The sequence below is a fragment of the Mustela lutreola genome, chromosome 13, assembly GCF_030435805.1.
Source record: "Mustela lutreola isolate mMusLut2 chromosome 13, mMusLut2.pri, whole genome shotgun sequence".
Taxonomy (NCBI): Eukaryota; Metazoa; Chordata; class Mammalia; order Carnivora; family Mustelidae; genus Mustela; species Mustela lutreola.
Window position 1 is genome coordinate 76,449,674 of NC_081302.1, and position 288,358 is coordinate 76,738,031.

At 43.5% G+C, this 288,358-nt stretch overlaps 5 protein-coding genes, 1 long non-coding RNA gene and 1 other non-coding gene across 10 annotated transcripts in view; 4 read left to right on the forward strand and 3 right to left on the reverse strand.

Annotated features, from left to right (window-relative positions):
• LOC131813759 (uncharacterized) overlaps positions 1 to 17,466 on the forward strand; it is a 125,026-nt gene extending 107,560 nt beyond the window's left edge. Inside the window, exon 2 of the long non-coding RNA XR_009346953.1 lies at positions 16,051 to 17,466. This is a non-coding gene — a long non-coding RNA (uncharacterized LOC131813759). The remainder of the gene's footprint in view (positions 1 to 16,050) is intronic.
• GSX1 (GS homeobox 1) lies at positions 11,798 to 13,964 on the reverse strand. The gene is made up of 2 exons (XM_059144223.1): positions 13,387 to 13,964; positions 11,798 to 12,925 (listed from the first exon to the last, which is right to left on the reverse strand). Exons 1-2 carry the CDS (start codon positions 13,796 to 13,798, stop codon positions 12,549 to 12,551), a joined length of 789 nt encoding a protein of 262 aa, XP_059000206.1. The 5' UTR covers positions 13,799 to 13,964; the 3' UTR covers positions 11,798 to 12,548.
• A 22,780-nt stretch (positions 17,467 to 40,246) lies between the features above and the next one.
• On the reverse strand, positions 40,247 to 40,456 carry LOC131814248 (small nucleolar RNA U3). Its single transcript, XR_009347233.1, has one exon. It is a non-coding gene; the product is annotated as a small nucleolar RNA U3 (small nucleolar RNA).
• Positions 40,457 to 98,614: 58,158 nt separating this feature from the next.
• POLR1D (RNA polymerase I and III subunit D) lies at positions 98,615 to 143,802 on the reverse strand. The gene is made up of 3 exons (XM_059144667.1): positions 143,634 to 143,802; positions 114,786 to 114,860; positions 98,615 to 100,372 (listed from the first exon to the last, which is right to left on the reverse strand). Exons 1-3 carry the CDS (start codon positions 143,657 to 143,659, stop codon positions 100,105 to 100,107), a joined length of 369 nt encoding a protein of 122 aa, XP_059000650.1. The 5' UTR covers positions 143,660 to 143,802; the 3' UTR covers positions 98,615 to 100,104.
• A 1,428-nt stretch (positions 143,803 to 145,230) lies between these two features.
• On the forward strand, positions 145,231 to 226,266 carry LNX2 (ligand of numb-protein X 2). 4 transcript variants are annotated; one of them, XM_059144663.1, is made up of 11 exons: positions 145,269 to 145,347; positions 189,544 to 189,692; positions 191,314 to 191,826; positions 204,136 to 204,383; positions 205,587 to 205,786; positions 210,772 to 211,140; positions 214,076 to 214,216; positions 217,626 to 217,803; positions 218,870 to 219,101; positions 221,983 to 222,141; positions 223,931 to 226,266. In XM_059144663.1, the coding sequence occupies exons 3-11, from the start codon at positions 191,420 to 191,422 to the stop codon at positions 224,064 to 224,066; spliced, it is 2,070 nt and encodes a 689-aa protein (XP_059000646.1). In that variant the 5' UTR covers positions 145,269 to 145,347; positions 189,544 to 189,692; positions 191,314 to 191,419; the 3' UTR covers positions 224,067 to 226,266. The 4 variants fall into 4 exon arrangements, with proteins under 4 accessions (XP_059000645.1, XP_059000648.1, XP_059000646.1 ...); XM_059144662.1 differs by lacking the exon at positions 189,544 to 189,692 and having other exon boundaries at positions 145,231 to 145,347; XM_059144664.1 differs by lacking the exons at positions 145,269 to 145,347; positions 189,544 to 189,692 and adding an exon at positions 186,833 to 187,002.
• Positions 226,267 to 238,448: 12,182 nt separating this feature from the next.
• On the forward strand, positions 238,449 to 244,174 carry LOC131814093 (ral guanine nucleotide dissociation stimulator-like). Its single transcript, XM_059144780.1, has 7 exons — positions 238,449 to 238,817; positions 239,499 to 239,614; positions 240,030 to 240,087; positions 240,486 to 240,593; positions 242,182 to 242,375; positions 242,962 to 243,021; positions 243,955 to 244,174. The coding sequence occupies exons 1-7, from the start codon at positions 238,704 to 238,706 to the stop codon at positions 244,166 to 244,168; spliced, it is 864 nt and encodes a 287-aa protein (XP_059000763.1). The 5' UTR covers positions 238,449 to 238,703; the 3' UTR covers positions 244,169 to 244,174.
• A 197-nt stretch (positions 244,175 to 244,371) lies between these two features.
• LOC131814092 (uncharacterized) lies at positions 244,372 to 245,299 on the forward strand. Its single transcript, XM_059144778.1, has 2 exons — positions 244,372 to 245,077; positions 245,123 to 245,299. Exons 1-2 carry the CDS (start codon positions 244,372 to 244,374, stop codon positions 245,287 to 245,289), a joined length of 873 nt encoding a protein of 290 aa, XP_059000761.1. The 3' UTR covers positions 245,290 to 245,299.
• The last annotated feature ends 43,059 nt before the right edge of the window (positions 245,300 to 288,358 follow it).

The following is a 288,358-nucleotide window of genomic DNA, read 5'->3' on the forward strand; positions in this document are numbered from 1 at the left end:
AGCCCAGCCTAGCACCCAGCATGGAACGATCCAGATAGTGCTGCAGAGAGGCAAGGACAGAGGGGCCCTCGCCCCCTGAGAAGGACAGGGCTGAGCCCACCTGCGGTGGTGTGGAGGGCTTCTCAGAGGAGGCTGAGTAGGATTTTGCCAGGTTGGGACTGGGAGGGACAGAACATTGCAGGCAAACAAAAGAGCACTGGCAAAGGCAGGGGGCTGCCAGTGGTGTGGGGTCTGGACCCACAGGCTCTTAGAGTGTGGGGTTGTGGGCACATCTGCACTCTGGCCACTTTCCGATCGCGGCCGACGTCTTACTTCAGCCTTCTACTGGTGCTTCAGGCCTCCTGCATTCCAAACTTAATTGGGCATGCCTGCTTGTCCGGTCCTTTTATGGTGTGCGCAACCCTGTCAGGCATCCAAAGATGGTGACTGGGAATTTGGTATTAAGCTGTATTATTGAGTTCCCAACCTCAACTTTCAGCAATCTAACCCAACAAGGGATTTGCAGAACAATTTCAAACAGAGCAGAGCCGACTACATTTCCCATGACAATCAGCTTGTTTACCCCTAGAAGGTACACTCTAACGGCTGTTGACATGCTCATTTGCATGCCAATACCCAGAATGCTTTTCTAGCCCCACTGAGCTTGGATTCTGCCAGGGAGCTGAAAGGTTTATTTACACATACAATACATGACAACTTCATTTTCCGAAGCATCTTTCATACAAACCGTATCCCCAAAATGCCCTAAGTTGGTGAAAGCATTTCAAAACCCTTTTAGAGTTTACACCCTTCTTTCTGGGCTGAAGTGGAGTTGAGATAACTGGTGCAGGCTCAGATTCACATTTTAATTAAGATACTGGGAGGAAATGGGATTTCAGTTGTTCAGCAATGTGTCATACATAATGTGCTTGCTAGATGCGGCCAAGGTTACGGAGAGAAATCAGGGGGCCAAAGATAGATTAGTGGTTGTCAGAGCAGTACGGAGGGCTCCTCTGCAGACCAAACTAGGGATCACAGAGGGGTTTTCAACTGACTCCCTTATGGCCAGGACCCCTTTGCACTGTGGCCTGCAAGATGGCATGAATGCAGGGGCTTTGGCCATAATGGCGCAGGCAACAGAGACACACATAGCTGCATGCGATTGTCCTACTTCAAGAGTGTAACAGAAAAGAAAATGATGTGAATTAGTAAACTTGCAAACTTTCAGGAGCAGGTAGGCTGGTTTTTGATAGCTGTTCCATAGTGAAAAGGGGAGACTTTCCTGCCTTTTTCTCCCCAGAGGAAGAGGAAGTAGAAGAGGAAGGCAGTAGAAGAGTCTTTTAGGGAAGCCACATTGGAAGGTACCGCACAGGAAATTGGCAGATTTTGTGTCAAATGCGACTTTTTAAAGAGTCTGGTGTCTTATTTTTTCTATCACTTCTATAAACAGTAGGCTTGGATATTGAGTAGGAAAAGAGGAAATGATGAGAGAGATCTCGTTATTTGAGCTGGTTATGGGTACCTGGACAGTTGCCTTGGATGGATAGCAAATTAATAGCTTCCAAAGCTAGCTCACAGAGCTCATAGAGCTTAACCTTTTTGAAAAGGTTAAGAACAGGGACCCTGAAGTCAGACTTCCAGATCTGGATTCCAGCTTTTCTGTGGGCTAGCAGTATGATCTTGGGGAGCCACTGAATCTCTCTGTGCCTCAGTTTTTCCTACTATGGAATGCAGATCATGGTAATTGCTACCTTATGGAGTTGGTGTGAAGATTAAGAGGGCCAATGCATGTCTGTCAGTTGGTGAACATTCAGTAATACTAACTTACCCAGTAAGTCCTGGCTGCTATTATTTTTTTTAAGATTTTATTTATTTATTTGACAGAGAGGGACACAGTGAGAGAAGGAACACACGCAGGGGGAGTGGGAGAGGGAGAAGCAGGCTTCCCACCAAGCAGGGAGCCTGTGCAGGGAGCCCGATGTGGGGCTCGATCCCAGGACCCTGGGATCATGACCCAAGCCAAAGGCAGATGCTCAACTACTGAGCCACCAGGCGCTTGGGCTGCTATTATTTTTAATACCCTACAAGAGTCCTTCTTAAATGCTTTGGTCTTGGGATCCCTTAACATTCTCAAAAAGCATTGAGGACTCCAAAGAGCTTGGTTTATGTGGGATATAACTCTTAAGATTTACTGTATTAGCTATTAAACCAGAAAATTTAAAAATATTTATTAATTTATTTTAAACAATAAACCCATTCATAAATATTTTAATAAGACACAGTCCTGAAATGTTTTATGTAACATTTATGTGAAAATAACTATAATTTCCAAAACAAAATATTGAGTTGGAAGAAAGACATTGTTTTGTATCTTTGCAAATCTCTTTAATGTCTGGCTTCATAGGAGACAGCTGAATTCTCATATCTCCTTCTGCATTCAGTCTTTTGTGATACGTTGTTTTCCTTGACGTAGATCAGGAAAAGCAGCCTCAGACAGATAATGTAGTTGAAAATGGAGGGGTATTTTGATAATCTTTTCATTTAATTACAGGCAGTTTTCTTGACACTGTACCAAAACATGAAAAGGGGTAATTTGTTGAATGCTAGTTAAAATGTGGAGTCTGAAATTATATCAGTAAAATTTATGTGCTGTTACATTTCAGCCTGCTGGTCTGCCTTATACTTTGAATGGCTCTTATACACATGCCTGATTTGTAGCCCCCACACACATGGATCATCTGAAAAATATTGGTTCACTGAATTAATGCATCATGCAATGCTGATACATTTCATTATATAATATTAAAAAATTTGTTTGTTAATGTCATCATCTCATTAGAAAAATCCAAGTGTTGAGAAGATGTTAAGTTTGCAGTGATGGGTACATGTATGTATTCCAACATTCCAGTTTTTTGTAAAACCTCAATTTTATCACCAGCAGCAAATATTGTCAGTTCTATTTCTTTTTTTTTTTTTTTAATATTTTATTTGTTTATTTGACAGAGTTAGAGAGAGAGCACAAGTAAGCAGAGCGTCAGGGAGAGGGGGAGAGAAGCAGGCTCTCTGCTGAGCAGGGAGCCTGATGTGGGGCTCGATCCCAGGACCCTGGAATCATGACCAGAGCTGAAGGCAGCCGCTTAACCAACTGAGCCACCTGGGCGCCCCTCGTCAGTTCTATTTCTTAAGGTATTATAAGATATTTCAAGAAAATGTCTATCAAATACCTAAGTCTGTCATTTCTTCTTTCATGTAAAATGGTTTTCCATGAAGAAAACCCAGCTAGGGGCGCCTGGGTGGCTCAGTGGGTTAAGCCACTGCCTTTGGCTCGGGTCATGATCCCAGGGTCTGGGATCAGGCCCTGCATCGGGCTCTCTGCTCAGCGGGGAGCCTGCTTCCCTTCCTCTCTCTCTGCCTGCCTCATGATCTCAGGGTGCTGGAATCGAGTCCCACTTCGGGCTCTCTGCTCAGCAGGGAGCCTGCTTCCCTTACTCCCTCTCTGCCTGCCTGTCTGCCTACTTGTGATCACTCTCTGTCAAATAAATAAATAAAATCTTAAAAAAAAAAAAAAACGCAAAAACCAGCTAGTTCAGCTTTCTACTCAACCAATCACTTGAGTGTGTTTTGTTGACCACTGTTTTTCATACCTTTGTTTGCAGTAGGTAGAAATTTACCATTTCATCTCAGAGAATATTAAAAAATACATAGCTTCAGAATTGAAAGTCATGTCTTCAAAGTTGAGCTTTAATCAAATTATCATTTCAACCACTTTATCAAGAATGTTCTTAGGGGGGCACCTGGGTGGTTCAGTGGATTAAAGCCTCTGCCTTCGGCTCAGGTCATGATCCCAGGGTCCTGGGATCAGCCCTGCATTGGACTCTCTGCTCAGCGGGGATCCTGCTTCCCTTCCTCTCTCTCTGCCTGCCTCTCTGCCTACTTGTGATCTCTGTCTGTCAAAAAAATAAATAAAATCTTTAAACAAACAAACAAAAAAAGCACATTCTTAGGTGCAACTAGTTACTGTTTGTTGTTGTCCTGGGTATGGAGGGCTTAAGAATACCGTGATCACTGCCCTGATTTGTCTAAGGTGCAGGCAGTTTTGCCCACCTATGCTTCGGTACCACCAATGTAGATGCCCCCCACAGTGAAAAAGACAAACTGAGATCTCAGTATTGTGATGGAAATAGTTTTGGCTTATTGGAACCCCTGCCGGGGTCTCAGAGAAGCCATACTCTGAGTGGTTCATGCTCTGTGATCCACTGCCTATACCATGGGGTCATAATTGGTATCCGGTGGACATCTGGAGTTTTATCTGCTCCATATCCCTTCTTTCCTTCCAGAAACCCTACTCCCATTTATTGTGTTCAACTGGAGCCTCCAATCACAGGACCTACCCGAGTGCCACCACTGCCTGCAGTTATAGGATTGGCATGTGACCCAGGCAGAGTTGATCCGTGGCTCGAATGGCCACCACTGTGGACAACCTCTGGCACCCTTCTAGGACTGCCACCAACCACCACTTTCCATCACTGTGGGGCTCTGGGCAAGAGAGAGATAATCTTGCTCTTTTGTCAGGCATTGAGCTGGGATGAAGTAAGCCAGAAGCTGATGGTTGCCATGTCCCCTTTTGCCTGCCTCCTAGCCCCACACTACTCCCACCCCGCAAGGAGAAAGCCTGTCCACAGCAGAAAGAATAAGGCCAGCACACAGAGAGGAGGAAAGTCAAAGGATAGGGAGGGAGGGCGAGGCATCCCACCACATTGTTCCGTCCCTGGACCTCCTGAGGACAAGTCCATTGGGATCTTAATGGGTTCCTTGAGCTGATGGACACCTTTTAGCCTGTAGTAGTTTGAATTCAGTGTCTAATCCTCAATAGAGAGCTGCGATTAGTAGAGTTAGCAAGCACCGTGAGGACATTCTTAACTACTTGGAGAGTCTTCAGGGGTGAAGGAGAATTTCGGAGAATATTTCCTTCCTGGTGGGTCAGAGGGAAGTATTGCAGACTGCACAGTTCTGTGAGAGTGTGTAGGACCACTTCAAAGAGGCATGGCGAAGCAGTCAGTGGGGACAGAGAGGCTGTACCCTGAGTCTCCATACAGGCTTCCTAGCATGAGCACCTTCCCGGCAGGTGTGGAAACACCATTCCTGCTGTCCCCGGAAGCCCAGTGCTGCGCCAGCATGAGCCAGCTCGTGCTCCAGTTGTAACTCACACTGTCGCAATGCGTTATGAATTAAGAAACATCCACCTGTGTGTAAATGCTCCAGTGTGGCCAGAAGGAATGCATGGGCAACAACAGTAGTCCAGAAGAGCAGTGGTCCAGGGAATCTTATTTAAGTGGTGCCGGTCACCTGGTCAGAACCGATACTCGGTTTCAGGGACAGACAATCATACCTGTCTCAGGTCTGTTCACAATCCCATGCAGGTTCTGAATGCTCCTGTAGGGCATAGGTTACTGCACCACTCCAGGTCATTTGTTGCAGCCAACCAAAATGAATTCTAGCTACTCAAGCAGAATAGGCGTTGAACGGAAAGTCAGCTGATCGTTCCCAGAATCAAGGGGAAGTCGTGGTGAAATGGATGGAAACCAGACAGGAAAGAAGAGGAGATATAGCTAGGATTTCTTTATTTTATTTTATTTTATTTTATTTTATTTTATTTTATTTTATTTTATTTTTAAAAGATATTTATTTATTTATTTGACAGACAGACATCACAAGTAGTCAGAGAGGCAGGCAGAGAGATTGGGGGAAGCAGGCTCCCTGCTGAGCAGAGATCCCAATGCGGGTCTCAATCCCAGGACCCTGAGATCATGACCTGAGCTGAAGGCAGAGGCCTTAACCCACTGAGCCACTCAGGCACCCCTGTAGCTAAGATTTCACCACTGGGCAGTCTAGTTAGATGCCGCCTATGGCTCCCATACTGACTGGCCCGCCCACCATAGATCATAGGTCATCTGACATCATACAGGAGCTCTTAACTTTATGGACTTAGGCAGTAATGTCTGGCATGCATCTCTGTGTCACTCCCCTCTAGCGTCAGACCTCTGAGAGAAGTGTTGGGCCCAGGTCCTATGCACCTGCCTGATCTGCTAGGGAAGGGGGCAGAAGTAAATATCTATTCCCTGCTAGATCTGCTAATAATCTCCCTGCCTGGGAGGGCTCCCACAATATTCAAACATCTACCTCAGTGGAACCCTGCTTTCTTCCAGAGCTGACTTATATTTGACAAAATATGATATAGATGATGATCAGAAAGAGGGGGTATGCTGGTCAGAAAGAGGGAAAAAAAAACCAAAACCCAAACAAACACTGATGGCAGTTACATCCCCTGACTTTAGAGTAGAGGAAACCAAGATCCAGGAATATCATGATTTTCCAGAGTTACAGAATTAGTTAGGGGCGTCATTGGGTCTGGATATCCAGTTCTTGACTCCTACTCCAGTGCTCTATCCTGTGCAATCTTATATTCTTACATAAGCATGGAAGGGCCCAGAGGACTTTCATCCAAGTCAGAATTTATATTCATTTGCTAAGGTTGCCATACAAAATACCACTTACAGGGTGGTTTAAATAACAGAAATTCATTTTCTCTGTTGTGAGGGCCAAAGGTCCCAGATCAATGTATTGGCAGGCTTAGTTTCTTCTGAGACCTCTCTCCTTGGCTTGCAGGTGGCCCTCTTCTCCCTGTGTCTTCACAAGGTTGTCCCTTTGTATGTGCATACATCTGAAGTCTCCCTTACAGACACCAGTCATACTGGATGAGGGCTCACCAACAGGACCTCATTCAATTCCCTCTTCAAAGACCCTATTTCCAAATATAGTTACAGTATAAGATACTAGGTGTTTAGGCTTCATCATGTAAATTTGGGGGCAGGGAGACGCAATTTGGTCTGTAACAGAGCCACTCCAGAAATTCACAACATCATGGAATCAAGGAGACAGACAACTACTTCTTTTGGTGAGTGATGAGCCAGTGCAGGTAGCCTTTGCCTCCCAGGGTCCCAACAGCCTTAAGCTCAGTGGGACCAGCAAAGGAATCTCCTCACTGCAGGACTGCCTGAATGACTCCTAATCGCCCAACTCATACTCAGTCTCATCAGTTGCCCCCTGAATGTGGTGGCATAGGACAAGACTCCTGAGTGAGCACCTTCCGTACCCACTGCTGCCTCGGTGAATGACAAGTCAAATGGCTCCCTAACATACTTCCGTGGGCATTTCCTCCCTTAAGTGGGGAGGTTCTGCCCACAGACAACAGCTTGGATGCCAGGCCAGGAGGCATCAGAGTTAACACCTTGGATTTCTTTGGTGGTTTCAAAGAAGCCTCCTAGAACCAGGGCTTGGATTCATAGCGATGGGATAATCTAAAGCAGAGCATTAGACTTTAGGATAATCTGTCTCTTCTTCTTGAATCACTAACTTTTTTTAAAAAAAGATTTTATTTATTTATTTATTTGACAGAGAGAGAGATCACAAGTAGGCAGAGAGGCAGGCAGAGAGAGAGAGAGGAGGAAGCAGGCTCCCTGCTGAGCAGAGAGCCCGATGCAGGACCCTGGGATCATGACCTGAACTGAAGGCAGAGGCTTTAACCCACTGAGCCATCCAGGCGCCTCCTAACTTTTTTTTTTTTTTTTTTTTAATCTTCCTTTTGTTTCAGCGTTTCCAACACACACACATTTCTGTTAATATATTAGTATTAGAAACTCATCTATGGATTGCCATAAGGCTGGATTCAGGAGGTTCTTGCCTCACTGGAATCAGCTCAGTGGGTGAGCTCCTTTCTGAAGTAGTCTGGTAAGGTACTCACCCTCCTAGTTCTGAGTTAGGGACAGATGACCCCAGGCAACGCTGGTCCATGCTGATGGGACTTTCAGTACCCTGTACCCTCTGCCTTACTTATGCCGCTTTTCTTGCTATTGTACCTCTTCCTTATCCCTTAGTTTTCAGGGGCCTTCTGCTCCTTTGCACTTCCAGAGTCTTCTCTCAGAAAAAAATCAATGATGTATTCAACGGCTACTACTCTCGGGGGTAATTGTGTTGAACCAAATATGAGGGAATTTCACAAAGAAGAATTGATTTCTAGTATCAGACTTACAGGTATTGTCAAAACAGATAAGGAGTATGCTTCAGGAAGAACCATAGTAGTGGCGAAGAGTGTGTGTGTGTGTGTGTATGTGTGTGTGTGTGTGTGAGATTGGGAGGATGCCACCTCGGGCTCCCATTGGGCAACCATGGACATGACCCAAGAGGGATCCCAATTGTCTACAGGTCATGCGACAAATGGATAGAATATTCTTGCAAAGGTTTCAGTGGCTTTGTAAACTCTGCTCACCCAATAAGAGTGTGACAGATTCACCCTTTAAGTCCACATGCCCCATGCTGTATAGACTAGCTGCCATGTTCCCACTCTGCAGGCATTTTTGGTATCTCCCTTGGGTGCACATGTTCATGAAGAAGGACTGAAAGAAAAGTAGAAAGGTGTGCTGAGAGCTAGGCTACCAAATCCTGGCCCCTGTGCACTGGCAGAAAAGATTCAGCGGAAAACACATAGGGCTCCATCAGTGGTTCTTACTTCAGTGCTTTTGCCCCCAGAGGACATTTGACAATATCTGAAAGCATCATTAGTTGTCACCCTAGGGGATCAGGGGCCCCTTGGCCTCTAGTGTATGAAGGCCAGGGGTGCTCCAGAACCTCCTGAAGGCACGGAATAGGCTTCCACAAGGAAGACATACTTGGCTCAAAAATGTCAATAGTGTAGAGATCGAGGAGACTCCCAGCACGGAGACAGTGCTTGCAGAGGGAAGCTGCTCCTTACCCTCTGAACGACTAACTCCTGGGAGTCCTGGAAATGTTCGCACTTGGGTGCGCCATCCAGCCCCTCCATGAGGTTCAGGTCTGAGCCCATTTATAAGCGGTCACTTGCATCATGCAGGACCAGCTGTGTCCCAGGTACAGCAGTAGGCACAACAGTTAACAACACCTACAACAACATTAGTTACCCTTTATTGACACTTGGCAGACTTAGTGCTTAGCATTTTATGTGATTTCTGTCCTTTAATATTGCACAACAACCCTGTAAAGGAACTGTTAACGTAATCCCCAGTTACAGAAGAAATTGCAGTTGAGGAAGAACCAGGGGCTTACCCAAGATGGTAAGGAAGTGTTGGAAATGCGCTGCTAAGTCATGCACTTGGATTCTAGGGTCCAAACTCCTAGCCACTCAACTGCACAGAGGAAAGAAAGAGGCTGCCCCTCAAATAGAATCAGGCATCTGCATCTGGGTTAGCCATACTAAATGGTAATTTCCAGGAAATACTCTAAGTTTGTTTTTAATTTCATAATTTGACTGGAAGCCCCAAATTCCACCTCAAAAGAGTTTGGTTTCAAAGACTGGATTCTCTGTCCCTAGATGAGATGCTCTGGTGTCCGGTAGCTCCTGGACCATAGATGAGCCCTGCCCTCTTTCCAGACCAAACAGCGGCGGAAGGACTTCAGTCCCAACGGAGGCAGGGTGAGAAGTGTCTGAACAGAAGCCCGTCTCTCTCCAAAGCCTGTGGGCCCTCCTCCGGGCAGCAGCCTGATGCTTCCACACTCCCAGGCACTGCGCTCTCCCACTGCCTTGGTAACCACTGCGGCTGCCACAAGGAGGCTGCATTTCCGCCAATGCTCTCCAGGACAGCCCATGAGAAAGCACCAAGGATGCTCTTCTGGGAGCAGGACAAGGAAATAAAGCCTTGGGTAGGGAAAGCTGAGAGGAAGAAAGGCATGCTCCTACTCCTACGAGAACTGGACCCACTTGGACCCGGCCAGCAGCAGTGGCTTTGCAAGCTTTTACGAGCAGCTGGGAACTGGAGGGACTTCTGCATAGGGTGACAAATCAGAAGCATTTGGGCTGAGGAGCATGCCTGAGGTTGGGCAGAAGGGCAGTGTCCATCCTCATCACATTCCTCCAAGCTCCATTCCCTTCTTCCTCTATGGCCCCCACCCGTCCCCAAGCCAGGGTCCTAGCAGGCCCATCTCCAAAAAGGCCTTCTGGTGGAGAGGTCCGTCACTGAAAGCTGGAGAAAGCCTGTCCTGGGGCACCTGACTACTCCCTTCTGTATCTGGGGAAGGAGCTGGTTCAAAGTGAGCCCTCTGCACTTCGCATTCACCGTGGACCTGTTTCCTGAGGGCAGTGCTAGGGGCCGTGGTGGGGAGAGGGGGGGGACACGACGACACAAACCTCAAAGGTGGTTTGCCTTAGCTAAAGGACACAAGACTTCACTCACCCAAGTGTTCTTAGAGTAGCAGGTCAGCCGAAAAACTGAGGAAGCATCAGAATCACTGATAATAAAACATTAGTTGGGATTTGATTCACAGTACTCCTCAAAGCACCCTAGCTTCCTTTATATTGGTACAATGCCCCTCTCCTGGAGTCGGAGGTGAAAATGGGGACCCAGCAAGGGTGCAGAGAGGCAGGTTAGATCGACTCTCCTCTGTCTCCCGCACAAGCCAGGAGTCTTGCTTCAGGAAGAACCAGAAACAGCCCATGATGGGAAGTCAGATCACACCCGCCTTTCTTCTAGGAGAGCTGGAGAGAGCATTTACGGCTCAGCCTGACTGAAGGAAAAGACCATTTTAGAAATAAACCCGTCTGTTCAGAGCAGCCCCACTGGAGCGCCTTTCATGAAAGAGGCATACGTTTGCTTTGCCTGGACACTGGAAGTCTGGGGTTACTCTGGCTGTGTGTGTGTGTGTGAGGGGGAGGCGGTTGGCAGAGAGGTCTGGCAGGAAAAGAAGTGGCCCAGGTTCCCAGGAGGAGTAAAGGGAGGTTTCTGGAGGCCCTGAGAACCCAGATCCTCTGTCTCTCGGATCCAGTTTCCTGAGCAGCAGAAATACCCCACTTTCCCGGTTGTGCGCTCTCCACCTGGACGGAGGCCCCAGTACTCCCTTCACCTCGTCCACAGAACGAGTGAAAACCCCGCATGTCTCCCCCAAGGAGAATTGGGGTGTGTATTCTCAGTCGTAGTGGGCTGTGGGGGGTGTTACCAGAATGAGTGAGAACACAGGTCCCGGAGGCATGGGCGCCTGTAACACAGGGCCCCTGGTGGGGACCGTGGCGCCGGATGGCTCCGGGTCCTCAGAATCCCTGCATCAGCCATAGAATTTGCCTCCAAGCTAGCCGAGGGGGCCGGTCCATAGAAGGCCTCACACTCTTGCTGGGAAGTTATCCCTAGCAAATACGGTAGATTTAAACAAACATACACACAAAGTCAGAGCGCAGCAAAGGACTTAGCAGTCTGGCTCTCTCGAGGGAGTTAGCCGCTGCCCTTAGGGGTGGCGGTGGGACAACCAAACTCGGCCGCCGGGCTGCTGGTGAGGCGAGATCCCGGGCGGGAAGAGGGCGCAGCGGGGGCCTGGACCAGTGCCACCGCGTGAGGAGCTTTCCTTCCTTTCCTTCCGACTCGGCTCTCTGTACCTGGCCGGAGCTCGGCCGGAAACTAGGGAGCGCACGGGGCCAGTCGGGCACTGAAGGCAGAGTCCTCGCGGGGCGGAGGGTGCAGACAGGGGCTGGCGGAGCAGCAAGTTGGGGAGCGGAGTGTGGAGGAGCGCAGACTTGCCATCCCATCCCCGCCCTGCCCCAGCAGGAAGCCGAAACCCAGGTGGGCGCCTGCCCAGTCCTGAGCCGACGCTGGGGTCCAGAGCCACGTGGATTTCTAAGAAACAAAAAAAGTTTATTTAAAATTTTGTACATAAATAAATAAATAAATATCTTCTGGTATTACAGAGACCGTACAATGACAAGCTAGACCAGGGCGGGGTCGGGGTCTGGGGTCTGGGGAAGAGAGGGATCGCCAGGGGCCGAGAGCCGGGGTCTTATTTTAGGGAAATGCAAAGTGTCTCCGAAACAAAGTGAGTCGGTTTCCCCGACACGGATATCTCGGGCGACGATTTCTCTCGTGGGAGAGGAGTTGCAGGGGCAGCAAGGCCTGACTGAAGGACAAATGGGCTCAGTGGACCTCGAGGAGGGGACGGAAAGGAAAAGAAAATAACGAGACTTCGTAAATGTGTGTGTATGTGGTGGGGGGAGGAGGATAAACGAACGCAGTGAAGAAGTAGGGGAAAAGAAGAGAAAGAAGCTTAAAAAAAAAGAAAAAAAAAAAGGTAGCGAGCGGGCGTCCGAGGGGTTAGAGCCCAGCTTGACCCAGGGTGGAGGGGAGTAGAGGACGCGAGAAAGCCTGAGCCAGTCCAGAGAGGTCGGGCGAGGAGGCGCCAGCTGCCATCAAGGCGCGGGGTTGGCCGGCGTGCCCTCCAGGGCCGCTGTGCTGCATGGCTGAGAAGGACTCCAGCGCTTGCAGGATTCACAGCTTGGAGTTCGCTTTGGACGGCTGCGGGCCCCGGAGTGGGAATACTAGCATCAGGTCTCTGCCAAGCCCTTGGCGCTGCCCAGGGCCGGGGACCTCCGCAAACCCTTGCCAAGCCCGTGCGTGGCCGCGGTTTTGGCAGCGGGTGCCTGGGAACCGGTGCTTCCTCCCGAGACCAGTCTTTGAGACGGCAGGAAGGGTCTGGGATGGGCGACCTGGGGAGGTGTGCGCCTAAGGAGTGACCGTGAGATCCCGGTCATCTTTCCCCGAAGAAGACGGAGACATGGGCAATTCGTCGTCATCCTCGGAGCACTTGGCTGAGGAGAGCGACGCGCATTTGCAGCTTTGCGGTGCACCACTGCCGGCGCCCGCGCTCCCGCCGCCCCGGTGGTTGCTGCCTTTGCCCTCCTTCTTGTGCTTCACCCGGCGGTTCTGGAACCAGATCTTCACCTGCTTCTCGGACAGATTCAGGTAGGTGGCGATCTCAATGCGGCGTAGGCGGGACAGGTACATGTTAGAGGCGAACTCGCGCTCCAGCTCTAGCAGCTGCGTGCTGGTGAACGCGGTGCGCATCCTCTTGCTGCTGGGCAGCTGGTTGGAGCTGCTGTCTGGAGGGGGTGGGGTGCAGAGAGGGAAGCGATCAGACTCCTGCGCTGTGGGCCCTATCCTCTGGTACGTGGCGAGTAGAACCCCGGGACTTCGGTATTTCACGCACCTTTTTGCCCCAAACGAGACGCACAGCAGCTTTACCGCGGGCTCCTCCTTGCTAAGGCGCGGGACCCAGATACTCCCAGAGCCACGCAACCCTGGCACTACTTTATGGAGTGTCCTGAACCTCAGCCCTCGGTCGCGTCTGCGCGTCCCCTCCGAGACCTGGACACCCTCCTCTCACCCTTCCTCCGGCGTCCTGTTCCTAGCCCTCCCTGGCCACACCACCCTGCTCCCTTCAGGGTCCCAGCATGACTTTCATCGTCCCCAGGACGGCCAAGGACCCTCACCCCCCACCCCATACCCGGCTCGAGAACTCTCATCTCATTACCCCGTCCCACTGCGCAGCGATTCGTCTTACCCACGGAGATGCAGTGGAACTGCCTGGGGTCGGGCAGCGGATAGGAAGTCTGGTAGAGCGCGGCGGCGGCAGCGGCGGCAGCGGGGCCGTGAGCGACCCCGGGCGACACGGCCGAGTGCTGGCGGCCTAGGGGCGCGTGGCAGTACTGCGAGCCGAAGGGCGGGAAGGATGCCTTGAGCAGAGGCAGCGCGGGCGGCCCGGGGGGCCCGTGCAGCTGCGAGGCGGTGACGCAAAGTGGGCACACGCACAGCAGCCCGGCCTTGCGCGCGTGGCAGGCGCCGGGCGAGAGGCCGTGCAGTGCGTGCGGCGGGGGCACGGCGTAGGGAAAGAGCGGCGGCGGGCTACCCTCCGGGGCCTTCTTCTCGCCTGCCTCGCGCAGCACCAGCGAGTCCACCAGGAAGGAGCGCGGCATGGCCCCGGTGCGCGGTCGCCCCGCCGCCAGCCGTCTCCCTGCGCCCCGCGAACTTCGGGGCTCTCCACGCCCTTCACCCGGCCGCGGCCGCGCGCTGTTGCCTGTTTGCGGGAGGCTAAAGGCGCCGCAGAGGTTGAGGCTGCCGCTGCTGTCGCTGCTGCCGCGGGAGCCGCGGGAGGAGCTCGGGGTGCTGGCCAGCGCTAGTGGTGCTGAAAGGCGCCGGCGGCGCCGCTTAAATAGGACTATTGCCATGTGATGGGCTACGCCAGGAGCGGCCGGGGCCTCTCAATAGGGTTTTTGTGCCTTTTCTCTTGGCATTCACTCTGCACGCTTCCTCATTATTTCACTTGTTAACTAAATGAACTGCATAATGTACTCTATTCTTGTCAACCCCACCCACGCCGTAACAGGCGCCCTCGCCCCCTCCTCTCCCTTTTGCGGGTTTATTTTCTCATTCTCCTGCGATTTAATATTCTTTTCTTTCTCTTTATTCCTTACTCCCCTTTGGCTTTGCATTGGCGATCGGCTGGTTTATCTTATTGATTTTGTACCCCCGCTGCCTCGCTTGCTCGGATTCCCATGGGCGCACACCTCGTCTCTGTGTGCACTCGGTCCCCGGCCCCTTCCTTCTCTCATCTACCCCTGCTCCCCAAGATCATTCTTCCTCGACTCAGTTTGCTCAGTTCTGCGTGGGGCACCCCGTAGGTGTCCCTACAGCGGGTCTCGGATTTCCACCTGTGGAATCCCTTCCCCTCTTTCTGTATGGGAGGACCCGGGCTCCTGCAGCGGGGCAGCGCTGCTAGGGAGAGGGGAAAAGAGTTCAGTATTTCTTATGCACCACTAGCCCCAACGCGGTCTTTCTGTTTTAAGTTTCTCCAAAAGTCTTAACTTTGATGCTGCCCTGAGCGCCCAGTCTTTGTTCGGTACATGTTAGTCAGCCAGACTTTTCCTTTAAACGACAGAGCTGTGGATGTTAAGTGGAGACCAGCCTCTGAGAGTCGTGGGCAGAGACAAGGAATGGGGAATGAAAGTCTACACAGCGAAGAGAGCACCTCACTAGAAGAGGCGAGTGTAGGTGCTCTGCGGGGCACAGATCTTTCCGGTGGGACTCGCCGCTGCGTTTGAAAATCACTGCCTTCCAGAAGTCTGCACCACGGGAGGACGGCGAAGGGCAGTTCTATTCCCAGCTTCTGGTGCCTTCTCCCAACCCGGCCGACCTCCCCTGTCCCCAAGACCTTTTCCTGCCGCGTCGCTCTCTTCTTTCTGGTCACACAATGGTTAAACAACTTCAAACGCCTGGCTCAGTGTACACAGCTTCGGCCTTTTAAAAGGTCCCCGGGCTCAAAGCTGCTTCGGCCAGGAACTTTTTCCGTACAATGGGAAATTAGCATAAATATTTCGAATTTACAGCCCCCGACTTTTCACCGAAGACGTTTACTTTCGATTTTATTGGAACCGGATCGCTGCAGTCACCTGCTCTGAGCGCTGAATGGAATTGTGAGAATGAAGGGGGAAGCTTTTCGGAGTGTGTGTGTGTGTGGGGGGGGGACTCTGAAACTCTTACTCCGGAGCTCCCGAGAAAGACTGCCCCAAATTGAAGCATTTACATGGTTTTTCATCATGGGGGACATCTTTACAATAACAATAGCAACAAATTATAACTGATTAAAAAGGAAGGAGAATTTGTTGGAGAGAAAACAACTGATTCCGTAAGGAGGGGCAGTGGAGAAAATAACCTAGATGAAGGGCATGTCATTTAGCAGGAGGAGTAGGGCTTAATGCTTCCTTAATTGTTTGGCATGGGGAGGGGCGTGGTGGCAGGAGAACGATGCTGTCCCCAGGCCAGAGTCTCCTCTCCAAGGCTCCCTGCCTAAGGGTGATGCTTGCAAACTAGCCGAGTGCAGCAGTGCAGCCTAAAGCCCGTTCTAATTGCTCTCTGGGTAGTTTGGGCTGGCCAGGACCGCTGAGAGTGAGCCGAGAGCCGAGACCAGGGCCGTAGAGGCACCACGCCACCTCCGGAGGAGTGGCGGGTGGGAGAGGAGTGCGGGCGGGACTCTGCGGGGGTGAAACTGCACCCCGGAGCCTGGAGCCAGCGAAGGGTGGGTGCGGAACTCTCTTGGGAACCGTAGCCCGCACCCGGGGAGGAAGGAGTTAAGAGCCCCTGAATGCGAGCAAGGCCAAAGCTACTGGGAAAGAATATCTAGGGGGAAAAAATAACCAGTTTTTTTTTTTTTTTTTTCTTTCCCCTCCAGCCTCTGGACCTTATTGAATGTCATTGAAGAAAGTTTTGAATGCCAGATAAAGAGAGGCGAATTAAAGTGTGTGACAGCGGAGGATAAGCAAACACAAAGAGAACTCTGTCACACTTTGGGGCAAAATCCGTGGGCTTTTTACCAAGTCTCTTCGCTATGATTGAATTAAGTAATAGGAAAACATTTTCTTTCAGTTTAGAGCCATTAGACAAAAACTTCAAAGCGAATAACACTTTTTAATGTGCGGCCCACAATGGATCGGGTTTTGTGCTGAAATGTTTAAATGGTTTGTTGTGCAACTCGGCGCGGGAGAGACCCGGGCCCAAGCAAAATAGCATCCCTGAGAGGGTTTTCGGGAGGCCTGGAAAGGACGCACACTTAATCCGCCGTCGCTAAACCCGGAGGGCGGCGGGCGGCAGGCGGAACGGGGGCTCCTGCTTGGCGGTCCCGGGCAGCGCGGCGCGCCCCCAGGAGTTGGGGGATTTCGGGAAAGTACTGTGCCCACGGAGAATGCCGGGCCGCAGCGGAGGCGCACCGGGCGGCCGGGAAAACGTGCGGCCCCGCTAGGGGAGCGAGCTCGGCTAGGTGCTCAGTGCCTCTCAGCTCCGCCGCCCAGCCCGTCGGCCTCGGCTGGCCGCTTGGCTTCCGGCCTCTGCCCTCGCATCCCGGGGGACCGGTTCCCGGGGACGCCCTGGCTGCCGCGCTGCTGTCCCGGTCGAAGCCCCTTCCGGGTCTGGCTTCAGCTGGGTTTGAACTTTACTCACAGAGTTAACGGCCCCCTTGGGCTGGCAGGGTGGGAGGAGGCGGCTGGATTAGCCTGACAACCCGAGAGAGGGGCCCCGGGGAGCCCCTCGGCCTGGTGGGCCTTGCTCTGCCCCCGGAGCTGGTTTTCAAGTGTCCATCAGGGACAGTTCAACATGGAATGATTTCTGTTGTCCCGCTCTTTTCTCTTTCACACTGCCTCCTTTCCTGTTGGTAGAGAGAGCACGCCATTTTTCTCCTGGAAATGTATCTCTAAAATATTTGCAGCGAATAGATCTCTGCAAAAACTGCAGAAATTGGGAGGAGGGTGGGGAATCCTTGTTCCTTTACATCTTCAAATGTCACTTTTCTTCTCATGGAGGTCAACCACCCTATTAAAAAATATGACTCCTTTTTCACCGCGTCCCCCACTCCAGTTCCTTGCTTTACAAATACCTTCTATCTTTCTGTGTCTTTTACTTGTTTTTCTGTCCCTGCCTCCCTCTCACCCCACTGAAACATATGCTCCATCGAGGATCACCCTATTTGTCTATCTTGTGCATGACTGTATCCACCTCAGAAAAGTTCCTGGCACATAGTAGGTGCTCAGTGTATATTTGCTGAATAAATAAATGAATCCCATGCATGACTCCGGAAGTAGCATGGGTAAGAGGACTTTCTCGTTTGCCTGCTTAATACACTAGGCACTTAGGGGCAAGGTGTGGGGTAACTTAACCTGCAGGAATTGTCTGCCTCTCTTGTAGCCTCCACACCTTCCCCAGTGCCTGAATCATCACAGGAGCTCAGTGTGTTGAAGTGAATGGCAGATCTGGAGGTACCCAGCCTTCCTCAGGAGTTTCTCACGTTTCTTCATAGGGTCTAGATGGTCCCATTCAAGACAGTTGCAGTGTCCTGTTCTACAGGACTTGGATGAACCTCTTGGTAGCTCAAGGCTAGGGTTTATCATCCAGGGCTTTTCACGGTATACAGGAGATGGGGTTGATTAGAAAAAGAAACAATGTCGTACCTGCCCCGGAATTATCAATGACCACTTCTGCTTTTTCTGGGTTGAGCCAATGGAGTGGAAATTCTTATTTTAAGAGAGGGACTGCTCACGTAACCAGGCCTGTAGTGGCTCAGACAACTCCCCCCAGGAGAGAGCAGCCTGTTCACTTGATCAGAGGGGCAGGAGAACACCTGGTCTGATCATGGTGAGGGCTCCTGGGAGCCAGAGTGGAGTGTGCCTGGTGGGGTGGGGGATGGGAAGAAGTGCCTAAACACGGGTGTGAGCGGAAGTGGAGGCTAAGCCACCAAGGGCCATGCTAAAGGTTTATACTTGATCCTATCCAGAGATTTTTAAGCAAGGGGGCTTAGGAAATATAACTGGGAGCAGTAGGAGGGTCTATAGATGGGAACAGAGAGAGGCTAGAGCAGGATCCAGCAGAGGTGGCTTGCAAATGAACAATTTATTAAATTCTTGAATGAACAAGACTAGGGAAACAAGCAAAGAAAAGATTAGTTCAACTGATGGATAGTGACCACCTGAGATCTGGAGAGGAGACAGGAGGATCGGAAAGTGGAAATATTTGAGAGAATTTGAAAGAGGCAATGAGTAAGACCAATTGGGGGAGGGGTGTGTGTGCCCAGGCGTGCTGCAGGGGAAGGGCATGAAAGAGAGGGAGGACATCAAACACATGGATGACTGCATGGTTGCTTGTTTGAGGGAAGGAGTGGTAGTCATAACAAAGCAGAGTCAGGGAACTGAAAAGCAGGACCAACTTTTGCTTGCAGAGGTGCAGTTTATGTCATATTTGGATGTGTTGCATTTTATTTTCATTATTTATTTATTTATATTTTTAAAAGTAGTAAGTAATGTGGAGCTTGTACTCACGACCCAGAGACCAAGGCCTGATATGGCACCAAGAGTCAGACTCTTAACTGACTAAGTCACCCAGGTGTCCCACGTTTATTTATTTATTTATTTTAAGTAAACTCTATCCCCAATGTGGACTTGAACTCAGGACCCTGAAATCAAGAGTCATGTGCTCTACCAGTGGAGCCAGCCAGACAACCTTGATGTACTGTATTTTAATCCTTAACCTCAAAGGATTCTGCTGATGTCCTGTGATGAAAATGTGATTCTAAAGTTGAGTAGACAGGTGAGAAGTGAAGGGAGAAATTTGGAACTTATGCAACATGGTAGCATTAGTCTTAGGATGGATAAGCTTGGGGCTGTGGAGTGTAGAGAAAAAACAGGATTATAGATATATCCCTGGAATCACATATATTTAAAGTAGCAAGTGGAGGGAAGGCTCCTCAAGAAAGAGAGGCATTTTCAGCATCTTGGACCATTAGAGCATATTTCAGATAGAAGCTTCATGCTGGACATAGTGGAGCAGAAAGATGGGAGGAGCCAGAAGGTCAAGGAGCTCACTATCTAATATATGTGAGTAGAAGATAAATATTTATCATTTTTGTTATCAAAATTTTCTATCATGCAGCCATATGTCATTACGACTAGCATGGTCCCCACTGCTGATTCATCCAGATAACAGTAATCAAGTCAAATGAAAGACTCAACGGTAATCATGTCATAGCCTCTGGGACATCCTCTTGTTCTTTCCCAACTAGATTATAAGCCCTGAAGGGCAAGGTAAAGACTTCTTTATATTAGTGTCACCAACCTCTCTTGGAGCTTTGGGCACAATTGTGTATGTTTAATGTCAGTACTAATGGCAACAAATGCGCTGTCTTCTTTGTATCATAGCTGCGTCTTGATGAGTATCACAGGATTTCATAAGCACTCAGCATTTTAGCTTTCTATAGTAAGAGTGGAATAATCACTCAGCTCCCTTGAAAAAAGTAAAGATGATGTTGTACATGTAATCTAAATGTTACAGTTTTCTGGTCAGTGGGTGCGGTGAAGGCAAGTAATATCAGTGACCTAGAGCTTCTATTTGAACCTTGCAACACCTCTAACCTCACTTTTAAGATGCTCCCTGTCTCTCTCTGGTTTTCTGGAAGTGGTTTCATAGGCCAGTCTGTTAGTTGGAACCTACCTTGACACCCATCATGTGCTTCCTCTCCAGAGAGTTTACCCCTTGCTCCACAGGCTCTCTCAGTCTGGGATAGATCCACTGCCTCCTTCTACATCTTGTTCCAGGGACCATTGTTTATTGCTTATGTACTCGTAAATCCCTAAGCATGCTGTTTAAGGCAGAGCGTGCCCTTAGTAAACGTGAGCTGTGTGTATTCTCTCCTGGGTGATGGGATGCAGGAATGTTGGTGAGACCTTCTTATAGCATGGCTTGTCTAGCTTAAGTCACTTACCACAAACCTTTTCCTTTTTTCTTTGACCTTGACATCCTTGGAAGCAAAGGTGATTTTTGCAGACATGAAGGGATTCTCTTACTCAGGGACCATGAAGGTGAATATGGAACATCTTACTGAGGATTCCAGTAGAAAGTGTTCATAGACCTAAAAAAGAAAACGTGGTGGGTTTGAAACAGAACCAGTCTTAACTATATACAGTTTTCCACTGATGAGTGAACACCTGACCTTTAAGCCTAGCCTTCAGAATTAGTATCTGTTTCCCCCCTTATGGATGACAGCAACTCTTGAGACACGAGGCTGGACTGGATTGTCCGTGGCCTTGGGCAAGGTTCCTAACAGGAAATTTGGTTTGAAGACCTTCCAGTGTAAATGTTCGGTCTTGTCTTTCTTTCTCTGCAGGAGGAGCCTGCGGCTCAGTGATCAGCCAGGTGGCAGCACAAAGCAATAAAATCTGAAGACAGGGGAGCCTTCTGTGGCTGCTCAGGTCTCCCTGCACTCACTCCTCTTTCCCCATTGTTACCAGAACAAACCCAGGACACATCTCTGCTCCCAGGGTCCCATTCTCTGAAAGCCTTTGGGTTGAAAACATACCTCCCCCCGACCCTGTCTCAAAAAAAGCAAAAACAAGCCACTAGAAGAGAAAGAGCAGAGAATTTGTTTAGGGCTGAAAATCTGTGGTATGTCATAGAGCTCAGAGCAGATTGGTTTAAAAAACCCTATGGATTCCTGTGACCGTCACTGCCAGTTCCACCTCCCCTAACATGGCCCCAGTTTTACTCCATACTTGGGGTAGCAATTTCACAGAGACACGGTGAGCAGGTGACTGATGATGGCTGTGTCCTCGTTATACTTGGAATGGTAGGAAGGAGCAAGAGGAAGAGCCGGTTTCTCAGAGAAAGGCTACCATCAAGACCCCTCAGTTCTTGCAGGAACTGCTCTGGGATTGTTTTAGTGGTGCCCTGAACCCTGGAGGGGACTGAGTATTTCTACCTTGGCATTGAGAAGGGTAGAGGCACAGAGAAGCCAAGGGACCACCATGTCTTGAGGTCATATATGATTCCAAAGGTTAGTGTCCTCACCATTTGGCTAGTGCTCCTCATCCTCAAGAACCCTGGTTCTTCTTCTTCTTTTTTTTTTTTTCCTTTTTTTGAAGATTTTATTTATTTGACACAGAGAGGAGTGAGCAAGAGAGAGACAGAAAGCAAGCACAAGCAGAGGAGAAGCAAGCTCCTCAATGAGCAAGGAGCCTAAAGTGGGGCTTGATCCGAGGACCCTGAGATCATGACCTGAGCTGAAGGCAGGTGGTTAACTGACTGAGCCACCCAGTCACCCAAGAACCCTGGTTCTTAATTCCCACAAAGAACATTGCATATGTCATCAATTACTTGAGTAATTATAACTGTACAGATCTCTGTGTAAAGTACCAGGTGAATGTCTCCAGTATAGCAGGCCCTGTAAAAAGGAAAGAAAATTGAACAGTTAGCATCCACAGGGAACTGTTTACTTTTTAAATTTCTTAAAGGAAATTTTATTTATTTATTTGAGAGAGAGGGAGAGAGCACGGAGCAGGGGGCCGGGGAGGAGCAGAGGGAGAAGCAGACTCCCCACGGAGCAGGGACCCTGATGCAGGGCTCGGATCTCAGGACCCTGGATGGGATCATGACCTGAGCGGAAGGCAGTCGCTTAACCAACTGAGCCCTGCAGGTATCCCTTCACAGGGAATTGTTTAATGGTGGATTTTCCCTGAGTAGACCTTATGTCTCAGAGAGAAATCCTATTTCCATCTAATAATGCAGAATTAGTGAATAAGCTTAATCCCTAAGAAAAGTCACTTTCTTTTGCTTCTCCAGCTATTAAGTAAAGGCTAATACCATGCGGCAGTTCATATCAGCTAACGTCTTGGAGTGAATCTTAGCTGGCTCTAATCGAGGACAGCAAGAAGACATCACTTCTGTCTTGTCTAGTTTGTATCCCAGACACAAGTACCTCCCTCTGCTTTTGTTACTGATTAAAGATCAAAGCACAAATTGGGAACAGCCTGAGAATCTCTCCAACTTATCATCTTGTCTTTGGACCTCTTGATAAGACTCCTGACCCTGCAGAAACTTCACTCCTTGTGACAAACTTCTGGCAGGGCCTCCCATTCGTTTGCAAGTGGCCCCCCGTGCAGGGTGCTAACACTGCCTTACTCATTCCCACCTCATCCTAAGACATCATTAAAGGGGTAGGTTCTAAGATTATCCATCTAAACTTCCTGGTTTCTTTTTCTCTATTTCCTGATCCTGTGATGGGTTCAAAATATGTGTACTACCCTTAGCACTGAGAGGACTGAGTTCTGTAGAAACGCAGAAGGTTCATCAAGCTGGCCTGCTGATTGGTTCCACACAGCACTTTAGGAAGACAATGGTGGAAATAGATATTTCCCCTATGAGTATACCTTTAGGGGTCAATTGGAGAGAGATCACAAATAGGCAGAGAGAGGAGGGAAGCAGGCTCCCTGCTGAGCAGAGAGCCCAACTTGGGCCTTGATCTCAGGACCCTGATATCATGACCTGAACCAAAGGGAGAGGCTTAACCTACTGACCCACCCAGGCACCCCTCTAAAATATTTTAAAATATTTTAATTAATTAATTAATCAATATTTTAATATTTAAAAATATTTTTAAAATATAAATATTTTAAAAACCAAGTTAAGTACATTACTAACCAGAATTGTCTCAAACTACAATATGTGACTAAGAAAATACGGATTTTATATTCCTAACAAGTGGCTCATTTTATTGTTAAAATAGATTATAATTCTTTTTTATGACAGTCTAAAGGGTTGAGACTTTTCTGGAGTTCCTTAATTCTTTGTTGGGACAGGCTCACCAAATGGTATTCAGTTTAATGAAATTGATGGACCAGAATTTAATGCTTACATGCTAAGGATAGGTACTAACTTATTTAAGTCTCAGTCATTAAAATGAATTATAAGTTAGAAATTTAAAATATGTATTTTACTGGTCAGATATGATAGTTGGGGACAGTTTCTGGTTAGTAATCTACATGACTGAGAGATCATATACTTGACATAGGTAACTATTATTATTTCTAATTCACAGATGTGGAAACTGAGGCATGGAGAAGTAACCAAGTAGGCAGGGGCTCAGCTAAAAGCTTGGATGGTAGTGGCGGTAATTTCTAAGATAAAAGGAAGAGTGGGGGGGTGCCTGGGTGGCTCAGTGGGTTAAGCCGCTGCCTTCGGCTCAGGTCATGATCTCGGGGTCCTGGGATCGAGCCCCACATCGGGTTCTCTGCTCAGCAGGGAGCCTGCTTCCCTCTCTCTCTCTCTCTCTCTGCCTGCCTCTCTGCCTCTCTGTCTACTTGTGATCTACTTGTGATCTCTCTCTGTGAAATAAATAAATAAAATCTTTAAAAAAAAAAAAAAAAAAAAAAAAAAAAGGAAGAGTGGGTAATGGGGGAAAATCAGCAATTTCTGCCATTCTTGTTCTAATCTGTTGAACAAATGTTCACTGAGTTCCTACATTGAGCAGGGTAACAGAGTTGTTAGGAGAGGACCTCGGAAGACATCCGGCTATGATCTGGCGGTGCATGTTGCTTTATTTTTGTAGTTCTTAATTTTCTGAGTCCCAGTTGCCATATCGGTGAATCAGGGCTCATAACAGTGCCTGCTTTGTAGAACTGTTGGGGGGACTGAAGTGAATTAACCCCTCCCCCCCATCAGGTGGTACTGTGCCTGTCACCTAGTAAGTACCCAATAAATGTTAGCAGCTATTGACATACACATGTATCATACAGGCGATTTCTGGAAATCCCAGAGCTCAGCTCCTGTATGGTGTAGGAAAGGCAAACGCCTGTGCCAGACCCTGAGTAGAGCTCTGGGATGGCAGAGGGCAGCCCAGAGGGTGGACAAGTCAGAAGGCAGTTCTGAGAGATGTCCTTCCAGAAGTAACTTCACAGGACCAGGGATGAGCATTCTGGGCCACAGTTAGGGGGCAGACCACAGTGGAGGGCCCCAGACACTGAACAAAACCTTGTTGGGTGTGAGTCAGTCAGCCAGAACTCCCATTCCAGGAAGAGTCCCTATACCATGATTTAGGCCCCAAACACAGGCTTTTCCTTCCTTTTCCATCCCCTGTGAGATGCTGGGGCAGGTATGAGAATAGCTTGGTGACTGAGGAATGTTCTGCTGAGATCTGGCTTCTCTCTGATCCAACCGAGGATATGAGCGGCCCCTGTGAGAGCAGCTGAGAAAGTCCCATGTGTCACAGAACAATAAGAGGAAGATGTACATTTATTTTTAAATTTTATTTATTTTTTAAAAAATTTAAAAATATTTATTTATTTGACAGTGAGAGACACAGCGAGAGAGGGAACATAAGCATGGGGAGCAGCAGGCAAAGGGAGAGAGAGAAGCAGGCTCCCCGCTAAGCTGGGAACCTGATGCAGGCTCAATCCCAACACCCTGGGATGATGACTTGAGCCAAAGGCAGACACTTAACGACTGAGCCACCCAGGTGCCCTACATTTATTTTTCTAAAGATTTTATTTACTTATTAGAGAGAGAGAGAGAGAGATAGTGAGAGAGAACATGGGCAGGGGGCAGAGGGAGAAGCAGACTCCCCACTGAGCAGGGAGCCTGATGTGGGCCTTGATTCCGGGACCCCAAGACCATGACCTGAGCCCAGAGGCTTAACTGATTAACAGCCAGGCGCCCCAATGATGTACATTTAAAAACCACACCAGGGGCGCCTGGGTGGCTCAGTGGGTTAAAGTCTCTGCCTTCAGCTCGGGTCATGATCCCAGGGTCCTGGGATCCAGCCCTGCATCAGGCTCTCTGCTCAGCAGGGAGCCTGCTACCTCCTCTGTCTCTCTGCCTGCCTCTCTGCCTACCTGTAATCTCTGTCAAATAAAATAAATAAAATCTTTAAAAATAAATAAATAAAAACCACACCAAACAAGAGCTCTAATTGGTGACAGCAGGGTTGCAGTAATGAGTATGTATGCTTCTTTTAATATTTTTAGTAGATAGAGACTCAAAGAGCTTGCTTTTCTTTTTGGACAATGTGTGTATTTTGGTGGGGAAAGAGGGAGAAACATAATGAAGATTATTCCCCCCCTTAATTCTCTTTTTTCCTGCTTTATTCCTCTTTTCCTCAACCTCCTCCTTCTCCATTCCCTTCTAATTGTCGTCATCATCCCAACACCATGATCACCACCATCTTCACCATCCTCAGAAGTTTCTAGTGGAAGGCATTGAAGCTTTGGAGAACAACGAGGTTTAGTCCAGGCTTATGTTAGTCAGTGCAGGAAGCAGAACCCACTCCAGCTATTTTATGCAGTCAGGGAAGAATTTAGCACATGTTTACAGGAGGGATGGGAAGTAAACTCTGGGCTAGGCCTTCAAGAGACTCAAAATTGCCTTACTAGCCTGCCACAATCAAGAAGAGAGCCAGGATGCTGCAACAGGAACAGTGGGAAACTAAAGTATGTCACAGTCATAGCTATGGTCTGGTGTTAGGGACTTGCTGTTTCTATCATTTCCTCTGACACTACAAAGCTAGTGATCAGACACTGGAAAGCTATGTAGGGACCCCCCCCCCCCCCCCGATCTCCATGACCATTCTTGCTAGAGCAGCAGCTGGCAGCAGGAAGATAGGCTTGTAGGGAGACAATTTTCCATGGGTCTCTTGTGTCTGCACACTATGGAGATGTACTCGACTGTCTTTTCAAGGCTGCTTGCATAAAAAATAGCTTTGGGGATAGAGGTAGCATTCTCTTCCAGTCCCTGGGGGAGCTGGGGCTTGAGGAACCAGCACAAGAAAATGCTGACATTCCGGCTACTGCTGTGCTGTTGGTAATAAGTCCTTGTCTCAGACCCAGGGGTCTCGTGTCTCCTCCCAGCATCTCTGTACTGCGGTGGACTAACTTGTTAGCTTGCATGCAGAGTAAAACCTCAAACCCTTCATAGTTCTTGACCAGACTCCCCTCACTTCTGGCTTCCAAATATTGAAAAACCTTTTATATAACCTGAACCTTGGCTGCAAGGGAGCCTGAATTAGGTGGGTTTAACTTTCGATACTCTGCAGTGCAGAAAAGCACCATGTGGACCACACTTCCTTCTAGGGGCTTGTCATCTAGTTGGGATTTATAGTCACAGCTCCCACTTAACTGGGCTGCCCCGCCAGCTGGGAACTGTGATAGGTGGGTTACCTAAGTTGCTATGAATCCTCACAACAGCTCTCTAAGATAGCTTATATTTCACCCTTTTTCTTTATGGAAATACTTGCACAGGGATTCAGAGATGTACAGGGCCATACAGCTCTTTGCCTGAGTCAGATTCAGATGTGGGTCTGCCTGACTCCACTTCCCCAGCTAGCATCTTGGTAAAAGTTCTATTCCAGAAACATCCAGAGAAGAGCTCTCACTACCCTGGGGCAGGAAAAGGGAGGGGAGGCTCACGGGGGGTCTTAGAGGAAGAGTAGGACTTAAGTTAACAGGGTGCAAATGGGTGGATGAGATGGGGAAGAGAGAGAAGCTGGGAAGGGTGGCATGATAGAATGCACAAAAGTATGTGTTGGGGAGATACTGAATCTCGTGGGCATAGAGGTATAGTGTAAAGGTCTAGTAGAAAGGCTGGTGAATTTCAGAATAAGACTGGATCCTACAGATAGTGGTGGGAGTAGGAAATTGCCACTACCTATCTCCCACTACCTTCTTTTTGCCACCATCTTGTCTGTCTTGTCTTTCGATCCAGATGATTCCTGGGAATGAGAGTTCATCATTTCTCTAAACCAGGCAATTCCGGGAGGGGAAAATGGCTGCCAGTTCAGCCAGCACCACAGCCTGTCTGTGAAGGCCAGGGAGGCAGCCTCTTCCCCAAATTCTCCAGTGCAGGACCGGCAGAAGGAAGGCGTTAGCATAAAATGGAGAGAGAGCATGGAATATAGCTCACATTAGCAGACAATATTGCTTTGATTGCAGACAACACACATGAATTGAATTGATAAAGGAATCTTCCCATCAAAGCCAGAAATGAGTGGAAATTAACTTTAACAAAGTAAGCAACCGTGCTCAAGAGACAGATAGAAGAAACCTACCGCATACTTTGTACATGTCAGAGACGTAGAGGAACAAAGTGTTCAGGCCCATCAGCGAGCGCAAGAGTGATTAATAAACACTTACACGGACATTCATCTGACAGGCGACTGACAAAGCCCCACAATGATGGGGAGAAGGGGCATTTCTTCTTGATAGATGTATCTGAAATGCTCATTTACTCCTTTTTGATGGATTTAAATGTCCAGGTATTCTCTCTCCATAGAAATTGATTCTGAAATGGTGCTGGGTTAAAAATAAGGGCTAGAAATTTAACTACATCGGTGTGGCAGAAAATGTATTCGTCCTCGTCATCAATGCATAGATTGAAATGTGCTCTAGTTTAATGGAGGTTTGCGGGGGTGAGATGGGGGGAGGGCTACTTCTCCTTGTTCTTTTTTAAAGTCTCAAGTGAGAGACAGGTATGAAATCACTTTGCCTGAAATTCTGTGAACAGCGTTAGAGAAGAAATACTAACCTTTTTCTCGCCGGTCTGAAACAGTTCAAAAATCATCTATTGGAAACCAGTTCTCAAAGAATAGGCTTAAATTTGGACTTAACTGAGATTTGCATTGGGTCTAAATTTTCCAATGGATGAGGCATGAATGTGACCACAGAGGACTGATTAACATGGTCCCCAGAAGGCAGAGAAGCTCGTGTATTCAGGCCCCCATCCACTTTTCTCTTCCCAGAATCAAGGCAGGGCTGGGTCTGTCAGATTGCATTATTCACCATTGGTCCCCACGTCCCTTTCTCTTGCCTGTGACACCCAACCCCAAGCAGCCTCCTGGCATTTCACTTGGAATTCTCCTTTGCCTGCTCAGGCAGACCTTACGGAAGTGTGTGTCTGAGAAAGGAGTCCCGTTTGTGTAGAGATTATGTAGCTTCTCCCTATACCAATGGTGTGATGACTCAAAAGGTACTCTCAGGTACAAGTCTCCCTGGAAGACAGTGTGTGTCTCCATCAGTCTCTCCAGACTCCCTAGGACAAGAGAAGTCTGGCTTTGGGGGCTCTATATAGGGCAACTGTAGTTGATTTCTTCATTCCCATTCCCAATGACTCAGACACCATAAGTGGTATCATGAATCTTAAAGTAAAATAGAGGAAGCATTCTTAGAGTTCCTAAGACTCTTTTTTGGGGGAAATAATTACCTGGACACCAAAGCACAATTCATGGTCCACTGGCCATGGCCAACCCCATGCTGTCCCTAGAGGGGTTAAACAGACTATAGTGAGCAAGACTGTCTTCCTTTGGGCTTTCATCCCTGAAAGACTCAAAAGAATTTGATAAATTAAAGAATGTCGTCCAGTGCTCTAGAGGGTGGCACTCTATCTGTTAGAAATTCTTCTAGCTGCAAATGACAGAATATCTGACTTACAGTCCTTTCAACACACAGCACATGATTTTTTCCCCCCAAAACACCAAAAAAACCCCAACAAAACCTACAAACAAAAAACCCAGCTATGCTTCTCTTATCTTTCCTTTCTGGCATCCCTGGTCTGTTGTCTTTTGTATTTGTCTTTTTGTTTGTCCTTGCAAATTTCCCATGTTCCAGGCAGGGAGTAGTAGAAGAAGATGGACAAAGGGTGGGCCACTGCCTTTTCATCAGGAACCACAGCTTCCTGGGAGCAACAATCCTATCAATTTCTGCTACATGCCACCCTTACTGGAAGGGAACCAGGGGAAAAGGGAGTGGGGTGAAGATTAGGTCAGCCAACCAATGGAACTAATGGTGTCTACAAGTACCAATAGCCATGACCACACAAAAGAGAACGAGGGGGCCCCTCTGGGATGGAAACTGTGATCAGATATGTCTTGATCAGCTTGGGCTGCTGTAACAAACACCACAGGCTGGGGGGCTTAAACAACACAAATTTATTTTCTCATAGTTCTGGAGGCTAGAAGCCCAGGATCAGGGTGCCAGCATGGTTGGGTTCTTAGTAAATGTTCCCTTCCTGGACATCTCAGGTTCTCACATGGTGTGTCTCTCCCTTGAACAGAGAACAAAGTGCTCTCCAGTCTTTTCTTATAAGGGCACTGATCCGACCATGAGGATTCCACCCTCTTGACTTAACTACCTCTCAAAGCCCCACCTTCTATTACCATCACCTTAGAGGTTAGGATTCCAACATATGAATTTGGGAGGTGGTGACAAAAACATCCAGTCCAGAGAGGGACCATAGGAATTGCAGGGTAGGTTTTTGTTGTTGTTGTTGTTTTTAAGGATTTATTTTTTTGTTTTGGGGGGTCAGGGAAGTGGGAAAGGGAGAGAGAGAATCTCAAGCAGACTCCCTCCTGAGCAGGGAGCCGGACACAGGACTCAATCTCACAAACCTGAGAGCGTGACCTGAGCTGAAACCAAGAGTCAGGCGCTTAACTGAGTAAGCCACCCAGGTGTTCCATGTACGTAGGATTTTAAGTGAGGTCGACTCAAGATTTGCAACCTCAGAGTCCTGGCACTATACAGCCTGCCAGGCTTACATTTTCTTTCCATGTTTGATTGTAATAGCTTATCTGCCTGCCCCATCCCAGGAACTATGGGAAGTCCAGTACCTCCCAAAGTCTCTGGGGATCCCTGCATCCTGCTTCCACTGAAGCCCTCCCCTTCTCCCTGCAGAATGACCTTTCATGCTGACTCCATCCTTCCTCTGTTATTCTCCGATGGCACCGATAACACAGGGGTCTTGCATGTTCTATTTTCAACTCATCAAAAACCAGGGGTGTGCGAATATCTTTCATTAATTTCAGTTGGCTGGTGTTTACTTTAATCAACTTCTTGCCTAAAGAATTAAACAAAATTAAAATTTTGTCCTAAATACAAAATTCTTTCTCAGAATGGTGAGTCTGCATTTTAGAAGAATGTTTTCAGAGGATTATTTACCTTTTTTTTCATTTTTAATATGATTTTCAGAACAGTATTCTTTTCCACCTTGCGATAAAATTTTCTTTTCTTTTCTTTTTTCTTTCCTCTTCTTTTCTTTTCTTTTTCAAAGAAGGGGGGTTTGCAGAGGGAGAGAAAGAATCTTAAGTCAGCTCCCGACACCCAGCACGAAGTCCCACAGGAGGCTTGATCTCATGACCCTGAGAATATGACCTTGAGCCGAAATCAAGAGTTGGACACTTAGGGGTGCCTGGGTGGCTTAGTGGGTTAAGCCTCTACCTTTGGCTAAGGTCATGATCCCAGAGTCCTGGGATCAAGCCCTGCATCCTCTCTGCTCAGCAGGGAGCCTGCTTCCTCCTTTCTCTCTCTGCCTTGCCTCTCTGCCTACTTGTGATCTCTCCCTCTCTGTCAAATAAATAAATAAAATCTTAAAAAAAAAAAAAAAAAAGAGTTGGACACTTAGCCACCGACCAAGCCCAAGTGCCCCCGATTTTCCTTTTTTTTTTTCCCAAGGTTTTTTGGGCTGCTTTTAAATTTTTTTAAATTTTTAAATTAACATATAATGTTAATTTATTAACAGGGGGGCTGTTGTTTTTTTATTGTGAACTAAATACATAACTGAGCACTTGTCTCACCTATTTTAATGGACTTTATGGTCATTCATTTCCTAAGACCCAACAGTCATATTTTTTTAAAAGAGAGTGAGGAGGGGAAAAAAGCTGAAGCTGTTTTTTGTGTTTTTTTGTTTGTTTGTTTTGTTTTGTTTTTTAGTTTTTGCTACCCATCACAAATATGAAAATGAATCTTTTCTATTTTCTTTGGTAATAGCTAAGGGCAAAGACTACAAATTAACCTCTCTCTATTAGGTACAATCAATGAAGATCGAGTTTTTCCCCCCTAGTCTAGACTCCTATTTGAGAATGAATGTTAGAATGAGGCACATTTCCTGCAAAGGCCTAAGGACAAAGGTACCTGCTGATCATCATCCATGAGACTCCAGGAAGTGCCAGTCCTGGAGCTCAGGTTTGGGGCTTTCTCACGGCAGGAGGCAGTGATGGATGGAGTTCTAGTTTGAAGGTCTGAGCTGCTGTGAATGAGCCACTCCTGCTGTGCCCGCTGGGGGACTGAGTTTTCTCAACAGTCATGTTGGCTCTCAAACCCTGTGCTGTTTCTATGATAGGCCGAACTGGGAGCTGCTTTTGACACTGCGTTGGAGGAGCACGGACCCCACATCTGAGTACGCTGAATTGGGGGAGAGCCATTCAGAATCAGGCCATTAGGGATTTAGTCGAGCTCTGGAATGAAGAGGGGACATAAAGCTGCTTCCTTTGGGGGCTTCCCTCAAGACAGCTGGGAGCTCATCTAGGGGAGTTGAAAGTACAACCCGGAATGTTGCGTCCATGTCCTGCAGGACAGCCCCTGCTTCAGCTGAGCCCTTCCAAAGAGGTAACTTGAAGTTGAAAGCATAAGACTGCCCTTGGAAGAGGACTCACATCTAGGCTAAATCACCTATACCCACATCATCCAAGACTATAGTCATTTGGAGAGGGGCCAAGGGGGAGATGCCCTTCAGCCCCAGGAGCCATAACGAGGCAGGGGCCTCTTCCAAAGGATGTAGGTGCAGGTGCTTGAGAACTATTGGAAGGAGGGGGAACTCTGGAGTTTGGGGAACCAGGATGGCAGCTGGGGCTGGAGGCTGAGATCCAAACGCCTTTGTATTGGTCATTCATTCACCCACTTAAGAGCCAGTCACTGGCACTCTGCTAGAAGCTGAGGTCACATAGACATGTTTCAGACACCGTCTGGGCTGCCATGGACACTTTACCCATGTAAGAAAGAAGGGTGGGATATCTCCACCCAGAACTGCAGGGGCCAGGGGAGGAATGGGGCGTTTGTCAGGGTGGGCAATTCTTGAGATGAGATTTGAGCAACGGGAAGGTGTTGTTCGGGTAGACTGTCGGGAAAGGTGTCTCGAGCAGAGAAATCACGTGAGCGAAGGCCCGGAGCAGAAACAGCCTAGCCTCTGGGGGAGATGAAGGCAGTTCTATAGGACTGGAGAACGGGGCTGAGGCTGGGGGAAAGGCGAGGCCAGAGAGATAAATGGGGTTTAGAAGAGTTCTGCTCAATTAAAATAGTATGTGGGCCACACATGTGATTTTAATTTTCATAGTAGCCATATTTAGAAAAATAAAGAAAAAATAAGTGAAATCATTTTAATAATATACATTTGACAATCTAAAATATTATCATTTCAACATATGATCAGTAAAAAATTATCAGTGAGATGTTTTATATTATTTTTCAAGACATCAGAATCTGCTGGGTATTTTGCACTTATCTGCATTGGAAGTGTTTTGTAGCCATGCGGGGGTGGTACCGGGCAGTGGGTGTATGTATGTACGAAGGGACTATTGGGCGGGCTGGGGAGTTGATGTTGTCCTGGGAACAAAGAGGGTTACTTTGGGGTTCAAAGAAAAATCTCGGGCTAGAGTGGGAAGAAGAACCAATTGGGGCAGAATAGCGTTAGACCAGGCGAAAGGAAATGCCCAGAAATAGAATACTGTGCAGAAGTATGTGTATGTGAGTGTGTGAGAAAGAAAGAAGGAGAGAGAGAGTGGAAAAGATGCACATGCACATATTTCTTGGGAAATGCACCTCATAGCAGAATCAGCAAAATGTCTCATAACAAATGTGGCTGATTTAACCACGTGTGTTTTTTGGTGTTCCATGCAGACAACCTTCTAGTGTTGTGGTGGCAGGGTCCCCCCTGTCCAGGCAGAGGCTCTCTGGGATCTAGCCCCTGGGGCTGCTGGGGTGGTGCTCTGAGATGGGAGCCAGTGTGGGCAGGCAGGAGGTTGGCATGTACCCCCGCCTCTCCTGAGGGCACGGGAAGATCCCAGAACCTCGGGACAGGTGGAACTGTGTCTTCCCAGCCACTTAAGCTTTGCTCTGGGCACCTTCTCTGAGCCTTGGCTTCCTTATCTCCAAGATGGACATCATAGCTCACCTGACAGGGTTATTTAGAGAAACACAAGGGACAATATAAGAAAATGGCCTGGAGCAGAGCCACCGATGGCTGCCACCCAGGGAGCACTTGGGGCTGTCTAGGTCTCATTCTGTCACAGGCTCCGATGCTGTGTCCAGCAATCTTGCTGCCCCTTCTCCTTTTAGTTAGTGAATAGTACTTGGAGGTACTAAATGGACCAGGGGCAGCCATCGTGCACTTACTTGCAGGAACTTCAGAAGTGGGAGTACCCTCCCCTCCCCTCCCCCTCACTCCTCTCTCTTCCCCTCCCCTCCCCTTCCCCTTCTTTTCCTTCCCTTCCTTTCCCAGGAGTCTGACTCTCTGCCCTATCTCCCTATTTCCAGAATCCAGATTCTGCTGCTTCTCAGCATATGCTGGCCTCAGTCTTCTCTGCAGGTGAGCATAATTATAGCCACCTCCTCTAGGGCTATTATGACACAAAATCAGGCCTGTGAAAGCTCTTCATTGAGCTGACACAGACCTGACATTTCACCAGAGAAAATTACTCCAGGCCTGTCCTGTCCTGCAGGGACATCCAGGGGATGATGTCTTGTCTCGGGAGGTCTGAGAGTGCTGCAGGGTGGGGGAGATTCAGAAGAGGGTAGAGAGGCTGCAGATCTCAGGGACAGAGCAAGGCGTTGGAATGGTAAGTGCACTTGCGTGTTCGTGGGTGTTGGTATGCTTTGGATGATCAGAAAGCTGCTTTGGCGCATGCGTGGCCATCTTCCTCTGTTATCTCCTTGGGTTGGGCGGAGCCAGTGATCATTACAGTGCTTGTCGGAAGCATTGTTCTAATCAGGTCTTGTTGCCACAGGGGTGCCCCAGACACTCAAGGTAAATACGGGCCCAAGGAAGCCCTGTCTGAATACAAAATTCTGTCCAGAGAAGTCTTGGAGAAGGTCTATTTACATATGTGCCTGTGAGTGTAGGCAGGAAGCAAGTTGTAAATCTGCATCAGCTGGGGCCGTAACATGGAGCCCTGGGCTGAGCGGGGTCCTCGTTGCATCCCCAGCGGGCACGTGCATCTGTGGTCTGTTCTCAGGGTTGGCGCACGACCCAGGCTGACCTACTGATATGTAGACACTGTCCTGAGAGCCCGTCTGGCTGAGCAGCAGTTCTCTGTGTGGGGAAGCCTGGGGCTTGCTGTCCTTTGGGTCAAGGTCAGGTGCAGATTTCAGTACTATGAACAAGGTGACCTTGAGCAAGTCATTGACTTTCCCTAAGCCCAAGTGTTCTCAACTGCAAAGCAAAGCTAAAAATACTTGTTTTTCTACACAGGAAAGGTATAAATCACAAATGAAAGGATTTGTTAAGTGCTTAGTACACAAAATCTCTAGGCCAGTGTGTGGTACTGTTATTATTATCTCTCCCGTGAGGGACTGTTCAAAATGCACTGCAGGACCCCCGAGGAGGAAGTCTGCGTTGATTGTGAGAGTGCACATGAGGGCTGTGCCCTGGTAGGGACTCCCCATGGTGCACCAGGGCCCAGAACACCATTTCTGCGTCACACTGGCACACCTGGCCCTAGTTGATGACCCATGCATCAATCTCAAGCCTCTTGAGACCCCAGGCAAATCCAGGTCACTAAGGCCAAGGAGCCTGGACAACTTGGACTTCCTCCGGCTGCCAGTGGTCTCCAGAGGGCTCCAAGCTGGTGAGTGCAGGTGGTTCGAGATCAAAATGGGAAAGATCACCGATTCTCACGAGGTGAACATCACCCAGGGCAAGCCTACCAATGACCAGGGGCTGGTTGTCTGTCTTGCAGGACTTATATTTTCCTTCAGATTTAATCACACTTGGGAGTTCTGATGCACCTTCCCAAGCTCACAATAGGCTAATGCATGAGGCTAGAATAACTGCTTACAGATTTTCAGTGAAAAACCTTATGGTCCACCTGACCAGGACAACACATGGTTTCCTATTATTAGATGGGCTATGCAAAAAGCAGAATTGTATTCTGACTGTATTGGTACTGTATTATTACCAAAAGGTTATTTAGTGAGCTTAGAGTTGGAGCAAAGGGAATTGTTTAGATGAATTCAATAATAATGTTAGGACAGATACACTCTTTTCCCTAGAAGATAACCCAGCCAAGGGAATAAGGCAGGGTCAGGTTCTTTCTTGGTCAAACTGCCCTATTTCCAGAGATCAGATTGACACTGCCAACACAGGTCTTGGGAGCATACCTATTCCTAACCTTCCATTATTGACCCATCTGTCTTCTCATTGGCATTTTGTTTTTTTAGCTCTGGATCACATCCAGTCAGAGTGGGATCCCACAGGCCCAGCATCCATTGATTTTTGCAATCAACGGTTGTGTTTGCTCAGTTTACCTCCACAGAGGTAAACTTTATTCCTTATTTCCAAATGCTTTGGAAAGAAAGGCAGGTGGAGACTAGGCTAGGCATTTGTGGGTGGAGTGTAATGATTCCAGGAGGTCTGTCTGACTTGGAGTGAGATGCCCACCACCTGGGCATGTGGGCGGGAGGCAGCTGAGGGACACTGGGCTCGGGCCTTAGCTCCTGACCAGAGCTGAGTGGTGGTGGGACTGGTGGTCAGACAGGTAGATGAGTCAGGTCTGCAGGACAGCAGAGCCACATGACTCATCCAGGAAAGCAAGGCAGAAACCTGGTCCTGAAGCCTGAGCAGGCCAGGCAGGTGGTGAAAGGAGAAAGCAGCAACAGGGTCTTGGCTCTCCTGTCAGCCCCCAGGGCTCACCAGTTACAGAGAGAGCCACAAAGCTAACACCAGGCGCCCTGTGCTATTGGGGACTGGGTCGGGTTGTTCAGGGACTGTGAGGGGTGGACTCTGCCTGCGGGTGGGTCTGTGGCCTACAAGGCCCTGGTATACTCAGCTACATGGTACCAAGGCTAGTAGAAAAGGTTTGGAGAGAGGGCGATGTTGGCAAATGTAGGGAGAACCAATGTGAATCTTGTGGGCCAAGTAAATATTCTCTGATGTGTTTTGGACAGCTATTTGCCAGGTCAAAGTGAGTTGGAGTCCTCCTGCCCTAGGCTCCCTTCAGCAGCTTGCTTTAGGGACAGGCCTGTAGCATCTTTCTCAGACTGTGAACCACCACTTGCCACTGTTATCCACAGCACCGTGTCTAAGATTCTGTGCCAGGGCAAGTGGTGACAAGCATTGGCTTTAGAGAGAGATGTGGCTTGAATCCCAGCTCTGCCACCTGCTGGCTATGGAACATTGTGCAAATCAGTTAACCTCTATACCTCCTCAAGTCCTTCTGGGTAAAATAGGAGTATTCATTTTTACCTTATAAGGGCCAGTTCCTGGCCTGAGTCATCTCTCAACCAATCTTTGTTGACTGATAAGTTGAGGTGATGCTTTTAAGGTTCTTAGACAGTGAGTGACAGAGAGTGAATGTTCCATGCTAGGAAATAGTATTAACATTGTCACGTGTAGGACTGCAGAACTCAGGGCCCAGCCACATGGGTCATGGGTGACCCAAGCCCCCAGACACAACGATTGAGAGGACAGTGCACATCTCCCAGTCCCGGGCCATGTGGCCATGGTGTCAGACCTCAGTCTGCACAAACAGAAGGGAATTTAATGTTGTGATGGTTTGTTTCAAGTGCTTCTGTGCAGTAAACCACAGCCACCTGGGACAGTGCCTTCTTTCACACCACCCCTTGGATGAACATGAGCATCCATGGAAGGGGGTGTGCCTTGACTCATTTTTCCCATGCAGCATCTGAATTTGCTCCTGCACAGAAGAGGCCAGAAAGCATTCCTTTTCCTTGTGGCTAACAGGATAGAAGCATATGTTCTTCTCTTAATGCAGCACAGACAGCCTTAGGAGCATCTGTGACCAGCCATTTCATGTCCTGATGAGGCTTCATCTCTTCTAGGCATGGACATGCATGGACTCCACACAGAACAGTTCCCAAGATAAAATAAATGACTGCTGCTTGCCTCTTAAAATATTTTATTTACTTATTTGACAGAGAGAGACACAGTGAGAGAGAGAACACAAGCAGGGGGAGTAGGAGGGGGCAAGCAGGCTTCCCCCTGAGCAGGCAGCCTGATGCAGGGCTTGATCCCAGGACCCTGGGCAGACACTTAATGACTGAGCCATCCAGGTGCCCCTAAAAATAAGTTTATTTATTTAAATAATCTTTAGACCCAATGTAGGGCTCAAACTCACAACCCCGAGATCAAGAGACGCAAAGTCTACTGACAGAGTCAGCCAGGTGCTCCAAGCTTTCAGTATTCCTACTGATCTTGTGTCTACTCAGTCTATCAATGATCAACACAAACATAATTTTAGATTTTTCTATTTCTCCTTGCATTCTATTTTTGTTTTGTATTTTTTTCTTTTTTTTTCTCCATGTAGTTTCAAGGTCTACTATCAGGTTCATACATTTTTAGGTTTGTTATATCCTAACAATGAATCAATTCCTATATCATTACATGGTTACTCTATCCTAGTAATATTCTTTGTTATGAAGTATACTTTGATATTAACATAACTACTTCAGTTTTCTTTTGATGGGTATTAGCAAGGTATATCTTTTCTCATTATTTTACTTTTGATCTAGTTGGATTTTTATATCTACAATGGGCTTTCTGTATGTAAAAATTGACAATTAGATAAAAATCTCTGCCTTTCATTTGGGGTGTTAGGCCATTTACATGTAACGTGCTTTGAAATGTATTACATTTAATGTGTATTAATATGATTTTGCTATTGTTTGTTTTCTGTTTTTCCCACCTGTTCTTTGTCGTCTTTTTCAATTTTTCTACTTCATACATATATAATATTTTCAAAGATTTAATTTATTTTTTTGGCAAAGACACAGTGAGAGATGGAACACCAACAGGGGGAGTGGGAGAAGGAGAACTGGATTCCTGCAGAGCAGGGAGCCCAGTGTAGGGATTGATCCCAGGACCCTGGGTTCATGACCTGAGCTGAAGGCAGATGCTTAAAGACTGAGCCACCCAGGTGCCCCCTTACTTAACTTTTTGAATTATGGAATACAGTTATAATAATTGTCTTAATATTCTTTTTGTCTAATATTAATGTTTGTGTCAATTCTAGGTGGGTTTTGATTAATTGATTTTCCTTCTCACTGTTGATCATATTTTTCTGCTTTGCTGCATGCCTGGTAATCTCTGACCAGATGTCAGACATTGTAAATTTTTCCTTGTTGTGTGCTGGATATGTTTGTATTACTGTAAGTATTCTCAAGCATTGTTTTGGAATGTAGTTAAGTTACTGGTAAACAGTTTGGTCCTTTTGAATCTTGCTTTTAAGATCCGTTAGGCAAGGCCATAGCCATGCCAAGTCAAAGGCCACCATTTTCTCCTACTGAGCAAGACCCTTCAGAATAGTTCACCCAACACCCTGAGAATTGTGGGGTCTTCCAGCTCTGCTGGTGGGAGCAAGTACTACTCCCAGCCTTGTGTAGGTACTGAAAACTATAGTGCAATGAGATTAGTGCTGCTCTCTCTCTTCCTTTTGGACAGTTCTTTCCCCAGCTTCATGTAGTTTCCTTACATGTATATGTTGATCAATATTCTGAATAGTCAAGGGAATCCTCTGCAGATTTCTGGGTCTTTTCTCTATGCAATTTTCTTCTCTGTGAACTCCTGCAACTTTGGTTTCCCCAGACTTTTAGGTCTGTCTGCTCAACTCAGGAGTCCATAGGGCTCCACTTGGCTTCCTTTCCCTGGGCTATGGCCTCAATACCCTCTCATGGTAGTAATTTGGGGCAGTCATAGAGTTCACCTCATTGTTTTGTTTTGTTTTTTCTGTCTTTTGACGGTTACTGTCCTTTATTGCCCAATATCTGGTATCTTGAAAATCACTGTTTGAAACATTTTATCTTTTAATTTGGGGTAGTGGAAGCAGAAGAGTGGTTTTAGTTGAGAGGGTAGATCTGGTTCTATTCTTCCATCTTGGCTGGAAGCAGAAGTCCCAAATCTATATTTTGATAAAATAAGTCCAACAAATAGAGATGCACAATAATGCAAGTGTTTTTTTTTTCTTATAGCCATTGTAATAGTCCTTTACCAATTACAAGTTTATTCAGATTTTATACTTCTCATAAAATCAAAACTGAGTTTATTTCTGTGCTTGTGTGAATTACTAGAATTTATTTCTGTGCTATCTATTGAAAAAGGATTAACTAGAATATACTATATTCTAGTTAATCCTTTTTCAATAGATAGCACAGAAATAAACTATATTCTAGTAATATACTATATTCTAGTAATTCACACAAGAATTTATAATATAAGTTATATCAGTCTTGGTTCATTTACTTTTTTTCATTCACTTTTTTAATGAATATTGAAACACTTACTAGGTAACTATGGTGTGTCAGATGCTGTGTAAGTCAAAGGAGATAACAAAACTGGCATGTTCATGGAACATGCTTTGAGGAAGACAGTCCTGAGAGAAAAATATATATGATACAGTGAGATTGGTGCTGTGGTGGGCAGGTGAAGAGTGGTTTTGAAGCACATAGAAGGGGGTACAACACTCGGACTGTGTGTGTGTGCCCATGCATGTGTCTGTTGGGGGTGGGTGGAAAGGAGCTGGTCCTAAAGGCTACCTGGAGCAAGGGATGCTTGAACTGAGACCAGATCTAATAGTTTATAACCAGAATGATGATGCCCCAACCAGAGTTAGGGGTATGTGTGAAAATCAGGTGATGAGAAAGAATACATAGATTTTCTGGAGACTGCAGCACATCAGTTTGGCTGGAACACAGGGGCCCAAAGGGCTGGGGAGCTTGTGGGGAGATGTGAGACACTCCACATCATTTACAAAGGAATAAACTTCATGGTGCTTCCTCAGAGAGCAAAAATGGGCTGTGAGAGCTATTGGGCTCATCTGTTTTATAATCTCAGTGTGTCAAATCAGGGAACTTTTTAAAAAAATAAAACAGGGGCACCTGGGTGGCTCAGTGGGGTAAGCCTCTGCCTTCGGCTCAGGTCCGGGGATCAAGCTTTGCATCGGGCTCCCCTGCTCAGGGAGACCGCTCCCCTCCCCCGCACGCCCTGCCTGCCTCTCTGCCTACTTGTGATCTCTCTCTCTGTCAAATAAATAAATAAAATCTTAAAAAAAAAAAAAAAAAACTACAACAGAAACCACTCAGAGTATGTCCTCTCCCTCTTACTGCCCCAAAGGAGAAGAACCATTACAAAGGCAGAAGGCAGTGCCAAAAACAACACCTAGAGCCAGTTTCATGCTCAGAAGAGAACACTGCACTTCCGCCTTATGGTTTTGGGTTTTTGACATGATTAGAGAACCTTCTCTAGTAGCAAATTATAGAAACGATCCCTAATAGTATAGTCTTAAACCAGGGGCTATTTTAACTGAGTCGTAGCTAGTTTCTTTCTGGTCTAGCAGTATCCAGTTGTCTTCTTAGCAAACCCTTGATCATGCTTCAGTGTCCATCCTAATACTAGAAGAAAACCTACGGGTGAATAATTCTGTGATCTTGCTGATGGGGAAAGTCTGTGGAACAAAAAGGTAAAAATATTCAATGACAGGAGTGGCAGCCGATTTCACAAATATTCAATACTTCTATATATGAAAAGTGCTTAAACTAAAATGAAAAGGTAGAAAACCTGATAACTTTTGGGAAGAAATCTTGGTGTTTTCTTTTCTTTTCTTTTCTTTTTTTTTTTTTAAAGATTTTATTTATTATTTTTTTGAGAGAGAGAAAGAGAGAGCCTGCAAGCTAGAGGAGGGGCAGAGGAAGAGGGAATCCCAAGCAGATCCTGCACTGAGCACAGAGTTTGAAGGACTTGATCCCATGACCTTGAGATCATGACCAGGAGATCACCACCCATGCTGAAAGAGAAGAACACTTAACCGACTAAGCCACTCAGGTGCCCCAATCTTGGTGTTTTCTATTATAATTTAAAATGTGTGACTCAGCAGTTGAACTTGTATTAAATTACTCTTCAGAAATACACAAACCAGTGCACCCAGATACGCGTATGAGGATATTAGCAATAGGGCTGTTTGTGGTAGTGGTAGTTGTGGTGGTAGAGAGAACTGAAAACAACCTAAAAATTCCTCTGGAGAGAACTAGCTGAATAAGGTATGCTCCACTTAGACAATAGGATACCACACTGTTTAATTTAAAAAGGTAAATTTATATGCACAGACATAGGTGTCAAAGATATAGACAGATATAGATACATATACAGCTATAGATATATAAACTTACACATAAATAGACTATACCCAAGATACACACATAGACATACTCATATTTAGTAAGATACATGGCAAAAAAAAATGTCTGCTGGAATAAATGTCAACCATTCTATTAGTTTCCTTTTATTGCTATAACAAATTACTACAAACTTAGTGGCTTATAACGACACAGATTTACTCTCTTTTGGTTCTGGAGGTCAGAAGTCTGACTTCAGTCTCCCTGGGGCTGAATCAAGGTGTTGGCAAGGCTGGTTACCTCTGGAGGTTCTAGGGAAGAACACATTTCCTTACCTAACATTTACATTTTCTCCCAAATTCTCCCCCAAATCTATAGCTTCAATTCAATCCAATCCCAATCAAAATTGAAGCAGGAATTTTTAGCAGAATGTGACAAGATTATTCTAAAATTTATGCTGACATGGAAACAACCATGGACACCCAAAACAATGTTGGAAAACAAAAATAAAATCAGAAGACTAACACTTTGTGATTTCAAGACTTACAAGGGTATGGAATCAACACGTCAACAGATAAAGAGATCAGTGACACAGAATGTAGAGTCAGCATTAGATCCACGCAAATATGGACAATTGATTTTTGTCAAAAGTGCAGTGTCAAATTTGTGGAGAAAGGACAGTCTTTTCAATAAGTGTTGCTGGATCAATTAGATAGCCATATGCAAAATATGAACTTCCAACATACTTCTGTTGTATGTAAAATTGACACAAGATGGATCACAGATGTAAAAGCAAAACCTAAAATCTTAAAACTTCTTGGATAAATGAAGAAAATATTTATCCCTTGGATTAGGCAAATATTTCTTAGATATGACACTGAAGACATGATTCATAAAAGAAATCATTGAAAAATTGGGCTTTCCCAAAATGAAAAATGTCTGGTTTTTGGAAGATACTGTTAAGAGAGTGAGAAGACAAACCACTGACTGAGAGAAAATATTTTTAAAGTATATATGAAAATAGAAAATCTGTATCCAGACTATATAAAGAACCCTCAAAGTTCAATAATAAGAAAGCCATGCAATTTTTTAAAGGAACAATTTGAAGAGACACATCACCCAATAAGACATCAGGTCAAATAAACCCATGAAAAGAAGCTCAATTTTATTTAGTCAGGAGGGAAACACAAGTTAAAACCACAATTAGGTACCACTATGCATTTATTAAGAGGGTTAAAATTTAAAAAATACAGAATGTCAGGTTTGGAAGGGCCTTTGGGATCCTGGAACTGTATGTGGCAGATCCTTGTGATACATTTTCTCATGGACCCTCATAGCAAAAAGAAGGGGCTATTAATATTCTTATTTGCAGATGCCAAAATCTAAGCACAGAGCAAATATCAATGGTGTTTCCAAGCTAGTTACCATCATGTCTTCACATTTCTGCTCTTCTACTTTGAGAACCTCATGCCCATAAAAACTAAAGACTGTTCTACAAGTGTCCCCACCTTGACATTTTAAATGATTTTACTTGTTTCAGCCTTGTTCCCACACGCCCTAGTTCTTTAAATTTTTATTTTCCATCTTGCAGATCTTCTGTATTTCCCCACTATTTATTTGAACAAAGATAATCACTGCTCTTATAAAGGCCTGATGAGATTTAGAAGGTGACACCTTTGTTTACACATCTGAGTGACTTGTATCACAGTTTTGAGTTATCATTCAGATGCTCTGGAAAAGAAGATTGATCCAACAACAGATTCCAGTTCAGCCAAAAATCCCTCTAAAAATACAACAAAGAAAAAAGTAAAAGTACAAGGATCTGTTGATTTATAGAGATCTAAGGATGGGGAGTGTAGAAGGGGGAGGTGAAGCGATCGCATTTTAAGAACTAGAAAGCACAAGAATGAATGGTAAGTGATTTCGCAAGTGGAAGACATTTAAATCTGTTGCAGTTAATTGGGGGAGCCAAGAAACAGCCCACACTACATTGCTGAGTCCCCAAATCTCAGGAACCAGTGGCACCTGCAAATGGGGATGAGGAGGGAACCAAATCAATAAGGATTTGCTGAAAGCTGTTTGCAGAGCACTTGAGGGGTCTGTCACTTGATGAGCCAGAGGACTTCCCTGCCCCAGTCTTGGTGGAGACAGGAGGCTTATTATCTGACACATGTGTTCACTGGAGGCCATGGGTCAGCCCATAGTCATGAGACGAGATGCCAGAGTACTTGTAGCCAAGATGTGACCCACTAGTAGACTATTTGAAAAATCTTTTCTAGAGACTCCAACATACACACAGACATAAAGTTATTGATATTAGTGGCCCCACAAATAGAACAGCCCAATGTAGAAGACTTAGACTGTACAACCCTCAACCTTATGTTGAAAGGTTCTAATTGCTTTTCATCCTCTATTCATAAATATAAGCAAATTTCAATGTACAACTCTGGATAGATCTTTCATGTTATAATTTTTTTTTTTTTTTAAAGCTTCTTAGATGGGTGGTTTCGTGTTTTTCTTCAGTTAGGAAATTTTTAGCCATCCTTTCTTCAAAAGCATTTCCCCATTTCCTTCTGGAATTCTATTAATTAATTAATGAATTATTTGAAAGAGAGAATGAGCAGGGGGAAGGGCAAAGGGAGAGGGCAAGAGAAATCCAAGTAGACTCATGACCTGAGCCAAAATTAAGAGTTGGATGCTTAACTGATTGAGCCACCCAGACGCCCCTCCTTCTGGAATTCTATGCAAGTGTTGTGATGCTTGATGGTTTCCCACAGGTCTCTGAGACGCTGATCATTTTTTTTTTTTTTTTTATTCTTTCTGTTTTCCAGATTGGATAATTTCTGTCATCTTATCTTCAAGTTTACTGATTCCTTCTTCTGCCCCTCATATTTTCTGTTGAGGCTTTCATCTTCCAGTTTCAGTTATTTCAGTTCTCAAGTCCAGATTTTCCACTTGTTTGTTTGTTTCTTTTTTTGAGTCTGACTCTTATGTTGGTATTCTATCTTTGATGAATCATTGTAATTATACTTTATTCAGTTCTTTAAATATGATTTTCTTTGTTTGAATGTATTTATAGTAACTACTTTGAGGTCTTTGTGAAGTTCAACATCTGAACCCCCTCAGAGAAAGTGTCTATGGACTGCTTTCATCCCACGGACCCAAATCTTGTAACTGGCTTACCAGATTTACTCTGCCATTCTGCCTTGTCATAACAATGCACACACTAAGTTTTATAGCCAAAGTATTTAAAACATTGTATTGGGAGGGTAGAAGAAAAGAGGTTGAAATCTATATTCTCAAGGGGGAGTTCAGATGGTAATACCTAAGACTGAAAAATTAAAAAGGAGCCACATGAATATGTTTTTTTAGTGATACAAATATACATATAATTCAGCTAAAAGAATTTAAAATTGTTACAGGAAAGAGGAAGTGGAGCAGGGGGGCATAGGGTATGTCTTCAGCCTTGAAGAAATATATTGATTCAATGAATGGTGTCTCTATCAACTTTGATAAAAATTTTAAAAGGTTTTAAAACTAATATGAAAAAAATTAAACACAATTGAGCCTTTAAGGTCAGTCATACCTGAGTTTGAATTTGGCTCCACAGCTCGTTAGCTGTGTGACTTTTGTCAAAAACTTAGTATTATTCAGCCTCAATTTCATCTTTTATCACATGTAGATGAGAGGTCACCTCTGAGCAAGGCTTTCTTTGACTTCCATGGGCCCTGGGAACTTTTGCTTTTGTGGGCAAAAAAATTTGGTATAAAGGTGAATATATTAACATATATTAACACATAGTAAAATATATTTTTTTCAACCTAGAAGTTCATTTATTTTTCCTGATGTTAAAAACAATGAAAACATTTTTATGAGTTCCTAAAACTACTGTGGGTCCCAGATACTGTACCTGCTGTGCTTAATGGAGAAGTTGGCCCTGCCTAGGAAGGGACTCTAAGACACCATATCCCTTTTAGTATATACACTACAGGTAGCAGCTAAGACCTGGGACTTGGGAGTTAGATGTAGATTTGCAATATGGCTCTGTGCTATACTGGCTGTAGGGGCTTGGCTAAGATGTTTGACCTTTCCAAGTCTCACTTCTGCCATCTTAAAATGGAAGAAATGATACTTTCTCTGTAGTTTTGATGTAAGGATTAAGCACTTAACATAGTGCTTATCAACTGGGAAATGCTCTGTAAATGGATGAAAGCAACAATAAAACACTCCAAATGAGCATTGCTCTTCAAAGTGTAACTCATCAGGGGCTCCTTCTATTCCCTAAAGAAGTGGAAGTGGAACTGAGCCCACAGTTCAGAGGGTTATGGGACCATAGCAGAATATACAAGGAGTGGGAGGGCAGAGAGCAGGAAGACTATTAGAAAAATCAAGAGTTCATCTCATTCCCCATCTTGCTAAATGCCACCAAAGAAGTGGCCTCAGGTAGCCCCACTAGTTATTTGGGGGGACTTTCTGTCTGATTCAGGCAAGGATGGAGCGAGGCAGGATGGACCTAGAACTCCCTGTCTAGTTCTAGATTTGCCAGGGTCTCAACAGGTTGCTCTGCGCAAATCAGGGCTCAGCGTAGCATTAGGCATATGACTGTGAGAATAATACTGCAGGCCTATTGTATTAACTAATCCAACAAAGTGATTATTATAAATAAGACCTAACATTTTATAGGACAGGTTCCAAGTTGATCCCATGGTAAAACAAAACAAAGTAAACAAAATCTTCTTCCCTAGCTTGAAATTCATGTAAATAAAGATTCAGTTGGGTGCCTATGATCCTTTAAAATGCAAATAACTATAGGAGGTTTAGGGGCTATCAATGATCAATTCACCTTAAAGGGAATTAATTTAGTGAGCTTGATTTTTCTTCAGCACTTAACTGAGAAATTTGCATTGATACTGAACAGGAGTTTAGCTGGGATGAGGAGAAAGAGGGAGAGCATATTTTGTTCCCTTAGCTGCTTAGTGGAAGGAAGACTGGAGGTTTTCCGGATCAGGATCTTCCTGAGACCAGGAAACACCAGGTAGTACTGGGAACTGGAGAGGATGTCGGGGTAAATAGTAGGACACAGGGAGAAAGAAATATAGAGAAAGAGAGATGGGGAAACTTTCTAACTTATAATTTAAGCAAAATGGTGGAATCAGGGTCCTTACATGGTTTTATGAAAGAGTAAATTGTCCTTTCCTTGGACGTAATGTACATTGTAGCTTGGATATTCTTTTCATATGCCGTGGCAAATGTCAGGAAGCAGTCTTTTCTCATCTCTCCATCAAATTATATTTTAATAAGTTAGTTTGAAAATACTATACTTCTTAATTGCGTGGTAGAATTTCCATGAGACAGTGTTAAAGGTAGAAAGACACAGATGGCTTGGAATGTTTTTATGTGGCCTTAAAACATTTTCTTTCCAGATAAAAGCATAGTTACATATATGATTTGGACCCCTTTTAAGTTTAGTTTGCTGTGCTTGGCAGCTGAGTCAGCCTCATACAGAGTGGGAAGGTGTGGACTTTGATGTTAGGGAGATATGGGTTTGAGTCTCAGATCTGCTACTCTTAGCGAGTGCCTTTGAGTCTAGTTTTTTTTCAATACTAGGTTTTTGGGTTTTTTTGAACTTGTAACAGAGAAATGGCAACAAAAATACCCATGTCATAGGACTGTTATGGAGGTGTCTTGAGATAAATCCTACAGTGCACATTTGAAGTCACTCAAAAAATAATAGCTTCCCACTCTTGCTCAAATGTAGTTGGGTAAAAGCTTTGTTGTACTCATCCAGGCCTGAAAGGGATAAAGAACTTTAAAGAAGTTTTGGAAAACCTTTTTACCAGGCACAAAGGAATCATAAATTCAAGAAGCTCCAAGTTTGGGGCACCTAGGTGGCTCAGTCAATTAAGTGTCTAACTCTTGATTTCGGCTCAGGTCATGATCTCAGGGTCCTGGGATTGAGCCCTGGGCTAGGCTCCCCCTCAGTGGGGAGTCTGCTTGAGAGTCTCTCTCTCCCTTTTCCTCCACTCCCCACCCCTGCCCTGCTCGTGGGTGCTCTCTCTCTCTCTCTCTCAAATAAAAATAAATAAATCTTTAAAAAAAAGAAGCTCCAAGTTTGCTCAGAACTCATATGTGTATAGTATCATTTGAGTTAAAACTCTTGAGAAAAATTCTTCCTTTATCCTCTTATTACAGCACTTCTTAAACTTTAAGGTGTATAGGAGTCACTTGGGAAATACAGATTGAGATTTCGTCGGACTGGGGTTCTAGAAAAGATTCTACTTTTCTAGCAAGCTTCTCGATGATCAGACCAGCTGTTTCTAGACCCAGTGCCTATATCCTCTACTTTTTGGTTCCACAAGACCATTGTACAGTGTTGAGAAGAGTACCTGGCATGTGGTCAATCTGTCGTTATTAGATAAATGGGAAAACATATCCTCGATATAGTATTGCTTCGTATCATCCAAAATGGGACAACCACCAATTCTCACCATCGAGGATATGACGAGTGATAGCTCTCACAGATCCATGATGGGGAGACAGGTCTCCTCAGAGTCGGCCGTGGTCATCTTCCACAGGCTTCCTGGTGAGAGGCGATCAGGTATGTGAGAGTAACAGAGCTGTGGCCTGGCCAGCTGGGTTTCTGGCATGACCTGGCTTGCCGAGAAGAGCAGAGAAGCTGATCTATAGTTCTGAAGTCTTGGACCAGGCTACGTGACCCTACTGGGGGCACAGCAATCCTCGGCGGAAGTGGAGAAGACATCAAGGGGCCTTTATTCCTTCTTCTAGTGAACTACCGTCTGCTCTCTGCCTGGGTGGATGTCAAGTTAGGCAGCACAGCCTGGGGCAGACAGCATCAAAGAGATATGCCCATGAGTTTGCTAAATGTGCAGCTCCCACCATCCATGGTCTTACCTCTCTGAGGGGACACAGTTGCCCCACATTTCCACATTTGAACCAGAAAGGGGAAGAGTGTGGCATATGTGTTATGGAGAAGACAGGAAAGTGCATCAGAAAGATGATGGACTCTGGGGTCAGTGAGAAGCTGCTTCCAGCCTCAGCTTTGTGGCTTTGAATCCTTGCGTGGCTGTAGGCAGCACAGGGGCTATCTGAGCTTCAGTCTTCTGATCTGTGAAATGGGGCAGCCCACACATAGCCAGCAGGGTCGTTGTGAGAAATAAAGGAGAGGATGTGTTGTCAGATGGCACCTGAATAAAATGGTACCTTTAAACTACTTTTTAAAATTTATTTATTTTTTAAAAAGGATTTTATTTGTTTATTTGACAGACAGAGATCACAAGTAGGCAGAGAGGGAGGCAGAGAGAGAGAGAGAGAGCAGGCTCCCCGCCGAGCAGAGAGCCCGATGTGGCGCCCGATCCCAGGACCCCGGGACCATGACCCGAGCCGAAGGCAGAGGCTCAACCCACTGAGCCACCCAGGTGCCCCCAAACTATTTTTTAAAAGATATATTTATCTGAGAGAGAGAGAGAGTCTTAAGCAGACTCTGAATTGAGCACAGAGCCCTATGAGGGGCTCGATTCCACGACCCTGAGACCGTGACCTGAGCTGAAACTAAATCAGACGCTTGACCGACTGAGCCACCCAGGCGCCCCTGAAATGGCCCCTTTAATGTTATGGGTTCTGGCTAGTTTCTGGAAGGCAGCATGCACTCAGTCAGGCAAGCCCTCTTGGGTTTTCCAGCCCATTTATAATCTGCAATTGCCCGTCAGACACTGCCTTGACTCTCCCACCTAACCGTCCTCCACTGTGGCCTCAGGAAGGTGGCCTGGGCCAGGCCACCCCTTTCCTTCTATTGAACCTGCTGCTCTCTTTGCTCATGGACAGTTACAAGCATTACAGGATGCGTGAACATCTGTAGCTTAGCAAGCTGAGCCAATTTAACAGCACTTCTCCATGGTCCTTACTGATGGTCCCTCAACCCTTGCTCCGCCCACACCCTCCTGTGGGCCCCCAAGAAGAGGAAACAAAATGTTTTCCTTCACAATCTGAGCCAACCTACCAAGTGACCAACGTGCTGAGTTATTCAACTAGCCCTACAAGAGAACAGTGTAGGAAAAGATTTTAATGGAAATTGTTGAATATGCTAACACTTAGCTTATAGCTTATGAGCACAAGATTAAGACAGTTTTGTAGACTGTAAATCATTGTGGCAAGTCCAATAGTGTTTACAGGTGTAGAAGATGTTTTCTGGATCGCTGGTAGTCTCAGGCACGCGCTGAAGGGCACCAACCCATTTACCCCGTAGAAATCCATGCACACCCAGGGCACTGGTTAAATGCTAACCAGAATCTGGAAAAAAAAAAAAAAGCTTCAGACTTTACCTTCATATAAAAAAAAGTCACGCATCACCCAGGTTATCCATTATGTTCGATTTCAAAGCCCTCTCCCTGGCTACAATCCCAACAGGGTCAGAGATGTAGGGTTTTGACAGTTATTTTTCAGCAGTGGGGACAACCAGAGAATCACAAATAAAAATGACTTCTTCCAGCTCTCTTGAATTTCATCTCCTCTGCCTTCATTATCAGTTTCCAAAGATAAATGTCCCTTATCTCCAGGGAAGCAGGCTAGATCTTCTGCAGACATTCAAATGCAAACGGGAGGACCCCACAGGACATGTAGGCTACTTTCATGATATGTTTTCATATATGCTTAACAGACTCAGGTAGTGGAAGGACCCAGACCTTCAAATGCTTTGAAAAAGAAGGAGATGTGATCGGGAAACCGGGCACCTGGCCAGCGGTCTCTGCGAAGCCAGTGCGCAGAGAAGCGAGCTTTGCACGGACCTTGTGAGCAGTGGCAGGCTCAGGCTCCAAGGTACCTCCAAATCTGGGAATCTTCCAGACCTCTAGCCTTCTCACACACCCTCACTGCCCAGCAGCCACAGAACTTGACTTTAGGAATTCCTCCCACGCTCACCCCCACCTCCACATGCCCCTGAGCATTTGGAGGCTGGGGAAGGAGGACGGAGGGATACACACTTGTGAAATAAACATTTTTGGGAAACCTCCAAATTGTTTCAAAATCCGCAGGACACATGAGCCAGCCACAATAGGTTCACTTTCATGTGGATGCTGGAGCAGGCAAGACTTCCAAGTAAAAACTCTGAATGTGAATTTAGCTAGTTTTGGATAAAGACGCCTTTCAGCGTCAATAAACACCGTGAATGCAGCCGTGGTGCAGTTACAACTTAATGAGATGAGGGGAAGTGCACCGGGTCAGGCCTCATCTCCCAGCTTCTGTCATGCTAATCAGCTGGGCAGCCGGCAGCTGAAAAACTGCTGGAATTTTTATTTGCATTTCATTTACTTGGAAGGAAATTGACCCAGATGGTCCACAAAGGCCCTAGAAGGCTGGCAAGCAGTGTGGGGCTGCACACTTCTCAGAGGGCCTGCACTTGTCTGCCCATCCTTCTTTGAGTCTAGGGCATAAAAGATTAAAACAGCGTAAGGGAATTGATTTCATGATTTTTTGATAATTTCCCCAAGATTTCAGAAAGGACCTCAAAAACTAATTTAATCAGCCAGGAGCTCAATAGTAATTAAGAGGAAGAAAAGCCAAGATAATGAAAGAGGTGGTGAGGATTTTTGCTGTTGCTGGTGGGAACCTTTCTTAATTAGGGAAAGTCTAAAATCTAAATGATGTTAAATGGAGACAAGCCTAGGCGCAGGGAGCCAGTGGCCGGCGCCACGGTCTGCCCATGATGGATGAACCACGGAGTTCATCTTCTGCAAAGAGAGTAAACAATCGGCCCTAGAGGGGTTCCGCTTGGCATTTCAATGGGTATTTGCCTGAATCATGAAGGTTGGGACCTCTGGCGGGGTCCAGGGTTTGTCCCCACCCAGTCCCTTCAGAAGGGGCCTCATTCCGTCCGGTGAGACTCCCACCTCATCACGGCTCTGCGATAATGTGGGGTTTGGGAGGCTGTTGGGTCGGGCTGTCTGTGTCCAAATGCGGGCTTTGTTCGCAGCTAGCCGTGTGACCTTGAGGGAGTTAGCCTTTCATTCTGAACCTCGGTGATCTCGGCTATAAGAAGGAGATAACAGTGGCCTCTCTGTAGGGTCCCTATGCACTGAAACGAGGTCAGGCACTGAAAGTGCTTAGCCCGGGGCCAGGAACAGAAGTACAGATCTTACGATGGTTCCATGGACATTCTCTTTGGGTCTTGCCTCCTGGATCAACGCGAAATGGGTTGATATAAAAAGACGGTGCCCTCTCCGTCTGATTTTGGTGCCTGTAGATAGCTGGTACATAGCCGACAGCCAGCAAGTGTTGGTTGGACAAATGCATGAAACATCCAGTGTCAAGGACTAAGTCCATGCTCTGGATGGCACAACAGAGAAGGGGGAAGGAACCAAGAATTAGTTCCATGGAGCCACGCCCTCAGAACCCACATACAAGTTCTCGCCCCTCCTTGACCCAGTCTGTCTCAGAACTCCCCACAAATCACAGGAATTCTCTCCCGACACCGGCTAGTCCTTCTCTCAGCTCAGGCTTACCCATGTTCTGATTTGATTTTCTGACCTGACAGCAAGTAGAGAAAGGATACATGAAGAAATGAGTCGTGTCTTTGAGGATGTTGTGCACATGGACTGAAGTAGAGCATCTGTCGAGGGCCAGTGCTGACGCTTGCTTCCCTGACTGTATTCTGGATGTTGTCAGTCCAGGGTGCTCATTCCTAGACAGTTACAGCGATGTGCTTAGGAGCTTTCAAGTTCGCCACTTCCCTCCGGTCTCCCGAAGAAGTTAAATCCTGGTTTGCTTGTCAGCTTTATCCCAGAGGTTTTTTTTTTGCTTCTAGCTTCTCATCTGCTTCTACTGAAAAGGGCAAGAAAGAGTACCAGGCATGAGCTCTTATGGAACGCGTCCTGACTTCTGTCTAAATCTTTATGTTTCGTGTAAATATAAGGGTCTCTTTATAGTGGCAGTGAGAAACATTTATTCTACATGAGTGCCAATAAATGGCTCTCCTGGCTAGAAAGAATGTCTGTAGATTGGCTTTCAGTAACAAACATTATCTCATTGTCTTTCAAACATAAACCAACTTAAATGATCTTATGCAAATCATGGGAGTTTGTTGCAAAGATCTGGGAATGGGCCAGTCATCCCCAGGCTTGGATGCATCTTGCCCTTGGGGATGTGCTGGCAGTTGGAACTTGAACTTGAGGCCTCTCTCTGCCACTCACCTCTGCTTTTCTCCATTCTTCTCTTGCTCTCTGCACGCTGGCTTTTTCTGTTGTTTTGAGGTACAGGGTGAAAAATCGCCTCCAGTGGCTGCCAAGTTGATATGTTACATGTCTGGGCACCCAGAAAGAACTGGAATCTCTTGATTCTAATTCCAAATTCAAGGGAAGGGAGTCTTGCATGGCTTATTTGGGGAAAGCACTCACCTCATCCTCTAAGGAATGGGTGAGGTCAAAGTGGCTGCCAGAATTAATGAGTTAATGTTTGCAAGTCACCCTTTAATTAGCACACAAGGAGCGTTATAGCTAATTGAAAATAAAAGTTCAGTTGATTTTATTAATTTTTCAGGATTTTATTTATTTATTTATTTGAGAGAGAGAGCAGAAGCAGCGGGGGTGGGTGGGGTGGGAGGGAGGGGAGGAGGAAAGGGTAGAGGGTGAGGGAAAAGCAGACTCCCCACTGAGCAGGGAGCCGGAAGCCACAGGAGCTTAGTTTCAGGACGGTAAGATCATGACCGGAGCGGAAGGCAGATGCTTAACTGACTGAGCCATGCAGGCACCCTGGAGATACATTCTTTTCCTTGGTGGCCTTCGAGACAAGAAACAGGAGGGTGGTGAGAGGACTTAGTCACTGCCCCCAAAGGACTGAAGGGTTCCAGCTGGGTTGGACATCAAGGCTGGTCAGTGAAGACATCCTTGTGAGATGAGGACTCATTCAGATATCAGTCCAGGAGTAAGAAGGGACCGTTGGTAGCCCTTTACAATCTCCTCTGTATCTGCCTTCTCCCAGGGAAGTTTGAGGTACATTTGTGGAGCTCCCCGGCAGTTTGCCTTGGATTGGCCCCACACTTACCTAGTGATCTGCCTAGATGGCATCTTAAGTGGGGTCAAGAGACTTTCCAGCCAGGCTGCAGGGAATGTGGCTGGAGTACCACCTGGAAGTAGGAATGAAAGTTACAATGGCTTCTAGAACCACTCACAGAACCCATTTCTCAGTCCTAGGTGCGCCAGACACCAAGTGTAGCATGCATGAACAAGTGCGGATTGGGTTTTTCAAGTGGTGAATTGTGGTAAGACCCCAAAAAAGATGTTAGAGGTTTTAAAAGGGACTCCATAGAACTTTGTAAGCATCTTCACGTATCATGTTTCTAAAGAAAGTGGGATTTTTCTTCAAATAAGAGAGGGTCAGGAGGCCTGGTGGCTCAGTCGGTTAAGCATCTGCCTTCAGCTCCGGTCATGATCCCAGGGTCCTGGGACTGAGCCCGCATTGGGCTCTTTGGTCAGTGGGGAGCCTGCTTCTGCAGGCCCTGCAGCTCTGGCAGAGGCCTTTGGAACGAGAGAGCAAAAGGCCAACAACTCAGCAGAGGTCCCCAGCTCTGATGGAAGCTACAATGGATCAAGATGTAAGGTCTTTTTCCAGAAGTACAAGGACATCGCCCAGAGAGGAGGATTTAAGCTGTGGCTAAAACATACCTCTGCATCGGTGAACTTTACAAAGTTCCAAGTCATCTGTGCTTTCAAAGTTGCCAGTGACCAGCAACTCAAAAAGGTCTTGGCCAATGCGGAGAGCTGCAGAGACTTTCGTGGCATAGTTATGAAAGTGCATCTGAACATGGGTATGCATGTTGGGGTTAAGAAGCTGCTAAGGTCAGTGGAGAAAGATGTGTAAGGCAGTGAGTCTGGCAAAATAGATCCAGATGCGGCAAGTAACAGCAGTGTCTTTTACAGTGAAAAGCTCTTGGGGGGGCAGGGTTGGACCACATGAGAAAGCCAGGAGACCTCTCGGACTCTTTCTGTTAATAAAGCTAGTTCTAGGGGAGGAGAACACAAAGGGGGAGGGGCAAAAAGGAGTGGGATTTCTTGTAGAAAATCTTGTAGAAAAATGCAAGGCTTAGCCATTAGATCCCCACCTCTGGCTTTGGTGGCAGAGGCTACTGCACCGACGCAACATCTGCTGACCTTGAGATTGGGAGGGGCCAGGTCCTAACTGCCAAACAGTGTGTCTCTCAGCCAGTGCTGCAGGCAGGGACCAGCAGAGCCTGCCTGTCTGGTATTTTGCTCTGTCCCAGAAGATGGGCTGAGTCTCCAAGGGAGCACAAATTCCCCAAAACCAAGAGTTTGCATAAGGCAAGATGGGGAATGACCTTGGGTTTCAGGATGAGCCACCCTTTTCCTTGTTTCTACAATTGACTCCACTTAGATGGGCAGTTTGACTGTCTTCACGGGGAGCAGTCAGGGCCCCAGACCAATGTGGTGATTGGTGTAGAAGGATGACGTCCTTTGTGGTTGTAAAAGATGAGAACCAGGTCACTAAAGTACAGTCAGGTTTTTCTGTTGTCACCACTGGTTCTTCTAGTAAATTCATGACCTGGAAAGGCCAGCTGCCCAGAGCACAGAGGTCTCACATGTTTCTGCGGTCAGCAGTGTATGCGCAGTTATAGTAGAATTCCTTGGGAAGACTGTATGAGTGATAGATGAAGTATATCCTGATCTACCAGAAAGGGGGGAGATGGTGGCCCTTACAAGGACTGACCCTAGCTTCTTCCAAGTTCTGTCCCTTTATTGCTGATAGGAGGCTGACTAGAGCTAGGTAGTTCACTGGGACCCCCAGTTGATTGGCCTAGAGACAGAGAAGCAAAAAACCTTCAGCCTACACCTCTTTTCCAGTACTTTATTCTAGGCAAACTCCACTGCCTGAGCCCTAATTTTATTTACAGGAGTCTCAGTGACTTGAGAAGCAAAAGAGAGTTTTAGGAGAATTCAATCACTATGGCAACAGTGTTTTCTTTGCACGAGTGGGATGTCCTCTTTGTTGATGGCATCATCCTTGAGTCTCTTTGTCCCCTACGCTTTTCTAGTTATAGTAGAGAGAAAACCCAGCAAGATCCAAATGTGCAGAGATTCCCACACCTAGCTGGAGGAAGACTAAATAGGGTATAGTGTTATCAGAGCCGTTTGTCATGGATTACTTACAAGGGTTTTGTGTTTCAGTGTGTTAAATCCACTAAGTGTTGCCTGGTCACAATATTTGATATGGATAAAGGAGAAAAAAAATCGAGTTTTGTCTGCTTGCTTTATCAGCTAGGAAGGATACCCCAGTTATCCCAGGAGGTGGGTGTATTTTGGTGTCATGGAGATGGTATTCAGAGACCAGATTGCACTATGGGTTCTTGGGTACCTTTGCCCCAAGATACTAGATAAGCAGCAGATGTGGTTAAATTGGGGACTGCCTGTGGATCGAATGTTTATGTCCTCCTCCAAATTCATATGTTGAAGCCTTACATCCCCCCCCCCCACCACAAGTGGGTTGGTATTAGGAGGTGAGGTCTTTGGGACATAATTAGAGTAGGTGGGGTCATAAGGGTGGAGACCTCATGAGTGGGAGTCACTAGAGAGCTTGCTTCCTCTCTGTTCACTGCCATGTGAGAATATAATGAGACATTGGTGGTCTGCAATTGGGAAGAGAACTTTCACCAGATTCCTACCTTGCCAGCACCCTCGTCTTAGACTTCAATCCTCTAGAACAAGGAATAATAAATTTCTATTGTTTATAAGCCACCTGCTCTCTGAGCATTTTTTTTTTTTTTTTATAGCAGCTTGAATGGACTAAGACAGGCCTCTCGAAGGGGTTTTCAGTGGGGGTTATTGGTCTTCTTAATTTATACTGATCAGCTGAAGGCTTAGGCATACCAGTACCCATGGCACCCATCCTAAATATATCTCTTAACTCTTTTGGTCCAGGCCTTCATTTTCTTATGTATAAAATAAGGTTGCATGACTTTATGGAGGTTTGAAGCTTTTACAGAAAAGATAGGGTAAACCAAAAAAAAAAAAAAAGCAGAAAGCACTGGTTTCAGAATCAGACCTGACCCTCAATACATATTAGTTTTCTTCATTCAGTTCTTTTTTCTGCCTGTCTGCTGTATAGCCATCTTTCTTGCCTTCCTTCCTTCCTCTTTTCTCCCCTCTCTTCCTTCCATAAGTATTGAGCTTCATAATATTAACTCTGCTTCCTTCCTCTTCAGATCACTGCTGATTTTCTGCCCTTTCTCCCTTAACTTATTCTATTTTGTCTTGTAGCCAGAAGCCTTTGAAGTTCTCAACATAAAACATAATGGCTCTAACATTCCAGGACCCATTTAGGACAAATACCGAGCCCATGCCAGCTTGTAGAACCTTGTGTGGATTATCTGTAGGACTTTCTGCTTTTTATTGACTGGTGGCAGACTAGAACAAAGACAGGAGACAATAGGGATTCTGTGCCTGGAACGGTCACTATCTATCTATCTATCTATCTATTTATTTATTTATTTAACTTTTCATTTAAAAAGAAGCCACTCCTGCCCAAACGTCTTTATGCTTTAGAAGAAACCCAAGAATCACACTGGATGTGACCATTTTGAAAATAGGGGTGATGTAAATAAGTATTAGGGCTTTTTCAATGCTTCTTCAAAGTCTCATTTGATATGGTGATCAGACCTCTTCTTATTTCTTAACCAGCCCTATCAGATCACCCTTCCTGAGGTGTGTGCCTTTAGAAGGTCCTCTTTTTTTTTTTTTTTTTTTTTAAAGATCTGTTTATTTTAGGGAGAGAAAGAGGATGTGCATGAGCTGGGGGATGGGCAGAAGGAGAGGGAGAGAGGCAAGCCTCAAGCAGACTCCACTTGAGCACAGAGTATGAAATTGAGAGCAGAAATCAAGCATCAGGGGCACTTGGGTGGCTCAGTGGGTTAAGCCTCTGGCTTCGCCTCAGGTCATGATCTCAGGGTCCTGGGATGGAGCCCTGCATTGGGCTCTTTGCTCAGTGGGGAGCCTCCTTCCCCCCTCTCTCTGCCTGCCTCTCTGCCAACTTGTGATCTGTCTCTCTCTGTCAAATAAATAAACAAAATCTTTAAATTAAAAAAAAAAAGGGAAAGAAATCAAGTGTCAGTCACTTAACTAAAGCACCCACGCACCCCTTAGTGGTTCCTTTTTATGCACAAGGTTCAAGGTACTGCCCTTATATATTCCACTGTGGGTAGTGAACCTTGTCAACAGGAGAGGAGCTCTGCATTCTCACCGGCTGACCACCCTCACTTTGTGGGACTAGTATCATTTCCTCTTAGGTATAGCTTTTAAGCTGACCACACGAGGATGCAAGGTATGTAGGTTTCAGCAAAGGTGCTCGTGATGTTCTTAAAGGCAAGATGACTGGTTAATAATTGCACTGTTAGGCAAATTCACAGCTGCATGACCAACTGTACCCAAAGAGCATTATTTACTGGATCTACTCATTCATAATTATTTGTGGAGAATATTGTATTGTTTAGGATTCTGTGCTTGCAAACTAGAGAAACTTACTATGGCTAGCTTAGCAAAAGAGAAATTTATTGGATGGCTAGTGAATTAAAGAAATAATTGGAAAGTTAAACCTCAGGTAAGAAAGGAATCAGGAAAGTGCCAAAGGATCTTGCATCAGGAACTAAAGGGCACTATCTTCAGGACTCAGTCCAGGAAATGAATCTGCTTTAACCATTTTCCATTCTGTGTCTCTGCTCAGGATTCAGAATCCCCAGAAAGAAAGTCTCACTTGCCAAGCTTAGACTAGAAAGCGGGCAGGGACAAGGTGATTAATAGAGAGGACCACAGAGAATGAGGGAGGATAGTTCTCCTAAGAAAATGTGATGCTATTACCAAAACAACAGAGGGTAGAAAGAAGGCTTTCTAGGTAGGTAAAAACAAAGTTTGCATGGAAGGAAGTTTCCACTGACAAGCCATAAGGCTCTGTCCTTGACAATGACCTGTTCAACCCTATTAATCAGGGCCTTGGATGGAGACAGTAATGGTAGATCTAAAAAAAATAGGACATGACCCAAAGCTGAAGGGAGAGCTAATGATACGAATGGCTGTGTTGAATAGTGGAAGATATAGGCAAAGTCCTAGAAGAATGTCAAACAACTATTTCATGCTGTCTCAAATGCCCATCAATGGTATCTTTATAGTCCCATCAAGACCAGGAATAGTAAGCAAAGGTATATTATTATTCAACACTGTTTTGAAATTTCTGACCAATACTGTTGGAAAATTGGATACTGCCAACACATTACATTGTACAGCTCCAAGGAATATGATTTGTATCAGTCTATGTAATGGTGCTCTTGGAAATGTGTAATTGTGTCTATGTGTCTGTTCATGGCTGCCCTGAAAACAAAAATACAACTATCCGAAAGGAGAAGGAAAGTTATCATTATATTAGATAGTGTAATTTCCACTTAGAAAATGCAAGAATTGAGAAAAAAAACTATCAAAATTAATAAAATAATGCACCTAGGTGGCATTATAGGTTATATATAAAAAATGAAGTGGGTGGGGGGAGGGGTGAAATAGATGAAGAGGATTAAAAGCATGCTTTCCATGAGAAGCGCTAAGTAATATATGGAATTGTTGGATCACTATATTGTACACCTGAGGCTTATTTCATTAATTATACTAGACTTAAAAAAATAGACAAGTGAGCTGCTGATAGCTAAGGCACAGCATAGTGACTATAGTCAGCAATACTGTATTATATATTTCGGTGTTGCCAACAGACTAGATCTTGAATGTTCTTCCCACAAAAAAAAAAAAGAGAGAGAGAGAGATAATTGTGTGGTATTATAGAAGTATTAGCTAATGCTATGGTGGGACTCATATTGCAATATATGAATGTATTAAATTAACAACCTGTTAAATATCTTAATGTTATGGAGTGTTATATGTCCATCATATTTCAGTAAAAAATAATAAAAGGATTAAAATTGTTTTAATGAAGAGTATTTTTGTACCAGAAATGATAAGAGCATACAATGAGAACAAATCCATTTGTGTTAGAAACAACTTCCTCCCCAACATACACGCACGCACACCTGTAGGTATAATCTTAACAAGACACGTGTAGGATTAATCTGGCAAATGATTAACTACAAATCTTTCCCATGAGATATAAAGGAGAACATTAGCAAATGATTAGAGGCTGTAGACAATATTTGTCTTCGCCCCCCATTCATTTGTTGAAACTTACCCCTCAGTGTGATGGTTTTTGGAAGTGGGGACTTCAGACTAATTAACAAAATTAATCACTTTAAAGTGAACAATTCAGTGACGACTTGGTACATTTTGTGCAACTATCACTCATAATTCCAAAATATTATTCTCACCCCAAAAGGAAGCCCTGTGTCCCTTAAACATTTGCTCCTCATTCCTCTTTCCCTCTAGCCCACAGAAATCACCAGTCCACTTGCTATCTCTATGGATTTACTTATTTTTTTTTTTAAAGATTTTATTTCTTTATTTGCCAGAGAGAGAGAGAGAGAGAGCAAGCGCACAGGCAGGCAGAGTGGCAGCAGAGGCAGAGGGAGAGGCAGGCTCCCCGCTGAGCAAGGAGCCCGATATGGGTGGGACTCGATCCCAGGACACTGGGATCATGACCTGAGCCGAAGGCAGCCACTTAACCAACTGAGCCATCCAGGCGTCCCTGGATTTACTTATTCTTGATATTTCATATGAATGGAGTCATACAATAGATAGCCTCTTATGGTGGAATCACATCCTGTTGTCTGTGTGTGCCACAATTTGTTGATTGATCATCTGTTGGTGGACATCTAGACAGTTTCTCCCTTTGAGCTAGTGTGAATAGTGCTGCTTTGAACTTGTGTGTACATGCATTTGTTTTGAGTACCTGTTTTCTGTCCTTTGAGGTATATACCTAGGAATAGAATTGCTGGATTAAATGTTAATTATATACTTTTTGAGAAACCACCAAACTGTCTTCCATAGCAGCTGAACCATTTTTTACATTCTCACTAGCAGTGTACAAGCGTTCTAATTTCTCCACATTCTCCCCAACACTTTTGTTATTTTCCACTGTTGTTGTTTTAATTTTAGGCATCCTGGTGGGTGCGAAGTGGTATACCACTGTGAGTTTGATTTGTAGTTTCCTAATTACTAACGATGTTGAGCATTTTTTCAAATGCTGGTTGGCCATTCATGTATCTTTTTTGAAAAATTGTCTATTCAGAGGCTTTGCTCATATTTCAATCAGGTTGTTTATCTCTTTATTGTTGAATTGTAAGTGTTCTTTATATGTTCTGGATACAAGTCCCTTATCAGATATGTAATTTGTAAGTATTTTCTCCCATTATGTAGATTGTCTTTTCATTTTCTTGATAATGTCCTTTGATGTACAAAGTTTTTTTCATTCGATGAAGTTCAATTCATTTTTTCTTTTGTTGCATGGACTTTTGTGTCATATCTAAGAATCCATTCCCAAATCCAAGGCCATGAAAGTCTTCTAAGAGTGATGGTTGTCTTTGACTACAGGACTCCATGACAGCTTTTCCAAACCTTCCTTAGGCTCCAAGGCAGTCTAGGATGCTTCCATTCTGCCCTTCCCTCCTCTCTCCTTCACTCGGGAGCACATTTGCCTCATGATCTGATAGCCCTTCCAGTCTTCCCTAACTAACTCCTCAGTGTCTCTCACTTCTTTTAATAATTTCTTGCACATTTAATCCTGTTTTGGTACTGGCTTCTCAGAGGATCCAGAGTAAAACAACATTGAAAGATTTGCCCACTGAAATACTTGGAAATATTGGAAAGTGTCAAAATTTACCAAGAGTATTATTCATTTAATTTCTAGGAGTCTGTCTTCAGCAAAACTGGTAATCAGAGATGCCAGCAAAATTTAAGCTAGTGTAGAAGACTGTTCCAAATAATCCTAAATTGTGATTTAGAGTCTGGCATTCCACTGAACATCTAGCAGTGGCTGGTGTCCTAATCTCCCCTGACATATATTTTGTACACATTGATATGGTGGGGAGGGGTAGTAACTCTTGATGGATTGAGTGTTTTGGTGCCTGGGCCAGAGGCTGGTGACAGGGAATATGGAAAAAGACATACTCTCCCTCTCTGCATGAATGATAGATTCCCTGGCATTTCACAGTGAAGGCTGGACTGGACCATTGCCGCCTCCCACAATGGACTTGAGAGCAGGGGTCACCAGAAGCCTGTTGCAGGGGACACCAGCAGTGGTGGTCATGCTGACAACCCTCTCTTAAAGGATTTATGAGTAAGCAGACATCCTTCAGGAAAATGAAAAAGGAAAGAATTGGTCCCAAGAGCGTGTACATCACACCTGGATCCCCTGGAAGACTTTAAGATTTTTTAAAAAGTAATCTTTATACCCAACATGGGGCTCAAATGAACAATCCAGGAATTAAGAGTTGCATGCTCCAGCAACTGAGCCAGCCGGGTGTCCCTCCCAGACTTTAAGAGGGGTGTGTGTTTGAGGACCCATTGATAGGGGCTATGGAGACTCCAGAATGAAGTGATGCTATTAGTTAGGATACTTCTGGCTGCAAATAACAGAAAGCCTGTTCTAGCTGGCTTTGACATCAAGGACACCCCTTACCCCCGAACCTCACCCTGATCCTGACCCTGACTTTTTTCTCTCACTTTCTCCCCTTGTCCCTAACTATCTTGTCCCTAACTATCTGAAAGCTCCCAGCAACTTACCCAGTGCACCCACATAAATATAGTGAGGAATGGATCACAGAACTGGATCCTGCATATGGTATCTCATTGACAAACTATAGGAAAATAAGCAAGTGGCTGCTCCTTGGCCCATCCAGATTAATAATATCTGCCTTTTCTTTTTTAAAAAATATTTTATTTATTCACTTGAGAGAGAGAGAGAGAGAGAGAGAGAGAGAAAACACAAGCAGGGAGCAAAGCAGAGAGAGAGGCAGACTCCCCACAGAGCTGGGAGCGTGATATGGGGCTTGATCCCAGGACCTGGAGATCATGACCCGAGCTGAAGACAGATGCTTAACCATCTGAGATACCCAGATGCCCCTAATATCTGCCTTTTCTTAAAATGATTTGAGATTTTGCGAATATCCAGAAGTATTGTTGATAAGCTAACTAATACTATGGATACTACTGTTACACCAAATCTCTAAGTATAAAATGCAGAATTGTAAGAATTGTAGGACAAGTCAAGAAAGGGAATAGGGCAGAGATATTTGGAAAACAATCTGCCTTTGGCCAACAGGCAAGGAATATGCTAAGAATCATTATTGTCTGATCCTTATTAAAATTATTACACAGCTATACCCATATACTCATCGGTAGTTGGGAGGAGTGGATTGCCCCATGAGGTATGATTACAATCTTCAGTACTTTGTGCTGGGGAAAGACACATACAAGTAAAGGATTCCTTGAGGGTGAAGATCTTCATGGGTCTTCATGGTACAACTGAGGGGAAATAGTTGCCTGGTCCCTTTTAGGTTTGGGGGAGGAGATGCATTTGAAGGACCTCTATTCTTTCGCCCAGAGAAGTCCAGGAGTGACACAGCTCCCAGTGTGGTACTTACGGTCTTCATCTTGGCTTCTCTGCCATTCTTATGGCTCTGCCTCTCTCTCTGGGCTATCTCCTCGCTGGCTTGAGACTAAACGCCAGAAGGAGATGGGCCTCCCTTTTCTGGGTGTTGTCATGCCTCAGATAAAAAAAAAGAAGAAAGACACTTTTTTCCCTAAGAGTAAAAAAACTCACTCCAGAAGCCCCAGCTGATGTTCCCCTATATTTTGTTGGCCAGAACCATATCTCAAGGTGCAGTCTTACCCATTGGCTTGCTGAGGGTGGAATTTACTTCCACTTCATTATGTAGGAAAGGGGAGAATTATTGAATAAAAGCAGAGATCTTTTAGGTAAAGTGAAAAATGGATTTAGCATAGGCTATCAATAGAGTTTGATAAATGGCCATTTTTAATGCTACTTCATTTGGGGGTTAGAAATATGGGTTCCATTCATGTCAGTCAGACACCCAAAATAACCTAGATGTATGCTGGGATGATCACAAGCTTCTTTAAAATGGTCTGTTTGCAGGGTGCCTGGGTGGCTCAGTGGGTTAAAGCCTCTGCCCTCAGCTCAGGTCATGATCCTAGGGTCCTGGGATCGAGCCCCGCATTGGGCTCTCTGCTCAGCAGGGAGCCTGCTTCCTCCTCTCTGTCTGCCTGCCTCTCTGTCTACTTGTGATCTCTGTCTGTCAAATAAATAAATAAAACCTTAAAAAAAATGGTCTGTTTATCCTCCACAAAGTAACCAGAGTCACCCTTGCAAAATGTAAATGAGCTCTCATCTCTCCATTGCTCAAAACCTTCTGCTAGCTCTCCATCCATTAGGAATGATATCAATATTAAACATAGTGCTGATGATAATTGCTAACATATTTTGCCCACTGGGCCTGCACCCTCTGGCTCCAGCCTCCTATCTGAGCCCCACTGTCCTCCCTCACTGTTTTTTGCTGTTCCCTGAAAATATCAATCTCATTCCCACCTCGAGATGCGTGCAATGTCTGTTCTTGCTGCTGGGAATGCTACTCCTCGCCAAGTTACTTTGTATTGCTTGATCCTTCATGTTGTTCTGGACCATGTCCAGTTGTCCCTCCCTCAGAGGAGGCTTTCCTGACTACCTTTTCTCAAGCAGCCCTTCTCCATCACTCAAACCCTGAACCCTACTTCACTTCTTTAAGTTTTTTTTTTTTTTTTACTTCCTAAGTATTTTATTATTTTTGATGAAGTTATAAGTGGGATTGTTTTCTATTTAAGTATTTTTAATTGAAAAACACATCACATATACAGAAGTGGATGAATGTATGTCTACAGTGAAAACAATGGTAAGTGGGTGCCCCTGTGCACTTCGCAGAGATTAAGGAGTAGAAAATTGCCCAGTACCTCTCACGTTCTTTCTCAGTCACATGCTACTCTTTCCTTCCCAGAGTTATCCCTATCCTGATTTTCACACTAACCCTGCCCTTGCTTTTCTGATGTTTTAATGCCTGTATGTGCATCCCTAATCGTCCATTGGATTAGTTTTAAAAAACCAAGTAACAGGTACAAAATTATTTATTTAAGGAAAAGGCAATATTGTTGTTGTTGGATGAAGGCCCCAAGGAGAAGAAAGTGGTCTCGGATTCCCCGACTTTTCAAGAGCCCAAGCCTTTCTAGAGGGCCTCTGGAAGGACTGTAGAATGGACCAGGTATTGGGTATCCACGAGGAAAAGGATATTGGGTATCCACAAGGACTGGACTGCTCTGTATTTTCTGCTTCTATGTTCACCATGGCCTACCTCCATCTAACTAGGGTAGATCAAAACAGAATCCTTTCATCTGATGGAACGAATGTCCTCAGCTGATCCAGACAGCAGAGCACGAACAGACAGAAGGAATGATGACTCCCCAATTTTTGTCTCTGGCCTGGACTTCTCCCTGACACTCTAGACATACATATCCACTCACCTAATGACATTTCTGCCTGAATGTGTGATGGGCATGTCAAATTCTATCAGTCCTTGTGTTCCAGTCTTTCTTCTCTTGGAGTCATTCGTAACTCACCATTAATTCCTCTCTTTTATATACTATATCTAATTTTTCAACCAACCCTCTCAGCACTCCCCTAAACTTATAGCCAGAATCCGACCTCCTTTTACCACATTTCCCACCTCCTCACCACCCAACCTGCCACTAAATCCCTCCTGGATTTTCTCAAAGGGCTTTTAACGCGTAAGTTCCATGAAGGCAAGAGTTGGTCAGCTTTGTTTATTATTTTATCCTCAGATAAATTTGCAAAATTCTTCTTGATTCTTGGTCTCTGTTTTATTGCAAATGGCTTTCCTGACCTGGGCAGCTGTCTGGTGTCTGTTAACCCTTGATGTTCTGCTGGTGATTGGAGTTAGGTCCATGAATGTGGGAGCTCTGGCTGTGTGCGTGGACTAGTTGACTTTGAGTCTCGCTCTGTAGAGTACTTGGTGGGTCTGTTGTTGAGGATCCTCCATGGTTAGTATCTTTTTTTTTTCTTTTTTAAGATTTTATTTATTTATTTGACAGACAGCGATCACAAGTAAGCAGAGAGAGAGGAGAGAGGATAATGCAGGCTCCCCGCTGAGCAGAGAGCCCAACCTGGGGCTCAATCCCAGGACCCTGGGATCATGACCTGAGCTGAAGGCAGAGACTTTAACCCACTGAGTCACCCAGGGACCCCATGGTCAATATCTTGAATTTTTCCCCTTGGGCTGAAAGATTTCCCAATCTTCTGCCTGGAGGGTAAGAGTCTGACTGCTCATGTTCTGAGAGCGAGATGGCAGAGAATAATTGGCAAGGGTGAGGTGGGGAGTGGAGCAGGGCAGTCTCGGCATTCAGCAGGCACCGAGCACATGGTTACCCTCCTGTTCTTCTGATGGCACTGTCTCATGTCCTCTTGTGCCAGTACACTCTTTGGGTACAACCCCCACCCTCCCCCATCTTCTTTTATGATCGGGAAGGGAAAATCCCCAGTGGAGTGGGATGATGTGGGAGTCTTGGGACAGCACTGTTTCACACATTGTTTCACCTGGCCTCTTTCTTTTGATTCCTCTTCTTCACTCCCAGTCCCAGAGATCCCTGGTGCTTCCAGTCCCTGTGCCTTTTGAGAGTTTCATGATATAAAATGAGTAGATTTGGGGACGTAGCTGGCTTAGTTTTTCAACATTTGTTTCTTAACTGTCTGTCCAGTTTACAACTTCTGAATTTTGTTTTTGCTCATTTCCTATTCCAGATTCCCAGGGTTATGTTTTAGAAAAATCACTTTACATGGTTTTAGTGGTGCTTCTAGATTCAATTGGATGCATGTGCTTACTCCATTGTATTAAACCTAGAACTCCCTCTTCATCTTTTCCATACAGCTGTCAAAACTTGGCACACTATTGTATATTTAACTGCTCATTTTAAAATTTTCTCCCAAAAAAAAAATAAAATAAAATAAAATAAAATAAAATTTTCTCCCATTGGAGTGGTTACTCTCAAAGACTTGGGCAAAGACTTGGTCCATCATATTTATTACTATATTGCTAATAACCAATATGTATCAGGGGCTCACTGAATATATTTAAATACTCAAAAGGGCAATTATTAATAGATATTATAGTACATATATGGGGTAGAAAATTATGTGGTTGTGAAAGATGATTCTACTGAATTTTTAACAATGTGGAAAAACATAATAAAATGCTGAGTGATGATCACACTTTACAAATCCAAGTTATGGTATAACTCCCAATTTGTTAGGTAGGTAAACAGATAGATGACAGGGCTCAAATAGAGTGAATTTTAACAGTGGTTCAGTCTTCCAGGACTATAGCTAAATTTTATTTTCCCTGAAATATTTTCCCATATTAAAAATATTTTCTACAAAAGATATGTATAACTTTATGATCAGAGGAAAGTAAACAAGCAGTATTTTTAAAAAATTAACTGCATAAATACTGGTTGGGGATATCTTGCCTTTCAGATTATAGTACTGCAATCTAATTCTGATATTAACCACCCAGAGTTAGTGAAGACTCAAGGGTTCATCAACCAGACTGCCCTTATTTTAGATGCCAGCTGCAAGTTTGAGGTCCCCAGGCCACCCACGTTTCTGACCACAACTGGCTGTCAATTTGTGGGTTCCCACAATCCCCTCAAGTTTGTTTGATATTTCTTTAGAAAAGTGCTCAGAACTTGGGAAAGTCCTATGCTTACAATTACAGTTTTATTACAAAGGATACAAATCAGGACCAGTCAAAGGATGGGTGAGGCCTTAGAGGGTCCTGAACACAGAGATTCCATGCCTCTCCCTGTGGAATCATGATACCTCACTTTCCTCGTGCACTGGTTCACAAACCAAGAAGTGGTGTTCACCAACCAAGAAACTCACCCAGGCTTCAGTGCACAGAGATTTTATGATGTTCAAAGTTTTCATTGGGATTTCATTACATGAGGCATGATTAATGGAGACATTGGCTACAAGACTGAATTGAGTCTCCAGGCTCCTCCCCCCAGAGGTCCAGGTGGCTCAAGGTCTCAGTCCTCTAGTCATCTGATTGGTCTTTCTGGCAGGAACAGTCCCATCCTAACTTACCTCATTAGCCTCAACTCACATGCGGTTGAGGGCCCACCATGAACAACAAGACACTTCTGTCACTGAGGAAATTCTAAGATTTAGAGGCTATCTCCTAGGAACCAGAGTTAATGGCCAAGTCCTTTATTCTACAGTATGAACACATTATGTAAAATTTCTTAGGGTTTTCAGGTCCTTAGTAGGAGTCTGCAACGTGTTATGGCCACCAAAACCAATAAAAATAACAAAAACAAACTCATTTTGATCTGCAACATTGGATATGTCATGTGTTAGTTTGTCAAGGCTGCCATAACAAAGTGCCACAAACTTGGATGCTTAAACAACACACATTTATTTTCTCACAGTTGTGGAGGCTGGAAGCCTGAGATCAAGGTTTTGGCAGAGTTGCTGTCTTCTGAGGCCTCTTCCTGACTTGTAGATGGCCATCTTCTCTCTTGTGTCTTCATGTGGATTTCTCTGTGTCTGTGTCCAAACTTACCCTTCTTAAAAGGACACATATAACATTGGATTAAAGCCCACCCTAGTGGCCTCATTGTAACGAAATCATCTTTTAAAAGCTCTTGTATCTGAAATACATGCACATTCGGTGGTACTGGGAGTTAAGACTTCAACACATGGACTGGAGGGGAGGGACGCAGTTCAGCCCATAACACTCCACCTTCTAACACATCAAAACTCCTGTCTTCCTCACATGTAAAATACATTCACCTCATCCCAACAATCCCCAAAGTCAGCCCATTCCAGCATTAACCTGAAGTCCAAAATCTCACTCAAATATCATCTAAATCAGGTGTGGGTGAGACTCAAGAGATGATTCATCCTGAGCTAAAATTCCTCTCTATCTGTGAATCTGTGAAACCAGACAATAAGTTACCTGCTTCCAAAATGCAATGGGGAACAGCCATAAGATAGACATTTCCGTTCAAAGTGGGAAAAGTCAGAAAAAGAATGGGGTCATGGATCCCAAGTAAGTCCAAAACCTAGCAGGGCAAAAACTCAGTTAGATTTTAAGGCCCAAGGGCTACCCTCTCTGGCTCCATGGTCTGTCCTCCAGGCCCATTCGGACCGTCTTGCTTTTGGGTGGACAAGAGAAGGACAGTGGCCTGGCTCCTCTGGAACTGAATGGATAGTCCTTGCCCTGAGTTTTTTGAATTAAAGATTAATAAAAAAGGATGCCAACAAATCCAAAGATTCCCTCTGTGTTTTACTTCAGCTGCAAGAAGAGAAGAAATTGTCTTTTTATTACAAGGTCATATGACTACCTTGGAGAACAATAAACTAAGAGTTCCAGGTCTCTGAGCTCCAGTTGCCCCCGTCTATGAAAAACTCAAAAATGTCCCGGGAAAAACTAGGGAAGGCAGTAACTTTCCAGAGATATCAATACAGATTTTATCCCAAGAGGGGGTAAAGAGATCATAGTTCTCAGGGAAGCAGAGCTTTTAAATATGGGCAGGGGGTTGGAGGCCATGGTCATGCCCCTCCTGGCTCATCCTGAAACCCTTCATCCGGTCATGGGGAGCACACCTGGGAACAGCATGACGAAGGGGGCATGAAGCATGGGTGTGATTTCTGCAAGGGAGAACACAGGGTTAACAGTTCACTTTCTTAGGCTATCTTCCTGACTTCTACTATTTACAGCTTTCCCCAGAGATGTATTTTTATTCTATTTTAAAAGCTAGCCTCAGGAAAATAGCTCTTATCTCACAACAATAACCTGTAATGAGTGTTCACCAATAGCTAATTGAATGTGTTCTCCTGGACCGCATTCTCCGCCACACGCACAGAATCACAAGACGGGTGACAGGAAAGAGTTTCCACCAAGTTCCCGTCAGAGTGTGGGCTCTATGATCCCACAGATCTTGTTCCATTCCACTGTGTGTTGTGTGACCTTAGAAAGCGACTTGACCTTTGAGTCTCAACTTCCCCACTACATAAATTGAGGCTAACAGTTCAACAAAGATGCTGTATTATTACACTGTCCTAGTACCTAGCAACAGTTAGAAATGAGCTTTCCAGGCACTGAGATACTGTTCTCTGACTTTGAGAACTCTGTTCTAGAAGTCTTGACATTTCTACAAGTCAAGTGTAGAACCTCCAAGTGTTCCCTCAGTTCTGCCTTTCTGGGGTCGGGGGCACTTCATTGCCGCTAACGTCAGACTCCTCAAGCACATCTCACTGGTATGTCTAGAATCTTCTGTCCTGGCCCCATTGTGCTGACAGAATTAGTTGGGGGAAAAATCATCAGAACGGTGTTACTTATGAAGTGGTTTTGGCAGTTTGAGTCGTGCTGTCTTCCTAGAAAGAAATGGACGGACGGTTTTCCTACTCTTTTTAATTGGAGACGAGAGGAGGATAACAAGGCTGAAGCGGAGAGAGAGAAAGAGCAGGCTAAGGTAGAGGTAGCTGGAGGCCACTTTTCTGGCTTTTTATTGACAATTCCTCTCTCTTCCTCGCCTCCTCAGCCCTTTAAATGAACATGGTTTGTGTCCATCTTTGCTGTAAAAACCCTCACAAGAGAAAGATAGGGCTTTCAAAAGCTGACATTCCTCAATACACCAAGAAGAAAATCTAAGCTTGTTCCAAGTCCGAAAGTGCATATTGACTAAAAGCAGGACAGTTCACCAGCAGACCTTTGTAAGCAAGAGTAAACACTCAGAGTGCGGAGCGGTGGGCTAGCCTCGGCCGCAGCATGCAAGGCAGCTCTGTAAGGTGGACAAAACCATCTCTTCGGAAGAAAATCGAGTTCAAGGCGGGAGCTTCCCTCAACATTCGTTTCATCCTTGCATAAAGTTAAAAACAAGCCCCGGCTTCTCTCCAAAAAGCTTGTCTAACTGCGAGCCAGACTTCAAACAGCCCTTAAATGTCCTTTGCCTACACGCCAGATAGTTCAAGGAAGCCGAAAAGTGCCCAGGAGAAGATTTTGTATGGGAACGTTAACTTCCCATTCCATTTGACTTTTGGTCTTTAAAATACAGGTCAAATCAATGAATTTAATGAAGGCCGCGTAACACAATGGCTTTGCCTTGCATTTTGACCCACATAAAGGGGAGGCAGTCCAGGTCACAAAGCTTTAGCAGAACTTTAAGTGGTTAGTACACAAATGTGACAGAACGTTTAGAATCTCAGAGACTTGCAAGGCCTATTGACAAGCAGTTAAAAGTATTTGAAATAGCTGCATGAATGAACTTTGATAAGGTAACACTATTGTCTTCCGCGGCCTCTTTCTCTTCATAAGAAAACTCCCCCAAAAGAACAAGAGTCCATGAATGTGAAATGTAGTGTCAGTTTTACCGGACTCTGGACGCCTTTCAGCACTGTGGACTTTTTGTGGTGAGTTCATGCTATTTAAAAGTATTCTTCCCTCGGAGTTTCAACTCTTGCAAATGGTGACTTTTCAGTCAGCTACCCACCCAAGTCTTTTCCAACTGTTTTCACGCCGTGAATAGCTCTCCAAGTCAAAAGAGGTGAAGATTAATTTCGGTATTTTTGCCTCTTCCTGATGCTTGGATTTTTCGAGAAGGGATGCATCATCGCTCACCATTTGGCTCGGTGGAGGGGGTGGCGGGGTTAATAAGCCACGAGGGGGGACGAGCCATGTTCTTCTGAAGCCCAGAGATGATTCCCTCACACCGAGGGCACGGGCTTGAAGCTCTGTTTCGGAAAACGGCCCATCACCTTTATACTGGAGAGAGGAAAGGATGCAAAATCTAAGTGTGAGATACGCAAGAAATGTGTAGGGAAAGGTGGGGATCTTTTCAATGATACCCTAGGAAACTGTGGACCAGTCCTTCCATGCCCTTCCCTAGAGGGTCCTTTCCAAGGATTCTCTAAACTTGTCCTTATATCTATGTATATTTATATTTTTGGAGATACACACACACACACACACACACACATATCCAGAACGGATATATATAGAGGTGTTGTTTTTTTTTTTAATGAGAAAACATCCATTTTTCTGAGCTGTGTCTGAAATGTCAGCCCCCGGGGGGCCCCAGCATTGTGTGAGAGCCTCCTGGGCCCGTCAAGAAGTTGCGCGGAGACAGTGGTGGGATGCGGAAAGTCTACAAAGACCCCGTCTAAAGGGCCATGTGTTGGTTTCACAGGGTTTCATGGTTCTAAGATTGGCTAAATATGCTTTGGGGGGTTTTCTCAGTAAATCTCTATAGATAGATTTTATTGTATTTTACCCTTTTGTCTGTTTTTTTGTGCTTGAAATTTCTCCCTTATTCATTGACCAGTACACTTTCTGTCACCCATCTTTGACTTCTCTCCTTACATCTGCATTTAAGCTGTCATTTACTTCTGCTGTTCCCTCCTCTCAGTATCTGACAGCCAGAGCCTTCATGCGCTTTTATCCCTTTGTGTTTGCATTATGACATAACCTGTGCAAAGTGGCCCGGCTCCCCAATTCTTGTATGTAAAATTTGCAACATTTTTTGAGACGGGTCAGTGCCCATTTTGGGGATCCTTTTCTTTATCTGAGTACCGTGTTAAAACTTTTTGCAGATGTGGCCTATTCAGGAGCAGGCTGTGGCTGCATGCAGAGATGGGGAAAAGAAGAAAAGGCTTTCCTATTTTGCGATTGCCATAGTAACTCAAACATTGCCAGTGTGTTTGCTGGTCCGGTCGGCCGCAGCCTGTGAGCTGGATTTCCTGTGCAATCAAGCCCTCTACTGGAGATCATGGCTCCGGTGACACGGGGCTACACAGAGGACAGTGTGCTTGTTAGGCCTGAAATTAAGCATTTCACTTTAAAATAATACCCATTTGTATCCATTTTGTTCAACATAACAACAGCTGCTGTCCCTGGAATGACAGACTTGCCTTTTTCACCAAAGCTTCATATGACATTTATGAATGAGGCCGGTTCCATTCACTTGCAGTTTGAATTCACAGTAGTTATTTTTTGCTGTTGTTTTTTTTTTTCCTTCCCCAGCATATGGGTGAAATTCAACATGATTCAAGTAATTATATACACAGTTCATGAGGAGGAAAAAGCCTGCTTTGTATCATCTCTTTTAAACTAGTTAGTGGGCTTTAGTCTTTTTTTTTTTTTTAAAGAAGGCAAAATATAGGAGATGAATTGGTGCCAACTTTAAAAAGTGTTGAAAGCCTTGAAATAGTGAACGATAATGAAAGAAGAGGCGATGTTGTCACTGGGTTTTGTTTATTCGTTTTGGGGTAAACAACTAAAAACATCAGTCTGAGTTTCTCAGTGGGAAAGGGGCAGAGAAATCCAGGACAGAGCCCTCCCACTGAAGTCATTAAAAACAACAACAACAACAACAACAACAACAAAAAACAAGAAACAAAACCCGACAGCTCTGAATTCTTGTTTTGCTTGCCAAGTAGAGTCCAGAAAAATCAATAAAACCGCAAGGTGAAAATGTCTGATTTGGCACAAAAGACCAACTGGCCATGCTTTTTCACAATGCTCCCCAGTTCCACAGTATCACTGGTTTTAAGAGAAAGAATCGGCGTGGTCACCGCTGACCAGAAAATGCGGTGCGATGCCGACGCGTGAGCAGCAGCTCTGTCCAGCGCTTCCCCCTCCTTCTCCTTCTCCCCCTTCGTTTCCATTCACCACCGGCAGCCTCAGTTTTACTAAATCTGGCAGAACATGTCGTGTTTCCTGTCATATCACCGAAAGTCTCCCCTTCCCGGCTGAAAAAATTGGTGAAGCCATAGGAAATCAGCCGACTCTCAGTTTGCGAATCATTTGGCGAACAGGAACTTGACCCTCTGGATTGAGCCTCACTCAGCAGTGCTCCCTTACCCTGAAAATGAAAAGAACCAGCAAGGATGACTTTCACAGCTGGGGAGTTTCCATGGCTCTCGACATGTGAAAACATTTAGGGCGTTAAAATATTTGTCTCTGGGCACGGAGCTTGGATGAGTAGGTCTACCCTCCCCTCTTTACCCCAGCTGGCAGAAAGTAAGATTGAAGAGCATTTGTCGGTCTGATTTCAGTGGAAACCATCTTTCTTCAAGCCCCACAGTGTGTGTTCCAGTTCTTTCGAAGTTACCTGTTTCACCGAAAAGTCACCGTACAGCACAAGCTATAGATTTAGGCAGGAAAACTTTCCTTCCTGAACATGATGGTTTTGATTTTTTTCTATCATATTATTAATATATTTGATTGTATATTGATATATACAATTGTATATAATAATTGGTTATATATTAATATATTTTGACAATGATAGATAATCAAGATTCCACTCATCAGAAGGTAGGGGTGTGTGTGTGTGTGTGTGTGTGTGGGCACACATACAATATATCCAGACTATAGTAAGTCAGGTAGAAAGTAGAAAATATTCTGTATCTAAAGTATTTAGAGATGAGTTTGATGCATGGTAAGCACCATCATGCACTAGTTATTTTTATTATCCTAGTAATTTTATCCATTCATATATTCAAAATTCATTTAAAACCAAAATGGATGGTCAGCACTTATAAAAAATAAACTCTCCAATAACTTCTTTACTTAAGAAACAATGGAGTTCTGGAATTAATTTTTTAAAAGATTTTATTTATTTATTTGACAGACACAGTGAGAGAGGGAATACAAGCAGGGAGTGTGGGAGAGGGAGAAGCAGGCTTCCCGCTGAGCAGGGAGCCAGATGCGGGCTCCATCCCAGAACCCCAGGATCATGACCTGAGCTGAAGGCAGGCACTTAATGACTGAGCCACCCAGGCGCTTCCTGAAATTAATTTTTAACTGCACACACACTAACTGATAGCTATTTCTTCAGTCACTCACGCATGTATGCAGAAACTTTATAGACTAATTGTAGCACAGTGCTAGGCAATGAGGCCAAAGATAAAAATAACCCAGAGGCTCCTGAAGCATACACTTCCATGAGGAGACAGTTAAACAAGAAGCCACTTCACAGCAACGTGGCACCAGTGAGTAGAGCGTGTTCAAGGGTAGAAGTAGTGTCTGACCTTGAAGGCAGGAAGAACATCACTCATCTACAACCAGAGCTTAATCACAGCATGGAATTTGGGTCATTGTGGAGGAAGAGAGGACAGCAATGATGGAGAAGAGTATTCTAGGTAGATGAAATCAAACATACGAAAGCATAGCAATCTAGGTCATTCGGAGGTTTTCTAGAAATGAAGTATTCATATAGTAGGAATATTCCTTAGTTTTCCCCGCTAAGTTTTCTGAGTAAGTAAATCATTCATTTAATTTGTGTCACAAAGATTTATCAAATGCCTATTTTAAGCAAGTTACTTTGTTATTAGAATAAAAATATTAATCAAAGTATCTGCTCTCCAAAGACTCCCACTCTGCCCTTTTAAGTCCAGTAAGGAAAACATTACATTCTAAAACTAAATAGAAAATATCTGTGAATTTTGGTAGCCTGGCTTCCCTGCACTCATTTAAATGGCAGACTATGAACTATGGTCGCTCCTAACCACAACTTCTCTTTTGCTATCTGCAGTTTGAAAATGTGTTGAGTCCCCAGGGAACCGTCTACCTCATCTATGTGGTTTGAATATAGGAGTATACTATATACACTGTATATGATGTGTGTGTGTGTGTGTGTGTGTGTGTGTGTATTATACTCTGTGAGTATAAGAGCATCTCTTGGGTAGGGTTTGGGCAAGAGCTTTGGACAGGACCACATTTCTGCAGCTGTGGGGAAGCCTTGGGAACAGTGGTGGGACGGAGCAGTATCAAAGCCAATGGCAGGCTGCTGGCCGGGAGGGGAAGAGCAGCAAGTGATGGGGAGCCTTTCTCGTCCAATTAATTCATCTCTCTGTGTCTGCACTCCTCACATGTCCTGTCCTCCCAGTGTCCCATGCCATCCACTCCCCCACTCACACACACACACACACCCATCATTTCCCTATTCAGAGCCTCCTCAGTACTCATGGGTATAGCATAAGCAGTATTTTTGCCAAGCTATTATTGTGTTGTGCTGTGATAGCTTTTGTTCAGACTTTCTTCTGTTAGCCCACCTGGATCAGTCCTGCTCTGCATGACCCCGGCAGAAGACATCACTTCACACACTTTTAATATCCTATCACCAAAAGCCTTCTCTCCCAACTTGAGTACTGCAGAAGCAATAAGAGATCAAACTATTTGAGTCTAATTCTTACTTGGCAAATTCACTTTAGCTAACAACAAGAATTTGACCTGAATTCAGTGTCATGTAGTGAGTCTTACTCTGTGCTCAGGACGAGTCCAAGCTGTGGGAGGGAGGATTGGACAGGGACTTAGAAAGGTGTAGACACGGTGACACGCTAGCTGACCAGCCTGTGTAGCTCTTACAGAAATTATCATTTATATAATTACTTAATTCCATAATTATCATTTATTTAAACATAAATTATTCTTTATTTTTATTTTATTTTTAAAAGATTTTATTTATTTATTTGACAGAGAGACACAGTGAGAGTGGGAACACAAGCAGGGGGACTAGGAGAGGGAAAGCAGGCTTCCCGGTGAACAGGGAGCCCAATGCGGGACTCGATCCCAGGACTCCGGGATCACGACCCCAGCTGAAGGCAGACGCTTAACAAGTGAGCCACCCAGGTGCCCCTATTATTTCTTTTTGAGACGGAATGGCTGCGCACCTGTGTGGGGTGGGGAGGGGTAGAGGAGGAAGAGAGGGAGAGGGAGGGAGAGAGAGGGAGGGAGAGACTCTTCAGCAGGCTCTATGCCTAGCGCCAGGCTTGATCTCATGACCCTGAGCTCAGGACCTGAACCAAAATCCAGAGTCGGACGCTCAACTGACTGAACCACCTGGACGTCACCAGAAAGGATCATTTAAATAATGATTTGGGTCGTTGCTTGTGTGATCTCTGTATCCCTCCCTAGAATATAAGCCCCCTGAGGGAAGATAGTTCTCTGCTCTATCTCCAGGGCTGAGCAAAGTGCCAGTAAGACCATAATCACTCAGCCAATGTTTGTTAAATGAACGGGTGAAAGGATGCAGCAACACAGCTGCTTCAAACCCTCTGGGATCCTTCCAGCAGCCAGATGGCCGCCTCTTACATGCATTGAGATCATCTCTGGACATAACAGCTACTTGCCTCGGCCTTTCTTGGGCTCCCCGCAGCGCCCACTGTAAGAGAAAGATGACGTCCGTATCCATTTCCTATTTGAAGGAGAAAAAAATATGGTTTTCCCCACTCTGCCTAATTTCTCGATCCCTCTGCAACACTGTTGCCAGCTGTCCTAAATGGTGATGGGCCAGTGGCTGTGACGTCTGAGGTGGAAGCACTTTAAAAGTTTCGACAATTCTGACTCATCTGCATTTTCTTTAGACCAGGGGTTCTCAGTCCTGGCAGCCCATTGCAGTCAACTGGAGGAGCTTTAATAAACTCCTGATACCCCAATTTCTCCCCAGTCTGATTAATCAGAATCTCAGGCTGGACCCAGAACTCAATATTTTTTAAAGTCCTCTAGTTGATTCCGATATGTAACGAAGTTTGAGAACCTGTTCTGGAGGGTTGTCATAAACTCTCCTTACTAGGTTTGAAATTCTAAGACTTCTGTGATCAGAAGAGGAATTTGGGGTGGGGGTTCATTCAGTTTGTACCTTTCCTCCCTGCCATCCCCCAAAAGAACCGTGAATGGGGTGTTGTCTCTCTGACTTGGATTGGCTTTGGGAAGCAAATGATTGTACCTTGTAAAGAGAGAAGCCACTCTTTTGGGATAGAAGCTGGAGGTTTCTGAAACCATGGTGGAAGAAGCAGCCAATGGGGAAGGTAGATGCAAAGGGTAAATTTGGGGGTTGAGGGATATCGCCAGGGAGGCAAGAAGATAAGCAGCCACAAGAGAAAGGCTTTGTGGGAGACCAGGACACAGAGCTCAGACCTGTCTGGTCTCTGTTGACTAGAGGCAGGTACAATTATAGCCCAGAATACCGGGACCCTGCAGGCTGTGGGTACTAATGAGGTCACTGCAAGAGGAAATGGCTCCTTGCTTCCTACTTGGTGGCATGGGTGTCTGGGCATCAAGGGCGGGAGAGTCTCACCTGGGCTTACGAGTGAGCTATTCTTTCTGAATAGAAACCCCGTCAGCTATCTCTCCCCTCAGCCCCCATGCTGCAGACTCTCCATGGCGCCTTCATCAATATGCTGACCCTTGGGGTGCCTGGGTGGCTCAGTCTCTTAAGCGGCTGCCTTCGACTCAGGTCATGCTCCCAGGGTCCTGGGATTGAGTCCCGTATGGAGCTCCTTGCTTGGTGGGGAGCCTGCTTCTTCCTCTGCCTGCTGCTTCCTCTGCTTGTGTTCTCTCTGTCAAATAAATACATAAAAATCTTTTAAAAAAAATATCCTGGCCTTTCCTGTGTCATAAAGGCAGGACGGATACAGCAAATGCCAGTGTGGGGACCTTAGCACAGGTGGTGATTTTCAACCTTGCAGGGGATCTGAGGGTCCACTCGTTTGGGGGAGCCCTTGCTGAGGGAGGGTTGAGTGGGGAGAGTCCCAGCTCCATGATCAGATTCCACATTTACAAGTCTTCCTCTGCCAAGCACAGTGTTGTAATCCCATGGTACCCATTCCACTTAATTGGAGCGAAGTCAAGACACAGACCTTTACTGTGGCTTTCAGGGACACCCCCCCAGTCCCCAAATTCTCCTTTCCATCTCTGCAAATTTTACTCTTCTAGATATCTCATGTAAGTGGAATCATAAGGTCTTTGTCCTTTTATAACTGGCTACGTCACTTACACCACATCCTTAAGGTTTATCCACGGTGTAGCGCGTGTCCGACCTTCTTCCCTTTTTAAGGCAGAATCCTATTTGGTTGTACGGATAGACCACATTTTATTTGTTCCTTCCTCTCCAGACACGGTTGCTTCCACCCTCTGGCCATGGTGAATAGGGCTACTGTGGACATGGGTGCACCTGTCTTTAAAGTACCATCCTGGAGGAAGCCGGGCCTTCCTCTACCCATCTATGCTCGGTGCCCTGCACCCTACCTGTCCCGGGGCCCGGGGTCTGAGCTGTTACCCGCTGTGCACAGCAGCAGGACCTTGAGCCTGCGCAGTCCTCTGCTGGCTGCTCCCGGGCACGTCTCAGCACTGCCTCCTCTCCGGCCTCAACTCCCGGGTCACCAGGTAACCGGGCCACGGTGCAGAAAGATTGCAGCATTTGCTTGAGCCCCGATAGACTCCCCAGGTGGGAGGATCCCATAGCAAATTCACATGTAGAAGCAGAGGGAAAAAAAATTCACCCTAACATGATAACTAGATAAAGATGAGGATTCCTTGTCTTTTTCTTCTTTGCTTCTGCAAAAAGGCACAAAAGGGTTAAACACTTTGCCACGAGGTGGGATCAACTTCTCGAATCTGTGCGGGGCTTGATTGTCCTGCCCGCTGCTGTGTGAGGGATGCCCCTGCTCCTTTGTTGATTATAATGGCACATCTTCATTATTGGTCTAATACTTCTTAAAAAAAAAAAAAAAAAACACACAAAAAACCCTAATCTTTTTCCCGGTGCCAATGACTGCCACAATGCAGGGATGTTTTATTTCTCTCCCCTCTGTCCTTGCCTTCGCCCCTTATTGTTGCCATAGTCACGATGGGGCCAGGGCGCGGGTGCGGGGCCATTTCTGTACTGTACCGCCCCAAGCTTATTGTTTAAATCTGTATTATTCCACTGTTCTGAAGATTTACATTTTTAATGGCTCATTTATGTAATCCCATAAATAAAGTAGCAAAAAAAGCATCCCACACAAATGAGTGAATCAGAGTTTGAAAAAGGCTCCTGAGGCAGGTCAGCGAGGGTCTCAGCTGTGGGGCCTTGATTGGTGTGGCCGGGCTAGCCAGGGTGGCAGTGGGCTTAAGACCACCCAGTCAGCCCCCAAATGGGGCATTACCAAGGAATAGCGGGGTGGTGCTGGAGTTCAATCTCCCCTATTTATCGGAGAACACAGTTCTACCGCAAAATCCATTTTAGTCCGAGACTCATTTACCTTATTGCTTTGACAGCTGCACCTCTCGGCAGAGAAGTTTCTCCGATTAGCTTTTTCCCTCCAAGCAGCTGATGCTGTGTGTTCCCCCCTCCCGCCCCTCCTTCCTTCTTCTGAACCAATATATTCCTGGGGCTGCTAAATTCTCTCTAAAGAGCCTGTGAATTCGAGCACCTGCTTCCAGAATGTATTTGACACACTGAACAGAGATACAGTTTGAACAATTCACTGTTAGGCTTCCCTCCACCGGTTCTTTCTTCCTACTCCCTCCCCTGCCAGTGAAAAGCCTCAGTGGACCTCAGCTCCTTTGGGGAAGTTTGTACTAATTAGGCACAGATGAAGAAAATGGTTCAGATGCACCCGAATGGGCGCACACCCTACCGTCTTCCCAGTCCTCGCCCAGCTTAGACGCAAAACCGTAAATTAGTTGCTGTTCTCCCACTAGGTGGGCATCCGGGCTCTGGAATATGTGTATTAATCGTCACTGTTTTATGCTGTCATGTGAAACGTTTTTGCCCTGGGATGTTATAGCAAAGCAGGACCACGAGTCGGGTCCTCCTGCCTTCCTCTGTCTGTACCTGCAAAGACTTGGAGGTCTACGTGCACGATTGTCAACTGTCCATAGCTGAAGGTTTGTAAGTGTCTGGGACTGAGGCCATATTAGAACAGAGGGCCAGGTCAGTGCTCTAAATGCATGTGAATTGCAATATTGCCAAATTTAGTAAAAATATAATGGATGAAAACAGTACAGCAAGAAAGCATTCGAGTCCCATTCTCTCAATGACTTGTAAACTTTGCAAAATGGGGATCTTAATCTGCAATCCCCGTCTCGTTGTGGGCAAAGGAAAAGCATTTATCTTTCGTATCTTCATAGGGGGAGAAGCACTATGTAAGTCAGAGAAGAATGCTGGGGTTTGCTGTCCATTTTCCCCAACATCGATGGGGAGGTTGGGAGGGAGGAGCCCTGGAACCAGAGCCAGAGGACGTGGCTCGGATCTGCTCTGATCATGTTCTCGCCTGGAGCCTGGGGTGAGTCCTCCCACTCCAGTGTGTCCTGAGAAGGTCCAGAGAAGTTGATGGCACTTCTTTCTGTTCACTACCGAAACCCCGCCATGCAGAATGATGCCTCACGTTTGGCACAACACATGACAGTCATACAGATTGAATGAGTGATGGGTGGCCCTCACCGAGTCTAACCTCATCCATGAATTCTGTCTCTGAGCGCGGTCATGAAAACCTAAGGAACTGAGCCATGTGAACACCCTGTACATATACATATTACAGCACACAGAGGACCACTGAGATGGGAAGTATTATTTTCGGTGATGAATGCTTCTGGTAGAATGGGTGGAAGCCAACCTTTTCACTAGACTTTCTGTCTTTTAGCTCTAGGAAACCTCTAAGCATTACAAATGAGATTACTACCTTTCTTTCAAAGATAGAAGGAAATACCATAATGTTTTGACTTTCATAAATAAAGGTGATACTAATTTTTTTTTTTTTTTTGGTAACTTCTTTATTGGGGATGGGTTTGCCCTGAATCATCCTCAAGTCCTATTGGTCCTCTTTGTGACCAAAAATGAACAGAGGCTACCATATCTAGAAGAGCTCTGGTCCAAGCCTCACAGTTGCGACACTTCTTAAAACCTTATATTTACAGGGATTGAATTTATGCTCACGATCTCTTTCCAGTGAGTTTAGACTAATAGAACTAAAATATCCAACTCATCCATACAAGATTAGCATAAACTCAACCTCGAATATAATAGACTGGAAAAATGAATCAGTGCATTGAGGTTGCTGCCATTCCTGGGTATTTCTCTCTTTAATTAATCATGATGACGTTGAACCAAGCATTTCTCGAGGATTTGGTGTTGTCAAGGCTACAAGATTATTTCACCTTCAGTTCTTGAGATCAGCTTTTCTCCATGAAGATTTCTTGGACTAAGCAAATCTGTACCAGCCTCATTCCGCCTAAACACACCCTCTGGGCCATGGGTATGCCTCATGCTCCCAACACAGCTGCCTGAGCTGCAGAAGAAGCATTCTCCACCCTACAGAACCCACTAGACACCAGGAGCCACTTGATCAGATGCTAAAGCTATCACATAAACTTGGGCCCAGGTGAGGGACAAACCCTGATAAGCCACCAGAGCCTGGGGCTTTAGGACTCAGTTTTACTCACAGATCAATGAAATTAACCCATCATGCCTCACTTCCTCTCTTATTTCCACACCAGCCAGTCATCCATCACCATGAAGAGCCTTATCTCCATAGGGTTCTACAGTCACCTCATGCCGTAGGGCTTTTGAGCTTTTCTTGCCCCAATCTGCATGAAGGAATACATTTTATATATATATATCTAGTACACACACACACACACACACACACACACACACACACACACACAAATGAAACATACACAAATGAAATGAAAGAATTTACAGAACAATGCTTATCTAAAGTTTATGAGCCATGTTCTTATATTTTCCATTCTATTATATATATTCTCTTTCGATTTTGTTAAAGTTTATTCATGCTGCACTAAACTGATTCATAATTGATGAAGTCATCTTCTTGCTGTAACTGAAGCCTGCTTTCTCCTAAGGACACTGCTTTCACTCTATCTCTTGAATGGAAACTTTCTCTTCCCACACTCCTTTTTGACCTTGTCTGGCTCTTTCCCCTGTTTTCCCTCCATCCTCCCCGTGGCTTTGACTTGCATAGGACCAGGCTTTACTTCCCCTTGTACTAGAAGTCCTCTCCCTCTCATGTTTTAAGGTCTCAGCTCTGCAGCTTCCCTCTCTTATCTCATGCATCTCCTTCTGGACAATTCCCTTTAACGTACAAATATGGTGCAGTATCATCGACCTTAAAAAGAAATGATTTGACTCCATGTTTCTTCCAGTTATAACCCAACATTCTGGCTTTCCTTTGCGGCAGTCCTCAAGTGTTCAGTACTCACTGTCCTTACTTATTTTTGACTCATATTTTCTCCTGAAGCAGCCCCACTCAGCCTTTCCCCTTTACCTGTCCACTAACCGCTGCTCTCACCAAGCTTACTGGTGACCGCCACCATGCCCGAGTCCCCGGTCTAGTCTCCAATCTCTGGAGAGCAAACTTGTCACATAATAGGTAATCAAAAATTTGTGTTAGCCGACTGACTGACTGACTGACTGAATGATTATAACTCCCATCCTGTTAGCTTACTGAACTCATGGTTGTGCCTTACAAAAATAGGTGAAATTCAGGCAACTGAACTTGCCTGGAGTCATTCACTTCTTAAAAGGTTTGGTGTATGCTTAATCCATGTCGGCTTTTTACATGGAAATTCTTGGTGCTGTGATTTCCCAGCCTTGCAAAATTTGAAAAGCTTTCTTTTTTTCAACTTTTTAACATAAATGCTCAATTTCTCGGATGAAGAAGAACTGCCTGAACACATAACCATGTGTAATTTTATATTGGGCATCAGATACACAGATTTGTACTAATCATAATCCAGAGTTGAAGATACACTCATTATTATCCACTCACGGCCTCTTTTAATTGATTAATCAATCAAATTTTAATGATATAGCAATCACTCATGGACCTCCCACCCAACGTGGAGGTTATTGCATGCTAATTTGACATATTAATTGTTCCAGTCATGGATTATAAGAGAATAGGAAAAAAGGAAGGAACTAATACTGCCTCTGTTCTTTGTATCACACTCTATGCTGGATACTTTATCTGCATTTTTTAATCCTTGCAGTAACTCTGAGAGGTAAACATTATCCATATTTTCCAGATTAGAAAAGTGGCTCAGCAAGGTCATTTGTCCAAATTATCATGGGAAGTACTAAAGCTGGAATTCAGAACTAGGTTTGTCCAGCTTCGGTGTAGGCTTTTTCTTGTTGGCATAGTGTCCCCTGGTATGGGTTGGTGGGGAGCCATACACAGAAGACCCAGTCTGTTCTATAGCAAAGCTTTGCTGGAGGGACAGAGGGTAAGAGAGGGAGAAGCAGACTCCCTGCAGCAGGGAGTGCAACATGGGGCTCGACACCAGGACCCTGAAATCATGACCTGAGCCCAAACAAGAGTTAGACACTTAACTGACTGAGCCACCCAGGTGGCCACATGGGCCAACTGTTTTGTCGAATGATTCCCCATTTGGATTTTTCTGATATTTCTTCATGATCAGATCCAGGTTGCATACTTACAGTAGGACTATCGCAGAAATGCTGTGTCCTCAGCATGGGAGGTACACTGTATTGCTTTGTTCCCTGATTGGTAATGTTAACTTTACTTAAAAAAAAAAAAAAATATATATATATATATATATATATATATATATTTATTCATTTGAGAGAAAGAGACAAAGCACAAGCAGGGGGAGAAGTGGAGAAAAAGGGAGAAGCAGATTCCCCACTGAGCTGGGATCCTAATGTGGGGCTTGATCCCAGGACCCCGAGTTTATGACCTGAGCCAAAGGCAGATGCTTAACTGACTGAGCCACCCAAGTGCCCAACAATGTTAACTTTGACCTTCACTTCAGGTGGTGAGGCCAGGCTTGTCCCCTAGAAATTTAACTGTTCCCTTTTGTATTTAAGCATCTGATGGGGAGATACTTGGAAAGGTGCAAATACACATCTTCTTCAACTTACAATGGGACTACATCCTGATAAAACCAATGGAAGTTGAAAATATTTAAGTGGAAAATGTATTTAATACGCCCAACCTACCGAACATCACAGCTTAGCCTAGCCCACCTTCAATGTGCTCAGAACGCCTACATCAGACAAAATCATCAAACAAAAGGCTATTTCATAATCAAGTACTGACTATCTCTTGTAATTGATTGAATACTGTACTGAGAGTGGAAAACAGAATGATTGTCTGGGTACAGAGTGGTGGTCAGTGTGTGGGTCACTGATCCTGGTGGTCACATGACTGACTGGGGGCTTGGAGTGCTGCCACCGCCCTCCATCCCAGAGAGGATCGGTGGCCAATCGCTAGCCTGGGAAAGCATCCAAATTCAGAATTCAAAGCATGCTTTTCACAGACTGCATATTGCTTTTGCACCATTAAAGTAAAAAAAAAAAAAAAAAAAAACCAAAAAAACATAATTTGAGCCATTTTAAGTCACGGATAGTTTGTGTCTTTTTTACGCCTGTGACTTTTGCCCACGATTTCAGAATCCACTGATGATTCTTAACCAAACTGCCAATTTGGGATTTTCTAATTCCAGCATTCTTCCTGCGTACTGACATTTTCCGAAGAGCATAGTATACGTATTTTTTAATCCAGTGTTTAAATGACAGAGGTAGTCGATTATTTTAATTCCTCCTGAGTATATCTGAGTACATCCAACTCCCCCAGCCTCTTGTGAGCAGATTCAGCAACTGGAGGCCTCCCTGAGCCCACCGAGTCCCAAGCCCAACTAAGAAGGACCTTCTCACCCAGTCTCCCAGTTGTGTGATATTGTCATTGTTTGGGGAAGGGTTGCTGTTGAACGGGAACTACCAAGTTAAACGAACATTCCAACCTAATTTAGACTAAACTGACTTTTATTCTTTCTGTAGTCCAAATATTATACTCAACCAAAGAATGAAGTCATCACAAGGAATAAACTTCACAGAGTCAAAGAGTTTGTGAAAGGGACAGAACGCTGGGTCCAGAGTTTTTTCCAACTTAAAAAAATGGGGCATTTATATTGTGAAGTCTATGACTTTGTATTGATTAGTAAGCCATTAGGTAGATGTCATTAATATTCTAAAAAGATGTTTTGCTTTCTCATCTTGCCCTGTTCTTTTCCTCTTCCTTGCACGCAAAGAGACAATTACAAATACAATCTTGACAAAAGTTACAAGCAAGGAGTGAAATCTACATTTTCTTGCATAAAAGGGCTTCAGAAAATGCAATTGTATTTTTGACACACTTTCATTCCTATTCCAGACATTTCTCGTTCATTAAACAAATACTTTTTAAGAGGTTTGCACTGAGAAGTGGCTATTTAGATTCCCCTCTTTAAAATCGCCAGCCTCCTAAAGCTATTATTTAGCTGACCATGTAGCTAAGTCATTTGAATGATTACTGTAAAACAGGATTTAAGAGGAAAATAAATGAAAGGGGAAAAGTAATTTCGTGATCATTTCAAAGTTCTAAACACACAGGGCTGGGTGCCACGACACAATTATTCTCTCTTGCCTTTTAGACACAGGAAAAGTGGATGGATTTCCTTTGTAAAAGGAGCTCCTTCTAAATCAACAGTCACTGGTCAAAGTAAACACGCGGTTGAAGATTATGTTTGAGAAACTGCTTACAAGTACTGGGAAGCATTTACAAAGCAAGGAGCAAGGCTGCAGAGGCAGCGGAAGGCATAAAGGAGTGCGGTGACAAATGTCCAATGTCCTGTTCATTGGGCCATCGATGGCTGAATCCAGACTCCATCTGCAAGGATGTCCCATACCTTACCTGTTTTGTGGTTCTCCTGAAAAATAATTATTGGATGGAATCAAATAAGTGCTGTAATCAATAACCAGCTTGCAGACAAACACACACAAAACAACAATTCTATTTGTTGGGAAAAACGCAACCCCCTCCTGCTACATTATTCCATTGATGGAAAAACATTTACATCTCCTTTGTTCTGCACTTTTCTGCAGAAATTTTATAATCACTGGACAACTCTATTTCTCTCCTCTCTCAGAAGTGACTCTGAGTGGCCAGACCCCTGTTTTTATTTCATGGCCAAAAAGAAAAAAATCTTTTTCTGTTTTTTTTTTTTTTTTTTAAACGTTAGTCTATCATACATCAAACCTGTCAAGCTTTTTCATTAAAGTTCATGGTTTTTAAGTTCATTGTAAATAACTCAAATTGATTTTACAAAAGAGAAAAAAAAAAGTCTTGCCCTGATGTTGGGCATTACAAACTGTAATAATATCCCTGTCAAATGGGATTTTTCAAGTGGTTTTCTAAAGAGAGGGTAGAAAAATGGGAGACTGAGCTAAATAAAAATAATTTGAGATTAAAACCAACGTCATACTTTGATTGTGGGTTGACTTATTAGAAGTCTTGAGGTTTTGCAAATTCTGAAAAGAAAATCCAGTAGCTACATTTATCCAGAGGTTAGATTTCACGGTTTGAGGTCCTTAGGGGTTATTTCGTGAGAGAAAATACCAACAAGAGAAAAGAGCCGTTTACTTGCTAATAGCACTGTAAATTTGTAAAGTAAGCAATCTCTTGGATATTTTTTCCCACAAAGTAGTGGAAAAGATATCTTCTTTGTTTGTTTAATGGCAGCAGATGGCAATGCATGGCTTAGGATTCAGTTGGGAAGCAGAACCATGAGTTTCTGTTCTGGCACGTAAAGAGTTGGGAACTCATTACTCTTTATAAAAAGGGAAAAAGCTGAACAAACTGAAAATCAGCAATTAATTCTTCTTAGACCTGTTAGAGAACTGAGGTCATGGAGCAAACCATGGCCTCAAATTTGGAGAGAAGACAAGAAGACACAGAGAGTCTCAGCTTACCACAGCAAAAGGCCAGGAGTAGAAACCTCTGTTAGGACCAGTAGCAGAGTAGAAAAACTTAATGTGTTTTTGAAAAATTGCTAAAGACTCTGTGTGGGCACTTATGTGAGATTTAAAACTCAAGGACCCAGTCTTAGGGAAGTACTCACGTTTTTTAGTGTTTACCATCAGGCTATCACAGTGAAGACTGGAGAAAAATCTCCTTGTGCTTCTGTCAGAAGGAGAGGAAAAGTAGCCCTTCCAAAAAATGCCCAGAGTATTTTGTTCTTCTTAAGAAGACCTGCCTCAAGAGAAACTATTTTATCAGAGTCTAACCCAAGTGAAGTTTTTCCAGAACCTAACCAGACCGGGGAAAGGGAAATACCAACTCTAGCCTCCCTAGCTATCTGGTATAACTTTTGAAAACAGAACAAACAAACAAACAAACAAACAAACAGAACTAAGTAGCCCTTGTGAATGTCACAGCCCAGGGGAACAGGATCACTGAAATTCTGAAACAGAATCATAGAACTATAGAAGCTTCCTCTCCCTTCTTAGCTTATCACCACATTAATAGGGTTCCTGTATAATAACAAGAATACAACAGAAAGAATTACATACCTCAAACCTTATTTAAGGAGTCTCTAGAGATATTCAAAGATAACAGAGGACACAGAAACGACACCAGGAAATTTTAGGAAATATTAGCCTCAGACACCTACAAGTATAACAAACATGAAACACAATCTCACCCCTATATAGATAAACATAAAACCTCACATTAAAAGCCTCAGTTCCTTTTAGCCAGTACATTATGTATGACTTTTCAACAAAAAGTTACAAGGCATATCAAAAGATTAAAAGCATAGTTTGGAGAGACAGAGCAAACATCTGAACAAGACTCAGCTATGGATAGACATGTTGGAATTACGAGACTGGAAATTTAGAACTACTATGATGAATATGCTTGGGGTGCCAATGGAAATAGTGAACAGTATGTAAGAATGGATGGGTAATATAAGCAGAGAGATGGGAACACTAAGAAGGAATAAAAAAGAAATGCTAGAAATAAAAAGAACACCAAACAGAAATGAAGAATGCCTTTGAAAGGCTCTCTTCAGTAGCCTGGACACAGCCATGGAAAGAATCAGTGAGCTTGAAGAAATGTCAGTAGCAACTTTAAAAACTGAAATGCGAAGAGGAAAAAAAAGAATAAAAAACATAAAACAGAATATCCAGGAAGTGTGGGACAATTCCAAAAGGTGTCACATACTCATAATGGGAATACTAGAAGGAGAAGAGAGAAAGGAACAGAAGAAATATTTGAAGCAATAATAACTGAGAATATTCTGAAATTAATAATAGCACAAAATTGCAGATCCAGGAAACTTTAGAGATATTAGGGAGGATGAACACCAAAAAACCTACACCTAGGCATATCAGATTCAAACTTTGGAAAATCAAAGACAAAGAGAAAACCTCAAAAGAAACCAGAGAAAAACAAAACCTTAGTTTTACAGGTGCAAGAATAAGAATTACACTAGACTTCTCTTCAGAAACCATGCAAGCAAGGAGAGAGTAGAGTGAAATATTTGAAGTATTGAAAGAAAGAAAACCTTTACCAACCTAGAATTCTGTATCCAGTAAAATTCTCCTTCAAAAGTGAAGGATGAAAACCTTCTCAAACAAAACTTGAGGGAATTTGTCATCCATAGACCTGCCTTGCAAGATGTTAAAAAGTTCTTCAGAGAGAAGGAAAATGATGTAGGTCAGAAACTTGGATCTACAAAAAGAAAAGAATGTTAGAGAAGGAATAAATGTGGTAAAATAAAATATTTTGTCTTTTTTACTCTTAATTGAACTAATATGTAACAGTATGTTCAAAATACTAATAGCAGGGGCGCCTGGGTGGTTCAGTGGGATAAAGCCTCTGCCTTTGGCTCAGGTCATGATCTCAAGGTCCTGGGATCGAGCCCTGCATCTGGCTCTCTTGCTCAGCAGGGAACCTGCTTCCTTTCCTCTCTCTCTGCCTACTTGTGATCTCTGTCTGTCAAATGAATAAATAAAATCTTAAAAGAAATACTAATAGCAGTAATGTATTCAGTGATTTTGGCTTATGGATTCCAGAAATAAATGACAGCAAAGTTATAAGGGATGAGGAGAAATTGAGAATACTTTGTTATAATATACTTGCACTAACTTTGAAGTGATATGTTATTTGAAAGTGGATTTAGACTAGTTGTAAATGTATCTTGCAAATTCTAGGACAAACACATTAAAAAAGTTAAAAAGAAAAAACAGAGGGAGACAAAGATCTAAAACCACTAATATAAGTTTCCACCTTAGGAAACTAGAAAAAAGTGGAATCCCACCATTGCAGGGTATTATCACTCAACTGGCACCATATGTGAAGCCACAATTCCCATTTATGCCTTAAAAAAGAAAAAAGAAAAGAAGAAGAGAAGGGAAGAGAAGAGAAAAGAAACCCAACCAACCAAACAAAAAAACCTTGTAACCACTTTAGCCAAGAACCAGGGACTCCCCCTAGACTTTAAAGATAGGACAGAGGTTAATGTGTTTGTAGGAGAAGTAACCAGTGAAAAGATAGATAGATGCAAGAGCAACTGGCCTTGAGGAACCTGATGTTAATATAAATCTCAAATTTAACATTTCAAAAACCTAGCTATTAATTGTCAACCCCAAACCCTTTCCATTCTAGTCTTCTGGATCTCAGCAAATGGCACCACCATTCACTCAACTGCTCATGTTATATAATCCTAGAACTAATTCTTGATAGTCCTTTTTCCCTCACCTCATACCTAATACATCAGAAAATTTAGTGCTCCCTCCAAATCACATTCAGTCCATATCCATCGTATCACAGTGTCAAAATCACTTTCCTCTAACCTTCGATAATCTCCTAACTGGTTTCTCTGTTTCCCCTCTTTATCTTATTGTCCATTCTGCACTTGGCAGACAACGTAGACTTTTAATCTGTAAACAACATAATTTCACTCTCTTATTTAAACCCTTCAATGGTTTCTGTACCCCAGTAGTGAAATACAAACTCCTTACAACTCTGACAAGGCTTGGTGTGATCCATTCGCTGTCTCCCCCTCTTACCTTACCTACTTCTCTCTTCCCCTTGCTCACTCCATCCACACTGTCCATCCTTCTGTTCCTCCTCCAGCTTCCAAGCACCGCCCTGGGGTCTTTGCCCTTGCGTTACTTCTGCCTGGAACCTTCTTCCTTTAGATCTTCAGATGCTGGCTCCTTCTGCACAATCACATCTTAACAAAAACACCACCTTTTGGGGCTTCTGGGTGGCTCAGGGTGGCTCCTGGGGCTCAGGGTGGCTCAATCGGTTGAGCATCTGCCTTTGGCTCAAGTCATGAGGGTCATGGTCTTCAGGTTCCCTTGCTCAGCAGGGAGACTGCTTCTCTCCTTCTCCCTCTGCTGCCTTCCCCCTCCCCCGACCCCGGCCGCTTGTGCTCTCTCTCTCTCTCAAATAAATAAATAAAATATATTTTTTAAAATGCCACAAAGGTTTTCCCTGATCCTTCTTTCTAAAAATAGCCCTTATACATCCTGATGCTTTATTACTTGGATTTACTACATTAAAAAAAAAAAAACAAAAACAGAATTATCTGACATAGTTTTGTTTATTTTGTCTACTTATTTACAGACCATCTCTCTTTCCTAGAAAGTACATTTCATGAGGACACAGATTGCATCTGTTTCATTTACCACTCTGTCCCCAGCACCTGGAGTAATGATGACACAGAGCAGTTGCTCTTTATGTTTGTTGAACAAGTGAATAAATGTATGCCATGAATTGATGAATAACCATTACACCTAAAAAATTAATGGAGGCATTGTCTTCAAAGAATATGGATAACTTGCTAGATTGTTTTCAGTTTGACAGTTTGTTCCTTACTTCTGAGTAGAAGTCCATGGTATGGATATAACACACTATGTTTAACCATTCACTCATTGAAGGACATCTGGGTTCTTTCCTGTTGTTGGCTATTATGAATAATGCCACTATAAATATTTTATGAGAATATATAGTCTTTATCTCTGAGAATATGTAGTATTTATCTCTGTGGGACAAATGTCCAGAAGTGCAATCACTGGGTTGTACAGTAGTAGCATGTTTAGTGTTTTAAGAAACTGCTAAATTGGGGGGCCTGGGTGGTTCAATTGATTAAGTGGCTGACTCTTGATTTTTGGCTCAGGTCATGATCTCAGGGTCCTGGGATCAAGCATGTGTCAGCTCTGCACTCAGTGGGGAGTCTGCTGGAGAATTCTCTCCCTGTCCCTCTGCCCCTCCTTCCACTCACACCCTCTCTCTAAAGTAAATAAATAAATCTTAAAAAAACAAAAACAAAAACAAACAGAAATTGCCAAATTGTTTTCCGAAGTGGGATTTACGTTCCCATCAGCAATGTATTGGTTATCCTTCTATTTCATACCTTGACAGCATTTGGGGCTATTTTTAATTTTAACCATTCTGACAGGTGTGCAGTGATACTTCATTGTGACTTTAATTTGCATTTCCTGCATGGAATGATGTTGAACATCTTTTCATGTGCTTACTGGGCATCTGTCTGTCCCTTTCCTTGAAATGTCTGTTCATACCATTTGCCCATTTCCTAATTTGACTGTTTAGGCTTTTTCCACCTTTGAGTTTTGAGAATTCTTTATGTAATACGGAAAACTCCTAGTTTTTAACTTGTGTTTTCAACCTTTTAACACAGTCTTTTGTGCCATAAAAGTTTATTATTTTGATGAAGCCTAACTTACCAATTTTTCATTTAATGGATTTTGCTAACATATAATGTATGTGTATGTTAGGGCTAAAGTTGGGATTTTTCATTTTCCATTTGGTCTGTTTTTCATTTCTCTTTGCTTTTTACTACCTCCCTTTGTGGGTTATTTGAGTATTTTTAAAAATGCCATTTTGGGGCTGCCTGGGTGGCTTAGTTAACTAAGCGCCTGCCTTCGGCTCAGACCATGATCCTAGGGTTCTGGGATCAAGCCCCACATTGGACTCCCTGCTCAGTGAAGAGCCTTTTTCCTCCTCTCCTTTTGCTGTTCCCCCTGCCTTTTTCCTTCTCTCAGTCTCTCTCTCTCCTCTCACTCTCTATCACATAAACAAATCTTAAAAAAATAACAAATGCCATTTTGATTTACATAGTATATCTTTTTTGCATAACCTTTTTAGTAGTTGCTCTGGGTCTTACATTGTATATACATAATTTACCAGTCTTCTGATATCATTATTTTACCAGTTCCAGTGAAATGTCATAACCTTACCTCCTTTACATCCCTTCATTTTTGTCCATTTATAACATAATTATAGTTCTTTTCAGATACGGTGTCCTCTTTCTTTCTTCTGAGTGTATTGGACCCAGTTTGCTTAGGATGAATGTAGGCATTTGCTTAGGATGAATGTAGAATATATTGTCTTCAGTTTTCCCCAAAGGAATGATGGTGGAGGGGGAGAAATAGTTTCCTCTCAATGCACAAATGGTATGCTGCAGGGATAGAATCTGTTTATAATATAATTGTTTTAAATATTTGCTCCACTTGCCTTTAGAACCACATCAGGCAGTATTTAAATTTTTTCTTCAATAAATGAAACAAGATGGCATTGGGAGGGAGACAAACCATAAGTGACTCTTAATCTCACAAAACAAACTGAGGGTTGCTGGGGGGAGGGGGGTTGGGAGAAGGGGGGTGGGGTTATGGACATTGGGGAGGGTATGTGCTATGGTGAGTGCTGTGAAGTGTGTAAACCTGGCGATTCACAGACCTGTACCCCTGGGGATAAAAATACATGTTTATAAAAAATAAAAAATTAAAAAAAAATTTTTTTTTCTTCAGTCATCATGCATAATTTAGAAAACTCAAGAGGAGAGAGAAAATGTAATGTATTTACCCACAATGTTTATTTGTTATGTTATTCCTTGTTCTTATGTTCATATTCCTTCTTTTAAAATTTCCTTTCTATTTTGAGAACTTAAGTTATTGTTTTAGGGTAGATCTGCTAGCAAGAGATCCTCTTAGTTGGTTTTTTTTGGTCCCCCCTTTGAGAATACTCTGTTTTCCCTTCATTCCTGAAGGATATTTTTGTCGGAGATAAGATTCTGGGTTGACTGTTTTATTTTTTTTTTCCCCAGCATCTGAAATAGGTGGAAATACTTCTGGCCTCCACAGTTTCTGATAAGAAATCCACTGTCATTAATTGTTTTACATTTATAGGGAAGGTGTTATTTCTCTACGGTTGCTTCAAGGTTTTTTATTAGTCTTTAGATTTCAGAAGTTTGACTATCATGTGTCTGGGTATGGATTTTTTTGTTTTCTTATTTTTGTTTTCTTATTCAGCTTCTTGGATCTGTAAGTTTATATCTTTTGCCCAGTTGGGGTGTTTTCAGCCATTATTTCTTCAAGTACTTTTTCACCCCTATCATCTTTCTCCTCTCTTTGTGAAATCCCATTAATTAATTAATTAATTAATTCCCTGAGGTGCTATTCATTTTCTTTAGTGTTTTCTCTTTGGTGTTCGGATTGGGTGATTTGTATTGTTTTATTTTCCAGTTAGTGGCCTCTTTCTTCTGGCTCTTCTGTTCTGCTGTAGAGTCCATCTCTTTTTAAGTTTTCAACTTTTTTTTATTTTAATGTATTTTTCTATTTGGTTCTTTATTTATACCTTCTATTTCTTTGTTGAGATGGGTTCTATATTTTCATTTGTTATGAGACTGTTTAAAATGATTTGTTGAAGTATTTTTATAATGATTACTTTAAAATCTTTAGGATGGTTCTAACACCTATGTTTATCTTGATGTTGGCATCTATAGATTGTCTTTTCCTTTCAGTTTGACATCTTCCTGATTCTTGGTATAATGAGGAATTTTTTTTATCAAGAACTAGACATTTCTGGTATTATGACACTCTGGAATTTATTTAAATCTCATGGTGGTTTAGCTCAGATTGGTAGTTTCCTGGGGGTGGTGATAGTAAAGCAAGGGACAGGTGTACTTGGACAAAAAAGAAGGCGGAAGTGTTAGGGGTAAGAGATACGTTCATTAACTTGACTGCTGTAATAATTTTACAGATGTTTACATAAGTAAATCTTAAAAAGTTTTATACTTTAAGTATATGAAGCTTGTTATATGTCAATTATACCTCAATATAGCTATTTAAAAATGTTATCAGGGGACAAAAACTAAAATGAAATAGATACCAAACTACTTCCTTTGATATTTCCTAGCTGAAAATTTTTCTAACAGGGAATTCTAAGGACTGAGATGCCAAGATTTTGCTTAAATATGATTTTTTTTGCTTAAATATGATTTTTACTGCTTGTTAGAAAATTCTGCATGACAGTCAAGGTAATGAATATATCCATCACCTCTAACATTTCTGTATTCTGTCTTGTCCACGTACATCTGTCCCTCACTTTACTGTCATTACCCCCAGGAAAGCACTGATCTGCTTTCTGTCACTATAGGTGTTTACATTTTCTATAATTTTATATAAATGGAGGCAAGAACTATGTACTCTTTTTTTTTTTTTTTTGGTCTGACTTCTTTGACTTATCATTTGAGATTCATTCATCCATGTGATTCATGTTCTAGTGTGAATCAATATTGACTTACTTTAATTGCTGAGTAGTATTCCATTGTGTAGGTCTATCATCATTTGATTATATATTTATCTTTTGATTCACATTTGAGTTGTTTTTATTTTTTAGCTAATGCAAACAGAGCTGCTAAGAACATTCATGAGTAAGTCTTGGTATGGACAGATGACTTCATTTCTCCTGGGTAAAATACCTAAGAATGGAATGATTGGACCATATGGTAAGGGTATGTTTCACTTTTGAAGAACATGTCAAGTTGTTTTACAGAGTGGTTGTACAATTTCATATTCCCATGATCAGTGTGTGGGTGCTGTAAGTGCTCCACATCCTCATTTACATTTAATATGGTCAATATTTTTAATTTTAGATTTTTTAAAATGTATTGATATCTAATATTTCAGATCTGACCAATTTGTTGGAAAGATTCTTTCTCCACTGAATTTGTTTTTAAACTATTTTTTCTTAATTTTATTTATTCATAAATAAATTGTCAGATTTATTGTCAGAAAGAGAGAGAGGGCACAAGCAGGGGGAGCAGCAGGCAGAGGGAAAGGGAGAAGTAGGTTCCCCACTAAGCAAGGAGACTGACATATGGGGCTCCATCCGAGGACCCTGGGATCATGACCCGAGCCAAAGGCAGAGGCTTAACTGACTGAGCCACCAAGACACCCCAGCAGAATTACTTAAAAAAAAAAAAGAAAAAAAAAAACACCCCAAAAAACCAAACTCAGCTATTTTGAAAAAAAAGAAAAAATCATTTTAATTTGCATTTTTTTAAACCTGTAAGTTGGACATTTTTCATGTGCTTATTGGATGTTTGTATTTTCTGGGAACATACCATCTATTCGTAATTTTTTATCATGTTCTTAGTGCATTTCTAATAGTTTTACATTATCTGTTTACATATTACATATTTCCTTTTTGTGTTTATTTTTGAGATTCACACACATATTTTTAAGATTCACTAGATACACACATATTTTTAGGACTCCTTGAAATGGAAAATTTTGACTTTAAAAAAATTGAAAATGAAAGTATCTGTTTTGTTTTTGTCTTGATGACCAACCACCAGTTGCTTCCCAAATATGGAAAACTGGAATACCAGGAGGCAGGGCAGAAAACATTTTTGAGAAGCAAGTACCATGCTACATGAATACTCTCCACCTTTAAATTTGGCGGACATAAACATGGCTTAGACGATTCTGAGGCCAGGAGTTCGATTGTTCCAATCTGGGCCCAGCACATGCTAGTCATGTTTGCTTAGCTCTCATTAGAAAATTGTTAGAATGAGTGAGTGAGGGAATGGCTTATTCTTCATGTAGGATATAGGATTAAAAACCAGTCTTGCAGTTTTTCATTTGTAAGTCAGCACCGAGCTTTGAAGTACTATCCATCAGACTGACAGGGCTGAAACTTGGAGTAAATAGAGGCTTGTAACTGGGCAGCCTAGACTAGTTCGTCCTCAAGGAACTACACCCGGGGAAGTAATGAGAAGAAAGCATTTAGTAAGGATGCTGGACAACCATTGAGGATGCCTTATACATCTACCTGGTGGAGGAAAATGTCCCTCAGGCATTTCATAAGGATGTTATACGCAGAGTTCATGTTGCACATCGGGAATTCTCCTAAGTCATGAAAAGCAAAAGTGAAAGTTACAGGGCTAGATAGAGGGGAGAAGAGCTCAACTATTAATCATGCTCCCCAATCTGTTTACTATTGGCCTTTTTATGATATTGCCCGGGGCCTCCTGCTGGGATTTAGAGCACGGTAACCCAGATCAAAATTACTTGTTTATAAAATTCCTCTGAATTGGGCTTACTATGTTGTGTCAGCAGTTTAATGGAGACTAACTCATTTGCTTCCGCCTTTACATGTCCGCGTGGTGTGAGTGCATGCTTCTTGGCAGTCTTTTCAAGCCTGAAAAGGTGGGCAAACTAGCTGCCTCATTATGGAGCCACAGGCAAGGCCAGCGCTTATTCCAAGACCTGCTGACATGCCTTTCCAAGGTGGTTGGTGGGTGGCAGCACAGTCTCCGTGGGTCATAGGATATTAATATATAAGGTACCAATGAGGCCTTGATGCTAAAATTTCTTAACTCCAAAATCTCACTCTTCTTGCAGATGGAAGGAAGGATAGGCTAAATATGAAGTAGCCTAAAACCTTTCCTTCACGTGGGACTTAGTTTCCCTCCCGTATTCCATCAGCTGCCACTTAAACATTTAACCAGAGAATTGTTCAGAGTTTTCCTCTTGGATTTTGATGGCTGTCGAAGCTGGCCCACAGGGAATCCCTGGCCCAGCCCGCGTTCCTTTGGGTGAGCCTTGCGCAGTCTTCTTGCAGGTAGTACATTGTAACCAATAAAATGAATTAGTTGTATGAGTTCTTTATGCTCTTAAGTTGGGAATCCTTGACCCATTCTACACCAGGACATCCCAGTCGTGTGTTTTGAAGGAGCTGAATTTGGACCTGGATTGGCAGAAAGTTCTGGAAAGAATATAAGTTTGTAGATTCAGACAGCTGTGGCTTCAGACAGCATTCCTGTCACCTCCTAGCTCTAAGACCTTGGGCAAACTGTCCTATTTCCTTATTTATAAAATGGGCTTATTAACACCTTCTTCATAGGGTTGAGGTGACTGGACACAAGTAAAAGCCCATCTTAAATGTTTTCACTACTCACAGAAAGAGGACAACTGTGAGGTAATGTGTTAGTTCACCTTATCGTAATCATTTCATGATATATACTTAGATCAAATCATCACATTTTACATCTTAAACTGACATAGGGTTATAGTTAACTATGTCTCAGTAAGGCTGGGGGAAAAAAGGCCCAACACGTTTGGCCCACAGGTGATACACAATAAGCATTATTGTCCACACAGTTTCAGTATAACCGACCTGTCCTTCCTGGTGAGAATACTTACAAGTTTAACACTCCTTAAGGGGATTTGAGGCTTCACTTCATCAGGAAATTACCTCATGTCATGTTTATTAAACAAGCACTGATTATGGACCAGATACTCTTTATGATCCAAAGACAAAGACATGACCTTTAGCCATGACAGAAATCCTGTAAATATAAAAATATAAGTGCCATGCTAAGTCCTATGGATAATCCATGAAGGAATGACAAATTCTACCAGGAGATCTGAGGCAAATCTGTATCACCTCACCCCACGGCGGGGAGGGGGTGGTGGTGGGGAAGGAAAGCACAGGCAAATTCAGAAACTCCACAGCCACCTTCCAGAATCAGACCTGAGGAAGTGTTCTTCAGTACTCAGTCTGCTCTAAGTAAAACCACCCGCTCTGGCTCCCTCCACCATGACACGTGGGCCATTCGGAAAGACCAACTCTGTCAGGTCACTGGCCACAGCTGAGACCATTGCTTTCGGTTCACGTTTCTCAGAGACCAGGCTTTCTGAAATGAGGTAAAACAGAAAATGAATTCTGCTAAGTCGCACTTGTGCTCAAGTCTTGTAGCTTCCTAATGGAAACATGAGAAGCAGTTCCAAAGACTGAGGCGGAAGCACCCGGTACTTCCTTCTCTACTTACTGCTAAATTAGGGACTCAGTCCAAACAGCCTGGTTCCCAGGTGAGGAAGACGTCCTCTGGAGAAGCCACCAGTGAGGGCCCCGGATTCAACTTCTCCACCGCCTGTGCTGGGCTGTGGGAGCTCCACAGACCCTCATGCTGGAGGGCAGACAGGATGGAGGCCGAGGAAACTCTCGGCAGGGCCTGCGCGGGAACGCAGCCGCAGGAGGTGGCCAGTGAGTGTCAGATCTCAGGACCAGGAACCTCCAGCAACGTGCACTGTCTACATGGTGAAAGAACAGATCATTTGCTCTTGACATTTATAGACAGGAAACCACGGCTGCTCTTGATGAAAGTTTTAAAGATTCAGAGAATTTTCAGAAGTGGAACAATTCCTTTTAAAGGCAAAGTGACTCTGCAGAACACTTGTCCTTGAACATGATTAAATAAGAAAGGTTTAGCAGGAGTGGGAAGAGAGGTTTCCCTTAAGTATTAGAATGTACTCACTAAAATCATTTTCTTTTATAGAATAATGAACTTGGCAGTTTGCTCTACACAGGAGAACAAAGACAATTGATACAATCCAACTTTATTTTACTTCATTATAACAAGAATTTTCAAAAACTCATGACTCTATGCTATTTCTAGTGTTTAAATACAAAACGTTCCAAATGTAGCACAAACAGCGTAAGCTAATGCATAAATGGATTTGGATGAAGTCCTATGAACCAAATTATTCCTTTTTGTATGTTTGAAAGCAAAGCGTGTTGCCATGTTGTTGAAAAGTCATAGGATGAGGCCCTGGGGTCTTTGGCGGGGAGGCCGGTGGGTCAAGTGAGAAACCCTGGGGTTTGTCCCTCCTGAGCTTTAGCTCTGAGTGGACTGAGGGTGTGGCCAGCGGCTTGATGGGCAAAGCCAGTCCTTGGTCTATTCTAGTTTCTCTTATAAACACCCCGAAGCTAACTTTTCGGATGTGCTCTTTTCTAACATTGAGAAAGGGCTTTTCTTGGCTGCCAGGAAGCAGGGAGCAGGCTGTGGTGAGTGATTATCTGGAAGCAGCCAGGCATAAGCTTAGATGCTTTGGAAAAGTGGGGCGGGGTGGGGAGGGACAGAGAGACAGATTCTTCTTCCTTTTGTGGACTGGGGAAGAGGGTACTTGGTGACATTTTCCTGAGTCTGAAAGGAAGAATACAGGTTTGAAAAGTTTGGAATTGTGCATTAAAACAGAGACACATCCATATTGGGGAAACAAAACAAAACAGAAAAAGGCATAAACATACTTTTATTTCAAATTAAGATTTCTGAAACTATACTTGTTGTATTATAGTCTGTAACTAAATAAGACATAGCACTAAAATAATTCAGTTAATTTTAACTTTTGAGGGTTTTTTTTTTTAAAAAGCACCACTTAAAACTTACATATTCCCCCCAAAAATTAAATATAGAAAAGTCATTCTACCATCGGAGTGAGTTTGAGAATGCACTAGGAAACAACAGGGCCAATTTTTCAACCTCTGGTTATTGATAGGGAACACTAAATTCAAAGCCAGTTTGAGAATTTCCTACATTGCTCACTTACAGGAAAACAAAACAAAGAGTTTCATAGTAAATTTCTAGCCCTTGGAGGGCTAACCTGTTTTCCTGACTGTGGGTTACTGGCCAGATGACCTCTGAATTTTAACTTCATCATCCAAAAAGATAACATATAGGATTTCCAAGGGTTTTATTTTTTTGAGGAGAACTAAGAAATGATCACAATTGTAACACACATAAAAAAAAAAAAAGTCGGAACTAGTCGGAACGATGTCTGAAAACTTTTAGTCTTAGATTTATTTTGAAACCAACTTCCAAACAAGAGGGAATGAAGGAGCCAAAACTTGCTCCCACACCTTCTGAGCAAGTCCCTTTGGACTCATTTCCTTGTCACTGCAGCCAAGGACCGACTATGAAAGTCACTCCTGGGCGCTTGCTCAAGGCCTGTCCTCAAAGCCTCGCCCACACCTCCCCATCCCCCCAGTACCCCCCAGTCCCAGAGGAGACAGCGCTGGGGGCTGCGGCCACCTCATCGCTTGGTGGAGCGCTTCTCATACTTCTCCTGGCCACCGCGCTTCCTGTGTGGGGAGTGGCCACCACCGCCCCGGGCCTGGAAGCTGGGCTTGTAGGGGTGGCCTCTGTGCTGCTTCCGGTTCTCTTCTTTCTGGCTCTGGCTTTTGGAGGGTTCCTTGCTGCCCTCTTTTTGCTCAGGGTCTTGCTCTTTATGGGATGGCAGCGTGTTCTTGATTGTGTTAATCAGAAATCTCTTATTTGTACCAGCGAGAGGACACTTCATCCTGGGGAGGAAAAAGAGAGAACATTCTCAAACCGAATCATTTGCTCCAGAGCTGCACCCACCGGTCATGGGTTCCTGCCAAAGAATTCTGTGTCCACAGAATCAAGTTTCTGAATACGTTCAGCTTTCCTTGCATGCCACCTAGTGTAAACTGTGAGTACAGGGGGGAAAAGGCAAGACATTTGGAATTCTCCAGCTCGACCGATCTGCCCCTTCCTTATTGGGACTAACTTTCCCACCACTATGCCTGTGCAGGTCTTGGCCACAATGTGAAAGAACAGGATTCCTTCTATTTTCTCCCTGAATAATAGATGCCTGATTTGACTATAATCTGCATTTCTGAGCTAAATTGATCGTGGCTTGTTTTTAATTACCAAAGAGTGACAGTGAAGTCCCTCTCTGAGGAACAAAAAAAGTATCTGTTGCCATATCTTGGATGCTGGGGCTCAGTACAGCAGAAAAAAAAATTATCCAAAGAATCTATGAAAATGCAATAGTCACATTTTATCTGTAAAATAATCTCACTTTCCATATCAGGCTTTTAGTTTGTGTTCTGTTGGTGGGGTACTTCAAGGAGGCCTATGCTCTGGGTCAGTTTCTGTGTAGTATATATTTAAGCAGCTGGTGATTCAAGTTTACCCAAGAGACAGGATGTAACTAATTAAATTATTATTTAGCATGCTTATGTATATACTACAGTATTATTTTTTCTTTTTCAAGTGCATAAAGCTTTCATCTGGGGGAAGAAAACCCCCCACACAGATGAGAACCTGCATATTTCTCTTGACCTTCGGCTGTCTGTTACACGATGGGCTGTTTTAGGAGGATACTGACCCCCCCAAATCATGTCACTCAGAGTGGCTGGCATTAAGCAAAGATGAATGTAGGATTCTAGAATCTCCATTTTTGTGTCAAACTTGGGATAAAAAAGAGAATCCCACACACTACTCCAAAATCAACCCAGCAGTGCCCCCACCAGGGCGATTTTATTGTCTAGGACCCTATCAGTGAAATGTGAGCAGATATTAGGTTCATAGCACTTACAGGGGTCAGACCAGCTCAAGCAATCAGAAATGGCATCAAACCTGGAAGTAAAATATGGAGAAAAAGAAGAGAAAATGTTTCCTGTAGCAAATAAGCAATTCTTGCGCCTCTAGGAACAGAGAAAATCTCTGAGAAGAATCAAAGGTGCTGTAGGGACTTGATGTGCAAGTGTGCTTCGGGCTCAGGCCGGGAGAAGTGAGGAGAGAAGGAGCTAGAACAAGGAGAGAAAGGAATGGAGAGAGCAGGGCAGTGGACTGTAGTAGGAGCAGCGGGAACACTTAGAGGGGGTGGCGACCCTGGAGTTTTTGTTTTGTTTTTCTTTTAGTGCCGGAGTTTAGAAGTCATGGTGAATGAGATGAGGAGTGAAGAAGAAAGGCAGTGACAAAGCTGTGATGTCGTGAGGGCACTACACCGTGGAAGTCCCGGGAGCCCTATGGGGCTTCACTTAGCTTCCAGAGAGAGCAACCACTAGACCTAGATTCAGAAGAGTATGGCACACTGATGTCACCAAAGAGCATAATAGGGCTGGCCGGTAGGACAGAAGTGCCCCTCTTTGCCAAATGTGGCCCCATACTTAGTGCAGGAGCAGAATCGTTGGAATGAGTAAGTGGACGACGTGTGTCTCTCGGCTCTGGGAGGCCATGTCCAGCCAGCTCCACAAGCATTCTGCGATCTTTTCCCTGGAGTGGGCCAGCTCAGTGCTGGTGAAACTGGTCAGTCCTTCTCTGGATTAGACATATGAGGAAAGGCAAGTATTACCAGATGGGACAATAATCAAAACAAAACCTTTGGTAACTCCTGGTGAATTCTGCTCTATTTTGCTCTCTTCCAAGGGAGATCACCTTTCCCACCATCTGCTCATCCTAGATGAACAAAGCTCTTCTGCTAGAGACCCTCGGAGTTCCTGCTAAGAGTTGGGGAGTGGGGACTGCCCTGGTGACAGCAAGCGAAAGAGCTGGTCAGAGAATGGGAGGACTTTCTAGAATCAAGCCACAAGAAAAGTGGCCTTTACATCTCTTTTTTAACATTAGAGATGGGATTTTTAATGTTCGTTGTGCCTAAGAATCTATTCCAGGTGAGGAGTCAAGAGCAGCTGGGAGAGAATTTGGTTTACCTGGTGGCGGTGGGGGGTGCTGAGAGTGACTGCTCCCAAACATGCCAGGACATGCTTTTGAAATGACAGTGAGTGTTTACGTATACTTGTAATAAGTAAGGCAGGACAGTGAGGTAGAGAGGTGTCTGCAAGCAGATATGGATGTACGAGTAGTTAATGAGTCCATATAGAGAAATTATGAAATCTGTAATGAAAGTATCACAGCGTAAGGAGTCTAACAGAGCTGCCAACATCTGTGGAAATCCGCTGGGAGGGAACTGCTCTAGCCTTCGGCTGGTAACTTATTTTGCTGAACCTCACAGCTGGGTGTTGCATTGCTATAAACACATACAACATGGTACTGGCTGAGCATACGTGCTCTGAAGCCACACTATCTATCAGATTGAACCCTGAGCATGTTACATAGTCTCCCCATTGCCTCGTATCTGTTAAATGTGGGATCTTAACAGTGACTATCTTCATGGAATGCTTGCGGACCAAATGAGTGAGTGCTTAGAATCATACTAATATATAACAAGCTCTTGGTACACATTAGCTCTGGTTTATATCCTGGCTCTCCTCATTAGCTTTGTGACCAAGGGCAAGTTACTTAACTCCCCTGTGCATCAGTTTTCCCCATTTTTAAACAGGAGTAATAGAAATATCGGCCCAGTGGGAGGATTTATTGACATGCATACAGCACTTAGCACAGGACCTGGCCCACGGTAAATCTTCAGTATATGTTACCGATGGGGCTATAGTTTCTTATCCACCATTCCAAAATATTAAAACTTTTGAAAATCAAGTTCTCTATATGATGCTGAAACTCGTTTGGCAGCAAAATCTGGCCTAACCTGACACTGGGCTGTTTATGTCTAGTCTTTATCGCAGTTAGCATAAGCGTATGTGTGGGGACAGAAATGATCATGTGTTGAACAAGAATCCCTGGGGGCATTTGTAGTACATACTGGGTATGCTGATGTACCTTTCTAAAATGTGAAATTATCTCAACTTAGAAACTTGGAGGGATTCAAGGGTTTTCAACAAGGGATTGTGGACCATTATTATTATTATTATTATTCATTCTCTTCATGAAAAAGAATATAGATAGCACATCAGTTAATACAGCAGGGACTTCTCCTTGAGAGCAACTCAAGATAACATGCTAAAGTCTCAGACGACTTGAGAAAAGAAGCTAACCAAGAACAGAGCAGGCTAGCTGATGTTCCTCAGTGAAAAAAATTAAAAACAAACAAAACCTGAGCCATCAGGAAAAAGTCAATGAGCCCTTATAGAAATTTTCATAAAAATGGTTAAAATGAAAAAGTGTTGGTACTCTGGGGCACCTGGGTGGCTCAGTCGGTTAAGCTTCCGATTCTTGGTTTCGGCTTAGGTTCTGGTCTCATGGCTGCTGGGATGGAGTCTAGTGGTGAGCTCACACTCAGTGGGCTTCGGATATCCTCTCCGTTTGCTCCCTCTCCTGCTCGCACACATGTGCACCCTTTCCCTCTTATAAATAAATCTTAAAAAAAAAAAAAAGTTTTGGTGGGCTGCCTCAGTGGCTCGGTCATTAAGTATCTGCCTTGGGCTCAGGTCATGATCTCATAGGGCTCCCCACTCAGACAGGAGCCTGCTTTTCCCTTTCCCACTGCTTGCTACTCCCCCTACTTGTTTGTGCTTTCTCTCTGTCAAATAAATAAATAAATTTGTTTAAAAAAAAAAAAAGTTTTGCATTTCCTCATACTGTGTAAGCCCTGTAGATGCTCTTCAAATAGAACACTGAGGGCTGGGGTATGTAGGTGATTTCCGAAGTCTGTCCCAGTTTTAAAATTCTCTGCTTGTATTCTGCCTGTTAAACCCTTTAGAAAATTACTCTCCTCTCATTCATCCCATAAGAAAATTCATTTCTGGGCCACCTGGGTAGCTCAGTTGGTTGAGCATCTGACTCTTGATTTCAGCTGGGATCACGGTCTTGGGGTTGTAAGATCGAGCCCTGCATTGGGCTCTGTGCTCGGCGTGCAGTCTGCTTGGGATTCTTTCTCCCTCTTCCTTTACCTTCCCAGCAATAAATAAATACATAAATACATAAAATCTTAAAAAGAAAAAAAGAGAAAACTCATTTCATCGATGTGTCTTGTTTCTCAGCTCTTTCTTGGTGCCATTTTCCCCCAGACTTGAGATGACATGATAAGCTCGCGTTAGGTATGCACCATTCCAGAGCTTTTCATGTCTGCATTGAGGTAAAACCCGGGCCCTAGAGTGAGAGCACAGGCTGGGGCTGCTCAAGGTACCTGCACTATATAACATCACTAGCTATGTCCCGAGACATGCTGCTGTGGTTGGGGACCCAAGAGGCCACCAGATGGAGCGGCTGCTTCCCTGTCTGCAGCTCTGACCCACACAATGTCAGCTTCCTCACCCTGGTCAGCTGTTTTTATTTTTGGTTTTAGAAAGGTATATTAGCTCATGTGGAAGGAACTGATGTAAGTATAAACAGATACAAAACTCTAAATATAATAAGACTGCTTACAGCTGCACTGGGAGAGTACTGAGGACAGCACTGTCAGACACAGGGTCTGGCATTCTCACTCTGGTAAACTTTAAAAGGCAAGTGCTTTACTTCACTTCCAAAGCTGTCAGCCCAGCTGTGGAGGCTTCTGCAGTCCCCAGGAGAGGTAGATTCCTGGAGAATCTGCCATTAGAGAGACCTGCGGACTGACTGAGGCTGGGATTGTAAGCTTTTCACTTCTCTCTCTCTCTTTCTTTTTGAATGAGTACATGATATAACATAATGTGTAAAAATAAGGCACTTCCTCCTTACAATGATCATATTTGACTTAGGAAAAACAGTAGACTGTAAACAAACTTAGAGAACAGAAAAGGAAGAGATATGTAATTTTTTTCTTTCCGGTTTTAATAGTTTTTATCTTTACTGCTAAAGGATAGAAGTAGTAATATCTAGCATGCTACACAGTCAGACCTGCCAGTTTTTAAAAAGAAGATGTTATTTATTTTAGAGAGAGAAGTGGGGAGGGGCAGACAGAGACAGAGTGTCTCAAGCAGACCTGGCTGAACTTGGAGCCTGACATGGGGCTCGATCTCAGGACCCGGAGGTCACCAGAGCCGAAACAAGAGTTGGACGCTTAACTGACTGAGCCATCCAGGTGCCCCAGACCTGCTACTTTTGGATTCTAAAATAGTTCCATGAACATGACCCATCAGCTATTGGTACGTGATCACTAACCAGTGGGAATGATAACATTGCAGACACCGGCTTCCATGAAGTAATCGTCCCATGCCATCACGTTACTGACGTCACCTTGTTCCACTTCTCCAACCATCCAACACTTTATGGGCAGACAAGAGATGAAGAAAAGCAATGTATCTGAGATCCCAAGCTGGTAGGATTGGAATCGGAGGGTCTGATGCTGAGGTCCACCCTCCCAAATCGGGTTGGGAGAGCTGTGTGGAAGCTTGTTCCCACGATCCCTAGGCCTCTGTTTCCCTAACCACAAAAATAAAATTCATAATTTCCCAAGGCCTGTTGTACTTCACAGATGTCCACACCAAGTACAGTTAGAACGTTTTCTGTCTCTGTCCTAGCCTTGCCCGTGTCAGTGACTCTCCACCTGACACGGTGTACAGATCTGCTTCTTGCTGCCCGTGCTGGGCAGAGCAGTCTTGGCAGCAGGCATGCCAACAGGCTCTTCACCTGTGGTTTCTTTGCCTCACTGCTCTGGCCACTGACTGGCCACCTGCTTATGCCACAGCGGGTCTCTGTCTCTCTCTGCTCCTTCTTCCCGATCCAGGATGGTGTCGGGAGGGCATTAGGCTGGGTCCTGCAGTGAAGATAAATCCCAGGCTATCTGTCTACATATTTGTGGTCGGTAGAAGACCACCAAGAGGAACAGAGTATGTGTGAGGATAAAGCTCAGAAGCAGGTATGTGAATAGTGGTGTCCAGAGAGAGACGACAAGGCCGCTGTCCTTGACCTCCAGCTCCGTTAGCTACACACATTATTTCCACGGCGATGTGATGGAGCGGGACTCCATCACACACACGGGGCTCTTGACTCTCTTTCATAACTGGATCTGAAAGGCTGGGGGCAGCTGTGGGCAGCTGAGGGCAGGGAGCACTGACGAGCCTGCAGCTGTCGGACAGTAACACACGGAGAGAGGTGGTGTGGTACAAGGATTCATCCGGGCATGAGAAAGCAAACGGTGATCCATTCAGCAGCAGTTAGCTTGCTGGGGCCCTTTGGGGCCCATGTTCTTTAGCTGTAGAGTAAAGGCTTTGCATCTCTGTGCCTGAATTTATGCCAAGAGCCTAGTCCGTGAGTCAGTCTGAAACGGGAGCCCTTCCTTCTCCGCCTGCTGGTTCTAGCACGCTGCGTTGTGCTTACCTGCTCACTTGTCCATATCCACCGATGGATGAACAACTTGAAGGCCAGGACAGGGAGTCTTCCTTACTGCTGCCTGAGCCTGGCCTCTTAATATATCTCCTGGCGCTCAGTCAAATGAATTAAAAAAAAAGTGCCTGCATAAAACTTGAGAGATAACCAACAGCTGATGAGATACAAAGGAAGAACCACATGGATGATTCTTCCCCTTATCACCAGAATGACCACCAACACTAAACAGGAAAGCACCCAAAAAGGCCCTTCTCCTTAAAACTGGGTTAAAAAAACCCTGAAGACTCATTTTCTGTCAAACTTTGTAACTCTTCGTACCGTATATAAGCCTTTCCACACATAAGTCTGAGGTTCTGTGAGCACTAGACTCCAAACTTACAATTGGGCTACAGGTCAGCTGATGTGAGTGCGACTAGAATAAAAACAGCTTTGTGGACAACGAAGCTGGGTGCATTTCTGAAATTTGTGCTTATAAATTCCTTTGTGTTGACGAAAAAGAAGTCATATGGGCCCATACTTCAGCTCCCTTGAGGCCTCTGTCAAGAACAGCTTCTGAAGAGATTCTTTTGCTGAAATACATCCACGGAAGTACAGAGCACCAAATGGTCTCTTTCTTTATAAAATAAAAAATGGCATTCTGTGGCATTTTCTTTAGTTCAGCAATCTCTTTCTGGCAATGGTTCAACTACCTCACTGAGATCTTTTCATGGACTATCGAGGAGGAAAAAAAATGGCACTCTCGTTCTATTTTCAACTTTAAAGCAAATATAAAGTTCTTCTAGATGCTTAGAAAAACACACCGTGGCCCACAAGTAAGCAACAGATTGTCTCCTCCTTTAAGATCTGTCCCAGAAGATGTGTTGATGTGGATGGAACTTGGGACTCCCCTGTCTGAGCGCCCAGCTACCCAAGTGCTATGGAGCCACCTGCCCATGGGAGAGGTGTGGGAGTGCTTTCCATTCTGCAGAGCAGGCTGCTTCCTTTCTTTACAACACACAGGGACTGTTACTGTGGTTTTCAAATTTGTGTGCACTTTAGAATCACCTGGGTATCTTTTTAAAACCCCAAGCTCAGGCCACACCCCAACTGATAATCAGTGATGGTGGGACAGAGACATTAGTATTTTGGGAGCTTCTCAGATGATTTCAAAAGTGCAGATAAGTTTGGAAACCACTGGATTAGTAGTTACAAGTTTTTATTGATTTACACACGCCCGCACACATGCACGCTCACTGAAACAGATGGAAAACCAGTTATCCTCCCAGGACGAGCACGATGGGGAAGATGTTCTTTGTCTCAGCACCAGGGAGCAGACGCAAGTCATGGCTGTCCTTCAGTCAGACCTGTTTGCGTAGCCCGCATTGGTCAGGGTGTCCTGAACCAAGAGCTGCCTCCAGGAAGAGGGCCTGTGCGAATGTTTGAACAGTAAGTGAACTGGCTGGTTATTTAGATGTGAGTGAGCCTGTCACTTCAAGGAGAACAACTCACAGTTTTTACTGGCAATGATAGAACTTGAATTTTCAAGTGCAAGAAAATTAGACTTTTGGAAAACTGTGCACTTGACAAGTTCCCAACATTTAAAAGGCTTTTCTGATGAGATTAATGGTAGTAGTTACAAATGTATTCCTTTAATATCATATAATGAAATGTGTTAACATTTGGAGGATGACTCCCTGAACCAGCATTTTTGAGACGACCATTGCATGATGTTACAAAATCATGTATGAGGAGAAGATTCGGTCAAAGTGTAAGGTAGATGAAGGGATTTTTATTATAACAGAACATGAAGAGTCTACATTAATAAAAAGAATGTTAAGAAACTACCACTCATTGAGGTTATTTGCAAAGTTTTGATGAAGGATTAAAGAATACCATAAATTTTCAGGAAAGGCTATTGAAATACTTCTTCCTTTTCCAAATATACATTGGTGTGAAGTTGGATTTTCTTCATATACTTTAATCAAAACAACAGGTTGTAGAGGCTTACATGAACTCCCAGGTGTCTTTTATAAGGGGGATGAGGAGGTTTACAAAAATATTAAAAAGAGTATCACTTTAACGCAGTATTTTTTCCCCAAAATACAGTTATTTTTTATAAAATATATACCATTCCCTTTAACATGTAAGGCTTATTATTTTTAAATACATTAATAAATAAATCCTTTAAAATTGCTCACTTTAAATTTCAAATACAGTAAATACTGATAATCCACATAAAAAAGGTTCTTTGTCATTGTCAATAGTTTTTAAGTGTGTAAAGGACCCTAAAACCAAAAAGTCAGAGGACTGCCATTACAAGACAATTGAGAAAAATAGCCATGTCAGCAGGAATTCTTATCCTGTAGACTAACGGGAAGTTGGAAGTTTCAGATCCTGTTTTCCCAGGATGCTCCTCTTCTAAGTTTGGAATGCTTTACTTGGCCTGCCATCTCTTACTCCCTCTTCAATATGCTTCTTCTTCCTTCATGGGAAGAGCTGCCAGTTGTCCCCCAAATAGCCATTCTTCCTTTCTTCTACAGTAAAAGAACCCCAGATATTCATCTGGCACATGACTTCCTGGGGGAAAAAGACTGAATTCCTGACGGTGTAGCTGAGCTGGGTAAAGACATGAAATGAAATTCTGACCAATGGGGTATATGTAGAAATGGTGTAGGCAACCTCCGGGCAGTGCCTTTAAGTGGGGGTTGGGGGGCACCTTCCTTCTTTTCTTCCCTTCTACTGACTGAACTGGGGAAGGAATGGCTGCTACCGTAATAGACCATGTGGAAAAGCATCACACCCTATGGCTGGGAGATGTAGAAAACTGTAAGAGACAACTTTGTGGAACTGCTGTCCTTACTGGTATAAAGCCCAACGCACACATCAGTACTCACACAAATGGCAAGATGACCTGTGCCCATGGTAACTCTCTCCAGGGGAAACAGAGATGACACTGATCAACTAGTTTTTTCACTAGCAGAAAGTTCTGCTAAGACAGTAAGTGGCAGAAAGATTGTCAGGATAAATGACTTCCACCGGAGAAATGCCTAGAAGCCACTGATCTCCTTGAACACTCCTAACGCAGCAAGAACCCTGACTGACATGTTCTTATTCCTGGCCAAGCCATGAATTCATGATTTAGCTCTCCACTGATTGTTTCACACACAGTACTGGATTGGACCAGTGGCTGCGGTCAACCTGGTCACAGTCCTGCCTTACACTGAACACCTAAGCAGCCTGCCCCTAACCAACTTTGTACCAATTTAATTCACTGGAGTAGAGGCACCTTTAACTCTGTAAAGGACAGAGGGGGACTAGAAAGAAGGTAAGGGCAGATCCAACTAACACTGACTGCTGCATGATGGGAATCGTGCAAATATTTCCAAACATCCTATCTCACCAAATCTGTATAACTATCCTAAGATGATTACATATGTTACATACAGATTGACTCACACTGGATTATTTCATTTTCTATCACTTCATCCATAAATACATCAGAATGAACTTCTGAAAGATAGTAACTTTAAAAAATGAAGTAACATCAAAACCACTATCACACCTAAAAAATCCACATTAATTTCTAAATATCATCAAATACCCTAACTGTTTCCTAAATGTCTTTTTATAGTTACTTTGGATAAGGATCCAAATAAAGTATACATTTTATTTGATGTGCCTCAAATCTATTAATTCATAGGATATCCCTCCTTTTCTCTGCAATTTATTTGTTAAGGAAACTCGGTTGTTTGTCCTGTAGAGTTCCCCACATACAGGATTTTTGTGATTTCATCCCCGTGGTGTCAGTTACCGTGTTCCTCTGCCCTCGGTACTTCCTGCGAACTAGTAGTTCTAACTGGAGATCTGATCAGATTTGGGTTCAATCCTTTGACAAGGGTATCTCATAAATGGTGGTGTGCTCTTCCCTACTGCATCTTTTCGTGGCACGGAGATGGGTCAGTGAGTTCAGATGTGGTCAGCCTGACCTGTCCCAGAACTGTCCCCAGCAACTCCTTATCTGGTAGGGTTAGTGGCCAGTGACCTTTGCCTAGGCCCAGTGTATCTTTAGGAATTGCAAATGAGGACTTTCTTTTTATTTTAAAAGGGATAATTCATACAGAATGGAATTTATCCTTTTTAAGTAACAGGTGTGAAGAGTTTTGACAACTGTACAAAGTTGGGTAATCATCACATTAGTCAAGATGTGAACTGTCTCTGTCACCCACAGAGTTCTGCAGTAAATCCCTTCCTTCTGTCCCCATTTCCTGGCAACCAAGGATCTGCTTTCTGTCCCTACATTTCTGGGTTTTCTAGAACACCACATAAGTAGACTCCCACACTGTGTAAGGTTTTGTGTCTGGCTTCTTTCCCTTAGAAGGGTGTCCCTGTGCAAGCTTCTATTCCTCTTTGTTAAGGAGCAGCACTGAATGTAGGGCTAGAACCTCAATTTGTTTATCCAGTCATCAGTTAGTGAACATCTGGGTTGTTTCCAGTTTTGAGCTGTCATGAATAAAAGTGCTACACATATTACTGTGCAGATTTTTGTGGGGGTTTCAGTTTTCAATTCCCTGGTAATTTTTTAGAAGAACTCTCTATGTATAAGAAACAGCCAGCTATTTTTCAAAATGGCTGTACAATTTTCATTTCTGCCAACAATATGTGAGGGTTCTAATTGTTTTATGTCCTCAGCCTTATTTGGTAGTCAGTCTTTTTAAATTTTAGATATTTTAGTGCCCGTATAGTGGTAACTAACTATGGTTTTAATTTGCATTTCTCTGGTAACCAATGTTTTGAGCATCTCTTCATATGCTGATTGGCCAATCCTACATCATTTTCAGTAAAGTGTTTCTTCAAATCTTTTGTCTATTTTTAAATCAGATTGTTTTCTTATTGAGTGGCTAAGAATTCAAATGATGCTCTTATTCTGTAATCCTTGTCCATTTAATAGATGTACTTTTTTTTTCTTTTTTGAAGATTTTATTTATTTATTTATTTGTCAAAGAGAGAGAGTGAGCACACAAGCAGGCAGAGTGGCAGGCAGAGGCGGAGAGAGAAGCAGGATCCCTTCTGAGCAAGGAGCCCGATGCGGGACTCGATCCCAGGACCCTGGGATCATGACCTGAGCCAAAGGCAGTGGCTCTGACTAGGCTACCCAGGCATCCTGGGTAGTACTTCTACAACAAAGTTTTTTTCAATAATTATTTGGTAATTCTGAGGTATAATTGGTACAGGGAACAGAATAAATGTTTTATTCTTCTTTTCTATTTGCCCATTTTATAAATAATGATTTGGTTCCATAGCATTCTCCAAAAGGGACCATTACGCTTCTTTTGTGATTATCATTATGACTTCATAGATTTTAAGTTTTCATGATAACTTTATTCTTCTTGGTGATCAAATTATCCCATCTAGTGGGAGACCTTTCAGGTTGTTTCTTGAGTCTTTCTGACCTCACTTTCTGGCTCCTTTTAACACATTTTCTGCCTATGTAGGAAGAGTTTGGCCTTATGCAGAGAGGTCTGGCCTCTGGGAGGTAATCTCAATTCTCAGAGGTAATGTTACATCTGACAGACCTGTCTTTGTTCTGGATAGATCTTAAGATGGGTCAGGCCCCACTTGATGGTCTTAGGGTAACAGCTGACCATGCCTCCTCCCCACTGCCCTCCCCCCACAAAAAAACCCCAAGCCTGTGATTTAGGGTGGGAGCTTTGGGTCATGTGGTCCATGTCAAACTGGAGATTGAGATCAACCATGTGAGCAATTAATCAATCATGCCTAAGCAATGGAATCCCAATAAAAAACTTTGAATACCAAGGCCTGGGTGAGCTTCCCTGATAAGCTGTGTGGGTAATGTATCCTGACTCTAGGGAGGAGACAACAGAAGTTTCACATTTAGAACCCTCGCAGACAATGCCCTTCATGCCTTTACTGGGGCTGATTTTAATCTGTATGCTTTCCCTGTAATAAACTGTAACTGTCAGTATCATAACTTTCTGTGAATTGTATGAATTCGTCAGTGACTTACGGAAGAGGAGGGTACTTTGGGGAACTTCCTGAATTTGCAGCTGGTATAAGAAGCTAGAGGGGCACCTGGGTGGCTCAGTGGGTTAGGCCTCTGCCTTTGGCTCGGGTCATGGTCTCAGAGTCCTGGGATCAAGCCCTGCATCGGGCTCTCTGCTCAGCAGGGAGCTTCCCCCTCTTTCTCTGCCTGCCTCTCTGCCTACTTATGATTTCTCTGTTTCAAATAAATAATTAAATGGGGCGCCTGGGTGGCTCAGTGGGTTAAGCCGCTGCCTTCGGCTCAGGTCATGATCTCAGGGTCCTGGGATTGAGTCCCACATCGGGCTCTCTGCTCAGCAGGGAGCCTGCTTCCTCCTCTCTCTCTGCCTGCCTCTCTGCCTACTTGTGATCTCTCTCTGTCAAATAAATAAATAAAAAATCTTTAAAAAAATAAATAAATAAATAAATAAATAATTAAAATCTTAAAAAAAAAAAAAAGGCAGCGAGGGCAGTCTGGGGACTGTGACCTCTAACTTGCTGTCTGGTGAACTCCAGGCACTGCCTCGGATCTGCAATCAGTTATTTTTCTAAGGTTCTTGGTCTTCTTTTAGTGAGAAGTGGTATTTATATATTGCAATCTGGATGCCAGGGGCACTCACTGCTACCAAGTGGGCGGTCATCATTTCTAGCACTTTTCCATGAACAGAGCTGGAAAAAGCTTTCCTTTTTCTTTCTTTCCTTCCTTCCTATCTTTCTTCTTCTTCTTTTTATTTTTAAGAGAAACTCTAGCATGGTTTTATACTGATATTTCCAATTCAAATTTAGGATTATAGGTTTTTACTTTGATTTTATATCTTTGTCTCTTTGACACTGGAGATGAGGGTATTTTTAGCAAATAAATATTTACTTTGTGTTATCCTGTTACATGATAATTTCAGAAAAACATCAGTATTGTTGACAATATGATGACTGAAAACAGTTTAGGATTTCTTGTTAGTTCTTTTGGGTACAGAGTCCAATTTCAGCTCTGAAGGAGTTCCTTTATGTGCGGCTAAGCCATCCACTAAATGGCTTTTTAGGTCTATTTGTTTTGTTTTGCTTGATTTTTAAGGATTGCCTTTTCCTTCTATTTATTTAACTTTGTTTTATATTTTATGTAAACCATATGCACGGTTCTAAGAGTCAAGTCTACAGAATGAGGTACATTCTGAAGTTACATCTAACTCTAATCATCCACAATCCGCCACCGTAGTAGGTTCTAGAATGTAGAACCTACTACGGTGGCGGATTGTGGAGTCAGCATATTTATTGAAGCCTGTGTTATGGCTAAAATGGATCTTAAAAATGCTTAAGATTAAATTCTTAAGGTTATATTCTTCCTTTGTTTCTAAACTTTTAAGTCTTAGGGCTCTGTTGTGTGTGTAGAAACTGTAAAGGCAAACTTTAGTTCTACACAGCTGAACTGTCACATAATATAAATACTTGCAAGTCGAATTTTAAAAAGAAATTTCCATTGACTAAGGACCATAACTAAAACAGAGATCCTCAAATAATGGACACTGATATCTCTCTCACACGGTGCCTCTGGGCAGTTGGTGCCTCTGGGCTTGTATTTATGTGTCTTCTGGGGTTCTGTGAACAAAGGCTTATTCATAGCGCTATAAGGGCTGCTCTCCTGTCCACACTCCCTGCCCTCTCCTTCCAGGTCTCAAAGCCCCCCCAGTGCTGACTTTCAGCAGTGCTCCCACTCTCCTGCTCGCCTCCGGGTGATTTCCTCCACAGTCACAGTTTTATATTCCCTCCATCTGCTAAAGACTTACATATCCACATCTTCAGCCAAGACTTTCTCTTTAATACTGTTTTAAGGAAGATTACTCAAGAACTTACCAACCCATAGGTCCCATAGTTTCTGCTCTCGTTTTCCCACGTTTTGCCTCTTTAAGCAGTTCTTCAATTGCTTTCCTGATGGGGAAAAAAAGAGATTTGAGAGGCAGTCACTCCACCAAATTCTGAAAAATCAGTTCTTTCCAACATCTATGACCTAGCAGAATGACCAGCTTTTGAAGCATAAAACTTCAAAATTGGGGAGAAATTTTTAAAATTTAAAACACGTGGTTGATAGTTTTGAAATATAAGTAACATTAAAAAGAAACTTTCTATACGAAGGGGAAAACACTGAAAATCAAAGACAAAATGACAAAAGCACATCCATATTTAAAATGTTCAAATGCATTATTATTCTAAGAAATAATAATGGACCCAACAAGGATAAGAATGTTTCTGGCCCTTAGTGAGAGAGAAGTGCATACTATTTGCACGGGGACTGCAGCTGATATAACATTTCTGGAGGACAGTTTGGCAACACGATAAAGAGCCTTCAAAATACCACATACCTGCTGACCTAGAAATTCTACTTTATCTACTTTATAGTGTGCATTGGGTAATTTTTTTAAAAAAGATTTTATTTATTTGACAGAGAGACAGCGAGAGGGGGAACACAAACAGGGAGAGTGAGAGAGGAAGAAGCAGGCTTCCTGCTGAGCAGGGAGCCTGATGCAGGGCTCGATCCCAGGACCCCAGGATCATGACCTGAGCTGAAGGCAGATGTTTAATGAATGAGCCACCCAGAAGCCCGGGATGATTTTTTTTTTTTTTAAAGATTTTATTTATTTATTTGAGACAGAGAGAGAGGGAGAGAGAGAGAGAGAGAGTTGACTCCCTGTTGAGCAGGAAGCCTGATATAAGACTTCATCCCAAGACCCCAAGATCATGACCTGAGCCAAAGGCTGACACTCAACTGCTCAATCAACTGACCCACCCGAGAGCCCCTGGATAATTTTTATTTCAAATTTATTTGCATTATATATTACATAGGAAAACATTTGGAGAAGTATTATCAAGATGGTAAGATGAGTTTCTGGGTGATTTTAAAGTTTGTTTTTTTTCTTTTTCTGAATGCTTTTCTACATTTTATATTTTTTTCAGAGTGAATCTGTGCTATTTGTGCCATTTTTAGAAAGATAATAATAATAAAAAAAATCTCCAGGAAATGTACTTATCAACCCTATTCTGAAATTCTACTATGTCCAAGGTACCATGCAAGGTGCTATGGGTAATAGAATAGGAAGATGACCATTCCTGACTTTACTATTACTTATGCTATGTAAGTATTAAAGTTAAGATAAGAGAGGAATGGGGTGCCTGTGTAGCTCAGTGGGTTAAAACCTCTGCCTTTGGCTCAGATAATGATCCCAGGGTTCTGGGATCAAGGCCCGTGTTGGGCTCTCTGCTCAGCAGGGAGCCTGCTTCCCCCTTTCTCTCTCTCTGCCTGACTCTCTGCCTACTTGTGATCTCTGTCTGTCAAATAAATAAATAAAATCTTAAAAAAAAGAAAGAAAGAAAAGAGAGGTATGAAGTTAGAGACAAATATAGTCCATAGATAGAATTATATATCTAATCACAAAATTTTGGAACTGGTAATTATGCATTGATTCTATATAAAAACATTTAATTATGCTATTATAGCACTACTACAGATACGATTTACATAATCCTCCAATGATGTGAACATTCTATGAATATTTCATAATGATTCTCATTTTATCGAAGCAGATAGCTTAAAAAAGCAAATATTATTTAAAGACTTATAATAAAATATAGCAGTCCTCTGCATCACCCTTCTCTACTCACCAAAAAAACTCAATCTCAACCCTTACGAAAAATCTGCTTCTCCTGGTATTTACCTCTAATTTCTATTAGTATGCTGTCAAACTATTTCACCACCCTCTTGATCTTCAACAAATCTATTTTGGTATAATTTATACATTTTTCAATAAACTCCTACTAACAGTGAGATCTTAAAAAAAAAAAAAAAAGTCTTTTCAGCTGACTCAGCAGCTGGACTCTCTCTGCTTCATCCTGGAGCGCCCACCCGACCATGTCAGCAAAGAACCAAATACTGACCACCTTAGGCACTGTCTGACGCCCTGGTCATGTTCAGTCAGACCGTGTTTCACAGCCCAGCCTCCTGGCATCAGGAATAGGTAAGTGCATCTGCTTACCACAGATCATCAGTCCACGAGGAAGACCCCAACTGCCTTATGGTCCCTCAAGCTGGACTTAGAACCAAACTGACATGAGACAGATTAACAGGAGAAAATCAAATTTAATAGTGTGCATAAGGGGAATCCATAGAGACAAGACATTTCAAAGACGGTGAGGCAGCATGAATGAGCTAAGGAGACAGGTGGGACCTGAGGATATAAAAGGGAGGAAGGCATTTAGCAAGAAGGTAAGAGGAGAAGTTTGGAAAAACAAGGTTGCTCTATTAGGCAGATCAGTTTTGTAGGTAAAGGGGAGTCTCAGTTACTAGCTCTCTGCCTGGTACAGGCTCTCCTTTCCAAAGTAAATTTAGGCAGTTGAGGGGAAGGCAGGGAGCTTTTTTCCCGGCATCTGCGAGGTTTTGGTTAACTCAAAATGATTTTTACACCAAGTGGCCCGTGTTGGGGCAGCTTGCCCTTGGTCTTTCTCCCATCTCTTTACAATAATAATAATGATAATGATAATAAAATATCCTCTGGATGTGATCTGAGGGCCTTGTCTCATCCAGTATTTCATGAAAAATGCATCCTATCTAGTTCCAGAGATCCTTTTTCACCCTCACAGATGTAAGTTAAAAAATCAAAGGGTAAAAATATTCCCAAAACACCTCCTCCCCCTTCCCATCAGTAAGTGTGGTAGTTTCTAAATAAAAGCAGGGACCCATCATACTTAGATCCGCCCATACTTAGATCTCTTCTCCTGACGGCAGAAAGTGAAAAAATCTTAAGGGAAAAAGCTTTTTGGGCAGCTCCCCAATTATGAACAAACTGTGTGTCAGTCACAAATAAACTAGAATGCATTTTCCCATAAAATCCATGGTAAAATGTTTCCCTAGCTCTCTTGGACCAGCCCACAAAAGCCCATTTGTGTCATAAGACAGCTGAAATGCTGCACATCTGCAGAAAACAATATTCAATTTAAGACCTGGCAGAGATCCCGAGCCCATATTCTAGGCACCTTCAAGACTTTCATGTTTGTTTGTTTTTTTTTTTTAAATTTGACAGAGACAGAGAGAGAGAGAGAGAGAGAGAAAGCGAGCAAGCACAAGCAGGGGGAGTGGCAGGGGGAGAGAGAGAAGCAGGCTCCCCACAGGCTCTATCCCAGGACCCTGGGACCATGACCCCAGCAGAAGGCAAACACCCAACCAACCCAGGTGCTCCAGAAGTTGATGTTTATATAGTTTTGATTTCATGTAAAACCATCTCCAGCACTGTCATTAGCTTTCTCTGCCATGATTTCAGAGATCTGACTTAATAAACACAGTCAAATAGAAGAGAAGGTATAGGTATGAGAAAGGGTGACAAGGTAGAAGGAATTCACTTGTGACAGAAGAGAGGGGCACGCTCAGTCCCTAGCAAGCATGGGAGGTGGGGCCCCACTGCCCCAGCTGGAGTGTAATCAAATTTGGTATTTGTGATTGGTTTAACACCATGTAACGTTGGCATGGAGCTTTACTGTTGGCAAAGTGCCATCCTATCTGAACAGGACAACATAGTTATGGTGACTAGTTTACAGTTTGAGTAAAGTGGTACCCTGCCTAACTTGTCTAAGGCAGCACTGCTAGTAATCCTGGAGGAGGAGTAGGGGAGAGGGGACCAGGAAGGGAGAGAGGGGACAGGGGACCAGGGAGGGAGAGAGGGGACAGGGGACCAGGGAGGGAGAGAGGGGACAGGGAGAGGGAGGGGGCAGGGGAAAGGACAGAGAGTGGAGGAGGGAGAAAAATCCACCAAACAAAATGCCCCCTGCACATGCTTAAAGGCTACACGTGCTCTGATCTTCTCCACAAACATTTGCACAGCAAGCCCTGAGGAATGTTTCCCCTTAATCATTAAAGGCAAAAAACAAGATAAAGGGGGGAAGCGAGGCCTAACAGAGCTGCCGCTGCGTCTGCACTCACTTGGAGAACCGGAGAGGCGGAGGAAGGAAGGACTCTGCACTATTTTGTCCTAAGAATGTTGAGCATTTGCTACCACTTCCCACCCCAAATTCTCCTGCCTGAGCTCCGTCTGCAGGGCTTTACTTGCAAACAGGAAAAGAAAGATTCCTAGCAATCGTGCACTTGCTCAGCAATAACAACACCATCTTCAAAATTCAGGGGAGAAGAACCGAAAGTCAGGGAATTCTTCAGGGAACTTATTATGGCCCCTATTATTTCTCCTGGAAGTCTGGCTCATGATTCTTGGGTAAGGAAGGAGCAAAGCCAGCTTCTACTGCACATTGGCGCAGAGGCTTAAATCCTTAAAGATTATGAAACATCAACCCCAAGAAACAATATAGTTATTTAACAAGAGGATGAAATGCAAGTGTCAGCTGCATTAAAATACAGGAAAAGCAAACAGCAGGAGAATACGGAAGCGCTAAGTATTCAGAGAACTTGGGCAAGTAAACAATTATTGAGACACAGTTCAGTTCTGGGTAATTTTTATACTTAGATTCTTCAACATCCTAAAGGTTTCTTTGTAAAACAAATTTTGTTATATTAGGATATACAGTTGGATGCAAACAAGAAGTCCAAGAAAGCCAGCTCATTAAGCAGACTGTTTTCTGGGCACAGGAATCAAATGCAGTTAAGTTTTCCACGACCCACGTGTGCATTGTCTCCGCCCAGTTTTCCGCCCTTGCGGGGCTTCCTCAGGCCTGCCTGTTCATTCCATTAGCCAGCTGGTAGATGCTTAAGGAATGTGAACGGATGATAATAGCAGCTGAAATAGAAGCCAAGTGGGAAGGCAAATCTGGTGCAAAATCATCTTAAAATCCAAAGTCGAGCCAATTAGTTTTGAGTTATCTGGGTCTGTGTTTCTTTTTACTCACATAAATCAACCGAGAGTTAACGAACGCCATCGGTCTATAGCAAGGGGAGCGAGAAAACCAAGGCAACTGAAATGGAACAACAGAGATTTGAGAGTTGACAAATTAAATAATGGAGAACAGGAGCAAACTAGATCTTTAAAGGAAGAAAATTGGAAAAGCTAAACATCAAGTAGTTGTTCAAGAAAGACACAGAGGGGGGAAGAAGGACAGAGAGGGTCCGAAGCGGCTTCCGTGGGGCTAACATTGTGCTTTGTGATCGAGGAGCTGGGGACATAGGTGCGTTAACTCTGACAGTTTATCAGGCTATCCAGTTAGGATTTGTGCCCTTTTCTGTAGGTATAATTATAGTTCCAAAAAAGAAAAAAGTTACTAAAAACAAGTTACCTTTGATCAACCAAGAGTACAGTATCTGTCACATGATGGACGGGAAAAGCGTCTGAAATAAGACGAGGGGAGGGTCTCGTGTTCAAAAAGCATAACCTGGTAATAAGCACACAGACTTGGAAAATGGGCAGAAACCAGCGCGATGCCTTCGGCTGCTGCTGACCAGAAGGCCCCCGCCAGGCCCAGTGTATGGTCAGTGCGGAAGGCCAGCAGCTCATGCCCAAGCTGTCCACATATAGTAAGGCATTGGGCAAAATTTAAAAACAGCTTTATTAATAGCAACCTCAGTGTCTTCCCGTGGAGTGGTAAGTTTTGAAGAAAAAAAAAAAAAAATGGAACGATTTACTTGATCTTCAATAAGGATTTGATGTCAGACCATAGAACACTGATAAAAAAAAAAAAAAAAATACAGGGCCAGATGCCTCAGCTCCCTGCTGGACATCTGCCTTCAGCTCATAATCAGTCAGCACTAACTAGCTGCTGAGTGGATTGGCAGAAACCACCCGATAAAATGTGGGTTCTGTACTGTTCAGTAATTTGACTATAGATATAGATGAAGAAATTCAGGCTATCCTTAATTTCAGAAAACATCTAATTGTCTGGGTTCACCTATCGGCTGTACAGAAAGGTAAGAACATTCAAATTGTGGAGAAGGTTTTTGAAGGTAAAACTCAATAGGAGCACTGAGATCATTTGGGAAATGAAAAGAATTATTTCTGTTAAAAAATGGTAGCCCAATGGGGCGCCTGGTTGGCTCAGTGGGTTAAGCTGCTGCCTTCGGCTCAGGTCATGATCTCAGGGTCCTGGGATCGAGTCCCATATCAGGCTCTCTACTCAGCAGGGAGCCTGCTTCCCTCTATCTCTCTGCCTGCCTCTCCGCCTACTTGTGATCTCTCTCTGTCAAATAAATAAATAAAATCTTTAAAAAAAAAAAAAAAAGATGGTAGCCCAAGAAGTTAATTCTGTCGATTATGTGAAGTTTGGCTAACCTCCATCAAGCACATGCTCTGTGACGTGACAAGCACAGTGAGTGAGGGCGTTCCCTGTGGAGGCTTAGAGTAGGGGCTGTACATCAAATAAAGACCGGTATGGGTACATCAGAAATAAATACTGGATTACCTAGGGAATGTAGGGAGGGAGCCTCAATATTTACTTATAACATATTTAAGATTTATTTTTAACATAACAGGAAGAGTTACGAGAAAAGTTCCTTCATTTGTCAAAACAACTTATGCTGATAAAACACCAGAGGTCAATGGGGGAGCACGAATCTGAATCCAGGATTAACAAAACTTGATGGTTTCACGCCAACATATACCAGAAAATAAGAAGCAGTGTTTTAAGCAATGCTGGAAAAATCAAACACGTGGATTGCTTTTTACTTTGATGATCGTAACCCTACAAGGTTGCTATAAGGATGAAATATTTGGATCGAAGTATTCTGATAAGTAGCACAAGACACAGGAGAGGTGTTTTTTACTTGACCAGACTCCTAGAGGTCAGGAGACTGGTCTTTTTCACTCTAGTTTTCCCTATGTCTGGCCCATGGTTAGTCCTCAGTTAAGATTTGCAGGATGAACGGGTTCGGGTGCGGATTTAAAGCAAGGATTTAAGAGGAAAAGTGCTGTATGTGTAGCCGAGGAGGAGATGCTGGGGGAGACGGAAGAGACAAGACGAGGATGAGGAAGGCACGGCAGTGAGACCATGTGTCACAGGGCAAAGAAATTCAATGAAAGGAGCCCATGGCCATGGGCGACTTGAGCCATCTCTGGCGGCAGCCGGACGTGAATAGCAGCGCACAAGCACGGTGGCCCGGGAAGCACGGAGCATCAGGCCGAGGTGGAAAAGCCTAGATGTGGACCTGAGAAGCCGAATCTGCTCAGAACGAGGCACAGCTGGAATCTTTCCCATCAGGATAGACAGCCTCTAGGGCTGCTTGAACATCTCAGCAAGCTTTCCTATTTGGAAAACACCTTTCCCTTTGTGGGCTACCACAGACAAATGACCTTTGTTTGGCTTCTAATATTCTTTTGCGTCATTACGTGAATGAGCAAAGCCCACTTCATTCATCTCTGTTCACATTCTCTAAACTCCATTTCTTAGCGGAGATGCTAACTGCTCTGAAATAGAAGTACTCAGTGTTGGGAGTCTGAGCAAGCTAACGGAGACCGTGTGGGGGCTTACTGGCCGGTCTCCCCAAGGCCTTGCCAGGTGAGATGTGGCCGGTGGGATTACCACATTCCTGGGCCTTCACTTTGTGGGTCTAGAACCTACTTTGGCTGGACACTCAGCCCAACGGCAGCCCTGTAGCTGCCACCTTGTGCACGGTGGAGCTTTGCTCAGGCCCCACACTCTGTCCCAGCCGCTCTGCATGCCAGCCACGTCCTTGTCTGTGGGCTTGTCACCAGCCATCTGGAGTACGTGTTAGCTTCTCTGCAGGACTCTCCTGATCTCCTGTTTGCCCCATACCAATAGATGTTACTACCACTCCTTTCTCAGGCCCACTGAGGGACCCTATTTCAAAATATTTACAGGTTATAAAACAAGCTAAAAGCTATTAAATAAATATATTCATTCCTCCTACCATTTTAAACATACCTTCATTACAATTAAAATAAAGAAATATGTGGGGGTGCCTGGGTGGCTCAGTCGTTAAGTGTCTGCCTTCTGCTCAGGTCATGATCCCGGGGCCCTGGGATTGAGCATTGCCTCTGGCTCCCTGCTCAGCGTGAAGCCTGCTTCTCTCTCTCCCACTCCCCCTGCTTGTGTTCCCTTTCTCGCTGTGTCTCTCTCTGACAAATAAATAAATAATTTTGAAAAGCTATGTTTTTCTAAATGATTGAAAGTCAGAAAAATACCAGAGATGATAGTATTAACTTATTGCACACACTGATAATTCTGTTTATGAGTTGGTAATATTTGGATAAATACAGAAAGACACTGATAAATACATAAAGACACTGTATTTATTCCATAAAATTTATTTTCTTGCCTTGATTTCAGTAAAATCACTATACAGTTAAAATTAAGATTTTTACATAAATTACTTTTTTTTTTTTAAGATTTTATTTATTTATTTGACAGAGAGATCACAAGTAGGCAGAGAGTCAGGCAGAGAGAGAGAGAAGCAGGCTCCCCGCTGAGCAAAGAGCCCGATGCGGGGCTCGATCCCAGGACACTGAGATCATGCCCTGAGCCAAAGGCAGCGGCTTAATCCACTGAGCCACCCAGGCGCCCCCATAAATTACTTTCTTAAAAGATTTTATTTATTTGAGAGAGAGAGAAAGTGAGAGAGAGGGGGAGAGAAATAGAGCAAGTGGGCACGAACTGGGAAGTGAGTGTCAGAGAGAGGGGGAGAAGCAGACTCCCCTGGGGGAGCGGGAATGTGGGATTGATCCTAGGATGCCGACCGAGATCATGACCTGAGTTGCAGGCAGCCATTCACGCAACTGAGCCTCTCAGATGCCCCCATAAATTATGTTCCAGGAACATAAATTTTGTCCTATTCTGTTCTAATAATCTAAAGTATTAAAAAACAGTATGTAACTGCATTTAGTGTGGGTAACATTTTAATACATTTACCAAAAGGTTAACTACCTTAATATGTTAATAACGTAAAAAGTTGAAAACCCAAGTTTTGAATGTTTTAAAATCTCCCTGCAAAATACTAAAATGATTAATGAATCAATATTGAACTTCGTGTACGCTCTATATAAACCTACACATTTGCATATACAAGTCATATGGTTTAACATTGCAAATGTCATTCAGCCTCCACGTAGAAGCCTTCCTAACACTGCACGAAATCACGGGAACCTGCAGAGCCGTGACAAGCAGGGAAACGGAAGCACAGCACTGCTGGGAAACATCTTCTTATGGTACAGTGTATTGCATCCATGCTGGGGACATTCAACAAGCTAATGTGTCTTTTCTCTTCTAACACCTTCTGCAGCCCAGATCTTTCCTGTACGCCAAAGACATATCTGCCTGAGTCAACAGTGGCGCAACCCACCAATTTCCATTCAAGCGTCCAAGTCAAAACGCGAGGTGCATGCTTCCCGGGTTATGAATGGCACTGAGGGCCAGATACCTAGTGACAGAGCGACCTAGTGACCACGTGTGTTTGTGATATATGGGGCTACCTTCCTGCCCAGGTTCAAGGTATAATAAGCACGTAATATGCACCTCTGGGGTTATGATGAAATGTAGTAATGGCAGCAGTAACTACATACCATGTGTCTTACACTCAATCCTCACAGCTCCTCTGTGTAACAGCTAGTTTACTGAGAAAGAGGCCAGGAGAAAGTAAGTAAAAGAGCCCCAAGAGCCAGTAAGTGATGGGCCTGGGAAATGAACTCTGGGGCCCAGGATCTTCGTTAACTAGCTAACTCTTACACTACGCTATTAGAAGAGATGCTCCCAACCCTCAAGAAGCTCAAGAGAGGCATTTAAGGGAAGGTTGTAATATTTTACTGTTACTGATTTGTATTCAGTTGACAAGAACTGTTGTAGTGAAGGTAACACTCCAGACCTTCTACCTCAACTTTGACATTCTTAAATCTCCACAGCTTCCATTATAGGGTGACTTCTGAGTATGGGTTACTATTCTAGAGAGATGACCAATTCAATTAACAGTTAATATGTGGACTGACTCTTACTAGTTTAGCTCTTAGAGGAAAGCCTTATCACTCAGGTCATAAGATGCTTCACCATAGGAATGGCCTCAAAATGAAATGACCTCGGGGTGCCTGGGTGGCTCAGTCACTTTGGCTGGGGTCATGGTCCCGGGGTCCTGGGATCGGGCCCTGCGTCGGGCTCCCTGCTCGGTGGGAGGCCTGCTTCTCCCTTTCCCACTTTCCCTTGCTTGTGTTCCCTCTCTCACTGTGTCTCTCTGTCAGATAAATAATCTTAAAAAAAAAAAAAAAAAGAAATGACCTCATTTTCAAAGTAGTTAAGTATCTTTTACAGATACCTATTCTTCTTCTTGTTTTTGTTTGTTTGTTTGTTTTCCTATTCTTAAATCCTGATTAAGGAGCCACCTGCAGAAAATACAGGGGTTCCTTTCCAGTTTATATCATAAGACCTAATTATATGTGCCATGGTAAATTTTATGTTACAGAGAAAATCAAGATCTCATACTAAAAAAACTTTGTAGAGGTGGGGTAGGGATAGTGGAGGACAAACTTAGAAAACAGTGAACTCTAACTAGAAAAGCCCATGAATTCTACCATTGCAGGAACAGCAGCATATCTTTCTGGTAGGGCAAATGTTAAGTTAAAAACTCTACACACACTGAAATATTAGTAGGGAGAAATAAATCAAAAGAATCTAAGGTCAAAATTATTACTGAATTCTTTTAATCAATGAGAGCATTTTGTTATCTCCTTAAGAGAATGGATGCTTTGAAGAACAAAACTGATGAAAAGAAAACTGCAAAAAAAAAGTGTTCTAGAAATATGGCCATGGAAGGGAGCCAACATGAGAGCAAAGAAAAACTAACACAGCTGCTGCATGACTTTGGTAAAGGAGAGGAAAACCTGGTGGAAAGCTACAAAAACCCAAACATAACATAAAATTCTAACTCTCACCAAATAGTCATTCAAAATGCAAAAAAGAAAGCAAGCCACAACAGTTGTACAAAAGAGAAAATTACAGTATAAAGTCTCTGAAGTGTGCCTGTGCAGCTTTCTTCAGGGAGGGCTGAAGTTGGCATGCCATCCTTCGATAATACGCTGCATACCAGAGAAGCCAACTCACCACAAGCGTGGTCTGTAAATCACTGTCTTAATCCAAAGGAGCTCCATTTCACACAAGTGATCTGCAGTTCTCTGCAGACTGGCCCAGACAATGCTTCCACAGCAGAAAGTCCGGTTGGCCCGCTAAAGCTATCTCCTGCAGTTATGCAGGCAGGGCTGCGGTAATCTGCTGGAAAATCAGCTGCCCCCTCCTTGTAGGTCCTCAGTGTCTGGTTCAACACGTGACCATGAACTCTACTTAGCGCCAAGAGCCAAGGGATGGAAAAAAATGAAGACAGAAAGTTCCAGAATGTGTAGGATTTCCTAATCATTTCATGATCTTTAAAAAGTGTTTTCATTTTAAAACACACCTGCGAAACTGTTCTCTTTAAGTAGCACGGCAAGATAAAAAAATTTACCTGGTATCCATGGAATTAAGCAATTTTTAGGAATTAAATGGAAAGAAACCCTATTGATACCTCTAGTTCTTAGAAATGCAGCAATGCACAATGAATTCAGAGGAAGAGAAAGCCTGCACTTCATGGGCACGGACACTGGCTTAGTGCGTCTCTTGCCCTGGGGTCTCTCGCTGCAAGGCAGAGTCTAGCCTAAAGGGCCAAGATTCCATGAAGAGCCTGTACAAGAGCAAGAAGCCCAGAGCAGTGTGCTTTCCTCACGTCTGCACACTGTGGGCCCTGGGCCTCCTCCTTTTTTTTCCCCCTGGGCTTCCTCTTGACCGCCGTGTTCCCTTATCTTTCACACTAGGTATCAAAGAGTACTTTGAGAGATATAGTAGTTTCCCCTTCAAAACTGGCACAGTGAGTTTCTGGGAGGAAAAAAGGTACATATACACTCGGACACTGATATTTTCTACATTGGTAACTAAGTACATGAATCTACCATGTAAAAATAAATTCTTGAAACCGATCAGTATGTTCTAGACTCTTCACAAACCCTCCAGTGTTTCAAGTTGTCTTTCAGGTGCTAATTTATATAACAAGGAGCTTAAGTAAAACAGGGCAAATTCCAATCCCATTTTCCAATTTAAAAAAATTCTTGGTTATTGTACAGACAAGTGCATCGGGAGAAAAATTCCATTATTTCTATAATGTAGTAGTTAATGGAATTAGCGGTAGGCCCACAGATGAACCTAACTTTGGCAGTAGTGTCTCTCTGAGGAATACCTTTTAAGAAGTTCTAAGTACTCAGACGGCTCCCCAAACAAGACTGCCCGAACCACAGAACTATGCAAGTAAGGTTTTACACTTCCCCTTAAAGCCCCCGGAGTGGCTTCCCCTGTAGCGGGGAGAAGGTGCTGAGCTCCACCACCCCCCACCCCCAAACGCATCCCTACAGATGGTGAGATGATGGTGAGATGAGCAACCCTGGAGGGGGCACCGGAAAGGCTGTGGAGGTCCCCAAAAGGGAGGAGCGCACCAGCATGGGAGGGCTAGGAGCTACAGGAGAAAGGCCCAAAGCAGAAAAAAAGCCATTGCCAGCTCACCCAAGCTTTAGGTCCATATGGTACCATACAAACAAGAGATCAACAGCCACAAGAATGGTTCCGTTCAGGGTGATACCAGCTAGCACAACACCCTCAAGACCCAGCGAACTATTGGAGGAGCGTTTCCTTATTCAGACCTACAAAGTACTTGCTCGTAATGACCTTAACCAAGATGGGAACTAGGAAAGCATGTTCTGGTACAGATATTTCACTACGCGTTTTACAAATCAGTGTCGTAAACGTGGTCCTGTCCGTTTATTACTGCTATGCTTTTAAGGAGCTGCACCTACTAGAGTCAGTGTGTGTATTCCTGGCATGCAAGCCATCCTGGGGGATGGAGCAGCAGCTGCCGGCTCACTGGCTGGAGTCGTGCTAGTGAAGGTTAGAACTGAGCTATACACCGAATGGGTAACCGATTGAGGCTGCAGGGGAACATTCTGAGAGAGAGACAGATCTCTCTGATTATCCAAACAGCATACTTTGGCCTGCTCCCAAAGTCTTGATGTACTCTCATGCTTACAGAAAAGGGCACTGTGTTTTCAATACAAAGGCTCAGAACCTAATTCCGCATCTCACTTGAAATATCAAACCCCCAAATTCACAATTCTCCCTTAGCATTCGCTTGAGAGAAGTAGGGCCATGTACAAAATTCTGTATTAGTTCCAGAGAGGCCTCACATTCAGATAATTACAGGTTTTGTTTACTATAATGCGGAAGGAAAGAAACCAAAATGAAAAACTAAATAGTCATGTTTTTCTTTTTTTTTTTTTGGAAAATTTACCTCAAAATTATCAGTATTTCTCACCCCCCACCCCCAACTGAAGATGGCACGTCTCCATCATCCTGATAGGAGCTAGAAGGGGATAGACTCTACTTAGGATGTTTTCGCCCAGGATCATTGCCTTTAGAGACCAACACTGCAAAGAGCTGCACTAACCCCAGCCCAGTGCTACAGCCTGTTTGCAGTCCTGTTCTGAAACACACGCAGAGAGCGAACCCCGCCCAGCAAAGCCTTATGGGAAACTTGGTCCTGCCAGGATTCAGGAGTGGTCCAACTGGAATTCACTGTGTCTAGCAAATATTTCTTAAAGTAATTTGCTATGATTGCTTAATCACATAAAAACGAAAACCTACACAAAATTACCTAAATTATTAACTTCAAAGCATGAGAGATCAAAACCTTTTAATATGCAAACCCCTGTTTTATGCTGGAAAACAGAGTGGAACAGAGGGCGCCAGCTCCACCAGCCAACTGGGTGTTCTAGGGCACGTTATGACCCTTCTGAGTGTGTTTCCTTCCGTCAAATGAGATTAAGGCCTGGCTTGCTCATGCATTATGAGGAATGAAAAAGATGAGTGGTATTAAAGGGCTTTCTTTGTACCAGTGTTTCTTGGGAGGGACAATGTAGTTCGCTTCAGGATCTGAATTTAGCAAAACAAAACATTTTTTTAATTTCAGTATCTCCTTTCATTTTTATTCTGTAAAGAATATTCATTTTTATCCCTTGTATTATTCTGTTTTGATGAAAAGTGGAAGGATTACATTGGTCCAGATAACATAAAGGAAATTCTATCTTCCTATGTAGAGCCAGAGGAAATTTCCTATATACCACATACTTGATATCAAAATAATCAGCCTGTTGGACAGAGCTAACCAAGCCCTCTGGTGAAACTGGGAGAGATTTTAAAGGGCTAACAGGAGACAGCAGAGAACCAGTTAGAAGAGAACTACCTCAAACAGCAAGGACCTGTGAAACCCATGATCAGATACAAATTATATAAAAGCTCCCCATCCTATGTATAAAAAGAAGGCCAGTGGTCGGGTTCTTGGGCTTTGCAAATAGTTCATTGCTTTCATTCTTGAACTAGGTCTTCTCCAGGCAACCGGGGCAGGTGGGTAACTTCCCAGTGAGTGTGTACACCACAAAAACAACATTCTAGATAGTTCAAGCTTTAGAGTGGGGTATCTTACCTGAAGGACCCAGACTGAATGGAATTTCCAGGTAACTGTTCTATCTTTATACCTTCCCTACTCCATCTGTTAATGCTTTCAGAGAGGGAGTATGCAGTTCTTCCTTTCTAGATCTAAATCAAGGACATGTTCAAGTCTCCATAAGAAAATGACAAAGCAGCTACCACAGAGTGGAGAAAAGGATGTGTCCTAGTCCTGACACACACTAGCTCAGTGATCCTGTGAGCTTGGTTACATATCTGTAAAATAAAGATATGTCCACTGTGCTTTTCAGAGTTGTTATGGGGATCAAATAAAACCACACATGTAATTACTTTGTAACTATAAAGCACTGAACAAATGTAAGGTATTATTTTAAGAAATTAAAAAAATGGTTATATAGTATTGATAATTGTGTGTTAACTGAAACACACATATATTATCTAAGAGTATCTATCATGTGCATAATGATTAATAGCCTAATACTTTATCTCAGTGACCCTCAGAAGAACCCTTGAAGTTACTGTTCCCTTTTCATTAGGTAACCAGGGCTGACTGTCCAAGGACAACTGTTAAAGGGTACACCTGATTCTCCCCCAGACCTTTCTGACTCTACATCCACAGTCCTTTCAGTTAACACACACCTTTAATTCACTTGATCTGTGAAGATGTTTTCTACATTTTCAGGATGGTGAAGTTCTGCTTTGGTAAAACACGGATTAAACAGTTAAAATGAACATAAAGATAAAGCCAATGAAATCTAACAATATGGAAAATGGTATTTTCACAAACCAAGTATTAGTCAATCCGTATCTGGTTTCCCAACCAGATACTCTCTAACTCATTGATTTTTTCCATGGTTAATGAAGAGCTGGGTGCCTGGGTGGCTCAGTGGGTTAGAGCCTCTGCCTTTGGCTGAAGTCATGATCCCAGGGTCCTGGGATCGAGCCCCGCATCGGGCTCTCTGCTCACCGGGGAGCCTGCTTCCTCCTCTCTCTCTGCCTACTTGTGATCTCTCTCTCTGTGTCAAATAAATAAATAAAATCTTAAAAAAAAAAAAAAAAAGATATACGAAGAACAGCTTCATTTCCATCAGATTTTCACCTGAACTTGGAAATAAATACGAATTACTGGTCCACAGTTTTTCTCTGAAATGGAACTCTTTGTAGCATATGCTGATGAAGCTTTGTTATTTTCATATGTACCCGAGGGAGGTAACATAGGCATCATCACAGACATGAGCAGCTGAGCCTAAGGAACCAGGCTGTCTTAGGTCATACCCACACACTAGCCACATACCCTTAGCCTGGTTACTTCTCCAGGCCTCAGTTTCCTTCCCTGTAAATGGGAAAACACTACCTTGAAGGAAGAGTAAACTGGTTTTCCCACGTGGCTAGGCCAATCAATCATCTTACTTTACAGTCACGGTTACGTGTCTGCTTGGCTATCTGCTTTTGGCTAGGGATAAGCCCAGTTGGCTTCCACCTGTCCTGGCTTGTTCTAAAGCACACTGCTCTCAGATGGGGACCAATTTATTAGAACAAGAAAATAGAAGGGAATCCTTGGCGTGCTCGTTGCAAGTCTGGGCAGCAGGCGGTGACACACCTGTAGGCTGACACTTCAAAAGACAGACATTTTGAGCAGAATGGTGTCTAATCAGACACTCCAGTTTTCTCCATCCATTTGAGAACAAAGTACGATCTTTGCCATGTAAATAAAGAAATGAACAGGAGTAAATTTGTATAACCCAGTCCAGAAGGCTGAGATTATAAAATCTGATGTACAACATAAATCCATTGCATTTACTTTGACACATAAAGAACGGGATGATTATACTCTTTATTCTTCATTTTCAGGGACTGAAGTGGTAATTGATGCTTACATTTTATATTTTATATTAAACACTTCAGAATAAAAATCCTGTTAAGTATTCCAAGCTCCAGGATTTATGCATAACTATGCAGAACAGAGTAAGCAAGCAAACCAGGATCTGAAATAATTTTAGTTATGGACTCTTAAGGACATGTGATCCTTAACTCACTGAATTCCAGTTAAAATTGATTCTGAGATCCCATTTTTAACTCAGCAAGTATGGTGATGAGAAATTAAGAGCTGGTCATGAGGATCCAAGGGAAAACTCTAAGAGTCTGCTCATCTTATGGAGGAGCTACTGTGGTAAAAAAAATGGCACACCAGACGTCAAATTATAGAATGGTCCACTTATTCCTTGAAGATTCCAAGTCCAATCTTCTATGGACTTGTGACATTGTGATTTATAAGAAATAAATATTGGTCTTTATCTGTTCCTGGCATAGCGTGCCTAAAACTCTGCAATTTCCTAAATGAAGAGAGCAATAAAGGGGTCTTTGGTTATGGAAATGAATTAGAAAGCCCCTAGGTCACTTAAAGATGAAGGCTGGGTGTCCTACCCCTCCTGACTTCTGGGGCAGGGACAAGAGCTAGAAATTAAGCTGTCATCAAAGGCCAAGGATTTGATCAATTATGCTTAAGGAAGTCTCCTTGAATACCCAAAGGACAGGGTTCAGAGAGCTTCGGATTGGTGAACAGGTAGAGATCCTTGGAGAGAGAGGATACGGAAACTGCACACAGGACCCACATACCTTACACTATGTACCTCTTCATCTAGCTGTTCTGTATCCTTTGTAAAAAACCAATAAACCGAAGAACATGTTTCTCTGAGTTCTGCGAGCTGCTCTAGCAAACTGAGTAGGGAGTTGCAGGGACCTCCAATTTATAGCCAGCAGGTTAGAAGCACAGGTGATCATTTGGACTCAGGCTTGGCATAACAAGTAGGGTGAGGCAAGGGGGCACAGTCTGTGGGACTAAGTCCCAAACCAGGGATCTCTGATTCGGGGAGAAAGTGTCAAAACGGAATTGAGTTCATTGCTTGACACACCTGGAAGCCTTCATGGGCTCTCAGGCCATATAGAGACTGAGATTCCTGACAATTTTCCTATCAAAGTGAGCGAAGTCCATTTTCAATGGCAAAATAAAACCTAAGCAACCTTACAGAGTTCACCCGATAGATTTTATTTTGGGAAATATTACTCATCTGTGAACTCCCTAAATCTGAAACCATGCGGTAGGTATGTACTTGCAAAGCCAACAGTGGCTGTCTTGGGAGTCGGTTCTCACAAATGTAAGACGTATTCACTTGCCAATCTGGCCTTCCAGATCCAAAGCCTTACCTTCTTAGATGTGTCTAAATAACACGACCAGCTCTTTTTTGCTTAGGCGACCTTTATGGACCCACCTACCGCCTGGTAGATTCATCCATAAGAGCCACTTGGGTCCTACAGTGCAGGCCACCCCTTAATCTTTGCCTGTTTTACTCAGGAGCGTCTTTTGCCTAAATGAATTCCTAGGTTTGTCTGTCTCCTCCCTGACAATCCCAAAGCTTACAGATTATTTTAACCTTTCAAATTAAAATTAAGCTCTTAGAATATTCAATGAAAAAAAATACGGAGTCGGTCTTCTACTTACTCATCTGATAAATATTTTTTGAGCATCCACTAGAGGCCAAGGTCTCCAGATACAGCGGTGAGCATTCAGACAAAACTTCTGTCCTTGTGGAGCTTATGCGATGGTGGTGGTGACTAGGGAAGGCGGTGTGTGTGTGTATGTGTGTGTGTGTGTGTGTGTGTGTGTGTGTGTGTAAGAATAGACAGTATAGAATAGACGCAGTAAACAGGTAAATTCTATAGATGTCATAAGGCATTAAGTGCTATATAAAGAAAATGCTGAGGGTAAGAGTGTTGGAGGAGGGACCACAATTTTAAGGAAGGTGGAAGAGTTAGAAAAAATGATCCTTTCCTTCAGCAGTTCAGTAATACTTGGCTCAGGAACCAAATGAGATACATTTTGCATTCCTAGGACTTAGGACATAGCAGGACTTAAAACAGTTGCTGGAAAAAATGCCCATACTCTGTATTTTGCCAAAGCAATGCTATTTATAATAAAGGGATAGGTTTATCAGACAGCCAATCAGGAAACAGATATAGTATCTGCTATCAACAAAACAGCATACCTTAAAAGCAAACCCTTAGAATTCTATCTCAGTACCCAAAACAATAATCCTACAACTCTGGCTCCACTAGAGTTCTGTGGACACAAGTTCTCCAGGATAATCAGGACCATCCTTCCAATATTCCTGTCACTGTGAAATAAAAATGTCCTTTGATCACCTTCAAGTGGTAAATATGCTACCTCTTCCTTTAGACCAATAGGAGAAATGTAGCATGGGAAAAGGTGGTAAGGGTTGGCAATCTCAAAAGCTCTTAGGGATAGGGAGAAGACGTAAATGAAACAGATTATAAAGTACAACCACCCTTATTTAGGCTAAGAGGTTAATCACTGCAACTCTTCCTCCCATCAAAGTCACAGGACAGTCATGCTTCCTTGCCTCACTCAAGAATCAATCTTTGTTTTCTTTCTTTATTTTCTTCCTTCCTTCCCTTTCCTCTTCTCTTTTTCTTCCTTTTTTTTCCCTTTCTTTCTCTCCTTCTCTTCTTTCCTTTCTTCTTTTAAGTAATGTCTCCGCCTATTGTGTGGCTCGAACTCAAGACCCTGAAATCACGAGTTGCATGTTCTACTGACTGAGCCACAGGCAGGTGCCCTAAAAAATTTTTTTCTTAAAGGCTTATTACTTCAGTGGCTGAGTATGTGCACGTCAGCTGATGAGTGTACAATATAATGTCATTACAGATCCTCAAGCTTTCTCTGCAGTTTTTCCTCCCTGTTGTGGCAGTCACACCGACACTGACATTCAATCATACACAGTCAATCATTTACTAAATAAATATTAATGGATGCCTGTATATGCCTGAATGATTTCAAGTGCTGGGAATACAAAGGCAAACAAGGACCAAGTCATTGCCCTCAGGGAGCCTATATTCAAGTGGAGTTAGACAACAAAGAGAGAAACACAGAATACAGTGTCAGTTCGGAATGAAGCAAGTTCTGGATAGAAAATGATGTAGGTGTATGCAGGTGTACAGGTCGTTTTAGAGAAGGCAGCTGTGGTTAAGCAGTCTCTAGGATGGCCCGAAGGATCCTCACCTCCTGATAGTCACCCTTTGTATAATCCCCCCTTCAGTGTGGGCTGGACTTCATTAACTCACTTCCAACAAACAGAATTGGGCAGAAATGAATGACAGATGTCACTTCTGAGATTAAGGTGTAAAAAGACTGTAGCTTCCATCTTGAGTTCTCTACTTCCTGGATCACTTGCTCTGGGGGAAGCTGGATCCAATGGCAGGAGGCAGTCCCAAGTGAGTGAACTTGGGAGCAATCATCCACCCATCCCAGCCTCAAGAGGACTGTAGCCCAGATGACACGTTGATTGCATCCTATGAGTCAGATTTTTCCAGCTAAGCTCCAACCAGATTCTTGACCCACAGAAACTGTAAGAAATGTTTTTTTGTTTTGTTTTGTTTTCAGCACTAAGTTCTAGGACATTTTGTTATACATTAATGGATAAGTAATACAGTGGTCAAGGATGTTTCCCTGTGTAAATGACCTTGAAAAGACGCCATGTGAAGATTTAGGGGAGGAGAGTCTAGGCAAGTATAGGACAGGTGCCAAGGCTCTGGAAGGGGCACCAGCTAGGCAGATATGACAGATATGAGAAGGCCACTGGGGCAGACAGTCACAGGTGATGATGTGGGAAGACAGAGACCAGTTGGTACAAGCCAGCTTTGAGGTCTCTCACGGATAATGAGACAGAACCAATACTATGAAAGCCACTATTCTAATCACCACCAATTGGCTTAAGCAATAATCAATATACAATAGTGATAGATAATATTTGAGTATTTACACTAGGAATTTGCTAAGTGCTTTATTTCACTCATTCCTCACAATAGCCCTATAAAGCTGGTTATTTTATAAATAAGGAAACTGAGGGTCAGAACTGTTAAGATACTGTCTTGTATTTACAAGTTAGAAAGTGGTGGAGCCAAGATTTAAAGCAGGCCTCTGACTTTAGAGGCCCTATCCTTCACTTCCATATAGTACTATCTTGAAAGAGAGGCCCCAGAAAGAAAGCCACTTTCACCCCTGAAAAAGGAAAACTCCAAACCCTCAACTGTTGTTTAAGCCACAAGTATAGTCTCCATCTGCTACATACTCTAGCAGTTTGATTTTCTTGTGGAATCCTTCTAATAGAATTGGTTGAGGCATTACCTACAATGTTGAGGTTTGACCCAAGTCAGCATGGTAGCCTTAGAAAAACACACAGGCAGCTCTTCTTTTTGAAATACATTAAATGTCTTATGTAACACATATTGGAATCAACTGAGGATTAGTATTATTAGATACAATACCAATATATTCTATTGTATGCAATTTTATGCTTAGCCTGGCTTCCGGTCAATATCTTTATACGCAGCACCCAAACAGGTGGCCATCTGCTCTAGTACTTGCTTTCCCTCCTGCTTAACCTTTGTCTTGAAGCTTAGGAAAGATTATGAATGTTTTATCTTAATTTCTTTGTGAAAAGAGGAGAAACACAATTTCTCTTTGATTTCTTCCTATACTCTATAAGTAGGAATGCTATTTTAAAATATCATTCTTGAAAGCAATGGATGTAGCAGACTGATAACCTTTCATACAGGGGTCCACAAATTTGTATTTGTCCTAGGCTAGGGGAAACAAAAATAACAGAGGAGTTTTGCTTTCCAGTTTTCACTTGGAAGAAATATGAAAGAAACCAGCCTGTTTGACACAATTCATATTATAATAACATTAATAACATTGATTAAGAACATACTCAATGGGCCAGATACTGTTCTATGAACTTTGAAAATATTATCCAAATTAATAGCTATAGTATCTCTATCTGATCAGTATTACTGTTATCTCAATTCTACAGATGAGGAAGCCTAGGCACAAAGAGGTCAAACAGCTTGTCCAAGGTCACATAGCGAAAAACTCTACAGTCAATACCAAAACCCAGATAGTGTGATTCCAACACCACAACCTCTTAACTCATATGCTGAAGTATTCAGGACCCCAAGCACATCAATTTCCGCTCCCAAGATAGACTTTTCTTAAAAAACAAAAACAAAAAAGAAAGGAAAAAGAAAAAAGGGCCCATAAAAATCAACTCCCCTATGTATATTAGCCAACCTAAAACTCTTACAATATCCTACTGTCCCAGTAACTTGGTATTTTTTACTATATTCTTTACCATATATTACAAATGCACATACAGATTAAAGACTGCACCCTCCTTACATCACACCTGGGCTGTTAGAAATGTCGCCCAATGCACTGCTGTCTTACAAAGTTTCCTTCCACTTATCCATTCTGCACCGGCAAGGGATTAAAAAAAAAAAAAATTAAAAACCTTGGGGCATTCCATGGCTCAGGAATCTTTACTGGCTCCTTTACATTGGGAAAGAGAAAACGATTTATCCTGGAATACTCTATTTATTTTACAAGTCTGCCAACTTTAGTACTCAGTGAGCTGCAGACTACACCCATCTTATTTGCTCTCTACCGTGCCTAGGACAGTGGCTGGCAGAGTAGGTGCTCATGGAACAGTCCTTGTTTCACAAGCATCTCTCAGCCATCCTGGTGAGATATATATATAACGTATATATTAACAAATGCATATACAGATTAAAGATAAATGATATAATTTTAGGCACAGATTAAGAACTACACACAAACACATACACACAGTGCTGAAAGTTTATTCCTTTAAAAAGGTTTGTAATTTTGCTTTTGCATTGTTGAATAATCTGTTTTTAGAAAATTCTGAGTATAGTCTCCCATGTCCTTGGTCTCTTTTATTTCTCTGCTCATATGTCACCTTCTCTGAAAGGCCTTCCCTAACTACTCAATGTCTCACCCTTCCTATTTCCTATCTCCTTCTTTAACTTCCCATTTATATCACCACCTTAGATCCCATCATGTATTTATGTATTTTATATAATTGCCATTACAAAATAAACTGCTTGTGGGCCAGTTTGTTCTCGGGTATATTCCTACTACCTAAACAGTGCTTGCAGTACTATTTACGGAATGAGTATGAATGAATGAAACGTTCCCTTTGAGGAGAGCAACTTGGTTGAGGGCAGGCAGCAGCAGGATCAAGATCCAGCTCAGGGTCCCATCCCTCAACCTTCCCACTTGTAGCCCTGGATTCCCAGCCTTGTTAATGATGTGAATTCTGACCTGGATGAGGGAAGGAGAGGAGGGCGGCTGCATGCATGGACACCCAGAAGCAAGGACTGGTTGGGGAGGAGAGGAGATGGTAAATCCTGCCATACTGGTTTTGGTTGTCAGGGAGTGGTAGAAAAACAAAGGGGTCAAAGACAAGGATATGGGACCATTTTCAATGCTTCCTTTACCTTCCCTCCTACACAGACTCTGTCTCCAAGTACTGTAATTCTCATTTAGCAGTTTCTGTGTATCACCACTTGCATCCTCCTTACATCACACCTGGACTGTTAGAAATGTCGCCCAATGCACTGCTGTCTTAACAGTTTCCTCCCACTTACCCATTCTGCACCAGCAAGGGATTAAAAAAAAAAAAAAATTAAAAACCTTGGGGCATTTACATTGGGAAAGAGAAAGCAATTTATCCTGGAATACTGTTTTTATTTTACAAGTCTGCCAACTTTAGTACTCAATGAGTTGCTAAAAGGCAGACTATGCCCATCTTACTTGCTCTCTACCGTGCCTAGGACAGTGGCTGGCAGAGTAGGTGCTCATGGAACAGTCCTTGTTTCACAAGCATCTCTCACCCATTCCGGTCTGTGTTTAGCATGATACTTACTCAACATTATATGTTAGGGCACTTTATCACAAATACAATTTGTTTTCTTTGTCATGTGTATACCTGCTGTCTGCCCTCGCTCCAAAACTGTATAAGGCTTTTTATGACAGTCCAATATTATACTGTTATCTCTTCTACTTCTTAGGGCTAGTGCCCCTACTAGGATCACATTTGCTGTACAGAGATACAATAATCAAGGTACAGAAGGAAGTCATTAAAAAAAAACTGCAGACCACACAGTAATTGTACCAAGACAATTTATCAAGTTTCAAAAAAAGAAGGAAAAAAAAAACCCCAAGAATCTGAGGACAAAAGGGCTGGGCTTTGGGTCTTTGTAAGTACTTGAAAGCAGACTGGTGGATTTGGGCCCACTTCCTAGGAGCCCAGTCTGAGGGATGTTACAGAGATGGTCTCTGACTTTAAGTTATGCTAACAGAAAAGATGACTCTTCTCTAGTGATCTGGGGACTACCTACAATCTTAATGCTTCGAGGAGACAAAAAGAAGGGTGGGGAATGGTGTGCCATAGAACTTGATATGCTTTATTTCTTGAAATGCAAGACAATCTTTGATCAGAATGGTACTAAATGATCTACTTTTTATGTAGACATTTTTTTTTTAAATCACTACAGATACTTTGTAGGCACCTGTGTTATACCAACTAATTAGAGCACTTACATGTTATAGCTATACGCAATTTATAAATAATTAGTTTGTAAAGTGCTCTGAAAATAGAAAGTGCTGTGCAAGTACTCAAATTAGTATATATTAAAAGCCTTTGGTATGTAATCATTTTATTTAATGATTGGCTCCTTAAAAGGCATGGTGCTTTATAGCTGAACAAGATTCCTGATTTTAAATCATTAATATTAGTTTATTTAGAGTGAAAAGCTATTAGAGAGCAAATCGGAGGTACTGATCAAGTTATTTTTCCACAGTTTATATAAATACATTTGACTCCTATTTATGTCCCTCATCCTTTTACAGAGTAATTCAGTCTTCCTCAGATTTCGCAGATTTTATGCAGGTTCTCCCCACTCACACCTGGCTCTTGGGTTATCCTGCCTGTCCTGCCCTCAGTTTTTTCCTTTCCCCCTCTGCCTTCTGAAGTTGTTCTGTCTGAACCTGTGAGTTTATGGCTACCCTAAACAGAACCGAGCCAGCAAGCCACATTATCAGTGATGAGAAATCCTCTTAAGAGCAATGAAGCCATGAGCTGGGGAGGCAGTCACCGACGGGTGCGTTTCCCACACATACTGTTGGTAATTACTTCAGTCTACTATCATCATCCTATGTCCACTAATTAAGCTTTGCTTTCATCTCCTGAAGGTCTTGGTTTAGAGGTATTAAACTTTATTTAAATAATCCTGCTTACCATCCCCACAGGAATATTCAGAGGCAAAATTTTAGATGAGGCAAAGAAATTTTTGATCCTTTTCCACCTATCCCCGTAGATCTTCCTTACATTTTCAAGTGTGAACTTCCTTACAATGACCCTGGCTTTCCAGAATCTCTTTCAAATCAGTTTAGAATACTCCCTACCCTAGGACTATGACTTTGCCCTTCCCTCTTCCCTGCTCCTACTAACATTTAGCTCTCCAGTGTATTTTCTTGAGTGGAAAACCCAAACTAAGCCCCTTTTTCTATACAATGAGTGCTAACGTTTAGCCTTCTCAGGCACTAAACTGACATGTCCAGTGCCCAAAAACCTCCTCGTTGATGCCAATCACCACTTTTCTGTCCTGTGTCTCATTCAACATTTTTTCCCTCTCTGAAAGTACTGGTTTTTCCGTAAGTCTCCTTACTGGTTGCTACTTTCATACCCAGCCTTTAATGCTGAGCTTGCCCAGGGCTTAGTCTTGGGCCAACTTCTTTTATCACACTCATTTTTATGGATTTACATCATCTTGATGGCAAGAACTCACAAAGTTTCTCTGTAGCTTAGATGTTTTTCATGGCCTCCAATTCACATATCCACTGTCTACCACATTCAGAATGGAGCTTTTGAGTTCAGTTACCTTTTCCACTTTTCAACTTATTTTTCCTCTTAAGCTTCCCATTACAGTACTTTGATCCCAAACCTAAGTGGGAATCACATTTCCCCATTGTCCACATCCAATTCTTGAGATCTGCCAATTCTATACCAATTCAGTTCTAAAATATATTTCAAATCAACCTTCTTTTGCCCATCACTAGCTTGCTGCCCTTCCAGGCTGGACACTCTTACAGTTCTCTCAAATCATCCCTCCACGGCACTGTCCTGCCCTCAGTTTTTCCCTTTCCTCCTCTGCCTTCTGGGTATCAGGTATCATTACCATTGTACTTAAAATCAAACCCCTTACCACCCCAACTCTTCTTCCCACCGAATCCATTGTCTATGCCCTTCTTCTTGCTTACCATGCTACAGATAAGCAAATCTCTCAGTATCTTTAAATCCTCAGACTACCAGTTTTCTGCCTCAAAGACCCTTGCATAGTTAGTCCACCAAAACACAATATCCTTTTTGCAGTTAGCTCCTTCTCTTCCTGTAATCTTTGGAAGAGCATCCCTGACTTCCATACCAAAAGGTGATTCACCTTTCATGTTTTCTATCTTGATCCTATATTTGTTTTCACAGACTTCCAAGTTAAAAAAAAAAAAAAAAAAAAAGAATTCACTCCTATGATAATGCATGCTCTAGGAGAAGAAGGTCTGTGTCTCATTCAATACTGTTCCATCCCAGGGCCTGGTATATACCAGGTGCTCAATAAATACAGAAATATATTTATCTGAAGAAGTTGAGTATAGGAATGTAGGTTCTAGGCCAGACTGGTAGAAAGAGGTCTGAATGAAGTGAATAAAAGGCTACATCCCTTAACAAACGACATGGATTTAGCTAGTATTTTCTAATTGTCTACTACCTATCAGGCACCGTGCTGCAAGTCAGTATAGTGGATAGACAATATAAGCACTAACAATAGCATAGTGAATCCAAGACCAGGAAACGCAGGAGTAAAATGAAATCCAAGTGTCCAAACTAGGGTGGGAGTCTGACCTAGGAGTTCTTACCTACCCTAGGGCATAGCAGAGTAAGGGTGTTCCAGGAATATGGAACAGCAAGAACAAAGGCCCCAGAGCATAGAGTGCTGGGGGTGCCATGCTCAGATTCAAAGGCTGACAAGAGATTTAGGGTGAATTAAGAGTCAAGTTGGGGTAGAACAGATATAAGACAAGGTTGATGAGATTAACAGGGCAGTTCAGAGGCGGTTCACTAATATTTTAAGTTTAAAAAAAAATCGTTTTCCCAACATGGAAATTTCCTTCTCCCCATCCTTATTGGAACTCTGAGCTATACTTAGATACCCACGTAAGGACTGAAGATGTTACCTGGTCATGCCAGTTTTTTATTTTATAATATAAACTCTTGACCTACTTAGGTCCTTTCTGGCAAAATATTTTGTTAGTGTCCTTAAATTAAAGCAGTAAACTGACATCTCTCCTATAATATGCTACCACAAAGAGGGAACTAGATCCTACCTAACTCTCCTGTGAAACGAGAATTCTCACAAGTTTTTCAAGTTATTCCCCACCCTTGTCCAACCTACCAGTCAGAGCAAAAGATGCAATTCTCTCATGATTTACTAAAAATAATCTAGCAAGAAGCTAAGTCCTCCTCCCACTTCCACCTTTCTTTCTTTTTTAAACTAACCACAGTCTGTCTGGAGCCATGCTCTACTGCATCTCTCCCTCTCCCCCAGTCACAGCCATGAATGTATATTCTTCTGAATTCCCTTGATCAAAGCCCTTGTCTAGGCCTCTAATTTTTTTCAAGCTTTCTTACGTTCACTTTTGGCTCAATGAAAAGAAAAATAACCAAAACCAAAACCAAAAACAAAACAAAAAACCCCTGACACAGTCAATCTTCCAGAAGAAGCAACAGAAACCACTCAAATTAGTTTACATAAAAGAGGGAATTTATTAGGTGAGTACAAAGGTTCTTGCGGGGATTCCAACGGCTGTAATGGGTCATAGCTAGAAGCACGTCTTTCTGAAGGACAGATCGTGTTGTGATCGCAAACTTCTACTTCTGGGTTTTGCAAGATCACGAAGAGAATATCCTAGAGGATGTCCTCCCCGTATAGTGCATAAGAGACTAGAATGTGGATTCATTTCTGCTTGCTTTTTGATCCTTATATTCCTTTATGCTGGCCTCAAACTTGTCCAGCACATGTTGGCAGACATTCATGAGCTCATTCAAGCCTCTCTGAAATGGCTCAACAGCTGGAAGAGCACCTCGAGTCTGAATGCGTAAATTAATTTTGCTCTCTGAAGGATGGGTTGTAGTGTAACCACAAAATTCCACTTCCGGGTTCTTCATGATCATGTAACGGAGAGAATTTCCTAGGGTATGGTCCTCCTCGTGCAATACAAATGTCACACAGTGTCTATCTGTTCCAGCTGCCTGGACCATTTCCAGGGCTGTCTTCCTCTCGCCTTCAGCCATTGAGGTCTTCAATCCAGATATTTTTCTACACACATATTTTTTATAAAAATGAGATCATACTGAATATGGTTTTGTAACTAGCTTTTTTTTCATTTACTGTATCACAATTGCAACAAGTCACTGTAATGCACTCCAATTACATAGGATTATTTATTTGTATTAGCCCCTTATTTTCCTGCCTCCACAGACTCTATCAATAAATATTTAATGACTGCCTCCAGTTTCGCCCTACTCCATCTGACCGTTCACATGGCCACAAGGGCACAAACATAAATGTTTGCTAAAATATTCTTTTGGCAGAATCACAAGAAAGGGACAGAACTGGGATAGGGTGGGCTCTGCTAGAGAATGAAAGGGTACTTAAAGGTATACAAAAACACAGATCTTCTTAAAAACTGGGGCTGCAGATCATCACCGTGCAGGCCCCACTATGGTTTCCATTTGCAGGAGATAAACTAGAATGGAAATTCTGCAAAGTGTCAATCAAGCAGGAGGGAGAAAGAGCTGAGCGCACGGAGGAGTGGCTTCATTAGCACTCTACCCAGTAAGTTGGGCCACAGTTACAGGGGCTTAGGCCTGACGGAACGCACCAAAACCAGCACTCGGCGAGCGGAGGCCTGGTGCGTGGCCTTACGTTAGTTTTATTTACTCCTGCTGTTCTAATTCGGGAGGGCGGTTTAGGGACTAAACTCCGGCCTCATAACTTGTGCTCCCTCCAGGACACCTAGTTGTACCGAGGCGCCTCTACTCAAACACCTCCGTATGTCCTCCCCTCCCATCCCAGGCGGGGCCCCCCTACTCCCGCTCAGGTGCCCACTTCTCTCTCCTGTCCTTCCAGCCCGGCCCTCGCTGCCGGGCCGGGCCGTGGAGGCTGAGGCCCCGATCGGCCACCTGCCCCCCGGCCACCCGCTCCCGACGCTGGGCGCGGCCTGCTCCTCCCGCCCGCCCCCACGGCCGTTACCTCTCCAACTCCTGGTCCTCTTCCATCGCGGGGACGGCTTCCGGGATCCTCAGGTGGTGCTGGCGGATCGGAGGCGCTAACCCATACCGTGAAACGTGCGGGCGAAGCAGGAAGGAAGGAACAACAGACGGAAGGAGCGGAGGACGGAAGGAGGGAGGAGGAGCCACAGCGGCGCGCGGCGAGGCCCAGCCGCTGGGCGGGGCGTGCACGTTCCGCCGGGAGGCCCCGCCCACAGGCCGGGCTCCCGGCGCGAGGAGGGCGGTGGCCGTCTGGACTTGCTCACCTAGAGCTCCCGGAGCCAGTCCGTCCGCTGAGCTAGCGGGTACAGATGGGGTCGGTCTCCCGTCCCACCTCAAGGTCGAGACCCGCCTGTGGGCGTTTGGGTTCAGCCCTTGGCACCTCCCGCCAGGTGATGGCGAAGGGGGCGGGGCCTTACCTGCCGCCCCCAAATCACCTTTCTTCTTAGGGCGGAATCCCGCCTCTTTCAGACAAGCTTCTTGACCCTACGGGCATTGTGTTACTCCATAGAGGGACCCTCAAGCCTGGCAGGGGTGGGTGGTGGTGGTCAGGGGATGACAGGTTTAAACTATAGTTGATCAGTACACCTTGATGAATTTCACAACAGAAAAGGTTTAATTTCAGATTGTGTTTGTCATCCGGGATCTTGTAGCTGCACACCTCAAATGGGTCAAAATAAGCCTTCGTTTTTATCTTCGTAGGGAGGAGCGAGAGTTTGGAAGTAAAGTGCTCTTCTCCCTCCTGCCCCCCGTCCTTTCTCTCCTAGAATTTTTTCTACACCTGTAATACGTACGTCCTCCCTTGCTCTGGACTTCCTTTGCCTTTTACGCTTTCGGCTTAAACCTCCACACCTGCGGAGCCTCCCTCTCACCTTTGTTCCCAGGTGCCCCTGTCCCCGCCTCGGCAACCTTTCACCACCCGGACTCGCTCCCCGCCCTCCTTTTTCCTTCCTACACCTCCTCTCTCCGTCCCCCCAGGTGTTCTTCACTAAACCCCTCCTTCATCCTTCCTCAATCTCCTACTTCCCTCGTTCTTCACAGCCCGATCAGTCCTCGTCCCTCGCACCTTACCCCAGAGTCCCCTCGCCCCAGCACACCTTTATTTAGGCTTTCCTGCGCCACCTGTTCTCTTACCCCCCCCCCCACCCGATTCCCCTAGATGGTCACTGCCTCCCCCAGCTGTTCCACACTCCTCCTCACGGCGGTCCGCGGTCGGCGGTGAGCGCAGATCCACTTCTTGAGCGTGTCTTCGGCGGGGGGAATCAGGCGGGCGGCAGCGACAGCCGAGACCGGGTGGGGGAGGGCCGGCGGCGAGGGGCGGAGTGGGCTCACTCTAACCCGGGAGTGACGGCCGCAGCCTGGCCCGCCCCCTGAGCTCTCGGATAGGTGGAGCCGCTCTCTGGCCCGCCTCCTTCCCGCCCTGTGCTGCAGCCGGTTGGCCCAGGTGCGTGTCGGGTTGGGTGGCTCGGCCCCGGCGCTCGCCCCCGAGAAGGCAGCAGGGGCGGTTGAGAAGTGAAGTCTTGGCCAGAGTTTGCTTCTTGCCAGGAAATCCGCGGTGGTGGCAGCGGCTGCGGCGGTTCCCGGCGGAGCGGAGGCCGGCCGGCTCCCCGCTCCCTCAGCGGGCCGCGGAGAGCGGACCTGGCGCTGGGCTGCGGCGCTGCGAGCCGGTGCGCGCCCCGGGCGGCCGCGCTTTCCCAGTGAGTAACTTTGTCCTGCCCGCCTGGCCCCGCGCCCTGTCGCGGGTCCCGAGCAGCCGCCTCAGGTGCGGGCGTCGGCGGGGTGTGGGGCAGCGCCGTGCCGGGGGAGGCGGCCGACGTCCACGGCTCCGCTTCTCGCTCGCCCGGGCTGTGCGGGAACGTAGACCCGGACCCGCTGTGGGGCCGGCCGCGCTGGTGCGGGGAGGGAGGGACGGGCTGTCCTGAGCCGGGTGGCCGCCGCCGACCAGGCGCCTGGGAGAGGCGGGAGGCCCCCGGCTGTTACCATTTGGTGGTTCCGGCCACTGTGTTGTTGCCCTTTGCGTCGTTCGCTTTTTCCAGGAGGGGAGAGGTGGGGATGAGTTTCTTATTTCCTGTGAGTGTGTTGCAAACGAGAGGGGCACTAGCTGCCTTACATCGGATCTTGTTCTCCAGGAAAGGAAGAGGGGCATACCCTCCGTCCCAGCCTGTTGCCTCTGAATTCTCACCTTTCCCTGGAGGCTGGAGGGAAGGGAGAGCTCACGTCTTCAAGGGGGTGATTTGAAAATATGGATCTCGATTTGGAAACAGTTGCACGCAAAGCACCATCCAGGAAAGACCTCAGTCGCTTCCAAAGCTTTATGCCATATGTTTCAGACAAGGACTTCTGACATAGGTAGTGTTTCTTCTGATGTTACAGTTTGCAGTTCAGGTCGGGAATCAAGACGTTATTTTCTACGAGGAGCTACAGCACACGGAGGCTTGGGCTCTTTAAATCACAGAAACCAGAAACGAAGTTGAGTGTAAAGCATTGGCAGGAGGAGACAGTTGCGAGCTCTGGTTTATAAGAACTGCCTTCACTTTAAGAATCTACGTTCTTGCAGCAGTAGTACTTATTTGTCAATTGGCCTTCCTCCCAGGACAGATTTTTTTTTTTCCTTGAGTGGAGTGTGACACAGCGCTGATGAAGTTGGATCTCAGTAGATCAATTTTATTTTCCCTGACAGATTTGATTCCCATCTCCACAACCCTTTAGAAAATGGACTTTGATCTAGTATCCTTTTTGGCCCGTCAGAGCTTTGTTGGGCCATGAAAAACAAAGTTTTGCCTTTTTAGCTTGTCCAAAACTCTGTGAGTTTTCCCAGAGGGGTAAAATGTAGGCCAAATCAGAACCAAAGTACAATAACACTACTTTTAATTTGGCCCACTTGTGTGTTAACATTCCTAATTCTGTATATTGTTTCTCTTTTCTTCTCATCAAGTTAGAAAATTTTCATTACTTATTTATTCAGCATGCACTAGAGTGCCTTCTGCCTGCTGTGTGCCAGACATGGATGGCCAGGATCAGTTCTTTTCCCACTGGTGATCACAGTCTTACTTGGAAGCTGACCCATACCTGTTCCATTAGCTACCTGAAAGTAATTTGAATGAAGTGCTGTGGGGACTTAGAAAAGGGAGCATTTCTGCCTGGAGTTTGCTAGGGAGGACCTCAATTAGGCACTTCAGACGGCTGTGGAATTTTCGCAGTACATTCTAGGCAAAGGGACTAACAAGTAGGGTGTTGCATTATGAGATCCACATGTAGTTACTCTGGCCAAGGGTGCATTGTTTGGGGTTGGAATAGCACTCAGGCGTTTGTGTATTATTCATTTCAGAGCACTTAGCATTTTGCCTTGATTACAGTAGGCACTCAAATACTTATTGAATTGACTTGAACAGGAACATGGAGGATTTTGTGTGCCAAATGAAGAAATTTGGACTTTATCTACTTACGATGCAAAGCTGCTAATTTTATTTTTTATTTTTTTGAAGATTTTATTAATTTATTTTAGAGAGGGAGAGGGTTGGGGAGGCAGGTGGGGAAGGGGGAGAGAGAGGATCCCAAACCCACCTGAAGCAGAGCAGGGAGGCTTGCACTGGGCTAGATTGCGGGACTCTGAGATCATGACCTGAGCCAAAACCAAGAGCCAGATGCTCAACTGACTGTGCCACCGAGGTACCCCCAAAGCTCCTAACTTTAAATAGAATGTCATGGGGCACCCTGGGTGGCTCAGCTGGTTAAGTATCAGACTCGGTTTCTGCTCAGGGTTCTGGGATGGAGCCCAGAGGCAGGATCTGTGCTCAGTGGGGAGTCTGCTTGAGGATTCTCTCACCCTTTACAAACCCTCTCCCAGCTTGCTCATGTGAGCGCTCTGTCTCTCTTTCTCAGATAAATAAATATTTTAAAAAAAGAATAGTGCTTGGCATATAGTGAGGATTTGCTAGATGCTAGTTGTTACTCTGTGTGAAGGCAGAGGAGGTAGAGCTGATGTGGCATTGAGGAAGTATATTTGGTTAGACTAGGTAAGTGACTAGCTATGATTAATGAGAGGATGATTCCTAAGTTTTTTGACTTAAGGCGTTGGAGTGTACTGGTTAAACTGGCTGTGAAGTGAGTACAAAAGTTGAATTCCATTGCTTACCTGTAGAATTACCATCCTGAACTTTGGTTTCCTAACATTTAGGAAATGATCCTAGTACCTGCCTAGTAGGGTTTGAGGATCAAATGAAATTATGCATAAAATGCCCTTGGCAGAGTACCTAGCATGTTACAAGTACTTGGTAAATATTAGTTGTTCCTTTAGTGATGATGACATTAATGAGCTAGTAGAATGTTGTAAGATATGGAAAGGAGTGGTTAAAAGCAACTGAAGGTAGAAATGGGGAAGAGAAGCTGATTAGTTTTGGATCAGTCCAGTGAAGTGCTAATGAACGGTGGAGACTTTGTGATGAAGATGTTGGATAGATGTGCTGGGCAGGAGCTAGGAAAGAATGGAAAAAAGAAAATAAAGACTTTGCATAAAGCCTTTGTGGGTGTGGTTAGCTTTTTTTTTCTTTTAAAGATTTTATTTATTTATTTGAGAGAGAGAGAGAGAGCGCGCATGCAAGCATAAGCAGAGGAATGGACAGGGGCCTAGGGAGAAGAGGGAGCCAGATGTGGGACTCTATCCCAGGTCCCTGGGTCATGACCCAAGACAAAGGCAGACATTTAACCAACTGAGCAACCCACATGCCCCTGTGGTTAGCTTTTTGGAAGATTAGAGGAAAGGGGAGGCAAAGGAGAGGTTTATAATATAGTAGTGGTAGGAGTGTTCATGTTGAATATTAGACATTTCTCCTTAAAATGCATTTTGGCCACTATCAGAGGGGAGCTCCGGGTTCATAATTTGGTTGGCTCTGTGCCCATCTCCTCCTTTTTTTTTTTTTCTTTCTGATTGCCCTCCAAATTAAATTATTTTTTATTATGCAGTGCTATTTAACTTATCCATGCTTATTGGGTTAAAATTCACTCCAGGCCCACCTTCCTGTATCAAAATCCAACAAGGTTTCTAGAAGAAACAATGGTCTTATTTTGAAGGTTCCACTCAGGAAGCAGTATTGGTTGAAAAAAAAGATACATGTATGTATATATGTGTGTGTGAATTATATATGATTTGACATGCAAGATATATGTACATATACATACATAGGTGTGTATGTATATACACATGTATACGTGTGTGCGCGCGCGCACAAATCTTGCGTGTCAAATCTTGCGTGTCGAATTATGGTTGTAGAAGACTCAGGCAGACCTAAAATGATCCTATTATGGGTATTATGGGGCCTGGGGGATTTACAATGAAAATCCCTTTTAGTTGTTCCTCTCCTATGACTCTTCCTCAGAAAGTACAAAACAGTAGAAAAATCTGTGATTATGCAAGTTTTTGGTTGGTTGGAGTTAAAAGAAGTGGGTATTTGTGTATTAGTCTAATGAAAATTTGAGGGAAATGTCTTAAAAAGTAAGTGCTCTGATACACATCATGATAAGAAATTGTCATCTGATTAGTATGCTTTTATTTTTATTTATTTATTTTTTTTAAAGATTTTATTTATTTATTTGACAGAGAGAGATTACAAGTAGGCAGAGAGGCAGGCAGAGAGAGAGAGGGAAGCAGACTTCCTGCTGAGCAGAGAGCCCGATGCGGGACTCGATCCCAGGACCCTGAGATCATGACCTGAGCCGAAGGCAGCGGCTTAACCCACTGAGCCACCCAGGCGCCCTGATTAGTATGCTTTTAAAGAGGCAGGTATCGTAGGATTTGTTCTTTAAAATGTATGCTTCAGGTGAGCAGGGATCATAGCAGTTTTGCTCACTGAACAATCCCCAAGTGCTTAGAATCAGAAATAGTAATGTATGCATGCATGAATGAAATGGATTTCTTGGCTTTGATCTGTCTTGGCTCACAGATTTCTCTGAATTTTTTAAATAATCATTAGTCAGAGGGAAAACAAAAGAGAATTGAGCCAGCAAGGAAGCTTAGAGCAGTTCATGTACCCACAGGAAGATATAGCGACTGTAAGAGAATTTATGCCTCTTTAATTCAGTGACTGTAGTACCGACTGCTATAATTATTACATGATACCCTCCTTTTTCATATTTTCCTTTGATAGTTGTGAGGTGTGTGGTAGGGAGGAACGGACTTACGTAGGGTTCAGAGTTGAACAGACAATAGCTGTGTCATAACTTTGTCCTCTCTTGGTTATTAGCAAAACTCTGGAAGTCTTGCTTGATTAGAAAAGCTGAAAAATTAATAGAAGTCATTTGGGCAGAGAGGGTTTAAGCATAGCTTACACCTTTATCTTTCCAGCCTTGAGGTTTAGTACTATGACTTCTGACAATCAGAATTATTTGGGGGAACAATTATTTTTTCTCAAAACTGGACTGGGTATGAGTAATAGAAAAAAATGCAGGAAATAGGCAATGGGAAAGTAAAACTATATACAATATACACACAAGTATATATGTACATATATATGTACATAACATATATATATAAATATGCTGTAAACAATCATGTGCCACTTAAAAAGCATACCACTTCCATATGTAAAACGAATGAGGTTTTAATTTTTTCTCTTTATTGAAAGAGTAATCTTACAGTTCTTTTATTTTATTTTATTTTATTTTTTTATTCTTTTTAAATTTTTAAAAAATATTTTATTTATTTATTTGACAGAGATCACAAGTAGGCAGAGAGGCAGGCAGAGAGAGGAGGAAAGCAGGCCTCCTGCTGAGCAGAGAGCCCGGATGCAAGGCTCGATCCCAGAACTGAGATCATGACCTGAACCGAGGGCAGAGGCTTAACCCACTGAGCCACCCAGGTGCCCCTCTTACAGTTCTTTTAAATAACAAATTGCCCTAAAGTGTATAGTAGGAGCCATTGTAAAAAATGTTTATAACCAAGTTATGAGGACCTGTATCTGTTGCAAAAATAAGGTATACCTGGTCATAATAAAAAATTACTTTGTTATGTAGATAAAGGTAAAATAAGTATGGGAAATATTTATACCCTTTCCTCTACCTGCCCCTTCCCCCTCCTCCCAAATTAAGAGTTTGGCTAATAATGTAAAAAATTAATGCATCATTCAGAGTTCAATCAAACTACATAAATATTGAACAAATAAATTGGAGTCCTTCACTTATACCTTAAGTCACTGTTGTGACCATTGCCACTTTTGTTCCACATGATTTTAATGTTTGAACTTTGATTTTGAGTTGTATTCATGTAAGTGTGCTTTCTGTGATCAACACTGGGCTCTATGGCCCAGGAAAGATTGTTCCTGCCTTTGTTCAGCTTAAAATCTTAAAAAGCATTCAGTCAAGGAGTTAGTTATTCTAAGCAGGGTGACTAATGCCTTTCACTTCTAGTACCTTTGCTCACCTCCAGTGATCTTCACTAACAGTGTATTTTAACATTCCTCCAAATTTTTCACACCAGAAATCCTAAATTTATGTATCTAGTTCTCTGAACACAGTTTCCTATCCTGTCCTTCCTGCTTTCTAACACCCACGCCTTCTATTACAGTGCCCTTCCTCTTGTCAGAGACAGCTTGCCGATCTCTTAATTCCACCCCACCTCCCCTTTCCTGTCATATTAACATCTGTTGGCCTGGAGGTCTTCTTCCCTCTCCAGTTTGGAAGCCATTGTTAAGCACCTGGAATACGCTTTCACTGGCCCCTCTGCCTCTCTTGAACTTACTTTTGTGCTATGTCTGCCAGATAATGTCCCTGTGCTGATTAACTCTGCCTTCTCTCCCAAAGTTGCTTTGGTAACACCAAGGAAAGGCCAGATCCACAGCATGGGTAATTGTCTCTCAAACAACCCCTCCCTCCCATTTCCCCCAGTCAGTTTTGTTTATTTGGCATTTCCTGAGTGCTGACACTGAGCTAGGAACACTGGGGTATCCTCATGGAGCTTACATTCCGGGGGAGATAGACATTGATCAAGTAATAGCCCACACTAGAGTAACAAAGTCCACTGGAAAAATAGTATAGGGTTATGTTGTCCAATACTGTAGTCACACATGTGGCTATTGAAAAGAGGCTAGTCTTTTTTTGTTTTGTTTTGTTTTGTTTTAAGATCTTATTGAACTATTTATTTGAGAGAAAGAGAATGCATATAGTGAGTTAAGGGAGGGGCAGAAGGAGAGGGAGAGGGAAAGAATCTCAAGCAGCCACCATGCTGAGCAGGGAGCCCTACTCAGGGCTGGTTGGGGGCTCGACTTGGGGCTCAATCCCATGACCCTGAGACCATGACCTGAGCTGAAACCAGGAGTCAGACACTTCATTGACTGAGCCACCCAACTGCCCAGAAATGAGGCTAGTTTGAATTGAGATGTGCTCTAAGTGTGAAGTACACACCAGATTCTGAAGATTTAGTATCAGTATAAGGTAAAATAGCTCAGTAATTTTTATATTTGTTTACATGCTGAAATAAGATGATAAATTCTGGGTATATTGGGTTAAATAGAATATTAAAAATAACTCATTCACTTTTTTTTAAAATGTGGCTTTAAGAACATTTAAGATGACCTATGTGATGCATACCCTATTATTTTCAGATGACCTAGGTAGCACTGGTGAAGGGAACTAGTCTCTTGGGCAGCTAACTGTGTTCCTGAAACCTTCCCTGAGGAAGTTGTCTTTGAACAGATACCTGACTAAGTAGGTGTTACACAGGTAAACTCTCCTCAAAAGAAAAAGTCGGGGTTGGGGGGCGCCTGGGTGGCACTGTCTATTAAGCATCTGCCTTCTGCTTGGGTCATGATCCCAGGGCCCAAGTCAGGCTCCCTGCTCTGCAGGGGGCCTGCTTCTCCCTCTCCCTCTGCCTGCCACTTGCTCCCCCTGCTTATGTGCTGTCTCTCTGTCAAATAAATAAACTTTTTTTTTTTTTAAGATGGCCTTTTGAAGGAGGATGAGAAGATGAATAAGGGAGCTGGGAGAGAGAGGCCCGAGATGAGGGCAGGGAGGAAGGCGGGGCCAGATCATATAGGCCTTACTGGTATTGTATAAGGAACTTGGTCTTCATCACTCATGGGTTATTGCAGACATTCATCATGGACAAACCCTTTTGTCCAAGCCCCATTTCTACCGTCTGTTAAGTAATCTGGCCACTTAATGATGATCTGGTTTGATTTCTCAGATTTCTGTCCCTGCCTTTCCCCGCTTGTAAGGTTCAGATCCGTGGAAGGCTAGCTTTTCCACACGGTGCTCTTGATCCCCATCCTTCAAAGTCTCTCTCAGGAAAGGCTTTTGTTAGTTAACTCCCATCTGTGTTTAATCTCTTTACCCCGGCTGGCTTTTCTGTACCAGCCTAAATCTGCTCCAGTCTTAAACCTTTAAAACAAAGCTCCACTGACTCTACATTCCCCTCTAGTTGTTCTTCTTACAGAGCAACACAATAGTTTTTTAGTTTAACACTATATTTTATTTAAAGCAATACATTAAAAATGGATTAATATGTAACATGTAGTCAACATATGAGTAAGGTATTTGACATTTTTTTCTTATTAGGTATTTGGAATCTGGTTATACTTTACACTTAGAGCGTATCTCGGTGCAGACACTAAATATTCAGTAGTTAAAGTAAAAAGAACCTCATCAAAATAACTTAACAAAAATATTTTACACTGCTTCAATTTTACTATAATTTTATTGTGGTAAAAAATATATAACATAAAATTTATCATAACCATTTTAAAGAGTGCAGTTGAGTAAAGTGTATTCATATTGTACAACATACGACCAGAACTTTTTCATCTTGCAGAACAAAGGCTATACCCACTAAATAAAGCTCCTGTTTCCCCCTTCCCTTAGGGCCTGGATTCTATGGATTTGATTACTTCAGATACATCATATAAGGAGAATCATGGAACATTTGTCTTTTTGTAACTGGTTTATTTCACTAGTATAATGACCTGAAGGTTCATCCATGTTATACTATGTGACAGGATTTCTTCCTTTTTAAGGCTCAATAATATTCCATTGGACATATTTCCACATTTGCTTATTCCTTCATCTTTTGATGGGCATTTGGGTTGCCTCTACCTCTTGGTTGTTACAAATAGTGCTGCAATGAACATGGATGTGCAAATATCTTTTTGACACCCTGCTTTCAATTTTTTTGGATTCTTATTTTTTAAATACCAAAAGTGGGATTGCTGGATCATATGGCCATTCTGTTTTTAATTTCTTTAGAACCCATATACTGTTTTCTGTAGAGGCTGCACCATTTTACTATCTCCCCAGTGGTATACAAGGGTTCCAATTTCTCCACATCCTCACCAGCACTTGTTATTCTGCTTTTTTGATTATAGCTTTTGATTGCAGCCACCCTAATGGATATGATATGAGAACTCATTATGCTTTTGATTTGCATTTCTCTGATAATTAGTAATGTTGAGCACCTTTTTATGTTTGTTGGCCATTTGTAGATCATCTTTGGAGAAATGTCTATTTAAGTCCTGGCCCATTTTTTTTCGTTGCTATTTGATTTGTTGTTGATTAGCAAAAGTTCTTTATATATTCTAGTTTTTCACCATTTATCAGGTATATTATTTGCAGATATTTCACCTGTTTTTTCACTTCTTTAATTGTGTCCTTTGATGTCATATGTGTGATTGTGTGTTCTGTTGTCTATTATTTTTGTTTTTTTTTTTTTTTATAAAGATTTTATTTGTTTATTTGACAGAGATCACAAGTAGGCAGAGAGGCAGGTGGGGCTGGAGGGGGGGGAAGTAGTCTCCCTGCTGAGCAGAGAGCCCAACGTGGGGCTCGATCCCAGGACCCTGGGATCATGACCTGGGTGGAGGCAGAGGCTTACCCACTGAGCCACCCAGGCGCCCCTTCTGTTGTCTATTTTTGATGCTTTTAATTTGGGTATTGTGTTCAAGAAATCCTTGCCAAAAACAAACAAAATCCTCGCCAAATCCATTGTCATGAACTTACTCCTTATTTCCTTCTAGAATTTTTACAGTTTCAGTTCTTTAATCTACCTAAGTCAGTGTTTGAATATGGTATAAGACAAGGGTCCAAACAAAATATTTTGAACATATTTCTGAGACTTTGCTTTTGGAAATAAGAGGAAAAGGTCTGAAATATATGAATAGTTTTAATTTACGGGGACTGATGACAGTAATTAGCTAGGACACAGTTCTCAAATGGTACTTACTAACATATTCTAGTGTGAGTTTCTCTGTTCTTCTGTTTCTTATAGTTGTGAGACACTGATTTGGAAACAATCAGTAGTCTAGGGCTAGCTCAAGCTAAAAGACAAAATGATTGGGAAGAAGCCAAGTATCAGAGTGCAGGTGATTGCATTCTCTGCCTCTTTATTACAGATATGTTATGCATGTGGTCAGTTGCTGAGCATACCTTTTAAATCTCTTCGGTCAGAGCCATTTAATAAGAATTCAAAAGTATCGGGGCGCCTGGGTGGCTCAGTGGGTTAAGCCGCTGCCTTCGGCTCAGGTCATGATCTCAGAGTCCTGGGATTGAGTCCCTCATCAGGCTCTCTGCTCAGCGGGGAGTCCGCTTCCTTCTCTCTCTGTCAAATAAATAAATAAATAAAATCTTTTTAAAAAAAAATTCAAAAGTATCTATAGTAATTAGATATCATATGAAATATTAACCTCATTAATTTCTCTAATTTTAGGCTTTGTGTATTCATTATAGATGAGATACATTAATTGAGACTTGAACAGACTAATTTCAGAGTTTGTTAAAAAAATTAAAAATAATTTTTCTAGGTTTTGACCTTTTCTTTTTCCTGGTATATTGAGTACATTTGTCAACACATTTGAATGATTTTTCTACCTTTGAAAGACATAAAATAACATTAAGAAAGCCTTCAAGATTTATTCTGAGTCTGGATTTTTTTAAATAGTATGGTAGCTATTTACAGAAAGGACTAAGGATTTTAGTAAATCCATTTTGTAGGATACAGAAGGATGATAAAATCTATTAAACATCAAAATTAACTTTCAACTAATGTATATTGTGTTAGTTTTTTTTAATTGTAAAGGGGTTTTGTGTTATGAAGTTGTTTGGTATGGTTTTAGTCTTTCTCTCTCTCTCTTTTTTTTTTTTTTTTTTAAGATTTTTATTTATTTATTTGACAGAGAGAAACACAGCAAGAGATGGAACAGAAGCAGGGGGAGTGGGAGAGGGAGAAGGAGGCTTCCCACTGAGCAGAGGGCCTGATGGGCTCAATGCAGGGCTTAATCCCAGGACTCTAGGATCATGACCTGAGCTCAAGACAGACACTTAACATCTGACCTACCCAGGCACCCCTGATTTTAGTCTTTCTAAATGTGACAGCGTGACTGAATTTTCTCTGTGTATAGTTTGGGTTCACCAGAGGCATAATAAATCAAGCTTAGTCCTGGAGAAAGCAAAGTAGATTATTAGGTAGTTCTTAAAATGTTTACTCATAGTACACCATTCCCTATGTCTCCATAAAAAAAATTACTCTTTTGGTTATTTGAACCAAAAGAAAATAATTCTGTTAATAAAAAAACAAAGAAATTACTCTTGAAGTATACTGGGGTTTATGAAAGGAAATCTTTCTGGAAGATAAAGCTTAATGTTCCTCAAAATAATATTTCTAATTCATTTTTAAAATAGTAATATTTCTTTTTTAAAGAATATTTTTTTATCTGATAACTCCTAGGAAGCAAATGGTCTATCTGTTTGATTTGCCTTGTTGCATACATTATCAAGACCACTAGGGTATAAGAGTACATTAGTTTCCTTTTTTCTTCTAACACTATTTTTTTTTTTTTTTGATTATAGGAATGCTAGGTGTAGAAAATTTAGGAAATACTAAATTATGCAAAGAAAATAGAAAATGGCTAATAATGCCCCCAGTTAAAATTATTTTAAAATCATTTATTCAAATATTTGAATATCTGCTCTGTACTTGTGTACCATTGTAGATATTTGAGATATGAAAGTGAATCATAGAAGTTCTTGTTCTCAGAAATTGAGATGAATCAGGTAATCATTTTATCATAATTATTATATTTTGATACAAATGATATTTAAATAGTAAAACTTAGGCCTAGAATCTCATGGAAAGGTGTTAGTGTAATTATTATTTTACATTATAGGTAAAGAGTAGTCTCTAGTGAAAAATAATAGCCTATTTGTGATTGTGCCGGGCCTGAGATAGTTAAGTAATGATTATGTATTGGGCCTCCCCCCAACACTGGCTATTTATTGAATGCCTGTTATGTGCCAGGCCCTGTTCCGGATGGCAACAATATAGCAGAGAACAAGATGGGGGGGATCCCTGTTCGTAAGGAGTTTACATGCTGTGGGGGCTGGGAAGAGAAACAATGAACAGGTAAGCAGATTAATGTAAAGGATAATGACATGCCTGGAAGAAAATAAGATGATAAGGTCAGATCTTAATAGTCTGTTACACTGGTGACTGAATCTACAGCTGGTCTTCACATTTCCTTTCAGCCATGAGTTTGTCTTCCTCACCAGGAAAACTTTTAGTTAATGCTGCCACAGAGAAGCAAATAGTGGCATCTCTGGTTCCTGCCCTTTGCCTTATCCTTTCCTGGAGGTTTCGTCCTCAGTGAAATTGCTAAACAGCAAAAGTAGGAAGGAATTTAGAGGAGAAGCAAGGCATCGGGCAAGTCATTTCTCAGATAATGTCTTTATTCATGAAGCTGAGAGTTTGTTGAGTTTGTACCTGTCAGTATCTCAGCAGAAATTACTATTCGTATGTTCTGAATCAACAAAAACAAACCCTACCAGTTATTAGGAGGGAACAAGCGCAAATGATTTTATCAATCCTTACAGAATTTGCAGCTTTATTGTCAAGTTTCTCATATCTCTTCCAAAATCTATCATCTGTGTCACCTTATAAAGAACTCCTCATTTGTAACTTAGCTGATTAAGCATCTTTACAATTGATGTCTAGGACTTTTGTTCCCTGCTTTCTTTGGTACATAAGACTTTGGAGTGTGACTCATGACTCATCAGTTGACGTTGTGATGCATTTTTAGAAACAAAGAATGCAACAGCAGATTTCCCTTAAGCAGCAGGAGTGGAAGTGAATACAAGAAAATTCAGATGCGCCTATCTTTGTGGGTGTTACTACAGTTGCATGTTATCTTGATTCTTGGAAGTGTGTTACAACACCGGACATTTCAATGAGTTTGAATAGAATAGGTATAAACTGTGTATGTGTCTTGCAGCACAATTCTTACATTTTTATTATGTGGTAATCGCATTTCTCCCATTTTTACGGTATGCACTCACTTTGCAGATAATACAATACTTAATATTTAGGCTTGTGTCTTACTTATTTTTGCAACGAGACAATGAGGAAAAAGTATCTTGGGCACACCACTTCACTTTTAGTACTCCATAATATTGTTATTTCTGATGACAATGTTTGGTTGACTTACTTTGCTTTTTAATTTTAGCCATGTATAATCCTAGCCAAGCTGGCTATGTTCTACTTTATTTCCCTTAGTACATGCTTCTACCATGGTATACTTCAATACACGTTAAAGTCAGCCTGTGCAGGGGCGCCTGGTGGGCTCATTTGGAAGAGCATGTGACTCTTGATCTTGGGTTAGTTTGAGCTCTACACCGGGTGTAGAGATCACTTAAAAATAAATAAACAAACTTTAAAAAAAAAAAGTCAATCTGCACAAATAGATATTTTATGAAAAACAAGCCTCAGAATTATATCCCAGTCACAGTTCCTTCAGAGTTGACTACTGTTGGTTTTTGGTATATCCCTCTAGACATATTTTGTGCATATAATAAACTCGTGTGTATCTATACAGACAGATGTTTTAAAACACATACTGTTCTTGGGGTGCCTTCATGACTTAGTCTGTTAATGTCTGATTCTTGATTTCAGCTCAGGTCTCAATCTCAGACAAAGTGAGTGCATACCTGAGTTCAAGCCCCTTGGATTAAAAATACTAATAAATATGGGGCGCCTCAGTAGGTTAAAGCCTCTGCCTTCAGCTCGGGTCATGGTCTCAGGGTCCTGGGATCAAGCCCCATATCCGGCTTCCTGCTCAGCCGGGAGCCTGCTTCCACTTCTCTCTCTGCCTGCTTGTGATCTCTCTTTTTCAAAATAAATAAATAAAATCTTTTAAAAAATACTAATAAATAAATACATATATACTCTTCTGTACCTTGATTTACATTAGCTCAAAATTTGGTCTTCTTTTTGAAATTCAGTTTTTAATTTGGTTGCTGATCTCACTAAGGTAATTGTATTACCTTAAAAAAGTGTTTATCTCTTGAAGAACATGTATTACCACATCCGGTTTTCTCAGCTGGTTACAATTATAGACAAAAGGATTATCTGACTTTTTTTTTTTTAACTATAAATCATGACCCTGTTGTTTTTGCTTTTTTAAAGGGATAGCTAAACATAATAAAAATTTAGTCATCTCAATAACTTTTTTACTAGGTTCCTGTGATCTGGCAAATACAGTACAACCATGGAAGAATATCTATTTAGTTCATTTTAAATTTTGCTAAACAGCTTGGTTATTAGGGAATATTGTAGTACAAATTACACGGATTTAATAATTATTTAACAAATCTGCTTGCTTGTCAGAAATGTCTTGGTGGGGGTGCTTGGGTGGCTCAGTTGGTTGGGCGTCTTGCCTTCAGCTCAGCTCATGATCTCAGGGTCCTGGGGACAGGACCTGTGTCTAGTTCCCTGCCTGTGCTTGCTGCTCTGCCTACTTGTGCTCTCTATTTCTCTGTCAAATAAATAAATAACATCTTAAGAAAAACAAAAAAAAGGAATGTCTTGATGCATTTTATGGTGTTCCTCAATTCTGCAGATGGTACCTTTATCATATTCATGTTTGCAGTGGGCACTCTTAGAATAGCTTTCATTTTGAGAATTGTTGAGTGTATTCATTTTATTCTAAAAAGGGGAAAGGGAAAGGTGGTCTTTTCTTGTTCAATTAGAATATAATATTAGGGCACCTGGGTGGCTCAGTCAGTCGGTTGATCCTCTGCCTTTGGCTCAGATCATGATCTCAGGATCCTGGGATTGAGCCCTGCATCAGGCTTCTTACTCAGTAGGGAGTCTGCTCTTCCCTCTCCTAGAATATAATATTGATCTGGAGGGGCAAAAAAGTAAACTATTTTCAGTAATTTAAGTGTATCGCTAGAGACTTTAATTTTTTCACTGTTAAAACTGCCTTCTATTTGGCTGTGAAACATAATGGGCAGAAGAGTAGAACTGCCAATATTAATCATTATAATAACTACCATTTGAGTGACTACTCTGGCTGTCACTTTGCTAGGAGCTTTAAGCTTTCATTCAGCTGTTAATTATGACAGTAATCCCATGAGGTCACCACTTTGCATTTAAGAAACTGGAGTTCAGAAAGTTTCAGAGATAATACATACAATTTGGATTAGGGTAAGTGGTTACCTATGGTTGGAAATCATACTTATATGATCTAAAAGCCATTAGTCTTTACTAAGTTGTTTCTCTGAAAAGATAAAGTTCTGATAGAACCATAATTTTTTCCTTCTTGGTGAAGAGCATTTCATAGATCATTTTTGTTTAAACCATATAGTTGACAAAAGAAGTAGGTTTCACATGCAAAAGGTCATAGTCCTATTCTAGGACTCATAATAAGATGATTTTACATAAGAAACTCAGTAGGATTGTTTTGTTATAATGCAGTTGAATGATTTTACAGAAATCATGGTTTTAATTCTAAAACATGAGAGAAGCTGATTGCTGACTTATAAGTGAGATCATACAGTATTTGTCTTTGTCTGACTTAATTCACTTAGCATAATACCCTCAGGGTTCATCCATGTTGTTGCAAATGGCAAGATTCCATTTTTATGGCTGAATAGTATTCGTGTGTGTGTGCATGTACACACATTTTCTTTATCCATCATTCTTCAGTGAATACTTAGATTATTTCCATACCTTGGCTGTCATAAACAATACTGCAGTGAACATGAGTGCATATATATTTATGAGTTAGTGTTTTCATTTTCTTCAGATAAATACCCAGAGGTAGAATTGCTGAATCATACAGTATTTCTATGTTTAATTTTTTTTTCTATGTTTAATTTTTTGAGGAACCTTCATATTGTTTTCCACCGTGGCTGCACCAATTTACATTGCCACCAACAGTGCACAGGGGTTCCCTTTTCTCCACATTCTTGCCAATACTTGTTATTTCTTATTTTGATACTAGCCATTCCAGCAGGTGTAAAGTAATATCTCTTTGTGTTTTTAATTTGCATTTCCCCAATGATTAGTGATGTTGAGCATCTTTTCATGTGTCTGTGCCCATCTATATGTCATCTTTGGAACAATTTCTATTCAGATCTTCTGCCTATTTTTAAATTGGATTGTTTGGGGTTTTTTGCTATTGAGTTGTTAAGAGTTCTTTGTATAATTTTAGATATTAACTGCTTATCAGATACATGATTTAAAAATATTTTCTCCTATTCCATCAGTTATGTTTTCATTCTGTTGGTGATTTCTTTTGCTGTACAGAAACTTTTTAGTTTGATATAATCCCACTTGTTTAATTTTGCTTTTGTTACCATTACTTTTGGTGTCAGATCCAAAAAATCATCACCAAGACAAATGTCAGGGAGCTTATCACCTATGTTTTCTTCTAAGAGTTGTAGAATTTCAGATCTTATGTTCCAGTCTTTAATTCATTTTGAGTTAATTTTTGTGTATGCTGTAAGACAGAGGTTCATTTGCATTCTTTCACATTTGGCTGTCTATAGTTTTTCATTTATTGAAGAGACTGTCTTTTCTCCATTATGTATATACTTGGCTTCTTTGTTGTAAAGTAATTGACCATATATGCGTGGGTTTTTTCTGGGTGCCATAGTTTGTGGCATTCATCTACTGGTCTCTTTTTATGCCAGTACCATACTGTTATGATTACTGTAGCCTTGTAATATAGCTTAAAATCAGGAAGTATGGTGTGTCCAGCTTTTTCTTCTTTCTCAAGATTGCTCTGGCTATTCAGAATTTTTTGTGGTTACAAATTTTAGGAAAATTTGTTCTATTTCTGTGAAAAAATAGGCACTAGAATTTCAATAGGGATTACATTGAATCTGTATGTTGGTTTGAGTCATATGGTTATTTTCACAATATTCTTCTAATCTAAAGCATTGAGTATTTTTTCATTTATTTGTGTGTTTCATCAATTTCTATAGTTTTATCTGGACTTTCACTTTCTTGGTTGAATTTATTCCTAGGTATTTTATTTTTCTGATACTGTTATAAATGGGATTGTTTTCTTAATGTCTCCATGATAGTTCATTATTAATATATACAGATTTTTGTGCATGATTTTATATCCTGTCACTTTACCGATTTTGCTTATTCTAACAGTTTTCTGGTGCAGTCTTTTTTTTTTTTTTTAAAGATTTCATTTATTTACTTGACAGAGAGAAATCACAAGTAGATGGAGAGGCAGGCAGAGAGAGAGAGAGGAAAGCAGGCTCCCCGCTGAGCAGAGAGCCCGATGCGGGCCATGATCCCAGGACCCTGAGATCATGACCCGAGCCGAAGGCAGAGGCCTAACCCACTGAGCCACCCAGGCGCCCTTCTGGTGGAGTCTTTATGGTTCTATATATAAAATACCATGTCATCTGCATTTAGTGATAGTTTTACTTCTTCACTTCCAATTTAAGTGCCTTTTTTTTTCTCTTCCCTAATTGCTCTCGCCAGGACTTCAATACTCTGTTGGTTAAAAGTGTCAAGAATGGGCATCTTCGTTTTGTTCCTGATTTTAGAGGAAAAAGCTTTCAGCTTTTCATTGTTGAATGTGATGTTAGCAAGGGACTTGTCATGTCTGGCCTTTATTACGTGGAGGGTACATTCTTTCTGTATTGCCTTTGTTGAGAGCTTTTACCATAAATGGATATTGAACTTTGTCACATGGGATTTCTGTCACATGATCATCTCTGTTGAGATGATCAGGTCATCTTTACCTTTCATTCTGTTTATATGGTTTATCACATCGATTGGTTTGTGGAGTTGAACCATCCTGACATACCTGAAATGAATCCCATTTGATCATGATCTATAATTTTTTAACATACTATTTAATTAGATTTGCTAATGTTTTGCTGAGGATTTTTGCATCCATGTTTATTGGAGTGTTGACCTCTAATTTTTTCTTGTGGTGTGCTTCTCTGGTTTTGGTATCACGGTAATACCAGCCTCATAAACTGAGTTTGGAATGTTCTGTCCTCTTCTATTTTTTGGAAGAGTTGAGGAGATTGGTATTAATTTTTCTTCAAACGTTCAGTAGAATTTACCAGTGATACCATCTTGTCCTGGACTTTTGTTTTTTTGGGGGAGATAATAATTGCTTCTTCGCAGAGATTGGCACCTAAAAAGTAGAGTTACCTTGATTTTGGTAATGAGCTATCAGTAAAAGGACTCTGATTTTATTTTATCAAATCTTATTTGTAATGATGGTTACTTAGTGAGATGTTTACCTGCATGGTTTGTGTATTTATTTTGTATGATGCTTTCGGACAAGGAATTGTATACACACACACACACACACACACACACACACACCCCGATACACACACATCTCCACAGTTTAGGTGCAAGCATAAGAAAATGGGTTACTATGAAGAAGAGTAACATTGTCATAGCTTAAATGTTCTTCTTAGTGATTCTTGAAGTGTTAGGTTTTCTTTTTCTTTTTTAAAACAGTTTTATTTGTGGAATAACTATTATTACTAAAATACTTAAATGGTAGAATAGTAGATAGAAATTTAGAAAATCTGGAAAACAGGCAAGCAAGAGTAAGAAAAATACGTATTCCCTTCTACCAGGTATATACCTGTTTGTTCTTGTCCCCATTGAAAATTGTTGGAGAGTTTTCCTAATCTATAGTGAAACTTACAGTGGATTAATAATCATTTTTCATACTCTCCAAGGACGTCCCCTAATTCTTCCTTACCCACTTGTTTCTTAATCTTTACCCACTGTTTCCTTGAAATTGCCTCAGCCTATATAGTAAAGGTTTCATTTAAAGTTAGAGAGATACTTTCCTTCATTTTCAGCACTATCATACCCATACCTTTTGTAGCCATATGGGTGACAGCTGTTGAAATGAAGTGCAGACAGACCAAAGTTGAGGAAACAACTCGTTTTGTGGAACACATTCAGTTTCGGGTAGCTCTATAGAGTAGTAGTAGTCATTAGCTGAATAGAATTTGCAGCATTTGTGCACTTGACTTAGCCCATGCACGACTCCGCTGGCCCTGCTTGCTCTCCTTGCTGGTACCACAGCACAGCATGCCAAAAACAGTTAATTGTGTGCTGTGGGGTTTTTTCCTTTTTATATAAATATCTATGTTTTCAGCAAGGAAAACATTTTAGAAAACATAAGAGAAACAAAACTGTGCTTTGCAGAGTGGTATTAATAAGATATATGTGTATTAAAATTACAGTTGGACATCTAGTTTCTGGTGGAAGGATACTTGAGGATCCTTTTCTTTCACTGAACGAAAGCTTATTTATCACTCTATGTTATAGTGACATTGGGCTAATTCGGGAGCATTTCTTAAAACTTTGTGCCCCGCTGCTGGCATTTGTGTAGGAGGAAAATCAAAAACAGCTGTGTAGGCCCTGGCTGCTGCTAGGCGTATATGTGCAGGTACAAGTACGTGAAAAGAGAGATCTGGCCATTTCTGATGCTGGTTGCCTGTTCAAGCACTGCTGGTGAATTCCACAAGCTGCTCTTGTTAGTATTTGTCATCGGCAGATGGCAGTTTACTGACTGGGATAATCATGGGCTGAGTTCTCTAATGGCATCACTTATGTAGGCATGCCCGATGGGAAATGGTCCTAATATATCCAAGTAATGATTTACTCTTGCTTCTAGGATAGCCATGCAGCTTTTACAAGCTAATTCAGAATATGTAATTGTACCAAGGTGTGTTTTTGTTTGTATTTTAAAGGGTGGCATCAGATGCTGCTCTTGTCCCCCTAGAACTGAATTGAAAGACGTTAACTACAGTTCCAAAATGGAATTTGTTGGGAAAGGTGAAGACATTCTTTTAGTAATAGAAAATAGGAGTTAGGTTTTAAAGGGAGACTTCCACAGTATTCTGTTTAACAAACGTGTTTCAATTCATATTATTAATCCTGAATTACGGATTGTTAGGTGAACTATGAATTGTTGAAGTTATTAAGTAATAAGAGATGAACAGAAGGAAAAGTTAGTATTTTGACGTCAGTTTCCTAAGTAAAAGTGCTGACATATGACGGCATAATTGTTTCCCAAGGCAACTAAATGGAAGTATATTTTCTAGTGAGTATTCACCCGAAGAGTTAAAAAACATTAATTTGAAAAGATATGTAGACCCCTTTGTTTATTACAGTATTATTTACAATGGCCAAATTATGGAAGCATCTCAAATGTCCATCTAAAGAAGAATGGATAAAGAAGATGTGGTATATGTGTGTATGTACACAAACACACACAGAAATCTTACTCAACCAAGAAAAAGAACAAAATCTTGTAAAATTCAACAACATGGATGGATCTAAAGGGTATAATGCTAAGTGGAATATGTCTATCAGAGAAAGACAAATATATGATTTCATCCATGTGCAATTAAAGAAACAAAACGGAAGAAAAGACAAACTAAAAAACTCTTAAATATAGAGAACAAACTCAATTACTAAAGGGGAGGTGGGTAGAGGAATGGGTGAAATAGGTGAAGGGAATTAAGAGTACCCTATCACAATGAGCACTAAGTAATGTATAGAATTGTTGAACCATTGTATTGTACACCTAAAGCTAATTTAACACTGTATGTTAACTACTAGAATTAAATAAAATAATTAAATTAATTTTAATTAATTAAAATACATTAAAGTTAAAATTTATAAAAAGAAGTATACTTTCAATCATGTGACTTCTAGAAAGTGGAAAAAGGTTTATATAAAAATTCTATATAAAATTTATAATATTGTAATTTTTCTTAATATTGTCCTTTATTTTATGTACCTCTCAGTTATTCTTGTGCTATAATAATCTATAAATCATTGCAACTCAGAAGTGTTAACTAATCACCTACAACACAATGGCTAACACTAAAAAGACTGACAGTACCAAATGTTGGCAAGGATATGGAGCAACCACTCATATATTCTTGGTGGGAGCCTAAAATGGTATGACCACTTTGAGAAAGATCTGGCAGTTTGTGTGTGTGTGTGTGTGTGTGTGTGTGCGCGCTTAATATTTTATTTATTTATTATTTATTTATTTATTTGAGACAGTGAGTGTGAGTGGGAGAGAGAGGGAGAGAGAATCTGAAGCAGACTTTATGCTGAGCACAGAGATTGACATCGGGGTCTATACCATTACCAAGAGATCATGACCTGAACTAAAACCAAGAGTCAGACGTTTAACTGCTGAGCCACCCAGGTGCCCCACTGTGTGTTTATTTATTTAAGATTTTATTTATTTATTTGCCAGACAGAGAGCTTGATGTGGGGCTTGGTCCCAGGACCGTGGGATCATGACCTGGGCTGAAGGCAGAGACTTTAACCCACTGAGCCACCCAGGTGTCCCCCCACTGTGTGTTTAAATAAAACCAAGCATAGATGTATCTTGAGTCCCAAGTCTTCCACTCTCAAGTATTTACCCAAACATATGCTCATAGGAAGAATTGTACAAGAATATTCATAGAAGCTCTTATTCATAATCAAAAGCTGGACACAGCCCAGTTGTCCACCAATAAGTAGCATGATAAAGTGGGGGTACTGCTGAGGGATGAAAAGAACAGACTGCTAATATATACCCCAACTTGGATGCTGAATAAAAGAAGCCTTACACGAGAGTATGTACTCCATGTTTCCATATAGATGATATTCTAGAATAAGCAAAACTAATCTGTTATGGTAAAAAAAAAAATCAGGGTTGTGGTTAGGAAGGGTACATGAGGGAACTTTCTGAGGTGATGATTATGTCCCACATCTTAATAGAGGTTTGTGTTACATAGATGCATGCATTGGTTAGAAACTCAATGAATATATACTTTAAACAATGCACAGATATTAATTTTACCTCTAAAGAAAAAATACAAACAAATATCAAACTTCAGTTAATGATATGCATGCTGTAACATTTAGAAAGAGGCATACTGACTTCTGCATTATACTCTGAGGTACCTAAAAAGCTATGTTGGCGGGAAGGATGGGTAGATACGGGATAAAGCAAATACATCAAATGTTAATGGTGTATTTGTAAGATAAAGGCATTCACTGTAAAAAATGTTAAATTTAGAAAATTTTCATAATAAACTGTTGGAAAAATATTAATTGATATTGGAACTTTTTATGGCCTGTTTTTTCATGCATCATTAGTTATATAAACCTTATTTTGTTTCTCTTTGCTTCAATGATATTTATCTATATTTTTAATTATACTAAGTCATAGCCTTATTTGAGGAGTCAGGGTACAGAGAGGTAATTGTAGCTCATTAATACAGTTGTCTTTCTTTGGGATTATTGGAAGTTTTCCTTTTTTTTTTTTTTTGAAACAAAAAGTGGGGAGCACCTGGGTGTTTCATTTGGTTAAGATTCTGACTCTTGGTTTCAGACTGGTCATGATCTTGGGGTTGTGGGATTGAGACCCACTTTGGGCTCCACGCAGGGCATGTAACCTCCTCTGGATTCTTTTTCTCCCTCTGCCTACCCCCCACCTCTGCCACAAAAAAAAAAAAAAAAAAGAAAAAAGAAAAGAAAAGAAAAAAGAAAAAAGTGGGACTGAGTGGCAATGTCTTTAAATAGATTATTATAAATTGAGTGGTTTCTCTGGGAATGTATTGCATGTTGCTTATATAATGCCTTTTTGGTTTTTTCTTTAATTGACGGGGTAGAGGGAAGGAGTGGTAAGAAGTTTCCCAAGTTCAGGTTCATACAGCCTGTGTGTCCAGAGGAAGCAAGAGAGAGAGAGTACTGAGTCCAGTCACCTGACTTTTTTTTTTTTAAAAGCCAATTTCAGTCAGATTTTGTCAGTTGCAGCTGGAAGAATCCTACAGAGATGATCATTCAGTTTGTATCTATAAGCAGTGTTGCTTAGGGGTTCTTTATGTAGTGAATGATCCTGCAGTTAGGCTTCTATGTCTCTATGCATATTTTGCTTGTGTGATGGTTGTCTGCTGGCTAGACTGGAAGTTCTTTGAGGGAAAAGACTGTCTTACTCCTGTTAAATACACTTTCCGTTCTCATATAGATATGTAAACCTAGCCTAAATTGTTTCTCTCCTTTATATATCCTGGGTAATTTATCAGTAATTTTGAATTAATGATTGATTTTTTAAAATTATTGATCTTATCCTGTGTGCTAGTTGGTGTGTTTGGTGCTAAGACTGTAATGCTGAACAGAACACGAGCCCAGCACTCACAGAGCTTCCATTCTGTGGGGGAGACATATAAAATAATCATACAGATAAATAATTACTTTGATAAGTACTAAGAGGGAAACACAAGGGTGTTACAAGACCAGGTAACAGGGGTCTATCCTAGTCTTGGGTGCCACGTGAAACATTTTTTGTTTGTTTGTTTTAGACATCACATTTTAAAAAACAGGGAGTTGGTGCGCCTGGGTGGCTCAGTGGGTTAAAGCCTCTGCCTTTGGCTCAGGTCATGATCCCAGGGATTGAGCCCCACATTGGGCTCTCTGCTCCACAGGGAGCCTGCTTCCTCCCCTGTCTCTCTCTGTCTGCCTCTCTGCCTACTTGTGATTTCTCTCTCTCTGTCAAATAAATAAAATCTTTAAAAAAAAAAAACTAAAAACCAAAACCAAACCAAACCAAAACAACAACAACAAAAAACAAGAAGTTCTCTAGGAGAGGATAGTGGGAAAGAGTATTGCATACTACAGGCAGATGGAATATTTGCAAATTCCTTGCGCCAAAACAGGGCATGACACTTTAAAGGAACAAATAGAGAATCTGTGGAATGGAGAAGTGAAATCCATGAGGACTGTGCTAAGAAATAAAAGCTGGAGAGTGAAGTCCAGAGCAGAATTATGCAGAGTATAATGGGTAAGCCTTCATACTGGGTTAGGTGTGGGAGGTAAGGGAGAGGGCAGTATCAAAAGTCCCTTTGCGTTTCTGGCTTAAGTGCCTATATGGTGAGCCCATTCTCCAGTGGAGGACCAAATTTTGGTGGAAATGATTGTGGGTTTGATTCTGGGTCTGTTATGGTGTCTTTGAAACAACCAGGTATGTATTTTGTTATCATGCTATGAAGGATGTCACTTCCCCCAGATACTTTTCCTTTTGTGGCTCTTTATCTTATAGGTATAATATAATGTGGGAGTCTCTTCAGTCCTTACCTGCCTGCTAATCATTCCTGCTCTATACTGCTAGCATCTTAATTCAAGTTTTCTTTTTTCTCTCAGACTACTCTCATGGTTTTTTTTTTTTTTTTTAACTGGACTCCCTCCATTCTTTCAGACTTCCCCTTAATTCTTGCTTCACAATATATCCAGAATAAGTGTTTGAAATTACAGATCTCATCTCATCATTGTCCTTCTTAGAACCCTTCAATACCTTCTTTTTGTTTATAGAACAAACATCCAAGTCCTTAACATTGTCCCCAGCACCTTGTGGATTACTCTTACCCCTGCAGATTTCCCAGGTTTTTCCTCATGCTCTCTAAGGACTTTTCAGTTGACCTTCCTCACATATCAGCTAAAACATCACATTCTCGGGGAAGCCTTACCTTGAACTTCCTTGTTGGGCTCCTCTAAAGATAGATCTTGTATTTTTATTGTTTTATATATATTTATGACACTGGCTAATTAAGACCTTTGTACTAGATTAAGATCGTGAGGGCAAGGACTGTCTGTTTAGCTCTCCACAGTAACCCTCTCCCCACCACAGTGCCTGGCATGCAGCCTATGACTAGCAAATGTTTGTTGAATGAATCATGAACTTTCTAGTACTTAATTTATGTACCTGTTATGTGCCATGTTAGTTAACTGATAGGGAAAAACAACGTAATGTGTTTTGCTTTTTAAAATACATTATGTTTTACTCTTAGGTTTTCTTAATTTGGACTGTTCCCATGGAAACAGCAACCAAGGCTGTTGGGGAGTTACTATAATACTCTGTAGGTGATATTTGCTGCTGCCATTGTTAACCAAGACACAAAAATTTGAATTTTTAGATGGAGGTGTATTGGGTTTGAGAACCAAAGTTTAAAAATTTAATTTGAGGGAGAGTTGTTAAATATTCACTTTTCCAGTACTCTTTTGAAGGTTTTCCTTTCCATTAAAATAGTTTGCTGCAGAGCTCTAGGAGTTGGGAAAGCATGAATGCTGTTCTGTTTCTGCTAGATAACTTTGTTGTTTGTTTTCATTCTACTGTCTATCACTTACTGATTTTCTTTCTTAATGAATCCTTTGTTAATAAGTAATACTAATAACCTTTACATAGTTAGAACATAATTATATTGTCTGTAACGTAAGTGAACCTCTCTTACTAGGCATCATAAGTTAGGATTGTTGGGGTGCCTGGGTGGCTCAGTCAGTTAAATGTCCACCTTGGACTCAGGGCCTGATCCCAGGATCCTGGAATTAGGACCTGAGCTGGGCTCCCTGCTCAGCAGGGAGTCTGTTTCTCCCTCTCACTCTGCCTCTCTGCCCACTTGAGCACGCTCTCTCTCTCAAATAAATAAAATCTTTGAAAAAAAATTAAAATAACATGAAGTTTCCTTTAATACCTTAAAGGCCCAGAGGAAAGCTGCAAGCATAGTTAAAGCATTTCTTTTTTTTTTTTTTTTTTTAAAGATTTTATTTATTTATTTGACAGAGAGAAATTACAAGTACACTGAGAGGCAGGCAGAGAGAGAGAGAAGGAAGCAGGCTCCCTGCCGAGCAGAGAGCCCGATGCGGACCTCGATCCCAGGACCCTGAGATCACGACCTGAGCCGAAGGCAGCGGCTTAACCCACTGAGCCACCCAGGCGCCCTTAAAGCATTTCTTTATACACCCTTTCATAGATGAAGGTTGCAGTCAGAACTTTGTAAAAATTTTATGCCCCATGGCAAATATGAGTAAATGGTTTCCAAGAAACTTTTAGAGATTGAGGAACATCTCAAAAATTGAGATGCTGTACAGTTTTATGTTGATTTTGATACTGAATGCAGAAGCAAAAAGTTATTTGGATTTTGTGAGTTAAAAAGGAATGCTGATTTTGAAGGCCCCATTTTATCGTAGTAAATATAAAAATGAAAATGCAAATTTGTGGGAAATTCCCTTGAAACTGAAAATACAAGGCCTCCCTAGTATTTTGGCCCTTAAATACAAATAGCAATATCTGTTTTCTTCTGGAAGTTAGCTTCTACGATGCTAACTAACAACAGAAAATAAATAATTTCCCTCCGGGTCTATCATCCATTTATTTATATGAACATATATGAGTTTGTGCATATTTTGGCTTGTAGAACCTCTGCATATTTACTTTAAGTATATGTACTTAAAAAATTATGGGTTTGGAATCAGATTGCCTGATTTGAATCAGGCAACTAGTAACTGATTGAATCATGTTCAATCAGTTACTAGCTTTGGCATCTTGGGCAAGTTACTTAATGTTTCTTACTTTCAGCTTCCTCATCTGAAAAATGAGGTTGCTGCTGCTAACCATATCAAACTCATGGGGATTAAATCTGATAATTCCCCATCTCCGTTAATAGCATGCCTGATATATAGTAAGCCCTCAGTAAATATCGGCTATTATAACTCTCTCCTCAGTCATTCCTTTTTTATGTTAAAATTGCTCTCATGAGTTAAACCCTGTTTAATTTACACTGTCTCTTCATGGCATCAGTCATGTGGCTGTTGTCTAACAACAAAAATCCCAATATTTTGTCCTCTCCTCATGGTCTTGTTGTTTTCGCTTGTTCTTATTTTAGTTGCCTGCATCTCAAATCTTTTTCTGGCTACACTGTGTTTTTCCTTAGCTTACTGGGCATCAGTATTTCAGACAGGGTGGGCCATAGGTGTTGACCATAGCTGTGTTTTACTTTTAAACAGTGACGAGACTTCCTTCCTCCAAACTACCCACCCTCCCTGTCCCGTGCTGTGCTGGAAGGATTGAGCTGGAAGAAGCTTTGCTGGTTGTTTAGCCCAGTGCTTTTGTGCTGCAAAGCAGAAGGTTAGAGTCTGAGTCTACAGCTCTTCCAGATGATGGACATTTTTTTGTAAATCTTGCAAGATATTTTATTTCTCCACAGAGGATAAATCACAGAGTACAATAAAAAATGGGTTACTAAATTTGGGCTTTAGAAAATTTCAGGAAATTCTTATATTTATGATTGAGAAGCTAATCTTGAATTATAAGGTATGTAGTTGTATTTTGTTGGGAAATGTGAGGAAAATTCATGTGTAGCTCTTTTTTCTTCCATATATATCTGTGCTGGTTTTGATATGCTGACCCCTCGCCCTCTTGTTTCTCTCTTTATTATTTGAACATCCTGCAGTGTTGCTCAAATCCACCCCTCATTTGGTTGTTCCTACTCATTACATTCGTTCAAGTTCTCATTACCATTTATCTTTACCATTGCAGGAACTTTCTGTTTTGCCTTCCTGCATTATTGCCATACCTCCTAACCTGTACCAAATCTGCTGCCATAGATAATCCTATCCCCCCGCATGCAAACCTATTCACATCATTTTCCTCTAGCTATAATCTATCTAGTGATAGAGAATTGTCCTATTGATAATGGAAAAAACAGGAAGGCTGATGGATGCCTGATCATTTTTGAGGGGGAAAAATGCATATTTTGTTAGGGGAGGAAGGTCTGAATTCCTCTGTTAGAGACTCTCATGCCAGCAGGTTAAACTCTACAAAGAGGCATCTATCCATGCCTTATAGTACTGGGAGTATGGGAAAATCTCCTTGTTAAGTCTGGTCCACTCATATATCTTTCTTTGGCAGTATCTTAAATCAATTAAAGATTTGTTCCTTTAATATTTCATTTTGTCTTCCGTTATATACAAATGTCCTTAGAATAGGGTAGTATATTAATTTTCATAAATCTTATATAAACCAGTTTATTGAGATTTATTTCCTTAGATTTTGTTTAAGAAAGAAAAGGCAGGTAAGGGTAGAGAATGTAATACTGAAATATGAGAAGGGAAAGGACATAGATGAGGAGAGAAAAGATGAAGAAAATAAAATTTATGACCTAGCATTGATCTAAGGGCTGGCCTCATCTTTAACTTTAACATCCTTTCAGTGGGCCCATTCCTTTTCGCCATCTTTTCTATGAGAATTTGTTTTTAGAAATAAAGTTCATCTAGTTAAATAATGAATCTGTAAATTCTGTGAACTGGATACTTCAGTAGTCATGTAGATTAAAAGTCATCCTCACAATTCATAAGTACAAATAATTATATGTCATATTTGATTGGAAATATTTCTGATACTTTTATTTATTTTTTAATATAAATAAAATAACTATTATAAAATAAGATTTTATTTATTTATTTGACAGACGGAGATAACAAGTAGGCAGAGAGGCAGGCAGAGAGAGAGAGGAGGAAGCAGGCTCCCTTGCTGAGTGGAGAGCCCAATGCGATGCGGGGCTCCATCCCAGGACTCTGGGATCATGACCTGAGCTGAAGGCAGAGGCTTTAACCCACTGAACCACCCAGGGCCCTGAAAATATTTATTTTTGTGTAATGGATGTCTGGCCTGCTTTATGATTGTTCTCTAAGCCAAAGGATTTCCTTTTATGAGTATTTACCCTACATGTCTATCTGCTTTTTACATTCCAGTGAAATAAATTAAAATGAAGAGAATGTACATTGAAAACATTTTATCTGCTGAGAGCCACAAGTTCAAAAGAATTTTTCTTTTATTCCAGTTTTGATCAAATTTGTTCTTTTAAAAACTGTTGTTGTAAAAATATATATACACACACAGGTTGAAAATGGTGATATAAATGTATTCAGTTAATAGAGTTGTGGATTAGATACTCAATTTTATTTGCCTGGTTCCCAGCCTAGCACATACTGGGCACTCAGTAAATATTTATGGGGTATAATTTAATACATTAAAGATGCATGTAATTAATGTAATTAAAATTACATTAAAGTCTACAGTATAATATCTATGACCATGAAATTCTAAATCCATTCAGAAGCAATATCCTGACATAATATTTTGAAAGGATGAATAAATTTCTCAAAAGCCATTAATTTCCTTGTTTTCTGTATATTGGTAGAATTATTTAACTCAATAAAATAGGCAACCACCATTTTAACACCTCTGCATTTGAAAATCTGCCTCTCGTGCTTAACTGAATCTCTCAGTTTTATATATGTGTGTATTTTATTATTAAGAGTAGTTATAGTCAAAATTACAGGTATCCCTGCTTTTCAAAAATTTGTGTTCTGCCTCTCTGCTTTTTCAAAGGACCTATCTGTTTTCACTAATTGAAAGAAATCCAAAGAGGATTTTTGCTTTTACAAAGGAAGAAAAAAAAAAGACCCAAAAGCAAAAATAGCAGCCAGCATTTGTTGTGTGTTGAGCAGAGGCTGTGCACATCCGGACGGGCCACAGCAGCCCCACAGCCCTTCGGGGCGAGCTGAGCTCTCCATCTTGCCATCAAACCACCAAAGCTTTGAACTGTGTCTGTGAACATCTGTGTTTTGTCTCCATTTATTTTGTGCATCTTTTGGCAAGTTGTGTCCTAAGGTATGAGAAAAGCTTAAGAGATTTTTTGGGTCTGGGAATGCTCAGGAATCTTTCCATATAAATTAATAGTGATTGCTTCTTTGCTTTATGCCATTTCGATTTACAAAAGATTTCATTCATTGGAATGCTCTGCTCTCAGATAGTGGGGGAAACCTGTATTTGAAGAGGATTTGTGGGGAGGGAGCAAATTATGGGTCATTGGATTTCTGGTGGTAAGCAGATTTGGATGGGCACTAAATGAACTAGAATGGTCCAAGAATAGTAGTAGTAGGGGGTTGCAGTTATACCTGAGATATAAAGAAGCTGAAAAGTTAGAGTACAGGATTCTAATCCTGTAAGATTATAGGATTATAGGCAGAGAATAACTGGGTTTACTTGTTTTGAGTTTATCAAAGACTGTTAGATTATTAATCTCTTCATTGGGATGGACAGGGTCAAAATAGGATGACCCCTTGGTCCTTGGGACTTTCTCACAGATAGAATTCTACAGGCTAGTAAGACCTTTTTGTGCAAAAGATTAGATACAACGGAATAAACTCTCTTTGTACTCTTATGAGTGATAGCCTTAAAAATAAAAGTTACTTCAATAGCAAAAATGAGTTTACTTGGGAATAGCAGAAAATTTCGATTTAAGACATGCAAGGTTTGTCACGCAATAGGCAAGCCCCACAAAGAGGAGGAATGTTATTTTATGGAGAAGAAGGAGGAAGTTGGGAGGGGTTGTTTTGAACAAAAGTGCCTTTGAGAAAAACAAGAGTTCAGGGTGGTGATAATTTCTCATTGGTTGAGTTGCCAGGGGCAGCTGATTCCTCCTAGGAGATACAATGTCCATCTTTTCCTGTTGGGGCCTGTAATTAATGAGTCTTTCCTGTTAAGGATTCTTCTGTTGCAGTCTGTAATTGATTGTTCTTCCTGTAATTGACTGTTGAGTGGGATGGCTCCTACTTCTAGCCTCCCAGTTCCATTTTGTGAACTTTCCCTTCTTTAATTCCCCCAGGTGTTTGGCCGAACTCTGGGCCTCCACAGTTCTTTATCCTTGGAGGCATGGAAGGATAGGTCCTATTCAGATCTCACATGCCTGGCTTCACTGGGGTGGCTGTCTCTGAGTGAGCGCATTTACAGAAATAGGGAGCTTCCTGTAATACAAGTTGCTGTTTTTATTTGATCCCCTTTCTCTGGAATCCTCATGATCTAACTACCCCTTTTTAATACTGCCTTGGGATACGTTATTGAAATCCTCACTTTTAAGAAAGTTTAATCTAGACTTTTATATTTAGCATACAGAAAGAAATAATAATGTCAAAGAGATCCTGAAGATCTTTATACTCTATCCGTGTCATGCTCCTACCATTGAATGGTAGGAACTTGCTAAGAAGCTAGAGACCTGTCCTCACATGCCCCATCCCTATGTAGGTCCCCTTTTCTTTCTTCCCCTTCTTCATTTATCAATTTCACACACTATTTTGTTAATTTGGAGAGTATGTATTACTTCTTAAATTAACAAATGAACTTGTTTTTTTTTTTTTTTTTTTAAGATTTTATTTATTTATTTGACAGACAGAGACCACAAGCAGGCAGAGAGGCAGGCAGAGAGAGAGGAGGAAGCAGGCTCCCTGCTGAGCAGAGAGCCTGATGCAGGGCTTGATCCCATGACCCTGGGATTATGACCTGAGCTGAAGGCAGAGGCTTTAACCCACTGAGCCACCCAGGTGCCCCTAAACTTGATTTTTATTATACAAGTTGCTAATGGCCGTTTTAGAAAACACAGGTAAACGTAAGAAGAAAGTAGTCACCTGTGATCCCCATCCTAGTTAGTACTGCTTTTAATGTTCTGTATGTTATGTTTTAAGTTAAAGAACACATATATTAAGTCTAATGTAACTACTTTTTATTTGACCAGTTGGCCAATGATTTATAATTTACTGATATAAGTTAGTATAATATATGGCTTACAAATTTTTAAGTGAATATTTTTAAATGATAAACCTACTTATAAGTGTCTCCCCACCACCAACCCCTGCCAAAAACGAAAGGCAATTGCCTGGGCAGATGGTAGTTAGAAGATAATAGTGTTTGGGGGAAAATATTTTTAAAATCAGTAATTAACTTATATTAACTCCTTTTTTATCAGAAGTTAATATACTCAGTAATATCTTTTTCATTCCTCCTTTAACTCTGAAATTTGGTATTAGAAGTGTGGGGCATTTGTAAATTATATAGTATAAAGACTGACTCCTCTAACTGCCCTTTTCAATTATTAAGCATGCTACAGCTAATATTGCTAATATTTGAGTAGTTAATAGTATTTCATCTACATTAAAAATAGTATACATATCCTTAAAGTAATTTTACTAAGCCTGACTATAAGTTGTTTTATGATTAAATAATATTTTACGTATCATACGTTTCACTTCCCCACGTACATAATAGGTACATTGCAACACAGCACTTTTTGTGTGTATTATTGTACTTCTCCAACCGTTGCAGAAATAAAGTTAGAAAGACACGTTCATCATTCAGAAGGTTAATAAGCATATGTTACTGAGTTGTTTATACCATATGTACTTAATCACAAGAAATGTTGTAAATATAAGGTAGTTGATAACTATCTTATAATTGCTTAATTGTTTATGTGAATTCATTTAAATAAAAAGGAAATATTTTAAAATTTCTGTGTTTAAGCAAAAAAACCTAGGAATTAAGGATATTTTTCACATTCCTTAAGCTCTGTTTCCTACTGGTCCAGACACTATAGCCATTCTGTTTTTGTTTTTGTTTTTTTAAGATTTTCTTTATTTATTTGATAGAGATTACAAGTAGTCAGAGAGGCAGGCAGAGAGAGAGGAGGAAGCAGGTTCCCTGCTGAGGAGAGAGCCCGATGTGGGGCTCGATCCCAGGACCCTGAGACCATGACCTGAGCCAAAGGCAGAGGCTTTAACCCACTGAGCCACCCTGGCACCCCACTATAGGCATTCTTAAAAGTGAGGAAACATTCTAAGGTGTTATGATTTATATTTAGTACATCAAGAGAATATATTTAGTACGTCAAGAGAAATGATAATAAGCCTCCATAATTGTGGAAAAATTATTGTTCTGCTTTTCTATTTTGTATTAGCTATGCTGAACATCTACCCTAATTATGGTTTTCTTTTCTGAAAGTGTTAAGATTTATGTATGTGTATATGGCGTAGTTCATAGATTATTTCAGATTCAATCAGATGGCTTCTAGAAACAGGATAAGTTTTTATACTGGACTGCTAAGCAACATATATTTTAAACTAGAAAATTATAAGTCCACTCTCTTGATAAAAAAATTTGAGGAAAGAAAGAAACAACAATATAAAATGTTGGAGTAGAAAATGACTTGTCAAATAGTGGCATATTATATGGATGTGTGTATATATATTTTTTGAAATGAAAATATTCCATTTTTTGAAAAAAAACTTTAAAATTTAGAATTATATATGTAAAATTTAGAATTATATGTATATAATTCTAAGTTTAAGGGTTTTTTTTTTTTTTTCCAACAAAACCATTAGATTTTTGTGGATGTATTGCTTAGGACTAAGATATAGAAACCAATAGGAATTGTGAAATTTCTTGTTTCTTAAATTGTCTGTCTTTTAATATTAATAATAAAATCATTGAAATACCTAGAAGTAATTATTGCCACTTTTCAAAATCTTCTCATAATATTTATCTTAAGTTAGAGGCTCTAACAGGACAGAAAATTACAGTATTTAAAAACACATTCAAGAACTGTCAGTCTTTGAGATATTGAAAAGGAATCTGAACATTCCATATTTAAGAATAGGTATTCTACAAAACAGTGTTCCAGAAGTAACCCTATTCTGTAGTATGACTTGATTCTTTTTTTCATTTCATAATTCCTCTCCCTAGATTATAGTTGAAAATGGTACATCTCATAGGTAAGTAAGTTTAGTTTAGTTTAAATCTGTTTTAAATCTCGGATTAAAATCTCAGTTAAAATCTCAGATTTTAGTTTAAATCTCATAGGTAAGTATGTTTTTTTAAAAGATTTATTTATGTGAGAGAGGGAGTGAGTGTGAGTGGGGGGAAGGACAGGGGAGGGGGAGAGTCTCAAGCAGACTTCCTGATGAGCACAGAGCCCCACTAGTGCTCCCTAGTCTCAGGACCCTGAGATCACAACCTGAGCTGAAACCAAGATTCTAACGCTTAAGCAGCTCTGCCACACAGGCACCCCTCATAGGTCAAATTTCTAAGTAAAACCTGTTTATGTGTAAAGTGTAAAATGAAGGTAAGCTGAGGAGATGCATTGTGATGCCATCGTGGTGACCGCCGAAGGGATAGACATGTATATGTATTCCAGATAAGATATATGTACATACATATAAAATCCAGAGTGAGAGGCTCACCAAGCAAGTGAAAATCTGCTCCCTTACACCTGATCTGCTTGGCAGTTACATTTCACATGATATCTTAAGATGACATTTTGGTTTATGAGTAAGCCACTTCCACATATGGATTAAGGGATTTAGTTCACTGGAACCAACCATTCTTCTTCTATTTTTTCTTTAAAGATTTTATTTATTTATTAGAGCGAACACGAGGGTGAGGAGGAACTAACCATTCTTGAGGTTTCACATTGGCAAAGCTATAACGCAGCTCTGGTAACTTAATTATGCTGGGTCACTATTGAGATCAGCTAGATTTCCTGACCAAATGTACTTCTTTTTACTCCATCGAGGACTCTAATTTAGAATTCATTCATTTTTTTTTTTAAATTTTATTTATTTATTTGACAGAGACAGTGAGAGAGGGAATACAAGCAGGGGGAGTGGGAGAGGGAGTGGGAGCAGGGAGTCTGATGCGGGCTCCATCCCAGGACCCTGGGGTCATGACCTAATCTGAAGGCAGCTGCTTAATGATTGAGCCACCCAGGTACCTCTAGAATTCATTGTTTAGGAAGAATGGTGAATGGTGAAATACCAGGCATGAAAAAGACTGGCGAGCACTATAACCATTTGTGTCCAATTTGCTTCACGGAAGCCACACACCTTGTGATTTTTTTTCCCCCAAGCCTCACCAAGCCCGGCTCCTGGCTCCAAGTTCCTAATAAGTTTGCGTATGTGAATGCCCAGCCTAGAGCGGATTTGCAGCAACAAACTACAAGTTCTCTCTCTCTCTGTGGGATCTTTGTCAGAGAGAGAGAGAGAGAAACAGGTGACAAACATTAAGGGAGGTGGCAGAAAAACTAACAAATTGACTCAGTTGTAATGCTTTAGGTGGAAGAATCATGGATATAGAGCATAATTAATCTTTATTTTCTATTTAAGGACGTAAGTATGGAATAGGGAAGAAGTCTAGGAAATTGGTGGGAAGAGTAAGGGGAGTGTGATGCGGGGTGCAGAGGAATAGCATAGGTGAGAAGAGGAGGAAGTAAGGGAGAAAACGGAAGAAGAGACTCAGGAAGATATTATCCAAGAAGAGTGACGAACCCGCAATCCCTGGAAACAGAGTGGTATGAGGTCTATGTTCAGGGGGGGTTTGAAGAAGCATCTGGCTAGAACCCGGGGTTTGGAACCTTAGAGGTGGGAATAAGAGTCAGATATATCCTGTTAAGATACCTGGCCTATCTTCTATTAACAGATTTTTTTCCCATTAAGGGGAAATGATAGAATCATAGTCGTTTGTCATGAGATCATCTTTTGTCATGGGGAGGTGAAACGAGAAACAAGAGGCAATCAAGAAGTTACGGGAGCCTGATTTAGAACAGAGGCAATGGGAAAATTCCAGTGCTAGAATCCAGAGTTGGCGAGACAAGTGAAAGCAGAGGACTCATTTGTTCATTTTCTCTTTCAGTCTTGAGATTGTTATTAACTACATGGTGTGTCATGCGCGCTACAAGGTGCTGGGCCTATGCATAATGTAAGACATGCTACCTGGCTTTTAAGGGATGCCCAGCAGGGGCGATACATCTAAGCAAGTGAGAGCTCACTGCAGCAGTGAAGGCATAATGAAATAATAATAAAATGGTGGCACAAGGGACAGAGTGATTGATTTTGTTTGGGTGGATGAGAACCAGCTCTGTAGCAGAGGGTTCCCTTGAGCTGACCATTAAATGGAGAGGGATCTGCAGATCAACAAGGCAGGAGAGGAAATTCCAAGCAGAGGGACTAGCATGCTGAGGTCAGAAAGTTGTAAGTACTTTAGGGTAGCCAAAGGGTAGAATGTGTAAAATTGTGTCAGGAAATGAAACTAGAGGAGCCAGATCTGGAAGGTTTAAGTGCCAGGTTGGAGAACTTGGCTTTCCTTTTGTAGAAGCAACTGGGGGCTGCAGAAGAATATGAAGAAAATAGTATCACTGTTTGGGGGAATCCTAGTGTTGTAAGGTAGCTGGGAGAGGAGGAGCATGCCTGAAAACCCTTTTGGGTGGTGGCTAAAAGAACGGGTGCAACACGTAACTGCAGTCTAATTTGGTCTCAGTGGTGGGATGGATGGAGGGTGCAGGACACACAAGCAGCGTGTTCCGGGGGCGGGGGGGGTCGGTGGGAACTTGGTGACTGGGTGTGGAAAACGAGGCAGAGAGTGGGAAAGAAACAGGCTTCTCTGGTTCTAGTTATAGGGTGCTGGAGTCTAGAAGTACCATTAGGAAGTGCTATAATAGGATCCCTTAGAAGGAAATAATGACATGGTTTTTGAACGTAAGTGTGAGTCACATATATGGGAACTGGGACAGTTATCTAATAACTGTTGGGAGAAAAATAAAGGTAGATCTGTACTCATATTACATACTGACCAGAACAATGTGATAATCATTTTATTAAAAACTATACAAATAAAGAAAATACAGCACATCTTTATCATCTTGTTATGGAGGACTAGAATAGTGGAAGCATTTTTAAAGGAACAAATGAATGTATTTAATTACATGAAAATGCACAACTTTTTTATGTCAATGGACATGCAGGCATATAGGATGCCTAGGGGAAAATTATAATCAAAGACTTTTTTTTAATCAGCCAAAGAGCAAATTATAATCAAAGACTTTTTTTTAATCAGCCAAAGAGGTTTTATAACTAATACGTTAACTCTTGTCAAGAAAAACACTATAATTTAATAGAAATAGAAATGGACCAGGGATATAGAGGTGCTCAGCAGAGAAATAAGTATAATAATTATAAAAAGTTAGTCAAAGAGGTGCAACTAAAGGAAAAATTAGATATTACACTTGTATTTTAAATGGTCAGATTTATAAATATTAAAAAGAATAAAAATAACCTCAGAGCAGTTTGGGAGAACTTAGCATGCTTACACATTTCTGGTAGGAATCAAAATTTTATTCACCATTTCAGAGGGCAGTTAGTGAATGGCAGGGAAGTAAAGCAAGAAGCTGGAACTGAGAAGTGATCATGAGATTTGGCAGTTAGACACTCTGGCCACAACAAAACCCGTCTCAGACTGATGGAGATGGAAGCCCTTTGGGTAAAGAACTGAAGTTTGCACTGATGGTCTTACATTTCAGATAGACTGGAGGTGAAACGAAGGTGGGAGAAAGGGTAATACGTGTAGACCCGTCTTTTGTTTTCATTTTTATTTTTATTATTTTTTTAAAGATTTTATTTATTTATTTGACACAGAGAAAGAGAGATCACAAGTAGGCAGAGAGGCAGACAGAGAGAGAGGAGGAAGCAGGCTTCTGTCTGAGCAGAGAGCCTGTTGCGGGACTCCATCCCAGGACCCTGGGATCACAACCTGAGCTGAAGGCAGAGGCTTTAACCCACGAAGCCACCCAGGCACCCCTGTTTTCATTTTTAAAGCTGTCAAGACATGAGCTTTATGTGGAGGGAAAAGAGAGGTTGAAGAAAGATAAGAAACATGACATAGGCTGTCAAAAGGTATGAGACAGCCCAAGTCGGGGGAGATGGGGATGGGGAATTCGCTTTCAGACAGGGATTGGGAGATCCGTTGCAAGAAGAAGGAATTAAGGATGTATATAAATAAAATAAACTTGAACATGTGTGGTTGAAAAGTGTCATTTTGTTAAAGGGGGTGGGGGGAGTGCTACGACCTCTGATAGTCTCAGTTCCTCCTGGAATTCAAGATTTCCCCCTTTCCCCTATGGCATGATTTCTCAAAAGAATTGTCTGTGCTCTAATTCCCCTCTTCCAGTTCTCTTTTGAACTCTTCCAGGAAGCGTTTGCTCTCATTCCCCCAAAACTCTGTATCAAGGTCACTGGCGAATTTCATGTTGCTAAATCCAAGGCTTATTTCTCAGTCTTAATCTTATTTTACTTGCCTGCAGGATTTAACACAGTCATTTCTTCCCTCTTCCTTGAAGCATTTTATTTGGTTTCTGCTCACTGTCCTCCTAATTTTGTTCCTACCACAGTGTCCACTCTGCCTCAGCTTGGTCCCTTCTTATCTCACAGATTTTATAATGTTGGACTCTCTCAAGGCTCAGTCCCCTGGCCTCTCTTCTGCTTACTCAGCCACTCTCCTTTGGTGATCTTTTCCAGTCTATACGCTTTTCCTTTCTACACACTGATGCTTCCTAAATTTATATGACCTGCTCAGTCCTCTCCCTTGAGCTGGGCTTGTATAGTTAGCTGCCTGCTCAGGGTCTCTACTTGGAGATCTGATGGTCATTTCAACCTTACGATGTCCAAGCTTGAGCCGAGCCATGTAACCTCCTCTCTGATATACTTCTGCATCTCAGTTATGTCAATTCTGTTTTTCCAGTTTAGACCAAAAACCTTGGGATCATCCAGGACTTTTTCTCCCCACCATCAGCCCATGCACACATTTTGGTCATCAGCAGATCATATTGGTCTGTCTTCAAAATACATCCAGAACTGAGTCTTCTCTCTTGAGCTCAGACATGTCCACCTGGTTCTTTCAACCGCCTCTCTCACTTAGACTATTTCAGTAGGTTCCTAAGTGCTTGTAGCTTGTAGGTTTGGCCCCTTCACTGTGTTCTCAGCACAACAGCCCAGAGTGATCCTGCTAAGGTACTTACTCAGAGTAAAAGCCAGAGTTCTGTAAGCCCTGCAAGATTTAAGTAGCCCCAGTTACCTCTCTGACCTGTTTTCTTCTCTCTGCTTTGTTCATTTCTTCCACCCTGGCCTCTTCACTGTTCAGTGAACACGCCAGGCACATTCCCTCCTCCGGGCCTTTATACTTATTATTGCACTTGTCTGGAACAGACATTTTTATACCAGGTACCTGTGTGGCTTTCTAGTCACTTTTTGGTTTTAAGTGACGTGTCCCTTGATAGTGAGCCTTTTCCTGATCACCTTACTTACTTAAAAATCTTCCCTTCGCGTACTGCTTTCCCTGTCTTACTTTATTTTTTCTTTCCAGCCATGTAATGTTTTTAGCTTCACAGTAATCCTATATATAAGCAAGAAACCATTGTTACTTTACACACAAGGAAACTGAGATTTATAGACGTTTAAGTGCTGTGCACATCACAATATCGCATTGTTAGTGAAATAGGGGCAGGGCCAGATTTTGAACCCAGGTCTCAAACTCTACGAACTCTGACTCCAGGGGCTCTTTTGATGCTTTTCACTCCCATGGGTAATTGAGAGTTAGGAGTTGTAATCATTGAAATTAGAGATTTTTGAAAAGACCTTAAAATTAAGAACTTATCAGTCACTTGGAAACAAATGTTTTCTGTATGTCCTGTGCAAGAAGTTAAAGAATGTTTTCATCCTTTAGAAGAAAACATAATTTAATTTATTAAGATGAGAGCCCTTGCCTTTGAGTGTAATAGAGAGAAGCATTTAAATAATAGCCAGCTGGTAAACATCCGCAATAAAACCGAACCAATGAAAACTGTAGTTCCCTCCCGCCACTCACCCTGCATCTTCTAGGTATATGCAATACTTTGGAATTTGTGACACTCTCTAAGATGATAGAAATTGCCCCAGCTTAGCTGGCTGGTAAGGAGTGCTGCTGGGAAGAGCCCACGTGCTGCCGGAACCTGTCTTTCCTGGAATAGAGTTCTTTCCACAGAGGTCTTTAATTATTGGCAGAGGTTTGTCTGGATACTTTACTGTCTAGACATGTTTAACATTCCATATGGTAAGTTTCTTTTTCAAAACAGTTTTATATCAATTCTATTTTTAAATTACTCTAAGGTAACATAATATAGTATGATTTTTAAAAATACAGCTTTAGTATCACTATCTGAACCTTTAAGATTTGGGGAGATAATTCAGTTTGGTTTTGGCCTTTATCTCTTTGCATTTAAAATAATTTTTCATCATAGCATAGTGGTTCAAATTGGAAGACATAGTGGTAGAAGGACATTTCAGATTGGTTATTTCTCTGCTCACCACAGTTTAACCTCCACTTTGTAGAAATTTAAGATCCTGAAGTTATAGAAAACAATAACAAATTTTGGGACTGACAGGTAAATATGACATATCACTGAGCATTTTATTAGATATGAAAAGACAGAATCATAAGAGTTTTTAGAGCTATATTTAACTCCATGTATGTGTGTGTGTGTGTGTGGGTGAGAGAGAGAGAGAGAGAGAGCAAGCGAGAGATCAGTTAGTATCTAGACAAAGCTGATAGTTTATACACAGGAAACCAAGGCATCAGAATATATATGATATACTACGTGCTCGTATATCATGTAGGATAAACGTTTGGTGAATGAAAGAATTAATTGCATAGTGACCTAGTTACCCAGCTGGCATAGAGCTTAGAGCCTAAGTTTCATTGCTTCTAGCATTTTTTGCTTAGCTTACTAATTTTCTAGATTATTAAATAAGGTACATGTTACTACAAGTAGCATCTTAAGAATTTCAGAATGGCTTTTCAACATCATAAGAAGGGATAGACAAATATTAAGTGTGCTGAATTACAGTTTTATGTAGAAAAATGAGAATTGTATGTGTGGAATTGTTGAAAACTGTTCTTTTGTAATTTTCTTACTGACATGCAATAGGAAGTACGTTTTGATTAAGAATAGAATTTATTTGGGGCACCTGGGTGTCTCAGTAGTTTAAGCATCTGCCTTCAGCTCAGGTCATGATCCCACGGTTGTAGGATCTAGCTCCGCATCGGGCTACGTGCTTCTCCCGCTCCTGCTCCCCTTGCTTGTGTGCTCGCGCTCTCTCTCTCTCTCTCTGTCAAATAAATAAAATCTTAAAAAAAAAAAATCCATTTAAGACCGTCATCTAGCATGCTAAATATTTCTATACAGCTAAATACCCAGGCATGCATCTTCCAGAAGGAAAAAAACACTGTGGAGAGAGCTTTATTCCAGGAAAGACAGACTCCTCCAGTGCGGGCTCATCTCAGCATTTGACCTTTTTCAGTCTGTCTTTTTTAACAGTAGTGTTAGTTATTAACTGGTACTTTTTGTGAAAAAAGCATATCAGATACCTTTAGTGCTCTGTACCAGCTATTCTCAAAGTATGACCCAGGGTCCCTTATTCTCTTCTGTTGGGTCCGCAAGGTCAACACTGTTTTCCCACTAATGCTAAGATGTTATCTGCCTTTCTCACTGTCATTCTATCCTGAGTGCCCAATGGAGTTTCCAGAGGATACATGTGACCTCACCACAGATTGAAAATGTACAGATTTGAGGCTCCAGGTTTGTAAAGGTATAACACAATGGCCTCTCTTCTCACTATATTCCTTATTTTGGAAAAAGAAATGTTATTTTTTTTCCCATAAAAAACTTTTTCATAAAAATCCTGGTGTGTAATGGGTTTATTGTTTTATTAACAAATGAATATTTAAACAATCCCATTGTCACTTCAGAAACGTTCTCTAAATGGCATAGTGTAGTGAGGAGCCTTTTAGGATTGGCTTTTTTCACTCAGCATAATTCTCTGTAGATTCGTCCAGGTTGTGTGCAGCAATAATTCATTCTTTTTTATTGCTGAGTACTATTCTACAGTACAGATGTTCCTTGGTTTGTTTACCCACTCACCCACTAAAGGTTGCGTAATTTCTGGTTTGGGGCCCGTGCAAATAAAGCTGTAGATATATGTGAGACTTTCACTTCTCTGGAGTAAATATCCAGGAGCACAGTAGCTGAATTGTATGGTAGTAGCATGCTAATTTTTTAAGGAACTGCCACAGTTATCCCAAGTGGATAAAGGGATCCTTAGGTGTAAAAGTTTGACACCCAAAGGCATTATCAAAGCTGATGTGTCACATAGACAGTAAGAGAGTATTTCTGTATTGATATCAGGTAAAAAAAAAAAAAATTAAAAATTCTCAGACTTTTGACGACTAAAAGAAGTTATATCTTATTCTTTGTAATCATAGAGCAGGGTCCAGTATATCGACTCCTTGGCAGTGCCATAAATTGCAAGGTCTTCTCCTATATGTTTATAAAGTGATATTTTTTCACTTTTTTTTCATTTTCATTTCATTTTTTTTTAAATCATTTCAGCACTCTTAACATTTCAGACCCAAGTATGAGCCTGACACAAAAACATTTTTAGTGTGTAATATGTGCCAAGAATGGCGAATACAGACAATAAAGAAGATGCTATCTTCACCCTCAAAGAGCTGAGAAGACAGATTAGCAAGAAGGCAAATGTAGTAATTGTTGAAATGAAGGTATGTGTAAGAGCAGCAAGGGCAAGAGGGAATGGGGATGTACTCAGGAGTAGGAGTGGGGCTGGGGGGTTCTGCAGAGCAAGTAGAGTTTGAGTAGGAACTTGCCAGGAGGACACTTGAAGAGAGAGTAGCCCGAGACTCTTGAAGTTGATAAGTCAAAGGAGCCCTAGGGATTTCCCATCTAACCGTACTTTGGTGGGAATCTTTAGCTCATGGCCTCTTTTTTTCTGGGCTGGATCTCCAAAGGTAAGGACTGTGAGGACTCTTTCTTTCTGAATTAAAAATAATCTACAGAGGGGCACCTGGATGGCACAGTTGGTTAAGCATCTGACTTGATTTTGGCTCAGGTCATGATCTCAGGCGCTGAGATTGAGCCCGTAGTCAGGCTCCACACTCAGTGGGGCTGGTGGGTTCTACAGAGTAATTTGAATAGGAACTCTCTCTCCCTCTCACCCTCCCCTTGCTCTCTCTTCCCCTCCTCCCCTCCCCCTATTCTTTCTCTCTCATGCATGCTGTCTCTCAAATAAATAAATAAATCTTTAAAAAAAATAACCTCAAGAGAAATGATCTGAATAACATGTAGTTTTGGAGTTTGCAAATTAACTATGAAAAAACCATAGCTATTCCTAAGAGTCTCTGATGCACCAGTGTATTCTTGTCTCATAGACCAGGAGGGGCAAGCCTCTTATTCCTAACTAGAGTTAGGTAGGAAACAATGTATTCTCACTTCCTTTCCAGTGTACTGGGGATTTTTCAAGATATTATTTACAATATATTGTAAGAGGCACCTGGGTGGCTCAGATGATTAAGCATCTGCCTTGGGCTCAGGTCATGATCTCTGGGTCCTGGGATCCAGCCCCGCGGAGGGCTTCCTGCTCAGCACAGAGTCTGCCCTTCCCTCTCCCTCTGCCTCTGCTGCCTGCTTCTCTTTCGCTTTCTCTTTTTCTCTCATGTGAATAAATAAAATCTTTAAAATAATAATCATAAAATGTGTTGTAATATTCTCAGCCAACTTAATAACTTCCATCTCTTTACTCTTCCTGGAATATTAGCTAAACATACAATGTAGTTTGTGAAGACACATATCATACAATGTATACCTATCTTTATATTATGAAAAATATTTAGGACTTGCTTAATTTGCATTTTGATATTTCAGATTGTGCTCATAGAATATCTGAACTCAAAATTATATCTAAACATGGGCATATCCTCCTATAAACATAGATGTATTTATGGCCGCCTAAATGTAGTAAGAGTGCACAAGTAAATTGTCATCTCTGTGGCCACGCAGCATTCACTGAGCTGCTCTTCTGTGGGAGGTCCAGCTCTTAAGGAGCTCAGTTTAGCGTGAGAAGTAGTATTAGGTGCTGCAGTTAGACTTGCACACTGAGAAGGAATGACGGTGTCTGCCTGGGTTGGGAGTAGAGGGAAGGGGTTTGGGGTTGGAAAGACAGGATCAGGCGCCCTTAGTCCTGACAAAATTCTACAACTAAGGCTTTCATGAAATACCTCTCCTCTTTCTTGTAATTACTTAATTTGCTCTTGGGTTATTTTGAAGCAAGAAAGAACTAGATTTATCACCCTTATCTCTTACAAAGTAATTATACGTTGTTTGGCATTTCACAAATCATTCATCTGTCTGAACTTCTGTTTATCTCTAATAATGATAATAATAGCTAATACTTACACAGCACCTACAATGTGCTAGGCACTATTTTATACAATCATTTATTATTTTATATGTTCGTTTTTTCTTTATGTCAGCCCTTTGAAATAGGCACCATGGTTACCCCCATTTTACATTTTACACATGAGGAGGAAACAGAGACATTTAGAAAGGTCACAGAGCTCATTAAGTGGCAGAGCGAAGATTCGAACCCTCCCAGACTTCCTCCAGAGTATGTGTTCTGTACTTGCGCTGCACAGCCTGGCAGTTCTTCAGTCAGTACGCACGAGCACATGCTAGTGAGCTATACAGGGTGATTTTTCACTTAATGTTTGTGTCATGGTAACAGAGGTATCTCGGGGGTGGAAGATAATGCAGTTGTTATTTGGTATTTTAACTGGGAACATGTTATTTTTCCTCATGAAAAGATTTTGTGATAAAGAACTCAAAGTTATTTAGAGATTTAAAAAATAGCTAAAACATAATAGTCAAGAGAAATGCTTTCTTAGTCATTATGTGGGAGGCTTGAATTGCAGTATATTTTCTTGAGGAAAAGAAAAATTAGAATAAACACTATCACAAAGAAAGAAGAGCAAAGGATATGTGAGTTTTCTTGCGGACTGGAATTAGAGTCTGCAGACATTCTGTATTAAAATACTTTGTCTGTCTGGGTTAAATGCTGTTTCTCTCCTTAATCTCACATGCCGTGCACTGAAGTTTGAAAAGTTATGGTGCCCAGAGGGTAAAGAACAAGGCTTGTGGGTTACATTTGCTCTCTTAATGTTGGTACAATAGGAATTTAGCTCATAGGTTGCACTTGTTATTTTATTTTATTTTTCAAGATTTAATTAATTAATTTATTTGACCGGCAGAGATCATAAGGAGGCAGAGAGGCAGGCAGAGAGAGAGAGAGGGAAGCAGGCTCCCCACTGAGCAGAGAACCCGATGCGGGACTCGATCCCAGGACCCCGAGATCATGACCTGAGCTGAAGAAAGCAGCTCAACCCACTGAGCCACCCAGGTGCCCCTCTTGTTATTTTATTAAGTCATTTTTCAAAACAGTGTCTCGAAGGTCAGCCATCCCATTTGAATCCTGGCCACCTGCTCATAAGTCATGGCACCTCTTGTTAACTTTGTTGAAATGTTAATATTGTTTTTCTAATAAATACTCTGGATAAACAAAGTGATAAATATGGATGTGTGATGGGAACAGAATTTTCTCATTGAAACATACATTTGGAGCATTGACTTGGTGTCTGCCCCTTCCGCTCTTGAGGCTGGAGGACCAGGTTTGATGATTCCCGCAGCCTGAAGGTGTTCTTCCTCGGATATTTTGACCTGCTGCATACTAGGGAAGCGTGCCAGGTGCTCTGAAGCCCTTGAGGCTCCACAGAGGGGCCCTTGTCTGGTTCCATCTGGCCGACGCCCTGTCACACAACACAGCAGTGCGCACTTTTCCCCTTTTGAAAGTATTTCTGACTATAAAGCCAAACTTGAGTTAGATGACCAGTTCTCCTCATCTTTCTCTGTATTCACATAACAGCCTCCTGTGCAGGGCTTTCTTGGAGTACGCTGAATTTTAAATATTGGGTTTTCTTAATTGTCCTCTCCCTACCTCTCCTGTCAATGTGGAGTCATACTAGAGACTGTAAATATTTACTGAAGGGTGACTATAGACAGCTGCTGCCTCTGGAGTTGATTTTTAAGCCCTGGTGCTGCTGGGGAACCTGAGGGCAGCATTCCTTGCTAGAGGTGCATGACCTGGGGGTGGGGGGGTGTGGCTTTGAGAGCCTTCTGTAGTTGGACAGGAGACAGACACACACGCACACACAAACTGCCGTTTTGAGTAAGCAAGAACAGATCAAAGTGTTGAATAATACGAGGTGGAATTATAATTTATAACACATTCTACCAATTTGATTGAATGACAGTGGGCTTTTTCCCTAATGCTATAAAGTAGTACTGCACTTTACGGAGTTTGCACAGATGTTATCTATATATGCTATGTAGTTTATCTTTCTATAATCTGGGCTACATAGAGAATATTTAAATCATACATATTTTGAAATCCATTTTTTCCAAACATAGTACAGGGCGAAGGTCATTTTTTTTAATAGACACTGAATTATCCTTGAGACAACATTTCAAAGACACAGCCTTTGGTATGGCAATGTAAATGCATAAAATGAGAAGCAAAGAACCATGACTGGGATGACAGATGCAAATGTATTGCATAATATACCTCAATTTGCATTATTAGCCTGCTATGTAGATTAATTGGCTTTAAAAACTACCGTTGAGCAGCGAAGTGTTGGAGGATTTCAATCTGTAAAACGGATTGATTCTCTTAGTCACACCATATGCAGCATCTTTGCTTTTTAATCACAAGTTCTTCTTTCACCAAGAACTTGGCAATGTTGTAGCCAAGTTTTGGCAGGTTTGTAGCAAGATAAGCTTTGCAAGCTTAACCAACGAGCAAATCAGTTAATTTATTAGGATTTTATGACTAATTTATCACCTGATCTAAATTTTATTTTATGTTTTAACCTAAAAAAGAAGTTAACTAAGTAATAAGATATCGATGACTTTTAGCCCCTCTTGACTGATGCTAATTACAGTTGTGGTTTGTTTTGTTTATCTAGAAAAACCTTGATTTTAGTCAGATACTTCATTGCTCATCAAAGGAAACCATACGTGAAGTGAAAGTCTAACGTGTGAAGATACAGAAACTGCTTTGGTTGATTCAAAATGGGAACAACAAGTGATGAGATGGTATCTGTGGAGCAGACCTCCTCCTCCTCCTTCAATCCTCTGTGTTTTGAATGTGGCCAGCAGCACTGGACAAGAGAGAACCATTTATACAATTACCAGAATGAAGTAGATGACGACCTGGTCTGCCATATTTGCCTTCAGCCTCTGTTGCAGCCACTAGACACCCCCTGTGGACACACGTTCTGCTGCAAGTGCCTCAAAAACTTCTTACAGGAGAAGGATTTTTGTCCATTGGACCGGAAAAGACTCCACTTTAAGTTGTGTAAGAAGTCCAGTATTCTAGTTCATAAGCTTCTGGACAAATTATTAGTGTTATGTCCATTTTCTTCAGTGTGCCAAGATGTCATGCAACGCTGTGATCTGGAGGCACATCTTAAAAACAGGTAAGCACAAAATATAAAGGGAAGAGAAGTAAAGTCTAGGGTTTATTAAAAGGTTGGTCAAACCAAAACTTGCTGAAGAGTACCAAGACATCAGTAAGTAAATGGACAAATCAGATACAAGAGATACACAAATAAGTTCTGTGGAACAACATTTTTACATGACAATTTATCAAATACATAGATACAGAAACTACAGTGAAGAAGTACCTACTAATATTTTTGCTGGTATAACATGAAGCGATTACATTCATGTGGGCAGCAGGGTGTAGTGATAGACTTTTTTCCAAGGCAGTTTAGCAGTTTGTTTCAAAAAGTGAATGTGAGTATCCTTTGATGTAGCTTATTATCCTAAGGAAAAATTATGTATAAAGATGTGTTCACTGCAGCATTGTGCATAGTTCAATAAATCAGAGTTGATCTAATTAACAGTAGGGAAGGGTTAAAACTACCATAGTACATCAACTCCATGGGATATTATGCAGACAGCACAAACAGTAATTTGATTGCAACATGGAAATGAGGGTACATTATTTTATTTGCTAGGATCTTATAAAGAATCTGTGTTTAAGGACTAGACTGAATAAGAGCTAGGGGTTCGAAAATTTAAAGCATTCAATGGGGATTTTTATTCTAATAAAGCTTTTTTTTTTTTTAAGATTTTATTTATTCATTTGACAGTAGATGGAGAGGCAGGCAGAGAGAGAGAGAGAGAGGGAAGCAGGCTCCCTGCTGAGCAGAGAGACCGATGCGGGACTTGATCCCAGGACCCTGAGATCATGACCCGAGCCAAAGACAGTGGCTTAACCCACTGAGCCACCCAGGCGCCCCTCTAATAAAGCTTTCTATTAAAAGCTTAAGTAATTTATTGAGCCAATTAGTGAGTTTTATAATTTGACATTAGTGAAAGACTTGGATTTTAGAATTATTTATACCCTTAGGAAAGGTTAGAATATATCTCTATGCCTTATGTATGAAGAATCCCATAATAGGACAGAAATAAATGTATTGATTTCTGGATTTCAGAGTCCAACCACTTGTGCAATAGAAAGCTAGGATTGCTGTGAAAAAGTCACAGTACAATATATGGGGTATCATAGAAGTGATGGAGATTATCTAACTTCATCCCCTCCTTTTACAAATCAGGAAACTGAATCACAAAGATTTAGAGCTAGTTAATGGTATAGTTAGGCCTAAACTTCTAATACTCTTATTTACAATTCTGATACACTGTGCTGACTTGACCACAGGTCCAATCATGTTCCTTACTACTACGTGGTAGTAAGTTTCCTGTAGACATGTGTATATGTGGTCCTTCTATTCCTAAATATCAGTGTTATAAAATGAGGATACTCATTAGAAATAGTTAAGATATATGAGAAAGAACAAGATGTTTTTACCATGTCAGAAACATGAAGATTTATAGAAAAATTGTTTAGATCTAAGCTGTATTATCTAGTAAGAGCTAAGAAAAAGTGTAGGGTAGATACAGAGACTTGTGAAAGTGCTTATGGCCTTAGGTTTCCTTGTGTCCTTGGTCACCAGCAGGTGTAGTATCTGAGCACGACAGCAGAGACCTTGTATACATCGACACCAGACTTTTGAATGTGGTGTTCTGAGTGGGTTCTGCTTTCTGAGGTTGAGGAATATCTTGCCTTATTTCTCTCAGTTGGGCTATTCCTTTTAGGGAATAGTTTTCTTTGACTCTTTTACGAATATCAGTTAGAGGATGTTAGAAGAACTTACAAAGTCTCAGTTCAATTACCAATTATTTTGAGAGCAGTGAGGTAAACGTTGCACGAATTTTTAGGAATATTCACTTAACTAATATGCCTACAAGAATTTAATGTGTAATTGACGTATCATTAGTATTTTGGATCAAGCAGTTTATGTTGGTGATGTAAAAACTTGGGAACATCACAGTGTCCTTTCATTTAATTAATATTAATTAATATTTGAGCTACTCGTTTAGTCATTTCCAAAGCATCTCAGGCCTGTATAGTGAACGATACATTGAAAAAGGTGAATGATTTGAAAAGATGAGTGACTGGCTTGATATAAACAGCCAAGAATGGTTATTGACTATGAAAAATAAAAAGGCAAATTACAAAGTGTAATTTTTCTATCCCATTGGAGTAGATATGGGTGGAACAGCCCGACCTTTCTCTAGTTTTCAGTTAAAAATGGTGATGTTAAGTAGTTTCTGCAAGTGGAGCGCAAATTAGAATCTAATGCTGGCTTGTAATTGTTTTTACTAGTCTTTGAATCCCTTTGCTAAAAACTGATATTCAGCTAACATTTCTTCATTTAAATGTCTAATCTATGTTCTAATATTGGTTGCTGAGAAACTAGCCACCCCAAATATAGTGACACAAAACAAGCATTTGATTCTGCTCATGCATTCTGTGAGTCAGGAATTCAGACAGGGCACAGCAGGGATGACTTGTCCCTGTTATGTATAATCTGGGCCACAGCAGGGAAGAACTGAAAGCCAAGGACCAAAACATTTGGAACTAGAGAATCTACTTCCAAGATGGTTTCTTCATTCACATATCTGGCACCCTGGTGGAGATGGAGAAAACCAGAGGTGCTGGCTCAGCTAGGAAAGCCTGCAGGTGGCCTTTCCAGCATGGCACCCTCGGGATATTTCAAGTTTTTATGTGGCATTCAGTGTGGCAGAAGCTAGAGGGCTTTGTATGAACTAATCTTGAAGGCACATATTACCCCTTGTGCTGTCACTCTGTTTGAAGCAGTCCACTCAGATTCAATGGGACAGGGGACCTGGGCTTCACTTTGTGATGGAAGGAGGCCAAGCATTTGCAGCCATGTTTTCAAACCAACCCAGACAGGCAACCGAGTGATACCATGAGTCACAGAATATGATTATTCTGACTGTGCCATCTCTGCACACAGTCTCACTCATTTGAAAGAAATTGAGAAGTTCCTTATCAACTCATAGAATTTCAGGGGCGCCTGGGTGGCTCAGTTGATTAAGCATCTGCCTTTGGTTCGTGTTTGTGTTCAAACATTCTTGCCAGCATTCTTTTCTTATGTAGAATGTAAAAAGCAGATATCTATCTATCTATCTATCTATCTATCTATATATTTCCAAATCATTTGAGAGTATGAGTATCCAGAATATATAAAGAATTTTTACAACTCAATGAAAAAGCAAGTAAACCACAATTTTAAATGGGTGAAAAATTTGAATAGGTATTTCTCCAAAGAAGATTATTTGAATGGCCAATAAACATGTAAATAAATGCTCAGCATCAGTAGTTGATTTTCATAATGGGTTTTTTTTTGGTAAGATGTAAGCATCCTGTATATATTTGGATACTAGAACCTTATTAAATGTATGATTTGCAAATACTTTCTTTTGTTCTGTTGATTGTCCTTTCAGTTTCCTATGCTCTTTGAAGGACAGATGGGTTTAATCTCATGAAGTCCAGTTTCCCTGTGTTTTCTTTGTTTGCTTATGCTTTTGGTGTCATGGCCAAGAAATCAAGGCCTAATCCAAGGTCTCAAGGATTTATACATGTTTTGTTCTAAGACGTTTATGGTCTTTGATCCATTTTTATTTAATCGTGATTAGAGAACATGCTATGTGTAATTCAGTCCTTTAAATTTAATTAAGGCTTTCTTTTTTTTATGATCTAGCACATGGTCTACCCTGGAAAATGCTCCATGTTTACTGAGGAAGAATATGTTTTATGCTCTTGATGGGCGGAGTGTTCTGTAGATGTCCCGTTGGGTCTGGTTGATTCATTGTGTTCTTAAAGTCTTTCTTTCCCTGTTCTTATCTGGCCATAAGGGTTCAATCCATTATTGCAGGTGTGGCATTGAAGTCCTAAACTATTATTGTTGAATTTTCTATTTCTCCTTTAATTCTTTCATTTTTTCCTTTATGGACTTTGCATGTCTTTTGTTAGTTACATTTATAATTGTTATAGCTTCTTGATAGATTGAACATTTTCATCACTGTAAAATGTTGGTTGGTAGAAACAGTTTTTTTTTTTTTTTTTTTAAGATTTTTTTGGTTTGTTTATTTGGCAGACAGAGACATCACAAGTAGGCAGGGACACAGGCAGAGCAAGAGAGGGGAAAGCAGGCTCCCTGCTGAGCAGAGAGCCTGATGCAGGGCTCAATCCCAGGACCCTGATATCATGACCTGAGCCAAAGGCAGAGGCTTAACCCACTGAGCCACCCAGGCACCCCTAAAAACAATTTTTTGTCTCAAAGTCTGTTTTGTCTAAAATTAGTATATCTACTCAGCTGTCTTTAGGTTATTATTTGCATGGTATACCTTTTTTCTTCTTTTAATTTTGACCTATATGTGTCTATGTATGTGTCTGTTGTAGACACACTTACAGTTGGATCTTTTATTTTTTTAATGCATTCTGCCAATCATTAACTTTTCAGTGGAGTATTTAATTTATATTTAAATATATTTATTATATTATTTATATTTATAAATTTATTATATTTGTTTATATTACTGATCAGGCAGGATTTATGTCTGCCATTTTGCTATTCTGTAATTTTTTTTGTTTCTCTGTTCTTCCATTACTTCCTTCTTTTGTATTTTAATGTATTTTCTAGTATTCCCTTTTAATTCCTTCATCATTTCTGTTTACATATATATTTTTAATTGTTTACTTGGTGGTAGCCCTGGGATTATAATTAACATCTTAATTTATAACCATCTAGTTTAGATTAATACAAACTTAATATCACTAGAGTACAGAAACTTAGCTCATAGATAGCTTGCTTCTTCCCCATTTTTTGTGCTGTTGGTATTATACAAATTACATCTTTATACATTATATACCCATCAAAAGAATATAATTATTTCTTTTTGCAGTTGTCTTTTAAATCAGATACAATAAAAAAGGAGTCATGAAACCAAAACTACTTTTTTTTTCAAGATTTTATTTATTTATTTGACATAGACAGTGAGAGAGGGAACACAAGCAGGGGGAGTGGGAGAGGGAGAAGCAGGCTTCCCGCTGAGCAGCCCCATGTGGGGCTGGATTTGGGACCCTGAGATCATGTCCTGAGCCTGAAGGCAGCCGCTTTACAACTGAGCCACCCAGGCGCTCCCCAAAACTACTTGTATGCTTTTATGTTTGTGTAGTTACCTTTACCAGCGCTCATTTCTTCATGTGGATATGAGGTACTAAGTACCTTCCATAGCAGCCTGAAAGACTTCCTTTGGTGTTTTTTTGTAGGGCAGGTCTGATAGCAACAAACTTTTCATATGGGAATGTCTTCGTTTCTCCTGTTTTTGAAGGATGTTTTTTCTGGTTATAGGCTTCTTGGACAGTGTTTGTTTAGCACTTTGTGTTTACCACAGCCTCCTAGCATCCATGGTTTCTGAAGAGAAATCAGTTGTCAGTCTTACTGAGGTTCAGATGTATGTGATATGAGGTATTTTTCTCTTGCTGCTTTCAAGATTCATCAAATTCAGCAAGATTTTGGTTATGTCTTCAAATATTCTTTTTGCCCTCTTCTCTCTCAAAAATGACATATGCCATATTTTGTGGGGTTCCAATTCTCCATATATTAATAGTCTTGTTAGTATCTCAGAGGTCCTTGAGAGTCTGTCCTTTATTTTTTATTTTATTTTATTTTATTTTTTAATTTTCATTGTTTTTCTTTTTTGTTCCTGAGACTGGGTAATCTCAATTGACATATCTTCGAGTTCATGGATTCTTTCTTCTGCCTGTTCAAATGTGTTGTGAATTCATTTTATTTATCATACTTTTAAACTCTAGGATTTCTATTTGGTTCTTTACTATAACTTACATTTCTTTATTGACATTTTTATTTGGTGAGACATCATTCATATGTTTTCCTTTAGGAATTCTTTTAGGAATTATTTTGTATGTTCTTGGAACATATTTGTAATGCCTTATATAAGTCATTGTCTACTAAGATCAATGTCTAGGCTTCTACAGGAATAAGGTTTCTGCTATTTTTTTCCTATATATGGGCCATACTTCCTTGTTTCTTTGCATGTCTCTTAAGTTTGAACTGAATGCTAGACATTTTTTTTTTTTTTTAATTTTTTATTTTTTATAAACATATATTTTTTATATACATATATTTTTATCCCCAGGTCTGTGAATCACCAGGTTTACACACTTCACAGCACTCACGACATTTTTAATAAGGTCTCTGAACATAGAGATTTCATCATTTTCTTTGAATAAATGCACTCCAGATTGCCACAGAACTTTGACTAATTTCCAGAGCTCAGAAAGAGTTGGTTCTGATGATTTTGCCAGAGTCCTCATTCCTTTATGGAAAAGAGGCTTTTCAGACATATTTTGTGTGTGTGTGTGTGTGTGTGTGTGTGTGTGTGTGTGTGTGTGCATTTTTATTGGAATTCTAGTTAGTTAACATATAGTGTAATTTTAATTTCAGGTGTACAATGTAGTGACTCGGCACTTCCAATACAAGTGCCCTTTTAGTACCCATCACTTACTCACTTTTTTATTTAATTTCTAGTTAGTTAACATGTAGTGTAATCATTGGTTTCAGAGTACAATTTAGTGATTCATCACTTACATATAACATCCAGCACTCAACACAGCAAATGCCCTCCTTAATCCTCATCACCCATTTAACCAATCCCCCACTCACCTCTCTCCATCAACCCTCTCAGTTTGTTCTCTGTCGTTAAGTCTCCTGTGTTTCACCTCCTTCTCTTTTTTTTCCCCCTTTCCATATGTTCCTCTATGTTTTGTTTCTTAAATCCCCTATGAGTGAAATCTTTTAATCTGACACTATTATACCTTAAATCAAGTTAGTTCAATGTAATTTTCTTCCTGAAGAGAGCCAGAAAAGTGGGAATAGAAGCATAACCTTCGGGAGGAAAGGAAAATTTGGCTCTGCTTGCTGTATGAACCTTCTGGCTTTATTTAAGAAAGTTAAAAGATACACCAGTATACAGAGATACCTCCATAGAGCAGTATAGCCCTCAGCCTATGGCAAGTCACAGTGTCCTTTTTAAGGGGCAGCCCCCTGTCTCAGAGCTCCCTTTCTGCCCACATTGTGTCAATACATGCCTACTCCCATCTAATTAAATGTTACATGCATTTCTTTTCTATTTGTATTCTTTTTTTCCCCAAAGCATTCATTTTATCATGAAACAGAAATGGATATGGTAGAATCAAGAAAAAGAGTGAATCAAAGCCTTTTCACTTTTATATAAAAGATTTTGACAATGAGATCTTTATAAAATGTCAGTACCTTCTATTTGTTGTTATACCATAAACCTCTACTTCTGAGTAGGAGACTTAGGCTATTTACAGCAACCATCTTAATGTGTAAAATAATTCTGAATTCTTTCTATAAAAATGTTTGGCAGGGCACCTGGGTGGCTCAGTGGGTTAAATCCTCTGCCTTCAGCTCAGGTCATGATCCCAGGGTCCTGGGATCAAGCCCAGCATAGGACTTTCTGCTCAGTGGGGAGCCTTCTTCCTCTCCTCTCTCTGTGCCTACTTCTCTGTCTACTTGTGATCTCTGTCTGTCAAATAAATAAATAAAACCTTTAAAATAAAATATTTGGCTAAAATATGAAACACCTTTGCAACAAAATTGGCAATGTAGCTTAAGTAAGATTTCAGAAGTGTCCTCTGGAAAAAAAATGGGAACGTTTCCTTTTGCCAGATAACAGTTCAAGTTAAGATACCATAAATTAGACAAGGCTAGAAAGGAGCTTCGTGTTACTAGAAAAGAACAGCATGTAATGTGTACTTCTTCCATGTCAAACTGACAGCCACGTAATAACAATGACTTATCATACGTAAGAAAAGTAGAATATGTTCTTCAGAAGGAAATGATATTCCAAGATAATTCTTTTAAGCAAATCTCTTATTGAAGTCTTGAATAGCTTCACCGAACATTATCACAGAATGGGCAGAGATCATTTCTATGATGTTAAAGAATTCCTTTATTTTAGATACCCTCCTTAAATAGAAACACACATCAAGTATCAACACTTGTTAAACTGATCCTCTGAATTTTTTACTACCACACTTTTCTTGGCTGCATTTGGATGCAAAGGTTTAACTCATGCTAATTTGGACAAGCCCAGGTGGGGAATGATCTGGAGTCTTAGCAGATACTCTTGTCCCTGGGCTCCTGGGTGGGACCCAGGACACTGCTGCACACTGCTGGTGGGACCCACCTGCGTTTTCTGCTTCCTGCTGACACACTGAGTATTGTAATGGTTTCTACAGGCCTTTCAAGTACCACACTTGAATTTCGGTTTCTTTTCTTTTTTTTGTTTTTGTTTCTTTGTTTTTGTTTTTCCCAATTGCAGATTTTATGTTCACTTCCTTTTAATGTCTTTAACTTTACTTTTTCTCATAGGGAAACTATATCATGTTTTCACTCTCATTAGAATCAGAATCACCCTCAGATTCTTCACCGGATGCAGAGTCTAGATCAGAGCCATCTGCACTGCCGCCACTGTGGGTCTTCCTCTTTCGTATTGCAGCGTGCACTGCTGCTTTTCTTGTCCCTGAAACACAGTGAAAATCCCCTTCCTCCAGAATCTTACCCAGATCTAAATAACCACTGGCTCCGCAGCAGTTGGAGCTGTGGGGAGACTTAGTCATTGTTCTGTTCACTGTTGCCCCATTTTCCTTTGCGTTTATCTTGAGCTTCTGCGTCCCATGGTGACATTTCAAGTTGCTTCACTGATAAGCCAGCCTGACTCTTAAGTCTCCCCGGCAGAGATTGTCATCCAATGCAATCCTTTTCTAGGGGTTTCTCTTATAGTGGAATGTCTTCATTCTGGAGACTCTTCAGTTTAGGTTTTGATGTTTCTCGTTTTAACTCCTCTGGTAGTGTTCTAGGCTTCTTATTTAAAAGTGCAGTTGCAGAACCAAAACCATCACCACTGTCGGAGTCCTGAAACTATGAGTAATTGACTGTTTGTTATGCCTCGTGGGCCATAACATGGCCCCCTTCAAGACAGGAAATAGGTAATTTTCAAAGTCTTGTTGACGGCAGTGTAGTTTCAGTGCCCGCTCACAACCAGACACCGGAGCTCTGCTCCCCCTGCCACCAGCCTTCCAGTGATTACCAGCCATCCTGGTTCTATTTATTGTTAATATTTCCTGTACTAGCCTCCTGCTACATTGACCTACCTGCTTGAATGATCCAAGTTATATCCCCAATGCCAGTTGTGGTTTGTGGTGGTGTTGTTAAATACCCCATTTAAAAAGATGCATTGATTTTGTTATTTGTGATTTTTGTTTGCTTTTTAATTTTCACTAAGAACTTTCTCATATTCTCTGATTGTGCTTCTGGACACCACTTTGTGGAACAAATTCACATTGCCCTAGAAAAAGAACTCCGTAAGAATGAATTTAGGAAAGGCGCACCTGGTTGCCTCAGTCAATTAAGTTTTCACCTCTTGGTTTTGGCTCAGATCCAGATCTCAGGGTCCTGGGATCAGCCCCTCATCGGGCTCCACACTCAGCACAGAAGTCTGCTAAAGATTCTCTTTCCCTCTGTCTCTGCCCCACTCTGTCTGCCCCTCCCCTGCTCTCTCTTTGCTCTCTCTCTCTCTCTCAAATAAATAATCTTAAAGGAAAAAAAAAATGAATGAATTTAGCATGATGTAGTGGAAAGAGCAGATGTCTTTGGCATCAGCTCTTAGTTTGTTTGGATTTTGACTTTGCAACTTAATAGCTGTGGGACGTTGCCTTAGTTAAGTATCAAGTTTCCCATCTGTAAAATAGGGATAACAGAGTGCTTGTGAGGATTCAGTGAAATGTGGTATGTAGAGGTATTTCCACGGTGACTGGCACAGATTAGACACTCAACAAATGAGTCTTCCTTTCTCTTTTAGTTCCAAATGTTTACAGACTGGAGGAACCATGGCTTCGAGCTGTCTGTGGCCAAGAGCTTTTTTCCAGGCCTGCTCTGATTTACTCATTTCCTAACTGTCTTTTAAAACAGTTCTTTTGAGGTATATTTCGCCCACCATACAACTCATCTGTTTTTAAGATGTGCAAGTCAGTGTTATTGAGGATACTCTCTGAAGTCAGCAGGCATCATCACAATCGAATTTTTAGAACATTTTCAGAGAAGCCCGTTCCCATTGCAGCCATGCCCTAGATGCCCAGGTTGTGAATGGTCTGTCCCAATTCTCATTTCCCCTCAAGCCCAGTAAGTTTTAGTGTGCCGTTTTTTTTTTTTTTTTTAAAGATTTTATTTATTTATTTGACAGAGAGAAATTACAAGTAAGCAGAGAGGCAGGCAGAGAGAGGAGGAAGCAGGCTCCCTGCTGAGCAGAGAGCCCGATGCGGGACTCGATCCCAGGACCCTGAGATCATGACCTGAGCCGAAGGCAGCGGCTTAACCCACTGAGCCACCCAGGCGCCCAGTTTTTTTTTTTTTTTTAATTTTATTTTTATTTATTTGAGAGAGAGACAGTGAGAGAGAGTATGAGCAAGAAGGTCAGAGAGAGAAGCAGACTCCCCATGGAGCTGGGAGCCCGATGTGGGACTCGATCCCGGGACTCCAGGATCATGACCCGAGCCGAAAGCAGTCGTCCAACCAACTGAGCCACCCAGGCGCCCCTCGTGTGCAGTTTTTAATAGAAGGCATACACGGTGTGAACAGAAATGCTTGTACCATAGTCTGGGCTTCTGCCCTCATCACCGAAGGTGTTCTCTCTGAGGTTACCATGATCTTTTAACTGCCAAAGCAAAGTAATGCTTTTTGGGTCTTATCTCATTGGCCTCTTTCATGGCATTTGCACTACTGGTCATTTTTTCTTTGTTGACACTCTTGCCTCCCTTGTGTAGTTTGAAGTCTTTCTCTCATCGTCTCCTCCTGGCTAGTTGTTCTGTCTCTGTGTGCGCAGCTGCCCATCTGTTTAAAGGTGGGTGTTGCGCAGTCCTCTGTAACCTTCCTGAGTGCTGGATGAATGCATTCTTCCATATTTCTCTGTGATATCGCATGAAATACCTGTCTTTAGCCCCTCTTAGCAATTTGCTGTCCCATTGGGATGTAAGGATACCTGGTTCTTTACTTTAACAACTTCGGGGTTCCAGTTTTAAATTTATTCTTGGATAAGTTAAGAGGGGCTTTACAGTTACTTAGTTTGTAGGATTTTGTCGTTGTTAGCTAGGCTCTTTACCAGCTGTGCACATTCTGCTTATGTTTCCTTTCCACTTCCTGTTCCTAGTCTGTTTCTCCATCAAAGACTGGCTGTTACGCATATGGATACCAGTGTGTGATATGCATTTGGGGAATACCTATATTTTTAGTCTCAAGTATTTTTTTATGATCCGGTTTTTTACACCAGTTTTTTATTGAATGAAATAGTTTTAAAATGCATTTCTCATGAAATCTACTTACTTGACAAAAATCATTTTTCTCAGTGATACAATATTCCAAGTTACTTGTCAGGTCCTTGCAGGAACATTTCCTGGAGTGCGGCACAACAGTGCAGAAGGGAAATCATTTGTCCTCTTTCTTAATAAGGTGATGAGGAAACCGGGAATGAGAAAAAGCTGAATAAAGAAATTCCATAGCAATCTTTTCAAGAACTTGAAACTCACAACTTATCTTTAGTTTGTGAGGTTAAATTTATTACTTTTACAGCTAAGGGATAGCTTCCAGTTTTCAATAAATTAATCCTATACTTGATTTTTAATGAAACTTGAGATTTTAAAAAATATTATCATTGAATGAAGTCTGCAGCCCTAGACATAAGATTGCCACCCACCATACACAGCCTCTTGGGCCTTTGCTCTGCTTTTCTGCAAGTGGCAGAGCCTCCGATGTATTGCTTCTCACTAATAAATGAATGTGTACCCTTGGCCCTGAGAGTGGAAGGAAACAGTGTCACTCAAGGTCCAAGTCTGGATGCAGGAGCACATTGTGGAAGAAGACTGCTGTTTCCACTCCTGTTACAGAGTTAAACTGTCCCTGTGAAAAGGGGATTATGCAATCAGGATCTCAGAATAGTATTTGCAGTGTACCATCAACTGTGCTGGTATATTTCTGGGACTAGTATATATCTGAATACAGGTTTTTATTGAAGTATTTTTTGAGACATGGACGAAGCCACTATTTGTGCCAACGCCTGTTTTAAGTTTGCTACACAGTGTGGTAGGAACTTAGTTTGAGCAGAGGTTAAAATCAGAATTACATACCACTTGTGGATTACCTCTAGGTGAGTTTGGCATTGAAACAGTGGCTATTCTGTTGTTGGGGCACAAGCTGTCAATCATTTTTCCTTTCAAATCATCTGGGAACCCCCTAATGCTCTCTCTCTAGATGTCCTGGAGCTTCTCATCGGAGACTTGCCCTAGAAAGGAGGAAAACTGATAAAGCTCAGAAAGAGATTGAGAATGAAAACGGAACCACTGTAATAGATCTTCCAGGTACTTTATCCCTCGAAACAGACTGCTCAGGGACAGACACAGCGCCTGCTGAGCGCAGCTTGACATCAGCGTCTCTGCCCGCGTGGCCTGAGGAGCCTGGCCTGGACAATCCCGCCTTCGAGGAGAACACGGCCACTGACAGTATGTGCTCTTCACCTTGCTTTTGCTTTTCATCTCTTTTCAAATCAGATATTTCCTTTCTTCTCACTACTTCCTATTACATTCCCTACATGGGGTGTTGTGTTTTTTTTTTTTCTCTTCAACAAATAATTTTACTGAGATATGCTTCACATATCACATATTCACCCTTTAAGTGTACAAGTCTAACAGTTTGCAGTTTAGAAACAGAAAGCGAGTCTTACCTTGAGGCTTATCCTTCCCCCTCCCCCTCTTCTGTTGTAGTCCACAAATTCACTGGTCATCAGCAGGCTTCTTTTGTTTGTTTTGAAGCCTATTGCTTCTTGACTAAGAAATCCACAGCATCAAGAAGAACAATAATAATACCTCAGTCTACATGCTTTTTCTGTGTCAGCACTGTGCCAAGCACTTTACATATATTAATTTATTAAATGCTTGTACCAATACTGGATTTTTTTAATGATGAGGAAACTTAGAGAGTCATTGGTCAAAGTCTGAGAGCCAGGAAATGGCTGGGTATGTATCTGATTCCAAGGCCATGCATCTGACTATTGCTGTCCTCTGGTAGCATCCACTGATCTGTCTACGTGACCCACCAGGAGACAGGCAGAAAACCTCTAGTCATAGATCTTGGGCATATCTTAGTGGTTGGCCTTTTGTCTTACTTTTAAATAGGTTTCTCTCTTACAAAAATTCCAATTTTTCTATAAATCCCAGTTTTCCCAGCCATGGCTATAACACTTCTTCCATCTCCTACTGCTCAGATCAAGACCCTCCTCTTCTTGCTTAATGTGGTTACTTTGTCAACCACTAAGGTGATTGTATGTCACAGAGTTTGTCTTTTTTATTTGCACTGTTTACAGTTGTTTCATGGGTCAAACTTTCTCTGATCAATTAGGACAAGATGATATTGTCTGTATATTTAGTTATCAGATCACTGTGTGATCCCTAGTGATCTGATGAGTAGTAGTTATTTGTTGATTATTTACTGATCAACTTTCAAAGAGGAAGTGTTTTGCTAATCTTACCTATTGGTGTTTTGGTCATTCTATTTTTCTTATCCCGTGGTATTGCTTTGTTATTAATCATCTATTAACATAAGATCATCACTAATGATAGACGATAACTTACTTACCTGAAGATAATCAAAATATAAAACGTTTTTCTTTCCACCTATTTTTCTCTCTCTCGTTTTTAACTTGGCAGCTACGCAACAGCCAGTTAGTTTACCGGAAGGCGAAATTACTACAATTGAAATTCACCGGTCTAATCCTTATATTCAGCTAGGAATTAGCATTGTCGGCGGCAATGAAACGCCATTGATTAACATTGTTATCCAGGAAGTCTATCGGGATGGGGTGATCGCCAAAGATGGAAGACTTCTTGCTGGAGACCAAATTCTTCAGGTATCAATTTTTTAAATTATTTTGTTAACTTGCCTCTTTTTTGCTCTTATTCATCAATTTAAAACTTAGGAAATTATGGTACTGTGGAATCTGACTTATTAAAGGGTAGGTTTTACTGTTTTTTTATGCAAAACAAATCAGAATTTATCTGTAATTTCTCCGATTTCCCCCCAAACACATGGAATGTATTTTTACCCCCATCTTAAATTTGATCCCACGTGTGCCTCAGTGTGTGGCTCTCCAGGCCAGCTGGATTCCTTCTCGCTTGGACTTTATGGTTGGCTGTTTCTGGGCCACCTTCACTGCTAAATTCTCTTGTCCCATTGGCTCTATCCCTAGTCCCAGGGTACCATCCATCAGTTACCTTCATTGTCTGATTCATCCTTCTCTACACGGATTACTATAATCTAGAAAAGACAGGTCACACAGCACAAGTTACTTAAAACTTATACCATTGAATTTAAGATAGAATTTGGAAATCATGACCACCTCTTGTTGGCTCTCAAACGCACTCTCGTCCACAAACAGCCTGACTCTGCACTAATCCTTGGTGCTACCCTCTCCCTCTTCTCTTTAAAGAGAAATAGCTACTCCAACAAACGAACTAGTTTCGGGCAAGATGATATTATGTTAGAGGGCATACTGATGAGCATGAGATGGCCAGAATTCTACTGTTCACGTGAATTCTAGAGTTCATGTGAAAATTGACCTGGATATATGACCCATACGAGTGTACAGGGTACTTGAAGCTAAAAGAATGGATATTTCGGAGAGAAGAAATAGGCATGAATGAGAAAAGATGTCTTCTAGGAACCCAATCTCAAGGATTCTTGCCTCCTCAATTTCATTGCTCGGTCCTTCCCCACGGTCTGTTGGTATTCACCTCTTCCCTTTTCCCTGCCACCTCTCTGGTCTGTGCCCTCACTGCTTCACATCTAACCCAGTAGAATCAATACCCCTGCCTCCCTACTCTGCTGTGAAATCCGGTACAACCATTGTCAGGTTAGTACATCTGTTACTCTGCTTTCCCTGGGAAGATTGGACCAGAGAATCAAGTCCATACTGATTAATCTAATAGGGTCCTCTGTGGACTCTAAACAACCTGTCCCCTCAGCCTTCACCCTTGCTTTTTCTTTCAGCTGTAGCCATCGGTGTATTACTGAAACATCATAGGCATGGTGGTCAGTGCTGAGGGTATAATTAAGAGCAAAAAGCAACCCCTGCCCTCATAGAATGTATAATGTAGCAGAAAAGCCAGACATAGCAGTCTCCTTGCTTCCCTCCATGATCCAGCCTGTCCCCATTGTGCTACAGCTTCCCACCTTCATCCAGAAAGCCCTGCCCTGCCATTTTCACCCATGCAGACCTCTTCTCACACTAAGTACTGAAGACATTCTTTCTCTTCACCACTTAACACATAATTGGTCACAGAGAGTTATTCAAATGCAGTGTCTTCCTTTGGGGATGGCAACCACCATTGGTACATACTATGGGACAGCCTTCTCACAGTGCTGTGCCTGGAGTCGATACCCAGGACATACTTGCTTAGTCAATAAAAGAGTGGATTTGGTTATGATATCCTGTTGGGAATAGCTGTCTTCTTCATTAAAACAAAACTTGGAACCTCTAGGATTTTTAGTTCTTCAAGAGAAATGTCCAGAGGGGAAGGCAGACACACTAGGCTCCAAGAGCAGCAAGGATTGACCTTTCCACTGGGGGTTCCTGGCTTTGGTTTCCACGCCCATCCGTATTCTGCCTCTTATAGTTTGTGATTTCCACTTTGACACTTGGGCCCAAAACCCCTCCTTCATTGCACTTGGCCTGGCTGACATAGACTGAACTTCCAGTGTTTTGTTCTTGACTAAATCCGAAGAGGAAATAGGAAAATACAGGAAGCATAACTAATCCAGCTTATGTAAAATCCAGTTTCTGATCCTACCATAGCTAGCTATTTACCGCATTACTGTGTTTGCTGTCCTTTTATGATATTAGTCGTACTCTGGTTGCATGCGATTGGCACAGTTCTCTGGACACCTTACCCTGTATTCCTTCTACCCCAGCTCCTAAACTGATTCTCCGTGGAGGAACTCTTGTAGCTGTTTTTGACATTTTGACACCTTTGTGGCCAAGACCAAAAGAGCCAGATTGCCCTTTTCTGCAGCTTACACAGGGTTCTTTTCTTCTCCACTTTTGGCCTTTCTAGCTATAATTGAGTATATGTTTATTTTCATCTTTTGTTCTTTGCTACCAGCAGTGTGCCAGCTTTGGATATTAATTATTTTTACATATTTTTATTTTTACATATTTTACATATTTTTATTTTACATATTTCTCATGCTTATTCTAAATTAAAGGTAAAACAAATGCTTTGTTCTTATTTCCATTTCTTTGAATATAATTGAGGTTAAATCTGTAACCTCAGATTTACTAATGTATTCAATATATAGTTTGCTAATATATTAGCAAAAATAAAAAATGTATAAATATATATTTAATATATAGTTTTGTTTGCTATAGGGTTTTGTTTGCTAATATATTTCATCTACAGGCTTTTTTACTGGTCTGCTTTGGACAATTGTTTAATAACATAACTGAATCTGTATACCTCAAATAAAAATCTAATTATCTGAAATACTGGCTATAATTTGGGGAATTAACTCAAAGCTATAAATCAGCATTGTAGACATTCCAGTGCATTATTATTGTTTATGGAGATAACCCTAATAACCCTAATAATGGCAATCTTAAATCCAGTTTAATGATTTCAAATTGATACAAAAACTATGAGCACACATGCTCGCTTCCGCAGCACATATACTAAAAACTATGAGCACATAACCTGATTATTGAAATCACAAAGGGTCTTTCCTCTTGTGGGCCTGACTTCTCATTGGCCTTTGGCTGGTATGCTGGAGGCAGTAAGTAAAGCCACACTACTTGCCCAAATACAGAGTAGTATTTATGGCGATTCAAAAGGAAACACTTGGAAAGAAGGCTCCTTAGTATATTTTTACTACCTGGTTATCTTCCACTTTTTGTGAGCTGCATAAATAATACCGTGAGCCAATTTGAAAAGACCTTGGAGTCGTTAAGATGGTTTATTTACAGACCAAAGGGCTAGCTAGCCTGTGTTAGCAAACTAGATGTAGTAACAGTGCATGGCTTTGGTTTTCCCACACTGATTATATATGTTCGTATGTGTGTGTGTGTGTGTATTTTATATATATACCCACACATGCATGTTATTCTATTAAATAACCTATTTGAAAAGGAGAACCATATACCCTTAGGGCCTTTCAAAGTGTAGCATTTTGAGCAGTTTGAAGAATAAAATAGTGTAAGAGATTACATAAATATTACTATTAAAAATAATACAAATTTCAGAACATGATTAAGAGTACGAATTTACAGTGCAATCTGAGTCATCAGTGATTTATTCACTTTTGGTTTTGAAGGAAAATAATTGCAGTCGTGTCTTGACTGCATTGGTACAAAATATATTTAGCCAAAGATGTGGTAAAGTTTACTCTGCTGGTGCTATTTCTACAATATCTAGCAACAGTATTTTATTTGGTCTCTGCTTTCTCTGTGTTTCACTGACAACCACACATTTGTGAAGGGAAAATCTCTGATTGTAGGTATTCCACAACCCACATCACAACGATGATGTGAGTCTACATACTCGCACGTGGCTAGCGCTGGATTCCAGCCAGATGTTTGTAAAGTCATTTGTGATAGATGTGAATTTAAGACGGAAAAATAAGACCTAGGGATAAGTGGCTTTTTAGCTGAATAACCAGAAATGATGAGTTTTGACTTGCAAATCCACGTCAGCCTGGTTTTTTAGAAGCTGCCTTAAAGTTCTGTTCTTGACCCTATGTTACTCAACTTTTTCATCAAGGATGTGGATAGCAACCAAATGCACAGATGTTGCAAAGTTGGGAGAAGAGCAAGTCTATGTGTGAGATCTATGGCATTTGATGCCTGAATTTTAAAAGATGTCAACAGGCCCGAATCAATAAAATTCAAGTTAGTGGTGCTCAAAACTGTCAACCCGAGATGAGTAGGAAGGGGGAAGGCTTTCCTTAAGATAGACTCACGTGAAAAAGATTGAAGGCTTTGGGTAATCACAAGCACCTAACCCAGAGCCTGTGCCACATAACGCATCCAAGAGAATATCGATTTCCTGCTTGCTTTTGGTGCAGACAGAGGAGAGGAATTCTAATTGTGATAAATACTCAGAATTGCGCCAACCTCTTCCTCTGACTAGGTGAATAACTTAAGCTGGGTGTATTTTCTTAGTCCTGTTCCTGTCCCAGGATCAGTCACTATACTCCTTTCAGGGCCATAAGGTTTAGTAAATAAATGTTCTGTGAGTACTGAGTTAAGCTTGTTGTATTAGATAGATGTTACACTTGAGTGCTAAACAGTGAAACTGTAATTAGCTGCTTTTCTTTGAAGTAAAAATGACTGATCTGAGATCAGGTTGTATATCTGGAATGTGTCCCTTTTCTTAGATTAAAACTCGGTGTATTTTTTCCAGCGTAAGTGTTTTTCATTTGGAAAAGCCACATCAATCCAGTAGATCTTCAGTTTCTGTTCCACTAGAACTAGTATTTTGTTGGCACTTGCCACATGCTGCTGCTGTCTCTGCATTCTCCTCCTGGTCCCGTGAAGCGGAGAGTAAACCCATCTCACCACTCAGGGGGACACACTCAGACATCCCGCTACTGGCAGGACCAGGGGCTCTGATTCAGCACCCTCGCTGAAGCCTGAGATCCTAACTGCCATTCTCTACTTCGTGCTAGTCATTGTGAGTGAAGCTTAGGAACTGAATTTTAAAACATCTTCAGAGGGCTTTTCTTTGTAAATAATGACTGTATATCATTTTCCAAAATCAGTTTCTTTTGGAAATGGCATATAAATGTTTACCAGTTGAGAGGATAAAAGATTGTCCCACCTCGGTCATAATTCTTTTCTTCCAGGTCAACAACTGTAACATCAGCAATGTGTCTCACAACTATGCCAGAGCCGCCCTTTCCCAGCCCTGTTCCACGCTGCACCTGACCGTGCTGCGAGAGCGGCGCTTTGGGGGCCGGACCTACAGCCACCCCGACAGTAGCTCTCCCCGGGAAGAGGTCTTCCACGTGGTCCTTCACAAACGGGACTCTGGTGAACAACTTGGCATTAAACTTGTTCGAAGGACCGATGAACCAGGTGTTTTTATCCTTGATCTGTTGGAAGGGGGCCTGGCTGCACAGGATGGAAGGCTGAGCAGCAATGACCGAGTGCTCGCCATCAATGGACACGACCTGAAGCACGGAACCCCTGAGCTTGCCGCCCAGATCATTCAGGTACACGCGGATATTCATTCCACGTGCTCAGCCTTTATGTCAATGTTTTCGTAACATGAGAACCTGAGGGATATTTGATATTTCATGGGAGAAATCAAACACGGCTCCCCAAATCCTTCAAAATGCACAAGAGATGATTTCATCATTACAGATAAAATCCTGTCCGGAAAACTGTATCCCTGTGAACATTTAGCCTTACTCTTTATAGAGTGAAGGCTCTATATTTTCACATGGGTTTTTCATTTGCTCCATGGGCTCCACCTAAGCCCACACATAAAAAACACATTTATGTCCACATTTAACAGGTGAGACAAGCAAAGCTTGAAGGAGCTGTGGTTCCAAAGTTATGACTTCCCTGCTCTTGTAACGTTCACTCTCCACTTCAGCTCCATACAAGTGGGAAAAGTCAATTTTTATTGAGAAGAACTCATTATCTCTGTAGTGCCCTTTTTATAAAGCATTCAGAGCATTTCAAACACATCATAACTTGTGTTCTTACAGTATCCCTGTGAAGTAAAGATGGTTATTATTAGAGAAAAAAAATTTTCAATAAAAGCATTAAAATAGGTAAAGTAGAGAGGCACCTGGGTGGGTCAGTCATTAAGCATCTGCCTTAGGCTCAGGCATGATCCCAGGGTTCTGACATCCAGTCTCACATCGGGGCTCTCTGCTCAGCCAGGAATCTGCTTCTCCCTCTCCCACTCCCCCTGCTTGTGTTCCTTCTCTTGCTCTCTGTCAAATAAATAAATAAATACATACATACATACATACATAATAAACAAAATCTTTAAAAAAAGAAAACAGCTTTAAAAATTATTTTAAAAAATAAGATAGAAAATCATCCAGAGCAGACCTTCCGGTTCTATAACCTACCAGAGCATTTAATGATATCGGTATCTCCTACAGTGATAGGGGTGAAACAAAGATGTGTATGGTGTTTTGTTTTGTTTTGTTTTAAGTAAGCACAAGAAAACACTCTGACATAAAGGGAGCCAAGCAGTAACATAATCGAGCCTAAGGAGTTAAAGTGGGTTGATAGTCACTGAGAAATGTGTATAGTAAACAGAATTGAGTAACAATGAAGATTTAAGCTATTGTGTAAGAAAACCCAAATTTAAATCCCATTTAAGTTACTCCTTTTCACAAATGTTTGGTTCATTATAACTCTGGGAACACACACACCCGGTAGGCATCTTGCATTAGGATGGAGATTCAGGCGTTGGTCTCTTGTCCCAGACTTGAGGTTTAAAAAAATTGAATACAGATACTTATATATGATACCAAGTATAATATATTGCTCAAGTTGTTTCTTTGTGAAAAACATCTTAATGTTTTGGATTCTGAGAACAACATGTATTCCATGTCTGAAAAGGAGACTAAGGAAGAAAAAATACAGAAAATGAAGAAGGAAGTCAAAATCACAGTCAGTCTAAAGTCCGTAAGATAGTGACATTAAAGTTTTGAAGAACATCGTTACAAACATTTTTCTGTATATGCCTACAAATAAACAGGTACCTATTTGCGTAGGTACTTAGACATGCAGTCAGCTTGCAAATTCTGAGTTTGCCACCCTTTCTTTATGTCAGCTGTATGCTGTGGACTTCTTACCCTGAAAATAGATGCACCATGATATAGCTGTATAGTAGGCGTGTTGTGCTATAACTTACGTAAACACTCCCCTGTCAACAGACTTTAATGTTTTGTTTTCAAGTTTAAGACATTTTGCTAAACTTCCCTCTAGAAAGATCATACCAGTATACTTGAATAAGTAAATGACTTTAATAGGGCCTTAAAAGTGGTTATCACTCAGGCACCTGGGTGGCTCCGCGGTTCAGCATCTGCCTTCGGCTCAGATCCTACATCGGGCTCTCTGCTCTGCGAGGAGTCGGCTTCTCCCTCTTCCTTTGCCCCTCCACCCTGCTCTCTCGCTTTCGCTCTCAAATAAATAAATAAAATCTTTTAAAAAAATTATGGTTTTCACTCCTTTTCCAACTTGAGAACTGAAACTGGAGTGATTTCTTAACATTACTGACTGCAGTCATGGGGGAGGGTTCTACTTTCCACCACAGCTTCTTGAAAGCAGGCTGTCAAATTTTCCCATAGAAATGATAGTAAACTTGGAAAGTTGTAGTCATCACCAAGAATCAGCATCAAGTAGACCAGGCCTGTACGTTAAAAGCAAAGATAAAATAGCTTTAAAAAGTATAATAGATGTGAATCTGTGTTTCAGATCTAGATCTATAAATACAGATAATGGACCTCTAAATTCAGCGTGGTTGTCATCACCTCTAAAATTACATTTATGTGTGAGTGCACATATGACATATATACGCACACAATTTGTAATGTATGTAAATACTAATCCTGTTTTACAGGACCTTTGTTATTCTTTTCAGGACTGTTTAAGCTTATCCCTATTTTTGATTCAAACCTATAGTGTGTGGAAACAGAGCTACACGTAGTTTCATTGATTATCACTCTCAAAGTAGCCATCTTGGAATTTATTTCAGAAATCACAAAGGATTGTAATCCAGTTTTGAATCCGTTTGTCCTTTTATCTTCTTTGCTCTCTTTCTCTCAGTGCCAAGGCCAATTTTGCAGGGGAGGGAAGTATAAAAAGACAGTTACCCTTCAAGAAATCATGGGGAGATCAGAACCCAGGCTTTGCTTTGGTTATGTCCTTGGTATTTCCAGGGTTAGGGAAGGCTTACCCAAGAGGTCTGTGTGTGGCTCTTTTACCTGCAGAAGTTTTAAAGTATTAGCTCCTGAAATGAACTCCCTCGTCTGCCCCACCCCCAGCAGGGGCCTGCAGTCCCCACTCAGGTGAGGCTCTGATACAGCGATGATAAGTGCATTGAAAATTACCCTCCCTATAATTTTTTTAGGTGAGAAGCATCATTAATGACTGGTGGTTATATATGTGTGTTTTCTCCAGGCTAGTGGCGAGAGGGTGGATTTAACAATTGCTAGGCCGGGGAAATCCCAGCCTGGTAACCCTCTCCGAGACACAGGAGCTCAGAGTAGCAGCCAGCACCATGCACAGCCGCTGTACCACAACAGACCCAGCTCACACAAGGTGAGGCCTCGAATTTGCATGTTTTCATTCATCTGCCCTCAGGGAATCCTTGTTACAAACTGGTAAGATTTAAATGAGGGCTGTTACTCTGTTGGAAAAGGTGAACACAGGTGTTTGGGTTGTGGAATGTGTGTTTGGCTACCTTGAGAGTCCCTGTACAGTCTGTTCCTCAGCCAGTAGGGGTGGTTTCTTAGTAAGAAGGTCCCTCTGCCAGATTGATGAGAAGTGTTTGATCTTCTAGAAAGACTTCTTTGTTTGGTCCTGCTTGAAAGTGGGATTTATCTTGATTTGCTCATTCAGTTGTAACAGGTGGTTATGTAACTGAAAAAAAGACAATGACCAACAAGTCCATACTTAGCGGTTGGGCAGGTTGCCTACAACAACAGAATTCTCTATGTGAATATGAAGCATAAATCATACTTTCTGATAGGTACATGCAAAACACATAAAGCAATTCTTTCTATGTTACAGTTTATAGGAATACTACCCCAGATCATTTTAAATTCCCGTATGTTGAGCTTTTTGTTGCATCTTTCATATTTCAGCGCTTTTAAAATATATTCCTAGGTCATTTATCTGTGCCAAAAATTCTGATGCTGTCTCACTTTGGATGCAGAAATCAGTAGAAATCAAAAAACAGTGGCACTTTACTGTGTTCTCAGTATTATTTACTTCATTTGATCTTTCATCAGAACTCAACTTGTGATAGGCCAGAATTTTTAAAACGATGCTATTTACCAACTGTGTGAAAATCACACATAGGAAACTTCCTATAGTTTTTGGTCTGTTTGTTTTTACTTCCTATAGTTTTTAAGTAGACCAATAAATAAGTTTTTATTTAGTAAAGCAATTTAATTTTACTTAAGGAGAATGACTTGAGAAATGCATGTTTAGCTTAAAGTGGCTTCTTAATGTAAGTACAATTTGAGAGAATAACTCTGTAATGTCACAGGAGCCCCAGAAAGCCTCATGTAAAGGCACAAGTATTTTTGGCCCATCAGGTTTATCTGGTTTTCTGAGCTGAAGTATAGACTTGTCACTGGTCTTTGGTCAGTTAAAACTTTTAAGAAATTATAAGCACAAACTTATTCTTATTTTTGAACAGAAAACAAAATGTGTGAAGGGAACCTATAATTTTGCTTTCACAATGATGACTACAAAAAGCAGTTATTGTTTCAAAAAGGAATTTGAATAGGAGTTGTTCATATCGCTGGTCCTTGCTTTACATGTTACATATATATACATATTCCTAAAGAATCATAATTAAGGAAAAGTTGGTAACTGAATCAATGAATTCTACAGAAATTTGAAATATGGGTGCTCAAAGACAGCACTACAATTTTAAGACTGTTTTAAGAACTACTTAACTACTTCAGCGTTCATATAGAGAACTATTTATGTCCTTTTGTTTGTTTTGGGCACATATATTTTTCTTTTTACTGGTTCCTATTCCTTAATTTTAAGTGGCGGTGTTTTAAATAGCAATGCTAAATTCTTATTCTAGGTGCTCTGTAAACCTGATTGTTAAAACAGCCACATGAAATGTAATTTTAAGCATTAATTTAGCAATTTACCGTTAACATTCAGCATTTGTGATGTCAAATCCTAATTTTTAAAAATAAAGGTCTCCTAGGGAAAACAAATACAAATTCACCAGAACAGCCTGTTCAGAGGATAATCATTGTTAAAAATTAAAGCACACATTATTCTACTACTAAGCCCCTGCGTAGCTGCTTGGATAAACATTCATACAGTGTTAAGCCCTTAGAAGTTTCTATGAAGTATACCAAGAGTAATCTGTGAAGTTTGGCTAAAATGCATACATCTCAGCCATATGGAGGAATAAAACAACCACCTCTAATTGACTCGATACCTGACAGACACAAGCGTTGAAGTAAATGTGCTCGCAGCTGAGTTTACCTGGATTGTCTTCATAATAACGTGGGTCTTGCCCAGTTTTGAAGGATGCGAACATAGATGTCATATGCTACGATACCACCTGTGGACGTTTACAGGTTTTCTATGAGGTCAACATTCTAGGAACTCTAGGCTATTTAAGTAGTGCCCTCAAGAAAATTTCAAAGAGTGGGTTTCAGGAGCAGAGAAGAGCAGACACTCCTGCAGGTCCAGGGCTTGACTGACACGTCATACCTGTCCGCTCTGAAGCAGTGTCACTAAAGGAAATGTTACAGTTCTAGCGAAAGAATTCATCTAGTTCTGCTGTTGGTATTGTTAGTCGTGGTAATAGTTAACTTGTTATCTACATTATGCTCTTATAGTATATGTGTTAAGGAACCTTTTGAGATAGGAGCTTCCATTATTACACTTAATAGGATAGCACCCTTGTAGTGTGGATGCATATAGCATCATGCTGTATGAACATACACAACTACATATGAATACATGTTTATGTATATACACTATGTGTGTATATGTATATTTTTCTTAAAACTTGAAATCAGTTCAAATCCCAGTGTGATCTTGTATAGCTATATAATTTGGAGCATATTACATGACCTTTCTAATAAGGCTATTCCCTTGTTTCTAAAATGGGGCCAACCACAGGATTTACACTCAGGACTATTGTAATGAAATTTAATGAAACCATTAAAATGAAATAATACATGTGAAGCCATTTACTTTACACATAGTAAATCTTCAATAAATGTTAGTTACTATTGCTGTTTTAATATTAATATCGCATAGGTACACCTTGTTTTTTATAGCATTCTAATTAAAAAGAAAGGTGATGTTTTAAATTTTCCTTTTCTTCTAGGAGTGTCCCCATAAATAGCAACAATAAATATCGGTAAAAATTGCTTTTTCCTGAGAACACAGTCTGTTGGAAATTTTTTCTCTTCATTACCTTTTTCAAAAATTCAGTTATTTCATATCCTTATAGTTTTCCGTGAAGGTTGTGAAGATCAGTTTGCACCCATTTCATGACCGAGCATTCTCATGAGTAAGAAACAGAAGATAGATCTATAGCTTTTTTCTGGCAGTTAACAAAATCCGCACTTTAATTTTGTACTATTCTGTCACCATTTCTTTCAAAGAATAGAGGAGAGAGAGCGAAATAAAATGAATTAGCTTGTCTTCAGAATCTTAAAACTCAAATGCATTATTTACTTTTGTAGAATTGGCCCTATTTTGACTTCCATATGTCAACAGTCCTGAGTTTTTTCTGTTCCATACATAGTCATATGAAAATACAGCCGTCCAAAGTCTGACATTGTGATCCCCAGTGTTCGGTGTCATGTTTGTACCATGAAGAACTGTGTATTATTTCTACAGTAACTGATTTTAACAGTGACTTTATCATTGCCATGGTAATTTTTCCTTCAGTTTCCTTACTTTACTTCAGCTATGTATTATTTATTATCCAATAAATTTTCTTCTCATGTTTTAGGATCTTACCCAGTGTGTTACATGCCAAGAAAAACACATTACTGTAAAGAAGGAACCACATGAGTCCCTGGGAATGACAGTGGCAGGGGGCAGAGGAAGCAAGAGTGGTGAACTGCCCATCTTTGTAACCAGTGTGCCACCTCATGGCTGTCTGGCACGTGATGGCCGCATCAAGAGAGGTAAGATAGGGAGGGCAGGGAACAGTGAAACTCCTCCCATCTTCTCCCTGCATGCAACTCATGTTTGAAAAAAGTAACAAATATTCCCCAAATTTTCTATTAAACATGATTTTTTAAAAATCTTTTAAAAGTGTAAAACCTCTCTCTAAGGTTAGAAAAATGCCTAATGGGAAGGAAAATTGCTGTAGTTTGATGATATTTCTGTTTTCTTTTTTTTTAAGACTTTATTTATTTATTTGACATACAGAGATCACAAGTAGGCAGAGAGGCAGGCGGTAGGGGCGGGCGGCGAAGCTGGCTTCCTGCTGAGCAGAGCCCGATCCTAGGACCCTGGGATCATGACCTGAGATGGAGGCAGAGGCTTTAACCCACTGAGCCACCGAGGTGCCCTTCCGTTATTTTCTAATGTTTATTCAGATCATTGGATTATTTTTTGTTGGAAAATACCCTCTAAAAAATAGAACACTCATCTTTTCCTTCCTAACCTTTTATATAATCCTCGTTGCCCTTTTTTTTATTATATTACTTGGCAGGGCAACAAGCACTTTTTTTTCTTCCTTAAGCAAAAGATGCTCAAATCACAAGTTTCATTTCTTTGTGTAGACCCAAGGATCTCTTCTCTTTAAGTATTCTGATACATTCACGCTGAGCAAACTCTGTAGGACTATCTTTATCTATAAAACTGTGTAACTCTAAAACAGGATATGTTAAAAAATCATTTCTAAGAGCAACAGATCAAATAATTTTTGAGCAGGAAAGAACTATAGAAATCATTGAAGCCCAAAGAAGAGAAATGAACATGCCCAGGTCCTGCACATTAGCAAAACGAGGTCTAATGACTTGGACTTCCAGTCGAATCACAGTGCCTCAAGCCACATTTTTTTCTATATATGATGAAATTATCTTAAAGTTTTGAGTTGTTTTGGAATGTTTTCCGTGAATTGGATTTGTCCCTCTATTTCATAAGAAAGACAGAGATGTCAAAAAAATTACAAATAACAGGATGTATAGGGAAGATAATGACTTGGTAGCTCATCTCATTTTTCTTGTTTATTCCTTTGGACAGGTGATATATTGCTGAATATCAATGGCATTGATTTGACCAATTTAAGCCACAGTGAGGCCGTTGCTATGCTAAAAGCCAGCGCCGCATCCTCTGCTGTTGTCCTGAAAGCACTTGAAGTCCAGATTGTGGAGGAGGCAACCCAGGCTACCGAAGAGCAGGCAGGCACCTTCAGCGAGAATGAGTATGACTCCAGCTGGTCCCCGTCGTGGGTCATGTGGCTTGGGCTTCCAAGGTACTGACAGCGTTTCAGCAGTTTCATGGAATAATCGTAGTGACAACATTTCTCAGTATGGAACACAGTAAATTCATTCGTCCAGGGTGTGAGGGGGAAGGTCCGAGTCAGAGATGAAAGTGGCAATGGCATATCAAGTTATAGAAGAAAAGGGTATTTTTTTCCTTAGGTTATTATATTTTAAAAGATAAATTTAAGGGGCATCTAGGTGGCTCAGTCAGTTAAGCATCCAACTCTGGATCTCAGCTCAGGTCTTGATCTCCAGGCCATGAGTTTGTAAAAAATTCTTTTTTAATTTTTAAAAAATTAAAACATTCTTAAAAAATAAACCAAAGGTAAATTTAATAGTAAGAACTAGGCTAAAAAGACTTGGTGTATCTGTTTATAAAAACGAATAAAGCCTTTCTGTCCGTTACTATTAAGAAGGTTCTCAAGTGGACCAGCCATGAGATTTGGATGTTCATGCTCTTGCTTTAGAAAAGCTGTCATTTACCACACGTGTACATGCTTAGACTTCGTGTGCATTTTTCACCAGAAAAACCAGGTCAAAGTGTGGGGCCTTTTGAGAAGCTTTTCTAAAACCCCTTTCTTAATCTTGTTAACTCTCTGTAAAAAGGAAGGATGTCAAAACTCAGTTTTTATTGAACATGAGAGACTCTTTCAGCCAAACCACTGGTGTCCGAGAGTAGGTCTTCTCACCACCTTCGGGACTGTAACCCACCAGGACATTGTGTAGTTGGTCATTGTCTGGTCATGAAAGTGTTTCAGCCTCCTGATGAGGGTTGTACACTTATATTGAAGTTGGAAGAATGTGTATCACTGTCTTTGTTTCTAGATCACTTTAGATTCTCAATGTGTAGAGGAATCCTAAAACTGAACTATGCTGAAACATTCTGATTCTGAGCCAAGTAGGAAAATGACTGATTTTTTAAAATAAAAATAAATAATAAGAATGCCAGTTTCTGAGCCATCTAGCTTCATTTGGATGTAATTTGTAATAACTAGCATTTGTATAGTGCTATGTGATAAATATATATATTTTTAAAAGTACTTTCACGTAAAGAATAGCAGAAAAAGCCAGGATGAATGGAATTCATTTGTCTATCATCTAACTTACTGACTTGTCCTTGTGGTAGTGAAAAAGACCAAAAAGGCCTGAAACAGTAACAGAATTTGTATCTCAGGGCCCTGTAGGCATAGATTAGAATGGTTGCTATGAAACCATGGCCGTTCTACCTAATGGTGAGGGGTCAGCCAGCAGAGGGAACTCATTTATCCTCTGGAGTAGTCAGCCTGATACACTGACCTGTCACTTGAAACCCAGCATGTCAGAAAAGCCTGGTCCCACACCAGTGGGGGAGAAGTGGTCTCCTCAGCTGCACAGGTGCCGAGCATGCGCACACCACTGCTGGTGGCCAGTCCGTGCTGGCGCTCCTTTAGTTCTTGTTACCTGGTGTTCCGGGCCAGCTCTGCAGTCAGCTCTTTACCGCTTATGTTCGGAGCATTTTCAGATGTACCAGGAAGAACAATGAATATTTCAGATGAACAGTACACGGGATAATGAAATCTATTTGGGGGTCTGCCTGTATTGAAAGAGTGTCTATCAGTTCAAGGTCACTATTCTGTGGACTTCTGGGGGTCGAGTGTTGTGTGCAGACCGTTATACACAACCAGGTATTGGGAGGGGCACTGCTCTGTGGGTACCGGCAGCTCCTTCCAGCAGGTCGCACAACACACAGGGTAGCAGCTCTGCTCTTTCTCAAAAGGGAGGGTCTTTCTCTGCAGTTGGCTGGCGGTGTACTAGACAAAACAGTTTATTTGTTTTGTGTTGTGCTGTTTCGTTGGTTTTTTTGCAGAAGATTCAGAATAACGAAAATAACCTATATCGTCTCTAAAATACCAGGGGACCCTGGGACCCTGCTCTATGCCAGAAGACTATTTAAAAGTCTTTTCTTGTTGGTGAGCTAAGAAAGTAGACCAGATTAAAAGTTCTAGCATTTCATCTATCGCTTAGAGCATTGGCTTTATTAAGAAGTCTTTTTAATAGATTAAAAACAGGAAACCTTACCTTAGATGACTGGGTCCAATTTCATCCAAAAATGAAAGATTCTTCGATCTTACAAGGAGATATTTTTTCTGTATCCCTTAGGTGGGGTTTTCTTCTATTTTTAAGTTTTTATTCATTGAGTTCTGATGTCACATCCGCCAACTGACAGTGGCATTTTAACTGAAGCATTTCAGAGTCCCTGGTTAAAAAAAAGTTAAAAAAAAAAAAAAAAAGCTGTATGGAGAAAAAAAGAGATGATTTTCATTAGTGTCTTCTAAATTGAGTTCTCTATTTTGTCAATCAATCTCCCTTAAAATGAGTGCATTGTAAGTGAAAGAGGAAAAAACAACAAATAACTCCTCACATAGATGAAGAAGAAAGAACGTTTTCTATCTTTCTTTCATTTAAGTGCTGAGATTAGCAGGACTAGATCCCTTGTGTACCACCTTTTTGTAGATACAAACTCTGTAGATACAGATGGATATCCAAATTGAGGACATTGTTGACAGTGCAGAGAGAAAACGCAGGCACAGAGCCATTTTATACGACTTTCTGTGGTGTGACTTGTAACCAGGTGTGTTTAGCTCTGTGTGTGTGTGTGTGTGTGTGTTCATTTGGGAAAAGAAGGCGGGACAGTGTTGGACAAATTCCAGTCTACGTAGGACTGAGTCTGTGCTGGAAAATGGGCTGTCAGAATAATGTGTTCAGAAGGAAATAAAATAGCCCCTTTTTGTTTCCCAGCAGCGATAAGGGTAAGTATGGAATGAAGCAAAGGTGAACAGGCTATAAAAGCCGCCCCACTAACTTTTTCTTGACCTTTTGTGTTTGTGATAGTGCCCTTCATAGCTGCCATGATATTGTTTTACGAAGAAGCTACTTGGGAAGTTGGGGCTTTAGTATTGTTGGTGGATATGAAGAGAACCACACCAATCAGCCTTTCTTCATTAAAACCATCGTCTTGGGAACTCCTGCTTATTATGATGGAAGATTAAAGTGAGTCTTGGGAGATCAGATAATGTGATTCGTGTTTATTGTGATGGACACGATCTTAACCAGAGGTCAGCTCCAAACCCCCAGCCTTTGTCCTCTCTTGTAAATCGAATCTCCCTGGAACGTGGCTGCATTCTTCTGTTTGCACCCCCTCCGTGGCTGCCTGTGAGCCCCGGTGGCAGTGTTGAGTCACTGTGACAGAGGCTGTGTGGCCCACAGAGACTGAAATACTTGTTTACTAACTGGGCATGTACCAGCCAGATCTCGACTGAAGCATCACTTTGACCATCTCGCCGCTGATAGCTCTGTTTTGTTACTCTAATGACAGGGACCAGACCTGAGTCATCCATTTCAACACATGGAGATGACAGCTGGCTCTGAGCATCCATTCCACACACACCCCTTGAGTCCAGTCCTGTCATTAGATGACTCTACTCTATTTTTCCTCTGCAGCAGTTATGTCTACCTAACACGATATTTATGCAAACTCCGTGAAAGGGTGGGGGTGGGGAGCCTGTTGCATTTACTGTACATTCCTGGCGGCCGCCGTAACAGTGCCTTGTGTTCAGAGTAAGGTCTCAGTAAATATTTGATGAATGAATGTGAGAGGTGCCAGGCACAGTGCTAAGTGCTTGGGATTGTAGTATTGAATCTTAATAGCCCTGTAAGGTAAGTGTTGTCATTGTTATTCCTGTCTGATGCATGAGATAACTAAGTCTTAGAAAGATTAAGAAATTTGCCCACAGTCAAGTAGCTGGAAATGGTTGATGGAGGTTCACACCCAGGACTCTCTCTCCAGAGCCTGGGCTCTTCACCCCTCTGCTGGGCAGAAAGTCCTCAGCCAGCCTCATGCAGCCTCTTTCCTTTATCAAAGCTCAGGCCCTGGGAGAAGAAAGAGTGTTAGATTAAGAGATTCTACAAACTGAGAGGAAATGGATTCGTGTAGGGTCTTAGAGCTTAGCTTTTTGATGGAAGAGCCAGTTCTTAAAAAGTAAATGTTGACATCTTCGAGTGCCGCATGAATGGAGAGTGTATACTGATCAGAGTGCCATCCAGAGAGTCTCGTGAAAAGTTGACCAGGGTCAGTTTGCTCCTTATATTGACAGAGATGGGTGAAAAAATCAGTATTTTAGTTGGAAAGAAGAGGGGGAGAGATGAATTAACCATTCTCTTAGCTAAGTCCCTCAAGCATTCTGGGTCTCAGTTAATTAGTTTATAATTTGCATTCCACCTACTTCCAAAACTGTTGAAGTAGGTAACAATAAAATAGCATATTGCTGTTACAAACTAAAGAGCAAATAATGCTGAAGGATAGAAGGGCCTTCAGATTGATCATGCATCTGCGATAGTCCTGTCAGAGGACAGCAGGCGTCAGCCGCTGAAAGAGGCTCAATGTAATTGAGCCCTCAAATGTACGAGCTCTAAGAATGAGCAAAGAACAGTCAAAATAATAAGCAGCCCCGTCCAAATGCCTTATTTAGTATTCCTTAAAGAAGCAGCACATTTATTCTCATTACATTTTGCTCAAGCTTTCTTGAATTATTTTGCTTGCCCTCAAAATCACCGAGCAGTTCTAACTACTTGGCAAGGGGTCGCCCTGATTGCAATGGAAGGCCAGTATAGGGTTAAAAATTGCCCCAGACTTCTTGCAAAGCAGAAAACATAGCCTCACCATTGATGGCTAATGGTTAAGTGAAACTATGAATTTCATGCCAAGCAGATCTCCCTTAGGATAATGTTTTCTTAAGCTATGGAAATAGTTAACGGTCCGTTTCTGTTTGTCTTTGTCCAGATGTGGAGACATGATCGTAGCAGTCAACGGCCTGTCAACCGTGGGCATGAGCCATTCTGCACTAGTGCCCATGTTGAAGGAGCAGCGGAACAAAGTCACTCTGACAGTTATTTGCTGGCCTGGAAGCCTGGTGTAGGTTTTGAAATCAGTTTTGAATCTGACTGTCTTCCTTTTGAAGGCTTTGGGAAGAAACTCCTTTTGTTGGATTGTGTTTCCAGTTGGAAGCCACAGGCACAGCTGGTATTTGCAGGACCCAAAACACTGAGATTGTCCTGTTGTTATTAGTAGAAGGGTTTTCTTCAAGTTAGGCACGTTTCTTTTAGCTTGGGAACAGTCTTCCACTAAGCCTCGTAAGTTCATATTTTCAAAACTGGGACTCTCTGTTGTCAGAATGGGACCTACTATAACACAAGAAGTGTGTGCAGATGGCGACTGAGCCAGCTGGATTAGAGAACTTGGGGCAGTCCTTTGTTTCCCCTAACCGAGTCATAGGATGAGTTCCACACCCCAGTGCTGGGGCCGTTGCACTCCGCAGTGGTGGCATTCACTGCCCCTGTTGCAGCCAGTGCCACAAATGGGTACAGACATCTTCCGTGAAGCTAGCAGCCCTTCCCCATTCCCCCTCCCCCCGTCAGTGCCAACATTTCAAAACTTCTCACTGTTTATAAAATGATTTTTCTGACTTGTTTGACTTCTCATTTAATCTCTTAGTACTCGTAGATGATGAAGATAGAAGTCTGACACTACTAAAGAGCTTTTCAAAAAATAATGTACCATTAATTAGAATACCAGATAATCAAAGATCATGTTTTCCATTGACAAAGGCATTTGGGAGGTAATTATAATTTAGTGCTGGAGATGGTAAAAGTCACACTTATTGCAGAATGCCAAAAGCATTAAAGATTCCTTTCCAAAGGAATGTTTTGTTATGCAGGGAAATTTTGAAGCCGTTTTTGCTAAAATTCATTTTCTAGAGTTTGTATTATACTTATCAGCAGTCTTGGCTGGACGTGCTTTTTTGTGATTTATGCAGTTAAACTAAAGATCAAGCCGTGTTGCTATTCCACACACCTTCAACTATATTGCAGCTCAGTGTAGGAGAAGGTAGACCTTTTGTATTTCATTCCAAGAAGAGCCTTCAGTGTTCTAGAAGTCCTTATTTTTTCCCCATTATTTCTTGTGAACTTAATTATTTCAAGAAAAAGACTGAAGAGTCCTGGATTTTTATCTAAAATAGTAGGTTTTAGATGTTAATATCTTTCAGTCATTTCTTGGTCACTAGGCTATTTCTTATTTTTCTAAATGTTTTTGAAAACTACAACCAGCCCGTTTTGTTAGTCCTTCATTCCACTGATTGTCCCTTGGAAGAACGCATAAAGAAGCAAGTGAGATCAGAGTTTCCGTACTTTCTTAATATTATGCATACTTGAAAAGAGTTCACTTAGAAACCTAGTTCAGAATCTGAGCTCATTTACAAGTGACCTCTGTCGTAAATGGTATTGATTATCACAGAATGTATTTCAAAAATACTACAGTATATTATGAAGCATGACCACTTTGTTTTCAAACTAGCAATTGCATTGCTAGGATTTACTGTGTCTCTAGCATGTCACTGATTATTCCTATTAGTTTTTTAGTGAGTTTGTTTTAAACTATCCCTTGTGAATAAGAAGTGGCAACTGTAATTGCTACTGATTTGTTCAACCCCTTAGCTACACTGTATGGTCAACATATAACCGAGATACAGTGGGATGCCCCATACAGTATATTACTGTTATGTGATGATTGGCTTTTGAAGCAATTTGGTATTGAAATGCTTTGATATTCTAATTGACACGGAACAAGTTTGTTTGTTTGTTTGTTTGTTTTTCCTGCTCCCCAAATAGAATTTTATATCCTACTTTGCTATTTTTTTAAACATTTTGTAAGAATGTGTCATTTTTGGGGGCATGGCCATCCACCAACAAATATCCTAATGGCTACTTTGTTATATGTAAAATACTTACATTGAACCTGGGGATATAATTAGTATTTTGAAGAAGACACTTTTTTTGACATTATTTTCATCATGGAAATCTCAGACTCAGCTTAAGCTAACTCATTTGGTTTTATTATAAAACATGATAGTTTTTGGTCAGAATGATATTTGGTGATGGAAACTTGTTCATAATTTATTGTTACTGTTGAAATATTTGAATTTTCTCATCTTAAGCGTAAATAGTTCAAATATTTTGATTTGTTCTGTGCCTTCAGTTTAAATTATTTCAGGATTTTTCAAATGTGTTTTAATAATGGTGTGATTATTTAGGATGGAAATAAAAGTCATCCTTTCCATACTAGTGGCACCATCTCTTTTCTTGAGCAGCAGACATTGACTCTGTACGCAATCTTTGTTCATGGCCCCGCTGTCCCCAGTACGGTGTCCCAAGCTTTACACCTCAGGATCACAAGTTCGTCTTCTGATCCTTCCTCCTGTAGGCATAACACATGTGATCCCTGCTGATTATTGGAAATTTTGTCCACACACTCCCTCTAGACCATGTTGTTCAATATGTGGGGTCACTGAATACTGGAAATGCGACCAAGCCACGTGTCGAAGTGCTAATAACTTGGGTATATGGGCTGATATAAAGTAGAGTTGTTGGGTTTTTTTGTTGTTGTTGTTGTTGTTTTTCTTTTTTTTTTTTTTTTTTTTTTTTTTGGTGGATTTCCTGCCTGTCTTTTTCTATGCCTATTTTCCAGTTTTATTGAGAAATAATTGACACACATAACTATAAGTGTGAGGCATACAGCATGATGGTCTGATTTATACACATTGTGAAATGGTCACCACAGGACGTTCGGCTAACATCCACCTTCTCACGCAGACATGGTAAAAAGAAAGGAAAAAAGAAATGTCTCCTTGTGACGAGCCCTCTTCAGAGCTTCACGCGCACAGCACTGAGCAGGCCAGGCAGGCCTGACCTTGGGGTTGCTCTGCCTGGTCCTCCGAGGGCTTTGGTCATTCTCTGCTTTAAAGAAAATAATTTTTTTTTCAAAGTAGAATCTAATTTTATTTTAATTTTTAAAAAAAATTTTATAAACATATAATGTATTTTTATCCCCAGGGGTACAGGTCTGTGAACCGCCAGGTTTACACACTTACAGCACTCACCATAGCACATATCCTCCCCAATGTCCATAACCAATTTTAATTGAAGAACGTTGTTCCTGATTTCCTAGCAAATTTAAGTTCCGACCAAGGCCTATATGGTCCAATCCCTCAGCCATCTTCTGGGTGGCTCCAGGGTGCCATCTGCCTCCTGTGTCTCCAGCGGGCTACCCACACACTCAGGTCTTTCCACACACGCGCCTGTCGTAGCCCTTCAGTGCGTGGCCCTTGTGCCTCATATTGGGAGGCATAGCTGGAGCGCCGCCCTGCCAGCTTTCTCCGGCCCGGCCTGTCCGTACTCCACACTTTGGAGAGAATCACCCTCCCTGTGAGGGTGGAGCTCTGCAGGCCTCATTTACCTTTACATGGCTTTGACCTAAGCACCCTCAGCGCCGTAAGTCCCGTCAGATGCCACCTTGCAATTCTGAGGGCTGCGCAGGCCCCAGCGCTGCGGCTCCTGCAGTCCGCAGGACTCACTTCTGCACCCGGACTTCTGAGTTTTCTCATGTGCTTACCTACCTCCACTCTTTCTCTGTGTGAACTCATTCTTTTTAAAGATTTTTTATTATTATTTGAGAGAGAACACAAGGGAGGAGTAGAAGCAGGCTCCCCACTGAGCAGAGGGCCCAATGTGGGACTTGATCCGAGGACCCTGAGCTCATGACCCAAACCGAGGCAGCCGCTCACCCAGGTGCCCCTCAGTCTGAATTCCGTTCGGCAAATTTCCTAAACCCTAACTTTGGTCATTGTTCTGTTCATTTCCCTGTTTAGGGATCTTGGGGTTGCAGAAAAGCCCCTTCATGATCTGTCCCCCTGCCCAGTCCCCCTTCCTGCCCACCACTCCCCTCGCTTCTTCCCACTGCTTGCCTCATTTAAGAACCGCCATCACACCTGTGCCTACTCAGGCTGACTTGGCTTAAGTGGCATTACCTCTTTTGGGGAGGGAAATCTTTACAAACCTCCTGGGGCTAGCCACTTTTTTTTTTCTTTATTTTAAAAGTTTTTGTTAGGGGCACCTGGGTGCTCAGAGGATTAAGGCCTCTGCCTTTGGCTCAGGTCATGATCCCAGCTTCCTGGGATGCCCCACATTAGGCTCTTTGCTCAGCAGGGAGCCTGCTTCCCTTCCTCTCTCTGCCTGCCTCTCTGCCTACTTGTGATCTCTGTGTGTCAAATAAATAAAATCTTTAAATAAATAAATAAAAGGTTTTGTTAAACTATACTTTTCTGGTCATGGATGTGTACTAGGAAGAAGAAAAACTTGCTAGGAAGGTGCTTAATTAGCGCTATCTGTAGCAGATTTTAAAATTGGACATTTGGGGCACCTGGATGACTCAGTCATTACGTGTCTACCTTTGGCTCAGATCATGATCCCAGTGTCCTGGGATTGAGCCCCTAGTTGGGCTCCTTGCTCAGCGGGGAGCCTGCTTCTCCCTCTCACACTCCCCCCGCCAGTGTTCCTTCCCTCTCTCACTGTATTTCTCTCTGCCAAATAAATAAATATTTTTAAAAATAAATAAAATAAAGCCGAACATTAAATATCAGATTCTCTACCTTCTGAAGAGCCTGGGCATTCCAGAGGGAGAATGTCAGCCTGGTGTCCCTTGTGTGTCTGTCCCAGAATCCCCTCCAGGCTGCCACATTACATCTCATTATGCCTCCTTGGGCTCCTCTTGCTGGGGCCATTTTCTCAGACTTCCCTTGCTTAGGAGGACCTTGACAATGGCGAGCACTGGTCGGGGGTGTTGTAGGATGTCCTCTATTGGAATCTGTCTGCTTTTCCCCCCTCTTAATTAGATCTTAATTAGACCGGGGTGATGAGTTTGCAGGTCGAGTGCCATTGTCCTCATGTGACAGCGAGGCTGCCTACTGTCAGCACGACCTGTGGCTGTTGGCGTTGACCTTGTCCACCTGGCCTGATAGAGTGTGTGTCACGTTTCTCCACAGTAAACTTGCTTGCTCTTCCCTCTACGCTATCGCCCCGGATAGAAGTCACTGTGCACAGCCTGCATAGGTGTGGGGAATTACACGCTCCATTCATTCTGGAGCCGGTCAGCGAAACGAAGAGTTCTCTGGTGCTGCCTTAGGGAGGCCTTGTGGATGGAAAGAAGGGAATCCAGAGAATTTAGAGGGTTTGGTCTCTCAAGATACTGTGCCATGTGAGCAGGTTGGAGTCCTCACACTCCAAACTAGCTACAGCCCTTTCTCACGAAAAAGACAATGCGGTCTGCAGATGCTATTCTGTATGTAACTTCCAGACTTGGTTTCCATTCTTCTGTACAGTGAAATAGGCTGTGGCTTTATGATTCCTCAAGTGTTTGAAGCCTGAGCTAAGTCGATGGTTTAAATTTGAAGTTAACAAACCTACATTTCATCTGCTAAGGGCACTCCAGGCTGTTAATCCTGCTTAAAGCACCCACGTGATAGTACACCGAAGTCCCATTAATTCAGACCTAACTAATTGGGAATTTGAAAGCTTAAACGGAGTTGCAGTTACCTTGGCATTGTATATAAGGAAGGAGTATTTTAAATCAACATTTAAAAAGTGAGAGTAGGGTGGGGCGCCTAGGTGGCTCAGTGGGTGGAGCCTCTGCCTTCAGCTCAAGGCAAAATCTCAGGGTCCACATGGGCTCTCTGCTCAGAGGGGAGCCTGCTTTCCCCTCTCTCTCTCTGTCTGCTCCTCTGCCTACTTCTTGTGATCCCGCTCTCTGTCAAAAAAAAGAAAAGAAAAGAAAAGAAAGAGTAGGGTATTAAAGCTGCATCTGAAGTATACAGTTTCCAAGTTGCCTTAAATACTTTTGGAGCCCTCAGACCCATTCATTCGAATGATCCGTAGTTCTCTCTCCCATGTGGCCATTTAAATTGGAGTCCACCTATTGTCTACTGTGTGCGGGACACCCAAGCTCTGAATCACCTCTTTATAACGCCTGATTTCATCTTCGTAATTGATGCCTTCTTCCATTGGTCCATATCCAGTGATAAAACCCTGCAGCTTAGCCGCCCAGAAACTAGCAAGGAAGTCATGAAGCGAGCTCCTTCTCTGAAATCTCTCTCCCCTGCCTGCTGGAGGAAAGGTTTCAACTCCTCAGGGTCCTTATTAGAAAGCCCTTGCCATTTTACAGTGTAAATCTACTCCCTTGAACTATGCTAGCAATTAATTTCTATGGCAACACAAAAGCTCTTTAGAAGTAAACTTGAACTCGTAGGCGCAGTGCCTACTGGCTGGAAAGTACCCAACGTAAGAGGTGCTGAAATGAAACACAAGGGAGTAAAAGACAAGCCGTGGAAGACTGGCACCTCCCTGCACACAGCAGAAGGCATGCCTCCAGCCAGGAGAAGCGTGGCTGCGTGCAGAGCTCTCAGAGATTTCTGTCGGAACTGTAGTCACTCACTGCACATCATGCTTTGAAGTTGGGCTGTTTTGCAAACTACTTCCAGTCCCTGCCTTGTTCCTCAAAAGTTCTCAGTTTTAAGGATGAATTCAGCAAGGACCCTTCTTGAATTTCCCCAAACTAGCCAGTCGTTGAAGAAAGGTCATGTTGGAAACATTGACCGCTTAGACTCTGACATAGAACGACAGCTTTTAAAAATAAAGGATATCTGAGGAGCCTGGGTGGCTTAGTGGGTTAAAGCCTCTGTCTTCAGCTCAGGTCATGATCCCAGGGTTCTGGGATTGAACCCCATGTCGGGCTTTCTGCTCAGCAGGGAGCATGCTTCCTCCTCTCTCTCTCTCTCTGCCTACTTGTGATTTCTGTCAAATAAATAAATAAAAATCTTAAAAAAAAATAATTAAAATCAAATAAATAAAATTTTAAAATAATAAATAAATAGATAGATAGATAGATAGATAGATAAAGGACATCCTTACTGCACCAATATTTTATTAGGAAATCTTGTCTCACCCACAGCTCTGCAAGAATGTCCAAGGTCCCAGGAAGTGTTGAGTCCCATACTCATGCCTAAGACCCTCCCAGGGAAGCGACACCCCAGAGTACTTTTGCAGAGCTGCCCCCTCCCTTCTGTGCCCCTTTCCCTCCTCGATGGTCGAAGCAAGCCTCTGGCTATGGCTTGTCCTCTGGGGACCCCCAGGATCCTGAGATCATGCTGTCACACCTGGGATATCGCCCCACTTCACCGCTTGAACACTTGTAAGCCAGGAATGTCCCCCACAGGGGTAGACCCCTAAGTCTTTCAATCATGCACCTAGTTGTCCATAGAAACTTTGCAGTAGGCTCCTTCAGGCAGGTGCCTCCCCTCAGCTGTTTCCACAGCCAGATCACCCGCACAACTGGTTCCCACCCAGGCCCCTCGGCCTCTGGAGCTGCCGCAGGCACCACAGTGGGAGCTGGAGGTAACTCTTGAGGTGGTTCAGCATCTTCTTCTGAGGCTGGGGCTGTCGGTCCAAGAAGAGAAAGTATCAACCCCATGATTGATTTTTGCATCGCTCCTAAATCAAGGAAAACTTCCCCACCGTTCAATGTTCTCTGAGTCCAGGAAGCAATCCCTAGAGGGTCTCCCCTGATAGCAGGTCATGGGCACAGGGATCTGAGGCTACTCCTTACTCCCGGCCCACCAGATGACGGAGGCTAGCTCTGGGCGGCCTCTGCTGTTCCCTGCACAGGTCTATATCAGCCACCCCCTGTCTTCCTCAGATCAGCATCTCTCTGGTTCTCCTCCCTCTACCCCTCCCCCTGCTTGTGCTCTTTTCCCTCTAATAAAGAAATAAAATTCTAAAACAATACATAAAAGATTGAGTGTCAAAGTGTACCTTGAGGCCTGGCCGGAAACACCCTTCTGTATGTATTTTCTTGTCATCTTTCCTCTTGTGCTGATGGCATCAGAGGTGCATGTCATCCCAGGGAGGGAGAAGGCCGATGGTGGAGGGACTCTGGGTCCTCAATGACCACATATAGGATTTCAGTCTCTAATCTGAAGAACCACTCAGCACTGTCATGGGGCGAGGGGGGGTGGACTCTGAGGTGACAGGCTACCAAAATCTGGGGAGTTACTTGGTCATTCAGCGTAATGTAATATAGCTCCGTACAGCATGTGGAAATGACCAAGTTCACTTCAATAGTGATCAGCCTAAAACCTTTAAAGAGGATCAAAGGGGCACCTGGCTTCCTCAGGCACTAGGATCCTTGATCTCAGGGTTATAAGTTCGAGGCCCACATCAGGCACAGTTAACTTAAAAAACAAAACAAAAGGCTTACACAGGACCAAAATCAGTGAGGCTCAAACAACGGAGCTGGTCTGTGCTGGGACAGATCCTGTCTCCCGTTCATTCAGCCACTGGGCACTGCGCACTCAGATGGTGCCAGGGCTTATCAGCCCAGCGGGTTCTCCTCGTGAGAGCTCAGGGTCTAGAGGAGAAGATGGACAAACGAGAAACCAAAATGTGAACGGGAAAAGCGATTGCTCCACAGCAAAAGAGCAAGGGACACAACTAAGGCCCGAACTCCACCCGGTGAGGGGTATGACAAGGCTGTGCTGAGATGACACGGAGAATTCCTGCGGGAGGAAAAGAAGGAGACAGCCCTGCACAAATGCGAGTGCATTCCACCTGGCGGAGGGCACCATGGAGCAGAGGACTGGAGGTTAGAAAGGGGGCCAGGGTGGCCAGAGAAGCTGAGGAAGGACCAGAGTGGGAGGGGAGGAGGGCCAGGGCCCGGGAAGTTGGTCAGTATCAGTGCCCTTCTCCCAGGGCTGTGTGACCGCACTTCCCCACACTCAGTGGCTGAACCCACAAATGCTGCCTCGTGGTCTCAAGGGATCAGGAATCCAACAGTGCTCCGCTGGGGGCTCCTTCCAGAGTCTCTCCTTACGCTGGGCTGCTGACAACACCAAGGGACAACCTGCTTCACCAAGAACCTGAGCGCACTCAGGGGCATGTGCCAGATACAGACCATCTCAAAGACCTGACTTCTGTCTGCTGTGGGCCCACATGGCTGGGCCACGTGCCTATGTCTGGGTCATGGTTCAACCTAGGGGCTTGTGCTCCAGTATGAAGATTGGAGAGAGAACATGGATCCGACTCAACATGGGGCTGGGCAGTGAGTTTTGGAACGAAATCTCAGAAGGGCCTTTGGGTCACGTTGCCACGTTGTATGACATGGAAGTGAATCACCAAGTCCGGACTACAGTCTGGGGAGGGGGTCACAAAAACATGTCTACAGAGGAGTTGGGGAACCAATGGAGCCCCCGAAGGGAGACTGTGAAGATCCCTGCAGGGTCCGGGCCTTGCCCAGAATCAGACTGGTAGGGAGGCTTAGAAGGCATGAACCCAGCTCTTTGAGTGTCCTCAAAGTTGGGGTCCTGCATGCACCTAGCCATTCACTGGGGGCTCTGGAAAAGGTTGTCTAGAAGGAAGGGGCTGTCGACCTGGAAATGTTATGGGGCTGAGGGTGATCATTGATATCCTAGATAGGACACATCTCCCCAGGTTCTTGTCTGAGGAGGATACCAGCTCATGGCGACCCACTGCATGGACCCCTACCTGCATTACACCCTTTGGAAAGGAGGGAACGGCCTGCATCCCAGGACAGGCGGTCTCTAGGGGTAAGGGTACATTCTGACCATCAAGGGCCAACTCCAGTCCCTTCTTTAGGGTTTGCATTGAAAATTCAAAGCCTAAGATCGTGGGAAGGTATTACCCAGCCCTCTGTAGGTGAAGCTGTCCTCTTCTGGGAATCCAGAATGTGAGCACCGATGAACACATGTGTGCACACAGGAGCAAGTGTGCTTGTGCACACAAATACACACACCCCAGGAGGGACTGTGGGGTGGGATCCCATTAGTAGCAGATTCCAAGAAGTTGATAGGATGGTTGATTGATGGATTTGAGAGAGAGACAGGGGGAGAATGGGGAGAAGCAGAGGGAGAGACAGAATCCTCAAGCAGACACTGCCCTATGGACACAGCCAGCTCTATGAGGAACACAGCCTCAGGACACGGAGACCATGACCTGAAGCAAAACCAAGAGCCTTAGGCTGAACTCAATGAGACACTGAGTCACCCGATTCTTTTTCGGACTCTGGGCTCTCTTGTCCCACCTCTTGCAGAAGTCCCTGAGATCTGGGGGCTCATTCTGCCCTCCAAGCCCCAACCCTCCTGGTGGCCACAGCACTGACTCATGTCTCCTCTGATTCACCTCAGGGGGAAAATGGCTCAACCAGGAAGAGGACGAGGACCTCACTGCTGATGGCGGAGCGGGCCGACAAGCTGGAGGCCGCCATTGATCACCTGGTGCCTGCCGTCCTCAGACAAGATCTACACTGTGTCCACACCTTTCTGGACACATACGACACCTTTGCCGGCACCGGGGAGGTGCTGGACCAACTATGTGCAAGGTGAGCACCCTCCCCTGCCCCTAACTGTCCCGTGGGAATAGGCCAATGCCTGGTTGTGAGACTTTGGAGGGTCCCCAAGCTTCAAATTTCCCCTTGCTCCTAACTGGGGCAGAGGTATTATAGGGACTCAGTGGCAGGTGTCTGAAAGGACACGTGGCAGCCTACGCTGGTGGAAAAGTCTGCTAGAGGGCCTGTTGGCATGCTCTTTGAACATTCCCGTGCCCCTCATGATGAAGCCTCTGCCTAATCCCTGACTCTCACTGTGATCTTGAGCTGGGCTCCTTTGCCATTGAAAGGGAGAGCTGAGATTCCTTCTGGGGTCTGTGTCTGGGTGAATGCAGAGCAGGCATCCCTGTAGGTGAGCAGGGCCAGGCCCACTCAGATGTCGGTGATGGGCTGGTTGGGGCCCTTTCATTCAGCAAGCATTCAGGAAGCCCTAGTAGGTGGAGGCAATTATCTCAGAGCTGAATGGGATCCCGGCACAGAACAGACAGCACCCCAGGGCTGCAGGCTAGTCGAGTGTCAGATGATTAGAGCCAACATCCACAAACATCTCATGTGATGCCCCCTGGCCTCCTCTAGATTCGGATGCTATTACTCCACGTATGAAGAGGTCAACAGACCCCAGGAGCAGCGCGACATGTGAGTAAGCTTTGGCTGCTCCAGGAGGGCCTTCCCTCTCCAGCAGGGCAGTAAGGGTACTGTGAGTTCGAGGGGCTGATGGACCTTCACGCACACCTCTGTGATTCCTGCTTTACGGTAAAGGTCTGAGAGCTTCTACTGGAAACTGGGAAGGGGCCCTGGGGAGCTGGGGTAGGTGTGTGAGCACTGTGGGAGAGCAGAGGGGGTTGGAGGACAGCTTCAACCCCTGAGAGGGTCATGCTCCATCCCTGCCCCCTCCCAGCCCTCTCTCTGCCCCAATTCTGGGACCCAGAACGCAGGATTTAGGAACCATCGCACAGCAGTCTGTTGGCACCTGCACTCGGTGCTCAGAGGGGGCTCAGGGAGACTGGTGACCCAGTAGAGCCCAGGGAGCAGCAGACATCCCACACCCTGTGGGAGGTGAGTGTCAGTGGAAACAGACCCACTCTCATGGCACCTAGTGACTGGGCAGAGGATGTAACGGTGGAGGTATGGGGAGGGTCCTGGGAAGGCCTGGCTAGAGACAGAGTCCCTTTGTTCCCTCCTCGGTTGGATCTTCACGGAGCAGAGGCGAGTGCAGTGAGGGTAATTAAGAGGCCAGACACCACCCCTCCCTGGACACATGCAGTTGAAGTGGCACGTGGGCAAGGAGACAGACTGAGTGTGTCCAGCTCCCCTAAAAAGTCCAGAAATGCTCACCCCTTTGATCAAGGACTCCCACTCCCAGAGGCTTTTGGCCAGCCCGCCGTCTGGTAGCAGGCCTTTCTTGGGCAGGACTGCCAGGTCGCAGGTGGACAAGGAGTCCGAGTGGTCTCGGACAGGAGCTGGAAGCCCAGGGGCCCAGGTTCCCACATGGGTTCCCTGGGATATTGGTTTGGATGCATACCCTGTCCTCTGACTTCTCTGTCTCCATGTCTGTCCCCAGGGCCATCTATGCCATCCTAAACACCTGGGTGGAAAAGTATCCAGGGGATTTTGTGCAGCCTCCAGCGTTTCCCAGCTTGCATACGCTGCTGGCCTACCTGCAGGTCTATGTGCTGTGCTCGGACCTGTAGCGCCGTGCCCAGCTTCTGCTTCCAGAAAGGCAACGCGCTGCCAGAAAGACCACGGAGCCAGAGGCTGGGGGTGAGTAGGACTGGGGGTAACTGGTGTGGGCCTGAGGAGGAGGCAGGGTGGGCCACCCTGAGGAAGCCTCCGTAGATTGTAGTTGGGCCGAAGAGAGTGAGTCGTCTCAGATCCCTGTCCCCATGGGCTTCCGTTGGGGACACCTACCGGGGGCTGGGTCTTGAACGCAGGCCACACTGAGTGGTGGGGAAAGGGAAAGGCTAGAGGGAAGTCAACCAAGCTGATGATGCTTTCTCTTCTCGGAGCTACAGCACCGGCCCCAGAGCGAGATCAGGATGTGTCTCAGGAAGTTGTTCCAGCAGCCACTCTGGCACCCGCTGCACCTCTGTGGCCTGTGCTGGCCCCCTCCATCTCTGCTATGGCTGCTCACTATGGGTTAGGAAGACCAGTGACCCCCCCTGACTCATTGGGGCCAGGGCAGATGGTCGTCAGGGCCCTCGTTCACTTCTCTGCCACGGAAGAGCCACCAGGCCTTTTGACTTTTCTGGATGACCAGCAGGGTCCTGCCCCCGAGCTGCCGCCACCTGCCTCCGTGGAGCAAGCAGGCTGGGCCCCGGAGCAGCAGCTTGTGCTGGCTGCAGCTCCAGAGCATGACTCCCCCTCCCCCGTCATTTCCTTCTTTATCGCATTTGTGTTCTGTGTTCACCTCTATAATTACTTCATATATTTTATTAATTAAATAAAGTAGAATTTGAGTTTACATAGCATTTTACTTGCATCCTTTGCAGTGGGATATGGAGGTCTCATTAGGTCCATTCAGGGTGTTGCACAACCATGTCATTCTACGACGTTTCCGTCACAGAGACACCCGCGCTCCTCATCGCTCACTGCTCTGTCCCTCGCCCAGTCCCTGCAACCGCTGCTCTGCTCTCTGTCTCGGCCACTTCACCTCCACTTGGATTTTCCTCTGCCTGGAATCCTACACTATGGCCTTCTGTGTGTGTCTGCAGAACATAAGAGTGATTCCCCTCTTTTCAAACTTTGTTATACAAATAACATTTTATTACATAGGAATGTTCCTGAAAGAACAAAGATCACGGGAAGCCCCCAAATGAACTGTTTTCATTCTGAGCTAGGTTTCCCATTTAGAAGCATGCCTTGAAAAGCAGAAACCCCGAGAGAAATGTCTGGGTCCATGAGACACCTTTACATGCTTTCAATTTCCCTGGTAGTTGCGTTTCAACTATTCTGATGGGCATCTTATCAAATATTAAAATCATATCTTAAATATTCTCCTTTCTTGCTAACAAGTTAGGTCATCAAGAGGTCTTTAGGTTTTATTCAGACTATATCTATTTAGTCAATAATAATTTAAACATGAAAAAAAAAAGGCACGTTCCTTCTACCAAGGAATAACCCCCATCACACACGGCGTCCTTCTCTGCCTTTCCCTCTAAGTGTAGCGTGTGTGTGTGTGGGGGGGGTGTGCGCACATGTTTGTGACAGAGTGGGACAGGGAAAGTTCAGGGGCTCTGTTCTTGTTCTACCTAACGTCCCCTCAGTGGACTGACACTGTCGCTCTGTCCCCTTGGGCATTCTCAGTGACAGCATTCAGGAACCCCCTCTGTTGAGCAACTAATTCATATCCAGTTATTTGACTCTCATAATGTAAGTGATAAGCATGTCTGTGTCATAAATGTCTGTTTTTTTTAGAAATGATTCCTATAAACACCAACACCGAAACACACTTTACCCACATTTTTAGGGGACTGGCTGCTGGCTCCTCTATGCTGTCTTCATTAGGGAGAAGCATTGCTTTGGAAAGGAGGGATCCGGGATTCTATAGATGAGACCTGAAATCATGAGGAGGACAAGCCAGCAGTGATGACGTCGGGGCCCTGGGAGTGACCATAGAGCATTGGGGAGGCTGCCCACAGCGCCCTCATAGGTCCTCTCCCAGATGCTCCCCTGGCCCGTGTCCTGGAACCCACCTCACCCATGCCCTGTCCGGTGACACGCTCCCGCCACTCCAGCCCCCCGGGCTCAATCACCCAGACTCTCCCTGGAGCAACCAGAGCCTGCTCCAGGCCAGCAGAGGGGCACAGGCCAGGCCACTCCTCTCGGCTTGCTCCCTGTCCTTCCTGGCTGAACCCCATCCTCTCAGGGACGAACCTCCAAGGACAGTGCCGGTCAGCGGGTGACAGACAAGTGTTCATGCAGATGGAGTTTTAGTGGCAACAGCAAGAGCCACATGATCTGTGTGAGCAAGGGAGGCCTTTGCAATGCACATCGGCTGCTCATGGAAGCTGCAGGATGGACAGAGCCTCAACCAGGGCCTTTGGCACTGGACAGAGCTCATCCACACCCTCAGGATCCTCTGGCTGTGACCCCCTGACCCTGCCAAGCCCAACCTTGCTGAGATCTCTCTCCTCCCACAAAGTCGGGAAGGGGAGTCCCCTTGATCTGATGCTCTAATTGAGGTCGTCGTCAGTAACTCCTGTCTGTGCAGTTACTGGGCCACTGGTGGGCTGTTATTCTGCCTGCCAGCCTCAGTCTCCTCATCTGTGAAATGGTCCTAACACCTGCCCTACCATCTCATAGGATGACTATGAAGATCATACTGACCAACTGCGAGGTGTCGGAGGTCTCGCCAAGGGTTCTGCTTCTTCTAGACCACTCCCAGGTAAGTGATCACCCAACTATGCTGTGAGTTGGAGTACAGGGCTTTACAGAGTAGAAAGCCGGGATGTAGCTTCATGGTTTTCAGCCATTTTCCCTAACTGATGTCTGGGAACTCTGAGGCATTCAGGGCCCACCTGGTCTTCTGCGGACCACCAGGATACTGAGATCATGCTGTCACACCTGGGATATCACCCCACTTCACCCCTTGAACACTTTTAAGTCAGGAATGTCCCAGACAGGGGTAAACACCTAAATGTTTCAATCAAGCACCTGTCTGTCGATGGAAACTTTGCAGTAGGCTCCTTCAGGTAGGTGCCTCCCCTCGGATGTATCCATAGCCCTATCACCCGCATAACTTGTTCCCACCCAAGGGCCAAGGGCCAAGGGACAAGGCCAGTCCCTTACTAAGGGATTTCATTGAAAATTCGAAGCCTAAGTTCTTGAGAAGCTATTACCCAGCCCTTTGTAGGTGGGGCTGTCGTCTTCTGGGACTCCAGAATATGAGCACCGATGAAGACATGTGTGCACTCAGGAGCGAGTGTGCTTGTGCACACAAACACACACACACCCCAGGAGGGACTGTGGGGTGGGATCTGATTAGTAGCAGATTCCAAGAAGTTGATAGGAGGGATGAAATTGGGAGGTATTTCCTACCTGTGACAGCACTCCTCTAACATCAGAGCTATTATTCAACCTATGCCTGTGGACATCTGATAGAAAGACATGCTGGAATCATCCATATTTTGCAGAGAAGACCATCCCTGTCAGGCACAATGGCTTATCTAAGGTCCAAACCAGGTAAGCATAGAGACTTGTGTCTGAAACCAGGTGTGTTTGCAAGCTGGGGCACTGGCTGCTCCCAGACCTTCCCTGGGGGCCTGTTCCGAGGGGTGTGTTGGGGTCACTGTGTACAGATGAGATGTGTCCTTGCATGCAGAAGGGGGAAGAGGAGATGGCAGACCGGAGCACTGTTCGTGTAGGGGTCCAACCAGGAGTGGGCCCCGGTAGGGGATCACAGGCAGTGATGTCACTGCCTGGATCACAAAGGCCCACAACTTGTAACCCCTGCAACCAGGACACACACTCTAGTCCGGTGTCAGGGCTATTTGGATAGAAACGTCTGAGACAGAAAGATGTTTTCATCCTGTCTACGTACATCCCGGGGCTCTGGGAACCAGAACCCCCAAGAAAATGGCTTGTTTCCATGTTGCAGAAGTTGGCTGAAACCACCCCCGCGATGCCTCAGGATATTTCGAGGGAGACGCCATAAGGTACTTACTACTGAGGAGACTAGGCGATGCCCACCCCTCTGAACCGTGCTAGGGAAGCCCCATCCCTTCCTCTGGAGTTTGAGGGGAGGAGGGATATGTGGGGGTTCCCGCCCATGGGCTGGAGGAGGGTGAGCACAGTGGATACCCTGGTGATCCCTTCTTGTTCACACCAATGTCAGGGTGGGCAGGGTGCACCGGGGATTCCTGAGGTGACTCTGAGCTGTGCCAGAGCACATCCAAGGCCCTGAAGCTGGGCCACGTTTCTCTTCTTGGGGGAGGGCTCTGCCACCTGGGCTGTGGTGTGTCTGGAATGGAGCGCCCTGGGTCTGAAGACCAGCAAAGGCCTCCAGACAGGGCTCTAAGGTCTCCTGCCTGGCTGCCGGGCACTGTCTTTACAGAACGCTCCAGAGGACATGGTGCAGGAGCTGAATGTTGACATCCCCTGCTCTCATTCCCCAAAGGACAAGGAGCCGCACAGGGCCAACAGAGTCTGGCGCTGGCTCAGGGTGAGTGCAGGTGCTGGGGAGACTCGACCCCTGGGAATCCGGTGCAGCACCAAGGGCCCCACTTCCTAGAAGCCAGCCTGGCCTCCTAGAGTCCTGTACTCCTGTGAATCTGCATCCCCTCTCTTCCCCAAACTGGCCCTCATGGTCCTGCCCACGCCTTGGACAGAAGTAGAGCCATTGTCCACATACTTATAGGAATATCATTAAAGAGACTTTAGACCAGATCTCATCCCGTTGATCTAGACTCCTTTTGCCCTGTGCTAGGCATTTTCCTAACTCGTGCTCCCAGGTGGCCCAACAGTACTTCCTCAAGTTATACAAATCTTGCAAATGATCATTTGCAAGAGTGAGTTGGGAGACTCTGATCCAAAGGGACATGGGGCCCATGGTACTCTGTCTCTTGCTCTGTGCTTTTGTTTTGATGGAACACATCATTGGGTCCCCGAGGGTCAGGAACAGGGGCCTCACTGCACTGCATGGTAGTCCAGAAGGCCAGTCATTTATCACCAGCAACGAGCCCTTTACAGGGGCAGGACTGGATATAATCCCCTTCTGTGGCCAATGAACAGTGCTGCATCCTACAGCCTCCGTGCCCTCCTATCCTAAGCCCTCTCACCTAAAACGTCTGTGTTCTCATCTCAAGAATGAGATATGTTGGGTGCCAGGGTGGCTCAGGGGGTTCAGCCTCTGCCTGCAGCTCAGGTCATGGTCTCACGATCCTGGGATCAAGGCCCACGTTGGGGGGTCTCTGCTCAGCGGGGAACCTGCTTCCCCATCTCTGTCTGGCTGCCTCTCTGCCTACTTGTGACCTCTCTCTGTCAAATAAATAAATAAATAATCTTTAAAAAAATAAAAAGAATGGGCGATGTCATCAGAAATCACAGGATCCATGCCACTCATGCAGGGACGTGCTACCAATACTCCGCTCACAAAAGGACCTGAGATACTAGCAAGTTCAGACATCATTTTTTTCAATTCTTTGTATGGATACCAAGAACATATTCTCTTTTGCTTTAAGGTTTCTTTCTTTCTTTCTTTCTCTCTTTCTTTCTTTGAATTTTATTTCTTTATTTGACAGACAGAGATCACAAGTAGGCAGAGAGGCAGGCTGAGACAGAGAGGGGAAGTAGGCTCCCCACCGAGTAGAGAGCCCGATGCGGGGCTCGATCCCAGGACCGTGAGATCATGACCTAAGCCAAAGGCAGAGGCTTTAACCCATTGAGCCACCCAGACACCCCTTCCTTAAAGGGTTCTTAATTGATTGGTTGATTGATGGATTGAGAGGGAGGCAGGGGGAGAGTGGGAGAAGCAGAGGGAGAGACAGAATCCTCAAGCAGACACTGCCCTATGGACACAGCCCTACGAGGAACACAGCCTCAGGACATGGAGAGCATGACCTGAAGCAAAACCAAGAGTCTTAGGCTGAACCCAATGAGACACTGAGTCACCCGATTCTTTTTCGGACTCTGGGCTCTCTTGTCCCACCTCTTGTAGAAGTTCCTGAGATCTGGGGGCTCATTCTGCCCTCCAAGCCCCAACCCTCCTGGTGGCCACAGCACTGACTCATGTCTCCTCTGATTCACCTCAGGGGGAAAATGGCTCAACGAGGAAGAGGAATAAGACCTTGATACTATGGAACACTCGTGCCAGTTCATTGGAGGCCATAATAGATTACCTGGTGACTGCCGTCATAAAAGAAGATCTAAACTATGTTCACATGTTTCTCGAAATACATCGCACCCTTGCTACCACCCAGGAGGTGCTGGGCCTCCTCTTTGCAAGGTGAGCACCCTCCCCTGCCCCTAACTGCTCCGTGGGATTTGGCCAATGCCTGGTTGTGAGACTTGGCAGGACCCCAAGCTTCCCCAAGCTTCCCTTGCTCCTAACTGGGGCAGAGGTATTATAGGGATTCAGTGGGGTCTTGTAGGGAAAGAACACTTGGTAGCCTGCGCCAGTGGAAAAGTCTGTTGTTGGGCCTGTGGGCATGCTCTTTGAACATTCCCGTGCCCCTCATGATGAAACCTCTGCCTCATTCCTGACTCTCACTGTGATCTTGAGCTGGGCTCCTTTGCCACTGAAAGGGAGATCTGAGATTCCTTCTGGGGACTGTGTGTGGGTGAATCCAGAGCAGGCAACCCTGAGGGTGAGCAGGGGCCAGGGCAACTCAGATGTCGGTGATGGGCTGGTTGGGGCCCTTTCATTCAGCAAGCATTCAGGAAGCCCCAGTAGGTGGAGGCGATTGTCTCGGAGCTGAATGGGATCCCTGCACAGAACAGAGAGCACCCCAGGGCTGCAGGCTAGTCGAGGGTCAGGCGGTGAGAGCCAACATCCACAGACATCTCATGTGATGCCCCCTGGCCTCCTCTAGATTCGGATGTGTTTACTCCACGTATGACGAGGTCGGCGGACCCCAGGACCAGCGCAACATGTGAGTAAGCTTTGGCTGCTCCAGGAGGGCCTTCCCTCTCCAGCAGGGCAGTAAGGGTACTGTGAGTTCGAGGGGCTGATGGACCTTCACGCACACCTCTGTGATTCCTGCTTTACGGTAAAGGTCTGAGAGCTTCTACTGGAAACTGGGAAGGGGCCCTGGGGAGCTGAGGTAGGTGTGTGAGCACTGTGGGAGAGCAGAGGGGGTTGGAGGACAGCTTCAACCCCTGAGAGGGTCATGCTCCATCCCTGCCCCCTCCCAGCCCTCTCTCTGCCCCAATTCTGGGACCCAGAACGCAGGATTTAGGAACCATCGCACAGCAGTCTGTTGGCACCTGCACTCGGTGCTCAGAGGGGGCTCAGGGAGAGTGGTGACCCAGTAGAGCCCAGGGAGCAGCAGGCATCCCACACCCTGTGGGAGGTGAGTGTCAGTGGAAACAGACCCACTCTCATGGCACCTAGTGACTGGGCAGAGGAGGTAACGGTGGAGGTATGGGGAGGGTCCTGGGAAGGCCTGGCTAGAGACAGAGTCCCTTTGTTCCCTCCTCGGTTGGATCTTCACGGAGCAGAGGCGAGTGCAGTGAGGGTAATTAAGAGGCCAGACACCACCCCTCCCTGGACACATGCAGTTGAATTCAAATGGCTCGTGGGCAAGGAGACAGACTGAGGAGTGTGTCCAGCTCCCCTAAAAAGTCCAGAAATGCTCCCCCCATTGACCAAGGACTCCCACTCCCAGAGGCTTTTGGCCAGCCTGCCGTGTGGGAGCAGGCCTGTCTCAGGCAGGACTGCCAGGTCGCAGGTGGACAAGGAGTCCGACTGGTCTCGGACAGGAGCTGGAAGCCCAGGGGCCCAGGTTCCCACAGGGGTTCCCTGGGATATTGGTTTGGATGCATACCCTGTCCTCTGACTTCTCTGCCTCTATGTCTGTCCCCAGGGCCGTCTATGCCATCCTGGATATGTGGGTGGAAAGGTATCCAGGGGATTTTGTGCAGCCTCCAGAGTATCCCAACTTGCATGCTCTACTGGCCTACCTGCAGGTCAATGCGCCTGGCTCGGACCTGCTGCGCCGTGCCCAGCTTCTGCTTCCAGAAAGGCAGCGCGCTGAGACCACAGAGCCAGAGGCTGGGGGTGAGGAGGACTGGGGGTGAATGATGTGGGCCTGAGGAGGAGGCAGGGTGGGCCACCCTGAGGAAGCCTCCATAGATTGTAGTTGGGCCGAGAGGAGTGAGTTATCTCAGATCCCTGTCCCCATGGGCTTCTGTTGGGGACACCTTCCAGGGGCTGGGTCTTGAACACAGGCCACGCTGAGTGGTAGGGAAAGGGAAAGGCGAGAGGGAAGTCAACCAAGCTGATGATGCTTTCTCTTCTTGGAGCTACAGCACCGGCCCCGGAGCCAGATCAGGATGTGTCTCGGGAAGTGGTTCCAGCAGCCACTCTGGCACCCGCTGCACCTCTGGGGCCTGAGCTGGTCCCCGCCATCCCTGCTGCGGCTGCTCACTATGGGATAGGAAGACCAGTGACCCCCCCTGACCCGTTGGGGCCAGGGCAGATGGTCGTCAGGGCCCTCGTTCACTTCTCTGCCACGGAAGAGCCACCAGGCCTTTTGACTTTCCTGGATGACCAGCAGGGTCCTGCCCCCGAGCTGCCGCCCCCTGCGTCCGTGGAGCAAGCAGGCTCGGCCCCCGAGCTGCCGCCCCCTGCCTCCGTGGAGCAAGCAGGCTCGGCCCCCGAGCTGCCGCCACCTTCCTCCGTGGAGCAAGCAGTCTCGGTCCCCGAGCTGCCGCCCCCTGCCTCCGTGGAGCAAGCAGGCTCGGTCCCCGAGCTGCCGCCCCCTGCCTCCGTGGAGCAAGCAGGCTCGGTCCCCGAGCTGCCGCCCCCTGCCTCCGTGGAGCAAGCAGGCTCGGTCCCCGAGCTGCCGCCCCCTGCCTCCGTGGAGCAAGCAGGCTCGGCCCCCGAGCTGCCGCCCCCTGCCTCCGTGGAGCAAGCAGGCTCGGCCCCCGAGCTGCCGCCCCCTGCCTCCGTGGAGCAAGCAGTCTCGGTCCCCGAGCTGCCCCCACCTGCCTCCCTGGAGCAAGCGGCCTGGGCCCCCAAGCTGCCACCACCTGCCTCCGTGGAGCAAGCATGCTTCGCTCCCGAGGAGCACCTCGTGCTTGCTACAACCAGAAAGCGTGTCTTTCCCATCCCCCTTATTGCATTTTTTGTATTTCTTCTCTTTTGTGTGTATGTATATAATTACATACTAGATTTAATTAAAGACAGTAGAACTTGAGTTTACATAACATTTTACTTGCATTCTTTGCAGTGGGATATGGAGGTCTCATTAGGTCCATCCAGAGTGTTGCACAACCATGTCGTTCTGCAACGTTTCTGTCACAGAGACACCCGCGCTCCTCATCGCTCACTGCTCTGTCCCTAGCCCAGTCCCTGCAACCGCTGCTCTGCTCTCTGTCTCGGCCACTTCACCTCCACTTGGATTTTCCTCTGCCTGGAATCCTACACTATGGCCTTCTGTGTGTGTCTGCAGAACATAAGTGTGATTCCCCTCTTTTCAAACTTTGTTATACAAATAACATTTTATTAGATAGGAATGTTCCTGAAAGAACAGAGATCACGGGAAGCCCCCAAATGAACTGTTTTCATTCTGAGCTAGGTTTCCCATTTAGAAGCATGCCTTGAAAAGCAGAAACCATGAGAGAAATGTCTGGGTCCATGAGACACCTTTACATGCTTTCATTTTTCTGGATAGTCTGTTTCAACTATTCTAATGGGCATGTTATCAAGTATTAAAATTATATCTAAATTTTCTCCTCTTGCTAACAAGTTACGTCATAAAAGAGTTCTTTAGGCTTTATCCAGACTATGTTTATTTAGTAAATAATGATTTAAAGATGAAAAAAGGAAGGCATGTTCCTTCTACCGATGAACAATCCCCTATAATACACGGCATCCTTCTTCTCCGCCTTACCCTCAGTGTAGTGTGTGTGTGTGTGTGTGTGTGTGTGCGTGTGTGCACATGTGCGCACATGTATGTGACAGAGTGGGCTGGGGAAGGTTCCGGGGCTGTGCTCTTGTTCTTCCTTATGTCCCGTCAGTGGACAGACACTGTCGCTCTGTCTTCTTGGGCATTCTCAGTGACAGCATTCAGGAAACCCCTCTGTTGAACAACTAATTCATTTCCAGTTCTTTGACCCTCATAATGTAAGCGATAAGCACGTCTGTGCCATAAATGTCTGTTTCTTTAGGAATGATTCCTGTAAACACCAACACTGGGAAACGCTTTACCCACATTTTTAGGGGACTGGCTGCTGGCTCCTCTATGCTGTCTTCATTAGGGAGAAGCATTGCTTTGGAAAGGAGGGATCCAGGATTCTATAGATGAGACCTGAAATCATGAGGAGGACAAGCCAGCAGTGATGACGTCGGGTCCCTGGGAGTGACCATAGAGCATTGGGGAGGCTGCCCACAGCCCCTCATAGGTCCTCTCCCAGATGCTCCCCTGCCCCGTGTCCTGGAACCCACCTCACCCATGCCCTGTCCGGTGACACGCTCCCGCCACTCCAGCCCCCCGGGCTCAATCACCCAGACTCTCCCTGGAGCAACCAGAGCCTGCTCCAGGCCAGCAGAGGGGCACAGGCCAGGCCACTCCTCTCGGCTTGCTCCCTGTCCTTCCTGGCTGAACCCCATCCTCTCAGGGACGAACCTCCAAGGACAGTGCCGGTCAGCGGGTGACAGACAAGTGTTCATGCAGATGGAGTTTTAGTGGCAACAGCAAGAGCCACATGATCTGTGTGAGCAAGGGAGGCCTTTGCAATGCACATCGGCTGCTCATGGAAGCTGCAGGATGGACAGAGCCTCAACCAGGGGCTTTGGCACTGGACAGAGCTCATCCACACCCTCAGGATCCTCTGGCTGTGACCCCCTGACCCTGCCAACCCCAACCTTGGTATCCCTCAAGTTAAGCTTGTGTGAGAGAGGGGGCCGGGCTTCCTGCTGACACCCCTCCTCTCCCACAGAGTCGGGTAAGGGGGAGTCCCCTTGATCTGACGCTCTAATAGAGGTCGTCGTCAGTAACTCCGGTCTTGCCCGCCAGAAGATGGAGCTAACCAGGCACACAAGATAGATCCTCAGAGAGAGGGCATTTGGGGCTCTCCCTGCAGGAAGAGAGAGAAACACCAGCGAGTGGGACTCCGTGAGAAAGGGGAGCTCTGAGCACTAGGGGAGGGGCGGCCGTGGGCTGTGCGCTGCCTTACTGGTCAGGGGCTCAGGCTTCGTGTTGGCTTGCAGGGAGTGCCCAGGCTTCATCCCACCAGCAGGTCCATCAAAAACCAAATTGACCTCCATCAAACATTTTAAACCCCAGCCACGAAAAGGCTCTGGGGCCCTGGCAGTCAAGGAGTCCTAAGACGCTATGTACCAATGGTTCCACGGTGGGGGAAAAGTGGGACAGGCGTGATGGAACTGGGGGCAGCTCATTTCCCTGCTTTGGGGAGAAAGAGCCCCATCACAAGGCACCCCAATATTTGTTCTAAAAACAGGTGGCAGCACAGCGGGCTCCAACTTGCCAGTCTTCACACGGAGGACTGTCCATGTCCAGGACACTAGCTCTGGGGGACATCCTGCCCCAGGGCTGGCCTGGGTCTGATGGGTGAGCACCAGTGTAGTGGGATCCCATACTGGTGGGCAGGAAGGCTTTCTGGAAGGACGACTGGATCAGGGGAGTCTGGATTGGCAGGCTGAAGGGACACAGTAGGGTAGAGGCCCAGAGCCCATGACGGCAGCGTGCTCCCAGGGGGCTACTCTGAGCAGGTCAAGCTGAGGATTACTGAGTATCTTTTGAGAGCATGAATCATGACAGTCAATCCCCCTAACAAGCCCATGAACAAGGGCGAAATGCTGTCTCTGTTTGACTCCGAAGGAAACCAAGGCTTTAAGAACCTGCCCCCTCTCCATGCTCCCCATTGAGTCATAGGCAGGATTTGAACCCAGGGCTTGCCAGGCTTGTGGGCCCGACCTCACAAGAAGGTTGCGTTCAGATGCTTCAGAAGGGACTTCTCAACTCTGAGGTTCCATGAGCCTTTGTACCCAGGGAGAAACCTCCTCCTGCCCAGACACAGGCTGGCTGGGACTGAGAGAGTCCTCAGTGCCAAGTCACAGCGTCGTCAGACAACAGACCCAGGCCAAGCCTCAGTCAGAGGTGGCACCACTACCCCTTGAATTCAGGGAGGTCTCCAGGCCAGGGGTTGGATGTGGAATTTTGTTTCCAGCGAAACAGACTGCCCGACAACAGGGACGTTTTTTCCCAGCTGAAAACATCTCCCTGTTGAGAGAACATTCCTGGAGAGGTGACTGGCTGTAAACACATCCCTCAGTCGGTCCACGTCACAGGACCTGGGAACCTGAGAAGCATGCCCGGCAAGGCCAGGAGTCAGCGCCACATAGCACAGACTCTCTGTGTCAGTCTAACATCCCTGCCTGGGTTAAGCCCCTGGCGGGCCTTGGGTGGGCCGTGGGGCTCCTGGCACAGACTAGACCAGAGGTGACTCTAGCAAGAGTTTGACAACCAGCTTTCCAGGGGTGCAGCCCGGGCTCTGGTCCCACCACCTCCCCACACCACCCCACCCCTCTCCTGGGAAGGGTCTTACCTCCAGCTGCTCCTACTTCTGCTCACCTCCACTGTTCCTACTGGGTTTCTTGGCACTCCCATCACTTGTACTGAATTCCTGCTCCCAATTACAGGGTTGGATGGGGTGATCGATGGCACAGCTGGTTGCGGAATTGTGCACCTAGAGATTTTTACCTGTTCGGGTCGCCTGTGAGGATCAAGAATGAGCCAATTCCCTTGTCACCATCCAACATCTGACGTGGCCGGGCAGCAAGGAGAAGACTGAACCTGCAGTCTGGCGGGCCAGACCCTGAGTTGCCTCAGCCCATTCCCTGACGGCTCCAGCCGCTGGAAGGAAGGTCCGATCCATCCCAGCTGCTTGACAGTGAGAACTGTGCTCCAGGCATGATTCTTTTCACGTCATCTCATAGATGGGATTTCCTGCTGTCAAGAAGTACATGTGGGGGACACCTGGGTGGCTCAGTGGGTTAGGCTGCTGCCTTCGGCTCAGGTCATGATCTCAGGGTCCTGGGATCGAGTCCCACATTGGGCTCTCTACTCAGCAGGGAGCCTGTTCCTCCTCTCTCTCTCTCTCTGCCTGCCTCTCTGCCTACTTGTGATCTCCCTCTATCAAATAAATTTAAAAAAATCTTAAAAAAAAAAAGTACATGTGGAAAAGGGCTTCCTAGAAACATCACGTGTCATTGACAAAAATGCCCATTCTCCAAAAGTGCGACCTACTGGACCTCCCCTCCTGTGGTCAGATGACACAAGGCCTGGGGCCTTCGGGGGCGAGGAGCAGGCACAAGTCTATCCCCCTCAAGTTTCGTGGCTATTCTGTCAGAAGCCGGCCGACCCTCTCCTTACCCATGTGTGTGTAAACTCCATGTGGTCACAGCCTCAGGGCCTGCCTTGGTCAAAACCTTGCCCACGGTGGTTTGTGGACACATGGTGGGCAGTGGGGAGCCCCGAGGGACTGACAAAGCTCAGTGTAAGTAAAACCCCAAGAAGAAGACAAATGGGCAAACAAAACCCCAAGATCACGAGAGAATCCTCAGCCCCGGTTTCCTGCCTGCGGCCCCAGCCTGTCCTGTCTCCGTTTTGTGTCCGTGCCTCATTTCCTTCACTTTGGCCCCTGCACTCTGCTGTTTGGTTTTGCTTCCCCAGCCTGAAAACGACACTGCTTTGCACCACGCCTTCGTCCTTTCCTGGATCTCCTTCCCACAGCTCTTTTCTGCTGCATTTTGGCCAGGTTTGCAAGGGGTCGTGGCTGAATTTCAAAGGTCTGACCGCGTACTCCCCCCCCCCCAGGGGAACGGGGCAGCCTCTGGTTCCTTCATTTCCATCCTTCTCTCTTCTCTTTCATATCTGATCCCCCCACACCAGCCCTGTGGGGCCACTCACTTTACCCCAGTGCTCTGCTTACACCTCCCCCAGCGGCCCTGCCCCAGATCTCGGGCTCCTCAGAACCCCCCCAACATACCCCCAGGGAAGGCCCACATTAGTTCCCCCTGAGCTTTGTTCTCTTTTCATGTTTGTTTGCATGTTTGTTTGTTTGTTTGTTTTTATCCTACTACACCTTCTCACCTGAGTGAAAGTTCTCTGGGTAATTTGAGGCCAGGCACCAGGACTTTGCTGTTTCTCAGGCCTCTAAGTTCCCTGACCTGGGGACGGTAGAGATCAGGGCTCAGCCTCCGTGGGCGACGAGCCCCCTGAGAGCCCTGAGAGCAGCTCGTGGTTTGGGCCCCACCTGCAGCCTCGGCCTTCCTGCCCTTCCTGCACCTGCTCCCCCCGGCCCCGCCCATCTTTCTCTGATGGGCTGAAGGCAGGGCTGGTACCACAGACTCATGCCTCGCTGCCCTGTGTGTCCCACTCAGCTTCACGCCTCTTCCCGGCCCATCTTTGTGCCCAGGAAAGCCCTCTGCATTCTAAGATTTCCAGGAGCCTCCCCAGCTGAGAGCCCTCCCGTCTGACCCCAGGCTGGCACCCAGGATCCTCCCCACCAAGAACACAAGGAGCGAAGGGGGGCAGTGGGCAGGAGTGGCCGTGCCCTGGGGGATCGGGCGGGCCTACCAGGGCAGAGATCAGAAGGGACACAAACCACGCTTCCGCATCAAGGCAGTTGTCTTCCAACTTTTAAGATTGTGTACCCCTCAATAAAGAATTAGGAGCACTCGCCCCTCAATACCTATACATGAATCTATAAATTACACATATGATTCAACTAATATAGAGATTGATTATAAGAGAAAATGTGAAAATAGAAGAAAAAGATTAAATAAATACCGACATAGTTTTAGTTTATTAAAAGTATTAATTTTTTCTCTCTAATGTATTTATTTTTTAATTTAACTTTTTTTTACGTCCTCTCTATGCCCAGCGTGAGGCTCAAACTCACAACCCCCAGATGGAGAGGCACAGGCTCCACCGACGGAGCCAAAGTATTTATTAATAAGTTTCAGTGAAAGCAATCTGATTGGCTAAACATCATTTTTTGTATAAACCTCATTTTTGTATTTGGTGATACAGTATCTAGAAGTGGTTCTAGAATCTCATTTGTGCTGGTACTTGGTTGTCACGCGTCCCTGTGTCACCTCCGCGTCCGTCCACCAATTATAGTTTGCTGTTTTGGTTCAGGTACGGGAAATTCGATCTCCTCTGACGTCTGTCTATCTTTCATGGTGATTAAAAGCTCTTGCAATTTTACTTGTTGGACAAATGGTTTCAAAACACTGTGCGGGAGATTGCCTTGTAATTAGAAAAGTCTGTTTCAACCTGAAGGGTGCATGCAGGAGAGTACCTACACGCTGCAACTACAAATCGAACCTTTTCGACAACAACAATGCCATAATGGAAAGACATTTCCAAGCATCTCATTTGCAAAATGCTATCCCATATGTTTTCTCTTGGGGAAAAGTAAACAAAGAAAGAAAGAAGAAAGAGAAAGAAAAAAGAAAGAAAGAAAGAGAGAGAGAGAAAGTAAGCAAAGAATTGTGCTTCCACTTACTGTTAAAGCACCTTTTTCTGCAAATGACAGACTCCTTGGCTTTTTTTAAAATAAACACTGGTAGGACACCTGGGTGGCTCAGTTTTTGGATGACTGCCTTCGGCCCAGGTCATGATCCCGGAGTCCCAGGTTCGAGTCCCTCATTGGGCTCCCAGCTCCATGGGGAGTCTGCTTCTCCCTCTGACCTTCTCCTCGCTCATGCTCTCCTCACTGTCTCTCTCTCAAATAAATAAATAAAAATCTTAAAAAAATAAAAAATAAAATAAAATAAACACTGGTGTTCTGAGCCTGCCAGATGGGCTGAGGCCCTCCCTGCTTTCCTTGCCGGGGGGTTGACGAGGGCTCTTCTGGGCAAAGCAGAGGTCTCAGCGGCCCCTTTGTGTCTACTTGTGTGTTCAGTTCTAACCTTGTCCATCTGTAGTTGCTTTGTAGCGATCTTTTGAAAGCCATCTATCAGTTTTTCTCAGGTTCCATGTACTTAACATTAAATAATAAAATCCTTTAGTCCCCTTCACCAGACACACACACGCACACACACACTGCGACAAGTCACAACGTATTAAGAATGGAGATGTGAGGGTTCCCCCGGACACCCTTCTTTGAGGATCACCTTTTTGTAATGGCTTTTCTCATCTACCACCTGACATGTGACTTTGACATGCAGCGTGCCAGCATTTTAATGATTTGTTAATGTTTAAGGTTTTTATTTTTAAGGAGAAAGTGAACAGAGCTCTAGGATTCTCCCCACCATTCAAAGACAATGACAAGGTGCCCCCCCACCCCGGGACCGTTGGGGGAGCCAGAGCACCGGTTGGCCATGCATGCTTGCTTCGCTAATTCTCCGGCAGCACGGTGGTTAAACTCTCCCCTCTCACCCAGCCAGCGGGGGCGACAACAAAGGCTCAGGGTGGACGTCCCAGATCAGACATCTGACCATGTCACCCTCTGGAACCACTTCCGGTTTCTCGTGGCTGACTGAATAGAACGCAGCTTCCTCAGTCTGTCTTACATCTTACAGGAAGCGCCACCCACTGTCCGCACCTGCCTCTGAGGCTTCAGCCCACCCGCCTGCCCCGCCCCCGGACTTGTCCTCATTCCTCGCTTTGCTCCTGCCCTTCCCTGAAGCCCCGCACCCTGTGCCTCTTCTCTGCCAGAGCAAGTTCAAGTTCTCACTGCCTCCCGCGACCTTTCCTCATGGCCCATGTCCCTCATCCCTGTTTCTGCCACACTTTAACCATCGCTCCATGAAGATGTCCCTGCAGACCTGAAACAGGCTCATGTGCCTCCCTCTTCTCCGCGCTGCCCTTACTGAGCTAAACAGCGTGGGCTGGCGGGTGTGTCTGTAAAACAGACTTTAGTTTGGAATGAAAGGGACATCTCTCCTGCGCCTGCTCTGCCAGACTTCTGGCGCCTGTTATGGTGGTGATGGTGTCTAAGCTGCCTGCGGGGGAGGGGGCTGAGGTGGCTCCTGATGGCTGTTCGGGGTCATTCCCCTTCCCTCTCTCACTGTCCCTCTCCTTTCCAAGGCGGAGGAGGAGGAAGAAGAGGTGCGGGGCTTCATCTTTGTGGGATTTCGACCCACGCGATGACAGCCCTGACCCAAAGCTTGTGACTTCTGAGTAGTCTGGAGGAAGGCAGCAAGCGGAGGAACGTGTTAGCTTTTTCTGCCAACTGGAGCAGCCCAGCATCAGAATGGGGGTGGTGGTGGGGGGGGTCGGAGCTTGCCAAATGCTATCCAGGGAGCCTAGGTTCACTGTGTCGCCTTCTCACGCCCTCTGGCGGCGGGAGGGAGCGCCCTCTCACTTGTGCCCGGTGTTTGCAGTCCCCTGCCCCGTGCAGGCTCTCTGGAGGGGCAAACATCCTACAGCTTGGAAGGGATATGCACCATATCCCCATCCATGTGGTGCAGAGAGCTCGCATATCCTGAATAAACTGGAAAAGCAAGGTGTGCAAACATTGTCGACCTTCCCCGCGGGCATTTCTCCAAGAGTAACTAAGACGCGAACCCGGCTTGCTCACTGCGCAGAGTTTAGCATCTATGCTATAGGGCTCTTTGAATGTCACTGTTATTGAGGTTTTCATAATTACGTACCTTCAAAAGATGTTCAATGTAATTCTGATCATACTCCTCTAAAAATGCCTCAGATTAAAAGCTTTTGCTGGCTCTTTAGACCGCGGGCCTGCAATTATAGAAAATGAACTGCATTTTAGCTTTCCATTGAAATTAATAACTACGGTTCCCCGGTTGACTCTGTGAATAGTTAATGGAACAAACAGGATACTTCAGTACCATATGGGTTGGAAAGCCATTTGAGCAAGATTCTGGGTTTCAAATGGGAAAATAATTCATACAATGCAAACCTTTCTTATGCACACAGTGTAGAAGGTGTTTCTCTGAAATAAACACTGAACTATTTAGTGAATGATGAACTGTACCTCGGTGTGCATGTTACTCTGATGAAAACAGAATTCAGGTAAATCAGCTAGCACCCGGTACTGGGTACTGCCAGAGATCTCCTCGTTTGACAAGGAAGAAACACATTCGGACGACCTGCTTGCGTGTCCCTTATGGACACTAAGCTGGAAGCGGGGAGGGAAAAAAGTGGGGTCTGGCCTACCAGCCCAGAGCAAACAAACCCTGCAAAGCGAGTATTGTCTTTCCCGTTTCATGGATGTAGAATTCAGCAAAGTATCTTGCCCAGCGGACCTCCCCCACTGGCCAGGCAGCCCCTCCCTGTTGAAGACACCCGGAGGGAGAAGCAGTCTCCGCAGAGGGTGTCTCCCTCCTTCCCCCATTAGCTGCCACTTCCCAGCCCTGCTCTTACCTCCGTGCCCGGTCTTGTACAGCTGGGAAGGGCCTGGAGGGACACTTCAGTTCAGGACATTTAGTTTTGACTCCTTCCCCACCAAATTCAAACTGCCTGCTTCTGGGGGTAGGGGAGGAGGGGAATGGGCACAGACCGCATCTTTATAAGGTGTTGGCATTGGGAGAAATTCCAAAAATCGGTTAGTCAAGGCACTGGTGGTTAAAAGAAAACTAAGAAGGAGAAAGATGCAAAGAGTTTAAGTAATGCTAAGAAAGACGCATCAGAGACTTCTCAGCCTCTCCTCCCTCAGGAATTCCACCGTGGAAGGCACAATTGTGTCTGCTGGTGGCGTGACGTATGCATCTGTTCACAATCACTATTTCATTCACCCATGATACACTAGAGAGTGAGTGGCATAAAACATTGCACCTAGGACTCCAGTAGAAGATTCTGGAAAAATTAGTGAAGGATGATTATGGACATCCCACATAATGAACATTAGGTTCAGGACAAACACTTTAGTAAGAACTACCCCCACCCTGGCTCCCCACCTGTCTGAGCTGGGGATGATGTGGCCCCCAAGCCCAATCTCCATGACAAATGTGATCTTAAAAAACCAAAGTTTTCTGAGATGTGGAATAAATGTCATTACCCTGTTACGATGTGACATTAACTACTTTTCAGGGCTTCAGGGTCCACTGAGAAGAGACTAACATCCTGAGGGGTAACGTTTTTGGGGTAACCCCATGTGACTTATTATGTCAAAACGGCACAAAGCTATGTGGGGGACCTCAGAGGTTAGATGACCGAGTATCGGGACAAGAAAAAGATCCCGATAAGCTGATAGGGAAAGGATAAGCTTTTAAAAGGTAAATGGCCTCATTTCAGTTCCAATAATTAACTGAGTAAAGACAAGGTAGGGGTCAAGTTGGAAATTCTAGACAGCCACAGATCTCACGTGAATTCACGCATCACTCGCTGCTTGTGCAGTTTTCAGCTATATGAACCCCGCTGGAGCAGAGTCTACAGAAAGGGAGGGAGGGGCCCGTGGTCCCTTGTTCTAGGCACATGGCATCTAGCTCTTATGGGATCTGGACCGTGTCCAGCAGGGAGCTCTGAGAGCCTTGTCACCTGAGGTATGATTGAGGAAACCGTAGATGTTTACCCTGGAATAATCCAGGGACACACCCTCTGTCTTCATAAATTTGCAAGGCTGTGATCTGGATGAGAGCGGACATAGTCTGTGTGTCTCTGGAGGGCTGAGCTGGTGTTCCTGTCGGCAATCCCAGGGAGGCGGACTGGGACTCAGGGTGAGGGGAATGCCTCACAATTCCAGGTGTGTAGCCGGATGTCTGGAAAGTTTCATGTGGAGACCAGCTGGATGTAGGGAGCAGTCCTCCACTATGGGCAACCTGGACCAGGTGGCCTCTGAGGACCCTTCCAACTCTGAGGTAGTGGCTGGTGCCACTGGGACTGAGCAGACGTTGTCAGGGACCGAGCCTCATGGTCTATGATCTTTGGGTAGCATTTGGGGCTTGCAGAAGGGTTTCTGGTGGGGAATATTTGAGGAAAGAGTGTTGGAGCGCCATTTGTGCTTAAGGTCATATCCACAAAGGTAAAGGCAAAGGCTTCTCCTCCCAACTCCCATTCTTTCTAGAAGGAGGGTAGCATTGACTGAGAAAAGCATGTATAAGACTGAGTTTGTTGTTGTGCGGCCCTTCTGGCAGTCAGCTCCAAGCACTGTTACCAGGGACTATTTTAGGGACAAGAGAATAGCTCGATGCTACAGAGCATTGTGTTGTACTGATGGTCCCTGCAGTGGGGTCGCTCTGCACTTTGTGGGCTGGAGTTGCCTGTATTAGTGGAACTTGGCTAATAGTAAGGGAACCTTGGGCTGGATGTTCTGCTTCCCAGGGAGGGAGGGCGGGCAGGATAGGAAGGAGTGGGGAGTTGTGGATCACTGAGGCATCCGAGTAGGAGGTGGAGACCAACCTTGAGTTGAGAGGTGAGTGACTTCCCAGAGCTGGGCAGAGTCAGGACCAGGATCCTGTCTCCCGATCCTGAACTGATATTGTCTCCACGTCCTCACTGCGCCCACCACACGGACTGACAGATAAGAGATGGGGTGCTGAGGCCTAGGGGAAGGGTGATCCCAATTAAGATGATTAAAAAAAGAAAGGAATAAGGGGAAGGGAGCCAAGTGCACTTCCTTCCTTTATGGGGTTTTTATCCTCCAGTCAGAGCCCTTATGTTGCCTGCTGCAGTCCTGGGAGCATTGCTGGGCTTTCAGAGGGACAGCCACCATTCTGGTCATTCGCATCCCTGTCCGTCCCCCATAGAGCTGGCTACCCCCCTCCTTTCCCTGCACTGGGCTTGCTCCCATGGGGTAAGCATTGCCGCTACTGAGGAGGGAACAGGAGCAGAAGCGGCAGCTGGGCTGGACACGGGGTAGAGCTGGTAAAAGGGACTCTGGAGCCGGACGTGACCCGCGGCAGCTGTCTCCTACACTCAGCCTCAGTTTCCTTGCCCGGTAAGGGCACCTGCTTGACAGGTCCCGTGTAAGAATCCCATGAGCCAAAGCGCTTCGTGGCCCAAAGCATAAAGGGATTTCCTCCTGGTAGAGGGTCACCGGCTTGGCCTCCTGACAAAGGTCAATAAGCAACCCCAACAAGGGCTCCAGGGATGCCGGGTCATCCTGGGGAGTCTGCCTTGCTGTCTCCCCACAGCAACGCTCCCCTCCCTGGCCTGGGGCTCTGGGGAGTCCGCAGCCTGTGCCAGCACATGTGAACAAAGAGTCTCTTGTGACATCCTGCAAATTAGCCTCCCCTTCTGAGCCAGCACGTCTTCTGTTACTTAGCTGAAAGGGACACCGGGGAGAACACGACCTTCGAGCGGGCCAAGAACACCCCTCCGTGCGCACAGTGTGCTGAGCCACACCTTGATTTAAAAGCAAACCAAGATGTTACCTCACAACCTTGTTCTGAGAGTCATCCCAGGGGTGTGCTGCCAAGGGTAATTGATTTCTGACTCTCACATGGAGCTCAACTTGTCAGTGGGATGCTGACAACCAGACCCTGGTGGGGGGCACGGCTAGGAGCAGCCCTGATGGGGAGTGTCTGCTGCTGCCCAAGGGGAAATACTCCCACTGCAGGCTGTCGGTTTGTGTCCCCGAATGCAGAGTGGAGGGTTGGGGCAAGTAGGACCTGGCTGCAGCTCATCACTGCTTGAGATGAATAGCGAGGTTCAGGATGGTTTCTCAAACCATTGAGAACTTGGAGAGAGGTGATCTCCAAGGAACCACACAGCTCTGACACTCTGTCCTTCTCTGATTTTAAAGCATCCTAAGCATGGTGATTCAGCTCAGTGGTGTGCAGGAAAATGGTCCCAAAGACTAGAGGGAGTTCTGAGACAACGTGCATCTTGGTGGTACCTGGGTGCATGAACAGACAGGCGGTCCATGTGCAGGGACCTCCTTACTCATTTTCCTGACAGTGGATGTTTTCCAAAACTTTAAAGAGCAGATCATGGAGGAGGACATGTGGGAAAGGGCTTCTGGGTCCCTGTTTGCATTTTGTTTCTCTGCTCCATCGCCCGACAGAAAAATGCCAAACCTCTTTGCTTTTGCCATTGACCGGAGAGCGTGCCCCTCCCCGAGCGGGGGTGCGTCTCAGGGCAGTGAGCGAGGAAGGTGCCAGCCACCGGCTCAACCCGGGGAGCCCATCAGCCGTCGGTGTCAGTGAACCTAGGACTTTCAGCCAGACCATACCCCCACCCCTGATCCAACCTCTTAAACATATTTCGAGTTAGAAAGAGCATTAACAATTGACGATAATGTTTTTCTAACCTTTAAAAAATGTAAACAGTAAACATAACATTGATAAACAAAAGTGCCCAGACCAGAGATGTACGACTTGCTGGATTTCACGCAGACCACACCTAAAGTACCTGCCACAACTGATCTTTCTCTGGTTTTCACAGATGCTGAGCTCCCAAGTTCATGTGCTTTCTAAGCACGTAAGTCCTTTCCTTCCTGAGCACACAAAGTTCTGAACCAGATGGGTTCTACTCCCTGGAGCTTGCTGTTGTGGACACACCGGGCCTGAGAGAGCTGAGAAGGGAAAGTCTCTCTCTGGGTCGGGTATGACAGAGCATTGCTGGAACCCAAGGTGGCCAAGGGGCCTTCCAGATTGACACAGAGCTTCTTCCTGACTGGAAGACCCCCTGGGACATGGAGACTTTGTGCTAGAACCAGGAAAAGATGGAGCATGTGTGGCAGAGGACAGCTCCCACCTTCCAGCATCCCAGAGAGAGAGCTAGTGAAGTGGGGCTGGAGAGAAAGCTCATTGCTCCCCAGCTCCACTGTCACCGCAGGGGGATACAGCCCACCCACGGAGGACAGCCTGCAGCATGGCCAAAGCTTGGTAACTGGGAGCTGATGCAAGGCACGGACAGGTCCCCACATCCCACACCATTTCCTCCTGGAAGCCCTCCACCCCCGCCCTCCACACACCGTGATTGCTTTCTCCTCTGTATTCTGGATGGAATGCTAACGATAAATGCAATTAATCCAGCACACACTGTTCATCCACTGCTGGGATTCCCACCGTGAACAAGACTTGTATTTTCCCCCTGGGACTGGCAGGGGCATGAGGAGCCCACGGGCGCATGCTGCCATGGGTTATCAGGGTCCAGTGTTCACAGAACCTTTCTTTGAGGAGACCGTGTAAGACAGTAGGACACAGTGGCATAAAACAAATGGCAGGAGACAGTCCGGAGACAGTGTGGAAAAGCCCAGGGAGGGGAGGGCTTGGGCACATTCCAAAGACAAAGGGATTTCAGGCAAAGTCTCAGGGAGAACTGAGGGGGTGTGGCTACCCCATCCTGGGGCTGGAGAGGGCTTGACCACAGAAGGGAACCCTTGCCCGAAGCTGGATTGAGCTTTATTCCAGGGCCAAGGGAAAGCCCTCAGAGCCAGGTAGGCGAAGGGATGGCCCATTTGTCGGGAAGGCCCAGAGCCCCAGCGGGGCGGCACAGACCAAACATTGGAGGTGGAGGTCTGCTGTGGGGCCGGTCAGCATGTGTAATCCACCCACAAACCAATCTGAACCAGTGGTTCAGATCTAGACAAACTAAGATCAGCAGGCCTTGCCCCATTTTTGGCATAAATTCCAGCTGAAAAAGCATGTGGATGCTTCCATTGTCTCTTGAAAACCTTAAAGGATTCAATTTTCCTCTCAAAAGATTAGAGTTAAAAAAAAAAAAAAAGTTCTGTAGATTTTGGAAACACACCTGTTCTGCCCCTCACTTAAAAAAAAAAAAACAACAAAACTTATCTCCCAATTTTTAAAGATTCTGTAACATTTAACAGATACAAAATAACACATATAAGATTGAGGCATCATAATAAAACAAACACCGTGAACCCACCACTGGGCCTAAGAACAAGAATGTCATCAAGGTCACCAAGATGGTCACCAGTGTCACCAAGGCCCAAGAACAAGAGGGTCCCTCCCTGACTCTGACTCCAACCCCTTGCCCCATCCATAACCCTGGGGAAACCAGGCTCCTAAATTTTCTTGGTATCAGCCCCTTGTTTTTTGTTTAGTTTTATAACAGGAAGTCTAATTTTGAATGATTTAAACTTCATAAAATATAGTACTCTATGTTGGCTTTTCTGAGACTTTTTTGATTCAATATTTCTTCTAAGATTCATCTTTCCTTTTGCATGTGGTGGATAGACACCGTTTTCACTGCTGCATAATATTCCATTGGGTGATCTCATCTTGATTTACTTATCCATTCCCCTGTGATGGATGCAATTCAGTTGTCACTAGTTTTTGTCTATTCCAAACAGTGCTGCTGTGAACATTCTCCCAGATGCTCCTTGGCATTTTGGTGCAAGAGCAAGAGTGACCTTGGAGCATGAACCTAACAAAAGACTTGCTGAATCTCTACATTGTTTGCTGAGTGGCCCAACCATTCTTATTTGCCACTTCCTTTTCCTCTGAACGATGTTTGTTCATGACTTTCACCGATTTTATTGTTGGGTTATATGATTATTTCTTATTGATCTTTTATTGTTCTCTAAAATTAATCCTTTATTGATTATATATATTTTAAAAGCAATTCTCAGCTTGTGAATAAATTCTCTATTTTGGAATAATATCAAATTACAAAGTTGCAAAGATAGTACAGGGATTTACCATCCACTCTTCACTTGGTTTTCCCTAATGCTTACATCCGATATCACCAAGGGCACAACAAAGAAACCAATATTGGTATTTGCTACTATTAATTAAACTCTAGACTTTCTTTGGATTCCACCAGTTTTCCCAGCAATATCTTTTTGCTGCTTCAGGAGCCAATCTCGGCAGGATACCACCATGCGTTTCGTGTATATTGTCTTAATTCCCTTTATGTTGTCTTTTGGTGAATGGAGTCCTTAATTTTAAAGGAGTTGCATTTTTCATTTATAATTAGTACTTTGGGGAACTTGTTTAAGAAGTTATTCCTTGTGCCTATGCCACGAGGATGATCTGATATTTAGGTTTTGTCTTTCACATTACAGCCTTTCTTCCATTAGGACTGAACTTTGCCCCTGGTGTCGGGTGGAGACCCAGTTTCATTTTTCACTTGTAATGATAGCTGCATAATGAGACTTTAGATTTAATATGAAAATCCCTCTGCTTTTTTTCTTCAGGAATTCTTTGTCTGTCCTTGGTTCTTTACCCTTACGTAAGATTTTAGATTCCACTTGCTAAATTCCTTTAAGAAGCCCGCTGGGATTCGGCTTGCAACTGCATGGAGATTCTTCAGAGAGAACTGACGTCTTCACGATATCGCATTCACAATGTCCATATCTGTTATCCATGAACTTCACGTTCTCTACATTGATTTTGGTCTTTTAAATTACGTCTCAAATCTTCCATTTTGCAACCACTACTAAAGCACCAGTGGCCAAAATGAAGTTCAAATCCTCTGTGACTTCTGACTAGTGTAAGAACCATAAAGGGCATTTTATTAATGCCCCTTCCCACATTTGCAGCAAGATTATGTCTCTCCTCTGCCCAAACATCTGAAACAGAAGCGCAGTGTTCAATCCATGCCCATCTGAAAGGATGACGTCATTCTAGTTCTTGCAGGACAGCACAAAAGTCAGCAAATTGGTAACATAGTCCAGGCTTGAAAGAGCTCCAGCGTCTACACGGAGCAGGTACAACAGGAGAAGGCTAATGGCACATTGTCTGTGCAGCGTGCACCCTCACAAGGGTGTTAACGCTAGACTAATACCGGACAGAGATCCCCCCAAAGATCCTTGAACATGAAGTCAAATCTCGTCAAGAGGAAATGAAAAGAGCAAATATAAGGAAGAAAAGATGGAGAAGATGCATGAATAAAGTAATCTTTAACTTTCATTAAAAATCACTAATATGGGGGCACCTGGGTGGCTCGGTGGTTCAGCGTCTGCCTTCGGCTCAGGTCATGATCCAAGGGTCCTGGGATCGTGCCCCACATGGACTCCCTGCTTGGCGGGAAACCTGCTTCTCTCTCTCCTACTTCCCCTGCTTGTGTTCCCTCTCTCACTATGTTTCTCAGTCAAATAAATATATAAAATCTTTTAAGAAACATTGCTAATATGAGGGGTGCCTGGGTGACTCAGCTGGTTAAGTGTCCGACTCCTGGTTTCGGCTCAGGTCGTGATTCCAGGGTCATGAGATGGAGACCCAAGACAGGCACCCTGCTCAGAGGGGAGTCTACTGCTCTCCCCCTCTGCCCCTCCCCCCACTTGCACATACTCTTTCTAGATACAATAAATAAACCTTAAAAAATCGCTGAAATGAATAAATAAAATAAGTGTGTCAATGCCTTTTAATGTTTTCTCTAAAGAGAAAAAATTTGCTTTTGTTAGATTTATTCTTACGTATTTGATGTTTTTGCTGATATTGTAAATAATACATATATTTTTAAAGATTTTATTTATTTATTTGAGAGAGAGAGGGAATGAGAGAGAGAGAGCATGAGCTGGGGGAGGAGCATGGAGAGGGGCAGAAGGAGAAGCAGACCCCTGCTGAGCAGGGAGCCCAATGCAGGACTCTATCCCAGGACTCCAGGATCATGACCTGAGCTGAAGGTCATTGCTCAACCAACTGAGCCACCCAATATTATATTTTCTTGTTTAGTTGATGGCTAGTGCATAGAAATCCAATTGGTTTTTTTAATTCTCTAAGTTGGGAAAATTCACAAATCATAGAAGTTGTTCTTTTAAACTCTAGTGTGTTCACAGAGTTGTGCGACCATCAGCACTCTCTAATTCCAGAACATTTCATCCCCCCAAAAAGAACCCCCGTACCTGTTAACAATCAATCCTCAGTTCTCCTTCCCTAGATAACAGCTAAGTTATTTTTTTCTGTGTGGACTTGCCGATCCTGGACACTCTGTATAAATAGAATCATACAATGGGGAGTCTCATATGACTGGCTCCTTGCACTTAATATAATATTTTCAAGGTTCATCTCCATGCAGCATGTATTATTCCTTCTTATAGCTGAATGATATTCCATCGTACGGGTGTCCCACGCTTCGTTTGTCCATTCATCAGCTGACGCGCATGTAGATGGTTTCCCCTTTGGCTATGACGAAGAACCCTGCTATGAATCTTCATGTACAGATTTTTGGGTAGACACGTGTATTCAGTTCTTCTGGACGAATACATAGGAATGAAATTGTTGGGTCTATGGTAACTCCACGTTTAACTTTTGGAGGAACTGTCAAACTGTTTTTCAAAGCAGTGGCACCATTTTGCATTCCTACAAGCAACCTAGGACGGTTCCAATTTCTCCCATCTTGGCCAACATTTGTTATTGTTTGTATCTTTGGTTATAGCCATTCTAGTGGGATGTGCTCTCATTGTAGTTTTGATCCACATTACTCTAATGACTAGGGACGTTGGGCACCTTTTCACGTTTTTATTGGCCATCTGTATATCCTTTCCAGAAAAATGTGTATACACATCCTTCGCCCATTTTTAAATTAGGTTATGTGTCTTTTTAGTGTTGTGTTGTGAGAGTTCTTTATATATTCCAGATATAAGTCTCTTGTCAGATGTACAATTTGCAAATATCTGTCTTCTAGTCTACGGGTTGTCTTTTTTCTTTTTTAATAACAAGGCACAATCGTGATGTAGTTCAGTTTATGTTTTTTTTTTTTTTCTTTTGTCGCCTGTGCTTTGTAATGGTGATAGGCCAGACACATTTCCCTTAAAATCAGGAACAAAACAACAGTGTGTGTGCTTGATTTAAGGGTTTCCTCTCTCACCAAACCAATCAATCAATCGCTTGCTCCCCCACCACTGACTGTAGTCATCGCTTCAGGAAAGGACAGGTGACCAAGCCAGGTCCCCCAGCCTTCTTCAGTGGGATCCGTCCAACCAAACCTGGAACAGAGTAACCCATTCTCTCCTCTCTGATTGGGAAGATACAAAAAATCACCCAGAAGTAGCAACCTCAGTTCCCCTGCAGAGTGAAGAAGTCTATTTGCAGAAATGGCCAAACATACTGCTCCTTGTCTCTTCGCTGACCTCCCGAAAATTCAGTTTTCATGGTGGGAAAATTGGAATAATTCCTACATCATGGGTTGCTACAAATACAAATGAATATACAAATAATATACAAATACAAATAAAATAATGATTACAAAATGCTTTAGCACGAAGACTCACTAACTGCTCCCTGTCCATTTTGTCATTATTAATGTTACAGATAAGCTCATTCCACACTTGCAGCCTGGCCTTCCTTCTCCCTCCTGGCATTGCCACCTCTCCTCCTACCATGACCCCCATCCCCACCCGTGGAGACTGTAGAAGGATTGATTTCCCCTCTAATATAGCACATGTTAGCATAGCATAGGTATCATTTACACTGATAATTCCCATCCGCTGAGGATGTGTTTCCAGAACGCCAACTCTATCTTGTCTATTTTTAAAATATTCTTTTCTAAATTGTGATAACAATATACACAGAATTTACCATCTTGGCCTTTTTTTTTTTTTTTTAAGATTTTATTTATTTATTTGTCAGAGAGAGCGAGCACAGGCAGACAGAGTGGCAGTCAGAGGCAGAGGGAGAAGCAGGCTCCCCGCCGAGCAGGGAGCCTGATGCGGGACTCCATCCCAGGACACCGGGATCATGACCTGAACCAAAGACAGCTGCTCACCCAACTGAGCCACCCAGGCATCCCCCATCTTGGCCATTTTTAAGTGCAACATTTCCACCGGTGGTGAATATATTCACATGGTTGTGCAACCATCACCACCGTCCAGAACTTTTCATCTTGCCAAACTGAAACTATGTCCCCATTAAACAATACCTCCTCACGCCCCACTCCAGCCCATCCCCTGGCCACCACCATTCTGCTTTTTGTCTTTATGAATCTGACTACTGTAGGTACCTCATGTAAGTGGAATCATCTAGTATTTCTCTTCGGGTGATTGCCTTATTTCCCTTAGTGTGATGTCCTCAAGTTTCATCCATGTTGTAGAACATGTCAGAATTTTGCTCCTTTTTAAGGCTGAACAACATTCCGTTGTATGGATAGACCACATTTGCTCACCCATTCATCTGTGGAGACTTCGGTTGTCTTCACCTCTTGGCTATTGTAAGTAAGGTTTCTGTGAAGTGGGTCTATAGATATTTCTTTGTGTCTCTGCTTTCAATTCTTTTGAGCATACACTCAATGGCTCATATGACTTCTAAGAAAGAAAGAAGCTCTGGAGTTTCAGCATAAATCCTCTCTGGGGTTCTTACCCCCTATTATCATCACCGGCAAAGACTCTGTGGCTCCGGGAAGATGACTTCTTGCCCAACGTGTCCCACACAGGTCGTGAGAGATGATGAACCTGCAGCGTGGCCCATTGGATCCAGCCCCCAAGCTCTTCCCATCTCCATCCCCAAACAGACTATTCTTGGGGATAATCGATGGGCTCCCCAAAACAATGTGTTGGAACATGAATCCACAAGACCCAACACTTTCTAATGCATGAAGGCTAAACAGAACACATAGTGAAGGAGGAAATTCCATTCACAGAAGCTTTGAAATTGCTTGGAAATTAACCTGTTGTTGTAAATTTCAGGATTTGTTGAAGAAGGTTTTAAAATTCTTTAGGGAGAAATAAAGGAAGAATTGAAATTTGGGGTTTGTTTCAGGCTAGGAAGAGTCAGAATAATAAAGATTGAGAAGGTCCTGTAGTTCATTACAGATAGAGCTCAAAAATGAACTAAAGCAGTGCCTGGGTGGCTCAATCGTTAAGCCTCTGCCTTCAGCTCAGGTCATGATCCCAGGGTCCTGGGATCCAGTCCCACATCGGGCTCCCTGATCGTAGGGAAGCCTGCTTCCCCTCTCCCACTCCTCCTGCTTGTGTTCTCTCTCTCGCTATGTCTCTCTTTGTCAAATAAATAAATAAAATCTTTTAAAGAAGTGAACTAAAATGTTCACAACTATTATATTAAAAGTCCACCTGGACAAATAAATTGGCCAGAGTATGCACTGGGGGAGAAAAATAAAGTGGCTCAGGAGAACTCACTTCCCAGATAATTATAAAATATATTATCAAATGACAATCAATAGGGTTGTATGACATTGGCTTAAGACCAGGAAAAGACAGCCAATAAAATAAAGCATAGATTCCAGGTCTATGCCTAAACTTCATGAGAACTATTCCCAGGATTAACCTGGAAAAGGAAAAAATGGGAAAGGGGCGACTGGGTGGTTTAGTCTGTTATCAGCCTTCAGCTCAGGTTATGGTCCCAGGGTCCTAGGATTGAGACCCTCATTGGGCTCCCTGCTCTGCAGGGAATCTGCTTATCCCTCTGCCTCTGCCCTTCTCCCTGCTTGTGCTCTCTCTCCCTCCTTCTCTCTCTCTCAAATAAATAAATATTTTTTAAAAATCTTAAAAAAAATTAAAAATTGGGAAAGGAAGTAACTTTTTATAAACGTTATTGAAGGAACTCAGTGACAATAATATCTAATATGTAATGAGTATTAATTCTGTGCCAAGGGTTATTCTAAGTGCAAGACCTTATTTAACAACTTCTTGAGGCATGTTGTATTATTATCCCAATTGCATGGATGAAGAAACTGAGTTACAGAGAACCTGTAAGAACTTGCCCACAACCACAAAGCAGCTTAAGTGGCAGAACACAGTCAAACAGTCTCAGGTCAGCCCTCCCCACCCCCTGCTGCCATTCCTCTCACATTACAAAGTCAGAGCTTTGACCTAACTGCTCAGATAGTTACACTTCAAAAGCCCTGCTTTAAAAAAAAAAAGAAAAGTAAACTTAAAAAAATATTTAAATACCTATCTCAAATGCAGAAGGAAGTCAATGCATTGACACTAAAAAAAATATTGTGATGAGTAGATTTTTAAATATCAATATAAAAATATGATTTGGCTACGAAGAAAAATTTGGAAATTCCATAAGAGATCATGAAAGAGCAATGCTCAGTCACCAGGATGGCTAAAATCAGAAGACTGAGAATGCCAAGTGTGGATAGGGAGAGGGAATAGCAGGCAACTCCCACACAGTGCTCAGGGAGAGTGTTAATCTGCTCAGCCACTTGGAAAAATTGTTTGGTCTGAGCTACTAAAGCTACCCATGCATGTAGAATATGACCGGGAACAAAATGAGTGCATAGATCCCTCCTAAGACGTGTAGGAGACACAGCATGTTTCTTTGCAGTGGCCAGGAATATTTTTAACAACTTCAATCACAATAACACCAAACCAGAAATGACCCAAATGTCCATCAGCCAGGGGCATGGTTCATTGAACCAAATGAGATCCTACTCAGTAAGGGAAAGGAAGGAATCACTGGCATACGCAAGACATACATGAATCTTCAGACGCTTGGTTCAGCAAAAAAAGTAAGACTCTGAAAAGTAGAACCAGGTGATTGCATTTATATGACACGCAAGAACAGGCAAAGAAATTGAGGATTAAAAAAAAAAATCTGGGACGCCTGGGTGGCTCATCCAGTTAAACGGCTGTCTTCAGCTCAGGTCATGATCCCAGAGTCCTGCAATCAAGGTGTTGTTGGACTCCCTGTTCAGTGGGGAACCTGCTTCTCCCTCTCTCTCTGCTGCTTCCCCTGCCTGTGTGCTTGCTCTTGTTTCCTCTCTGTCTCTGTGTCAAATAAATAAATAAAACCTTGAAAAAATAATCTAAGAAGTTACTTTGGGAAGCTGGTATTTGACTGGTAGGAACTCCAAAGGAACTTTCTAGGGTACTTGAAATGCACTGTCTTGCTCTGGATTATGGTTACAGAAACTTAAATTGACTGAGCAACATACTTAAGACTTGTGCCATTTACTTAAGTTTTAGAGCTCTATAAAAAGAAAAACCAGTAGACCAACAAAAATGTTAAGCTAAATATGAGTGACAGATTTCTTTTATTCATTCAACAAACATTTGTAAACACCTGTTGTGCACTGGATGCTAAGGATACCTCATTGACTGAAGGACATCATCTAGGAACTCAAATCCTGCAGGGGACACGGATCCGTGAATAAATACGGAACCTCATAAAGCACGATTGAGTTGGGAACAGGTGTCACGGTGCACATAGGACCGTGACATAGGGGAAACACATGTAGGGGAAAGTGGGGGAATTTTGGCAGGAGAGAAGAGGTTTAAACTAGGTCTTAAAGATGACTAGAACCATGGGGTGCCTGAGTGGCTCAATCCCTGAAACACTCAATGCTGGGTTTCAGCTCACGTCATGATCTCAGGGTCACAGGATTGAGCCCCACATCAGGCTCCACACTCAGCGAAGTCTGCTTGGGATGATTTCCCTCTTCCTCTCCCTTTCTCCCTTTCCCATCCCACATTCTCTCTCAAATAAATAAATAAAATCTTTAAAAAAAAAATGAGTAGAACCACAGTGAGATACAACCTCATGTCCATTAGGATGGCTACCATGGGAACACTAGAAAAGCGAAAGTATTGGCAAGGATAGGAAAACATCGGAATCCTTTGCACGCTCTTGGTGGGAAAGTAACACGGTGCTGCCCTAAGGAAAGCAGTGGGGAGGTTCTTCGAGAAATTAAAAATAGACATAGAAAACGATCCAGCAATTCTACTGCTGGGTATGTACCTGAAGGAATGGAAAGCAGGGTCTTTTTTTTTTTTTTAAGGTTTTATTTATTTATTTGACAGACACAGATTACAAGTAGGCAGGCAGAGAGAGAGGGAGAAGCAGGCTCACTGCTGAGCAGAGAGCCCGATGCGGGGCTTGATCTTAGGACCCTGGGATCATGACCTGAGCCAAAGGCAGAGGCTTTGACCCACTGAGCCACCCGGGTGCCCCGGAAAGCAGGGTCTTGAAGAAGTGTTTGTATGCCCACATTCATAGCACCATCGTTCACAAAAATGGAGGTGGAAGCAGCGCGAGTGTCCATGACCAATGCACAAGCACACGGCGGTCTAGCCATACAACATAATATGATTCAGTCTTAAAAAGGAAGGAAATTCCAACACAAGCTTCAACATGAATAAGTCTCGAGGACATCACACTGGTGCAGTGACAGTGTATCGCTTCCACTGATAGGAAGTACCTGGAGTAATCAAGTCTGCAGAGAAGGAAGGCAGAATGGTGGTCGCCAGAGGCTGTGGGGAAAGGGAAGGGGGGAGGTGTTGTTTAAAGACACGAGAGTTTCAGTTTCGCAGGAAAGTTCTGGAGGTTAGCTACACAACAACAGGAGCATACCTAACACTCGTGAACTGTACACTTAAACGTCTTGAAGATGGTCAACTGTACATTGAGTGTATTCAGCTACAATTGAAAAAAAAAATGAGTAGAGAATTTCCTGGCAGAAAAGGGCACACCTAAGTTCAGAAACTTGGAAGAGCCTGGTGTTTTCAGGGAATGACGACATATTGAGTGTGCTGAGTGTGAAGGATGCGCAAGTGATGGATGGTAGCCGGTGATCCCACGGAACCTAGGCAGGGCTAGGTCGCGAAGGCCCAGACTGTCACATAAGCAGTTTGGGCTTGCCCTGATCAGTGCCACAGAGGGCTCCCAGATCTGGGTGTGGCACAAAGCACTTGTCCCTCGTGAAATCACCCACCGCTAACTATGTCAGCGACCACAGCAAAAGTTGACGCTGCTGAGTACTGGCCATGCCTTGGGTTGAAGAGGACAGAAAGGGAGGGCGTGGGAACAGAACTACTCTGGATTCTTATGGGGAAGCAACAGTCTTGGGAGGTAAAAGCATTAGGGCTTTAGGGATGCCTGCATCGATCAGCTGGTTGAGCATCTGCCTTCAACTCAGCTCATGATCCCAGGGTGCTGGGATCCAGATCCGCACCAGGTTTGTTGCTCAGCGGGGAGGCTGCTTCTCTCTCTGCCTGCTGCTCCCCCTGCTTGTGCGTGCTCTCTCTCTGACAAATAAATAAAAATCTTTAAAGAAAAAAAAAAAAGAAAAGAGGGCAATAGCTGAAGGACCAACAGAATAAAAGGGTTAAATGACTGTCCTTCAGGGAATGCATTTTTAGAATTGTGTAGATGGAGCTGGGGGAAGAGCCCTTCAAAGATAGAGAAGTGACAAATGGTTGATGGTGCTGGATTGCGAAGGTGAGGGTGGGGGACAGAGGAGCATGTGTGGTGACAAGAGGGCTCAGCAGGCCGGGCGGGGTGGGGGAGAGACAAAGAGAGCTGAAGATGGAGGAAACTTGGAATGTGAGCGTGTTGCTATTGAACAGGACCTAAGAGGTACTGAATCATTCATGGGAAACTCTGGGCAAAGGTACCCATAAAGCAAATACGGGGACAACAGACAGGCCATTGGGTCCTCCCAGAAAGCTGCCAGTGGGTAGGGCTTGATCTCTGAAGCCATGCCTCATCGCACACCTGTCCCAGCAGCAACCTCTCAGGGGTGTCTGTCCTCCAGGATATCTCAACAAGGCAGGGATTTACACGGGAGATCCTGTCTGTACGCAGGGGGCCAACATTCCAGCTGGGCCTGGCTGAGCAAAGCCTGTGCGCTGGGCAGGCAGATCTGAGTTTGCCCTGTCCTCGTCGTTAGTCACCAGCCATTGAATTAGAGCAAACTCCTGAACGCTGTGAAGTCACACTCTCCTCCCCTCTGAGACAGGGCCAACATGACCAGCTTCAAATGTGTGCAGTGTATGACAAGATGCATGTGTGTTCCTCGAATGAAGGCTGCAGGACTTGTCTGCCTTTCCAGGAAGTGGTGACCACCACAGCTGATCTGTGCACATTCGCATGCACAGTACACTTGGCGTATTGCTTCTCACATCGTGTCCAGAGCCCTGGCAGGTGGCTTTTATTAATGCCATTAATGTTGATAACACAGGCTTGCAGACGTTCAGTCTTGCCCAAGGTTACCTGGTTAATGAGATGCCAAGATCAGGGCCAGGTGACTTTGCTTTTCCCTCTATACGTGGTGACACCTTTAACAAAATCCTTTTTTCCTTCCAGCAGTCATGTTCAGGACGGAGCTTGATCCTATCGAATTAAAACAGGCACTCGAATGTGCGGGGTTTACTGCATACAGATGTGCTTGGACTTCTCGGGCCCTCCTTCAGCATGCTTCCCACACTGGGACAATCCTCTCCTCCAGCATAATGTCCCCACAGCATGCACAAAGCTCCTCAAGACAGGAGTCGGTGTCCTTGCATTCCTACCATTCAGCACAGCTTTGCACGTGGTATCTGCTAGATAAATACTTGGTGACTGAGGAAATGCATTTTTTTTTTTCTTAAGAAGAAATTTCATTTTCTTCTCATAATGCATCTCTAGAAAGCCGTACCTAGTCTTCTGACCTTGCTTGTGAAGCTGGGGACCACCTTTGTTTGCGATTTGTCTTCTTTCATTTCTCATTGGATTCAGTCAAGGCCAGAGTAATTTGTTTGCTCATTAGTCAGGTGTTGTTAAGAAGCCACTAATTGCCAGGTGCTGCGGTGTGCTGGAGATGTGACTCTTGAAAGGTGGCCAGAACAGTTGCGTAGGTTGTATACTGCACAATCAGGACTCATTCATAGCACAGCCTTCCCCTCAGGGCTTGCTGAGAGCTCCAGGCTTGAGGACATAGAAGCAGATCAGACTCCACCTGTCCAGGGAAATGTTCAGTTCCATCAAATCTAGTGCTTGAAAAAAAAAAAAAGAAAAGAAAGAAAGAAGGAAAGAAAAAAAATCTAGTGCTTGGGAGACTTACTGAGTTGGTGGAGGGAGCGGGGCTCAAGTCCTCCTAAATCACCCAACACTGGCTTTTGGGTACGAGGATGCACCCTGGGTAGATTCTTACCCCTAGTTCCCTACCAGACACTAACTTGCAGCACCAGCCAAATTTTCCCAGATGGATTTCTAACCATTGAAATGGAGGTTTCTAATGGAAATCCTTGCGGCCCTTTACTTAGAGCCTCTCCAGTGGGCACTACTCTAATTATTCAATTGCCTAATTCCATTTATCTTTCATGATCCATTATGCACCCCTGACAGGCTGCGTCTTCCTTAGCAGATACATAACCTAGTCTAATGGATTCTGGGTGAAACCAACCACATTGACTAAGGGATTTAGCTGGTACCTAATTCCCCTAAACTATTATTTTATAAATGAACAAGGCCGACAGACACATTTTCTGCTTTAGGATAAATATTTTATGAATTGCCCCTCTGATACATCACATTATTAGTACATTATCCTTCATCCCTCCCCAAGGTTTGAAGGGCCTGGGCATACACTCAGGAGTACATTTGGGTGATTTTATTGAACAAGCTGCTTTTAAAATCTGTTTGTATCAGTGAAAAAAAAAAAAAGAAATACTTTTGTTTCACAAACAGGAAAAGTTCTTTTAATGTTGATTTGCTATTTCAGTGTGAAAGTTGCCGTTTGAGGACATTGGGGTTGACAGACATGTCCAGGGGTTCCTTAAAAAAAATTCAGTGCGTTTTCATTCTTTGGCATGCCCAGGGGGGACGATCAGTGCTGGAAGAAGTTTTGCACAATTAGGAAAGGAGCATCTCCTTTGTCTTGAAAACAAAACATCACAACAGAGTCAATTGGTGGTGGTGGTTGGTATTTTTGTTTTTTGTTTTTGTTTGTTTGTTTTTTGTGGTTCCATTCATTTTTTTAAAAAAGATGCAGTTTTTGGGGTGCTTGAGTGGCTCAAGTGGGTTGGGCCTCTGCCTTCTGCTCGGGTTATGATCCCAGGGTCCTGGGATCGAGCCCTGCATTGGGCTCTCTGTTCAGCAGGAAGCCTGCTTCCCCCTCTCTCTCTGCCTGCCTCTCTGCCTACTTGCGATATCTGTCTCTCTGTGGGGTAAATAAATAAAATCTTAAAAAAAATATGCAGTTTTTAATCTAAAAGCCGATTTTATATGTGGAATTGAAGAAGCAAAACAAACAAGCAACAGGGGAAAAAAAAAAAAAAAGAGAGGGAGAGAGGCAAACCAAGAGACCAAACTCTAGAGAACAAACAGATGGTTACCGGCGTGGGGGCGGGGGGATGGGGGAACTAGGTGATGGGGATTCAGGAACGCACTTGTCACCACGAGCTCGGGGTGATGTAGGGAAGGCTCGAATCACCATATTGTCCACCTGAAACGAAATTACACCATATGCTAGCTCACTGGAATTTGAATCACAACTTCTACAAAAGGGCCTATTTCTCACCATACTCCCTTATGGTTTCCCCGCACCTCACGTGGGCGTTCTAGGGCGGGTGGTGGGTGGTGCCAGCAGGCGGGCCGAGGGGCTAAGAACAAGATTCTCCAAGCACTGAGCGTTCAACATCGTTCAGCTCAGGATCATCCAACATCGTTCAGCTCGGGATCATCCAAAGAAAGCGGCTTCGAGTTGCTGTGTTCTCTCCCTCGTGCAGGATAAACAGGGCACTCTTTTTCGTGTTTGCTGGCCCAAATGTGTACATGGTTAAAATGATAGAAGGCTCTAATCCATCTCCTCATTACTGGTAGCCTTCCTATCACAGGACAGGAGGCCTGAGAGGCAGGAGAAGGCCCGAGGGGCCGAAGCCGCTGGCTTTACGGACTTTCCCCAATCTCCGGGGCAATGCGGACAAAGATTGGGACCTGGGAGTACCTACACGAGAATCTCGCCGTTTTTCTGATGACAAACAGCCTTTATGCTGCTTCCAGATGGTACCGCACCAGATCCACTCGCAGAGATGGCATTAATCCTCACGTTTTTTAGGGATTAATTAGGATCGAACTGATAGGGAACAGGGCAGGCTAACCTTTGATAAAATCCCACGCGAAGCTGCAAAGCGAGTGACGTCAAAGGGAGATGGGAGTGTGATGAATACATTTACACCTTCTTCGAGACTCCCTTGAGTATGTTTTACCTTTGCCATAAAATGAAAACATTTAAATTTCTTTAAAATTACATTTGACTTAATTATACCCAGGCCCTGATACCAGCAAGTCCCCCATTTTGTCTGTTTTTCTGTCATAAAGAGCGACCAGGCTCATCATTTCATAAAGAGTTGTTTTCTGCAGGATGTTCGCTATGTGCAGAATGTTAATAGCTAGCTGACTGTGAATAGGTTCTGTGTCTCCACTTGAAATATAGAAAAATGGCCCGGACATTAAAAAAGATAAAAGGGAAAAGGGCAGTAATGAATTTAGAGGAAAATGAACATTAATGGTACTAGCATTACTCATGCTCCACATAACAAATTATTGGAAATCTGTCAAGCACACCAAATTATCTACTCGCCGGCTGCTGCGGGGCCCTCTGCAGCCATCCAAAACCAGCAAAAGCAAGACAATTTAAGCTAATTTTACTATTTATAACAATAGAACAGGCCATTAAGATAAATTAATGTCATTATCAAGTTTCTATGAAAATGACAAATACCACTATTTCGAGCAGCTTAGAGGCTGTTGACTATAATGAAATCCGCAGCACAGGTACTAAAGAGAAACACTCCAAGTAATTATTTTCTAGTAGCCTGTTTGTTTCCTGACCATTCATTTGCTTTCACCACAATTAGTTCTGTACACAATATGGTGTTAACTAAACAGTCAACACTATGCAGCATTAAGACTAATTGGGCCATTAGGATGCAGTTTCCAGCCTTTTCCTCCCTAAAGAGAGCTGGGAGTAAACAGACCACGGGCAACAACGGCAGTACCATGCTAGGATTGTCTTATTTTAAAGGAGCTCCAAACAAGATAATAAGCCGCCCAGGTGAAAATCTCTGCGGAGAAGACCCTCGGATGTGCTGGACAATCACCCACTGGACGGAGCAGGAGGGCATCCCCATCCCTCCTGGGGGATTCCTGGTGGGGATGGACTTCTGCCGGCTTCGTCTTTGGGCCACCCAGAGCAGTGCTGTCCCCAGGGCGTCTGAACCTGCGAGTCCTTCTCCCAGGGCTCAGGTCCATGATTTCCGAGTTGTTCAAGCCACACCATGAAAGGCCCCCACGGCCCCCGGAGGGTGGTTCCACTGCTTGCCTCCGGGTTAAGGTTTTGGGACCAAAGGACTCAGACTGACCACAGTGGAGGGCTGCGTTCCCTCCATCGGATATCTGTGGGAAATCGTGGTCCCTGGCTATGCAGTGAGGGCGTTATTAAGTCCCGTGAGCTCCTCATTGTGTTGGAAACTTTGCATGTGGTGGAAGCTGGATCAGGAGCTGGGGAGGCTCGGGTCCTAAAGGGGGAGTAGGGGATTCATGAGCCCTCTCAGGCGAGTGCTCGATGCTCCCAGGGCTGTGTTGCCCACTATTAGGGGAGTGTGAGCAGGCCACTCTGTGGATACTGCTCAGAAATGGCCTGGGGGTGCCTGGTGCTCAGTGGGTTAAAGCCTCTGCCTTCAGCTCAGGTCATGATCCCAGGGTCCTGGGATCCAGCCCCACATCGGGCTATCTGCTCAGTTCCTCTCTCTCTCTCTCTCTCTCTGCCTGCCTCTCTGCCTACTTGTGATCTCTGTCAAATAAATAAATAAAATCTTAAAAAAAATAAAAATAAAAAAGAAATGGCCTGGCGGCCCCCACAGCTATCCTTCCCCTCTCCCAGCTGGGACAAGGGTGCTGATGTTCAGTGCTGCTGTAGAAAGCCAGAAGGTTCTCAGCAGATAGGAGACACATGCCCATGAACTGGGTCTCCACGGAACCCGGAGCCCATAAGGAGTTCAGGCAACAATAGAACTAGTAAGAAGAGACCAAATAGAGGGCCCGAAGGGGAACAGATGCAGTGTGCCTAGCATCTCAGAAACCCCTCTACACAAGATCTTTGATTTGTATCAGAGTCATCACGAGATGTCTGCCAAGGTGTGGAAAATACAGAACCAGCTGGAGGGGAACTTAGACGTGAAGGCTTCCAGTGACCAGCTGAGAAGCAGAGACCAAGCGGCAGAGAGAGCCCATCCCTGATGCCTCAATTCTCTCACCACAGCCTTCCTACAGGACCACGTTGCTTCTGTGCACCAGCACAGGTATCCCCAGGGGCTGTGTGTGTGTGCACACGTGTGTGTATGTGGTCCCGGCTCCCTCTCCCCATGAGCACCCCTAGGCCCGTTACCTTTGCTAATTGCAAACCACAGTCACTGGTAGACTCATTCAGTGCTGCAACTTCCAGATCAGGAATCCTTTAAAAAAAGGCATGACTCCTACCTAACGGGGCCACAGCACCCTAAAAGAAAGCCAAGATGGCCCTCGGCATTTTCCTCCAATCAACTCTGAGTTCATCGCCGTTCTGCTCCCTTTTCTCCCTACGCGCAGCCCCCCATCTCCCACCTCAAATGGTCTTCTCGTCCCCCTCTGCGACCACAGCCGTAATCAGCACTATGAGAGGCTGAGAGAATGTGGAGTTTCCTTATCTTCCACAGAACCTAGAACAGAGTCAGCAGTCCATAAATACATGTTCTTTCAAGGAGCCTTGAGGTAGGTTTTCTGGCTGCAGTGACCTTAGGGGAAATGTAGGTGGGACATGGACCCAGGGCTGGAGAGGAATGGGCTTCCTACACATGCTGTGCCCTTGGGCAATGACAGCTTAGGAAGATCCCTCTTTGATTCTGGAGTCAGTGTATCTGTGGCATTTTCTGATTCAGGAGCGAAGGACCTAGAGAGGTGGCTTGTCCCCCATTCTGTCCTCGGGAGGCCTGGAGACAACAGTCTAGCACCTTTCTGGGCTTACTTTCAAGGTCACCTGGCTGCTGAGCGGGGTGGGGCCATCCAGTTTGTAAAATCACAAATACTGCTTTCAAAGACATGGTTCTTGGGGAAGATACACGGTGAAGTCATTATCTCCACTAAGCCAGTGGTGATGGTCGTGGGGACAAACCCTAAAGCCCAAGAGCTCAGAGCTCTCTCAATCATCACAGTAACTATTCTGAAAGTCTCCCCAGTGGATGGGCCACTTCATGACCTATAGGTGAGGCAGTCAGGTGACCTCAAAGGAAAAAAGTCCTGGAACAGGCCAGAGACGGCTGCTCCCTGAGCCGTGTGCCCGAGGAAGTGAGGATGCATGGGGCCATGCAGAGTCGCTGGAGGTGGGCAGCAGAGAGTCCTGGGGCAGCCTGAAGCTTCTCGTCAAGGTCACTGGCGGCAGGGAGAAGGCTCTGAGACACTTGATCTTTTTCCCTGCAACAGGCCAAGATCAAGTGCTGGGTTAAGCACACTGCATTGTCTCCAGCACGCTGTGAAGGAAGCTGACTTACATGAGGATATCGAGGGCACAAGAGTCAAGAAACATGCCCAAGACTGCGTGGCTAGCGGGCGAGGAGGTAGGATTGCAAGCCAGATCTGTCTGTCCTGCTTCAGAGGCTCTGTGCTCTCCAGAGGCTCTCCTTCTCGGAGGCTCCTCTACCCGCCGTGGGAGCTAGCAGCATCCTGGTCCTAGGACTTCTTTCACCTTTGACCTTGAACAGCCTCAGCTTCCCCTGCCATAAAATTGGGCTGATTGGGACCCCACTGGATTTCTGTGAGTATTAAGATAAGCTGGTTCACCTCCTGGACTAGGCTCGGAGCCTCGCTCCCACCCCGGGGGCCAGCCCAACCCTCTGTGATCTGTGGCTGGTTGATTTCAGGGCTCCTGGTGCTGCTGGAGCCGATTACCAGCTGCAACAACCTCATTCTGCAAAAATCACGCTGGCTTTTACAGGTCTTTACAGGAAGGAAATAGGCTAATGCACTGTTTCCCGTGTATGTCAGTACAGCCGAATCTCTCTAATGGGTTCAAATTGCAGTTTTAAAACCTAAACTATGAACTTAAACTCTTCCGCAGACATGGGCAGGACTGGCGTCCTCACTTCTCATGCTTCCAGTGAAAATCTAGGCAGACAACAGTCCTGGGTCCTGCCTCCCTCTGAATAGCAGGGCTCACAAGCAGGAGTGAACATGACCTCAGCTGCGCTTGCTCTGCAGAAAGGTGAGCGAGGCAGAAAATTTAGGAAAATTTTCTAACTTCAGAACTCTTTAAAGTCCTCCCTGGAGCCCCTGCGCACCCCATATTCTCCCACGATCCCTATCTCACTGCCACAGGAAATGTAAGACGGAGCCCTGCATTGGCCCTAGGACCACAACCCCCCTCACCCCCAACCACAGCTCTGTTTCCTACAGCTCCCTGACCTGCAGAACGCTGCTGCCTGAAATTAGCCTTACTTTGTGAACTCTGCTGCTGTATTTCTCCGTAGACTCCCAGGCCCTCTATGCGGCTTATATCGCTGTTGCTGTTAATCAAATACATGGAATTGTTCTCAACAATCTGCATTTCTGGCCAAGAGCTTTTGGCCAACCACAGTGCACATTTTGCATGCACCTGTATGCGCATGTTGGAGGTCCACAGTGACCCTACCCGCAGTAAACCCAGCTTCACAACTGAGGAAATAGGTTCCGACATGCTCCGCTTACTTGCCCAAGATCACACAACTGGTGAGGGGCAGGGACAGGATGGGGTCCCGGCAGTCTGACTTCAGAGACTGCATTCTTGGTCTCTTGGTCTCTGCAGTTCCCCTCGTCTTGTCTTCCTTTTTCTTTTCTTTTCTTTCCTTTACTTTTCTTTCATTTCCTTCATTTCCTTTCCCTTTCTTTCCTTATTCTTTTTTTCTTTTCCTTTTTAAAAGATTTTATTTATTCATTTACTTATTTATTTATTTAGAGGGAGGGAGGGAGGGGGTGGGGCGAGGGTGAGGGAGAGAGAGAGAGAATCCCAAACAGACCCTGTGCTGAGTGTGAGCCCAACACAGGGCTCTACCCCACGACCCTGAGATCATAAGCAGAGCTGACACCAAGACACCCAACAGACTGAGCCACCCAGCCACCCCTCCCATGGCATTTTCAGACACTGCCCTCAGAGTGGACCAGTAAATGGTCCCCCTCTCAGTGCTCATGTGAGCCTGTGGGCTCTTCAGAACAGACCACTAAGCAATGACACAGCTCAGCCGTGGAGGCCAACTGTCAGCAGCCCTTGCTTTCTCGTAGCAGAGAGGAAGGGACATGCCTGGTGTCAGCCAGAGCCTCGAAACGGGGTCCAGCGGGAGTGAGGAGGATGGGTTGATATGTCTCTGGCCCTTCACACACTCTTTCTCCTAACCCTTAGCAAGAATTTTCTAAGCACACTCTAAAAAATGGCCCATGTCTCAATAACCGGTATCATGGAAGGGAGTCAAGCAGGCATTTCTGCATTTCTCTTCTCAGCTTGCTTATACAGTGGGACTGCTTGGGTGCCTGGGTGCCTGGGTGGCTCGGTCAGGTACGTGTCTGACTCTTGATTACGACTCAGGTCATGATCTCAGGGTTGGCAGACTGAGCCTGCATCAGACTCCACACTCAGCACAGAGTCTGCTGGAGAGTCTCTCTCCCTCTGCCCCCCACCCTCCAAAAAGATAAATCTTAAAAAAAAAAAAAAAAAAAGAGAGAGAGAGAGAGATTGGCTTTTCTTGCCTTCTGAGTTCCATGACTAAGGAGGGCGTCTCCAGCAGCTGCAGCGATGGTATCCGGTAAGGGTTCCGTGTATACTGACGTGGCCATGACAGTTTCTTGACTTTGCTAAATCTGCCCCACTTGTCGAAATTTAGCAGCCTCTTTACTCCAAAAACCAGAATCCAGCCAAGCCCACAGTGATGATGCCAGGGTTGTAACGGCCGCATCGGAGTGTGCCGACTGAGGAACTGGCGAGGAAAGAGCAAACAGGCAGACACTGGCCGTGGGTCCCCTGGTGTGGAGGCGGAGCCCCCTTCTGCAGGCTGGGGGCTGGGTCTGCCCCTCATTCTGCTCCATCGGGCTGGCTTTGAGCACACACCCTACGCTTCCAGGACTCGCCCTTCTCATCTGGGCTGCGAACACTCAATAATCCCAAATTCCATTCCAGTTTCTAAAACCCTCTGTGATTTCGGGACTGTACAGATTCTGTGATGTATTGCATTGTTGCACTGGATTCCGAATTTATTTATGAGAACATAACATCCCATCGCCTTAGTTGACTACTCATCATAGGTTGAGGGGGGGGGGCGATCCCACCTCAGGCACGTAAGTGTTCCCAGCGTGTGGCAGTTTACCTCGCCCTTGGGGGATGCTCTCCAAAGCTGGGGAGGGTGGGCTCTGTTCTGAGGCTCCTGCTGTGCCTCAGCGTCACCTCCCAAATATCAACATGGCTTTATGGGGCCTGTGACAGTGACAGAGTCTATAGTGAGTGTGGGAAATGCCCAGTGAGGGAAGAGCTTGACCCTGTGCAGACAGGTGATCTTGTCATTTATCTCTTTTTCCTAAGCAGTGATCCTGGAGCAGTTTCCTATTTTGGTTCTATTTTTGAAAAATATTTATTTATTGGAGAGGCAGAAAGAAAGAGCAGACATGTGCAAGCTGGGAAAGGGACAGAGGGAGAGAATCTTCTTGCAGACTCCCTGCTGAGTGTGGACCCTGATGCGGGGCTCGATCTCACTACCCCTGAGATCATGACCTGAACCGATACCAAGAGTCAGATACTCAACCACATGATCCACCCAGGCACTTCTCCTGCTTTGACTCTTAAAACGTGGAATCATAGGCCATGTCATTCCCATTTAACTGGACTTTCCAAGTAGTTTGATTTTAGATAAGGGAGAATTTGTTAAATTGTGATTTTACCATCAAAATGATGGTCGTAATGAATTTTGACTTCTTACAATTTTTCAAGTTTATTGATCCAGAGCAATTGAATCTGACCGTGCTTGTAACTTCCCCATCAGAGTGCCCATGAACATGCCTAGAAAATCCTGAGAAGAAAGCCAGTTCCTAAGGCCTGGTAGCTTGCTTTTATATTAGAGCCCAGGTTCACATGACCGTGAGGTAGGACCATGAACCCAACCAGAGGGGTCATTACAAGAAGAGAAGAATTTACTTCTCTTGGCTCCCTGCCAGGGATGGCTGGTGGTTTCCAATGTCATTAGCTAACTACTAACTAGCTAATTATTCTTAAAGAAAGATGACTTTGGCCTGTCACATTTCCCCTAAGACGCCTTCTCTGAGACAGTGATGTTGATCTTGCTGGACCGCATTCTGGCCCTTTCTTGTACTCAGAGATAGGAAAGATAAAGACTTGGCGGGCTGGTCTTGGGAGAGAAAGCCCTTGGGAGGGGGCACCCAGGAGGGAGGGAGGGATAATGGGAGCAACTAAAAGGACACCATGGAGGTGGGGGAAAGATGGGTTCTCAGCCTGGGAGAGATGAATAATACATTGGAAGGCAAACATAAGCATTATTTCTCTTCTAATCAGGATCATGAAGCATTTTACAAATTAACCACTTTCCTCAGACACTTACCATATTGAGTGGCTCTAGGTAGAGCCATCAGAGCGCACTCTGCCATCTGCATTTAGAAAATTGCCTATACATTTATTAAAGTGAAATTCACCCATTAATTAATGCTGTTCTCCCTGAAGACTCTCATTAGCACATTGAGCTAATTACTGAAACCACAGGCCCAAGGGTTGGGTTGTGGTTTTTTTTTTTTTTTTCCTATTACAGTAAAATTTGTTCCTGCCTTACCTTTATAGAATTTAAAAAGAAAAGATGGCAGAGTCCCAATAACCTTTGGACTCAGGAATTGAATAAACTTTCATGCTGGCTGCCTTTCCCTTCTCTGTGGGAGGCATCTGCAGCTGCTATTTCAGCAAGAAATCCTTCCAGAATGAGAGAGGCCTGAATGTCTAGCCAACACTGTCATCTTCTGAGAGCCCAGCTGCTGGGCGGGGGGAGCGAGGGAATAAATTTGGAATGATACACAAGTCAGTGTCTGTCCGGGGGGGGGGGGTCCTCGCAGACATTCATTTTCTCTTTTCCTCTTACTCACCACCCATGTGGTTCCCATGGGTCCTTCCCAATGAGAAAAAAGGAAGGGGGTTGCAAATGACTAAAAAAAGGGGAGAGGGAGAGGACAGACATGTTTCTGATGTCAATTAAGGCACCTTAAACTGTCCTGGAGGCGAGGCATCGGAACCAGGGACTGGGGCCTTGATGTTGACTTTGGGGAAAAGAAGCATGCTGTAAGTCCTGCCTAGGAACACCTGTTAATCTCAGCCTGCCCTGGTATTTTCTAGAAGTCTGTTAGCCCACCCTCCTTCACATGGAAGAATGCAGTTCTCGGTTACAGTTACAAATACTTTAAAATACAGGTTAAGTGAAAAAGGCAGAACAGAGATCGTATTAAGCCTATGACAGCAATTACATGATGGTCTGGGTGCATTTAGCCAAGGACAGGAGGGAGACCAGGAAAAAGAACAGTTGTCGCTTTGTTCAAGAGATAAGTAGCGGCATGGTGTTCTCTTCTATACTTTTACAAATAATATTTTTGAAGTTTACATTTTGGAGTGAATTGTTTGCTTGCCATATTGGCCCCGCCCATTAAATGGCCCTCTTGCACCCGTTCATAGTGGAGATGCTGGGTGGAGTCAGCTGAATATTGGTTCCCCAGGACGTTCATGGCCTGCAAAGGTCATCTTCTGTGGCACAAGGGACTTTGTAGATGTGACTAACTTGGAGATCTTGAGATGGGGAGCTTTTTCTGGTTTAGCTGAAGTGTAATCACAAACAAGTGTCCTAGTAGAGGGAAGGAAGAGGGTCAAAGTCATGGGGGGGGGGGTGGGAATGCTAGGACTGAAGCATCAGGTGGGCTGATGGGTGGACAGAGCCAAGGAATGCTGGCAGCCTCCAGGAGCCAGAAAAGGCAAGGAAGCCGATTCTCCTCTAGAGCTTCCAGGAAGAACCAGCCCTGCCAAGACCTCAAGGAGACTGATTTCCAAATTCTGGCCTCTAGAATGGTAAATGAGTGAATTTGAGTGATGATAAGTCACTTGGTTTGTGTTGATGTGCTACTGTAGCCACAGGAAACGGACACAAGGTTCTCCTGGCAGGGTGGGGGGCGGGGCACGGGTGCTGCACCTTGGCCATTGGCATGCATGGAAGCCCAATGACGGGCTCAGACTTTCTTGCCTCACACAGGCTGACCCTGGGATGGGTTTGTGGCCTCCACAGCTGTTGCCATGGGCCCCGAGCTTGAGGGCAGAGTGCTTCAGTTACCTGGTTGGTGCTAAAGGCTTTGACCCTGAGACATAGGATATTGGGTATCTTGAATGAGTTCGTGGACTTTATTATCTCCGTCCAGAACCTGTTCCAAGCCTCTGTCTCCCCATCTATAAAGTGGGGATATTTATGGAATTAATGAGAGTAAAACTAGATTGTATACATCAAACTTCAAGCACACAGTGCACAGCAGGCCCTCTGTATGGAATGGGTCCTTCTATCTCCTACAGAGCTTTCCTATAGCAAGGTCTGGCCCAGCCCCAGCCAGCAAGATTGGCAACGTTCTTCTGGGAATCTAGAACAAACTGCAGGCCTCATGTAGGCGCCACAGAGTTCATGGAGTGGTGGTGGTGATCTGCACCCGGGCCTCTGCCCCACGACCCAGGTGCCCCCAGTTAGAACACCAGGCTCCCGCCCAATGCCAGAATGTAGTGGAGGTCAATAGATCAGGCCCTTCTCTGGAGAAAAAGTGAAGAGAAGCAAACTGAAGACCCAGCTGGAATGAGGGAGGGAGGAGAAAATGCTTTTTTCCTGATTTTGAAAAACTCAAGATAGAAAATAAACAGAACAAAGGCCAGGAACCTCACGTTCCCATTAACCAGCTCCAACAACGAGCAACCTTCTATGCTCCACCTCTGCGCGCCCACCCTCTCTCCCCTACTCACTGTAAAACACACACCTTGGACTGCACACAGGTTGGAAGGAAAATTTTGACCAATGAGACACCCCGTAACCCACACCTTATCACAAAATGGAACATCTCCCTTCTCGCAGAAAGATCCCCCCATCCCTCTGCGGGTAATCCCCATCAGCCTCAGAAGATCTGATGTTTTTTTCACCTTAAAATATTTTTGCTTGTCCTAGATCTTCATGTAAGTGCTCATGCAGTGGGAGTCTTTGTGTCCGGCTTCTTTCCCTCAACAGCATCTGACATTCGTCCACGTTGTTCTGTAGATCAGGAATTTGTCTCTTTTTGGCTGAGTACTATTTCACAAGAACACAGCTATTTTTTTAAGAAAACATCTATTTGATCTCCCTTGGGTAGACTGCTCTAGTGGATTGCAAGAGGGGACAGCAAAGACACAGAAGACAGGACCTCTGCTGTGCTCAGGAAGCTTGGTTGACCTGTCAGGAACAGCTCAGGGCTGAAGGGACAATGACAGGTGCTATAGGTAACCTACCTGGGAGCCTTTCCTCCTTCTTCTTGCCCACAGAACCCCATCTTGTCTGGTCGGTGGGATCTGCTCAGTCATGGTGGTTGACTCACAATGGGTATCTTCCCAATCTCTTCTTCTCTTTGTAATCATGTTCTCTAAGGTTGGACCTGCGGCCGATGAGACATACAGAGAAATACAATGGGGGTCTCCCTAGAAAAGAGGAGGAGGGAATGAAAACCTTAGAACCACATCCCCTGCCTTCATGCTTTGGACATTGTCAGGTGAAGTCAATGGTGTGTCCAAGATGGAAAAACATCCCTGACCTACTAAGGATGACAGCAGAGTCTGGTCTTTGATGATATTGTTGAGTTGTCAAACCAATCCCTGCGCTGCTCACCTCCTGACTTGCTGTTACATAAACAACACGAATCCTTCTGGCTTGAGCACCACTGAACAAGGACTTCCACTATTTGCAGCCAAATGCAAATACCTCAGGTGTGTCAGGAAACGAGCCTTGAGCTGTGGGACAGGGACACCTGCTCCCACACTGGGCTGTGTCTCAGTACAAGGAGGAAGCCCAAAGTGGAAACAGAGCAGGGGACTGAGTACCAAACAGCAAAGAGGACCTACCGGGAGGTAGGCCTGGGCAGAAGGAAGATTTTTAAGGTTTGGAGTTATTTTTAAAATATCCACACTGATCCAAAAATATGGAGGTTGGTGGTTTGGTTTGGAATTATTTTTTTTTTTAAAGATTTTATTTATTTATTTGACAGAGAGAAATCACAAGTACACTGAGAGGCAGGCAGAGAGAGAGAGAAGGAAGCAGGCTCTCTGCTGAGCAGAGAGCCCGATGCGGGACTCGATCCCAGGACCCTGAGATCATGACCTGAGCCGAAGGCAGCGGCCTAACCCACTGAGCCACCCAGGCGCCCCTGGTTTGGAATTATTTTTAAAATATCATCAGTGATCCAAAAATACGGAGCTTTGGGGTTTGGGACCAGTACTGGCGGGTGTCTGTCACTCACGGTGTGCCCAAAGAAGTCCTTGTTTCTGGTGCAGAAACTATACCTCGAAGTGTCAACTCCCACCTCCTGGTAAGCACCAGAGGGAGAGCATTACACCATAGCACAGAAAAATTTAACATGATTCTACTTATGGAGACATTTACAACCAAATTAAATCAATAGAATTAAAATAGGTATTTGATTAAAACCATGTTTCCTATGGTGGCTGAGGTTTCCATTTTGCAAGGTGTTTTTTGTTTTGTTTTGTTTCGTTTGAGAGAGAGAGAGAGAGAGAGCACAAGCAGGGGGAAGGACAGGGGCAGAGGGAGAAATAGAATCCCTGCTGAGCAGGGAGCCCCATGTGGGGCTCAATCCCAAGACCCTGGAATCATGCCCTGAGCCCAAAGCAGACTCTTAACCACCGACTGAGCCACCCAGGGCCCCCATTTTGCAATGTTCTGAAAGATACAGCCCCTGAGCCTGTGCACGCATCGGGGGAAGCTGCTTGGTCCTGCAACTTTCCTCTGGTCCTGGATTATTCCTGAGCAGAGCCTTCCAACCAGTATCTGCAAATGAGCTAAACGTGTGCCTGAAAAACAGATCCCACCGACCCTGAAGGTGGCCAGGGGGGACCTGGGACAGCTCTGGCCCCTGATCTGGGGTCTGAACATAAGCAGCATTGACCAAGTTTTTCGCATAACACAAACGTTACTTCCTATGCATCACACAGCATGAGACATTTGGGAAGCACTGTTCTGAAGGTTAATAAATGCTAATAAACACTCAGTCTTTCAGCTGCCTTTGCGGCCTGAGGTGGTCACATGACACAGCTCTGGGCTGATGAGCCATAAGCGGACATCACCCAGTGCGGACTCCTGCTCTTCCTCCTTCCTCCTGGAGTGTAGATGTAGAACAGGGGAGTGGTGAACTGCAGCCTGTCAGCCAAATTCCAGCCTGCACCTGTTTTTGTAAATCGAATTTCCTTGGAACACAGCTATGCCCTTTGGCTTGCACATGTCTGTGGCTGCTTTTTTGTGACTCCAGCGGAGTGGGCTAGCAGTGACAGAAGCCTGTGGCCCACTTGCCACTCTCTGGCGCCTTTGGAAGAAGTCTGCTGACCCTCAATACAGAGGACCCCTTATGGCTATAAGGATCAAGGCGACTCACTAAGGACCACAGAGCAAGGAGTGTCCTTCGTAAAGCCACGGACCCATCCTGGACTCCCACCTCAAGTCTACCTGTTGCACGACACAAACTTTTCCTGTTTAAGCCACTAGAGGCAGTCTTTTCTGATACTGCCTTCTACAGAAACTCACTATGTAGGCTGGGGCTCAAAGATGCAAATAACGGTGGTGTTTAAAGAGAAAAGGGATCTGTTAATGGATGTTGGGTCTCTCCAAGGTCTCAGGTGGGGCTAGAACTCAGAGATCTCGGAGCCGCACAACTAGGAACAAAGCCCAGCGACTTCGCAGATGCTGTCTCAGCAACAATACTTCCACCATTTGTTCTCTGACAGAATTCAGGGCCTAGTTCCAGAATATTCACCACTGCCCCCTTCAAAAGAAATAGATTCCTCTACCCGCATGCAGGATGCTGCTTCATCGCGCCTCTTAGTCAGCTCAGGGGCCGTACAAAATGCCATCACTGACTGGGAGGCTTAAACAGCAGAAATTTATTTCTCACAATTCCGGGGGCTGGATGTCCGCGATGGAGGTGTTGTCAGAATTGCTTCCTCCTGAGGTCTCTCCCCTTGGATGGTAGATGACTGCCTGCTCGCGGTGTCCTCACATGGCTTCTTCTCCAGCCACCAGTTGCTGGTGTCCCTTCCTCTGCTGGTAAGGACACCAGTCCTACAGGATTAGGGCCCCATTCTTATGACCTTATTTTAACCTTCATTATCTCCCTAACGGGCCTAACTCCACACAAGTCATATCAGTGGTTAGGGCTTCAACTTATGAGTTTTGGGGGCACACAAGTCAGTCCACAGCACCTTGCTCCCTACGGGGTCTAGCCCTCCTGGGGACTCACCTAATTGGTGGAGAACAGGTCAATACACCTGGAACCTAGTTTCAGGGAATTCGTACAATGGAGATTTTTCTGGCTTCCACTTCAGAAAGGCAGGACCCAATATGGGGAATTATCACCACGTGTGGAGGGTGGTGAAAATAGTAAGCAGCCACGAATGACAAGAGTTTACCCCAGCAGACGGGCAGTTCAGTACCAGGCCCCCCCGAGCAGTGTTCCTGTTCACACTGTTTTATAGGTTGTTTTACTAACAAACCTGCCTCCAGACCCTGCCTCTTCCTGAGCCCTTTCGGTGGGGGGGTGCGGGTAGTGCCTGGCCCAGGAAACTGTACCCCGTGGGAAGCCATTTACAGAGACATCGGCATGGATTCTGCCCCCTAGTACAGTCCTAGGACAGTCCTGTTTCTGGACCCTGAGCCAAGTACGCATGTGGCTTTCCGTGTTTGTATCCTGGTTCTGATTTGAAGACGTGTTTATCTTGTTTTTGAGATGGTTATTCAAAAACGTTTTCAAGATGTTTCAAAATGTCTTGAAAGATGTTTTTGTCTATCACCGGTATGTGTTTGAGCACAGGAAGAAGTGGGAGGTGGCTTCCACATGAGCTCATTTTTCTGCCTCGACAGACACTAAAACAGCTAAGTGATACGCAACTTTATTGAAGTTAGTCGTTTGTTCAGCATTTATATCACAGTAATTTTTCAAATTGACCTTGGTTTTTCTCATAGAATATAAGATTAACCCCATCAAAGTGGTGCTGATAAAAGAGTAAAAGAGAATAAAGAAATAAAGAGCCCAGAGACAGACCCAAGTATATACACTAAATACAATATCTATTAATAGGTGATAACAACCTGACTCTCTTTTGTGAACATTTTCCATACGTAGGTGCTGGGAAACAATGTCCCACAAGTCTCTCACTTTTCTGCATGTCTTGCAGGAGAGATACTAATTGTTCTTTGTTCCAGACCATTGTTTCAAGGATGGTCATAGAGCAAAGAGCCGTAGAAGACAGAGGTGTCCCTTAGAGCAAAGAGCAGGTGTGCTCACTGAGCATTATAGAAGCTTTGGAATCCCTAAGCTCAGGATTCCTTTTCTGGAAGGTACCCTCTGTGCCTATCCATTCAATGGCCATGGCCCTTGGGGCCACGATACTGAGCCAAATAGGTGATGTTTCTGCTGCCACTGGGTCCTGAGTGACAAAGTCC

What these genes read in the sequence shown, in the direction of transcription:
- GSX1 (XM_059144223.1), bottom strand. Translation starts at nt 13,798, where the DNA reads ATGCCGCGCTCCTTCCTGGTGGACTCGCTGGTGCTGCGCGAGGCAGGC. An exon ending in GTTCCACTGCATCTCCGTGG is followed by an intron (nt 12,926 to 13,386) that starts GTAAGACGAATC and finishes CACCCCCTCCAG; the next exon opens with ACAGCAGCTCCAACCAGCTG.
- POLR1D (XM_059144667.1), bottom strand. Translation starts at nt 143,659, where the DNA reads ATGGAAGAGGACCAGGAGTTGGAGAG. An exon ending in GAGGACCAGGAGTTGGAGAG is followed by an intron (nt 114,861 to 143,633) that starts GTAACGGCCGTG and finishes TTTCCCCATCAG; the next exon opens with GAAAGCAATTGAAGAACTGC. An exon ending in ACTATGGGACCTATGGGTTG is followed by an intron (nt 100,373 to 114,785) that starts GTAAGTTCTTGA and finishes TTTCCTCCCCAG; the next exon opens with GATGAAGTGTCCTCTCGCTG.
- LNX2 (XM_059144662.1), top strand. Translation starts at nt 191,420, where the DNA reads ATGGGAACAACAAGTGATGAGATGGTATCTGTGGAGCAGACCTCCTCC. An exon ending in CTGGAGACCAAATTCTTCAG is followed by an intron (nt 205,787 to 210,771) that starts GTATCAATTTTT and finishes CTTTTCTTCCAG; the next exon opens with GTCAACAACTGTAACATCAG. An exon ending in ACAGACCCAGCTCACACAAG is followed by an intron (nt 214,217 to 217,625) that starts GTGAGGCCTCGA and finishes CTCATGTTTTAG; the next exon opens with GATCTTACCCAGTGTGTTAC.
- LOC131814093 (XM_059144780.1), top strand. Translation starts at nt 238,704, where the DNA reads ATGGTCCTAACACCTGCCCTACCATCTCATAGGATGACTATGAAGATC. An exon ending in TTATCTAAGGTCCAAACCAG is followed by an intron (nt 239,615 to 240,029) that starts GTAAGCATAGAG and finishes TCCATGTTGCAG; the next exon opens with AAGTTGGCTGAAACCACCCC. An exon ending in CCCCAGGACCAGCGCAACAT is followed by an intron (nt 243,022 to 243,954) that starts GTGAGTAAGCTT and finishes GTCTGTCCCCAG; the next exon opens with GGCCGTCTATGCCATCCTGG.
- LOC131814092 (XM_059144778.1), top strand. Translation starts at nt 244,372, where the DNA reads ATGATGCTTTCTCTTCTTGGAGCTACAGCACCGGCCCCGGAGCCAGAT. An exon ending in GGTCCCCGAGCTGCCCCCAC is followed by an intron (nt 245,078 to 245,122) that starts CTGCCTCCCTGG and finishes AGCTGCCACCAC; the next exon opens with CTGCCTCCGTGGAGCAAGCA.